The sequence below is a fragment of the Castor canadensis genome, chromosome 9 (genome assembly GCF_047511655.1).
Source record: "Castor canadensis chromosome 9, mCasCan1.hap1v2, whole genome shotgun sequence".
Classification (NCBI taxonomy): domain Eukaryota; kingdom Metazoa; phylum Chordata; class Mammalia; order Rodentia; family Castoridae; genus Castor; species Castor canadensis.
The window spans coordinates 23,279,032-23,533,157 of NC_133394.1; the positions used below are offsets into that span (position 1 = coordinate 23,279,032).

At 35.6% G+C, this 254,126-nt stretch overlaps 1 protein-coding gene across 4 annotated transcripts; it reads right to left on the reverse strand.

Moving 5' to 3' along the window:
* Positions 1-63,993: 63,993 nt before the first annotated feature.
* Positions 63,994-174,300, reverse strand: Snca (synuclein alpha). 4 transcript variants are annotated; one of them, XM_074041361.1, is made up of 6 exons: positions 174,237-174,300; positions 172,262-172,407; positions 165,266-165,307; positions 159,545-159,687; positions 65,599-65,682; positions 63,994-64,586 (listed from the first exon to the last, which is right to left on the reverse strand). In XM_074041361.1, the coding sequence occupies exons 2-6, from the start codon at positions 172,380-172,382 to the stop codon at positions 64,554-64,556; spliced, it is 423 nt and encodes a 140-aa protein (XP_073897462.1). In that variant the 5' UTR covers positions 172,383-172,407; positions 174,237-174,300; the 3' UTR covers positions 63,994-64,553. The 4 variants fall into 4 exon arrangements, with proteins under 4 accessions (XP_073897462.1, XP_073897461.1, XP_020042295.1 ...); XM_074041360.1 differs by lacking the exon at positions 174,237-174,300 and adding an exon at positions 173,936-174,090; XM_020186706.2 differs by lacking the exon at positions 174,237-174,300 and adding an exon at positions 173,569-173,929.
* Positions 174,301-254,126: the final 79,826 nt, after the last annotated feature.

Genomic DNA, 254,126 nt, shown 5'->3' on the forward strand with positions numbered 1-254,126 from the left:
TACAAGTATTCTATCCTATAATAGCTCAACATACATTCTCAGCAACCCATGGAACTGTCTCCAAAATAGCTCATATCTTAGGGCACAAAGCAAGGCTCAGCAAATACAAGAAAATTGAAATATCCCCCTGTATACTATCTGCAATAAAACTGGAACTCAATAACAAAAGCAGCAGCAGAAAATATGCAAACATTTGGAGGTTGAACAACATATTGCTCAATGATCAGTGGATCATAGAAGAAATAAGAGAGAAAATCAAAAAGTTCCTGGAATTTAATGAAAATGAAATCACAACCTATCAGAATCTATGGGACACAGCAAAGGGAGTCCTAAAAGGAAAGTTTATACCCATGAGTGCATGTATTAAAAACACAGAAAGATCTCAAATAAATGACCTAATGCTACATTTCAAACTCCTAGAAAAACAAGAACAAGCTAAACCCAAAGCAAGAAGGAGAGAAATAATTAATGAAATCAAGAAATTAATGAAATAGAGACCAAAAAAAAAAAAAAACCATAAAAAGAATCAATGAAACAAAAACCTGGTTCTGTGAAAAAAATAAGCAAGGTTGACATAACCCTGGCAAATCTGACTAAAATGAGAAAGAGAAAGCCCCAAATTTGTAAAATCAGAAACGAAAAAGGGAAGACAACAACAAACGTTAAGGAAATCCAGGGAATCATGAGGTAAGAATCTATATTCAATGTAAAATCTTGAATAAATGGACAAATTTTTAGATACTTATGACCGACCATTCAAAACTGAAACAAGAGGATATTAACCACCTAAATGGATCTGTAATATGTAATGTAATTGAAGCAGCAATAGTCTCCCAAAGAAGAAAAGTCTAGAATCTGACAGATTCTTGGCTGAATTCTACCAGACCTCTCAAGAATTAATACCAAAACTCCTTAAACTTATCCACAAAATAGAAAAGGAAGGCACACTGCCTAACTAATTTTATTAAGTCAGTATTACACTCATCCCCAAACCAGACAAGGACACATCCAAAAAAGAGAACTACAGGCCAATCTGCTTAATGAACATTGATGCAGGAATCCTCAATAAAATAATGGCAAACCAAATCCAAAAACATATCAGAAAGATCATTCACCATAACCAAGTTGGCTTCCAGGGATACTGAAATGGTTCAACATACACAATCAATGAATGTAATACAGCATGACAATGGAAGCAAGACAAAAACAACTTGACCATCTCAATAGATGTAGAAAAAGCCTTCAATAAAATTCAACACCATTTCTTGATAAAAGATCTCAGAAATTAGGAAGAGAAGGAATGTACCTCAACCATATAAAGGCAACATATGACAGACCTATAGCCAACATCATACATAATGGGGAAAACTGAAACCATTTCCTCTCATGTCAGGAATGAGACAAGGGTGCCCACTTTTCCCTCTTACTCAACATAGTCCTGGAATCCCCAGCCAGAGCAATAAGGCAAAAGAAGAAATAAAAGGGATACAATTAATTAAAGAAGTAGTCAAACTATCCTTATTTGCAGTTGACATAATCTTATACCTTAAAGACCCAGAAAAACACTACCCACAACCTCCTAGACACCAAAAATAGCTTCAGCAGAGTACCAGGGTACAAAATCATCTTACAAAAATCAGTAGCCTTTCTATACACCAACAATAAGCAGATTGAGAAAAAATATAGGAAAACAACTCAATTTACAATAGCCACAAAAAAATATCAAATCTCTAAGAATAAATTTAACAAAGGATGTAAATGACCTCTACAAGGAGAACTACAAACCTCTGAAGAAAGAGATCAAAAAAGACTACAGAAGGTGGAAATGTATCCCATGCTCATAGATTGGCAGAATCAACATAGTAAAAATGGCTACACTATCAAAAATCAATCTACATGTTCAATGCAATTCCCATCAATATCCCAATGACAGTCATCTCAGGGATTGAAGAACCAACCCTAAAGTTCATTTGGAAACACAAAAGACTGCAAATAGCCAAGGTAATATTGAGTAAAAAAGCAATGCTGGAGGTATCACAATACCTGATTTCAAACTATATTACAAAGCCATAGCAATAAGAATAGCACTGTACTGGCACAAAAACAGGTATGAAGACTAGTGGAACAGAATAGAGAACCCAGATATGAATCCATGCAGCTACTCTCATGTAATCTTTGACAAAGTTGCCAAAAACATACAATGGAGAAAAGATAGCCTTTCAACAAATGCTGCTGGGAAAAGTGGTTATCTGCCTGCAGTGGTTATCCATGCCTGTTGTCCTGTACTAGTATCAACTCAAAGTGGATTAAGGACCTTAATAGTACAGGAAAAAGCAGGGAATACACTGGAAGCAATAGGTATAGGCAAGGACTTCTGCAGTAGAACACAAGCAGCTCAGCAACTAAGAGAAAGGATTGACAAATGGGACTGTGTGAAATTAAATAGCTTCTGCACAACAAAAGAAATGATCTCTAAATTGAAGAGACCATCCACAGAATGGGAGAAAATCTTTGCTTGCTATCAGACAAGGGACTGATAACCAGAATATTCAGGGAGCTCAAAAAACTAAATTCCCTCAAAATCAAGGACCCAATAAAGAAATGGGCAACTGATCTGAACTTTTTCAAAGGAAGAAGTCCAAATGGCTAAAAAACACACGAAAAAATGCTCACTATCCCTGGCCATAAAGGAAATGCAAATCAAAACCACACTAAGTTCCACCTCACTCCTTTTAGAGTTACCATCAAGAACACCACAAACAGCAAATGTTGGCAAGGATGAGGGGAAAAAGGAACCATCATACACTGCTGGTGGGAATGTAAGCTAGTACAACCTCTATGGAAAACAGTATGGAGGCTTCTTAAAGAACTAAAAATGGATCTTCCATGCAATCCAGCAACACCACTCCTTGGGATATACCTGAAGGAATGTGTGTCAGGTTACAACAAAGGCACCTGCACACCTATGTTTATTACTGCACTAATCACAATAGCCAAACTATGGAAACAGCCAAGATGCTCTTCTACCAACAAAAATGGATTAAGAAAATGTGGTATTTATACACAATGGAACTTTATTCAGCCAGAAAGAAGAATGAAATCTTGTCATTTGCAGGTAAATGGATGGAACTGGAGAACATCATCTTAAGCGAAGTTAGTCAGGCTCAGAAGGCCAAAAGTCACAATGTTCTCCCTCATATGCACATTATTGACCTAAAACAAATGCAGTAATGTTATTGGACATGGGTCACATGCTAAGGGGAGGAATAGGGAAAGGGAAGGAAATAAAAAATTTGAATGTTGTTGATATGTTCATTGTATAGGAATGAATATAGTAATCTTAAACTGGCCTAGGCTACTGTGAGAAAGGTACTAGGAAGTAGTGAAGAGGTCTGGTAGAGATGAACCAATTTGGATTGTAATACACATGTGCACAGAAGCAACAAAAGGAATTTCCCCATATAGCTATCTTTATTTCAAAGTAGCAAAAATGCCATGCTCTTCTTATTATCTCTTATGTTTTTTTTTCTACAAAACCGGAGAACAAGAGGGTGGAACAGGTTCTGCTCTGAGGCAGGGGACTGGTGGGGGGTTAAATAATGTATATACATGTAAATAAATGCAAAAGTGATAAAAAATAAATAAATAAAATAAAAATTTAAAAAGAATCCATGTCTACATTTCTGAACATATTTTATGTCTACTTTGTTATTAGTTTTTAGTATTATATTTTGTCTGAAAGTGAAGTGGGTCATAACATTATTTTCTGAGTTGTGTGGAAGTTTTAAAAATATTCTAATATGTAATTGTTGTCTAAAATATCTCATGAATCCTTGAAAAGAAAATGGAATTTAAACTTACAGAAGATGGTTTGATTTAGCTCTATTTTAGTTTATATATCTAAGTATTTCCCTTGTTTAGCTATATATTCTTATGTCAATAACTTATGGTATTGTTTGAATATCCTGTACCCATAATTTAAGATTATTCCACCAATATTTTAATTAGTTTGCTTCATATACTTTGATTCCATTTATTTCAATGTTTAAAAAGTTATTAGTGTTCTTGTCTCATTATATGTTATGTTTTTACTAAACTCATTTTTAAGGCATCTTAACCATTTTACCTTGATTTCACTTTTGTCTTGTCATAATAATAATCAATGATAATGTATACTCTATTTTTTCACTAGTCCAGATTTCCCCTAGCCTTCCTTTATATCCCAGTTTTCTGAGGTGCTTTAGGCATATCAGTTTTTATTTTGATTTAATGTAAGCATTTAATTGTTCATCCTAAAAAGAAAAAGAAAGGAGAGGGGACCAAAAAGTTCTTGGAATCTAATGAAAATGAAAACACAGTCTATTAAAACCTATAGATTACAGAAAAGATAATGCTAAGGGGCAAATATACAGCTATGAGTGCCTACATTTAAAAAAAAAGTAGATCTCAAATACAAGCCTAATGCTGCATCTCAAGCTCCTAGAAAAATAAGGATAAGCCAAACTCAAAATTAGGAGGAAGGAAAAAAATAATAAAAGCCAGGGTAGAAATTAATGAAATAGAGACCAAATAAATAAATAAACTACAAAGAATGAACAAAGCAAAAATTCTTTCTTGGGAAAGATAAGATTGATAAATCCTTAGCCAATCTCACTAAGAGGTGAAGAAAAAAGACACAAATTAATAAAATTAGAGACATAAAAGGGGATATCAAAGCAAATACCAATGAAATCCAGAGGATCATGAGGAAATACTTTGAAAACTTATGGTCAGATAAACTGGAAAATCTAGAAGATTTGAGTAAATTTTTAGATGCATTCGACCAGATAATATTGAACCAAGAAGATATAAAGCACCTAAATAGATCTGTAACAAGCAAAGAGATTGAAACAGTAATAAAGAGTCTCTAAATAAAGAAAAGCCATGGCCAGAAGGATTTAGAGCCTAATTCTCCCAGACCTTTAAAGAAAAACTAATGTAAACAAAAAGTGGCTTGACATCATTATTCACTAAGGAAATTAAAATTAAAGTGACTTCGAACTAGCACTACACAGATGTCTAAAATAGAAGTCATTCAACATAGCAAGAATTTGGGAAGCTGTGGAGCAATTATGCATTCTGGTTTACTGCTACCTAAAAAGAAACAGAGAAACAAACAAAAAATTCCAAAACTTTTCCATGAAATAAAAAGGGAAGGAACACTACCAAACTCTTTATGAAGCCAGCATTACACTTATTCCACAAATAGAAAAGGACATAACAATGACAATAACAAAAAGAATTGCAGGCCAATCTCCTAATGAACATAGACACAAAAATTCTCAGTAAAATATTTGTAAACCAAATTCAACAACACATCAAAAAGGTGATACACTATGATTAAGTTGGTTTCATTCCAGGGATGCAAGCTAATATGCAAATTAATAAATGTAATAAATTAATAAACATAATAATTAATATGCAAATTAACAAATGTAATGCAGCATATAAACAGAATCAGATTACTACCTCAATAGATGCAGAAAAAAAGCCGTTGACAAAATTCAACATCTTTTTACAATAAGAGCTCTGAAGAAACTAGAAACAGAAGGAAGGCTATATAAACCTAGACAACATTACACTAAAAGGAGAGAAATTGAAATCATTTCCCCTAAAGTCAAGAATGAGACAAGGGTGCATACTCTGCCCACTCTTATTCAGTATAGAGTTGAAATTCCTAGCCAGATCAATAAGACAGGAGGAAGAAATGAAAGGGATTCAAATAGGGAATAAGTCAAAGTATTCCTTATTTGCAGATTATATGATTTTATACCTAAAAGACCCTAACAACTCCACCAAAAAACTCTTAGACATCATAAACATTTGCAGCAAAGTGGCAGGGTAAGAAAATCAATATTCAAAACCCATTAGCTTTTCTATACTCCAACAATGAACAGACTGAGACAGAAATCAGGAAAATGATCAATTTATAATAACCTCAAAAACACCTAGGAATAAATTTAACAAATGAAGTGGAAGATCTCTATAATGAAAACTATAAATCACTGAAGAAAGAAGTCAAGAAGGATATCAGAAAATGGAAAGCTCTCCCATGTTGATGGATGCAGAATCAATAATGTGAATTTGGCTATACTACTGAAAGCAATTTTTATGTTCAATGAAATCCTCATTGAAATTTCAATGACATTCTTCCCAGAGACAGAAAAAGTCTCAAATAGCCAAAAACAATCCTGAGCAAAAAGAGTAATTCTAGTGGTACCACAATACCTGACTTGAAATTATACTACAGATCCATAGCAATAAAAACAGCATGGCACTGGCACAAAAACAGACATGAAGACCCAAGAATAGAAGACCCAAGAATAAATCCATGCAGCTACAGCCACTTACTATTTGACAAAGGAGCCCAAAACATACGATGGAGAAAAGACAGCCTCTTCAACAAGTGGGACTGGAAAAACTGGACTTGCACATGTAGAAGACTGAAACTAGATCCCTGTCTCTCACCTTGTACTAATATCAATTCAAAGTGGATCAAATATCTCAATGTAAGATCAGAAACTTTGTAACTACTTTGGAAGAAAATAGGAAAAACATTGGAATATATAGGCATAAAAGTATAGGCAATAATTTCCTAAATAAATTCCAATTGCTCAGCCAATAAGAAAAAAGACTGATAAATGGGACTGCGTCTAAATATAAAACTTCTGTTCAGCAAAAGAAACAGTCATCAGACTGAGTAGATACCCCACAAGATGGGGCAAAATCTTAGCCAGCTATATATCTGACAAGAGATTAATAACCTGAATTTGTAGGAAGCTCAAAAAAAACCTATACTTCTAAAGACTCAAAAACCAATGAAGAAATGGGCAAATGGACTGAACAGACAATTCTCAAAGGAAGAAGTTCCTATGGCAATTAAATACATGCAGAAATGTCAATATACCTGGCCATCAATGAAATGAAAATCAAAACATTATTGAGATTTTACCTCATTCCCGTCAGAATGACTATCATGGAGATCGCAACAACAAATGCTGACAAGAATACAGGAAAAAGGAACCCTCATACACTGTTGGTGGGAATGTAAATTAGTACAACTTCTACGAAAAACAGTATGGAGGTTTCTTGAAAATAGAACTTCCGTATAACCCAGCAATACCACTTCTGGACATATACCCAAAGTAAGTACGTCAGGATACAATAGCAACTCTTGCACACCCATGTTTATTGCAGCACTGCTCACAATAGACAAGCTTTGGCAACAGCCCAGATACCCTACAACTGATGAATGGATTAAAAATGTGGTAGATATACACACTGGAGTATTTTTCAGTCATAAAGAAAAGTGAAATTCTGTCATTTGCACCTAAATGGATAGACGTAGAGATCACATTAAGCAAGGTAACCCAGTTTCAGAAAGACAAAGGTTGTATGTGGAAGATAGATCCAAAAAATAGATGTATACACAAATACAAACATGATGGTATTTAAAACTTGTTTGCAATAGTGGGACTATTAGAGAGGACTAGGGGGGATGAGGGAAAGACAAAGAGAATGATGGAAAGTGATTAATATAGGAATACATTGCATCTGTGTAGGAAGGTAGCCTAATAAAATGTACTGAAATATCTTGAAAAATAGTGGGTGGAGGAAAGGGAAGGGGAAGTAATAAAGGGGTTAATCTGGTTAAAGTGAAATATATTCATGGATGAAATAGTGTGACAAAACCCTTCTGAACAAATGAATATACACTTAAAAAGTGAAGGCTAGGAATGTGAAAAGAACCTGTCAGGGGATGGGTACCTGTGGGAGGGGGGAGGGTGAATGGAGAGGGTGAAGGAGGATGAATAGGATTGATATACTTTATATACTTGTATGGAAAAAGAACAATGAAATCTGTTGAAATAGTTTTAAGTGTGTGTGTTGGTAAGGGGGTGGGGAGGATAAGGAAGAATAATGGTAGGAGTTAACTTAATCAGAGTACATTGTAATCATATGCAAAAATGTCACAATGAAACCCCCTTGTAACAACTCATATATGCTAATAAAAATATAAAAAAATTTAAATAGGTTTGCTACCACAGTTTAAAATTCACTGGATTAGATTATTTCATTAAAAAGCAACTAAAAGTGGCTAGGCATGCCTTGAAAAAGAAATAGTGGTTTCAGAAATCATTGTTTTCAAAGTGCTCATAAAATATCTTCATAATACACAGTTTCAGAACTTGTTTGGAACAAAATTAATTTAACCTAAAGAAAATTAATGTTTTCCTCCATTGAACATCTAATCTGCAGCCTTCTCCACCATTCTACATATTTCATATTCAATTGTTTCCTCAAATTCACCAAGTCTGGTCCTTTGATAATGTCTCAGTGCCTTTTAGTGTCCTCTTTTATCTATGTATTTTGCTAAAGCATTAATCTTCATTCCATTGAGAGGTGTTAGTTACTTAGCAACAATTTCTTTTTAACTTTTAAAAAGTTATAACGCTGCTTTTTCAAATGTGAATTCATTACTAAGTTCTTCAAAAACAGAGCATTTAGGACCAGTGCTGGTGACTCGTGCCTATAATCCTAGCTACTCAGCAGGCAGAGATCAGGAGGATAGAGGTTCAAAGTCAGCCTGGGAAAATAGCTTGATCTGTAATCCTAGCTACTCAGGAGACAGAGATTAGAGGGATTGTGATTTGAGGCCAGCCCAGGCAAATAGTTTGGGAGACTGTATCTTGAAAATACCCAACACAAAAAGAGCTGGTAGAGTGGCTCAAGTGATAGAGTACCTGCCTAGCAAGTGTGAGGCCCTGTGTTTAAATTCCAGTACTGCCAAACCAAACAAACAACAAAAGAAAACATTTAATTTCAGTTTGTTATGAGTAAATTTTAGATATCTTTGCAAGAAGCCCTACTTTTCCTCTTCTTGAAAATCTTCCATCTTGTCTGTAGCCTCATGTTGAGAATCTTCACTGAAACTTAGCTTAGAGTTTTAAACATTTCATGAAACCTAAACAATAAACATTAAAGCTTATGAAGGCTTGACCATAAAGCTCTCATAGCAAACTGACATTTTTCCTCCTCTGCATTGTCATTCATGTAATTCATTTGGTAACTGCTGCTTTTCAGTTGTTTACTACTCATGAATATATATATATATATATATATATTTTGTTGTTGTTGTTGTTGTTGTTTTATAGTTGTATGCCGATGGTGTTAATGACACCAACATATTGTCAATTTTCTGGGAAGATGAACTGGTATAATACTATTTAGTAGAGAAAGTACATTTAGGAGCTTAAAAAAAGATGGATAATATATATGCAATGAATGTGTAATTCTTAATTATTCACTTTGACAGTTATGTAACCTAGACAAAGCAAGACAGAACCTTTATTTCACCATTGACATTTCCCCTGAGCTCTTTTCAAGTTAATCTCCTCTTTCTGCATCAAATACTTGGTTTCATCCCTCTTGAAACCTACTCATCTCTCCTGCCAAGGTTTCCAAGATTCTGGTGGAAGATATGAGTTGTAATACAGCTTTGGATTCTGTGATACTCAATCTTGGTTGTCAACTTGATTGAATGGAGAAGCACAAAGGAGATTAGTAAAGCCCAACCTTGGGTGTATCTGTGAGAACATTTCCAGAGATTAACTAAATGGGGAAGGCCTACCCTCTATATGGATGACATCATCTCATAAACTGTGGCTCCAAGATTGACTAAAAGGGGAAAAAGGAGAAAGTCAGTAAGCATCCTTGGCTCCTGGCTACCAAGAGGTGAGGAGTTCTGTTCTCCCATGCCCTTCTGCTATAATGGAGTAAAACCTCTAAAACCATGGGCAAAATGAACATTTCCTTCCTTAAGCTGTTCATCTCAGGTATTTGTCCCAGCAATGGAAAGTCTAACAAATATTCCAAGCAGAGGAAGCATTAAAATGATAAGAGCTATTCAACTAAATCTCATAGGAGGTAGCAAGCAAATAACAGAGGTGTCAAAGAAACACAGTGGGTTAGTTTGATGTTTAGTCAGATGACTTATAAGATTTTAAGTTTCATCATTGGATTCTAATTCTTACTTTGAACTAAACTAACTTAACAGGCAAGAGTCCAATTTAGCATATTATTAAAGAAATATAAACGATGATACTAAAGTTTTATGAGCATCATTTTCTCACTGTATAGTTTCATATAATAGCTGTCTATAAATGCCTAGGATTAACAGCTCAAGAGGGACCCTAGCCAGAAGTGACTGCTCTCTCAAAAGGACTCGATGGTACTTACATTAATCTATAATTGTTTTATAATCTATAATTATGTATATAATGTATATATGATATATGAACTATATATTATAATCTATAGTAATAGATATAATCTTGTAATTGTCTATAGTCTATAATTGTGCTTAGAATAAAGATATCTGATAATACCATCACAGCTGTACCACATCTTCGTATGGTAAATCAAACATTTACCATTTTTATTTGTCCACTAAAAATAAAATTAAAACTAAACAAACTCAAATCATGATAAATAATGTGACATCTATTTTTTTGGCAATTGGGTTTGCAATAAGTTTTCTTCATATTTTGGATTATTTTCTTTTAATTTTGTTTTTATAAAAGTAAATGTGATACACAAAATGGTAAACAGCAAAGCTAAGGGTAAGCCTGTTTCTGAAAATTTGGCATAGCTTTAATAAAACAGGTTTTCAAACAGGGTGAATGGGCTGAATTCTAAGTTTATAGTGGTTTATTTAATCTCAAGCATAATTTAAAAGATAAAGACAAGTATAGACAAAGATATTTCTATTAAGCTAGAGGAAATTTTTAGTGGAAAAGTTAATTAGCATAGTGGATACTGAGAACTGAAAGAGTTCACAGAAAACTTAAAGGACAGAGAAGTTTTACACTGAAAGAAAGAGAACACAGGAGATGTGAGCAGACCTGAAACAAAAGATGAGCCAGCTACATTTGTAGCAGTGAGGTTTGTACAAATAAGAGATGTTAAAAATTATATTGTTTTAAATATAATTTACTGTCTACATGAATATAATCATACATCCACACACACTTTTAGAATTTTCTTCAGGAAATGATTTCAACTTTCCATTCAATTTTTGTCTATTTGATGTCTTTTGATCACAGATAAAATACGGGGTGTCTACAAAATCCAGTTAGTCTCTATTCTTTCGAAGCAGAGAGATACTACATTCTGTAATAAATCATATTCCTATTTTTATAATCCCTCATAGAATTTTTATTACAAATTCTTTTCAAATCAGTGCTTACTTAAATTCACTAATATGTTTTGCTGCTTATTTTGGAACACTATTCTTTCTTAATATTCACTCTTATTTAAGATAATATTGTTTTTCTTGTTGGAGTATATTCTATAGTTATTTTTCAGTTAGTGCATGTTATTGAGAGCTCTGAGTATCTGAAATGCTTGTATCTTACCCTGACTGAAATGAAGTTCTGTTTGGGTATAGAACTCTATACTGACAGTAATTTTCCCTTTGAAATTTGAAAGTATAACTTCTGATACAATATGCTACTAATGAGAGCTCCTGTCAGATATCTGCCATTTGACAGTAATCTTTTTTCTTTTTTTATACTTTAGAAAGTTAATTTCTCTTAATTTGTAGAAACAAAGGATAAAAATTCCATCTAATTTAAAAATATTTTCATAACTTAAAATAATTACTGCTGTACTGGGGGTACATTGTGTGATATTTACAAAATTTCTTGCAACTTATAGTTCAGTCCACCCTCCTCCATCTTTTTCCTTTATTCTCCCTCCCCTCATTCCTGGAATAGTTTCAACAGGTCTCATTTTTCTATTTACATTCACGTGTACACAATATTTCCACAATATTCACCCTCCTACACCCATCCTCAAGACAAGACCTGTTTTGCCTTCCTATTCTTTGATTTGGAAAAAAAAATGGCACTTTTGTTTGTTTAAGATATATAGGGTGAGGGCTGGCAGAGTGGCTTCAATGGTAGAGCACTTGCATAGCAAGCATGAGGCCCTGAGTTCAAGCCACAGTACTAAAAAAAAAAGTTATTTCAAGATATACTAGATGTTTCATTGTGACATTTCCATGAATGTATGCATTATAACCTGAATTTTCTTCTCTTCCCTTTTTTCTTTTATTTGTTTTTCTTTTATTGTTATGGTCCTGGAGTTTGAACTCAGTGCCTGTGCTTGTTTAAGCAGGTGCTATACCACTTGAGCCATGTCTCCAGCCCCCCATTTTCTGTTTTAGTTATTTTTGAGATAGGGTCTCACATTCATGCCCAGGTGGGCCTTGACTGTGATCCTCCTATTTATGCTTCTTGTGTCACTAGGATGACAGGTGCACCCAGACTTTTAATAAGTGAGATGGGACTCTAACAAACATTTTGCCTGGGCTGGTCTCCTATTGTGATCCTTCTGATCTCTGCCTCCTGACTAGCTAGGATTACAAGTGTGAGCCACCATGCCTGGCAGTAATATTTCTTTTCTTTGGTTGCATTTATGACTTTCTTTGTCATTAATATTTGACTATCAGAGGATTCCAAGATGGCAACTAGAGGGAGAAAGCAGAAAGTGTGCTTCCTAAAGTAAAATCTTGGAGAGACGCTGGAGATATACTTTACAGGAAAAACCACCAAGAAGAGGAAAAACTCCAACACCTCCCCACCCCCAGCCCATGCATAGCATCCCCACTCCATGTTAAGTGGAGAAACCAGGAGGGCTCCCAGTCCACCAGACACCAGCGCCTAACCTGCTTGGGAGAAGCAGATCACCAGGTGAGCTAAGCGGTATGTGGTACTCTCACAGACAACCCTGGGCCAGATCAGCGTAGCCCCCTGGACAGACTGACTCCCACCTAGGGGAAAAAGAAAAAGAGAAAAAAACAAACTGAATAATAAACAAACAGTAGAAAAAAAAAAACACATAGCAAAGAGGGCAGGGTGCCCTGAACTCTGGAGAATTGGGGAGGGGCAATCCCTCAGGTGAACTGTAAATAAAAAAGCCAGTTGGAGAAGGCAAGAGTGGTGGCACCTCCTCCAGTGTGCTTGGATAGGGGAAGGCTTCCAGTGGTGGTTAAAGTGTGGCATGCTCCACTGGGGAGTGGAGGAGGGTCACTACACACACAAACTGTTAAAAAAAAAAAAAGATAGCTATTGCAAAAGGTGGGTAGGGCTGTATACTGGAGAAAACAAAAGGGACATCATTCCAGGAGAACTCTAAATAAACAAAGCTTGCAGGGCTAGGTGAGTGTAAACTCATTCCTGAGATCTGCAATAAATAAAGCCTGCAGCAGCAGCTGGCTGACAGTAGGAGGCAGGTGAGCTGCAGCCTCAGATAGACATTCACAAATATGTCTCCAGACTCCCCCCTTCTTTTTTTCTCTTCCTTTGATGAGACAACAACACCAGATGCTGAAGAGCTAACTGAAACTGTATTGCATTTGAACTTGGGATTTTTTTTTTGTTTGCTTTTGTTTTTCTTCCCCTTTGATGAGAAAATGACAGAACTACTTCACAGACACTGAGGACTCTTCAGGACTGGAGGCTGAAGGAGTAACACCAAAATTATTAAGACTGAAACTTTATTGCGTTTGAACTTGGGTTTTTTTAAACCTCTCTCTGTGTCTCTAATGCTTGTTTAGCTTAATGTTGATTAGTACACCATCTCTCCCTGTTTATTTCTTTGGCTCTGTTTTTTTTTTTTTTTTTTGGTTTGGTAGGTTTTTTTTCTTGTTTGTTTGCTTTGGTTTTTTTCCCTTTTTCTTTACCTTCTTTGCTTTCCCTCTCCTTTCACCCTTCATTCTAGATATCATCACTGTTACTATTACAAGCTAGACAATACTGAATTACACACAGTACAGGAACAGTAACAGTAGCAAGGGCAATGATGGTAAGATGGAAAAAAGAGGGAAACCATTCTCCCCCCAATAATAAATTAGTACAGGAACCAGAGGGAAATGAAGAAATAGATACCCAGAGACAGACTCCAACAAAATGGAGATAAACTATGCCAAAGAACCCAATGAAGCCCACAAGAACACTATGAAGAAGAAATCCTACAAGTAATCAATGAAAAATTTATAGAGATGATACTGGATATGGTCAACCAAAACATACAGAAGACATTAAAGGGGGAGATTCCAAGATGGCGGCTAGAGGGAGGAAGCAGAAAGTGTGCTTCCTATAGTGAAATCTTGGAGAGACACTGGAGACAAACCTTGCAGGCAAAACCACTGAGAAGAAGCAAAACTTTGACCCCTCCACACCTCCAGCCGGCACAGAGAATCTCCACTTCACATTAAATGGAGAAACCAGGAGGGCCCCCGGGGCCACCAGTCACCCGTGCCCAGAAGGCTTGGGAAGACAGGGACAAGCTTACTGTCGATTAGTACAAAGGTATAAACGCTCCCTGTTTATGCCTTTGAAACTATCTTGTTTGATTCCTTGTTTTGTTTTCTCCTACTTGTCTGTTTATTTGTATTTCCCTTTTCTTTAACTTCTTGCTTTCACCCTTCCATTCTAAATATCACCATTGTTATTACTACAAGCTAGAAAATACTTAATTGCACACAGTACAGGGACAGTAACAACATCAAGGACAATGAGGGGAAGACAGAAAAAACAGGGAAAGCAGTTTCCCCACAGACAAAACTTAGTACAGGAACTAGAGGGGAATGAAGAAAACAGATACTCAGATCCAGACTCCAACAAAATGAAGATAAACTATGCCAAAGAACCCAATGAAGCTCACAACAATAATTTAAAAGAAGACATACTACAGGTACTCAATGAGAATCTTATAGAGATGATACTGGATATGGTCAACCAAAATGTACAGGAGACACTCAAGAAATTCCAAGTCAACAAAAATAGAGAATTTGAAAAAACAAAAGAGGAAATAAAGGAAACCACAGAAGCACTGTATAAACACCAAAGTGAAACAGAGAACATGATTAATAAACAGATAAATGAACTCAGGAGAAAAATAGACAACATTAAAGAGGAAACCTCCCAGGATATGGAAAACCTCAGAAAAAAGAATGAAACAGAACTGCAAAACAAAATGGAAGGCCAATCCAGCAGAATAGAACAAACAGAAGACAGAATCTCAGAACTTGAAGATGAAATGATAATTAAAGGGAAAACCAAAGAACTATTAATTAAACAACTCAAGACCTGTGAAAAGAATATGCAAGAACTCACCAACTCCATCAAAAGACCAAACTTGAGAACCATGGGCATCGAAGAAGGAGAAGAGGTGCAAGCGAAGGGAATGTGTAATATATTCAACAAAATAATAATGGAAAATTTCACAAATCTAGAGAAAGATATTCCCATACAGATGCAAGAGGCCTCCAGGACACCAAACAGACCAGATCAAAATAGAACTACCCCATGACATATCATAATTAAAAAAGCAAGTTCAGAAAGTAGGGAAAGAATAATGAAGGCTGTAAGAGAGAAAAAACAAGTAACATCAAAGGTTAATCCATCAAAATCACAGCAGACTTCTCAACAGAAACATTAAAAGCAATAAGAGCGTGGGATGAGATCTTCTGGGTCCTAAATGAAAATAACTTCAACCCCAGGATACTCTACCCAGAAAAACTATCATTCAAAATAGATGGAGCAATAAAAGTCTTCCATGATAAGCAGAAACTAAAACAATATTTGACCACAAAGCCACCACTACAAAAGATTCTTCAAGGGATTCTGCACACAGAAAGTGAAACCCAACTAAACCATGAAAAGACAGGCAGCACCAAATCACAAGAAAAGAAAAAGCAAGAAAGTAGAGAGTAACCTCAATTAGGTACACACAATCAAACCTTCAAACAACTAAGACAACTAAATGACAGGAATCACCACATACCTATCAGTACTAACACTTAATGTTAACGGACTTAATTCACCCATCAAAAGGCACTGCTTGATGAAATAGATTAAAAAGGAAGATCCAACAATTTGTTGCTTACAGGAGACCCATCTCACTGACAGAAATAAGCTTAGGCTTAGGATGAAAGGCTGGAAGGAGATTTACCAAGCCAATGGCCCCCAAAAACAGGCAGGAGTAGCAATACTTATCTCTGACAAAGTAGACTTCAAATGTACATTGATCAAACAAGATAAAGAAGGACATTCCATACTAATAAAAGGGGAAATAGACCAAAAGGAAATAATGATTATCAACCTGTATGCACCCAATGTCAATGCATCCAATTTCATCAAACATACCCTGAAAGACCTAAAAGCATATATAAACACCAACACAGTGGTTGTGGGAGACTTTAACACCCCATTATCATCAATAGATAGGTCATCCAAACAAAAAAATCAATAAAGAAATCCAAGATCTAAAATATGCAATAGATCAAATGGACCTAGTTGATGTCTACAGAACATTTCATCCAACCTCTACACAATATACATTCTTCTCAGCAGCCCATGGAACCTTCTCCAAAATAGATCATATCCTAGGGCACAAAGCAAGCCTCAGCAAATATAAGAAAATAGAAATCATACAGTGCATACTATCTGATCACAATGCAATAAAACTAGAGCTCAACAACAAAAGTAAAGACAAAAAACATGCAGACAGCTGGAAACTAAATAACTCATTACTTAATGAAGAATGGATCATCGATGAAATAAAAGAGGAAATTAAAAAGTTCCTGGAAGTCAATGAAAATGAAAACACAGCCTACCGGAACCTATGGGAAACAGCTAAGGCAGTCCTGAGAGGAAAGTTTATAGCCAGGAGTGCATATATTAAAAAGACTGAAAGATCCCAAATCAATGACCTAATGATACATCTCAAACTCCTAGAAAAACAAGAACAAGCAAATCCCAAAACAAATAGCAGGAGAGAAATAATAAAAATAAGAGCTGAAATCAATGAAATAGAAACCAAAAAAACCAAGCAATCAAGAGTCTCCCCAAAAAGCAAAGTCCAGGATCTGATGGATTCTCTGCTGAATTCTATTAGACCTTTAAAGAAGAACTGATACCAACCCTCCTTAAACTGTTCCATGAAATAGAAAGGGAAGGAAAACTGCCAAACACATTTTATGAAGCCAGTATTACACTTATCCCAAAACCAGGCAAAGACACCTCCAAAAAGGAGAAGTATAGGTCAATCTCCTTAATGAACATTGATACAAAAATCCTCAACAAAATAATGGCAAACCAAATTCAACAACACATCAAAAAGATTATTCACCACGACCAAGTAGGCTTCATCCCAGGAATGCAGGGGTGGTTCAACATATGAAAATCAATAAACGTAATAAACCACATTAACAGAAGCAAAGACAAAAACCACTTGATCATCTCAATAGATGCAGAAAAAGCCTCTGATAATATCCAACACCATTTCATGATAAAAGCTCTAAGAAAACTAGGAATAGAAGGAAAGTACCTCAACATTATAAAAGCTATATATGACAAACCTACAGCCAGCATTATACTTAAAGGAGAAAAGCTGAAACCATTCCCTCTAAAATCAGGAACCAGACAAGGATGCCCACTATCTCCACTCCTGTTCAACATAGTACTGGAATTCCTAGCCAGAGCAATCAGGCAAGAAGAAGGAATAAAAGGAATACAAATAGGTAAAGAAACTGTCAAAATATCCCTATTTGCCGACAACATGATCCTATACTTTTAAGACCCAAAAAACTCTACTCAGAAGCTTCTAGACATCATCAATAGCTACAGCAAGGTAGCAGGATATAAAATCAATACAGAAAAATCATTAGCATTTCTATACACTAACAATGAGCAAACTGAAAAAGAATGTATGAAAACAATTCCATTTACAATAGCCTCAAAAAAAATCAAATACCTAGGTGTAAACCTAACAAAAGATGTGAAAGACCTCTACAAGGAAAACTATACACTTCTGAAGAAAGAGATTGAGGAAGACTATAGAAAGTGGAGAGATCTCCCATGCTCATGGATGGGTAGAATCAACATAGTAAAAATGTCGATACTCCCAAAAGTAATCTACATGTTTAATGCAATTCCCATCAAAATTCCAATGACATTCATTAGAAATTGAAAAATCTACTGTGAAATTTATATGGAAACACAAGAGGCCACGAATAGCCAAGGCAATATTCAGTCAAAAGAACAATGCTGGAGGGATCACGGTACCTGATTTCAAACTATATTACAAAGCAATAGCAATAGAAACAGCATGGTACTGGCACAAAAACAGACATGAAGACCAGTGGAACAGAATAGAGGACCCAGATATGAAGCCACACAACTATAACCAACTTGTCTTTGACAGAGGAGCTAAAAATATACAATGGAAAAATAGCAGCCTCTTCAACAACTGCCGGGAAAACTGGTTAGCAGTCTGCAAAAAACTGAAACTAGATCCATGTATATCACCCTATACCAACATTAACTCAAAATGGATCAAGGATCTTAATATCAGACCACAAACTCTAAAGTTGATACAGGAAAGAGTAGGAAATACTCTGGAGTTAGTAGGTATAGGTAAGAACTTTCTCAATGAAACCCCAGCAGCACAGCAACTAAGAGATAGCATAAGTAAATGGGACCTCATAAAGCTAAAAAGCTTCTGTTCATCAAAAGAAATGGTCTCTAAACTGAAGAGAACATCCACAGAGTGGGAGAAAATATTTGCCAACTATATGTCAGACAAAGGACTGATAACCAGAATATATAGGGAACTTAAAAAACTAAATTCTCCCAAAACTAATGAACCAATAAAGAAATGGGCAAGTGAACTAAACGGAACTTTCTCAAAAGAAGAAATTCAAATGGCCAGAAAACACATGAAAAAATGCTCACCATCCCTAGCAATAAAGGAAATGCAAATTAAAACCACACTAAGATTCCACCTCACCCCTGTTAGAATAGCCATCATCAGCAACACCACCCACAACAGGTGTTGGCGAGGATGCGGGGAAAAAGGAACCCTCTTACACTGTTGGTGGGAATGTAGACTAGTACAACCACTCTGGAAAAAAATTTGGAGGCTACTTAAAAAGCTAGACATTGATGTACCATTTGATCCAGCAATACCACTCTTGGGGATATACCCAAAAGACTGTGACACAGGATACTACAGAGGCACCTGCACACCCATGTTTATTGCGGCACTATTCACAATAGCCAAGTTATGGAAATAGTCAAGATGCCCCACCACTGACGAATGGATTAAGAAAATGTGGTATCTATACACAGTGGAATTTTATGCAGCCATGAAGAAGAACGAAATGTTATCATTCGCTGGTAAATGAGTGGAATTGGAGAACATCATTCTGAGTGAGGTTAGCCTGGCCCAAAAGACCAAAAATCGTATGTTCTCCCTCATATGTGGACATTAGTTCAAAGGCAAACACAACAAGGGGATTGGACTTTGAGCACATGATAAACGCTTTAGCATACAAGGGAGTGGTGAAGATAGGTAAGACACCTAAAAAATTAGCTAGCATTTGTTGCCCTTAACGCAGAGAAACTAAAGCAGGTACCTGAAATGCAACTGAGGCCAATAGGAAAAGGGGATCAGTTCTGGTTACTTTTAAGGTGGGGTCTTTCTTTTTGCCACAGTGGCCTAGGGCACAATCCTCCTCTTTATTCTTCCTCCTTAGCTGGGATGACAGGTATGTACTACTGTGCCCAGTTTTTTCTGTTGAGATGAGGTCATGTGAACATTTTTGCATTGGCTGGCCTGGAAACCCAATCCTACAGGTCTTCACTTTCCAAGTAGCTAAGATTACAGTAGTGAGCCAAAATGGCCAGTAAAAATGCTTTTCTAATACAGTAGATTTGGCTAAGTCCTCTCATCTTTTTTTTTTTCCCCTTTGCAAAGAAAGATGTTGTTTCATTCTCCTCTTCCAAGGCATACTCTGTCCTGCCAATTCTACCCGTCCCTTGGGGTTTAATTCAAATTATTCCTCCAAGAATTTTTTCCAGATATATATTGCCTAAAATTATTTCTTTTTCTGGTTAATGCCACCTCTTTCTATTTCTCCCTTTTTGTTAGCAATATTAAAGTGTTTCTTTATCAACATTCGCCATACATTATGTTACATAGTGCCCATTACTTACTCCTTTTACTCATGATGAATACATGAGTTAATTGATAAAGGATAGGTATGATTTTCTGAATGATTTTGCATAGTTTAAATAGTGTAGCATGAAGATGTTCATTTGAAATGAGGACTTTGGTCACTGTAGGGAAGATATTTGGGGTGACTTCACATACTTGCCCATGGCAAATCTAGAAACATAATGGGAGCTACTGACATAGATAGTTTCCTTTGGCCTTGTTACTTTTTTTTTTTTTACCTTTATCATTATTTTCCCAGTATTTCTTACATTTCTGTGAGAAATGAAAGTTACTAGTTGTAAATATATTTTATACTTGCCTCTGGTGGCTATCTTCTACCTTTCCCAAAGTTGTGACTACAGCAACGATTATACTCTAGCCTCAGGTCTGTGTTCTTTCCTTACTTGGCTCTGTCAAAATAATTGAATCCTTGTTTTGGTGCTTGATATATGAATTCTTTCTCTTCCAATTTGTGTGGCCTAGTTTTGTGTTGTATGAATTTTAGCCTCCTTTTTCACTAAAACGCTTACTATTTTAGCAAAAGTTAGCGATAAGAGCAATACTGTGTGACAGTAACTACATATGAGCTTTTTCTAGCAGCTGCCTGAGGAGCTTGGGCAATGCCAGCTCCATTCTTATAGTTCCTCTACTCTAAGGAGGATGATCTCACACATGGTACCACTCATACTATGATGCCAGCCACCTGCATCTACAACTGGGGTCTGATGAGGAGATATTAGGGGGGATCAAAGACCTTGATTCTTTAATCTGTGTGACTCCAAAGGGACCCACTGCTTAGTCCCAGTTAAAACTCAAGCTGTAATTCAAAATTAAATCAGTAGCTTCATTTGTCCACAAAGAAGTTACCTAATAATTGTCATGCAATAATCAATCCCAAAACACAGCAGCTTAAAACAACAACTATTCACTCAACCTCGTATCTCCACGTTGATGCAGAGTTCTGAGCTCTGCTTTGTGTTTTTTCAGGAGTGATCATGTGAATATTGTCTGCCTCTGGGTCAGCTGGGGCCTAGCTGGCCCAAGATTGCCTCATCTGGGACAGCTCCTCTCTTTGTGTGGTATCTCCTCCTGAAGCAGGCTTCATCAGCCTGTGCTCGTGGTGGTGACAATCACATGGACAGTTCTAGAAATCTAGACTTGGTCACTCCTTCCACATTCCGTTCTCAGGCTAGCCCAGATACAGGGGTGAAGAAATGCATTTCACTTCTTGATGAGATGGGTTGGAAATCAACTGAAAAGGGCTTGGGTAAAGAAAGGAGTGAAGATTGTAGCCATTTTGGCAATGTGTCACACTTGCCATTGGCCAGAAAGGTTGATTGGATGTGGGTATTGGTTGAGAGCAATAACTAGTTAATATCCTACTCAGGTAATAGATTACTTATGAGATGTATGGGTCAGAGAAGTCTCAAAAAACAAATTATTTCATTGTTTCTCGTTTATTGAGGAAAAATAAGAAACACTTCCAAACTGTTGCAGCATGTAACTATATACTTCAATCCACATTTAATAAAATTTTCCTTGAAACAAGAGAGACAATTCTACTAAAGTGAAATCTGTCACGTTTATGATTCATTCAGTTAGCACTTGTTTTGGTATAATAGCTAAACTGTGGCTTTCATCTCCTGCATTCCCCTCTATTATTCTGCATTCTTCTCATTATTTTGTTCAAGCAAGTGACTGTGCTGAATTGAACCTGAAATGAATTGCAGTGAACAGCATCAACAACAGAAATGTTCTAGAGTGTCATCTTCATTTTCATTTATGGCTGTTCAATTTTTACCTTTATCACTTTGCTAATATTGTAATGTTTTTCATTAGATATCAAATTATAGAAGAAAAGAGCAAAGATGTGTTAAGTGAGCATAGTCTAATGGAATGAAGGAATCACAGTCATCAGTAAAGGCAGTATCTTCCAGTTCAGCTATGCTACAAGGCAATAATTATTAACTCTTCCAGGCAAGTTATTATGATGTCTAAAGATCATTCTTCAGTCTGATAGCCTGACATTTAAGCCTGTCTTGAAGTAGGTGAGAGAGTAATCTGGGTAGTTTTTAGGAGGAGAGAAAAAAACAGTGGGAAAGCTCTAGAGTCAGGGGTGGGGATGATGGCTGTTCCCAGTGTCTTTAGGATGAAACTTGAGGAAAGGGAGAAAGAAGCAGATTAAGTCAAGGGGAGGGGGTAGATATTGTAAGTCACTGTGATGAGCTAGAGTTTTACTATGCAAAATAAGAAGACAGTTATAGGATTTGGGGCAGAAGAGTAAGATGATTTAGAAAAGGGTATCTTTGCCTACCCTGTTGGAATAGAACTATATGTATTGGGGAGTAGTGGTGAATACACAGCTATAATGAAAGCAGGGCAACAAATTAGGAAGTGCTCTGTTTTCTCAAAATTTTCCCTGTCCTTCTTTTGACTAGATCTGTACCTTAGAACATATGTCCTAGTCTCCTTTGCTAACTAGTTTCAAACTCAATTTAGTCCAGGAGAAGCGCTGTTATGAAGTTAGGGGCATGAAGAAGGGAAAAGCCAAGCTACTTCTCCCTCTCTTTGTTTTGGTCTGTGCCTCTTGTATACTCTGAATTCTCTATGGCCAGTCTCTGCTGGGCAGGTCACTGTAGTTGCACCTAGTGTTGGGTGACCTTGGCCTTTGGGTTACTGTAATATCACCTGTAGGATAGCAGCTGCATGTATTAATAATGTCTGGATTGTCCTAATGCTTCTGGCCATTCTTTCAGATATTCTAACATTGCCATAATTAATTGACTTCCATTAATTCACCAGAGTGGGTTTTGACATTCCACTGGACCTTGACTAATAGAGTAAATTATGATAATTGTTAGAGATAATGGTGGCTTGGAATCAGATGTGATGGGAAGTAATTAGATCTTAAATATATTTTATAGTAGAGTGTGGTATAATCATAAATATTTGGTCTTTGTCTCTGGTCTCCAACATAAAACTATTAAGGACCTTAGTGATTCCAGAATGATCAGAGTATTTCTTGTATATTAAGATGACTGGCAGCTTAGGGCCCCCAGACAGTTTCAACATGGGGCCTGGTCACCAGGACCCTGGCATGATTAGAGGGTTGGAATTTTCAATCCATTCCCTGATTTCTGGGGTGGAGAGAGCAGCGGAAGATTGAGTTTGATCACTAGTAGGCAATGATTTAACTGACTGACTGATAAACAAAACTTCGATAGAAATCCCTGAACTATGGGTTTTAGAGTTTCTGGGTTGTCCTTAAAGAAGGTGATAGAAGCATGTCATGCCTGGAGAGTTCAAAAAAGGTCACCCTTTCTGCCTTCCCCTATACATCTCTTTCATTTGGCAGTTCCTAAGTTGTACCTTTGTACAGTCAACAAGATTTTTTGTAGGTTGCATGTGTATTATGAGAGAAATAAGAAGTTAAAGATGACTCAGCATTTTGTCTGAGAAATATAAAATTGCCAAAATACTGTAAATTAAGATGAGAAGGATATAAGTAAAGGAAAAACACAGTTAGGACATCAGGAGTGTATTTTTTGGATGTTGTGTTTAATATATCTATTACACATCTATTTGGAGGTATCAAATGATAAGTTTGTTTATGTGTGTGTGTGTGTGTATATATGTACATGTACCTGGAGTTCAGATGAGGGGTCTAAACTGCAAATATACATTTGGGAGTCAACAATTTTTATGGTTGTCTATTCAGTTATGAGACCGACAATGGAATGATCATCACAGAAAGTGGTCTGAAGTTAGGAAAAAAACAAACAAACTACCTAAAGCAAATGAGGGCTCCATTTACCACACCCTCATTTATATTCTTATAATTTAGTGCTTTCCTTTAGAATTTTCTGCAAGGATGGAAATATTCTATAATTACAATACCTCATGTATTAGCTGTTTTTGTTTTCTATTGCTATCATAAAAATTACCTTAAATTTGATTGATTAAAATACTAATTTATTATTAGTATCATTAGTATCTGTAGGTCAGAAGTGCAGCATGGTCTCATCAGGCTAACCTCAAGGTGTCAACACAGTTTCATTCCTTTCTGAAAGATCTATAGGAGAATCTACAGTTTTGCCTGTTGTAGACAACCCACATTCCTCAGCATCTTAAAGCCTGTGTTGAATTCACATTGCTCATCACTCTGATCTGTTCTTCTGCCTTCCTTTTCCATTTTAAGGATCTTTTGATTGTATTGCACCCACCTAGATAACTCAGGCTAATCTCTTCACCTGAAGCACCTTAATCTTAATCACATCTAAAAACTCCCTTCTGCTATGTAAAGTAATTTATTCACAAGTTCCAGGGACTATGGTGTGGACCTCTTTGTGAGGTCACCTACGGGAGTCTCACTATCCCCATATGGTCACTGGGTATTTGAAATGTGACTACTGCAACTGAGGAACAGTCTTTATTTTATTTAATTTTAATTAATTTAAATTAAAATACCTGCCTGTGGGCGGTGGCTACTGTATAAGGCATCACAGATCTAGAAGAGTAAAGAGACTTGGGATAAGTGGTGACCACAGGTCACCCTGAGGAGCATATGTTTTGTTTGCAGTTTACTTAAAACAGTAAAACTTTAGCATGGTTCTACTTCAATAGCTATGTTTCACTCATGAGGGGACCCTTTGAACTGGATTTAAGATGTGTTATGGAAAAATCAAAACAGCAACAAAAAAATACTACAAATCAAAGAAAGAAAATTTTGGATTCAGGAAACAGTAATAAGCAAAGGGACCAGAAAAATATTCACCTAATTCTAAATAACTATTGAAGCTTCTGTTCCAAATTTATATATATATATGTATATATATATATTTTTAAAGGATCTATAAAACAGAAGATTTCCAATGTAATAAACAATGATAATTTTTTCAACAGTCAAATGATAAATGATTGGCATTGACAAATAATTGGATTAAGATATTTTATTCCAAATTCAACAATAAATAATACAATAATGGAAAAAGACATAGAATTTTCAATTCATTAGAAAAAAATCTAACCATGTTAAAGTTTTTATAAAAAATGACATTAAAAATATGAACAACAAATCACAACACAAGGTTATAGCAAAAAGTTTAAACATTTTTATAATTATAGGTTGAATATCCTTGTCCTTCATCTGAAATACTTGGAAAAAAAGTGTTTCAGATTTTTTAATTCTTTCAAAAATCTGGGATTTTCCATTGACTTTATCAATTGACCATAATCAGAAAATCTGAAATACAAAATACTCTGAAATCTGACACTTTTTTGAGACAGGACATGATGCTCAGAAAGTTCCAATTTTGGTGCATTTCAGCTTTCAGAATACAGATGTTCAGCCTGTATTGATTAGATAAATTCCCCTGTCAAAGGCAAAAAAACAGTAGTTAGCTGTTTGTAAGAATCAAATAGCACAAAGGTAAAATAGGACAAGGAAATCAGAGTCGGACAATGCACAAAAAAGAGATTTCAGAATCAGGAGTCAAACTTAGTAGAGCTTTGAGATCACACTACTTGTGTGGATTAAAAGGCCTAAGTCAAAATCTCATTTCAAATGCTCCTCAGATATTATCAATCAGTAGTTCCCTGGAGAAGTTTTGAGGAATCAAATGTAAATCCGGTCTCTCTCACCTCTCTCTCTGAGTAGTGTGTCTTGTGAGTAGTGTGTCTCTCTTTCATGAGGAATAGTGTGTATTCTAAAGTAAAGCCTACAAATTCATATGCCTTCTTCACGTATCTGAGATTGCTGTTTTCTTCTTATGCTATCAAGAAAAAAGATACTCATGGAAGCAGATCTATACATAAGGACCTTAACATCCTGTGTCAGCTGTCAACACCAACCGCATGAGGCCTCCATTCACAATGGAAAAAGAAAATAACCAGCAGGCATTTGCAAAAAACAAACAAACAAACAAACAAACAAAAAACCTATAGCACAAAAGAGAAGCAAAACTAGATTATTATTTTGGCCACAGGTTAATAAAAGGTTAGATAATTCTGAGGATTTACTGCAAAAAAAAATATATGATTTTTGTTAACAAAAGAAATGACAGGGAAAAATTAAAAGCTGCGGAATAAAAGAATGGTCCCAATATTAAGCAAAGTAAAATATGTCTTGATTTAGAGAGGCCAACAGAGCATAATAGTAACAAACCATTTGAACTTGGACTTGTAATTGTCACACAGTCATGGCACTGAGGCTATCCAGAAGGAAAGGTAAACACTAGTGCATTACTTACCAGAGGAATGAACAGTAACTAACTTAAATTACAGGTTTTTGGTTTTGAACTTTTGGTCAAACATTTTACTCAGCACAGATGAATAAATACCATTTTATTGTTTTTTACATAATAGTGAAGGTTTTTACATGAAAGTTTGAGGTGAGAAGAAAATGATATCATAGCATCAATCCAATCTCCTGTTGTATAGTGGGTATTTGCCTAAAGTTATAATGAGAATGACTATCTTAGGAATATTATTTAAAATTCTGAAGCAACCACAGAAGAGTTAAAAATACAGTATCAGGTGTAAAAATGACAAAGGCAGGAAGAAAGGGTGAATAATGTGAAGAAATCCTGCTCTTTGAAAAGGAGGAGACAATGCATATTGTCTAAAATTGTTAATTCAGAAAACAGAGATGTAATTATTCAGAGTTGAAGAGATAACCATCAGAACAGTACAAAATAAAAGCGGTAAAAGTGGTTGCCTCTGGGAAATGTGATTATGTGTATTATATATTTTGTACTGTCAAAATCTGCTTTTAGGAAAGAGGAGATAGATACAAAGAGAACATATTTTTATTTGAAATTTACATCTTGAGGGAATGCCAAGAAATTAAAGCATCCACAAAAGAACAAAAGCTGCTATTTGAAAAGATAACTTTCTTAAAACTTAAAGTACTCATTGTCTACATTTTTTTTCAGTTTTAATTTACTGTTTAATCTGAGTTATTTAGAAGAGTGGTTATTTCAAATTGAGTAGGTTTATCATATTTTTTTCTGCTTTACCCCATTATTCTAGATCTTTCTTGTGCTTTGAAAGTTTTATAAATCAAATTTTACTTTTGAGAATTTTTAGATACTTTCTTTATAGCTGAAGACAATTTTCTAACTCTAACTGTAGGATTTGTCAAGTATAAAGAGTTCTAAAGCCGAACTGCATAGAATATTGTAGAATACTGCAGCACTGTATTGTTTGAGCCTGGGTACAGTTATTTCTTGAGAAAGTATGTATAAGCCTTGACCCCTGTGGCTTTGTCTTTCTCTCCACTCCTGTCTATTTCAAAGTCATGCTGTTTCCAACACCAAGACCATCACGTGCATATTTAATCAAAAGAAAATACTTGAGCCATCTATGCTTTCACCTTGAATTTTGTCTCATTGAATATGAAAGCTGTCTTTTTCACAACATTTCATTATTATCAAGCACTAGATGTATTTTCCTTATCTGCCATAATTGTCTTAAAATAAAAGGAAGAGGAAGAAGTACTTACAGAATGCAGGAGTAAAATCCTTCACAAAAGCAATGAGAACGTGGGCAAAAAGATGTTACCATCAACCTTTTCGGAACCCTGGAGGCTGACTAAAAGCTTTCAGCAGTCTGAGGATATTTTATTTTAGAAAAATTACAGAATCTTGGTAGAAACTGTGGGCTTTGTGCAGTTTTAACAGCTTTATTTCCACCCCTCTCTCATCAGCCCCACAATAACCGCAAAAAACATTAGACTCACAGCCACAGTGGTTGAGAGACACTAGCCTGGCAGTCATGAGGGAGTAGGGGCCAAGGGAGTGGTCATGGGGAGAAAGGAACTTGGGACCTCCAGCCATCCTCTTTCCACATTGCTGTCACCACCTGACCCATAGTTACCTGCCAAGCTCTACTCTCAGGCTTGCCAGCATTTGACCTGATGGAGGGCATGTCTTCAAGAAGGTCATAACCCCAGATGCAGGTCTGAGACAATCATTGATAATTCTGAAGGCTGACAAAAGGCTGACTAAGAAACCTAAAAGGGAAAAAATGGGGACTGCTGGGGATTTAAAGGATTTTGAAAAACTCCAAATGCTCCTGGGAATCCAGAAGGCCACATGAGTGTGCAGGGTTGTGAACATGTGCAGGAAACACCTGAGCAGGCCCTCATCTCTCCCTGTGGTGGACCATAACCAGGAAGTGAGGGTGGAGGCAGAGGTGTAAGTCCTCTGTTGGAGAGTCAAGATGTATCTGAACAAAAGCTGAGTCCCTCAGCAGTGGCTGACACACTCTTTTCTTTTTATATTAGCTTATATCAGCTGTACAAAGGCTGAGATACTTTCTGATCCTAGTGATTTAAGGAAACTTCTGTCCAATCACTAACTGGTGATGAAATGAAGTGAGTAGTGATGTAAGTGTTTGAACATGGAAGAGGAGACAGACTTCACAGAACTCATCCAGGAAAGTCACAAATAAGAATCATAAACTAAAAGAAACAACAGCAATGGCAAACAATAGCAATAAACCTTAGGGCTGAGGGAATCTGATTTTTATATCACTTCCACAGTTGCCAAAATATTATTTTGTTTCATTAATTCATTAACTTATTTATTTTTGGTAGTTCTGTGGTTTGAACTCAGGGCATCACATTTGCTTGGCAGGTTCTACATGAACCACACTCCCGGCTGTATTTAGCTTCAGTTATTTTTTAGATAGGGTTCACATTTCTGCTTCAGCTTGGCCTCAGACCATGATCCTCCTACATAGGGCCTCACTGATAGCTGGGATTATAGGTGCATACCACCTTGCCCAGCTTATTGAGATGGGGGGGGTCACTAACTTTTTGCCCAGGCTGGCTTTGGACACTGATCCTCTAAATCTCTACTTCTTGAGTAGCTGGGATTGCAGGATAAACCATCACACTTAACTCAATGTTATCTTATATGCCTCATTTTTCAAGAAAATCTAAGACGTGAGATAGAAGTATGACTCATATACAGTGGATAAACTGTCCCTAGCAAAGGCAATTGGACATGTAAGACACTGGATGCAATAGTTAAAGATGTTTAATCACCTATCATAAATATCTTTAAGGACTAAGGAAACATCAACAACCCAGATCCCATTCTAGGTATAACTGTGCTAATTCAATACAATTAACACTAATGGTATTTAAATTTAAAATAATTTAAAGAAAACTAAAATTCAATTCCTTAATTGCACTAACAAATTTTCAGTGCTCAATAGTCATATGTATCTAGTACTACTATTGTAGGTATCAAAAATATAGAACACTTATATAAATGCAGAAAACTTCATCAGGCAGAACTTCTCTGAAAGATATAAATTGAGGGTGTGGTAAATGGATCTTTGTTCAGTATTGGTGGGGATGTAACTGTGTCTGTCTTTTTTTGGAAAGAATCTGGGAATACCTATCTAAGTTTAAAATGGATTAAGTACATTACTTTTAGTGAACTATAACCATGTTTTTACATTTGCATAATAATATAGTAAAAAGACACAGTATTAAGCTTATAATAGCAAATAATTGGAAATCCCCCTAATATCACTGATAAAAAAAGTTAATTTATATAACCTATTAAGTGTAAAAAAACAAGAGATCAAACAATGTAAATAGTATCAGATCAAGCGTGCACATGTTTTAGGGTGCATGTATGTGTGTGTTAGGTCTCTTTATTTGTACCTGGAAAAAATAGGAGTTTAGGATACCCCAACAAACTTTCATAACAGTATGATGGTTAACCTTAGAAGGAACTACAGTTTGAAAGAGATGATCATTTCTCTCTTTTTTCTATAGTTGCAATTTTATCCCTTTTATAAAAACAAGAAGAACAAAACATTTAAAGAAGTCATAGTAGAAGAAGTCATACCCTCGGTATTTTCTAGAAACTTCATCCAGATCAGGAAATGGTGTTGGGGTGACACTGTTACATATGCTGAGAAAATTTAGATGTACAATTCAAACAATAATGAATTTCAAAGAAAAAAATTGCACATATTTGGGAAAAGACATAAAGATGCTTTCATATTTTCTACTGCAGTACTAAGTACAGTGAATTTGAATAGTACTCTGTCTGTGGCTTGGTGGCCTTTGTATCCAAACACAGCAGAATGCTCTGCCATGCAGTCCTTCATTGCCAACTGCTTTGTGAGCTCTTAGCTTTAAGCCATCTTTATATTTTGAGGGCTCAGAGTGGCATACTCACTTGGGCAGTTTTCCATACACAACAGTATGGAAAACAAATCTGAAGGCTTGTTTCTGAAAAAGGGAAGAATATGCATATTTTATTCAAGCTAGAACCTTAAGTCAGCTAGTGGAAAAAGTGGGATGTCATTGTAACATTAGAATTTACATTTGGAAAATGTACTTGGTTCTATTTTACTATACACAAATGATTTCTGGTGTATCTGAAAATAATTATATCCTTATCATTTTGCATATTTAATTTAATAATTTTAGAATGCTTCTGAAAAAAGTCACATCTAACATTTGTGAAGAATTTTATTTTACTATATAAATTACCATTTTTACATGTTTTCAACTAAATTCCATCAGGATACTTTTTAGGGGAATCCTATCATTACATTTTTAATAGCATCATGTTGATTAGAAATACTTGCATTGGACAAAACAGTAAAATAGAAGGATGTGTTTTTAAGATTTTTCTCTCATGTCTTTTGAACTCAGTGACCCATGCTTGCTAGGCAGGCACTGTACTCTACCACTTGAGCCACTCTGCCAGCCCTGTTTTGTGTTGGGTATTTTCAAGATAGGGTCTTGCAATCTATTTGCCTGGGGCTGGCTTCAAGCTAGGACCCTCCTGACCTCTGCCTCAAGTAGCTAGGATTAGAGGTGTGAGCTTTTTAATGTTTTTCTCCCTATTTGGATTTACTATACCCATCCCAGCTCAGGTGTTAAGTTTCTGGTCACAATGGCCGGTGACGACCAGTTCTTCTGCATCATGGTTTAATATTTTCTCCAACAAAATTTAATCATCCATGTCTTGTGGCCTTGGAAGGTTGTTTTCAATAAGGAAGTGATTGTAAAACATTGGTAACTGAAAAGTCACTCCTGAGACTTTTCTTTCTAGATACAATCAATCAACTAACAGGAAGGAAAACTTAATGACAAAGGTATAGAAAAAGAAGCCAGCCAAAGAGGAGGAGACTTTTAAGAGAAGAATATCTGGGGTACTTTAAGACATTCCACACAAAAGTCTTCTTGATGCTGAATGATGATTCAAATTGAGTATTAAATGGAGGGATCCAAGATGGTGACTAGGGTACAGAAGCAGACAGTGTGAGCTCTGTGAATCAAAAACCTTGCTGAGATGCTGGAGCCACACTTGGCAGAAATAAAGTACCAAGGAGAATCAAAACTTCAGCACCCTGAACCCCTACCCCATAGAAAGCTTCTCCATATCACCTTATACTGAGAAAACAGGAGGGCTATCACTGTTGCCAGCCACCAGCTCCAAATCTGCTTGGGAGACATTCGGCAGATCAAACAGGTGAGCATCAAGTGTCACACAGTACTCCCTCAGCCACCCCTGGGGTAAACTAGCATAGCCACCTGGGCAGTCTGACTGCACCCCCACAAAAAAAAAGCTGAATAAACAACTGAACTGAAAACTAGCACACAGCAGAGGGAGTGGGAACTTTGAAAGCACACCAGAGAAGGGGGGAGGGGCAAGGAACTAATCTCCATGCAAACTAGCAGTAAACAAATGTCTGCAAAGGCAGGAGGGCCGACAGCAGGCTGGTGATAAGCCACTGCCTGAAGTAGTGCAGGTAGCAGACCACAAAACTCATCTCCTGAGCCAGTGACCCAAAGTCAAATGGCCCTGCAAAATTGAAAAACAAACAGCGAACCATCACAACATGCTGATAGCTGGGGGCCAGCTGACTGATCCTGACCTTGCCCAAGAGAAAGGGGGTGAGGCAAAAAAACAAGGCCCCAGTAAACTAGCACAGTGAAAAGCCAACTCCAAAGTAGGACAGCTGGTGGACTGCAGAGCTGGTCTCCGGAACCTGAGGACAACACGCAAACTTAAACTGCCATACCTCACTGAGGGAGGAGCTGACCAAACAGCTGACCCTGAAAGACAGAAGAAAATAAAAACACTACCCAACAACCAGGCGAGACTACGACAGAGCTTCTGCTTAAATATCAACACCAGGACTGGATGCTGGAGGGGTAACACCTGAACTTAAACTAAGACTGAAATTCTATTGTTCCTGAACCTGGAGTTTTTGTTTATTTGTTTGTTTTGTTTCTTGTTTGTTAGTTCATCTCTCTCCATTAATTTGTTTGGGTTTTTTTTGTTAGTTTTATTATTGTGAATTAGTTAATACTAAATTACACCCAGACCAGGGACAGAAATAGCACACACACACTTAGCTAAAAACCCAATACAGTCACAAAGAAAATTAAACCAAGGGAAAGAAAACAAGTGGCTGAAACCACCAATAGCCTATCAAGAACATAGTTGCACAGTACCAAGTAGAGCAATGGGAAGAAGAAAAAGGAATGGAAACCATTTTCCCTCCAAAAATAATTTAATACAGGATTCAGAGGGAAATGAAGAAAACACATACCCACTTCCAGACTCCAAAAAGCAAAGATAAATGATGCCAAGGAACCCAACGATGCCCACAAGAACAGCCTCAAAGAAGAAATCCTGCAAATAATCAATGAGAATTTCACAGAGATGTTACTAGACATAGTTAAGCAAAACAGCCAAGAGGCACTCAAGAAATTTCAAGACACTAAAAATAAAGAATACAAGAAGACACAGAAACAAATAAATGAACTCATAGGAGCCCTAAATAAATACCAAAGTGAACCAGAGAACACTGTAATAGAGACATAAATGATTTAAGGATGAAAATTGACAATATTAAGCTGGAAGTGACCCATGATATGGAAAACCTCAGAAAAAAGAATGAAACAGAAATACAAAACACAATGGAAGGCCACTCCAGCAGACTAGAACAAGCAGAAGACAGAATCTCAGAATTTGGATATAAAATGGAAATTAAAGGAAGAACTGAAGAGCTATTAGTCAAACAACTCAAGACCTGCAAAAGGAATATGCAAGAACTTACTGACTCCATCAAAAGACCAAACATGAGAATCATGGGCATTGAAGAAGGAGAAGTGCAAGCAAAAGGGATTCATAATATATTCAACAAAATAATAACAGAAAATTTCCCAAACCTAGAGAAAGCTAGGCCCACTCAGGTACAGGAAGCCTCCAGGACACCAAACAGACTTGACCAAAATAGAGCCACCTCAAACATATTATCATTAAAACAAGCACAGAGAATAGAGAAAGAATATTGAAGGCTGTAGAGAGAAAAAACAAATAACATACAAAGGTAAACCCATCAAAATCACAGCAGATTTCCCAACAGAAACCTTAAAAGCAAGAAGAGCATGGAGTGAGGTCTTCTGGGCACTGAACGAAAATAACTTCATCCCTAGGATACTCTACCTAGCAAAATAATCATTCAAAATAGATGGAGCAATAAAAGTCTTTCACGATAAGCAGAAACTAAAACAACATTTGACCACCAAGCCACCACTACAAAAGATTCTTCAAGGAATTCTGGACACAGACAATGAAAGCAAACAAAACCATGAAAAGACAGGCAGTATCAAACCACAGGAGAAGAAGCCAGAGAATCAGAGAGTAACACTGACTCAGTGGCACACAATCAAACCCTTAAACAACAAAAACAACTAAATGGAAGGAATCACCACATATCTATCAATATAACACTGAATGTTAATGGGCCTAACTGCCTCATCAAAAGACACTGTCTGGCAAACTGGATTAAAAAGGAAGATCCAACAATCTGTTGTTTACAGGAGACCCGCCCTATTACCAAAAAATCCATTGGCTTAGGGTGAAAGGCTGGAAGAAGATTTGCCAAGCCAATGGTCCCCCAAAACAGGCAGAAGTAGCAATATTTATCTCAGACAAAGTAGACTTCAAACTTATGTTGATCAAATAAGATAAAGAAGGACACTTCATACAATGAAAGGAGAAATACACCAAAAGGAAATAACAATTATCAACCGACATCCACCCAACATGAGTGCACCCAATTTCACCAAACATACTCTGAAGGACCTAAAAGCATATATAGACTCCAACACAGTGATAGTGGGAGACTTTAGTACCTCCCTGTCACCAATAGATAGTCATCCAAACAAAAAGTCAATAAAGAAATTCTAGAACTAAATCATACCATAGATCAAATGGACCTAGCTGATGTCTATAGAATATTTCATCTAACTTCCACACAATATACATTCTTCTCAGCAGCCCATGGAACTTTCTCCAAAATTGGTCATATGTTAAAGCACAAAGCAAGCCTCAGCAAATATAAGAAAATAGAAATAATCCCATGCATTCTATCTGCTCACAATGCACTAAAATTAGAAATAAACAACAAAAGCAACAGCAGAAAACATGCAAACAGTTGGAAGCTGAACAACACATTGCTCAATGATTAGTTGATCACTGATAAAATAAAAGAGGAAATTAAAATGTTCCTGGAAGTTAATGAAAATGAAAACACAACCTACCAGAACCCATGGGACACAGCAAAAGCAGTCCTAAGAGGAAAGCTTGTAACCATGAATGCATATATTAAAAGGACAGAAAGAGCACAAATAAAAAACCTAATGCTACATCTCAAAATCCTTGAAAGGCAAGAACAAACAAAACCAAAATCAAGCAGAAGGAGAGAAATAATAAAAATAGAAGCTGAAATTAATGAAATAGAGACCAAAAAACCATACAAAGAACCAATGAAACAAAAATCTAGTTCTTTGTAAAAAATAAACAAGATTGACAGACCCCTGGAAAATCAGACTAAAATGAGGAGAGAAAAGACTCAAATCAGTAAAATCAGAAATGCAAAAGGGGAGATAACAACAAACACCAAGGAAACCATCAAAGACTACTTTGAAAAACTATATTCCAATAAATTTGAAAATCTTGAAGAAATGGACAAATTTCTAGATACTTACGACCATCCAAAACTGAACCAAGAGAATATTAACCACCTAAACAGATATACAACATGAAATGAAATTTAAGCAGCAGTAGTCTCCAAAAGAGAAAAGTCCAGAACCTGATGGATTCTCTGCTGAATTCTATCAGACCTTTAATGAAGAGTTAATACCAACTCTCCTTAAACTTACCCATGAAATAGAAAGGGAAGGACACTGCCTAACTTATTTTATGCACCAGTATTACACTCATCCCAAAACCAGACAGATATAGCTCTAAAAAAGAGAACTATAGGCCAATCTCCTTAATGAACATCGATGCAAAAATCCTCAGTAAAATAATGGCAAACCGAATTCAACAACATATCAGAAAGATCATTCACCACGACCACGTCAGCTGCATCCCAGGGATGCAGGGGTGGTTCAACATACACAAATCTATAAATGCAATACAGCACATTAATAGAAGCAAAGACAAAAACCACTTGATCATCTCAATAGATGCAGAAAAAGCCTTTGATAAAATCCAGCACCACTGCATGAAAAGCTCTAAGAAAACTAGGAATAAAAGGAATGTACCTCAATATTGTAAAGGCTATATATGAAAAACCTATAGCCAACATCATACTTAATGGAGAAAAACTGAAACCATTTCCTCTAAATCAGGAATGAGACAAGGGTGCCCACTATCTCCACTCCTATTCAACATAGTCCTGGAATTCCTAGCCTAAGCAATTAGGCAAGAAAAAAAAAATAAAAGGAATACAAATAGTTAAGGAAACTGTCAGAATATTTGTATTGGCAGATGACATGATTCTATAACTTAAAGACCCAAAAAACTCTACCCAAAATTCCTAGACATCACAAACAGCCTCAGCAAGGTGGCAGGATACAAAATCAACTTACAAAAATCATTAGCTTTTCTATACACCAACAATGAACAAAATGAGAAAGAATATATGGAAGCAATTCCATTTACAATAGCTTAAAAAAAATCAAATACCTAGGAGTACTCTTAACAAAGGATGTGAATGACCTCTACAGGGAACTACAAAACCCTGAAGAAAGAGATGGAGGAAGATTACAGAAGTTGGAAAGATCTCCTGTGCTCATGGATTGTTAGAATCAACATAGTAAAAATGGCTGTACTACCAAAAGCAACCTACATGTTTAATGCAATTCCCATCAAAATGCCAGTGACATTCATCACAGAGATTGAAAAATCTATCCTAAAGTTCATTTGGAAACACAAGAGACTGAGAGTAGTCAAGGCAATACTAATCAAAAAGAGCAATGCTGGAGGTATTACAATACCTCACTTCAAACTATACTACAAAGCAATAGCAATAAAAGCAGCATGGTACTGGCACAAAACCAGATATGAAGACCAGTGGAACAGAATAAAGGACCTGGAAATGAATCCACACAGCTATGCACACCTTATCTTTGACAAAGAGGTCAAAAACATACAATGGAGAAAAGACAGTCTCTTCAACAAATGTTGCTGGGAAAAGTGTTTATCTGTCTGCAAAAACTGAAACTAGATCCATGTGTTTCATCCTGTACTAGTAACTCAAAATGCTTCAAAGACCTTAATATCAGACCAGAAACTCTGAAGTTAGTATAGGGAAGAGCAGGGAATACTCTGGAAGTAAAAGGTATAGACAAGGACTTCCTCAATAGAACCCCAGCAGCTCAGAAACTAAGAGAAAGGATGGACAAATGGGACTACATAAAATTCAAAACTTCTGCACAACCAAAGAAATAGTCTTACTCTGGAAAAAAATTTGGAGACTTCTTAAAAATCTAAACATAGACCTGCCATATGATCCAGCAATACCACTCCTGGGGATATACCCAAAGGAATGCAATATAAGTTACTCTAGAGGCACCTGCACACCCATGTTTATTGCAGCACTATTCAGAATAGCCAAGTTATGGAAACAGCCAAGATGCCACACTATTGATGAATGGATCAAGAAAATGTGGTACTTGTACCCAATGGAATTTTACTCAGCCATGAACAAGAATGAAATCTTATCATTCCTAAGTAAATGGATGGAACTGGAGAACATCATTCTGAACAAGGTCAGCCAAGCTCAGAAGACCAAAAATCATATGATCTCCCTCATATGTTGACTTTAGATCTAGGGCAAATGCAGCAATGTGATTGGACTGGGATCATGTGACAAGGGGAGAGCACATACGGGTGATATAGAAATATGTAGAAAACCCAAAACATGAAAGCTTTTGATGTCCCTACTCTAGAGGAGCAAATACAGAAAACTTAAAGTGACAGAGGTTATCATGAGACGGGGATCAGTAACCAGTATAAACATCAGTTAGAGATGAATCAACATGGGTCCTATCATGTGTACATGAAAGCAATGCTAGGAATATTTCTGTATAGCTATCCTTAACTCAACTAGCAAAAACACTTAGTCTTCCTTATTATGCTTGTCTCTTTTCTTCAACAAAATTAGTGATAAAGGCAGAACAGGACCTGCCTGGAACTGAGGGGGCAAGGGGGTAGAGGTTCGGGGAGAGGGGCAGGGGGGAGAAATGACCCAAACAATGTATGCACATGTGAATAAATGAAAAAAAAAACATTAAAAAAAAAAGAAATGGTTTGTAAACTGAAGAGACCACCCATAGAGTGGGAGAAAATATTTGCCAGCTATACATCAAAGGACTGATAACCAAAATATACAAGGGGCTCAAAAAACTAAACTCCCCTAAAATCAATGAACCAATAAAGAAATGGGACACTGAACTAAACAGAATTTTCTCAAAACAAGAAATTCAAATAGCCAAAAAACACATGAAAAAATGCTCACCATCTCTGGCCATAAAGGAAATGCAAAACAAAACCACACTAAGATTCTATCTCACCCCTGTTAGAATAGACATCATCAAAAACACGACCAACAAGAACTGTTCGTGAGGATGTGGGGAAAAAGGAACCCTCGTACACTGCTGGTGGGAATGTAAGCTAGTACAACCACTGTGGATAACAACATGGAAGTTTCTTAAGAAACTAAACATTGATCTGCCATATTATCCAGCAATCCCACTCCTAGGGACATACCCAAAGGAATGCTACTGAGTTTATTCCAGAGCCGTCTGCACACCCATGTTTATTGCAGCACTATTTACAATAGCCAAGTTATAGAAACAGCCAAGATGCCCCACTAAAGATGAATGGATTAAGAAAATGTGGTAGTTGTACACAATGGAATTTTACTCATCCATGAAGAAGAATGAAATCTTATCATTCACAACTAAATGGATGGAACTGGAGAACATCATTCTGAGTGAAGTTAGCCAGGCTCAGAAGACCAAAAATCATATGTTCTCCCTCATATGTGGACTTTAGATCTAGGGCAAATGCAGTAATGGTGTTGGACTTGGGTCACACGCTAAGGGGAGAGCACATGGAAGGAATGGGGATAGGTAGGAAACCCCAAACTTGAAAGTGTTTGAAGGCAAGAAGAAGGAATAAAAGGAATACAAATAGGTAAAGAAACTGTCAAAATATCCCTATTTGCAGACAACATGATCCTATACCTTAAAGACCCAAAAAACTCTACTTAGAAGCTTCTAGACATCATCAATAGCTATAGCAAGGTAGCAGGATATAAAATCAACATAGAAAAATCATTAGCATTTCTATACACTAATAATGAACAAACTGAAAAAGAATATATGAAAACAATTCCATTTACAATAGCCTCAAAAAAAATCAAATACCTAGGTGTAAACCTAACAAAAGATGTGAAAGACCTCTACAAGGAAAACTATACACTTCTGAAGAAAGAGATTGAGGAAGACTATAGAAAGTGGAGAGATCTCCCATGCTCATGGATTGGTAGAATCAACATAGTAAAAATGTCAATACTCCCCAAAGTAATCTACAAGTTTAATGCAATTCCCATCAAAATTCCAATGACATTCATTAAAGAGATTGAAAAATCTACTGTTAAATTTATATGGAAACACAAGAGGCCACGAATAGCCAAGGCAATACTCAGTCAAAAGAACAATGCAGGAGGGATCACGGTACCTGACTTCAAACTATATTACAAAACAATAACAATAAAAACAGCATGGTACTGGCACAAAAACAGACATGAAGACCAGTGGAACAGAATAGAAGATCCAGATATGAAGCCACACAACTATAAGCAACTTATCTTTGACAAAGGAGCTAAAAATATACGATGGAGAAATAGCAGCCTCTTCAACAAAAACTGCTGGGAAAACTGGTTAGCAGTCTGCAAAAAACTGAAACTAGATCCATGTATATCACCCTATACCAAGATTAACTCAAAATGGATCAAGGATCTTAATATCAGACCCCAAACTCTTAAGTTGATACAAGAAAGAGTAGGAAATACTCTGGAGTTAGTAGGTATAGGTAAGAACTTTCTCAATGAAACCCCAGCAGCACAGCAACTAAGAGACAGCATAGATAAATGGGACCTCATAAAACTAAAAAGCTTCTGTTCATCAAAAGAAATGGTCTCTAAACTGAAGAGAACACCCACAGAGTGGGAGAAAATATTTGCCAACTATACATGAGACAAAGGACTGATAACCAGAATATACAGGGAACTTAAAAAACTAAATTCTCCCAAAACTAATGAACCAATAAAGAAATGGGCATGTGAACTAAATAGAACTTTCTCAAAAGAAGAAATTCAAATGGCCAGAAAACACATGAAAAAATGCTCACCATCTCTAGCAATAAAGGAAATGCAAATTAAAACCACACTAAGATTCCACCTCACCCCTGTTAGAATAGCCATCATCAGCAACACCACCAACAACAGGTGTTGGCGAGGATGCGGGGAAAAAGGAACCCTCTTACACTGTTGGTGGGAATGTAGACTAGTACAACCACTCTGGAAAAAAATCTGGAGACTACTTAAAAAGCTGGACATCGATCTACCATTTGATCCAGCAATACCATTCTTGGGGATATACCCAAAAGACTGTTACTCCAGAGGCACCTGCACGTCCATGTTTATTGCGGCACTATTCACAATAGCCAAGTTATGGAAACAGCCAAGATGCCCCAGCACTGACGAATGGATTAAGAAAATGTGGTATCTATACACAATGGAATTTTATGCAGCCATGAAGAAGAACGAAATGTTATCATTTGCTGGTAAATGGATGGTATTGGAGAACATCATTCTGAGTGAGGTTAGCCTGGCCCAAAAGACCAAAAATCGTATGTTCTCCCTCATATGTGGACATTAGATCAAGGGCAAACACAACAAGGGGATTGGACTATGAGCACATGATAAAAGCGAGAGCACACAAGGGAGGGATGAGGATAGGTAAAACACCTAAAAAATTAGCTAGCATTTGTTGCCCTTAATGCAGAGAAACTAAAGCAGATACCTTAAAGCAACTGAGGCCAATAGGAAAAGGGGAACAGGTACTAGAGAAAAGGTTAGATCAAAAAGAATTAACCTAGAAGGTAACACCCACGCACAGGAAATCAATGTGAGTCAACTCCCTGTATAGCTATCCTTATCTCAACCAGCAAAAACCCTTGTTCCTTCCTATTATTGCTTATACTCTCTCTACAACAAAATTAGAGATAAGGACAAAATAGTTTCTGCTGGGTATTGGTGGGGGGAGAGGGAGGGGGCGGAGTGGGTGGTAAGGGAGGGGGTGGGGGCTTGGGGGAGAAATGACCCAAGCCTTGTATGCACATATGAATAATAAAAGAAAAATGAAAAAAAAAATAAAGTCACATTGAAGAATAAAAAAAAAAAGAGAGAAAAAAAAAAAAAAAGAAAGTGTTTGATGTCCTCACTGCAGAGGAGCCAATATGGTAACCTTAAAATCATAGAAGTCAATATTGGAAGGTGACCGGGAAGTAGTGAAGAGGTCAGATAGAGATGAATCAACTTGGTATGTAACACATTTGTACATGGAAGCAATGCTAGGAATCTCTCTGAATAGCTATCCTTATCTCAACTAGCAAAAATGCTGTGTCTTTCGTATTATTGCTTATGTCTTCTCTTCAACAAAATTGGAGAAACGGGCAGAACTGGTTCTGCCTGGCAGCATGGGGAGTGGGGTGAGAGTGAGGGGTCAGGGGTCGGGGAGAGAAATGGCCCAAACAATGTATGCATATATGAATAAATGAATAAAGAAAAAATATTATGGTGTCTGCAATGTGCTTTATTTATAAATGTTGAATTTCTCCTATTTGTTATATTTTAATAAATGATGGGATAGATATATTATCAGCTGAAGCATTATTCTTGCTCCCTGTACAGTTGGACCTGATTCATACAGCCTAATATTTATTTTTCATCGATATTGTGTGCTATACTTTTATACAACTGACATTTTAGTGGGTTCGTTGACACCAACATCATCATAGGATGTGACTTATGATGGCTATGACACCACTAGGTCAGAATTGTTCACCTCCATTATAATTTTATGGGGCCACCATGATGCATATGGCCCATTGTTGAATGAAACATTGTTATGTAGCATATGATTGTACAACATTAAGAAATTTTGTGAAATTCTGTATTAGTAGAAGAATTACAAAGATTATTCAGAAAAAAAATTCAACATCTCTATTAATGGCTATAGATAGCTCCCCAGAGTGGGAATGGCCAGGATTGTTCACACATCAAGAAGCCCTACTTAAAAACAAATTTAATTTTGTGTTTAACAAAAACTAACATGGAACTAAAACAGTGAGCATGTTTTTTACTGGCTTTGCCAATAACCATGTACTGTCCAAGACACTTAAGCACTTAACATGCCTCCTTAACATGGCCTTCCTTATGTCATTTGTGAAATGATGGAGACTGAATAATTGATTTTCTAAAGTTCCCCTCAGCTATACCACTGTATGAATTGAGCCTCTCTTCCTTCCACTATAGACTTTTTAAAACTTTTTTTTGAGATATTATGGGTTCACACGCAATGTTTAGAGAGATCCCATGTACCCTTTCCAGTTTCCCCCGATAGTAGCATTTTGCAAAAATATAACACAATATTCCAACCAGAGTATGGACATTAATTTAATTAAGGTGCTGAACAGCTCACTGTAGATTTGATGCCTTAACATTCGTTATGAAAAATAACAATTTCTAAGAGCATACTGCATGATGTGTCTTATATGATTTATTTCATTTAATTCTGACTTATACGCCAATTTAGAGATGAGACTGCTAAAAGTGGAATTCAGGTTCAAGGTCTGTTTGTCTTCACAGCTCTTATTCTTTCCACCCACCATATTGCCCCTGAAACAACCTCACAGATCTTTCATCCTGCTTTACACAGCATTAAACTGTGTCACACACAGCGCCGGAGGTACGGGGGCATTGTGTGCTGTGTTTCCATCAGAAAAGCTTTGCTTATGCAGCTTTCCAGAACCACAGATTTAGGAAGATTTAAAACACATCCAGGTCTAAGTCACCTAGCCGATCAGCTGTGCCAGGATTAAATTTGCAGTGTTTGTCTTCTGCACTCATGGCTTTCTCTCTCACCTTTTACACCTTAGCCTCATTCTCTGAATGATAAATGATACCACAGCAGAGGAAGAAGCAAGGACTCTTCGAAAGGAGTCATTTATATGTCCCAAGGGAGAAAAAAGTAATGTTACAATCAAATCTGCTTGAACAAATTAGTTATGTCTCTAAACCAAACCAACCAACCCACATACATGCTACTCTGAAAATATAAATGTAACATTGAAAACCATGCTGCTAGGACAATCGATGGCCATCCCCAACCAATCTCCAACTGTACCAAACACCGCAATCATTCTAAGACTTTTGAGTTCATTGGGGCTTTAGCCCCTTACACTTGCTACCTTGTTGAGAGGAAGGCCATGGTGCACAGAGAGGACATTTGTAAGTGTTACAGCTGAGAGCCCAGGTTAAGGACTCAGTAGACAGCCAGTACTAACCTCCGGGTAAGTGAATAGGATGCCAACATTGGGGCAACAATTACATAAATTACACAATAAATATGCATTGAGGACCTAGCAAATTGTCAGAATTAGAATTCTGGGGACAGATGGTGAACCAAAAACACAGCTCTTTCATAATACACATGGAATATAAATACAGTTTGTCCCCTATGTCTATGGGCTCTGCATCCATGGAATCAACCAACTTCAGAAAAAAAAGACTGTGTTTATTTATAATAAACATGTGTAAATATTTTCCTGTCATTATCCCCTAAACAATAAACAAACATTTTTATAGATATTTATATTATATTAGATATTATGAGCAATCTAGAGATGATTTAAAGTATCCTGATATGTTTGAAGTTTATGAAAATATTTTGTCATTCCCTATAAGAGAGTTGAACACCTGCAGATCTTGGTATCCAGAAGAGATTCTGGAACCAATCTCTCATAGATACTGATAGAGGACTGTATGTATCTATTTGATAGTGAATAATCATGCTAATTATTACACAAACACAAATTATTATATAAATTATGTTTTACAGTTGTATATTTTTACAAATATATATATATATATTACATATGCATTATGGAGGGAATTCATGAAGCATTATGATAATATACAAGGGGTAATTTAATCAAATCTAAGCATTCAGAGAAAAATATTTTGAGGATGGAGCATTTAATTTGAGAACTGAAGGGTGAGGGGATGGTGTCTCTGCCTACTGTATCATGGGGACTGTGTGCTCTGGAAGTTGAAATGCTAGCTCATTCAGCTACCTGGAAATCAGTCCTGGTTATTCACTGAGTCCTTAACTATGGCTGTCATCTGGAACACTTACATGTGGCCGCACCACATGGCCTGTGCTTCCTCACAACATAGTGGCTGGGTTTCGAATATGAGACAATGTGAGATAGGTAGAAGAGCTGTCACCTTTCATTCCCTCGTGCCTGAGTCTGGGGTGTTACTGGAATCAGTTCTGCAGAGGGAGCCACAAAGTCCAGCTTGCTTTTAAGGGAAGGAGAAATAAGCTCCACTTCTCTACGAAGAGTGGTGATACTCTGAAAGCATATGTGTTCAGCAAATACTGCTTTTTAAGACATTTTTGGGAAATGTAATCCACCACAAATTACTAATAGCTCAAATCTCTAAGAGAAAGCACAGTAGATGTCATCTTTTAGCAAAGTTGTAAAAAGCTACAAGTCCCTTTTGGTACCACAAATGCAGAACCTAAATTTTAGTTCTAGATTTTATAATCAATAAAAATACATTTTTGACATATCTTTCACAAATTAATTCCATTTATTTATTCAGCTACCCATCAAATATCAGTTATATTTGGCTCTCAAGGAAGCAAATAAGGGGCAGATTTACAAATAGGTTTTATCAAGTATTAACTGTACCTTGTGTTCTACCTCTCTAACTCAAAAATTACTTGCCTCCTGAAGAAAATGACTCTATTCACATTACCCAATGTTCCCTTCTTTCCCCTTTGGTTACCTCTATCTTCCATTTCACTGACTCCTGTCTGAAAAAACATGATATGATTACAACAATATTGACCTAAAAGAGAGATTCCCAAAGGGAAGATGGGAATAAGCAAAGTGAAAAGAGAACACACTACCACTATGCGGTTAGTGGTTGAGTGTGCAAGCCTTGAAGACAACCATTTGCTTTCAAAATGGTTAAATCAAATGTCTTGAGACCAAGAGATGACTTAAGTAAAAGGGTTTTTTGAGCCATTATAGCTGCTAGCCAGAAAAAAAGACCAGGTCCTGGGACCAATTCCTGGAACTTCCAGAAGCAAGACTTGATGGTAGTTGGAAAAATCGCATGTGGACCTAGAGCTAAGAGTATTTTTATAATAAAAATTTGGGCAAGACAGGCTTAAGTTGTTTTTGGTGACCCCATATTGGCTATGGATAAATGTGGCAGAATAACAGGAAGCAGGGAGAGCTTCAGGATAGGACAGGAAGGTAGTCTATAAGAAGTAGCTACTGCTTTTGGAGTGGCTGAGGTTGTATGCAGGGTGTGGTAGCATTTATGGGGTGGTGATGCTATTTGAGTTAAGATTTCAATATACATTCACCATCAGGCTTATGGCAGATGTAGGAGAATAGAATATCTTCTTATCATTGGAGAATGTAACTAACAGGTGAAAGTGATGGGTGCAACACAGACCTTGCATACATCCTAAAGTCTCTGGGAAGTATCATCTATGATGATATATATATTGCTATCTGCAATCATCTTTGAACTTTCATCTAGTCAAATTTTATGTCTTTTTCTAGTCAGTTGAGGATTGTTTGCTTTTGTCACACCAGTTCAAAGACAGAATAATTTATACTTAAAAAGAACTATGAAAGCTGGGCACTGGTGGCTTACATCTTTAATCCTAGCTACTTGGGAGGCTGAGATCAGGAGGACTGCAGTTCTAGGCTAACCCTAGAGAAAAAAGTTTGCAAGACCCCATCTCAATGGAAAAAAGTCGACTGTAGTGGTGTACCTCTGTCATCCTGGCAGAAGATTTAAAACAGGAGGATCACAGTCCAGGTCTGTCTGGGCAAAATGTGAGACCCTTTCTCTAAAATAACCAGAGCAAAAAGGGCTGGAGCCATAGCTCAAGTAGTAGAGTCCCTGCTTCATTAGTGAGAACCCTGAGTTCAAAAGCCCAGTACCACATAAAGAAACAGTTTTGAATTTCACAAGGTCCTAGAGTTTCATAAATTCTGTCTGAAAATAGGCATGAGCAAGTAAAAGGAGCCCACAGCTGAGATCCTTCTCATGTCACAGGAAGTCTCTCTCCCTCCACTGTCCTTGCTATCACAGTCAGCCATCAAGTATTTAAAGACCACCCCAATGCATGCTTAGCTGCTGTTGCTTGGCCTCCCATTCTGGCCACAGTTAAATTTTGCGTCCCCAGGCATTCATTATTATGTATGTCTTTTTTGATGCCAATGTCAATCTGCTTCACATTCCTAATTTTTCCAGCCTTCACCCAAATGTAGATTCTTTTGGGATAAGAAGTGCTTTGACTTATTTTTATATAAATATCACTCTTTGCTTCTGTTCCCTGGCCCATTCCATCTCTCTTGTTTTTTCTAAATTCTTTCCATCAACAAAGTTTTGCAAAATATTTTGTGTAATTTGAATTTAAATGAAATCTCATTCTCTCTAGAATTCCTTGATTGACATGCTCTTTCCTTTCAAGCATAACTATGTATTCTCCAGTATCTTACTTCTTAGTGTTGAGAAACAGAGCTAAACACTGTGTGGTGTTCACTCATCTTCAGGACATTATTCTTCCACCTTCTCATACAAATTTCATTCTCTCTCATGGGTTATGACAGTAAACTACATTACTTCCACCTCTATACAGGCTAAGGAGCGATCCAGGAGCTGTTTTACAAAGGGCATCTGTCTGTTGCAGATGACATGGTCTTGTGTGAGAACCCTGAGGGTTTATGCTGCACAATTCCTACTAAAACTTGCAAGAAATTTCACAGAATCTGTTTTCCAACCCCCAAAGTAGGTCACAGTTTTAAGTTTGAAACTGTGAAAGATATGAGATGTTTGTCTACTTATAATGTAACAAGTTAGTTTACTACATGCCTATCTGTTTGTCAGTCTGTCCGTCCATCCATCCATTATATCTGTCTATCTATCTATCTATCTATCTATCTATCTATCTATCTATCTATCTATCTATGTATCTATCTTCTACTTTTCCTATCTATGTATCTATCTATCTACATATCTACCCATTTTTGTTTAACATATTTGCCACTTCTTGTTTATTTGCTCTTATTGCATGACATTGTCCAAATAGTGGACTAATCTTATGTTCTGTAAATGCTCAGACACTATACATGTCTTTAGAGTCACTAGAAATGATGACAGAAGAGTTAACATAGCCTGTGACACAGGAATCTATCACTGTCCCATATAACTGCAAACTTATATGTCCCCTCTCCTTTGCTTTCTCTTCTCAGAGAGAATGGAAATTAAACATTTTTCAGATCAGTGGTCACACTCAAGGCATGTGAGCCCTTGTTAATTATTCCTCATCAGCACAACAAACAGAATTTATCTGGTTGACTGGTGAATTAATTTGGTATACAATGATGTAATAGAGAACATTACTCCTTTATCTCTTAAGCCTTAGAGGTGGCACTAATCTCTGGCATTTCCTCCAAAATGCAATATCATTTTTGATTTTCTAATCTGACTGGGGGAGAGTCTTAGTGACAGTTTCAGAGGCTTCACTTTTTCACTATAACACATTCCACCAGTCAGGACAGGAAAATACATGGAGTTCTAACAATAAGTCAGTACTATGCCAATTATATATATCCAAGGCCAGGACCAGAGAAATAGCCACTGGATGGTTCTTGGGAACCAGCTGACTTACTGTGTGACAGCCTGGGACAGTATGGCATTTATGAAATGCTCCTTGAGGATCAATGTCAACTTAGACCTAGTGACCAAAGATCCTTAATATTTGTAATCCTTTTGTATTCCCCTCTTTCTGGCATATAGTTTACCTGAGTAAAAAGCTGCAAATAACTTTGAAAAAATACTGTAGAATTAATTTCCTATATACTTACTATTTGCAAGGGACAGAGTTCTTTCTCCTGAGGTCCCAGTTTGTCCTTCAGCTCCTATATTTCAGATATGGAAACTGACATATATTTGAAATATTTTTTTGTTTTGATGCTACTCAGCCTCACTTCTTGATGTATTTTGATTATATGGATTACCCCAAATAACTTGTAAACCTTTAATCTATGTTGCCTTTAGGGAAAATAGTTTTATTAAATATTTCCACAGTGTCCTTGGTTCAAGATACCTGGTTGCTATGTCAGTCTTGCTGTTTACCACATTGATTGTAACCTGCTTACTTTTGATAGTAAAGTAACTTATTATTTTGAAATTCTCCCATATTTAATTGCATCATCGATCCCAGTTCGATATCAGAAAACGTTGCTATCTTTCCTCATCAGAGAAAAAGTTACCTCTAATTTGATCTCTAATTTGTTCTTTTACCAGAACATGATTTATTACTTCGGTCAAAAAAGTGTCCTTCACCTTCCCAATACAATACTATCAGATGATAGATTTTTGAACCTTACATTATTATCCACGCTAGCATTTCTGCTTCTACTATTTGCTATTACAGCTATTGTAGGCTGCTGCTTCCTCCAAATTTCTAAGTGCTACTCAAACTGAATATCTGCAATATGTTCTTAAGTCCTTGCCTGGCTATTAATCCCTGTATTATAGGAAAATACCACCATATTGATAAACTCCTCCATCTATCTCCCCCAATCTCTCAGCCCATCACCGTTAGAATACAGCTGCTTTCTGGCTCCCAGTGGTATGTTAGAGATAGATTTAGAAGATTTTTGGGGTATGGACCATTTCCTCTCTCCCAGTCCTAGCACTTCACTTGTGAGTTTTTTGTGACTTGTAAGTCTGGTGATCAGGAAAGGAGGTGGGGCTAGCTTCATAGGTGGAGTTGAAGCTAGAGACTGCTGCATTGTCTTCATGTAGAAAAAAATGATAGTCTCTAGAGGGAGGAGAGAGGAGTTTTTTAGATCCAGAGAGTTCAAGAGAATCTGAGGCTTTGACATTTACTACCCCATAGCACCATCATGCAACTCAGAGTCTCATGGCTTTTCAGCCATCTTACTCAGTGCACTTGAGACTTTGGACTTCTCTGGTGCTCTGCTTTGGTATAAGCTGTAATAGATAAGAATTGCTTTATATACTGCTAAAAAGGACCTCTTTCACATTTTGCTTTTGATCTGTGATTAATTACCCTTAGCCTGTCAGTGTCTCTCCCCAGTGCATCAATTATGCATAGCAAGAGCCATCTGATTCTATTGTCTGTATAATTAGTACTTCTATTAAATCTCTCAAAAGCCTGATGTGTTGTACCAGTCTGTATAGTTCCATTTTCTGGTGTTTCATTCTATTTCAACTGAGAAAGTTTGATAACCAAAACGCACATAAAACTTCACCCTATCTTCGTGTTTGATACCTTTCTTCTTCTCTACGAAATATTCAAAATCAGTAGCAAGTCATTAGTTGAGTGCCTGGCATTATGAAATTACTCAATTTATTGAATATGTAAATATTAGATTTCTTTTCTACTCTGTGTGATGATTTTTCACCGAGTCCAATAATTGGTTGCTTGTTAATATTATTCAAGTAGATTGAGGTTAATTCTAACACACTGAAACTGGGTTATGTCTACTGAAATGGTTCTGATTCACAATAAGGAATAGATTAGAGCTAAGCTAATGGTTATCATTTATCTAAAATTGACCTTGCCAGGCAAATCTGATGTATTGGAGTCTAATCTATTTGACTCCAGACAATTTCTCTTTTGTTCAATCTCCTTGGAAATAGATACTAAGCTTCTTGGTAGATATCTCGCCACATAAAATGAAGTAAGCTCTATTCAGAGCTCAAGGTAAAATCAATCATGTGAACATCAGTGTGTAATTCATATTAATTGCATGAAGTTATCACCTTTACACATGAACATAAGCACATATGCATTTCCTGTTAAAACTGAATTAATTATAACTCATAATGGATAAAAGTGAAATTCTAGCAATGCTGCCTTAACCAGTGGAACATAATGGGATCAGTTCCATAGCCTCCCTTATCTAACCTCACAGAAAGCTCTGCCTTTTATTCACAGAGCAATTCCCTTCAAGGCAACATGGCATACTATGACAGAGGGAATGCCATTGCAGCTTGTTTATATCCTTTGGGTGAGGGTCAAGGGCTCCAAGACTGTTTTCTGCCTTCCAAAGAAAGAACAAGAGAAATGGAACCTTGTGTAACAATTCTGATGTTTGCACGTATGTCATTTTCCAAAACAGCAGGACTTTCATCTCCTCATGGACACTCATGCTTGCTTCCTATCTTCCCTGTACCGCTGGTATCTGGCCCTGAATCTAATAGCACTGCTGAATGGCACAAAGAATTCCATTTTATATTTTTGTCATTTTTGCTCTTGCTTGAGCCCCCCTGATGTTGCTTCAGCTCAGCAGTCAGCTGCTCAGACAACGAGAGCCTGTCTCTTCATCATGAAATTTCCTGCTTTCTGTTCTCTACTCCCAACAGCTAACAAAAGGAATTCATTAAAGGAGTTAAGTGCTTGGTTATTATCAGAGGTGGGGAAACAAAGTTAGCTATTTTTGACCACAGTGGTCTTTTACAACAGGCACTAAAGATAACTCCTTAGTTAACTGTAACCATGAAGAATTAACCCATAATTCCTACTGGTCACCTCATGATGCAGAAAAATAACTATGGGTTTTATTGTTACTTAAAAATCAAGGACAGATTGGTACTTACTTGAAGACTTCAGTGTTTTCTGTGTTCTTCGCTTATTTGTGTACCATTTTTATAGTTGCTGCTGGAGTTTTAGGGCAAAAGCCCCAGCTCCTGGAGTCCCAACAGGTTAGTTTCAATTCCTACACTCCACCCCCCCAACACTGCACCATCCCAATATACTAATTAAGGACACAAGTAGTGGAGAAAGACAGAGAAAGAAGATTTAATCAACATGACCACATAAGGAAGAACAGATAAAAGGTTCAGAGACCCTAGGTTCATCTTTAAGGGGTATCAGGAAACTTTAGATTTTATAGAAAAGTGAGGGAAAAAAAGGAGAAGGCTAATGTATGTATAGCTGATAGAGCAGGGCATCTTGGTTAGGCCAATGGTCTGATCAATCATTATTTCAGTTCTAGTTTTACAAGAAGCTCTGGAGAAGTTGTTATCACTGTTGCTTGGTGGGGGATGTAGTTTTGGTCCCTTATCATGAAGACGTGTATTGATCAGTCTTGTGATTGCTAGAATCCATGGTAACTACAGGTAAGAGAGATACAGGAAAAAAAACTTAAAGAAGTAAAATAGAGCCAAAAAGGGACAAAATGGAATTTGTTAGTCCAGTGACTCTTGCCCTCCTTCAAATCTTGTCATCATTCCACTTAAGTGGGTAGGTCCCAATTAAAGTACAGGTCATTTTCTTCAGTAACTACTTCCAGCTGGTAGGGAGCACTGTAGGAATCTTTGAGTGTAAGACCTTGACAGATTCAGAAAACTTTGTGTCCTGTGTCTTTTGTGGGATATGAGATAGATTAGGTATAACTGATTTTTAGGTATTTAACATGACTTAAATACAAAGTTAGGCAGGAGTCTGACCCAAAGTTTTAAGATAAAGGAGACAGGTATGAATTAAGACAGGATTGCTAAGCTTTCATCTTGCTTTTAGTTACCTTATGGTCCTGAGTGAGATGTGAGTGGTTTTTAGCAAAAGTAGTGTCTAAGTCCCTCTTACATAGTTTTGAATTTTTTGGTAAGCTCTGAATACCAAAGCAAATACAACTGATTCAGGATTATCAACTTTCCTGAAGAGAAAATTAAAGAAACTTCTTTATAATTTTATAAAAGCAGTTGGTAACAGAATAAAATCTTTAAAAGGCAGTCAAAAGTTCCAGTAGCTTATAAAGCATAGAAGGAAACACTACCTTATTTCTAAAAAGGCATCATATCCATAGATTTTTGATGAATGGATTGGCATACAGAAAAATTACCTTTTATAAAATAATTGCTTTTCAATTAAGTTTTCAACTTTCTATAAAATTCAGTAGTCAAATGATTACATTTCACATTCAAGATTTTGCAGAAGAATATAGGAAAAAGATAAAAAAGCCAATTGAGCTGGGTTTTTAAAGTCAGTGTTAACTTTTCAAATCAAATTGAATTAATTTTGTAATGCCTCTCTCTATGTACTACATAAGAGGGGTGAGCACAATTTTTAGTTGCATTGCTGAACAAGGGTATAACCTGTATAACTGGTGAACAAAGATTGTCTTGACTGCATAATCATCAAGTTTGATAATCATTAAAATTTGTTTCAGTACACTGTCACACTCTTTTCTTTTAGGTTGTGAAAATAGCTTTTGGGTTGGTGCCTATTGTCAACAGTTTTCCCCATATGAGAACTGCCCCTTGTACACAGTGTGGGGGAGTCTTCACCGTTCATAGCTCACCTACACGACCCAGTTTGCTGCAGATGATTGGGTCCCAAGGGGGCACCTCAGTCAGACTATCATGGGAATTTAGAAAGCTGAATTAAGCTTCCAGTGCTGGAAGCTTCTTCTAGTGGAGTTTCATTAATGGCAGTGCATTTGGGGCCCATGAATTTCCACAGATGCAACCTGCTGATACCTGCTTAACCTGAGACTGATTGTTTGGTTCTATCTTCACTTCTGTGGGATTTGCTAGCATATTCCTAGAAAGTATGTTTACTTGTTTACTCTAGCTCCAGTTGGTGTCTGTTATTTGCAACCAAATGAAAGTTAACTAATACCTGAAGTCTATTTTTATCATATAAATATATATATATATAGTATTGTTATGCATATGCCCACTAAAATAATATTGTTAGACTATGCCCTTTACCTAAATATAGGAGGTATTCTGTCAAAATCTAATGAATTTAAATATATTCAGTTACTATAGTACAAAGTTCATTTCTACTGCTCAGTTCACCCCATTAATTTTTAATAATTCAATATTCTAGCTAATGACAATAGTATAAAAGATGGCTGTTAAAGAAATCAGCATAATCAAGATCAGCTCAGCTTTTAAAATACTGTTATGTGTTTAACTTAGGACTTTTTAATGATACAGATTCTTTAAAATGTTCATAGTCCACAATTCTTAAATGTACACTGGTTGCCGCTATGCAAATGAGCAATATCAATTTCCATAGTAACCCTCAGGTAATGTCAAAATTACATTTTACAAATGAAGAATCAAGTCAAGGATGCCATATCTGGTTTATTACAAAAAGAGAAAAGATACTTTTTGAAAATACCATCTTATTCTTGGATAAAATTGCAGCTATTTTTGTCCTTTGCTACCTTACAACATTGTCAGCTTTGAATCTGGAGCAAGTCTTCCCAAACACATTCAGCCTCATGTCATCATGGATAGTCCCTAAATACATGTTGAATGAAAATTTACCTCTCTGGGAGGCTAATGAAGGACAGATGTGGCCATGAACAAGATGGTGACACCAGAGGAGAACCTGGGAGCTAAAAAATCACTAGTGGAAGCAGAGAGAATTAAAGAAAAATACCAGTTGTCAGCCTACATGGAGTGAGTGGATATAACTGAGCAGCTGATACAGTTGATGGGAATCATCTTTTCTTTCCTTAAGTTACACCTGAGACTTAGTAGAAATGAAATTTTCCTTATTTATTGGTAAGGAACATAATCCTATGGGTTTTTATAACCCTTGAAGCAGTTGCATGGTAAGTCTGAGGCAATATGATAAGTAGAAATTCACTATTATTCATTTGAGCAGCAGCAGAATGCTTGTCTGCTAATCTTTTTCTCTGTTCTTTTTTTTTGTCCGACATAGGTTCAAGCTGGATTAAACTTCAAATCTTGGTAATCTTGAAGTGAAAATACAGCTTTTGACAATACTCATCACAATTTATACATTTTACCAATAATTGGGTAATTCCTAGAGCTTGCAATCAAAACATTCTGTGTTTTCTTTTTTCCCTTGTTTTTTACTATTGTTTTTTACCTTTTTCTGTGTATCAAATGACTTGCCAGGAAGAAATTAGGAAGAACCCTTGGAACAACAAAGCTGGTTTATAAATATATTTGAGCTTGGTACTTAAACTCCACTATTGAACACCAGGTTGAAGAAACCTGAACCTTTTGGCTCACTTGTAAATTGAGCTTACTTTTTAGTACTTTTGCCAGGAGTTGTATTTGACTGCAGTTAACTTAAATTTTGCAGTTTAACTACTAATCTTTACTTAATGGACTACATACCTTTCACCTTTGCCAGCACGCTTTTGAATAACCTGCAAGAGGAAAGATAAAAGCTTTATCAGAAAGAGAACCCACCTTGTAGGTATTGTGAAATACAGTATTTAGAATACAAACTCTTAAATGGATTTTTGTTATGGATAAAGTTCTATATATTAGAATTCCCGTTTGTATTACTGATACTGAGTCAGTTCAACAGTCTATAAAACATTTCTTAGGCTTTCTTGTAGCAAAAAGTAAGAAATGAAGACTGTATTTAACCAATGTGCAGTTGATTTCAAATATATTTCTAAGGATAAAGAACTTTTAGCTTTTTCTATTATTTTCCTTTCTCCTACATGTAAATTAAGATGAGGCAAAAATATAAATAGATGTTGTTTTGTAATTTAATTTAAAAATATGTTTGAAGTTCTTCTGAATAAAAAGACTTTTGGGAAATTATTAAATTTTCTCCAAGACACAGCACAGGAAGCTATTTCTACATTAGTAATGAAGTTTAAAACTTCATTTAAAATATTTTACCTTTAGTTTCTTTTGACCCCAATGCTTATTGCTTAAAGTTTTTTTTAGTTTTTTCTTATCTTTTTAAATAATATTTGTAATAGCAATATGAGGAATTACTACACTGTAAGACCAATAGATTTATCTATTTAATTATTGATATCATTTAAAATCTATTGTATCATGCTCTAAAAAATTTGACTTTTTCTTATACCTTTGACGATGACACAATGGAAATGAAGAAATACTAGATGTTATTAAAAAGTAATTTAAGAATGGTAGATCACATTTAATCTTTAACAAAGTACAATAAATACCAAAATCCTCAATTTATATCTAATTTTCAAAAACCAAGATATTTCCAAGGGCCATATACCTAGAATGTTGTAGAACTAAAACTTGAACCCAGACATTCTTATTGAAAAAATAGCCAATAGTTAAAAAGTAAGTTAAAAATGCCCAGAAAGATAATCGTGTCTATAAAACCAGCTACTGATAGAGACAGATAGGAAGAATGTTTGAACCCACAAGCTTGAGGCCAGCGTGAGCTACTTAGTGAGACCCTGTCTCTAAAAAAATAATCAGAACTTGAAAATAACTGGCATGGCAAGTATTTGGGGTGAAATTGCCAAAATAAATAAGAATTTGTCTTTAGAGAAACAAACTTCTGAGGTTAAAAGCATAGTAATAAAAGCCATGCATGGCCTCTGTCATTGGATGTCCTGAGAAATCTGTCATTAGACAATGCCCTCATTGTACAAATATCATGGAGTGTACTTACACAAACCCAGATGTGATCAATCACTTGATACAGTCTTTTGATGCACTCAAGAGACATGGCAAACAGCCAGCACACTGCTTTACACTCAACTTTTCTTCTAAGAAGTATATTCTAAAATTATTAAAAGTCTGCGTCATTTACTATGATTATCAAGTGTTAAGTAGTCTATATAATTTTAGGTGCTGGACTTTTCACAACTGACAGTGCAGTAGATTTGTTTACATCAGCCTGACCACAAACGTGGCTAATGTGTTGTCTTATGATGTGTTGATGACTATGACATGTAGATAATAGGAACTCTTCAAATCCATTGTAATCTTAGGGGACAATCATCACATATGTGGTCTGTTGTCCAAAATATCATTACTCTATTCAGTCTTCAGAGTAGGCAGAGTTAGTTTTCCTTGTACTTTGCTGTCTTTTGCCACTGTTTTCCCTGGTTTATCATCTGAGTCCCAGGACTGAGACCTCCAGTGTATCTTGTAGAAAAATATTCTCATAACTTTAATTCATTTTAAACACACACACACACTTAAAAAAAATAAGTCCATTCCTTATCCTCAAGTGTGGAAAACCTTAAGTGACTGGCCTACTTTGGAATCTTGTCTCTTGAATAGTTGCTGGATTCACACCTGCTGCTTTTCCATCTGCTACAATTTTAGATCAGTGAGACCTTCTTGAAATATGTGGAAAATGTCAAACATAATCCAAAAAAGTGCTGTCTTCTTTTAAGCTGATGTTGTCCTGAGATGACTGAGAGTTTTCTTTTCCTAAGATTAGTGCTCACCTCTTCTTTTTCTTTTTACTGACCTATAGATTCTTTATTTAAAGGATCAAGACAACTTGGTCATGGTTTAAAGGATGGAGATAGCTTTTCAAAAGTACATGTCATTGTACTCAATGGGCAGTCTTTCAAAGGTCATCTCTCTTATCCTTAGAAGATTTTAATCATAGAATTGAACACAAATAACAAGTTTAATGATGCTTTCTTCAAATTCAGTTAGTGTGCAAGTGGGTTTCCTTCTATAGCAATCTTAATATATCCAGTACAAGAAATTTTATATTTTAGTGTCATATAATGGCTTGATTTATTCACTCAGATATTTACTCTGATCAAGATGCTACCAGGAACTGCAGTATGGGGCCTTCAAAAAATGTGTTCCAAAGGAACTTACAAAATTATATGTGTGGGGGCCTAATATTAAGTTTTTATGTTTTGTCCTTAACACTTAGGTATGGAATTTTGTGCTTATTTTCCTACAAATTTAGATGTAACTTTTATTTTACTTTTTTTTTTTTTGGTGGTACTGGAGTTTGAACTCAGGACCTCATGCTTGCTAGACAGGTGCTTTACCACTCAAAGTACTCTGCTAGCCCTATACTATTGCTTAATTACCTAGAATTTATATTTTTTTTCTGTAGCAGTAAGGAAGATGTGGTGATAAAAGTGAACAAAGTACTGAAAGACATAAGGGATATTGAATCTAAACAATACATAGGGGAATTGCCAACATTTTGGGGCATTATTGTGTTTTAAGAGTGTTGGACTTTAGTGTCAATATTTTGTATTCCTTCTGGAGACATACTGGAATGTTGTCATGTTGAATTCACTAGTATAGCTGGTGCAGCAATAAAAAATTAATGGTTGATATAGTTTATTTCAATTCTACTCAAAATGGCAATTTGAGTGCATCATGGGAATTTGCTTATCTCCAAAATTAAGGTATTGGGCAGTTAAAAAGTCATGTGAGTCTCTGGCCCTTAGCCCGTCCACAGCTCTGTGGTTACACTGGCATAGGGCTTCTTATCACTGGGAAGGGCTGAATGGGGTCAAAGAGTGGGATCAGTCTCCTGAGAGAGCTGTCAAGACTAATGTTACATAGGCCCTAATGACAGGAACTACTCAGTTTGATTTTTCTTCCTACATCTGTTAGATCCTGAATCATCTCTGGTCTCATTTCTATTTTTTTATGTATTTTAAGAATCTAGACACTTGAGTTATTCTAACTTTGCTATTTAGGGTATCTCACTAGAGCAATCCTACTCACAACTCCCATCTGAACCAATGGTATAAACAGATTCACCCAAAGAAAACTAAGTAGGTTAGTGAGTCCACATAGAAACCTGAACTTTGTCAAATGTATGCTTTGAGGACATTCAGAATGCACAATGCCAATCAATTTGCTTCCTGGAATTTGTGTATCAGGGTGCTTTGATTTGTCTTTAAAAGAAAAACAAAACACAGTAGCTGGATATAGAGGTTAACATATGTAATTCCAGCACTTGGGAGGCTGAGGTAGGAGGATTGTGAGTTCAAGACCAATTAAGGCTACATAATAAGTTTCAGGACAGACTGAGCTAACCAAATGAAAGTCTATTATAAAAATGAACAAAGAAAGAAACAAATAACAGGGTAAAGAAAGTTCATTCTATATTAGAGAATGTTGGACCCATTTACATGGGAAAATTGCATTCTTCATGTTTTTGCTTCATTGTAGCTTGAGATGTATAATTTTTGTGTTTCTCATATGCATTGAGCTACCAAGAAACTTAGAATCTTTTTTTTTGAGAGAAACCACATTTATTACAATATATTATTATGATTATTCTGTTTTAAAATTAGTTATTGCTACTGTACCTAATTTTATTTATTTATTTATTTATTTTCTTTTATTATTCATATGTGCATACAAGGCTTGGGTCATTTCTCCCCCCTGCCCCCACCCCCTCCCTTACCACCCACTCTGCCCCCTCCCTCTCCCCCACACCCCCTCAATACCCAGCAGAAACTATTTTGCCCTTATCTCTAATTTTGTTGAAGAGAGAGTATAAGCAATAATAGGAAGGAACAAGGGTTTTTGCTGGTTGAGATAAGGATAGCTATACAGGGCATTGACTCACATTGATTTCTTGTGTGTGTGTGTTACCTTCTAGGTTAATTCTTTTTGATCTCACCTTTTCTCTAGTTCCTGGTCCCCTTTTCCTACTGGAGAAACTTAGAATCTAAATGGATGGTCTAAATGTATTTTTATGTATCATATTCTCTGTAATCACATTTGTCTACTATCTGTAAATGATTTCTCACTTTTTTGTTTTAAAAGTAATAGTAAAGTTTATTAGAAAAAAAACCTAGTATAATGGGATACAAGTGGGGAGAAATGGGGGAAAGGGAGAAAAATTTCCTGGTCCCTTGTAGGAAATGGCAAAAAGATTCCTGATTTCTCATTTAAAGAAAATTCAGCTTTATTTCATAGTCCAAGATAATGTTTTTAATTGTTTGTATGGTGGTTTGCTTGTTTGTTTTATTCTAAGCCAGGGTGTTATTTGGAAGTAAGTTGGATATATACAAAAATGCATTCAGAAGTGAGAAACATTGCATAGATACTAGGTATTAAAATAAAAACCTTAACAGATCCATAGCTGATCAATTCCATAATTAAATATGCAAGATGACAGATTGGTCTGCGTTAAGCTGATAATGGGTGGGAGTTGGATAAAGAAGTTTGTCAGCTAGAAAGCAACTGAAGGAATTCAAGTCAGTTACAAACTGTCAATAGCAGTTTTCATTTATAAAAGGAGCCTATTATGTGGAAGTCATTGTGATTCCAGAAAGAATTTACTTAGAACGAACTGTTTCTAGCATATCCAGGAATTGTTGGCATGAAAACAATGACTAAAATCTATGTCTAATGGCCTGGAACTAGGTCTGATAGTGAAAAACTGGCATTTGAATGTCTATTCTCCCCAAGGACAGTGACAAAACAATCATAAATTGATTTACAGAGCTCTTCTCAGAGCTGACTTGGGTTGTGTTTGACTCCTTTTCAAAGGGCTCCAAGTGTCCATCAGTGCTTTACCTCCAAACATTGTTGCTGTAAAGCTCAGAATCAGTTATTGCCATTATGCAAGCAACACTCATTTTGATTAGGTGTCATTTGGTTTGGATAATATTTTCTAATTGTGGAAAAGATACTTATCTTTGTAATCATTGTTTTGCTCTGTTCATCATTGTCAGTCATGGCCTCACTGAAGGCATGGCATAAGCTGCTAAGGTTGCCCAAGGCTGACAGCCAGATTTCTCATCAGTCAACATGGCACTTCCTCTTCAAGAGTGGGAGTCAGTCCTGCTGAATTGTAAGTATTTGGCAGTCTCTCAAGACTTGCCTTAACCATTTCCACAGAGATTTGTGTGGGGGCTTATATGGCAAATAGTATGTTCATCTGTCTGTATTTAGACTTTTTTTTAATGAGTTAATCTTTGTTAAGAAATAGAGTACTCAGTAATAATTTTCTGCTGCTCTCAGTTCTCAAAATGCCAGTTCACACTGTCCTACTGGCTTACTTTCACCACTGCTGCCAAGATGATAGGACAGAGTGACACCAAAGCAATCATCAACAACTCACACCCTTTTTGGTCCCTAGGAAGTCACTAAAGGCAAAAAAGGAAAACAAAAAATGCTTTCCCTGTAAACATGATTGCTTGTACCTCTACTGTTTCTAGCTAATATAGAAGTTGTTAAGTAAATAGACCTCCTTTTGGGTCAAAAAATTGAGCTGTAAAGGTCAGCTATAGTAAGAGGTGGAGATCTGGAGGATCTTGTTACAGACCAGCAAGGCATACAGTAAGACTCCCATCTCAACAAATAAGCCAGGCACACGGTGCCACCTGTGGTGACAGTTAAATGGGAAGTGTAAGCAGATGGATTATGGTTCCAGGCTGGCCTTGGGCAAATAACACAAGACTCTATTCCAAAAATAAGAGTGTCTGCCTAGCAACTGTGAGGCCCTGAGTTCAACGCCCCAGTACAATGAAAGAGAGAAGAACCAAGTGGGAGGGACATGGGAAAGACAATGGGAAACCAATTAGCCTTGGGAAGGCAATGGTAATTCAAGTGGCTGGTTTTTGATAAATGAGTTTTAAATCAGTGAGTTGTCCTTATATTGTTTTTTTCCTTTTTCTCTCATTTTTTCTAATGACTAGAGCCATAATACATGAATGCATAGACATACTACATCTATCTATCATCTATCAATCAATCTATCATCTATCTACTTAATATAAGTGACTTGAGTAATACAGCTGAGTCTAAAAGTACCTGTATTCCATAAAAATAATGTTTATAAATTTTGTACTCATTCACCTTTTAGTAAGTTATCCATCCTCCTCCCCCTTTTTGGTGATATCCTTCTCCTTAACAGGTGATATCCTGTTAAGTACACACAAGTATGGAAATATTGCTAATTAAAGTATTAAATTGATCCAGTAAGCAGCCTCTTTCTCAAAGTCTCCAAAGTGTCTCTACCATCACTTCAATTTTGATCACAATATTCTTTTGTTGGTGGTACTGGGGTTTGAACTCAGTGCTTTGTACTTGCTAGGCAGGTACTCTACTGCTTGAGCCACTCCTCCAGCTTGATTACTATTTATGAGAAGATATGAATGGTAAAAATGAATGGATTTGGATGCTCTATTTCTCTACCTTTAAAAATTCAGCGTACCCCACTATCACAACTAACAGCATTGGCTCATTGATCCTATGCTCTCAGCCAGGCACTGTCCTAAACATTCCCCAATTCACTTATTTCACACTACCAGCTATGAGGTACTATTATTTTCAACTGCATGTTCACAGATAAAGAAACAGAGGCACCAAGAGATTAATTTACTTGCTCAGAGTAACACAGGTAGTAAGTAGTTACTGGAATCAGTCCTACAGAGTACAGTGCAGAGTCTGGGCTGTTCACGCCTTCTGCCAGCCACATTAAGCAAGCATCACTGACTATTCTAGGTAAAGAGTATTGCATTCTCTGCTAAAATAAATACACAGAGTTGCTACTATATTTGCTTAGATTTGACTTTACCGGAGCCCAGCTTAGCTCTGACATTTACAGACATGGGTTAGCTTTCATCTCACTGTAAGACATAAAGAAACCTGGTATTTAGTTTACCTGCAAAAGGCAGTTAGGAAGCCCTAGAGGAACCTAATTAAAATGCAGCACAGTTCCAAGGCACCATATCTTGCTGTGTTGCCATAGAAACAGTGGGAATTTCTGGTTCCTGACCTTTGAGGGAATCTGAGGATACATTTTCATAGAACTCATAAGAGAAGCCAACCCAGTTGGCTATATTGATCCATAGTTGCAAGCTCAACATTCAGAAATTCCCTATGCAGTCCTATCTGATTTTAGAACTAAATTATATTAGCAAAACTTACTGGAGACTCATACTACAGCTTCTTGAAGAAATGTGTTTAATGTTTTCCAATATAGGTTTTAAAATAATGAAAAGTACTGTAGTAATATTAAAGGAAATCTTAGATAAATGTACAAGAAATATTGGAAGTAAAGTCATACTTGAAAATAGTTTTAGTGTTATAGCATTCTATTGTGTTTTGGATTCTTCAAAGAATAAACTGTGGCACTACTGTATTAAAAATAAATCTAGAAAAATCAAAACTTATTATAAAATAATTAAGGTTCTGATATTATTTTAATACAAATTCTTAAATTATGCCCTTTACTATGTAAGATATTTATAAAATCAGCTCTTCTATTGCTAAAATGTGTAATTAAAAATCCTATTTATACTTTTTCTTTGACCACTTAGCAGAAGTCAAATCCCCATAATTACAGTACTTTGCCTTAATATAGACTGTTATTATTATATCAATATCTCAATTATATCAAATTTCCAATTTTTTATTGAAAATAAATAACTTAGTTCTATTATCAGGACAAACACAGATTAAATATAGGGAACTATCTATTAAGGGCTGACCAATTTCTCTTAGAGTTAGAAATATGCCTCCAAACATGAAAGTATCACTTATAACACACTTAGACATCCAAAGAAAAATAGAAATATAATAACAATTATATTTAGAGAAGGCTGCAGGCCACTTTTTAGACTTCTAGAAGGTTCTTTTAGATGTATGCTGGCACTTGGAAAGACAGTGTTGTGCCTGTGATTGGCACTCCTGGCTCGGCCACTTACTAGCTAAGTGGTCTTGACAGAGCTCCTCAGCCTACAGGTGTTTGCTCGTGTATAAAAAGAGAGAAATGATGGAACCTCTTTTTGTTCTTTTGATAGTTAAATGACCTGATATGGACAAATCACTTACATCTACATTTAACACTATATATATTAGTATATTAATAATTATATAAGGTATACATTAGTATATATTATATATATTATGATAGTACATGTTAGTTATTATATATTAATATATATTAAAAACTATACCCAAATCTAGGGACAGAGGTAGCAGGTTGTACTCTTGTACTGCCCATGGCAGAAAGAACAAAGTGTCATCAATGGTGGTTTGAGGCCGTTTGTCAAGTTGGCAGTTAGAAAAACCTATTTTTCTTCCTCAGGAATAAATTTTCATTGTGTGTGTGTGTGGTTTTGAGACAAGGTCTATGTATGTAGTTATTGTAGCCCAGGCTAGCCTTGAACCCATGATCCTCATGTCTGAGCCTCCAGAGTACCAGGATTACAAGTGTTTGCCACCATGCCTTGCTTTACTTTTTAAGAGCTTTAGGTAGATTTGAAGTATACTTAACCCCCATTTTCTAAGCTACTTTGACATATGCTCTTCAATAGTGAATCCTGTACTTGCTTAAACAAAACAGGAGACTTAACCACTTCTCTCCAGCATAAGGCCACACACGGCTAAACACTCCATAGTAGGCTCTTTCTAATTAGGCAAAAATGGAAGTTTCTATGGTAACCATCTTTATAGTCTCCCATTCCTTCCTTCCTTCCTTGCCAATGCCCAATATACATCAAAATATATTATATATAAACTGCTAGCACATCTAGAATATTCTTTCTTAAAACTGCACTTTGTACAAGTGACTTTTTAAAGTGACTGTGCCACTTTTTCCTGAATAATTTAAGAAATGAAGTGAATAATTTTTAAACTAACTTATATGGGTTCTTCACAGTCAAATTTGCTGCCAGCACTTGTGGGGAATTTATTAATGTTTCCTAAAAAGAAAATGATTTCCTAAAGAAATATCCTAGAATTGATATACTTAGCAAGATCTAAAGGAATCCATGAGATTTTTTTCAAAAACCTAGAGACCTGATGTTTCCTAATTTTAAAAAAATTTTTGGTATTTACTTGATTATTACTGTTATCATTGTTGCTGTTATTACTATTGGTTCTGGGTGCTAGGAATTGAACTCTAGCCACTCTGCATGCTACCCTTGCCCCCCAGAGATGTCTGAAGGCATTTCCTGAGAAGGGAGTGAGGATTTCTGATTTATTTATTTTTTTTGGCAGTACTGGAGCTTGAACTCAGAGCCTCATAGTTACTAGGCAGGAGCTCTACCACTTGAGCCATTCTGTCAGTCCAGCATTTCTGATTTTAAAAACAACAATAATAATAATAAAAATAAAAGAGAAACGCTGATTTAACTAGCTTTTCTCAGAGCCTTTAACACACTAATGTGTCTTATGGATATCTGAAGGGGATGTCTTCAAAATCGTTTCTCAGGCTTTGTAATTCTATAGAACCTGCTTTTTCATTTTAGCCTCTTAAGTTACCAGTGCAGATGAGAACACACGTCAGACAGTGTTTCTTCAGGGAATTCACAGTGTAGCATAAATGTTTCACCTGCCCTAACTCCTCTCAAGTTCCTCCTGCTTTAAGTGGCTGTTAAGAGATTGAAGTCCTCCTTGTCAGTTTTCATGACATATTGTTGATAAGCATGATTTCATTATTAAAGTGAATACTTTCATACTGAGATAACATTTTATTTTAATTTGCACCATTTATATACAAACACAAGTTAACAAAACACATCACAAGACAGTAAAATTTCATGGTTAATATTTATAGGTGCATAGTCTCATGCTCACAAGTTTTAAATATTGTATATAACAAATTTCACAATACATCATTTTTCTTAGACAGAATGAATCATTAAAGAGATCTAGAAATCTTATAATATAGGAGAGTAAAGATCACTCACAACTTCTCAACAATAGCAACAAAAAAATAGTGAGGATTTAGAAATACGTGGTAGTCACTTAGGTGTTTTTAATTTGTTTTAACATTTTAGATTTGAAGCCACAATATCCACAGCACACAAGATTCACTTCAGTGAGAGGGAAGCACCGAAATGCTGAGTGGGGCGGACACAGATCTCCAATCACTGCTGATGGAAGACTTCAAGATATACTGTACAGACTTTGAGAGAATGTCAAGACTGGGAACATTGGAACTGAGCACTTGTACAGGATGGAACATGTGTCAGCAGATCTCAAGGAACTAGGAGCAAAGATATGTCTTAGGCTTCTGGTTCATAGTCTTGATAGCCTTCCTAGTGTGAGGAAAATCAAAAAACATACATGCATTGTTAGTGGAAGTGATCACCAACTAGGCAATTGAGAGCAAATAACACTGGACATGGTGCACCACTGTGACTAAAATTTATACTCAAAACAGGTAACTATTTGGTTATAAGGAAACATAATCTTATTTTTTCAATACTTTTGCTAGAAAAGTAAATTCTGGTAGTTATAGTTAGCACACATGGGTCTACTTCCAGATGTGCTATTTGACAATCACCTAACTAATCCTACAAGAAAACTTAGCTGGGATCTCTGCCTCTTATGTTCCTCAATGTAAAATATGAGGGCAGTCAAATGATTTTGGAAGCCTCTGTCAGGCTTAAGATGCTCTAATTCTTAGAAGGAAATTAAGACATTTAAACACAAATACATTTTCTCTCCTCTAACTGGAAAGTTCATCTTTGTGAATGGCTTTGGTGATTATTTTTATTTTATTCTATTCAAAAGATCAAGCCCCTGTGCAATATTTGCATAAAATCCACCATAAAAACAGCAATGGTCTTAACTAAAGGGCTCAGGTAAGTCTGCCTAAGAACAACTATAAGAATATCAGGATTCTGCTTAACGATAATCCTGTCTTGAATAAAGTACAAACTGAGGCGGTCAGGCTGTCTTGGGGCTCCATAGGTGTCTGTGACTGTACCCCTCTCCTCAGCCTTGAGCTATCACTATTCCCTGTGGTCCAAATCTTGACTCATACTCACTCCTGTTCCTCAGACAGCCACCTGCACAGCCATGTGTGCCTGTGTTTCTGACATTCCCTGGTGCTGGAAGATTCTCTCCTTCTTTTGAATAACCATATCTCTCATCCTCTCCCTCCCAGAGCAACACAGTCTCCTCAATAAAACTCCTGATGGACTTACACAGACCACAACAATAAGTGATATTCAGCGATGACAAGTTTTTGGTACTACTTATAGGGGACACCCAACTTGAACTCTTCAACTTTGTGTTTGGGTTTTTATGCATATTAAACTTTACCTCAGAAGGCATCTCATAAGCCTCATTGTCAGGATCCATGGGCATATCTTCCAGAATTCCTTCTTGTGGGGATCCTTCTTCACTCTGATATGGAAAGGGAAAGCACAAAAAGAATGTGATGAGGTGTCATTTATCACTTCTGAAATGTTTTGAGAAAATTTTGTTTTGGTGTGCTGGAGTTTGAACTCAGTGCCTTGTACTTGCTAGACAGATGCTCTACCACTTGAGCCATACCACCAGCCCTTTTTGCTATAGCTATTTTTTGTATAGGGTCCAGCAGTTTCCCTGGGCAGGTGTGGACCATATATGATCCTCCTATTTATGCCTCCTGCATAGCTGGGCTTATAGATGCATACTACCATGCCTGGCTACTGGTTGAGATGGGAGTCTTAGTAACTTTGCCCAGGCTGGCCTGGAACCACAATCCTTCTGATCTCTACCTGTCAAGTAGCTGGGATTACAGATGTGAGCCACTGCATCTGGCCACAGTTTGAGGAAATCTTATATACAATACATATGTATTGGAATGATGGTAGGAATGCCATTTTTAAGGCATTCCTTAATATTATGCTGTCATTCTCACTACACAATGTCTTTGGGAAAACATTGTGCCCACCTGGGATACCAACCCTAAAAGTGTATTGTTTTTGCCTACGTAACTCACTATCCAGGAAATAGTCCAAAGCTGTAGTCCAAAGTTTCTTTTCACAAGATGAAACCAGTAAAAAAATTGTGAACTTAACCATTGATGGATGATGGTGAGTTAAAAAATGATAATTTAACTACACAATAGATTATCATGAAGACCTATATTACTATGTTATGGTAATTATGTAACAAGATGAGAATTTATTTATGGTATAATATTTAACAGCATGTATAGTGTTATACATATTGTGAATACAACCTATGAAGAATTCGGACTCAAAAGTACAAAGACTGAAAGAAAACAACAAAATATTAAAAGCATTTGGATGGGCAGTCATGTATGCTGCTTTTAATCTTCCTTGAATTTTAAATATATATACATGTATTTAGAAATTTTATAATTTATTTCCAAATGATAGAAAGAAACAAATACTTTTCTGAAATTTGAAGACTGAGATTATATACACTAGAAAGAAGAAAATCAAACACATGATCAGACCCATTTTTCTAGGCTCCCTCTTCATAGAAATTGGACAGCTTAAAATTCAGCCTGAATAGTGCATGGTTTTATCTGTATTCTTCATCAAATACCTTTGTTGTTTTACATTTGATCCAGCAAAGCAATTATAAAAAGATGAAGTCCACTAGAAATTCAGAGAGCAACGATTCCATGAGAGCCTAAATGGGCCTACTTGAAGAGCTCAAATGACCCAGGGCTTATGTTTAAAAGCATGGTTGATGTAAATAATATCTCCCCTGCTTTTATCATGGACATGACTGACAGGCAAAGGGATATGCAAATGGATGAGCATGAAGAAAGATCACACTGAAAATCAGAGCTGGCCAGAGAAGCTTTTTATAGATCATCTTACCTTGCCCAATCTCCTGTTTATACACCCCAAAAGTCCAAATTATTTATCATTTAAAATACAAACCATACCCCAAACATCTCACTTCTAAACAGAGACTAAAGACATTGCTTTCACAGTGCTTCACATCTTGGTGCAAGAACACAAAGTGCTGTTGTGGGGTGGATAGCACAAAGGACTGTGTCACAGGACTTGAGTTCAAATTCTAGCTTCTCTTCTTCTCTAAAACACAGATCTCTTGTGATGTACAAGTTTCTGATGCTTCTTCTAAGCATCAGTTAGCCTTAGGGCGAAATGGGACAGCAACGCCTCTTTCACAACTGGGAAAGGAAAGTGACATCATTACCCCCTTGGTGATATTTAGATAATCATTTGTGAAAGTCAAATATAAGGAAAGTATGGTAAATTTCCTATTTCAATGCATTTTCCACTGACAAGTAGAGGTTCAATTTTCTAAAATAATTTGTTAGATTTTTGGCAGATGACTAGTCAGTAGGGGAGGCCTGGCTGTTTGTTGTTGACTAGCTAGGAGTAGTAGACACCACCAGATGTGGGTGTGCATGTGTACTTAGAGGTGTCTTGTGAGCCCTTTTAAAGTTCAGCAAGGTAAGAGTGGATGTTGTTTGTGGACTCTTTGGTCAGATTGGTCATGTCTTGGGATCAACTGAAATTCTTCCATGTTAAATTTTAATTGTAGTTTCATTCAAGTTGAAAGCACAGAATGATTATTTTTAAAAAGTGTAGTGTGTATATTTCTGAGCACACATTTCCCCAGTCTTTTTAAAATTGTACTCTAAAAGTCTATAGGTTATAAAGCAAAATAAGTATGTCTTATTTTGAGCTACATACAGGGTATACCGATTGTATTCTCTTACATTTTTTTATTTAGATAACCACAATAGTATTTTATATCTTGAGAAACTATCTTCATCAAAAATTTATAAGTTTCAAGAGTCCTAAAGTGGACTTAATTGACAGGGTTTGGGAAACCATAGTGGAAATACAAGTGTAACAGTAAAAGAGACATTAAGTGATAAGATACCAGAATGAAGACCTAGATAATGGAAGAAAGAGGGAAAAACAAAATAATAATAAGATAGGATCTCACTGACTTTGCCCCTATTGGTCTTGAACTGAGTGACATCTTCCTATGTCCGTCTCCTAAGTAGCTGGAATTACAAGTGTGAGTCTCCATGCTCAGCCTATTATGTTTTTCTTTATACACGTAATCTAGTGAAGGCAGTGTAGACAGAACTGGAATATGATCTTTTCATGATAAATCTGGGCAATGCTCACCAGTGGCTTATTAGTATGACATGAAGAGAGTTAGCTAGGTATGATGGTGCCCCACCACGTTCTAGAAGATATTCTTTCCAGCATTTTGAATTTGATTCCTATCTAACTTTCATTGAGAACTTAAAGCAATACAAGGTGCTGAAGCAAATGTTCACATCATCAGATGCAATCAGCAAATTTTGGACTATGGGAAATTATACAGGGCTAAAAACACAGCTACTTCAACAAGTAGACAAAGGAAAACCAAAGTTATTGAGAACCTACAGATTAAAACAGCCATGAGTGAGCATCATAAAGCTGCAACTTAAGAATCTTATTGTTCTGGTTTGCTCCCTTTACTGTGACAAAATATCTGAGAAAGTCAATTAAAAAGAAGACTTATTTAAGCTCGTGGTTTTCTGTGGTTGTTGGCCCCACTGATTTGAGCCCATGGAAGCACAGTGCATTACAGCAACAGGGCATAGAGAGGTAGAGTTTACCTTATGGCATCAGGGAAGCAAACAGAGAGAAACAGAAGGGATTGGAATCCCAATTATCTCCTTTTAGGGCACATCCCCAGTGACCTAACTTCCCTCCACCAGGCCCCATCTCCCAAAGGTTCCACCACCTTCCAATAGTGTCTCAAGCAGGTGGGCAAACCTTCAGCATATGGGTCTTTGTGGGACACTTAAGATATAAACCATTACACTTATTATATTCTTATTTGGATTCTGATTTAAACAAATGGAAATAACTGAGGAAATATAAACACTGAGCAGATAATTAATTAGTTATTATTTATTTGTTTACATGTGATAATACATTAGAGTTTTGTTTTAAAAAAGAGTCCTTAACATTAGATCAAGGACAAACACAACAATGGGATTGGACTTTGAGCACATGATAAAAGCGAGAGCACACAAGGGAGGAGTGGGGATAGGTAAGACACTTAAAAAATTAGCTAGCATTTGTTGCCCTTAACACAGAGAAACTAAAGCAGATACCTTAAAAGTAACTGAGGCCAATAGAAGAAGGGGACCAGGAACTAGAGAAAAGGTGAGATCAAAAAGAATTAACCTAGAAGGTAACACACACGCACAGGAAATCAATGTGAGTCAATGCCCTGTATAGCTATCCTTATCTCAACCAGCAAAAACCCTTGTTCCTTCCTATTATTGCTTGTACTCTCTCTACAACAAAATTAGAAATAAAGGCAAAATAGTTTCTGCTGGGTATTGAGGGGGTGGGGGGAGGAGAGGGAGGGGGCGGAGTGGGTGGTAAGGGAGGGGGTGGGGGTAGGGGGGAGAAATGACCCAAGCCTTGTATGCACATATGAATAATAAAAGAAAAAAAAAGAGTCCTTAAAATAATCAAGTAAGAAATTTGGTCTCTTTGATATCTGACCAATAAGATATTTAAATATAGGTTTGTGTATGGGTGGACTATAGAAGAAATAGGGTCTGTAATGTTTCATTAGTTTTAAAAAGTGCATATGCTCATTTCAAATTATTTCTCTAATATGTTTGCTGAGTATGATTACATGATCTAAATTTGTTAACTGAATAGCATTAATAAATTTTTAAGCATTCTGAAATACTTGGCAATTTAAAGAGCAACAAAAAACAAAAAACTATATCATCCACAGATACAATTTTATCTCTGTACTGTGTATATATGCTAAAAAATTTAAGTGTTATTTACAAGTAATTTTTAATATATTTAATTTCAACTCCAATTTAAAGCTGTGCTTAATTATACATCAACTATTAAGAAAAAGAACATTAAATTTTTGCAGTTTATGGATATTAAGGGTTTGATTTGAAAATGTAACCACATTGGAAAATTTGAAATACAGCCTCTTCATTTTTACAAATTTGGAAAAGAAAAAATGCCAAAACAACAAATGTTAAACACAGAGACATTTTATTCCAAAGTTTTCCTTATGGTATTATATTAAGCCAGAATATTTTAGAGCAATAAAATGAATAAGAAAAATGTCTGGATTTTGGTATATTTCTGTATGTTTTGGAAAAGAAGTTAGATAAAATAAGAGAACACCTTTCATTACCCTCTCTAACAGACATGGTCTCTAGAGAGTCTATGGTCTCTCTTCTGAAATTGGATTGTTTCAGTAACAGGGAAATAGAGTAATTCAGTGTCTTATTTTTGCATTGAACTCATGAAACAAAAAGTGGTTACCAAAAATTACAGCAGAATTACCTTCCATTGCTAATAAGTAAAGATTTAAAAACTGTACCTTTAGGTTGGAGTAGAATTGGCTGAGTGATCTCTCTGAATCGAAAACACCCATTCAAGTTCTTTATAAATGAACTTGTGTGAAACAATTGATATAAAACCAATGACCAACTGATATCTGTCTTAGGTGAAGTTGTTTACAAAACAGAATTTGCGACTAGGCTTATCTGCTAGTACATTACCAGGAAGTGCAATTCCAGTACTTTCTGTTAAATAAATGTACTCTTATTCGATTGCATGACTTGCCATTTGATTTTGTTTTATCTGGCACATGATAAAGGTAAAAATTGCTTCTCAAAGTCACACTCCCAAGCAACCTAGAGTCATCTGGAACTCTGATTAAAAATGCAAGTTTTTAGGATTTCATAAATGTCTTATAAAGTGTGCTTCTCAGAAAACATTGCCCAATATCAGTGACTATTTGTAAACTCTGTGGTGTCATTTAGCATAAGAGCATAGCAGTGTACCTCTGTCAGTGTGAATACATTAAAATAAAGATGTCTTCCACTTTGAAGTTTATGAAGGGCTGGCAAACAGTCCATGGCAAAGCAATACATGGTATCTACACCTGAACCATTCAGAACAGCAGCTGTGGCTTCTGCTCCACTGTGTTTCTGCTGCAATATGTTTTGGATAGAACAATTACTTTACTGCATTGTTAAACAATGTTAATCAGCCCGTCCTGAACAATGGAACTAACACCTTTGTTCAACAGCTCAAACCAAGGAGATGGAGGAGACGGCAGCCATAAAGGTAAAAGAAGAAACTAAGAAGAAAGAACTTTAAATTAAGAGGGGGAAAAAAGTTTTAACGTGTCTTAATGAGGTCAATTTTTCTAATATGAAATCAAGCTCAGAACTCCTACTTACATGAAAATGAGATAGGCTTTTAAAAAATGTGCATCTCACTCACCATAGCTGACACAGGGAAACCTATCTGCATGTAAGTAGTATGGTATATTTTACCCTGAGAAGCAGTCATGTATCTTACTGATACACTAAAAATGAAACAAGAAGGAATGAAAAAATTGTTAAAAATTAAAGTTAAGATATATTACCTATATTCAATGTTGTTGTCAAATATTACTGTTGTTAATGTCATTCCAGGCAGAGACCAAAATGTATCTGATCCCAAATCAGATGAATTTCAAATTCTAAACAGTACAGGAATTTTATAAAGAAAAGTAACTGAATTCTCCAAAATATTTGGGGAATATTATTTGTTCTTTAATCATTAAAACCAAAACAACACATGTAGTTCAGATATACTACCATATTTTAAGTTTTAATATTATGTATAGGAAAGAATAATATAAAAATGATAATATAATGATACTATGTACAGTTTGCATACTATGAAGAATTTTTAAAGGCATTCTACTAATTACATGCAATATTAGAAACTGAAAATTGACATGTTTTGACATAACCAAATGTTCCTTAAATTATAAAGCATGCTAAAGAGACAGTGAACACCTCCTTTTTCAATTATATGTGATTGTTAAAATTAAAATTTTACATTTTGGGGATAGTAGAGTTGTGGTTAGATATAGTGCAGATTTAGGGTAATCAATAGACTTGTTCCATTCAAGGCTCTATACTTTAAGAATATGTTGAAAAAGGCAGGCCATGACTGTCAGCCACTAGGGCATTGTGTGTAAAAGCCACTGGACTAATCAGTTCTTTTCAAGGCAACTGCAGAAACAGCAGACAAGGAGCAGCGACAATGTTGTATGTAATACTAGTGAGATAATGTCAAGGGAAGGATGGACAAGTAGAAAGTCTAGGCATCAGCCACATACAGTGAAAGGCCTGATAGGAGCACACAGGCAAGTCCTTCATTATACTGACAGATGGGCTGCAGAAGGTCCCAAAAGGTGATAATTGGCCAAGGAGACACTTCTTCCCAGGAAAGATCTGTTTGCACCTGAGAGACATCTCCACCCTTGGGAAATACACAAAAAAGGCTATAAAAACCCAATTTCCAACCTGACCACCAGTTTCTAGTGCCCCTGCATGCCCCCATGCAGCCTTTCTCTTCTCTTGTCTACAAACAAAATCTTTCTGACCTCTGGTGCTGGAGTCTGCCTGTGCTTTCATTCTCAGAGTGGACCCAAGAACCCTCAACAGCTGAAAATCCTGTGTGTCATCTGTGTATCAATACTATTTTGAACATGTTTGACTACTATTTCAGTGTAGCACTCTTTTGCCTTAATTGCTACCACCTTAGGCCCTCCTGAATCTCCTAATTAGAAAGAGTAATTATAGGTCTGGAGGCGTTGCTCAGTGGTAAAGCACCTTTCTAGAATGCATGAGGCCCCAGGCTCATGTCCAGCACCACAAAAACAACAACATGAAACAAAAAATGCAACTATTACATATGATTTTCACTGATGTCACAATGAGTCAAACCTTGCCACACACCGAGTAACAGTGTGACTGACTCCTGGGTCATCGGCAAGGTTGCCTAATGGCAAAGTGAACTTTTCTCTCCCAGGTATGCTGAGCACCTTCTCAGAATTGTGTCTCAGCAAATAACAAATTGCTTTGTCATCAACCGCATGGGTCACTTGGGGATAGCGACCCTAAAGTTGTGTAGGAAACACATGGTTCTTCCCTCATAATGACAGGAAGCTTTTTCAGATTAAGAATACAAATTTATCTTAATCAAATGATGCTTTTAGAGAAACTACTCTTACATAGAAATTATATGTATTTAGATGGCTTTCATGCTATACTTTATATAATCTGCTAGCATGTTACTTTCTTGCATTTTGCCCTTCTAGCTAGCTATTTATTTACTCTTGGCAATTCTCACAGAGGGAGAGAATGATACAGAACAGATGAAAGGAACACTACTTTATGTCATTGTTTTCAAAAGGTTTGGGAGAGGAGGAGAAAGTAAGCGAATGCATTGACTATATTGGGGTTATTTCTAGTGTCATTTATCAGTATTATTCCTGAATCAAGTTTTATATACTATACATTCAATCATATTTTGTAAAAATAATTTGTATATTAATAAGGAATCAGTGTAAAAGCATGTCTATGAAGTTTTTCATTATATAGCAAAGAGACAGTATTCTATCTTAAATTCTAGTCCTCTTTTGTAAGCAGCTTAGCTCCTGCCCTATTAATGGCAGAGTCATGTAATTAGCTGACTCACATAGTAAGACTTCACAGCACAGCAACAATTGCGAGCTTTTTCCCCTGTTACTTAGATATAGACCTAGTTGCATATACTAATGCACAATAGGAAATCTGAGAATAAACTATTTCTATGTTTCCTGTCTTGGGATTGATCCTCCTTTCCTATTGATGACAAATACTATCATATATGCTTAAATATACACTTGAGTTTGTTTATTATTTTAGGTGTGTATGGATTACATTTTTGATGGTCAGCTTTTTGGGTAGGGAAGGAATAAGACATCAAATCGAAGTGGGCTGAGGCTAAGAAAGGTCTGCTTTGTGCTGGGCTCAGAGTCAGTGGGTCATTTCATCTTTACAGGTGCACTGCTGTTGGGAAACAATAGGGTGAGAAAACATTGGGGAGAGTGGGCTTGCCGGAGTATGAGGTACAGGATCTGCTTTTGAATTTTAGGAAAGGCCAGGGGATGCTGAAAAGTTTGTAGGAAAGAGCAAGACCGTAGCAAGCCAAGGCCCAGGAATTTTCTCTAAAAATAATGGGAGATTTCTTTTAACATCTGAATGGTAAAGCAAACTACTCACATGCAAAAGGATGGACAGGACTTAAAAGCGCTGTGAAACAAAATGGCAACCACAGCTTCAAATGCATAAAGATCAAGGGAGGAACTTTCTTCTTAAAGCCCAAGGCAGTAGGTGTATGCAATGGCCTGACTCCTGAAGTTCCACGAGTCTCCATGCTACTGGAAACAGATACCAAGTGAAGTTGAAGAGGCCCTCATGACCTGGAGGGAAAATTCTTCAAGCGGGTCCCATCCTTCAAGATGGAGTATGTGTCTCAGACATGGGGCCCTGTAGAAATGATGTCTTGGACCACAGACTACAGTAGTCAACTTCAAAAGAACCTGTATTTTCTATCATTCCACCAGTTTTCCTGGCATCTGAGAAAAAAACCCTAAAAGGAAGTAACTACTATTATCTCTATCCTATCAATCAATAATGAAAGAGAGAGGCAGTCTGGCTGCTAAGCACACACTCTGAACTACTACAAGATGATTTATCAAACTTCTTGGAAGTTTTATGTGATAACACTAAAGCTGTGCTGCTCAAACAGGATGAAATCCTCTTGAAACGCAATGTAAAATGTTTTATGATCAAATATCTGAGCTATTTCTAATACTAATTATAGTTTGCTACTAGTTTTAGCCGAAAAACCTGAGAAGACTAAAGGAATTTGTGTGTATGTGTTTGTGTGAGTCTATGTGTTTGTGTGTGTGTGTGTGTGTGTGTGTGTGTGTGAGATGTTTCATAAGGGCAAAAACCAGACAGATATATATTTACTATATGTTAATTAAATCTGAAAAAACTAGTTGACCAACTTTAATCGCAGAGAAAAATAGATTATACATTCACTGCACAACCTTTTCTGAGTTTAGACCTTTTCATTAGAATGTGTACTAATGGAATAAAAACAATAAAATTATCAGAAATTATTCATTTTCCCCACAAATACATTACCTAGACACTATAGTTCCTTAGAATGGTTTGAAATACATCACTTGGGTTTCTTGCTTCAATCCTGTTGATGGTCAGTGAAGTTTTGCCAGAGCCACAGGCCTCATCTTCCTTACCCTGACTCTGGAGATGGTAAACTCTCCCAAGACCTTCCCACCACGTTCATGCTTATTTTGATTATCACAATAGACCAAAATGATCCATTAAGTACACGGGAAGATGTTATGTTTAATTAGGATGTTTATTTATTTGTAAACTAGGCTTAGTCCACAGAGAATTTGAAGAGAAATAAAAGATTATTTCCTCATCACAATAAATGAATATCCTTTGTTTTACTTAATGTTATCTCTTCTCTTTCTTTAATTAGGCACTAAATGTTTATTTACATCCCTTTAATTACTTTTAAAGAATCCATTATTTTGGGTTTAATTTCTAAACTCTCAATAAATCAATATGCAGTTCTGTATTTAGCTTTTTCAACACATCTCCTTTCTTTAATTTGGCTTGTTTCTCCTTTTGTTGTACAGGGAGTAGGAACTCCTGATTTCTGTCTCAGAGTGAGAAAGAAGAAACATACGGCAAATTCTGCATTCATGATGCTACCACTGTCTATGTTGCAAGTGTCAGGCGCAGGTCTTTTTGTGTGTGAGTGCGCATGTGTGTAATGGAAAAACGTATTTGAGGATGATTACTAACATTTCCATGTTGTAGAGGAACTGGAATGGGTTACACAATCACTCTGTGTATAAAAAAGTATATAATACAAAGTATATTTAATACTTTGTATTATAGACTTTGTATTATAGTTTCCTTCTACTAAGAGTACAAAATGTTGCACACTATTTGTTGTTTGGAAGCCCAGGAGCAAATACACTTTTAAGAGCATAGTATTGTCAGCAAGTTGACAAGTGGTCCCTGTGACATCTTGAGCAATGTAAATGTCTCAGTCAAGAACTGGTAGTAATAAAATATTTTTTCAGAGTACTGCTGTGAGTTTTAAATGAAAATTTATATATATTTATATATATATGAAACATATTTCTAATATGTATGTATAAAGTAGCATAGAATGAACAGTGCACAGTAATAATAACACCATTTGCTGAGCATCTACTATGTTCTAGGCTGCTTTGGACACTTCATATTTATATGTATTTCTCAACTTAGGCTAATTTTGTTTTTTTAAAAAAATTTCTTATGAATAAGTTGAAATAAAAGCAGGTAAACTGCAAATGCTGCAGAGCTAACAGTGCATATGTCACAAGTGCAGTTCTTCAATGATTCTTAACTGAAAATCAATATGCAGAAGCAGTGAGCCAGAGCCATATTTAGACAACAATGAATAGTCCCAACATCAGCACTTGAAGATGAATATACTGTCACTGGTTTTGTAATGCTGCTAAGAAAACATCTCTTATCCTTTCAATAACTAATTTTTCGTAATTGAAGCGAGGTAAGATCTATATCAAAGCTATGAGCTTTCCTTTGTAGTCTCTGATCTCAATTTCACTGACAGCGTTAGTATTCTAACTATGAAATTCCACACCACTTTCATTAGTCAGTTACAACTATGACATAAGAAACACAACACGGAAAAATGCAGAGTATTGAGATTTTAGAAAAGACAAACACTTATCATGTAATATTAGTCACTATGACAATATACTATGTAACTGGTAGCATTGTGACTTGCTTCCATAAACATACAATAAATTTGTGTTAAATGTAGAATTAAAATAGTATTGCACCAATAATACCTAATTGTGCCTATTATGCCTGATAATAGTTTTGTGATATTATTATTTATCAGTAAAATCCACCAAATTATAATAAAAACCATAAAAGAGAAAATGTTATTTTATGACAATATAATTCAGTATAATTTTGTCCCTAAATAATGTAATCTTACTGCCAATATAAAAGTACTTGCCTAATGAAAAGAAAGAGTAATTAGCTGCACCAGCTCAATACATATTCTATATAGGCTTGATGTCAAGAACTGTAGAATATATACTGAGGTACAAGATATGGTCCCTCCACTGGAAGGAACTTCAAGTCTAGATAGATTAAATAAGATATAAATAAAAGTTAATAAAATAGAAGGACATAAGGGAGAAAAAATTAAAAGGTTCAGAATAAGGAAAGATTTGACAACAACAAATGTTGATGAGGATGCAGAAAAACAGGAACCCTTATACACTTGTTGGTGGGAATGTAAATTAGCACAACCATCACGTAAAGCAATATGGAGATCCCTTAAAAAGCTAAAAATAGAACTGCCATATGATCCAGTGATGCCAGTCCTGGGCATCTACCTGAAGGAACATAAGTCAGGATACAATACGGACACTTGCACACCCAAGTTTATTGCAGCACTGTTCACAACAGCCAAGCTATGGAAACAATCCAAATGCCCTGTAACTGATGAATAGATTACATGCATACAATGGTGTTTTATTCACCCATAAGGAACAATGACACCATGTGGTTTGAAGGTAAATGGATGCAATTGAAGGACATCATGTTAAGTGAAGTAAGCCATGTTCAGAAAGAAAAAGACTGAATATTTTTCTCTCATGTGGAAGATAGACCCAAAAGATAAACGTACACAAAAACAAACATGATCATATACAAACATATGCAGAACATGTTTGTAACAGTGGAAACACTCTATGCAATGGGGGAAGAAGGAAAGAAAAGAGAATGATGGTCAAAAGTATCGAAACACATCTGTCTGTGCAGGTAGAGGACATAACGATATGTAATGAAAGCTGTTGAATAATGGGGAGTGGAAGGGAAATGTAAGAAAAATGATCTTTTCTATCAAAGAATTTGTTATCCTCTTAGATTACTTAAAAATTCCTCAGGTTGTTATCTTAGATGACTTGCATACTTAAAGGGCCTTTGCTTCTTTTTCTGGATTTCTGTAAGATTCCATTGCCGGCCTAACTGTATGCCCTAACCCATCCCACAAGCCTTTTAGTCAGTCAAGGGAGATTGTGAACCTTTGACCTGGAGAAATCCTGGGTGAGGGGCAGGTACAACGGGATCAGGGATATAAGGAGGAGCCACTGTCAGCCATTTTGTGCTTGCGTGTTTGCTTAGTTGAGTAAGCACATGCTTGCACTTTCTTGATCAAAAGAAATTGCCTTATCAAGATTTTCCGTCTCTTGTGTGCCTGTTTGTGGCACCAGAGGTCTTTAATTCCAACAGAAGGGAGAGAAATGGAAGGGGATGAAAGGACCAAAGTAAAATATACTCACAGCAGGGATTAATAATGAAAGACAGTACTATAAAAGAGGTGTAGTGTGTGGGGTACTTGTGGGAGCGGGGAGAGTGAATAGAGGAGATAAAGGTGAGGGAACATGGTTGATGGGCTTCATTTACTTGTATGAAATAAAATGATGAAACCTCTTGCAATTGCTTCATGTGAGGCCAGTAAAGGTTTGGTGGGGGTTAGGAGAGTGAGGTATTATAAAACAAATATTCAGTGAGCGATCAAATGAGACAGCTTAGAACTTCAGTTTTATTTTCCTTATGGTGTAATGTAATACATGTTGCATGAGTTAACAAATTAATGAAACTGATTGACATGGGTTAGGTTTAATCGCATTCAGAGCAGAAATCTTTTCTATCAGATATTTAAAGCTGAACCTGCACAGGTACTGCTCCTAGATCTCTCTGTAGCTGGTGCCTCAATATTTCACTATTAGCTCTTCAGGCTTGGGAGTTAAGTGCTGTGCTTTTTTCTGCCCTCTCTTTAAATGTCACAGCTATTTTTGGCAGGAAAGATGACTACCTTGGTGAGTATCAACACACTACTGTAGAGCACAAGGCACCTGAGAGAAACAGCTGCCCAAAAGGGAAATAACTTAGGAAAATAGATATGGTCTTGAAAATACAATGGGCATATACCTGTTTTCTTATAACTTAACATATATCTGCTATAAAAAAGAATACAAAGGATTTAGAAAAAAAATTGTATTGCCTATGGCTAAACTTCATGCTGTGACCACTTAATACAAAGCAAGGTGTTCTTTCCTGCTTTCAGGAAGGACAATTGAGAGCTGAGAGCTCAGTCTCTAAAGAGGATTTATATGTCCTCTCTCTTGAGACACATCAAGGAGATAACATTTACCATTTTTAGAAAGCATGGCTGTAATTCAAGTCAGAGAGATGGCTGATGGAAAATTTTTAAAAGACTTAGAAAGATCATGAAAGTGGCTTTTAACAAAACCAAAATATTTTTATTCAGTTTTTGCATGACTGAATTGTAAAGTCCAGAGAATCACCTGAAGGCTATGGCCTTTTTTACTGTAATGGAGGAACACTGAATGTTATTTAGACTATAAATTGAGAAGTCAAAAGGAAACTTAGTTAATGGATAGTTTTAATATTAATGAATGTGATAGCTCAGCAAGTTTTCTCCAACACTTTCCATGACAGAAAGTCATGGAACCACCTACTAATAATCATTTTTACAAATGGCACATTAATCTTTTTGCCCATAGATAATGACTTATCATTTTGAATATTTTTATTATTTTATTCCAAATTTATTTCCAACTATTTCCTAGTTTTCTTTGTATTCAATCCCCTTATTTTCACTATTTTAAAAGCTAATATATTTCATATTGAAATCCTCCTACTGAGAATTCAGTAGTATTTTGAGCCCCAGGGATTTATGTGAGATTAGGCTGACTTTGTCAAGCAAAAATGTCAACACGAAAGAAGAGATGTTAGCAATAGAAGGCCGAGTCAACACAAGAGATCAAGTTTTTCAGGATGTTTTGTGTCTTGAAAAATCTTTCTGCTGTAATTATCTGCAGCCTTTGGATAGATAATTATTGAGGGACTCTGCAATTGTCCCTTTTCTCTGCATAGATGCCACATTAATTAAGACAGCCTCACTGGGGACAGGCTGCTGTTCTGCATCCTTAAGTATTTTTAGTCCTCTGTTTTCAAAAGACAAGGGGAAAAGGCATTAAGAAAAAGGATTGCTTCTCAGACAAATTTTCTGATACGCAAGTATTCTTTAAAAACAGAAAAAGAGAAAACAAAATCCTTTGCAATGTGTTTTCCCAATCTTATTTCTGCACATTAAAAAAAATTTTTTTTTTGATAGAACTGGGGCTTGAACCAAAGCCGCCTTCTTTTTTTCCTGATTTATTTTTCATATATTGTCTCGAGATTTTTGCACCAAGCTTGCCTCAGACTGCAATCTTGGTACCCCTCCTGGGATTACAGGTGTGCACCACAACACAAAGCTTGTTTCTGTACATTTTTAAAAGGAGGTCACTATGAAACTTGCACATCTTTTTCTGACCTGTAATGTGCTTCTCTGATCTGACTTCATTTGAGCTAGTAGAGAAATGTGAGTCAGGTGCTTGCTAAGAGCAAGAAGCTAAAGTTGTATTCACACTACATCACCTCTGTAAGGTGTAAAAATATAGTGAGACATGAAGGAAACTGATAACTGATCAGCTGAAGACTGGTACAAATCTACCCAGAGGGGGCTTTCCTGAGTAGATTCAGTGAAGGGGGAACCTGTTTCCTGGGCACAGAAATGACAACTAAATCTTATACACTTACAGATTTTTGGAGGTTGCTTTATTGCATTGTGCTGCATTGCAATAATAATAGCAAAAAATAAGCAAGGTGAGTGATGCGGATGCTTCAGTTTCCTCACAATTTTCCTACCTACATGCACACTAGAAGAGAAAGGATCCACAGGGACTAACCTGACAGTATTCTTTATCAGCCAATCCTAAGCACTTGTAAGTGCTGAGCAAGGCACCAATGAACAACCCCACCTGTCCTCTGAATTCTCTCTTGATTACCTTCCAACAGAGCTAATCTCTCTTTCCTGTGTGCTCCCTCAAGTGCACTCCCCTTGCCATAAATTGCAGATGTTGAAGGTTACTGGTGGGAGTCAATGGCTTCTCCTGGGTGGTAAGGACTAACCAAAGAGCAAGAACAACATCACATCGCTCATCTCTTTACTTTTTACAGTTCTTTGTTAAGTGCCTGGCAAATAATGCCAAGTAAAAAAATGAAAAAAAAAAAAAGTATACATGTATGTAAGACAACAATAGAGGAAACAGAAAAGTGAGCCACCCCTCCCCCCCCAAAAAATCTAACTCAATGTAATTGCTTTTAAATTGGAATCCCTCAATGACTTATAGCCGAAATTAGTATGCAGATCCAAATAAAAAGATATTATTGCCCAAAGAAGGTATCATAATTTGCTGTATCATAAACAAAAATGTGTATTGATTGATGCCATTTTTTTTCTTATGGTATTGGGATTTGAACTCAGGCCTTCACGCTTGCAAAGCAGGTAATCTTACTGCTTGAGTCACACCTCCAGTTCATTTTGATCTGGTTATTTTGGAGATGGGGAGTGGAGGGTTTGTCAACTAGTTGCTTGGACAAATGGTCCTCCTGATATCAGCCTTCCAAGAAGCTATGACTACAGGTATGAACAACCAGTGCCTGGCTTGATGTTAAATTTTTATAACACTTTACAATTTTTGAAATTTTACTGACTTATTATGTTTAGAGCTTTTATGACAACATGCATGGTACCACCTGAGGTATTTATTATACAGTAAACGCAATTTGTTAGGTCTTATCCCTAACTACTGAATGGTATCTGTGGGGTGAGCCAACAGGAATCTGAACTTTAAAACTTTAAAAATAAGGGTGATTGTTATGCATCTATACATAACAATGGAATCTCAGAGTACTACCTGAGGATCATATAACTTATCTCTTTTTGTAGAGGGTAATAGTAACTATTGTTTTGTTCCTTTTTTAAAAAAAAAATCTACTGTTTAGAATTTTCCATATGTTCTAGATGGTAAATCTCCTTTTACTTATGAAAGGACTTCTGGGGAGTAAGTAAAATAAAGGTCATTAGCTTTCTCTGAAAACAGGCTTCTAACAAAGCTCCAATCCACTGAGTAGCAATCAATGCAGTGTGAGTGACCTCCATCTCTCAGCTCTTACTCCCTTGAGAAAGGGGCTCATTTTTCATTCCTAGAGTGGGCACAGCAATTTAAGATAAAGGAAGGTATGCACAGAACTGAAAGTACTTTTACAGTGTTCTCTCAGAATTACCAAAAAGAAAAAGAATGAATATACACAGTGTTTTAATTGAAAGTGTCTTCACAATAAAGTGAGCTAGTAGGCTAGATGTGAATGGTAACTGACATATTTTTGAAGATTTACTACTTGCTAGATACTCATTATGAGTTTTATCATAGCCTGGGGGATGTGGAACAGAGCCAAGTCCCCTCTGCAGACATAACTGTTTAATCTAATTCTCTTAGTTTATTGGAAATTGAATCAAGCAGCTTGGCTGTACTTTGAGCTACAAGGCCACGCTGTCAAAACACACCCTGCATGTGTGTTTGGGAGGGAGGGGGAATGCTTGCGTGGGCATGTATGTACATCTATGAATTATGTTGAAACTATTTACCCATGTTTACCTTAAAGGCTGGAATTCTGGGAAAACAGAAAATGTGCATACCTTGTAAACCATAAAAAGTTTAGTTGAATTCATTAAAAGACCCATGTCTCTATGCATTTCAACAATACATTTAAAGTATAATAGCTAGATGGGAGCTTTATAGTGGTATGATTTGAACACAAATACAGGAAATATTGAAATTTACATTAGAAGAAAAAATATTTTATCATTTGATATCACTTTTAGGTCTCTAGTTGCCTCTGGATTTGACTTTAAATCTTTCCACATTTCCCCAAAATTAATATTTTCTAGCTGATTTCTGTTAGTGGATTAGGAAAAAAGAAGAAAACATAGACTACAACTGCAGACAATCATTATAATAATGTCATTCTGTTATTGCCAGTCTCTCTAGAGAATATCACTTCTTCTAAAAACACTTACTAACGGTCCAACTCCTAGTGAAAAGTATACATATGGGGCTAGGGTAGAGTGGTTCAGGTGATAGACCATATGCCTAGCAAGTGTGAGGCCCCGAGTTCAAACCCCAGTACCATCAAAAAAAAAAAAAGGAAAGTAAACATACACATAAGTATATGCATACATTCAAATCACACATATATGCTTTCTTGGAGGTGGTTCTAGGGGCCTATACAATATCTTTATTGTTGCTAAAATTTAACATTCATCTTCAGGAGAATTATTGAAAACTTGGAAACAAAGTGCATGGCTACAGGTCCTTTGTCATTTTTTAAAACAGGCTCGCTCAAAGATTCTTAAATTATCTCAGAAAACAATTAAGTTTGACTTTGGTATTAACTATTTGATTAGAGCTCCATCACCTTAAACTTACATGTTAACTTGTAGATTTCTGTCCAGTAGACATTATGATTCTAGCTCTTTGCCAAGAAAAACGTTAACCAGTTTTGTATCCATTTGTCAAATCATTTCAGAATTCCTTTGATTATTATTTCTATAAATTCTTTCTTCAGAGTTCTTATTAAGCCAGTTTTACCTGTCTACTGTTCCAATATTAATTATTCAGTTGAGCGAAATCTTTGATACGTGTTCATTTTATTTTTGTATAGAAGTCATGTTCATAGTCAAGCATGGTGTATGGTACACACTTATAATTCCAACACTTGGGAAACTGAGGTAGGAAGATCATGAGTTCAAGGCCAGCACGCAATACAGCGCAATTTCAAGGCCAGCATAGGCTCTATAGTGAGACCCTGAATCAAAACAAACAAAACAATAAAAAACAAAACAAAAGGAAGTAATGTTTTTTTGTTGTTGTTGCTTTTTATAAAGTATGCTACAGCACGCTGTAGAGACACCAACTGCCAGCATTGTTGAACAATTTTTTCCTCTTTTAGTTTCAACATTCTGTAAAAATTTTGATTTATTAAAAACTCAGAAAATGTTTTAGACGTGCTTAAACTTACAGACTTCCTAGATAGCATAATTTGTTCCCTAAATTGGCGAGTGAACTTCCTCAAAAGGTTTGATCTAGATCTCTAAGCCACACTCAATATAATGACTCTTTCATAGGAGCTCAGTGAGATTTTGCATAAGTGTACACCACACCTCTATACAATTACCACAATGAAACTCCCTTATACTATCAATGTATACTAATGAAAAAATTAAAAAAATATATATCCCAGGGGGGTGTTGCTGTAAGTTTTAGAAATTATACTGTCTCTTTCATTTCACTTTTTATTTGCAATGCATGATATACTTTGGTGATTTTGGAGTAAGTATGTAACTTAATCTAAGCTTCTTTTCTGAAGAGTACAAGTAAATATGCCCAAAGAAGAGCAAGAACAATGGCTGCACATCCAATCAAGTGACTTCAAAAGGGAAAAAGACAGAGAATCTCAAGCAGTGATGGAGTTTGGCCACAGGGGAAACCTTGAGGAAGTGGCTGCCCTGTTTCCTTTTTCAAAAGCCTCAAATCCACAGCATCTGAGAGCTCTCTTACAAAGATGAAGCCAACTCCTCAAATAATTACGCACCTTTTCTTAGTCCCCAATCCCCTCTACAGACAAACCCAAAGAGATTAATTAACACTTGTTCCAGGAAGAGGCAAAGACAATAGCATCCGATATTGGAAAATTCCTTTGTGAATAAGAATAAAACTTACAGAGAAGAAGGGAGATGTTTTGAAGTGGCAGGGGAATGGGGGAAGCATTGGACTTCATTGCTAACAGCCAAAAGAAAAGTTAAACAATGAAATTTTATACTGAGTGTCTGCTGTGTTTGTGGGATGGTCTGTTAAGAGGATTAGATAAAATGAATCATTGTCTCTCCTTACTACAGTATACCCTGAGGATTGAAGAATCTTCTAGTTATACTATAGCAGACACTTGACACTTGAAATATAAACACTTGACAATTTAAATTTAAGACTCCTTGTTCATTGAAGAAATGTGTGAAGACAAATGCCTTTGAGAATCAGCCCATTTCAAGAAGTACGTTCCACATTCACTGCTGAGAGATGATTGGGAAAATATCAAAATCTGCCAGTTTCAACATCTCTATTTGTAGAACTGAAAATATTTGAAGGATTTTATCTAACAATAAAGAAGGTACACGCATCAACTTTATAGATGTTGAGATGCTTCTCATTAGTAAGTGGCAACCATGCAATAAATGCTACCTTAGCAATATTCCTTAATAAACTAAGATTCATAAACATACACATACACAAATTTATAAACAAATTTAAAACAATGATTTTATGTTATATAAATGATCCACGTCATCACTACAGTCTCATCACTTTTGTTGTTCTCCTTATTTTGATTTGTTTGTTCCTTGTACACTTTGGGCTATAAATCATGTATGACTTAAATAGGAGAATGTTAATCCCCTTGTTATGAAACTCACAAGTCTACACATAAAATCTAAGCTTCTTACTATAGATTATCAGATCTGAAATAGTTTGTCTATCTCCAGTCTTCATCTCTTCTTATATTCACTGTATTCTAGTAACTGTGGCCTCTTTTACACCATTAAAGACATCAAATTCTCAGATCTTTATTTTATTTTTTACTTCTTTATTTTTTTTGGTGGTACTGGGTTGGAAGTCAGAGTCTAGGGTTGGCCAGGAAAGCACACTACCACTTGAGTTACAAACCAGCCCTTTTTGTTTTAAGTTACTTTTCAGACAGGGTCTTGCATTTTTGCCAATGCTGGCCTCAGACTACCTATGACCTTCAAGTAGCTGGTATTATAGAATTGAACTAGATTATCGTATCTACAAAGCCTTCACATATAAGATTGTTCTGCTTTGGGTACTTTAATCTCACATTTTAATAATCCCATCCCTGAACATTCTCTCTCTCGTGAAATGACTGGACTCTTTTCACCCTTCTGATCTTAATTTGAATATATCCTTCCTGAATAAGCTTTACATAAACTCAGTTCTGTGACTGAACCCAAATGGGTAATTGGTTTACCTTTTTGTTACATGCTCTCTATGCTTATATTTTATAATGGGTTGCTTAGGAAAAGAAAATGGAAGGAGGAGTTGCAAAGAATGGAAGTATGGAGTATGGGGGTAGGGAAAAAATGCCAGATCCCTGCATGGCTCTCGAGACAGAATGATGTCCCCAAAAAGGGTAGGTTTCAGTAGCTGCTGACTGCTATTTTGATGGCGGCAACTGGAATACTTCAAACATAAGAAGCAAAGTTACTGTCAAGCGTAGCAGTGGCAGGACTCCTCCCTTAGTAACCTGAAGGCAGCAGATTTCAAAATGGAAAGCCAAGCAGGTGAAAGAGAGAATGTTTGTTCTTGAGCACATGTGAGATACCCTTGGAGAGTCCAATAAGTCACTTGGGAGACTGTGAGGAAAGCTTAGGTCTGGCAGATGGAAACTGAAATAGGAGGAAATCATGTTTATCCTCAGGCTGTCAGATCTGAAGATGCTTGGGGTGAAGACAATGACCCGGGGGATGGGAACAGTCAGTGATTATTAGCAGTTACAAATCTGATTCTGCACCAAAACAGACACCAGCATCCACGAATTATCAAAAGCTACAAATCAATCTTACTGTCTTGTCATGCGCCCACATATTACTATTCTTCCTTTCCCTCCTCACTACTTAATGGATATAGGTAAGCTGTGAAAGCGACAAAGAAAGAAGTGAGGAAAAGTGTTGCTCCTCAATTTAAGGTGAATCAGTCAGACTTGGTATTGTCAGGGAATTTAGTCTGTTTTCTAACTAGCTTTATTTTAGCACAGCCATAAAACTGCCTGCAATTCTCTTTAACTCCAGTGACTCAATACATTTTAAGAATTTCATTTGACTCTCAACCATGACAAAATGCAATTTGACAATATGAATGTGCTCTCAGTCAAGTGCATATGCTCATATGAGGCTATCGATACAACATGTGCTTACAGTGTTTGTCTTCTTGTGGTGTTGATGGGCTATCAGGAGTCATGTGATGTCTTTACTACTCCCCCTTAGGTCCAATGGGATACGTTTGAGAGGTAGGTGGTTATGGTAGAGCTCGTGTTGGAATGGCTAGATTTTTTACAAACATCAAACAAATTAGCTTGTTTGAGAACTGAACAAAGCATGAGTACAATTTTTTTTAAAGCTAAATTTATTTACTTGATATCATCCCATTCAATAAACAAACCATATATGCTCTATAAAAGATTATAAAGATTATATTTAACTGAAATAGAACAAATTGCTGCTTTAATTACAAAGATTATCGTTTAAAAAAAGACAAGTAAATGTTTACTTTTCAATCTGTAAACAAGTTTAAGCAATTCATTTATACTTAAACCACATTTGACATGTTCTATAATGAATAGCAAATGTTTTTAAGTACTAAAATATATTTGATACCTTGCATGTAATCCTGAATTTGATCAAGATTTTCATATCTCCAGGAAATTTTATTCACTCACAAAACCAAAATACTTTTAAGGTTTCATCAAGTGATATTTTGATATCTGAAGTTTTATTAAGTAACTCATGAAGGAGATAATGATGAAATTCAAAGGAAAAGGCATGGTCTGTGAACAACCTCATTTCCAGACCCAGCAAGACCATTAAACTATTTATGGTGTCCAGACTGAGCCAGACAGGTCTTGTTGACCACCTTATGCGACCATATTGTGCCACAGTGGGGGTTCAGAATAGTAAGATTCAGTCACCCATTTAGGCTACAATGAAGTTAAAGCAACTTCAATTTGTAGTTTATGATAAATTTCAAAAAGGCTAAACTATTTGTGAGTTCATGTTAAAAATCATGCAATGGAAAAATTATGCAATGAAACTAAAAAGCCACCTATTTTGCAAAGAAAAAACACAAATATACAAATGCAAAAGAAGTTAGTTTGAAGACTTTGAATGCTTACTTCAAATGTAATAATCATAATTATCCATGCAAAATAACAGTATATATGTTAATATTATTCTTTCATTTCATCAATTCTACTAAGGCAAATATAGTCAGTCTGCAGAATCTATGCGTTTCACAACAGTGGATTTTAACCAACTGTAGGTCAAAATATTTTAAAAATATTTCACCCATCCTGAACACATATGGACTTTCTTTTTGTCATTATTCCACAAAAATATCATATAACAACTACTTGCAGTACAATCACGTTATACCAGGTGTTATCAGTAAAACAGACATGTTCTAAAGCATATAGGAAGAGATGGATTATATGCAAATATTATATCATTTTATATAAGAGACTTAAGCATCTGCAGAGTCTATGAACAAGTTCTTGGAGCCAACCTCCCACAGATATAGAGGGATGCCTGTGTTTAATTTTTTTTTTTTTCATATTGTTGTTTAAACTCAGGACTTCAAGCTTGCTCGGCAAGTTCTCTGCCACTTGATCCATGATCCCAGCACTATGAATTTTTTTTTATGCAAGTTAAAAAAAAAACTCAACAAAGTTGACTTTGTATGACCACTGGGTAAGATTTTTGATTACTAGCATGAGAAAAGTGTGAACACTTAGATCTAGTGAATATATTAGGTAATCTATTATTTTAATAATTAAATATTTATTGTTTCAATTTAAAATTAGTAAGCATAAAATAGAAATGCAAAACTTGTTTTTTACCAATATTAATAGTTTTGAACCTTAAATACACAAGACCCTAACACATACAATGTTAATTTGTCCTGAAAATAACAGCTTTCAAAGAATTTGACATTAGCCATTTCCCTAAGCACTTTGTGAGACTTAAGATAAAATATAGTCCTTCAGCACTCACAAAAGGAAGTAGTAAAGAAGCAAAGATTTTCATCAGGTTCAGGATATGTTGAAAGATGGGCTTTGCTAGATATTGCGTAGATTTCTAAAAAGTGAATGCTAGATAGTTATCAAGGAACCCGCAAAATTGCTACAATTAAATGTTTGAATATAAATGTTTGAAAAGCGTTACTTTTAAATTTTTTGAAAGAAAAATTAAAAACTACGGTATACTTTTAAATTACTGATGAATTAATATTTTCAGATACCTAGACTTATAAGACCAATATTTCTTAAAAGTTCCAGATGACATATAAAAATAAGGTATTTACAAATGATATATTCATTTTCATTTTAAGTGCAATTGCTTCTTGGTCTTTTGGCTAAGACCAAGTGTAGTTAAGTGTAGTTGTCAAGCGTTTTCTACACCCCCTTCTCTTTTGACCGGTTTTATTGTGGCATTCAGCTAACGGACAAGGAAAAATAATTAAGTGCAGTAATTGAAAAGACGATGAAATGGTTCAGTATCTGATACCTAAACACTAGCCGTGAGATGGACATTTATACATTATTTGGACTTATGAGTGTCTAGAGTTCCAATAATAGAGCTAATGATTTATTCAACTAATTGCTTCTGTCACCCTTAGAGTGTATTACAACTCATAGTGAACTGCACACAAATAAAGGGTGCTGGTATAAACATTTGTACTTATTGCTCATCATTTATACTTCAAATATCTTTTAGGCACCATGTATGAAGATGACCAGAAATATAAAATCTGTGAGTAGAGAGAGCTGGTAGTCATTCAATAAAATAAGTTGCATAATATCAGAAAAAAAGATTTTTACATTAGGCTATGGCAGTGTGAACAGAACAAATATATTTCTTTGTTGGAACCATTTCAATCTCCAGTCCCTAAGAAACTCTCAGTTTCCACTGGCAGCATGATTAATTACTTTTCTTCCCTTTTAGTCTCTTATGCACAAGTATACACACTTGCATTAAGATCCCCACACAAGACATTTCTGATGGAATGAAAAAAGTTTAAAATAAAGATACTTATTTCAGAGATGATGAAACGATTTATAAAAATTCTCTGACTGTAAGATGTAATACATCAGGAAAAACAATGCCATCTTTAAATAAAAGTGATATTTACGTGCTACATTTACATGTGTTTTGAGAGGTTGGAATTCACTCTTCTGAGTCACTTTTCAGGTGTTCTTGACTCACAACTGACAGCTTTGGATTGAAATAGCCTTTAAAAGAAAGTCTATGCCAGGTGTGGTGACTCAAGAGATCAAGAGGATGGTGGTTCCAGGGCAGCCTGGGCAAAAGTTTGTGGGACCCCATCTCAAACAATGAAAAGCTAGGTATGGTAGCACATGCCTGTCATCCCAGATACATGGAGAATCGCAATCCAGGTTGGTTTGGGCATAAATGCGAGATCCTATCTAAAAAATAATCAAAGGAAAAAGAAGCATGGGTGTGGCTCAAATGGTATAATGGCTACCTAGCAAGTGAAAAGCCCTGAGTTCAAATTGTAGCACCTCCAAAATAAAAAAAAAGAAAAGAATGTCTGTGTGTCAATGTAATGAATCCTGACAGAGAGTTTGTTGGAGCTGACCATTTTCCTGTTAATAAAATTCTTTATGGGAGACATGGAAGATTTTCAGTTTAGTCCTGAAGGGATTGCTATGATAGCTATTCTAAGCAACTGTGTTCAAATTCAGTCTGTCAGTACCATTATCAAATGTTCAAAATCATGAGGCAAAATAAACATCAGATTATTAATTATAACAAAACATCTCAGAAAACCACTAATTTCCTAATATATTCAATGTTTTTAGTGTGTTTAAAGCTGTGAGCTCTGCCAGTGATGAGCAGATGATGGACTGTCAATCTGTGTGATATTTTCAGTAAGAAATCGTCTTTTTCTCACTTTATAAGCTGCATGGGAAGAAGGTATGAGAGTTTAACAGGGAGAAAGAGGACAGCAACTTGCAAGCTGTTATATGATGTAAAAACAGACATTCACTGAGTCATCTATGAGAAGAGTGCTCAAGAATAGCTAAGCATTCGTATGAATTTTAAGGGACTCAGGATCTCTCAAGTGTGACCAAACACTCACCCACTGCCAGCACTCCTATTTACAAAGATCACATTCAGCAAATGACTCTGGTGTTTTGAGTTCTGCTCAGTGACAGGCTTGCTTTCGATCTGATTAACAGAATATAAGGACAATAAAATGAGTAAGCCCCATTTAAATTTTGTCTACCTGAGCTCCACTGTGAATGGCCTTTGGCTGTTGTTTAAGGATAATTTTTAAAACATTCAAAAAGAGATTATGAAAGAGATGTCTGGGAAGGCACAAACAATAACCACTGTTCAGTGCTGTTCTTGCACCACCAGTAACACCATATAAGAGAACAAATATTTATCACAGTAGATCATTGCTTTGCCAGCAGAATCCAAAATCAAGTCTGTCCCAAGTGAGCAACCCCATCATATAGATTTGTGGTGAAAAATAGATAACACTCAAGTACATGGTCCAGGGTTCTTGTACTGTTCCTTTCCATCATTCAGTCTGCTTGGCATCTAGTTTGCTTTTCCTAAACAATAACAGAACATATGAAAAAGGTCCCTGTTAGAGGATATTTAGGGACTAGGGATATAGATCAGTGGCAGGACAATTACTAGCATGTGCGTCCCTGGATAGTTTGACCCCTAGAACTGCAGAAACAAATTAGGTGTACATTATACATTTCTCAAATTGTGTTTCTGTGGTCACAAACAAGTAAGGAAACATTTCAATAGGCTACGTTAGCATCTCTGCCTCCACTTCTATGCTTGTTTTGGTTCTTTGACTTTCAGAACAATTCACATTAGGAATGGCCCCTGGAAATAAAAAATGCTAAATTAACTGGGACACTAAATATTGTCATGGAGTTAAAAAGTCTAATCAATCTAATTGTGTAATCCTTACATTCATAGAAAAGTCGTATTATTTACTTTGGCATTCTTTTAATGAGAAGAAACAAAGTTTATATCCACGCATAAGGAGTAATCAATCTAAATAATTTATTCATGTTTCCAGACCTATGCCTGAACTAATTATTTTTAAGAATGCTTTCATTTAAAACTACTTTCATTTGTGACACAGATCCTCTCTTTTACTACAGAGTATTTTTACAGGTATGCTATTATCATTTACATTTTCATTGTTTCACATGGTTCCTATTTAATTCACTGTTTTATTCATATTTTACTTATTTACTATTGTTTTGGTGTAATTGCATTTATTATCATTAATAAAATAGGTAAATGTCATCTACCATCACTAGCAGCAAATATGTAAGAGACATCAAACTCTTTTAGCAGGAAAGATAGCAGCTTTCCAAGAAGAACAAACTTTTTCAACTTGACTCTGACCTGTGCTGGGTAGTTTCCCATGAGCTAGTTTGAAATGAAGAGACAGAAAATGAATGGGTCAGTTGGTTGCCTGATGGGTGGGTTACTGTTCTTCACAGCACTTTACCTAGAATGTTTGCTTTTCCTCAGAAAGCTATGATTATGGCTCCACAGCCTGAAATGGGATTGGCACAGCCAGTCATATCCTGAAGTCCAGTTGGTGTAAGTTCTATGAATGGGAGATTAAATATTTATCTGAATAGTATTGCTGTGATAGCTAAGATATGAGAGTGGAAAGTAGGCTGGATATATGGCTAGCTAGATAGGGTTTAGAGCAAAGGGCCAGGTATTGGTTCACTCCTAAAATGACACCTGTTATTTAGGAGCTGGGTTCTATTATATTTTCATAGCACTCATTCATTAGAGCTCAACCAAAACAAAGGGATGTCAGTGCATAAAAATATTTCCCATTTCTTTCTCACACCCCCCCCATATCTAAAACTTATACTTTCCAGCTGAAAAGCAGTTAAATATTCTAGCACTGGCTTTAATTTCTCCCACATTCATATGTTGCTACAATAAAATGAGAAAGTCATTCATAGTTCAGATACATTTGTGACATCGAGTTCCTTGCTTTTCATTTAGATAAATATGCTTTCCACGAGGTACTATAAGAAATCCCAAAACTCACAAAATCACTAAAGAGAATAGAAGGAATTAACCATCCCCAAAGCTGAACCATGCTGCTACTATACAACACTACTCAGTGTTCCTGTAGTAGTTCAATCAGGTAACAGCTCTTCAGTGAGCTTGGCTGGAGCTGGAGTCTTACAGCCTAAGTGTCAGTCTATCATAGCCACTCTTAAAAATGGTGGTAACTCTATGCTTTGGAAAATAAAACATATAATCCTCAAATATCAATTTTAATGAATTAACCCTTTAGTTTTCTCAGACCTTTTCTTACTTCTCTCAAAAACATTTACAGGATAATCCTATATAATAACTTACTCTGCCTAGGCTGAGCACAATGTCTCACACATTATAGGGGCCCAATAAATGCTTGCTCAATGAATAAGCGATGGTTAAGGGAAAATTTTATTTTTGAACTTAAAATAAGTTTAGAAGTAATCTGTGGTCATTGAAGTAGTTAGGTTAGCTCATTTATATACTTTCAGTACTAAATTTCCTGTTACTCATTAGGAAAATGTGGTGCTGCAGTTATACAGTTGATAGATGAATTATCTATCTCTTCAAATAGACCAAAACAGCATGGGTTTTCTTAACATAAAACTCTAAAAATAAATTTCTAGAATATTTAAAGGTACAGTACTTTTTATTCATTATTTAAGGACCTGTGGATCAATACTTGTTTTCTGAAAGTAGAAGCCTATTAATATGTGCAACACAACACAATTTGTTGCAATATAAATCATGTGTACTGCTCCTATAAGTAATCTACAAGAGTGCAATTATGCTTATAAAATCAGCAAACATAAACAAATGAATATAACTTTCAATAATTGAGAGTTTTTAGATACCAAAGACATTCAACTTTTTAAAGTCCACTGTGTAAAATCAAATGAAAAATGATCAAAGGACCAGAGCTGTGGTTAGTAATACAATTGCTGTCTAACTGCACACTAATTTATTTTAATAGCTGTGGTGGAACCACATGTTACCTCTTTTAACCTTAGATAAGAATATTTGTACAAAATTGCCTATGTAGAGCTATCTTTAATGGAAGCACCCTATTGAGGAAAAAGAGAAAGAGAAAAATATGAAAATTTTTACTTGTTTCTAATCTGAACAGAATTACTTTGTTGATACTCCATTTCTGTATAAATTCACATAGTATATGATCATTCCTTGTTGCTCAATTTTACTAACAATCAAATCTCACACATTATTTTGGGCTATGTGGTATGTGCAGTTAATTGGTACCATTAAGTAACATTTTGAAGGTATGATGAGTTTAAGTGTACTAACTAAAAACTTGATTGGGCATTGATAAATCATGTACTCAATCTCCAAAGAAACAGAATTCATCTTTTGTAGGTTCCATCCTTATGTGCCATGTCACAAATTTGGAACATTTAAATTGCAAATGTTATGTTCATCTTGGAAACTTGAACTATGACTGCAGTAACTAAAAGATAGATGATTTGAGATGGGTTGCTACTCATGGTTACCTCTTATTATTATTATATTTGTTTTGGTTCCTTATAGATTCGTTTTTAGGGATGAGAGTGTTCTGGAAACCAGATTGCTATCAGGGAATCTAATTTTTAATCCCAAACTTCTCATTTCTGGTTTGGTAAAAAGAGACCAGAAACAGAATAGCCCTTTTGAGCTGTCTTTCCCCTGCACCAGTTCCCATAAGACAAGTGCCTTCATTTCTCCTGCTATTGCAGGTTAAATTTTTGCAGCCATATTTTATTTCATCACTGTCTTTCATTGTTCTGTGGCCATTTCTTTCAAGGTCATTCTCTAATTTCTATTTTAAAGCTCTATGATGATATCTATCAGAATATGTCAAACGTGGAAATAAAGTCCATTGTCTGCCCTTTATAATAATAATCACCACTGAATTGAAATTTTATGGGGTGCATATTATGCTAAATACTTTATTTAAATTCTATGAAGTAGAGGTATTTTTATTATCATCGCACTTGTGAATAAATTGAAACATATAAAAATTAAGACATTATGCCAATATCTCACACTGGCAAGTGATCTATCTGACAGTGAAGATCAAGCTTTGAACCAATAGCCTAGACAGCCTCTTTTATGATTATCATAAACCTGCCTGGCCTTTGCCTTTAGGCTCTTCAGCTTCACATTTTTCTATCATGCATTCAAGACACTAGATTTTCACTGGCATTAGAAGAAAATGCTAGAAAACTAGTCTGCAGAAGAAAATACAGGTAGACATTGAGTATCTGAATGTGATAATAAGAGCTTTAGACTTTATTTTATGTGGGTTGGGGAAACATTAAAGGGTTCTAGCTGTGGATGTGTGGAGTGCATTGTAGAGCAATATAAGTGGAGTCCAAGGGAAAGATGAGGAGACTGGACCCTGGACTGTGCTAATGTTGGCAAGCTTGAGAAGAGGGACAGAATCAGAAATACTTTGAAAGTGGAGTTTCTAGCTGCCTGTGATTTACTGGATGGAAGGATGAGAGGACCAGAGCTGCTGAATACAGAATACTACTGTAGATGTCCCGGAAAAGTTTTGATTCTGGACCTGTGATGAGTTCCACTCTTAGCCTGGACCAAGTGCTCCCAGAAATACAACTCCAATATCTTAGTCACAAAACATATCTGGGTCATAGAAAAGCGGGAGAAAATGATAAAGCCTGAGGCTGTCAGGCTGTGACTGAAGAGGCAGGCTGTGTGGCTGCCTGCATATAGGTATATATAAGCCTGTCTTTGACAGGCTTACTTCAAATGTCATTTATAACAAAAATCTGGTAAAAATAAGATTTAATTGATTCTTTATATTTCCAAATAAAAGTCCTCCTTGCCTCTAAGCCAAACTCAAGTGAATAATTATGATTATACTTCCATAGCTTAAGGAGAGCTATAATTTAGTTATACATACACATATTTAAATATTATACAACTAAAATCTTGTGATTTTTTCAAGATAGTTGTCAAGTTGCAAAAAATACAATAGCAGTCAGAGTTCTTGACCTCCAGCAGTTCAGTAGAAACACTAATTTTAAAATGTATTTTTCTCAGAACTACTTATAAATCCTGTTGGCAATAATGGTGCCCATAGGTTTCAGTTCTTACTGCACCCTTAAGCTTCTGTTTTCCAGGGTCATGGTCCTGCCTCAAGTCTAGCTTGAACCCTCCTTCTGCCCCAACCTCCAATCGGCATGAACCATAAGATCCTAACCAATCAGATCATGCTGAGTCCCACTGAGGGGTATTTAAGCCCCTGCCCCTCTCTCCCTCTCTCTCTTGGCTCTCTCTGCTCTCTCCCTCTTCCACCCAGCAATAAAGAATCTCTTGGCCAGATCACTCCTCTCCACGTGGTCACTTTGGGGCCCACATTTCCTTACAAATCCCATGATAAGCCAATGCTTTATAAAAGAAAGGTGAGCCCAGGAGGACTCTGGAATCCCATTAGCTCTGCTCAACTAGGTCAAAGGAACAAGAGGAGATCAGGTAAGAAGAAAACTGAAATAAGTTTGTACAAACATACAAGAGGTGCAAAACAGTATATTTGGTATAAGAAAACCCCAACCATGTGAGCATGTGTGCCTAGGTACATATCAGAAAAGTTTCTGGAAACATAGACCCAAAATTTTAACAATAGTTTTATGAGGATAAACTAAATAGTTTGAAAGAAAATATAATTTTCTTTGACAAAATGATTTTGAAAAATGAGAAAATTATTTTTTCTTTCTGTGTCATGTATTTATGATTTGGGGAGTGAGAAGCACAGAAGGCAGTAAAAGAAAAAGCAGAGGGAACTGAGGAATGGCACAGAGACCAGGCACACAGCAAGGGCTTTGAAAGTAGCTGCTGAAGGTTAACAAAAATCAGGTAGCATGGATAAGGTAGAATGGATGTACAGCTCGACAAGGTGCACATCTTAGTTACAGCTTTGACTCCATTTCTGTCCTCCACTTATTTTATTCCAGGAAGTGTAAGCACACAGAATTCCACGGACTTAAAAATACCTCTACAAGTTATGAACACAGACTGCTGGAAGGTACAATAGCTTCTACTTAGCCAGGCATCCTCAGCTGTACCAGACGTTTCTCCAGACTTCAGGGGAGAGTGTTGACCTCCTTTAAGAAAACTTGGGGAGCCAAATCAAAGACTCTGCTTTCTCCACTGAACTATTCATCCCCAATGGGTGTGAGAGGTTCCTCCCTGAGGTAAGGACTTAAGACACACATGCTCTCTCATTTGAGGCTGAAATTGAACTTCCTGTCCTAAAATATTTGTGAAGACTCTAGCAAAGTTCTCTTAAACCCACTGTACTCTCTCCATTTCTGTCATCAAAGAGAATGTTAGGGACATTAACTTTGATAACTCCACTCTTTATTTCCAAACAAGTGATAATGTCCAGTACTTACTGTGTGCTCACCATGTGCCAGAAGTTTTCTGAACATGTACATGTTACAGCTTGTTCATTTGAGACAAGTATTCTTATTGTCTTCTGCTTGGGAGATTTGGGAGAGACAATGTGACTTGCCCAAGACAGCACAATTTGTAAGTGGGACAGCAAAACCCCAACATCATCATCACAACCCAGAGACTACTGTTTTAACATCTTTATTATATGCTTCATTAAGAAACCTGAGAAAACTGAATATATACCATCTGTTATTAATTTGACACAGGTAGAAGCAATCTCAAAAAATCCAATATTGGACAAGGATTTCATTTTAAGTCATTTTAGAATCTAGTTTGCTTAAACAAAGTGAATTTTCCTTGAACTTTTCTGAGAATTTTTGCCTTTTGTTTTGGTGGTTGCTGTTTTCCTCTTAGTCTCTGGGTAATGGACTGTTTGCTGGAACATGCCTTCTTTCTCTCTGTTGTAGGTGGGTTTATTTCCAGTAAGACTCCACAGGTCTATGGGTATCTGCAAACTGGTTATTCACTTGATGTAATTTCTATCATTTTGAAGAAATGCAGGAAATGGAGTATCTGTCCTTGCATATTTATAAGCAAGGACTCACTATAGAATGTCAAAATATGATGGAAAATGAGCTGAGCTCATTACACTGAGATAAAACTACCATTGGAAAATAAAGGTTAGTAAGTAGATAGATTGGTGATGCTAAGGCTACGATTTGGCTTTAATATTCAGATTGCAGAGAAATTTGAGAGACAATGTTGAGAATATAGTAGGGGGCTAGGGAGCTGGACCTGTCTGAAATTCCTCATTACTAGGCATATGATAAAGGTCAAGTTATTTAACTTCCTGAAACACCTATGTCATGGGTTATGGTGAAAATGAAAGGAGTCAATTTTCTAAAGGTCATAACCCAGCACCTGGTACATATCAAGCAATAGTTATAAGTTAGCAAAAACAGTGATGTAATGTCAAGTCGCAGTAAACACAGGACTTTAAAATACTGTGATTCTTTCCTATTTTTTGGTTTCTGATACTAAGATACAAATTTCAACTAGTGTATTTTTCACTTTGCTCCCTGTTTCCCTAATTCCTTCCCTAAGTATTGTGAAATTACTGTATCTTATTGTTAAATGTTAGAGTAAAAAAAGTATGGAGATCATATTTAGTCTGATTCAATAGCTAAAATCTAAGAGTAACTTGTCCAGAGAGAGGGAGATATCGTTTTAGATTTGAAGATTTAACATTCAAAGCTTTCTTTATTCTATTTGTAACATCTCCTTCAACAATAATTCTGTTCCCTACACATATTACTATTACGTCTTCAGCATATACCTCCTAATAGGATCAACATAATGAGAAGTCTTAGAGATTCAGAGAAGCGTGAGGTGCTATCCCTCACCTGCAGAATGTCAAAGCTAGCAGTGCGAACAAACACATTAACACGTTCTTGAAAATAAAAAAAAGGCATTCTTGTAGCACGGTTTGGATATAATATAAAAGAGGGAAGGATTAATTTGAAGAATTTTCTTGCTTCATTCTTGTGTGTATTGAAAGTGCCTAGCCAAAGGCAGGTGACAATTTTGTGATTTGGAAAATCGCATGATTCCCTTGGTTTTAAAGATACTGAAGGTCTTTCTCACATGGATGCAGTGACATTACAAATTCCTTACATGAAAAGGGTACTGCTTCCAATCACAAATCCCTTGCCTCCTGGAATCTCCATGAGCCACAGATGGGTATGTGGAGGGAAGAGCTCACTGATCAAAGAATATCCTTGTCAAGGAAGTAGATGGTCAAGCAATGTCTGTACTGATGAGCCCTGTTCTGTGGGTGAGCACAGAGACAAGATGTGAAATCTTTACTTAGATTACTGATCCCCTGTGCGTAAAATGTTTGTTTGTAGAATTTACTGAACTAAAATTGTCACTGGCTGTTTCTCTGACAAAATCTGAAGAAAAGAGCTTTTTTTTTTGAAAGGGATGAGAATATGTTAAAATTCATTATAGATACCCTACTTTGAGTTATCATTCTGACTGTTGTAATTGATTCTTAGGTTAATAAATTATATTCAAGACAATCACAATTAATTAAGAGAGCAGTTTAAAAATACAGAACACAATTGGTTATTTTAAATACAGAAGTATGTTCTTTTCCTCCATGAACAACTGGCATTTTGTTTTAACTTAGGTTGAAATATGTGCTTTGTTATTATCAGTATCTCCACAGAATAAAACCAGTGTCAAAGCATATCATGTTTGCTGACAGATTTAAACAGAAAAAATTCCAGGAATGAGATTAATAAAGAAATAAGATCGACAAATGGTTAGCTACCATAGTGAACTTAAAAAGTCCCTCAATGTGTTGAGAATATATTTGAAATTTACATGGAGAACTCAAATTGCTTTAATAGTTATTTGTCTAACTAAGAATCAAATGTACAGGTATATATGTACACATGTAGATACATGTGCGTCTACAAAATTGGTGAAGATCAAAGACTTAGGTATCTTTAACCAAGTCTTTAGCCCACTCCTCTACTCTGCATCTATATAATATTTGCTCAAAGGCACACAAACTCATCTTCAAGATTCATTTTTACCTAGGTGGAGTTACAGTTGCCTTGGTAACAGCTACTATCACCAAATCAAGTGTTCATAACAGAACATTTTAAGAATGCAGATGCTAAAGTAAGACAATATAAGGGAAGAAAAGTTTCTTGTTCCTCACATCTATTTTATATTACAAGGCTTGTACTACTTTCAGAAACTTTGCAGTGTTAAAAAAAAAGCACAGACACAAACACATATACTTCTACAGAATACTTGATATGGAAGTAACCATCTTATCATGAAATGGGCTGGAAACCAGAATCATTTTCTAACCACCAGGAAAGCAAAGGCCTCTGTTCTGCAAACCAGAACGGTCACATTTAATGTGATTCTACCTCTTGCTTCCTGTCACTTCTGAATACAACTCCATAGCCAAAAAGCACAATATTTCTGGCATTTGGTCTGAAGTCATTTTGAAGGATAAGAATGATGCTATGAAGCTAAGCACAAATAATTTGACATTTGGCTACAAAAATGTTCTCAGGATTAGTTATTTCTTCCCTCAGCAACAGGCACCTAGCCAAATAATTTTTAACCATATCTTTGAGCCCAATCTTGCTTGTGCTACTGAGATTCTATTTTAAGTTGCTATCAAGACATGAAGGAGAGTGAAATATTGACACTTGGGAGATACTAACACTTAAGCTAAATTCTGCAATTTCTTTTTCCAAGTTAAAAATAAAAAGAGAGGAAAGTATGATATTTCCAGACCACTTAACTAGTTTCTTCTACCTTAAAGTGCAAGTTGCTAAAGGTTTTTGGTTGTCATTTGTTTTGTTTTTAAACTAGACTTGGTAGAAGACAGAACACAAACATTTTAAACAAAATATTAAACTTCTGAGATTGTGGATCACTTAAAATAAAAGTTTTAAAAATGTTCTTTAGACTAAGTCTTTTATTCTTTAAAAAGTAAGAGAAGTTGAATTTTACCTCCAAAAGATTTAAGAAAATGAAAAATACAATTTCCCCTTTCCACATGTAATGCTTATATCCAATACACTGTATAAAAACTCTGACTTTTTCTTTCCTTGTTTTGCACATTACCATATAATGAAACATTTTCCTTTAATATTTAATTAGTGCAATTTAGTTAAGAGGAATGGTGCATCTTTCAGCTTCATAGTAACATTTTGTGAATTCCAGTGTGGTGATTAAGAGTGTACAGGAGTGTGCTTTATCAAGTTTTAGAGAAAAGACACATAAAAATATAAAATTAGGGAGTATGGTTCAAGTGTTAGAGTGCTTACTTAATAAGCACAAGACCCTGAATTCAATCCCCAGGATAACAAAGAATCAAAATATGAAATTATATGAACAGCATCATGAGAAATAGACAAATAGCAAAGTTTAATTATATTTGTAATCATATACTTTTAAAGTGAGATATCTTTTGACAATAAATATTTTTAAAACATCTAATTAGTTAATTTCAAAAGTATTTGTGTTAACATTTCTATGTTTTTTATGGGAAAAATACTTTTACCCAGTCATAAATTTTTCAGATGAAAGAATCAATTTATTTAGTTGGAATATTTATGAAGATAAATGATTGTGCCAAAATTGTTTTAAATGTAGATAAAAGTTCTTTTCTGAAAGTATAGCAGGAGAGTTTCTTGGGACAGAAAAGTGTAAAGTGATAGAGTTGAGCTCTCAGAGTTGGGGGATTTCCCAAGAGAAAGTACCCTAATAAAAGTTCTTGATTTAGCAGTAGAGAGTGGAATAATAGTCACAAGAGACTAGAAAGGAATGGGAGACAGGAGATGGAGGGTAATGGTGCAAAAATACAGTTGGATAGCTGGAATAGGTTCTAGTGTTCTATAGCAACTGGGGTGACTACAGTGTACAACAATTGTTATGTATTTTATAAAGAACTGGAAGAATGACAGAAAGTTTCTAACACAAAGAAAAGACAAGCTAAGGAAATGGAAATACTGTTTTCCTTAATTTCATCATTACACATTACATACACGCACCAATTTATCATGATACCCCATAAATACATACAATTATGTTTCAATTAAAATATCTCTTCAAAAGAGTTCTCCTCTGACCTATGATTAAATAAAAAGGCAATAACCTTTCCAAATAGGATTCTTGGGGTAATCAGAATTCACTTGGTTTTACTGGTCTAGGATTATAATAGAATTTAGTAGCAATGGGGCTAGCCTCCTTTGTCAAATAAGATATACATCTGGTATATAGATATACATTCATATATACACATGAAAAAGTGAGGGTTTATAATTTTCAGTTTTTCAGTCTACAAGTGAAACAGTAAGTCACAAGTCTGTTGCCTTGCCCAAAAGTAACTATTAAGCCTAATTAGTTCAAATACTCAAATTTTCATTTATTCTTTAAAAACAGATTCACACTTAGTCATCCTTCACACTCTCTCTGTCTTACTTCTTTCACACCCAAGTTGCTAACTTTTTTCTCCATTCTCACATTAGTTGTCCATTTTAGACCTTCAGCGATCTCTCACCCGCACTTGTGCTTAAATTTCCTAACTGGAGTTCTTCTTTCTAATCTCCCTTCTTTTCTTTTTCGTATTAGCATATATTAATTGTATAATGTAAGGGATTTCATTATGACATTTCCATGCTCACATGCAATGTACTTTGATTGCATTCACCTCCTCTATTCCTCTTTCTTGTAATTTTCCCCTTTCCCAGTTCCCTTTCCACATCCATAGTCGTCCGCCTTTTAGTTTCATGGCCTTCACTTTTTTCCACATATGAGAGAAAACATACAATACTTGTCTTTGTGAGACTGGCTTATTTCACTTCATGTGATAATTTCCATTTCCATTCATATTCCCTGCAAATGAAATAATTTCATTCTTCTTTATGGCTGCACAAAACTTCATTGTGTACATATGCTACATTTTAAAAAATCCATTCATCTGCTGATGGTCACCTAATTACAAAATTATGTAAACTAGCCAAATTAGACTAGTGTGAATAGTGCCACAACAAACATGGGTATTCAGGTATCTCTGTAGTAAGCAGTTTGATTCTTTTGGGTGTATAACCCAAAACGGTATGGCTGGATCATATGGAAGTTCTATTTTTAATGTTTTGAGGGACTTCCTTATTGAATTTTCCCTAGTGACTAGTCCCACCAACAGCACAAAGGTTCCTTTTTTCCCACACTCACCCCAGCATTTGTTGTTTTTTCTTTTCTTGATGACAGCCATACATGCATAACAGGTCCTTAACTCACTTCTTTTTGGTAGACCTGGGACACATCAGACACAAAGTTTCATTTCTGCAGGTGCCAGAAAACTGAACACTGGGCACCTACCTTTAGACCTGAGTCTCCCTTAATGTGGGTCTCTTTCCAGGCTAGTAGTAGCAACCTGGCTCATCTCCTTACCATAGGTATTCCACAATACACACGTAAGTCCCTGCACAGAACAAGGACACAGTTCCTGTCCTGAAAGGGGATTTTTAATCTTGTATTCCAGAAACCCAGCTCCCCTGTGACAGATGCAACTTGCACACCGAGAGTCCTACTTTAAGTTCTGCTTCACTGTGCCAAGTACCTGTGCTTGCTTGGCTTGGAAGCCATGCTCTTGTAAAAATTGAAACTTACTCTCCAAAGGCCTTCCAGGATGCTTTTTGCACTACAATGGACCTCCTTCCCTGCTTCACAGATGTGTGTGTGTGTGTGTGTGTGTGTGTGTGTGTGTGGTGTTTTTATTTGATCCCTGAGGAGGACCTTCCATGGAACTTTACTCATGTGTTCTGCCACCTGATGGTCAACCCTCAATCCCTCAACAGAAACTCAAGATGCTACTGGTTTTGCTGACATCAGGTAAACATTTTGGATGCTGGTTCTTTTTGTTGCCCTGTTATGAGCTATATATCCTTAGGTCAAACTCAAACATGAAAATAAGAACAAATGCTAACGATGACAAATATTCCCAAGAGTTTTCAGGATACTACAAAATCTTGGGACTTTGAGATGAATCTGTTATGACCTTCAAATTGTCATTTGTGCCTCTAACTTCTCTCTTAAAAGCATTCTGCACATTGCCGTCAGATTATTTGCAAGCTGAAATTTCATCATTTTACTTTTCTCTTTCAATGTTTTCAACAAATCTGATTAAATCTCATGATTGAATGACTAGTTTCTAAGATTATTCTCCAAGATTATTGTCTATAACACTCAGTATTTATTTCATTTATGAATTCATTAATCTATAATTAACTATATTGATTATGCATTAAAGTATCAGTTATATTATTAAGTGATCTGTTGTTAAAGTTGATTAATTAATTGATTTTCTTCATTGATTATAGTTTTAAAGTCTTGAAATTAATTGAGCAAGGGCCCAGTAAGTGGATGTTGAATTGAATTATACTTCTTAACAAAGATTCACATATAGAGCCCCACAAAAAGTATATGAGTCAACTACAAATCAGTTAATTGATTAATAAACTCGTTGTACTTCATGAAGGTTTGCATAAATATTATCTTGTAGGAAAAGTATGATCTCTACTTCAATTTGTAAAAAATGCAACTGGAAGTTTTGTGCTTTCCTAGTTTGAACTCTGCTTAAAAGTCAAAGCCTTTACACATGCATTCTTCACTCAGAGACCTCTTTCACATACAGTGAGAGCATCTCTAAGTCTGACTAGCTTCATTGTAACAAAAGCTGTGGTCACAGAAGAGGTAGGAGCCTCAGTGTCATTCATTACCACTTGTGGGAAAGGAAAATTATGCATGTGACTGAGAGAATTAACCCTTGTTATAGCTCAGTTTTTGTCTTCAACAAGAGATTCCCTTCTTACACTCCAGTAAGTAACTCTATAGTGAGTGACACAGCAGCATTTTACCCAACAGCAGTGACATCCAACTTTCCTTTAATTTGGTACTACATATAGGCCTTAGATAATTTTAAATCCTTCTTACCTTGTTTCTAAATATGGATATGGCTAAAGGAGAAATATTTCTTAACATTTGTTTTATGAATACATAGTCTGCAAAATAGAAATAGACAAATACTTTATTTTTGCTATATTTCTTCCTGATATGTCAATTATAACCATAGTCCCAAACCACTAAAAACTGACATAAAAGTAAGCTAAGTAGTGTGAGTGGTACTGGGTTCCTTTCATTGCCTCAGAGGGAAGAATTTTATTAGAGAATATAATGTAGAAGGCGTCATTCACTTATTTGTTTTTAATTGTTGTGGTGCTGAGGCTTGAAGCCAGGGCCTTGCGCATGCTAGGAAAGTGCTTTATCGCTGAGCTCTGTTCTCAGCTCTCTGGTCTTTAAGTGTATGGAATCATCTCAGTGATGTGAGAATGAGTGTGGTCTAGAAAAGAAACACTCTTCAGATTAGAGACTAGAAAGTTAATCATTGTGACACCAAAGAGCATATCCAAGATTAATAATCTACTTGCTGAACTTGTTTCAATTTCTAAAAGCCATTACCAATTTTCCTGTTTTAGTTGAACTAACACTTATAAGCACTTTCTAAAGTTCTTCATAACTTAGGAAAAACTCTCTTGCTGCTGGATTTCTCTAGAGCAACTATGGGATCCCTCTGAGGGGTCACACCTCCGTGACTATACACATCCATATGAAATTGGTTGCTTCTGCATGAATAGGTAAACATATGTTTTCATACTAATGCATACCTTAAATATACTTTAAAGAATTATTTTATCACTTAGAATTCTGAGACTAAGTAAATACTGACTTCCACTAGTAGTTAAATTTTTATTTTTCTAAACAAAGACTACTTGAAGTTCTTATCATTTTGATGTTTGAGGTTACAAAAGTCAGGTAAGACAAAAAGTAGTCTGTTCCAGCTGTCACCAAAATATTTGGAAAGATTTTTAAGAACAAGAATGCCAGATTTAGGTTCCCATTATCTGATACATTCAACCAGAGAATAGAAAAGACAAATAGATTGCCTATATAATGTATTTTCGGGGTCAAAAATTCTATTTCTCTTATATTTTTTACATAGATAACTTGAGAAAATACATATTTATTTTCAGTCCTTATATAGGTATTTTGAGGTAGTATACACTCCTACTAGAGTTATACAATCTCACATCATTACCTATTGCAACCTATTATTCTCCCTGGAGTCAAGTGGATGGACCATTGATAATTACATCAAACAAATTTTGTTTTCATGTCCAATTTTATTACTAATCTATAGACAGGGCTGTTGAATGATAGAAATAATATCTTCTAACTTTTGAGTCCAAATGTAAGGACAGTTCAGAGTACATTATGGAAAACCTCCATAATTTTTGTTCAAATACAAAATGAAAAGTAAGATTTAAATACTTTGTTACTTTAGCTTCAATAATATCCTTTATCAAAATTTTTAAATATTTATTTTCAAGAAGCAAAGCATAATATTTGTCATTTAATTTTAAAAGCATACAGTTAAATGGATAATTAGAAGACAATATTCTAATATGAATTTAATTTAATTTTAAAAGCATAACAGTTAAATGGATAATTAGAAGACCATATTCTAATATGAATTCATGGATTCATGAATTATATGGAGAAATGCATTTAGAAGAAATGATTGGCCTTCATCCCTTGAGACAGACTTTCTTTTTTAAGTAGGGGAGTGGAGAATGGGGAGGGAGCAATTAAAAGTATATTGATTGCATGAGACCTGTATCCTTTTAAGTTATCTGTATTTTAAACATTTTAACTATGTATGAATAATACTGTACTATACTATAGTACAATGGGCAGCCTTATAGATTGTGTTCTGCATCTTATGTTAATTTTGGTTCACTTTTCTGAATTAATTTCATAAGTGAAGAAACAACCACAGTAATCAAGAAAATTTTATGTGCTGCAGAAATGACTTTAAACAATAAGCAACCTGAACTGCAACCAATAGGTGATGGCCAAGATTAGAAAAAATGCAACTCAAGATAATAATAAAAAAAAAAAGAAATTAAAAAAGAAACAAAGAGTATACTATACTGTAGGTCCTCTTGCATATTCCATCATGGTAGAATGGTAGAAATTAAATCTGAGGGTAACTCAATAATGGTCAACAAATATCAGTCAAAGTAATGATAAGTAGGAAGATGGATGGATGAATGGATGGGTGGATAGATGGATGTTTGTGCCTATGGGCCCTTTTGTCTCATGCATAAGTAGTCCAAGTATCTTAGAAAGGACCATGTGACATACTTATTTTACCTATATAACAAGACTTAAATGTAAGCACTAGAAGAACAGAGGAGCATGAAGCTTACATTGTTGTGATAAGGGAAAGGAAAGAAAGCTTGAAACTTCTTTGTTGAAAACTTCTGCCCATTTGATATATTTCTATTAATGAATGGAGAAACCTTGCCTTGATGTGAAAGGAAAAGTTTTTATGTTGCATGCCATCACTATCAAATATCTTGCAGATAAAGCACAGAGGCACAGAGGGTGATCATGAATTAAAAAAAATGGTTCCCCCTACACTGAGTTGGGGATGTGAATTGGGATGGTTGTATATTCATTCCTTAAAAATATGAAACAGATTGAAGAAAGGGATGTCACCAGCTAAGAGGGTTCTCAAAGCTTACAGAACATAGACAGCTTCATATTAAGAAGACTATAGCACTAGGGAAACAAATACTTATTCTAGTGTCAATCCTACCACTTCATAGTTTTATGACCTTGGGAAATTCAATTAAATATTCTGGGTCTGGAGAGAAATCAGAAGATGAAGAGCTATGCAAGTTCTTTCCATCACTAAGGATGGTGGTTCTGTAACCACAATTACATCTGCAAACTTTACTGGCATTTTGGAACCTTCCCAAGAGTATTGTGAATTCAATATGCATTGGTATTATAAAAATCTAAAGTAGTATCTTCTGTACATAACACTACTGTGCATGTGAAAAAGTGTATTTTATTAATATTAGGTTGTTCCTCCAACAACTGAGCACATCTTACAAACTCATTTAGAACTGAGATTAAGAATATAAAGGTTAAGAATCTAAACAGTTTCCTTTAAAATATACCTTATTATAAATATGTGTATGGCTACTTAGTTATTTTCATCTATGTGCATAAATCCAACCTTAAAGTACCTCCATTTTAGAAATACAGAATGGGACTGCCAACCAATATTCTTCAAGAAATGTTTATTCTTCTAAGATCTAAGATAGTGTGGGAAGAAAGTGTAAAAGTCTAGCAACACAAAAGGGATTGATCCCACCAATTATAAAAGTTGGAGGATGAGAGTAAAAATCTTACTGTTTCTAAAGAAATGAGATGTTCTTCAGGAGCAAGTGCATCAAATTCTCTGGATTTCTCCTTCCAGTCCCACTATGTCCCTGGTATCATGTCAGTGCTGTCAATCAACTGCATCCAGAAGGTGGAATAAAATGCCAAGTTACACTTTGGCAGGATTCCAAAGATTCTCATATTTCTTTCCCTCTCCCGTCTTTAAAACTGTACCATATGAGCTAAATTTATTTTGAAATGTCCATGAAAAACAAGTTCAATTTTTTTGAAATTGTACTCTCTTGGGATGAATTTTTTGGAAATTGGTTCATATATATGATTTATTTTATTTTATTCCTTTTAATCTAACTCATTAATCTTTTCTCTATGAAGACCTTCAAAATTTAATCATGTCTGATATTCCTGGAAATTGTATCTAATATGCTGGTCTGAAATGCACTGGTTAATGTATTTATAAGAACAAAGTACCTTATTTGCTAATGTTATGAAATATTAAAGGAAAAACATTATAGTGTTATGAAGTATTAGAGGAAAACCAATATATACTTGTGAGTGCTTCATTTCAATGTTGAAAGTATAAGGTTCCTTGCTCGGACTCCAGGCACTGATGTTTGTCTCATTCCAAGAGAGGAGAAAAATGGGAAATGGGAAATCAAAACCAAAGACCACTAAATGTAACTGACTGCTTCATTTATAAAAGACTTAATAACACCAATAAAAATGTAGATGTTTTTCTGCTTATAACGTGGTACTTTTACATGTTTTTCCAAATAATTGTTACAATAATCTTGTTATTATACATAAACATGTATTCAGTTATACATGTACAAATATTATGTACAGCAACCCTCTTTTTACAATTAGATTCAGAAATGATAAATGACACAAAGAAAGTCAAAGAACTCTTAGGTTATGTCCTATTATTGCTATTAACCACAATTCCTAAATTATTTCTATAGGACCTATAAAAAGATTACATACAGATGTATGATTTTTAAATTTCTGCCAACTTCTTAGGGACCTCATAAGTATTTGTTCAGGAAAATATTGTAAGGAAGGTGAATATATTTAAGAATGAGAGACATTTACTAAATATAATGAATTTATTAGACATCAGATTTCAATGATTTGAATGGAGGGTATGAATTTACTTTAATCTTTCCCAAGAAGCTGATTAAGATATAAACAAAAATTTGAATGAAAGGAAACTCATCAAAACTTCATTTATGATATATGAAAATTGAAGAAAAACAGCATTCAAAAATAGGTGAATGACATTTTATTCACAAGTAAACTGAGGCCAGAGAGGTCATATGATTTGATCATATGACTACAGCAGTAGTTAGGAGCAGACATGGACTCAAATCTGCAAGCTGTCTCCGATGTTGAACTCTCTCAGTCAGGTTACTTTTTACACCATACTCTAACTGAAGGACTAATGATTTGTGCAGTTGTGTATCTGAGCTTAGGTTTGGGTATAATTGTGATTAAAATCATCATTCTTTTAGATTAAAAGAAAGGGGAAGAAGGTTGGCAAACAGATCATGGCAGAACCAAAAAGGAGATTGTTTTGCTGCCACATGTACCCAATGTTGGGTTATACACTTCATATTCGGTATTTTTCTAAGGCCTCATCTCCATCAGAAGACATAGTGTTGTATGATGTTCTGCACAAAATTAAAAACTGTGACTGTGAGACATCTGGTACATATGACAACTAAAGAACTGAGTTAAATGGAGCTTGAAATAAAGGTTATTGAAAGAATTGGGATAAGCCAAAATAAATACTTCAACTGACTTTTCTTCATAAATAAGCTTCACTTATCCAAATAATATTTATGGGGTTTCTTTTGGGAAGCCAAAGAAAAATGGCAGAGAACAGATAACTCAAAGATAATAATTAAAAGAAAGTTCTGAGCTAACATTCACAGATGATTCAAATGCTCTTCTGGCATTAGACATTGCTAGGAGTGAATTATTTCCAAGAAGCCAAGTTCAAGCTGGTAAACAAGCTGTACATTAATGACTTGAAAACATTCCCAGTAGGTCAATGTCTAAATATATTTCAGCGAGTGAGAACAGCATATAGATTTCTTATAAAGGTGATGATCTAGCCAAGAGGTTGTCTGGCTTCCAAAATATATCCAGTAATAAAAAGAATTGAAGGAAAATTTGGATAAGAGTAGATAAGGAAATCTGTACCACAGATGGGCTTCTGTACAATTTGACCACAACTGCACACTTGGCCAGATCAATCTCTCTGATCAGTTCAAACAAAGCCATCAAGAGGATGCTTTATTCTTTTTCTTCTTCTAAACTCCTGCCTTATTTATTTCTATTGGACTATACTAAATTGTATATAGTAGGGGATTTCATCATGGCATCTTCATACACACATACTATATAGTTTGATCATATTCACCCCCCCCCCCCGTTCCTCTTTCTTAACCCCTTACCTGTTATGACTATAAAATCATAGTCTTTATCCTTTGAATGTTAGCAAGTATAAATATGCTTAAACACAGAAAAGCATGACTAAAAGTAAAGAACTATTTTAGATATAATTGTTAACTCCCCCCCCATAAAAAACATCATCTTCCTCTCCTTTACACAATTACATTTAAAGATGGCTTTTAATCACCCTACTGATATTTATCGCTAAGTAAGTTTAGCACAAACCCTATGTAGGCAGGATTATTTTCCATATATCCATCCTTTGTGAATTCACTGATAATACTGTCTTCCTACAAAGTTTGTACATCCCACTCACCTCGCTCAGTTTCAAGCAAAGAATGGAAGAGAACCTCCTCCTAGCTGGCATCTACTCACACAGGTCACTTAGTAACAAGTCAGTCATAGTTTTCTAGTCCATCAAAATCTACCCTCCCTTCTTTGTCAGGGCATGTGGCAATATGCTACATTCCCAGTGTCCTTGCATTAATTGTGGAATGTATCCAATGGAGTGAGAAAATAAATAACATATGCTACTTCAAACTCAGGAATAATGCATACCCCTAGAAGACAGTGGGGCTACAATATCCAGGGAGTTTGGCTACCCAAGTTTCTCTACAGAGGGAATTCACCCACTCGCCAAAAACACCTACCACGGATTTATCTGAATGAGAAATAAACCTTTAATTGTGTTTATTTTTATAGAGGTTCATCCTATGACTTTAACAAACAAATGTTCAGTAGGTATTTGATGAATGAAATCTTTTTATTTTGTAATTTTATGTTTTTTTAAGATTTAAAGTACAATCAAACCAACAGAAAAGTTTTAATAACCATAGCTTCAATAATAGTACAAGGGGTCTCTTATTTTCACTTCTCCTAGAATCCCTAATTATAAATATTTTCTTCATTGATTTCCCTGCCTATGGCGTGTGTATGTCTTTTTCTGACGTAATGGTATATTAACTCTAAATCCTTCAGTACGTATGTCCTTAAAACAAGGAGACTCTACTCCACAGACACAACTCTCCAAACCAGGATTCCAATACTGATACAACACAATCATTCAAGCCAGAAGATATTGAAATTATCCTTATTATTGGTTTAATTATTTATTTGGTATGACAGACAAGTCTCAAATCCACACTGGCTCCATCTTTCACCCATTATCTCTACATCCTTCTTTTTTCCTTCCCACTTTTTTGGCTGTTAAACACACTGCCCTTGATTTCTGCTTGTCACCCTTCCTCCTCATCACAAGGCACTGGTGTTTGCATGTTTCCACACCAAGAGAGGAGAGAAATGGGAAAGGGAAAGGACAAAGAAAGATGGATGAACAGATTCTTTTTCAATATAATGTTACACGAGAGAAAATGCCAGTAATTGTTTTTGAAAATCAGTAGGAAAACCATACCTAGAGGCTGCCTAATGTGGTATGCAAATTCCCTCAAAATTTTGTCTGAGTTTTAAAAAGCATAGGAGAGGGCTGATAAATCAGAGTTTGCTGCCTAAACTTAGCATTGCCTTTGCTCAGAAGCATGTATTTGTAACCTTCCTAAATAGCAGAATCAGGCCGTTAAAGCTAATTTCTTCACTCAGATTTACATATACATCTTTCTTCTCTTGTTCTCTTTGCTATAAAGGATCTTTCTAGGCTTGAGACAACCTAAGGTCCAATGCAACATGGTCTTATTTTTGTGTGCTTAATGTTTCTCATATCTTTTATCACAAACCAAACATTACTTACATATATGTAAACTATATATAATACATATGTAAACTAACATGATTTTTTGTCAAAGCAAAGCTCCTTTGAAAGATATAGAAGAAAAGAGATTCACAAGAAATGTGTAGTACTCATTCAGAAACATTTTGTCTGATAGATATTTCAGTAAATGCTTCATTTCTATGTAGGAGGTATAATATTCCCACTAAAAATACCTACCCATCATTGAATATTCACAGAAGCTTGCCAAAATTGCTCACAGGTGAATAAAGACAGGATTGGTTAGCAATATCTTATTTAATATAATAATAAATGTTTAGATTTTAAATAATTTCAACATCTATTCATTGTGTTAAATAAAAAAATTTCTTAATTATGTATAAAATTTTTATCAACTACTTTGATGAATTAAGAGAAAAGTAAAGATTTTCTCTAATATCTGCAATGATGGTATTAAATTGGGCTAAAAAGCAATATACTTTTTATATCTTTATATATAAGGAAACAAATCATGATTTAAAACTGTAACAGGAAGAGAACACTGTTACTTAGGTCAATGTCTCTTCAATTGTGAATGTGTTTTCTTCCTGCATGTATTTAAGTCTTTGCTTGAACAAAGAAAGAACTTCTTTCCACAATACAAATTATATTAAGGATGTGTTTAGTTCCTGAGGTAGGTCCAAAGCAATCTCTTATAGTTATTATGTCATAAAACTTCTCTAAGCAAGAATTACCAGAATTCCATTCTTGAGGCCTAGGTCTCTATGCTAGTTGTACACGATACACTTGTTTTCAGCAGTAAGTTTCTCAATTCTTAAACCAAGAAAAGAATTCCCAAGACTCTAAATAGTGGAAGAGGTTCCTAAGTAGAAGCAGGGGGTATGACAAAGAGAAAATGAGTCTTCATGAGCAACCTTGGGCAGCAGCAACTGGTAGGGAAAGGATCACAACTTTGGTAATCCAAGTAATGGGGAAAAAAGAGAGAGGAGGAAGGTGCAATAACAGAAGACAATGAAAAAAGTGGAATGACAATTCCAGAAATAGCCTATCTGAGTAACAAAATCCTGGTCTCAGGAGTTATCAGGTAAAAAATATTATAATGGAACATTGCAAGCTAATTCAAAACAATAGTTGTTATTTAACATTTTAAGAGCTTGGATTCAGAATTTGATACCATGCCCTCTGACATTAGTGAAGCCAAGTGAAGCAGACATAATTAAGTGATGTTTAGGAACATAACTGCTATTAAGATTTGTGTGCTGTGTATGTAACATTTGTGGTTCTTTACACCAATCTCAGAAGACACAACTGACACACTTGAGAATGGAAAAGATCTCTTATAAAGTAAAGGTCAGAGATTAAGTAGGATGGTCATTGATTTCACCTTTTTTCCTGAAAAGGACTTCTCCTTAGAGCAAAACTAAAGTCATGGACAGATAGGTCTCTCATACTATTCTTTAGGTGTGAAAAGAATGAATTGTTTATTTCCTTTGGTGGGTTTTTTCTTATCTCACAAGAATAAATTAATAAATTCTGCAATTATAATTTAGTATATGATAAAAAATGAAGAATGCCTGTTTCTATCCATAAGGCAAGCACAACATGAATCCTCTCTCCTTGTTTCCCACCCCCATCATCAATTTTCCTGGTGAAATGTTCTTAATCCCAACCACTTTAAAAGGTGGTGATGCACTGTTTTCTCAATAAACAAACAAACAAACAAAAAAAGCACTTCTTATGTCTTCCAGGTTTTTGTAAATATACTCATGACTGACTTTCTTGCTTCTATGCCACATAGCAATGGTTTCTGCAAATAAAAATGTTCTTCAAACAAGTAATATTGTTCAAGTTCCTTTCAAACATGGGCAATGATCGCTCCAAATTACTTTCATTTGAAAATAAGGACTAAAAAATGAAAAGGGCTTTTCACCTTCAGGAAGTGAATCTTTCAAACTCATATTAAGAACATCGCACAAGCTGTGGGCAGGGTTCAAGTGATAGAGTGCCTGCCAAGCAAGTGTAAGGCCTTGAATTTCAACCTCAGTACCACCAAAAAACAAACAAACAAAAAAAGAAACCCATACAATTTGTCATATCTGAATGGTTTCTATTGTAACAAGGAAACAAAGATATGCAGGGTCTATTTCCATAATGCCTTCTAAAATTTTTTTGCTTTAAAATTGAGTATTTCTGATATCTGGTGTGTTTAGAATATTTGTAACAGCAAATTTCCACTCTGGAGGTAGTGGAGTTAGACAGCTTTAAAGCTGCAGAAACTCATTTGAGTTCCTACAACTCACATCCTCACATTTACAAATGAGAAAATGGTATACAAGTGTAAGTAACTTGCCTAGGTCATTATCAAGTGGAAGAACAGAGTTATAAGAGCTATCCTGCTCATTTTCTCCCTGACATAAACCCAGTGAAAATTCCTTCACAATAGCCCAATATCAGGGCTGAGTGCTGTTGGGCACTCCCAAATCAGCACAACCTCGTTGGATTACCTCTGGTTATGACTTTGTCACTAGTATATAAAGTATCAATGTCATGTACCATTATGGTAGAAACATCATCCTTTTATTCCTACACATACTACAGTTGGAGTCTAAACTAACCTTTCCCTCTCATTTTCCCCTTTAAAGACGATCATGGATCACTTACTGCCCTTTAAATTTAATCCAGTGAAAGCACTTAGTTTTCCTTTACTTTGTAGTTTTCTGTTATAATCTCTACTTCGACATGGAAATTGTCTTGTAGCTCTTAACATATATGTTATTTGCTGGAGCATCTAAGTTTTGATGATGATGTTGATAACAACATTTAGCGTGGATTAATTTGTGACAAATACTGGTTTAAGTACTTTAAATACATTATGTTTTTAGTGTTTACAAGAGTTTTATTGTTGCCACAGGTACATTTCATTGTTCTATGATGCAGATTGTTTTGATATATTAGTTTTCTGTCATGAATTACCACAAATTTAATGGCTTCAAATGCATAAATTTATTATTTTAGAGGACTGTGGATTCAAAATCCAGTCAAGGTCTCACTGGACTAAAATCGAGGTATGAGAAGACTGTGTTCCTTACTGAATCATCTATAGGAGAGTCTGTTTTTATGCTTTTCCACACCCCTTGAGGACATTCATAGCTCTCATCATGATCCAGCATCCTATGTACCATGCTTATTTTCTGTTTATTACTTGCCTATCCTCTGAGTGAGGGTTAATTCCCAAAGGCATGGATTTTTATTTGTTTTATTCACAACTATATCCTAGTATCTTAGAATGATTCCTGGCATGCAATAGACACTCACTGAACGTGGTTAATGAGTGAGTTGCAATTTTTGTTCTCACTACGTAATTATGTATCTTGGGAAAATGCTTTGACATTTGTACGTAAAATGGGGGTATCAATACCAAGATGGTGTTTTGAGGATTAATTAGGGCTATGTTTGCAAACACCTGGGAGTATAGTATCTACCACAAAGTACGAACAATTGAGTTATTACTTATTGAAATAGTAGTCTGTTTTCTTTGTAGCACTTACAATAATCCAAATTACCTTGTGTGTTTCTTTACTCATTTATTAATTATTCCATAGAAGCAGAATATCACATGCTTTGTCTCCATTTCTCTCATATCTAGCACATGGGACAAATTAGAAACTGAAGGAACATTGTTGAATTAATGTTACTCATATGTAAGAAAACACTGAGGAGTCTTTAATCTTCTCTCTACTGTTGTGCCACTATTATGAGGCTCTATCATATGCTTGTAAGGACTGTTTTCAGACTGGAGAGGAAATGTAGAGTGATAGCCATATTGATACTGGAGATGGGAGAGGCTTTGAACTCTCCCTGTATTAGAAGTTCTTAATGTTATATATGTTATTTAACTCTGTCAGAAACCTGATGGAAGCCATGAATAGTTTTTCCAATACTGCACATCCCATACAAAATGTCCAAGGACCGACTGAGGGAAAGAGACCATCCAGGGCTCTAATAACTGCTCTCAATAATCCCCGTGGGCTCCTTCCACGGGTTATAATGTGCGATAATATAATACAGTGCACAGCAGGAGCATGGCTCAGTGACAGAGAGCAGTTACAAGTTACTATTTCAGTGCCGGTGAGAGACTTTGAAAACCTGAATTGGCACTGTGATGGTGGAGTTAGAGAGAAATCTCCTGTGAAGCCAAATAAGTTGTCTTGGTATTTTGAAGAAAGGTGTAAGATAAGCTACCCTAAACTTCAATATTTATATCCTCAATAGATATAGATGTTTTACTTATAATAAAGAGTTATGACAATAATAGTTATCTGAAGAATTTATGAAATAAGAAGTCAGGAGCACTTTAATGTTCTTTTCTTCCATTTATATTCTATATAATAATCTTTAAGATGTATTAGTAATGATCATATTACAACCTTGAACGCATTTGCTGCATGATTACAGCTTGAGGATTATTTAATCTGTAAGGAGTAGACAATATCTATTTTTAAAAGTATATAATATACGCACCCCAGGAACTTCTTTCAATTACCACTGAAAAAGGTTTTTCTAATATAAGTAGAAGCACTACTAAGTCATGCAATAGATAGTAGTCTTACTTCTACTGTTAGAGTGTTAGGAAGGACCTTTAGCAACTTGATCTTCAGGAGACAAAAACTACACACAAAAATGAAACGCAATCACCATTCACATAAAGTAGTCACTATTCACTACTGCATTATTTGTTACACATAACAAAACGAACATAACTTTTGCTCTTTGTTAATGATATATTAAGGTAAAAGAGAGGCAACTCAGTAAATAATAACTGATTCATTTCATTTGGGTTCTTCTATGTTCAAAGACTTTTTAAATGCTGAGAATACTTCTTAATGTGAAAGACACAACATCTGCCTAGAAGAAGCTCTCTGCCAAATTTTGGAAATGAATTATTAAGTGAAATTACTAGGTATCCTAAGTCATAATATTCATGAAAAGATATATAGAGGATACTACAGAGAGTATCAAAAACCAGAGGGAAAAGTGAGAAGTGGCAGAGACATGAGAAGAGCAGGGAGAAAAAGTCTTGTAAAGCCAGGTCAACACCTAGGAGTGAAAGATGGATCTGAAGGAGGGGACAACTGTGACAATTATGAAACATGGGTCTGAATGACTGCAGGCACAGAAAGGGAGAGATCAGTTGGAGCAGCTATCTACCTACAAGATTCCAAAGTCCTAAGATGAAAATGAAATTGCAGTACTTTGTGTTTGAGTAGAAGTGAGGGAGTTTGGTGAGGGAGGCCGAAGAGATGAAGATGGTAGAGATAACAGAGTCCAGGAAAAGGAGAAAATTTATGGAGAAGGCCAATTTATTACATGAGTAGCATGACCAGTGATAGCAAATCACTCTTCTATCATTCATATAACTTTACTCCACATGGACTAATAGTTAAATATGTTATCTAACTACGAGTTCCTTCCTTTATATTCTACTTCCCTGGACCCTTTAACAGATCTTCAATGCATTATTCCTCTGGTAGTTCAGAGGAAATTCATTATATAACACATAATACAAGGGTCTTGACATATAACTGGTGACTTTGTGATCACTTCCCTCTTTAAATCAATAAAAAGTTATTCCAGCCAGGCATAGTGGTACACTATGTGACTCTAGTACTCTGGAGGCTGATGCAGGAGGATTTCAAATTTGAGGCCGGTCTGAGCTACATGGAAGGATGCTTTCTCCAAAAAGAAAAAAAGAAAAATAATTGCTTCTTAATGGATGGGAAGAAATTACCCATATTAAGTCTACTAGAAATAATCCTCATTAATTTAACACCACTATCTCTCCAATCTCTTTGCATTCATTAACTGCCATTTCAGAGCATAAAAATTGATGGTTTTTATACGACTTCATATTCCTTTAAAATATTAACTAACATACTGGAAAAGACAATAACCAATGCCCTTTGGTTTTAAGCAAAAATTGTATCTTAATCATCATGCTAAAGACACAGCAAGAAAACGACATTATCACCTGAAGGTTATTTCAGTCTAACTGTTCACCATCTAATTAGGAACCCTTAAATTAATTCCAGCAGAAAGGCCATGACAGTCATAGGTCAGTCTCCAAAACACATCTGGGAAAGTGCTAATACACAGGACAGTCAGCACAAGGGCAGGAGAACAGCTTAAACTTTTGAGTTACAAACCCAATACAGAAGTGGGAACCATTGTGAAATGTTTTTCTTATTCTGGTAATAAGATCATTAATACTTTATAAATTTTATACTGTGGCATACCGTACAGTTTAAAGAATACAATAAGCAAGAGAGCCCCACAATACACTTGAATAAGAACCACTGCCTTGTATAGGCACAAAGTTCCTTAACTTTTAATTATATTTAGTCAACTATATTACCAATTAGCACTATTGCAGTAGGCCAGCTTAGGAGCAAGTTACATCCTACAAATGGCTTTTGCTTTCTCAATTTTTACTTTTAAGGTTTCTTTAGTAACTGAGTGTGTTGGTTTGGCTCTAAATATGAGCACATAAAAACACTGAACTTAGTGGCATAAAGTTATTCATAATATTTTATATTTGTTTAAATAGAATTGACAGCAGTGGGGCACTGTGCCTTATTTTGTCTTTTTTTCTTTTCTGGTACTTGGGATTGAAATCAAGGCCTAGAATTTGCCAGGCAAGTGCTCTACCTTTTAAGCCTCAGTCATTTTGCTTTTAGTTTTATTTTTCGGCTAATAGAATCTCCTAACTTTGCCCAGGTTGGCCTTTAACCTCCATTCTTCTAACCTCCTCCTGACTAACTGAGACCACAGGCATATATTCCACTCCTGGTCTTCTTTTCTACCTTATGGGAAAAGTGTTTAATATCTTATATTTGAACATATTGGAGTTTTGACAATTGCCCTTCATCAGACTGAGAAATTTCCTTCTATTCCTAATTTTTGACGTTTTTAAGATCCAGAAATGAGTGGAATTGCTATTGTTAAATGCTTTTCTTTTTTTGCATCTATTAAAATATCAAGTGTTTGATTAATTATGTTGATTGTTTTTCCAATGTTTATTCAACTATTCATTTGCATGACAATTCCCTATGGTCAAAAAAAAACATTGCTGGACTTAATTTGCTAAAATTTTGTGAAGAATTTTTGCTTTTATATTCATGAAGTATATTTGTTTGGAAATGTCTTTTTTGTAATGTTTGTCTGGTTCAAGTATCAAAGTTATGCTGACGTTATAGAATGAGTTGGGAAATATTTCCTAATCCTTCCTTTTGGAAAGCATTTGCTTAATATTGGTGTTATTTTCTTCCATAAATATTTCATGTAACCTACGAGTGAAACCACTTGAGGAAGACATTTTCTTCCTGGAAAAGTTTTAGATACTTAATATAATTTCTTCAACAGGTAAAGGTTATGTTTGCAAGAATTTCTCAAAATATTCTCTTATTATCTTTTTAAAGTCTATAGAATCTGCAAATGTATCTATTCTTAAATTTCTAATATTAGTAATGTGTTCTCTCTCTCTCAGCAAGGATCTATGAATTCTTTTGATCATTAAACAATTTTAAAATTTAAACTGTTTTTGTTATATTTTCCATTATTTCTGTTATTTACTCACCTACTTACTTTAGCTTTATTTATTTTTTCAAGCTTGATATAGAAACTTAGATCAATAATTGTGAACTGTTCTTCTTTATAAGTACTTAAAGCTACAATTGTTCAGGCTGAATCCTACAGCTTTTTAAATTTTTTTACTGTGTTAAAATTATGTCTAATTTTAATAGGAAGCTTCTTATGGATCTTGGACTTTTGGAGGATTCTCAGACACTTTCATCTTATTGATTTCTAATTTACTCTGTTGTGATCAAAGAACATACTTTGCATGATTTCAGTCCTTTCAAATAAATTGAGAATTATGTCATGATCTAGAATGTGGTCTGTTGGTCAAGGTTCTATCTATATTTAAAAATGGATATTATTCTTATTTGGGATGTAGTGGTCTATAAATATTAAACAAGTTATAATATGTAGGAAAGTCCCCAGTATTTCAAAACTTAACTTGCCTGGGTATTTTAATTTTATTTTTAAGTTTTGAAAATTATTATTCTACATGCTTAGTTAACTGTGTTTAATAGTTAGGTTAAAAATAGCAAATGGTGGCATACAAATGTACCAAACTCAAATATGTCAGGGGACTGAAATAGTAGAATCATGAGCCTCACTGCAATTGTGCAACAGCTAAAGGTTGACTACAACCTTTATCTGGTAGCCATAGGCAATCAGAAAACAGGTATAAATTTGAATACTGCAAAGCTATTTTAAGGAAAGTTAAAGAGAGAAAATTAAAAGCAACATAAGGGTATATAAGCATCCTTAGAATTCTGCAAGTTCACACAAACACTCTGAGTCAAGTATTTAGGTAACTAGGGTCCTCTCACACAGTCTAAGTCAAAAGGTGAAAACATGGGATTAACCTGCACTCTCTCCCATTACCACCTTTAAAGTGTACATATAAGCATAGTGAATCAATGCTATGAATGATATGCTATTAGATAATATTAAGTATTTTATCTGAAGTCACAGATTAATACTAGTATGGTACTATCTAGAGTTATCCACTCCAGTATAAATATTATGTGAGTCCCATATGTAATTTCAAATTTTCTAATCACAGCACTAAAAAAGTAAAAAGAAACAAGTGAATTTTATATTTTATTTACTGAAACTATTTAAAATATAGTTTTCACATAGACTCTATACAAAAAATATTGAGAAACTTTATGTCCTTTTAAAAGTACTATGTCTTGGAAATCCAGTGTACATTTTGTACCTATATTTCAATTCAGTGTGCATTTTACACCCATAGTTCAATTTCAAGTACTGTGTCCAGTGACTACCATACTGGACAGTGCAGTTGTAGAGATCATCAGGAAATACTTATTGAGCTCCTACCACACTGAAGTAGGAACTAGGGAAAACCAAGAAGAAAAAGACCATCACTGAGAGGTTCAGCGAGAGCAATAAAGGCAACAGTTTCCACAAAAATTCATACAGAGATTATTGTTATCATGAACAAAAGTGTGTGTATTAGATGTTTGAGACTTAATAAATAGTTTTAAACATAAAATATATGTGACACACACATATAAAGGTTGGAAAAGCCTGACACAATAGATGAACCAGCATCAGAGTGGTCGTATAACAGGCAGGGTACCATGGTTAAGTAAGTCCATTGTAGGAAAAAACAAACGACAAAAGAGATGACGTTGGAACAGGGTAGAGGAAAACTGTAGAGCCTTTAAAGTATCAGTCTTATGCCAAACTCTAGTTTCTAATGAATGAAAAGTTAGATAAATATGTTTTATGTGAAATGATGTGTGAAGTAACATATGACAGCTAAAAATTAATTGGGAGGAGAACGTAAGCCACAGTTAGCCAAGCTGAGGGTCTATGCTCTTATCAGGCATGAGGTAATGAAAGCCCTTCTGGACCTTTTTGAGGGGGCAGGATTGGCATTTGACTTTAGGGACCCACACTTTCTAGGTAGGCACTCTATCTCACACTTTTTGCTCGGTGATAGGGTCTTGTTTTATGCATAGGCCAGCCTGGACCACGATCCTCCTGTTTTGAGCTTTCTATCATCTCTGGTATAACAAACAGTTACCACCATGCCCAGATTTCTTCCACTGACATGGCATCTCATGAACTGCTTGTTTGTTTGTTTTAATTGCCTGGGGTGGCCTTGAACTGCGAACCTCCAAATCTCAGTCTTCCAAGTAGCTAGGATTACAGGTGTGATTCACCTTCACCTGGTTCAAACCTTCCTAAGGGGAGAGATGAGTAAAAGAATGTAAGAGAGATAGGGAAAGTCAGAAATATTTTGTGGCTAAATGTGAGAGAGGGGGATTATGAATGCATCAACAGCTTTATTGTGGTTCACAAGAAAAATACTGGTGCCAATGGTGATGAATGATATGGAAGGAGCTTTTGGAGAAAAGATTAGGTTAAGCTTTTAGACCTGTTGAAATTGAAGTGCTAGTGGAAGTATCTAAGTAAAAGTGTGTGGTGCGCAGAGGAATATGGGAGTATATTAGTTGTGAGACCCGGCTAGAATTGTAAACAAAGAGATAAATATTCTGGAGGATATATACTGAGGGAAAAAGATAAAAACTTGTAGTGTAAGTCAGGAATCTATAGAGTAGATTAAAGGCTCAAATTGTGAAAATGCACAAAACAGTTCTGTGGAGACTGCTGCGGGGAATAAACTAGAGATGAATAAAAGAGTCAAATATGAACTAAGTAGAAAGGCCATGAATCCTGGTGTGTGAAAACACACATAGCTGTAACAATGTCAAGTGTACTGTCTTGTGTGGCTGTATCACTGTGCAAACAGTAGCACACAAGTGAAACAAGAGGATTGTCTGGGTAGTGTGAAATCCTCTGTGCATGCATCACATTGTTCTATTACCTTCTTTCCCATGGTTTGTGTACCATGATGGACTGTAATGTGAGTATTGTATATGTGTGTTCTTTATTAATAAATCTCACAAGGATTTCTCTAAAGACAAAAACCTGGCTTGCTAAATATGCACACCAGAGTGAATTTCAATAAACACCATAAAACAATACAAGATGCATTTTGAGCACTTTTCATTTTCAATGCTGTGTTTTTCATATCTATTTTTTTAAGATTTTTATTTTTTGTCATATTGGAGATTGAACTCATGATTGTGCCTTATGACTTGAACCATGTTCCCAGGCCTTTGGTTTTGAGATAGGGTCTCAGTAATTTTGTTCAGACTGGTGTTGAACTCTTGACCTTCTTAGTAGCTGGGATTACAGGCATGTGCCCGAGTCACATCTGTTTTCACTGGTTTCTTTTATGCTTCTGTTGGTTTCTTCCTTTTGCCCCTTCATTCTACTGCTGCTGTATGTGTGCCTTGGGAAGATGAACTATGTAGACTACATCTTGGCAGCAGTGACAGTTTGCATTGTAGGATGTCTAGAAGAATCCTCAAGCTCTGTTTATTAAATGGTAGTATTTCTACCCTTCCTTCCTCTGTCCCTTCACTTCCAGCCAAGAGTTGTGACAACTAAAAGGTCCCCTGAGAGAACATTGTACCAGGTTGAGAACAACTCTACATTAAAGGAATGTACTCTTTGTTTTTGTCTATCATGTAGGTTTGACCAATGGGAGGACCTAAAGGAGGGGACAGGGAGGGAAGAAAATAAGGTCAGGTGATTTGTTCCCAGATATTCACTTTCTACTCCTGCCAGGCCAGTGCAGCCCAGCCATGTGAGCTCCTTCCAGGAAGTTATTTTTTCACAGTCATGCTTCTCCATTTATCTCTTTCCTCTCTTTTCTCCTCATCTTTCTTCTCTTCTTCTCTCCTCTCCTTTCAGTCTTCTTCCCTTCCCTCTCCTCCTTTTTGTTCTCTCTCATCTTGGATCTGGTATATGGCAACCCCTCTGTCCATGCAACCTATTCTGGCCTAATGTTGTCGTGGTAGCCATTATTGCCATCCTGATGGGCTACACTATTCCTTTGTACTTTTCCTAATTTTGTTCAAACCTTCATAATTGGTCATTTTATAAAGGCTACTCAAATTACCTAATTTGTGTGCATTATCTGTTTCCTGAAGAAATTATAAATGATATAGAGTAAGTATGTATCAACGTATTTATAGAAAAGCAAAATATCAGATAGGCATTGAAACATTTTCTTTATATTAGCCCCAATTATTGGAATGTTTCATGCACACAGCATTATAATAATCACTGATTGGTGATGATATTAATTTTATAGTTTAATTTGCTTAATTACAGCTAGCTGTAAATAACAAGATCATTAAAAATACTCCTTATCATCATTACTTTCATATGGAATGGAGATATGTATTTATAATAAAGAGCAGCAAGTCGGTGGCATTTTAAACAGCACTATGGTAAAAAAAAAAAAAACAAAAACCAAAGGTATCAAGATTGCAATGAAATGAGGAGTCCATAGATTATGTATGCCTATTTCATTATTTTATTGTCACAGCTTATAATGAAGCTGGGGAGTAGAAATAGTTGGTTGTTTTATTTAGTCATACAGTCATTTATTGAGTCAACAAATTCTTCAGGCCTATTTATTGTGGTAGATATTGAGAAAGTTACAAAGGCAAGTGAAATGTGGCCTTTATCCTAGGAGGAATTTATAATCTCCCAAGACTTGAAGAAACACGTGAAGGCTACAGGTGGAAGTGAAATTTGAATTTTAAGTCATCAATAGCACAAGGAGATCTCCACAGTGCTTCTTGTGGGACTTCATAAAAGACCTATGATAAATATCTGTTGAATGTATGGATGTTTGAAATTTGAAGAAAGGAAGCAAAAAAAACCCCAAAAAACCACATCCAATGCCGCACAGTGCTAGGTAGAAGTTATTGGCATAAAAAAAATTTCCATTTCTAATTGCATTCCTGATATACCTAATGTACATCAATCTTCTGTGGTTAAATGAAACATTAACTGGTATATTCATGCTTGCTTTATAAGGACTCCATTAATTAAACATTATTTTGGAATACAAATGATTTCCCCATATATACCTTAAATTGAGATCTTTGTATACTAAGTCTTACTAAAGTGATATCCAACTATAAATTATAGGACAGCTGAAAGAATGTGAAGCAAAATTCCTTCTATTCTGTACTATGTCTAGTCTGGGCTTTATATCTTTTTAAATAAACCTTATCTTTTAGAGAGTTTTACTTCATTAAAATAATTGTAAGAAAAGTTGCATATATTCCTTTCCCCACCTTCCCAAATTCCCATGCAATTATCCTCTTGTGTTAGTATATTATTAAAACTGATAATCAATATTAACACATTATTTTAGCTAAAGTCCATAGTTGTGTTAGGATTCACTCTCCATATTATATCTTCTGAGTTTTAGTAAATGTATGATGTCATGTATTGATAATTATACTGTCATACAAAATAGTTTCACTGCCCTAAATATGCCTTGAACGCCACCTACTCATCCCTCCACCCTTTTACAGGTTGCCCCTGGCAACCACTGATCTTACTGTCTTCATAATTTTGTCATTCCCAGAAATGGCACATATTTGGAATCATATAGCATGTAGCTTTCTAAGACTGATTTATTTGACTTAAAATATGTATTTAAAGTTTCTCGATGTGCTTTGTGGTATGATAGCTCATTTCTTTTTATCACTGAATAATATTCTACTGAGTAAATGTGCTATAGTTTATCTGTTCACCTACTGAAGAACGTCTTCATAACTTCCAAGTTTTAGTGATTGAGTAAAGTTGTATAAACATCCATGCGCCGGTTTGTTTGTAGACATAAGCTGTCAATTCACTTGGGCAAATACTAAGGCATGTGATTGTTGGATCATATGTCAAATTTAGGTTCAGTTTGGAAAGAACCTGCTAAAATGACTGTACTATTTTGTGTTTCTACCAGCAATGTTCTACCTCCCCACCAGCATTTGGTGTGATCACTGTTTGGGAACTTAGTCATTCTAATAGATGCAGAGTGAGTTTCACAACTTGGTAGCTATGTTATGGACAGGCAAGTGGTCAAGAAAAGGACAGAGAACTAGGGGTTCTGCATTTTTTATTGAAGCAATGTGGAAATGGAGTAGAGAATACAGAAAGGGTGTGTGTTAGTTATAAATGGTTTTCTAACAGTGAAACTAAGAATGAATGATTTTTTTAAAAGTTGATTTGTGACAAACTAAGGATGTAAATGCATTTTTGCATTGGTATCAGTGTTTCATTTGGTAGATTTATGCACTAATACCTATCAGTTTCTGTTAATTGTTAGCAATTCTCAGTAAAAGGGCACTTGTTCTGAAATGTACAATTATATAGATGAGAATCATGTTATGCAAACCTCAAACCCTTCCTTATGGTCTCTAAGATGTAGCCAGGTAAGGCTAAGTTTGTGGTCACTAGATTGCAGTTAAGTTTTTCTGGGTCACACATCACCCATGTAGGTTCAACTGACTTTTCAAACTTTGAAGATGAATTCATAAAATGGAAATTCTATTATTTTTATTACTGTGAGGCTATTGTAACAATGATTTTGAAAGCAATAATGATAAGCAGCTAGTAACTGTGTGGCATATTTGAAATTTTGCAAAGAATTTGAAAAGCACAATGTAAAGTGTAATATCATATCAGTGATGGTCCTTACAATTTGGCAGTGGAGCATGAAACTAACCACAGTACATCTGACCAGTGCTACAGATGAAGTATGACAAATTTCTAGAGGAGTAGTAAAAAGAAAGAGGAGAGGGATATGAATATTAAGCTCTTTTGTGCCACGCTCTGGGACCGCATTTGCCCCATGTAATCTCCTCCATACTTCTAAAACACGAATTTTCTTATTGTCATTTCATACAGCAAAGGTAACTGAACACAAAGAAACTTGTCCATGGACTTACTGCTAATGGCGATAGTACATTTCCATTCTTCATAGAAAACTAGAGCAGGCTACATTACATATCATTAATTGCACAGGCCACTTCGAGAATTCAAATCTCTAGATTTGAATCACATGCATTACCCTATAGCTTATTTACTGCTAAAATGTGGGATCTCGTTGCATGGAGATCCTTCATGCAGAATTCCTATTTTCTCAAGAGTCAGTTTTAGACATTGACTCTGTATTCCTAATGCAGTTACTTTTTCTTCCGTTAAAAAAAACAAAGAAACCAAAATGACCTCATTTTGTTTGTGACCTTCAGTATCAAGTAAGACTTGATAGAATATCAAGATAAATTTGTGGCACATTTGGTATTCTACCTGTCTCATCTTCATGGTTGCCCAGAAGTTAAGAAACTTGGCATAATTCCAGTCTGATAAGGAGAAAAAAGACATTGAACTGAGTGTCTAGAATCTAAAACAGACCTGGATAAAGCATTCTTTTAACATTTCTGAGATTTAACATGGGGTTTGGCAGAAAAGAGAAGTAGGAAACTGTTACACAAAGGTGCTGTGTTCCTTTTTCCTAAGATCCAGGATATGTAATATTTGTTCTTGCATCCTAGGACTTATGATAGTATAAGGTGCAGTACTTCTGTGCATTACATCTTAGTTAAATGTTGCACGGGAAAGCAAGTAGTGATGTAAATAGGATCTAATATTATTTTTGTGAGCTCATGCATGTTATGTATTTGCCTGTATGGTTGCTTTTAAGATAGTTTTCATGTTAAAATCACTATCGGTTGCTAAGTAGTGATCATCTTCAACTCTCATTCAAAATACAATGTTTAAAAAGAATGAAAATTAAAATGTAGATGCATTTCTAGCTTAGATCGTATACAGGATATGAAATAGATAAGAAAAAGATGGCAAATTTTAATATCTATGCAATAATAGGTTCTAAAGTAAGCATGGACCCTTTCAGAATGTATGAAATGTGACCGAATAAAATTAAACAATGGTATTCTTAGAAACAATGCACCTGGAATAGTTAACATCATCCAGGCATATTTTAACAGTATCACACTAACTTCTCTCCCAGCAAAAATGGTGTACAGAACTCTAACAGGAAAACTAATGTTTCCATTCAAAAATATTTTAAAATACATCCTGCTATAGAATAACTATTAAAGAACTAGTAAAACTTATTTCAATAGCCCAAAAAGGAACATATAGAAAATAATTTAAGAGAGAAATATTTCAAATTGAGAGAGAACTTATGGAGACTAATATACAAAGCATAAAAATCTATACAAGAAACCAATATAATCAAAAGAAAAGGAGGAAAATGCCCCAGAAACACTAGATGAATACAATATTTTATTGTATTTTAGAAGTAACTTTAAAGAATTAACCTTGATGGCAGTGAAAGTCACGGTTGTATCTGGCTTGATTTGGATTTTAGTTATAAAACGAGTGGCTCTGCCTATAAACTAGCTATTCAGGAGGCAGAGATTGGGATGATCACTGTTTAAGACCAGCTCAACCAAAAAGTTAGTGAGCCCCCATCTCAGGAAGAAAGGTGGGTCTGGTGGCATGCACCTATCATCACAGCTATACAGAAAGCTATAGTGAAAGGATCACAGTACAGGCCAGTCCAGGCAAAAATGGAAAGACTTTATCTGAAAAATAACTAAAACAAAAAGGTCTGGGGTATGACTTAAGTGATAGGGTGCACAACTAGAAAATGTGAGGCCCTAAGCCCAAAAGGAAAAAAAAAACAGTTGGATAGAGAATAAGTGAAAACTGAGGGCAGGAATAATTCCACACAAAATACTGTAAATAAATCAAATAAAATCTGGGATGCAGATTCATATAACCAATTCCCTAATGTTTTAGCATGGTGGAAAATATTAATTTCAAACAAATATCAAAATTTGGTAAAAGAAGGTAAGGATGACCATTACCTATGATTGCTATTATTTTCTGCCTTTTTGTGGTAAAAAGGGGTGGACTTCTTTGGGCTCTTCCAATTTTACCATCTCAGATAGAAGAGGTCTGAGAACCAGAAGTAAAAGAACTGTGGCTCTCAAGATATCTTGCATACAATTATATATATATATATTATATATATATAATATATTTTGGATTTAAGAATAAATATATGCAAATGTTGCATAGAATATGGAGTTAGTGACCCTTACACATAATTTTTGCTGTGGAATAGCAATTTGCAGAAGAGGAATTGTTAATCTACCATGGTTTAGTCAGATAAAACATTATAGTAGGCAGAATTTATCTATAATTTTGATAGATGTTTTGGTGAGGGGGCAGAACTTTATTTTGGTAGGACTGGGATTTGAACTCAAGGCTATTCACTTGCCAGGCAGGCCCTCTACTCCTTGAGCCACACCTCTAGCACTTTTTGCTCTGGCTGTTTTGATGATTAGGTCTCACTTTTTGCCCAAGCTGGACTGGACTGTGATCCTACTATTTAAAGCTTCCCTCCATTGCTGGGATGACAGACACACATGACTAGACCCACCTTTTTTCTGTTGAGATGTGGTCTTGCACAAGCTATCCCTCAGCCACGATCCTCCCAAACTCACCCTTTCAAGTAGCTAGGATTATTGGCGTGAGCCACTGGTGCCTGGCTAAAACTGGGGCTTTGAACTCAGGGTCTTATGCTAGCAAGCACTCTACTACTTGAACTATACCTTTAGCCATTTTTTGCTTTAGTTATTTTTCAGATAGTCTCACACTTTTGCCTGGTCCAGTCTTGGACTTGTGCTTCCTATTCTGCCTCCAACACACTTGCACCATGACAGGTATAACAGGCACTATGATATCTGACTTGTTCTTTGAGATAGAGTCTTGATAGCTTTTTGACTCAGCTGTCTTGAACAGTGAGCCTCTTATCTCTACCTCTCAAGTAGCTAAGACAACAAGTGTGAATCACCACACCCAGCCCTGAATAGATTCTTTTTTTTTTTTTTTTTCATTTTTCTTTTATTATTCATATGTGCATACAAGGCTTGGTTTATTTCTCCCCCCTGCCCCCACCCCCTCCCTTACCACCCACTCCACCCCCTCCCTCTCCCCCCCCTCAATACCCTGCAGAAACTATTTTGCCCTTATCTCTAATTTTGTTGTAGAGAGAGTATAAGCAATAATAGGAAGGAACAAGGGGTTTTGTTGGTTGAGATAAGGATAGCTATACAGGGAGTTGACTCACATTGATTTCCTGTGCGTGGGTGTTACCTTCTAGGTTAATTCTTTTTAATCTAACCTTTTCTCTAGTTCCTGGTCCCCTTTTCCTATTGGCCTCAGTTGCTTTAAGGTATCTGCTTTAGTTTCTCTGCATTAAGGGCAACAAATGCTAGCTAGTTTTTTAGGTGTCTTACCTATCCTCACCCCTCCCTTGTGTGCTCTCGCTTTTATCATGTGCTCATAGTCCAATCCCCTTGTTGTGTTTGCCCTTGATCTAATGTCCACATATGAGGGAGAACATACGATTTTTGGTCTTTTGAGCCAGGCTAACCTCACTCAGAATGATGTTCTCCAATTCCATCCATTTACCAGCGAATGATAACATTTCGTTCTTCTTCATGGCTGCATAAAATTCCATTGTGTATAGATACCACATTTTCTTAATCCATTCGTCAGTGCTGGGGCATCTTGGCTGTTTCCATAACTTGGCTATTGTGAATAGTGCCGCAATAAACATGGGTGTGCAGGTGCCTCTGGAGTAACAGTCTTTTGGGTATATCCCCAAGAGTGGTATTGCTGGATCAAATGGTAGATCGATGTCCAGCTTTTTAAGTAGCCTCCAAATTTTTTTCCAGAGTGGTTGTACTAGTCTAAATTCCCACCAACAGTGTAAGAGGGTTCCTTTTTCCCCGCATCCTCGCCAACACCTGTTGTTGGTGGTGTTGCTGATGATGGCTATTCTAACAGGGGTGAGGTGATTCTTTTTTTAATATAAATATTTATCACATTCAAAGATTCCTCCTCAAATTAAAATTTTCTAGATAAATCAATACAGATTAAAAAAAGTTACATCTTCCATTTGAGCCTTTGTCAATTTCAGACTTGACTACACAGCATCACAAAAGCTAATGAGTTTTTAATCTTTTTCTTTGCTCCTAATGAAATCTTCACTGCTGAAGTGTTCTAAAGAAATTAAGTGAGGAGCCTAGTGCTTCAGTCAGACCTTGTAGCTCCTCATGGCCGATGAGTCCAAGCAGTGAATAAAGGCACACTTTTCCTCACAGGGTTCTCTCTCTCTCTCTCTCTCTCCCTTCTTGCCACTGAACACTGTTACATTCCTTGTAGAGGAATTTACATGTCATAACTGTCATTTTGGCATAAAAGACAGAGGGAAGAGAAATTCCTCTATTGTCTGCCTAAGCATTTCATTTTATCATTATACTCCAATTGCTTTGAGAAGGCATTGAGCATGTTTGGGTTTTAGACATGGAAAGCTATCTTGGAATACATTACTTTTCAAAGAGAAACACATTGTGGAGAGTCAAGAGTGCAGGATCCTCATTTTCAAGAGCCATCAGAAGTGCCCTCCCTTTATATTCCTAATCTTCTTTCTGGCATCTTACGCTCACCAACTGCCTCATACTGGATACATGTGGTTCTGTCCATCTGTCAAGAGTCATTCTAAGCAAAGTGGTTTGCTAAGAAAATATCCAACAGAATATATGAATATTGTTTACCTATAGCAATTTTTAAAACTCCATAATTTAGCATATTTATGAAGTGGTAGTTTAGTTCTTAAGAAGTTGATTTTAATTAATTAGCCGAGTAACTAACTCCACGTATTCATGTAAAATAACTAACACTGATAGTATGGAGAATCAAGAGCTTTCGTGATAAATATAGAAGACACAGTTATGTCATTACTGTCATGGTCCATAATATGATAAATTACTAATATAAATGAAATCTCATGGAAATCTGAGGCAGAGAAAGATATATTTGCTATTTTATACATTCATGCACCAGGAATTGTGGATCAGTGATTTTGAAGAAGACTATACTATATGTCTTTGCTTATAGAATGAAATAGTTCACATTTTACTAGCAAGTCCTTTTCCATGTATTTAGTGAGTTATTAAAATATAGTTAGAAGGTCCAAGGAACAATGAAGATGGCACCACAGGTGGTGGGAAATACACAAGAAGAAAAGGGACAGAAATCAAGAACTTGATGAGAGTCAGGTAATTGTTTAATCCTTTACACCAGGCAATGTTTGCATCTCATTCTATGCATATGAAAGCCATTGAATGGCTAAGGGCAAGGAGGGAACATGGTCTACTTTATGATTTAAAAGAATTACTCTGACTGGTCAAGAAATGACTGTGTAGGATGTACAGGTGGAGCAAGGAAGACCAATGAAGAGTTAGTGAAGCAGCCCAGGTAAGAAATGTTGAAAAAGTAACCCAGGCACCAGAGGAAAGGGGATCTGTGGTAAGATTAGGAATAAAATTTTTTGAATAAGGTAAAATGACTAGCTAAATGATAAAAGGTATGAAGGGAAAAGAATCGAGGATATGTATGATGCAACAGAAATGCTATGAGATCAAAACTAATATGTGCTTCAGCAGTTAGGGAAAGTTCTTTTAAGTTATGAAGACTTGAGCTGGACTTTTTTTAGCATGGATAAAATTCAGACAGTAGACATAAAAGCTTTCTCAGAGGTAGTACATAATTAAAAGTTCCATGTTGAACTAGGTAATTGATAAAGTACTTTGAAGATACTTGTGTACCTAAAGTGAACAGTTTTCCTAAGTAACTGGAAGACAGATGGTTGAAAAGAGAGGTCAGATAAAACTCAGGCTTCAATAATAGTACTATGACTTAGACCTTGATTCTATAGGTAGTGGAAAGCTACCAGATATGTTCTATCCAACAGCTGTGGAACACACAGCCTTCCATGGAATTTTCACATTCCATGGAATATGAAAAGCACATTTTAACAAATACAAAAAATTGAAATAATGTCTTGCATCTTATCAGATCATAATGGAATAAAACTAGAAATCTACAGCATGAGAAACTACATAAAATGAACAAACAATGCACCAGGAAAGGTCATGGGGTGATTGAAGAAATGATGGGAAAATTTAAAAATCTCCTAGACTCAAATAAAAGTAAAAACAGCACTTACCAGAACCTATATGATACAGCAAAGGCAGTTTTAAAAGAAAAGTTAATATCAATGAGTGAAAACATTAAAAATGCACAGGGAATTCAAATAAATAGCCTATAATGCAACTCAAGTTCTTAGAAAGGAAAGGACAAGTCAAACCCAATATTGGTAGCAGGAAAGAAATACTAAAGATTAGGACTAATGTTAGTGAAATGGACACCAAAAGGCTAATACAAAGGACCAATGAATCAAAGAGTTGATTTTTTGAAAAAATAAACAAGATTGTAAAACCCTTAGCCAACTAACAAGAGGAAGAACACCCAAAAGAGTAAAATTAGAGATTAAAAAGGTGCCAGCACAAGAGATAACACTAAAATCCAGTGGATCAATAGAGGATAATTTGAACCTAGAAGAAATGGATGAATGTATAGAAATATATGACCTACCAGAATTAAATCAAGTAGATAAAGAAAACCTAAGCAGATCTGTAGCAAGCAATAAGTTTGGAGCAGTAATAAAGAGTATCCATACAAAGAAAAGCCAAGGATTGGGTGAGTTCAGTGCCGAATTCTACCAGACCTTTAAAGAGAATTAATAACAAGACTCAAACTGTTCCTTAAAATAGAAAGGAATGCTTCCAAATTCATTCTATAAACCAGTAGTATTACCCTGATACCAAACCCAGATAAAAACACAACAAAAAAGAAAATTGTACCCTAACTTCCTTGATAAATATAAATGCAAAAATCTTCAATAAAATACTTGTAAATTGAATTCAACACCACATTAAAAAGATCATATATCATAATCTAGTTGGTTTGATACCATGAAAGCAAGGATGGTTCAATATATGCAAATCAATAAATATAATACTGCACAAAAATAGAATCAGGGATAAAATTCTAATCATCATTTCAACAGATGCAAGAAACACTTTTGACAAAATTCAACATATATTCATATCTCAATATAATAAAGACAATATACAACAAATGGATAGCCAACATTATACTAAGTGATGAAAAACTAAAGGCATCTCATTTAAATTTAGGAAGGAGATAAAACTTCCCACTCAGCACTTTTATTCAGTGTAGTACTTGAATTCTTAGCCAGAAGAATAATACAAGAGAAAGAAAAAAAAAGGGATATTAATAGAACAGAAAGAAGTCAAATTATCCCTATGTGGTGGCAATATGATCCTATAATTAAAAGATCCAAAAGACTCCAACCAGAAGACTCTTTGATCTAATAAGCACTTTCAGAAAAGAAGCGAGATTCCACATCAGTATACAAACATACAGCAATAGAATTAACAGTCCAAAAATTTATATGAAGCGACAAAAGACCTCAAATAGTCAAAGCAATCCTGATTTAAAAAAATAACAATGCTGATAGTATTACTATGTCTGACTTCAAACAATATCACAAAGCCATAGTAACAAAAACAGCATTGTAGTAGTATAGAAGCAGAAACACATAAACCAATGGAGTAAAATAGAGGTGCAGAATGCAAGTCAACTCCCTGTATAGCTATCCTTATCTCAACTAGCAAAAACCCTTGGTCCTTCCTATTATTGCTTATACTCTCTCTTCAACAAAATTAGAGATAAGGGCAAAATAGTTTCTGCCTGGTAGCGAGGGGTTGGGAGGGTAACAGAGGGAGTGGGGGAGGGGGAAGAAATGATCCAAACATTGTATGCACATATGAATAAAAAAAAAACAAAAAATAAATAAATATAATAAAATAAAACAGAGGTGCAGAAGTAAGCCCACAAAGCTACATCCATGTGGTTGTTGATGCAGGCACCAAGAAGAAACACTGGAAAAGAGTCAGTCTCTCTAACAAGTAATATGGAAAACAGAAAATTCACATGAAAAAGACTGAAACTAGATTCCTATCTCTCAACCTGTATGAAAATCTACTCAAAATGGTTCAAAGACTATTATAAAACCCAAGCTTTGAAGCTCTAAGAGAAAAACATAGAGGTGCTTCAAGATACAGGCATAGGCATCCTAATGGGACTCTAGTAGCTCAGTAAATGAGAACACGAATTGACAAAAGGATGCATTAAATTAAAAGCCTTCTGCACAGTAAAAGAAACAATAAACACAGTCAAGAGACAACCACAGAATGGGAGAAAGTCTTTGCCAGCCATTTGTCAAGTGGGGACTAATATCCAGAATATATAGAGAACTCAAAAACTTAAATACCCAAGGAGTAAATCATCTCATAAGAAATGGGAAAATGAACTAACAGAAAAATTTGAAACAAAGAAATACAGATGGCCAATAAGTGCATGAAAAGATGTTCAACATCTTTAGATATCAAGGAAATGCAAATCAATATTACATCGAGATTCCATTTTACCCCAGTCAGAATGGCCATCATCAACAAAACAAGCAACAACAAATGTTAATGAGGTGGGGGTGCAAATTAATCCAGCCACAATGGAAATCAATATGGAAGTTCCTCAACAGATTAAAAGTATAACGTCCATATGATCCAATTATACCACTTCTGATTGCATACCCAAAAGAATCAAAGTTAGCTTACTACAGAGATACCTGCACACCCACATTTATACTGCACTATTCCCAATAGCCAGGTTATAGAATCAGCCTAGGTGCTCATCAACAGGTAAAAGGATAAAGAAAATGTAGATATACACAATGGAATTTTATTCAACCATAAAAACGAACGAAATTGTGTTGTTTGAAGGAAATGGAGATCATCATGTTAAATGAAATAAACCAGATTCACAAAGACAGGCATTGCATGTTTTCTCTCATACATGGAATCTAGTGGTAAGGTCATGAAAGTACAAGGGAAATTATTAGAGCTATGGAAGGGGAAAAGAAGGAGGGGTAGAAAGGATTTAAAAAGGCAGTAGTGGAGGAGGTGAATATGACCAAAGTAAATGCATGCAAGTATGGAAATCTTATAATGAAACACCTTATTCTGTACAATTTAAAAAAAAAAATAGAAAGAAGAAAACTGTCATCTCAGGCTGCATATGAGGCCTTCGTTCATATGCAAAATAAACCCTTCAGTTTATGGATGGGGTTATCTAACTACAGTAAAAATAAGCTGACTATGGTGAAGTGTCTATTTTAAAAGTGTGCTGTTGAGTGTTGGGGATGTGACTCAGTGATAGAGTGCCTGCCTAAAAAATGTGCTTTTATAACTGTCTGTATAGTATCAGACAGGTCAAAAAAACACACTAACAGATTATTTGTAAACTTAGAGATTTTTGCATGCTAAGGATAAAGTACAGTAAAATGAGAAAGATAACATTTCAAGGGTACATGAAAATAAGATATAACAACCAGTATGGTCTGAATGACACCCCAAATTCACAAGTTGAAATTTCATCACCAACATGACAGTATTAAGAGGTAGGGCTGGTAGGAGGTAATTAAGTGATGAGGGCACAGCCCTCAGGATTAGTGATCTGATAAAAAGGCTTGAGGAGACAAATTTGCCCCTTTAGTCCCTTCCTTGTGTGAGGGGACAGTGTCCCTCCCCTCCAGAGGACACAGGGACAAGATGCCCTCTTGGAAGCCAAGACCAGGTCCTCACTAGGCACTGAATAAGGCAGTGCCTGATCTTGGACTTCCCAGCCTCCAAAACTAAGAGAAACAGATTTCTGCTGTTTATAAATTACATAATCTCGTGTATTTTGTTATAACAGAACAAATGGACTATGAGAACAGCTTTCTCAGGGTTCAAAAGATTTATGATAACAATATGCAAAGTCAATTAATGAGTAAGATTCCAAAAGGTCAGATATACTTGCCAAAAATGAAAAAGGATATAAATTATTCAATTCAATCAGGCAGTACAACCCATAATAGATAGTATAACCCATTTCTGTTACACTATCTTGAAATTTGGAAGTGACACAATGTTCTTTGTAAGTACCATTAGACAGAGAGAGAGAAATGTCAAGATGGCATTTTAAATTTCTTTGATAATTGTGATCAAGGGGAATAAATGAAAGAAATGAAAGCAATACTATAACTATAGCTTTTTTTTTAAATGAGAGGATATAGAATCTATAATACTTCACTACTCAGGGAATACACACACACACACACACACACACACACATATGTACAGTTATACAATGCTGGGGTTTGAATAGTGCTAGGCAAGCCACGCCTCTGGCCCTTTATTATAGTTATTTTTGGAATAGGGTCTCGAGTATTTGTCCAGGGTCCAGTCTTAGACCATGATCCCCTTACCTATGCCTCCTGTGTATCTGGGATTACAGGAGCTCATCCCACATTGCTTATTGGTTGAGATGGAACCCAGGTTGGCCTCAGACTGAGATTCTCCTGATCCCTACCTCCTAAGTAGCTGAGATTACAAGTGTGTGACACCACACTGGAAAATGTCCATAATATTAATAGATGATCAAATTTCTACATATACTCATCACCACTGACAGCTAGTTATCAATGCTTGGCACACACGACAATCTTATATTTCACTAAAATTATGATAATAATTGCCATAGTGTTTTACACATAGCCTGATGGACAAATATGAACTAGGTGGATAAGTGAATGAATGACTGAATAGAAAATGCTGTACCTATAACCATACTTTCAAGTGCCTGTGAAGCTAAAATGACTTTTTGGACTCCGTTGAATGAATGAAAGTGGGAGCCAGGACTCTAAGAAGGAAAATGAGCATCTTTAATTTCTAATTGTGGTTAAAAAACCAGAAAGTTTAGTTACATAAATTTTAAAGAAGGTGGAATATTACAAACACCATACATTATACTTGTGTTATGGATCTAATATATACTTATTAAAATGCAGAAAATATAAATAAGAAAAGGGAGGCAAAAAAATAACTGTAACCCACAATCCATAAATAGTTACCTAGTTGCAGTGTTTCTCCAAGGACAACATAGAAAGCATTTGGTAGCTGTGGCAATGCCTGGGGAGCACCATTGGCATTTAAGGAGTAGGTCCCCAGGCCTGCAAACATTCTGCAGTAAATGAGACAGTTCACCACAGCAAAGAACTATCCAGTCTGAAATGCAAAGTGTGCTTCATTGAGAAAAACTGAGTGTCTGGTGCATTTCATTCTGCTCTTTGTACATATACACATCACATGCAGATTAAAAAAATGTTCTATAAACTGTTCATATTGTTTTATAATATGTTCTTTTCACTTAGTTCAAGAAGAGCATTCTACCATGACATTAAATTATTCCTCTACACATTTTAGTGGTCAGCATAGGCTGTTCAGTTAACCAATGCATGGATGAACTAAAATGCATTTAATGAAGTCCCTATTGTCAAATTTCTAACTGTGATAAACCTTCTTACATTTAAATTTATAATCACTAAAATTCTTGCACGTAAAATTTTTGAGTCAAAAAGTTATGTATATGTGTTTGAAAATATAATAAAACACATGATTTTGTATAAAGTATACATATAAAAAAGAAAAAAAGAATATGTGTAATTTCAATGCTTTAAAATAGATTTCCAACATGCCCTCAAGAATGATTGCCACCAGACACCTAAAAAATTAGCTAGCATTTGTTGCCCTTAATGCAGAGAAACTAAAGCAGATACCTTAAAAGCAACTGAGGCCAATAGGAGAAGGGGACCAGGGACTAGAGAAAAGGTGAGATCAAAAAGAATTAACCTAGAAGGTAACACCCACGCACAGGAAATCAATGTGAGTCAACTCCCTGTATAGCTATCCTTATTTCAACCAGTAAAAACCTTTGTTCCTTCCTATTATTGCTTATACTCTCTCTACAACAAAATTAGAGATAAGGGCAAAATAGTTTCTGCCAAATATCGAGGGGGTGGGGAGGAGAGGGAGGGAGCGGAGTGGGTGGTAAGGGAGGGGTGGGGGCAGGGGGGAGAAATGACCCAAGCCTTGTTTGCACATATGAATAATAAAATAAATAAATAAATAAATAATAAAATAAAATACAAAAAAAAAAAAGAATGATTGCCACCTTATTCTCCAACCATATTGTTGGTAATTGATGGACACCTCTAACATAAAGTTGCTTGAAACAGCAGCTGAGGGCGTTGGTTTCCTCTGCCCTTCCATGACAAACTAGAAGAGAGCAAGGATTACTGTGGAACGAGCTTGCATGAAAGCCAAAGCCATGTAATTCAGTTTTACACCGCAAGTTCCAAACACTTTTACTATTTCTCTCTCAGTCAAGTATAAGAGGAAAGAAGTGGTTTTCTGGGAAGGAAAGCATTAGTGGAGTTTTAGAGTTTTTTTTTTTTTTTTCTAATCTTTCCTTGATGGAGGCAAGTGGTTACTCATGACATTTGGTGTTGGATGCAAGCAGAGATACTACTTGCATCTTATTCCCAGTGGAATACTACCTTTGCAGCAAGACTTACAGATCTTTCCCAGTGCTAACAGAGTGTGTGAGCAGACAGCCATACAGACTTGAGTGCTGACAAACTATGTTGTACAAAATATAAGCCCACTCACTCATTCCCCGCACCTTGGTTCCTGAGAGTTGAGGCTGGTATCATGGGAATGCCCAGTTTTCCTATAGGCTCAGTTTAGATCTTGGAAAGAAGTGCGACAGGAGCTAACCAAAAGTAGAGGGCAAAGCAGTGAGTGACAGGAGAGCATGGCCTTCCCTCCTACACAGGCTAGGAGGGGACCAGCCAGGCACATCAGACTAAATAATGAACCGTGTGGAAGGGTCATCCCCAAGACAGAAGCCATGCAGTAAGAGTGAGGGATGAAAACCAAATCCATCAAGAGCAAGGATATTACTATTCTCCTCCCTCCTCCCTTCCCTCTGCAGGTAGACCGTCCCACTTTCAATGGAACTTGGGGAAAGGGGAGCCTTGAACTATTCCTTGGGTCTGTTCCACTTTTGAAGCTGTTCCCATTTTCAGAAGTTTTAGTATAGTCAATTAGTATGAGGAGATACTCTCTGTGCTCTTTTCTTAATGACTTTCCTGTCATTGGGTATGAGGAAAAGTGTCTGAGACTATGCTCCAACCAATTTTCATATCTACAAATCTACTTGGCCCTTTCCCTACCTAGGTCATCAGGGATCTTTATCAGAATTTGGTGCAAAAACCTCAGATAAATAAAGAGTCATTTCTTTGTCCTTGACCCAAGGAATTTTAAAGAAAACTGCTAGAAAAGAATGCATTCTGTCCACATGTATACAAATAGAAAAATGAGACCTGTTGAAGCTATTCTAGGAATGGGGGGAGAAGGGATAAAGGAGAATGATGGAGAGGTGAATTCAACTGTTACACATTGTAAGAAATTTTGTAAATGCCACAATGAACCCCCAATACGACAATAATAAAAATAAGCTATAAGTAAATAAAAAAGCTTAGTTAGAAAAAAAGAATGTATTGTGATATGACATGCTGAGTTCTTACAATTTCTCTAAGTATCTTTAATATGGTATCTTAAACCAGCCATGATTAAGAGGAAAAGAGCGAGAAGGGGGAGAAGTTTCAATTAACAGGGTCATTTCCTATCTGTTTTCCATTAAACACTAAAATTATTCTCATGCATTTGGCATCAAAGAGGCATTGAGAAAGACAACTATACACTTAACATATAATACCAAGGACTCAAATTTTCTGTGGTTAAAAGAGAAACTTAAATTTCGTTTGCTCCCAAAATTATTTTGGAATTTCTCAAGTTTATTTGAGTCCAGAACGCTTTCTAATTATACCATGTGTATAACAGTCAATGAAATCTCATGACTTTGGAGAAATCTAAGGAAGAATAAGAGCCATGTGGCTCATGTTATTTAGTTAAATAAAGTGGAATGTTCAATAAAGTTGATCCCTCTTTGTGTTTTACAACTTACTCAATAGAATCAAACTAAACACATAGAAACAAGACTTTATATAATCATATACAGAGAAAAAACAAGCCCTTCTCAGCAAAATGCTGTAAGTACAATGAAGTACAACTTTTGTCTATCTTTTGTTTGTGTTATCTCATTTCATTCTTACTCCAGCTCTGTGCAGTTGGCTGGACTGTTACAGATGAGCAGCTTTGGTTTAGAAAGGTTAAATGAGTTGCCACAGGTCTGGCAATGCATAATTGAATCAGCAGTCCTAAAATTAAAGCCATTAAACACAGATTCAAACCATTTTGAACTCATTTAACTCAACATTTTATTTCACAGATGAGAAAACCCATGCTCAGAGAGGTGAGATGACATCATTCAGCAAAGTGAAAGATAAGACAAACTCCATGTTTCCTGAATTACAGCCCTGGCCTTGCACAGACAGCCATGCTTTGCTGACGCATGGCTAAGTCAAAACCAGGAACCTGGTGTGCAGAGGAAGGCCAGCTGGCCATCACAGTGGGTCAAGCAACAGATAGAAAGCAGCTTTAGTGACAACGCTTGAGAGCTAGCCTTTGTTTCAAACTCATAAAGGCTGGTTTCCATTTGCAGGAACACTGTGGCAGAGAATTGCTATCATAAGCAATTATACTAGTATTTAGGGGAGTTTGCATTTAGAGGCGTCCACATTATAATATTAAGGATTAAAAAATGAAATCTCTTTAATGCCACTTCATGCTTTGAATGGCAATGATATTAATCCAAAACTCAGTAACACAAGTAAGAAGCATATGCCTTCACCCTTACAGATAGTAAATAATATACAATCCACTGAGCAAAAACTGGAGCCTTGAGGCTGAGCTGTATGTACACTCTCGGAAAATCTGAGACATTGTACGGCATGACACTGTATAATGTATATTAAAAGGGAAATTTTCCACTTTTGTGCAGATTCCCATAATCAAACAGAAAAAAGTGTGTGTGCATGTGAACCAGAGATGATTTGCCCTTATGTGTTTCAGACTTACTTCCTTGCTTTTAAGCACAGAGAGTTAAAATGCATTTGATTTTCTTATTAAAAGTTCACATTATTCCTTACAATCCATAAAGCTGCAAATGAATTCATCGATATGAATCAAGTTCCAAAAAGATGTGTCACCCTCTGCTAATGTGAAGATTATGAAAGAAAGGTAAGACAATTGCCACCTCTAATCTGAAAGGTAAACTATATATGCCTTCTCATTTTTTATCTACTTAATCATTTTTTACCCAATCATGTCTGGCTCTGTTCTTTGTACTAGTATCCATTAGAATTAATACTACTTTTGAAATTTTTATAAATATCAGCTTAGTGATTCCAGAATCACTTGGGAGAGAGGGATATTTAAATTAAAACTTCAAACTTCAAATGTTGGTAGGAGTTGCAATAAAGTTTTTCAAGGAAGAATTAACTCATATTGTGTTAACAACTATTCATTTTCTCCTTGTAGAAGAACAGTTAGGTTGAAGAGCTGTATTATTCTATTCTAGTTCCCATCATCGTATATTTCCATGCAAAACAAAACAGATATCTCATTTAGCTTTTGTCTATTCCTGTGAATATCAAATAAGTGTACTGTATCCTGAATTTCTGGATATTTTGACTATCTTGAGAGCCACAGAGCTTCTTTTGATATTTTCTCTTGATAAAGTAAACAATGCAATCAGTATCTTACCAAGATGAGAGAAGCAAAAGCCTACATGCGAAGGGCAAAGAATCAAATCACTTTTTATTTCTGGAGACAAGTTGTTTACCATTGAAGTTTGACATAAAACTATTGTATGTCATAATTTGTCAGCATGTCTTATTCAGTTTATGCCTGTTATCTAAACATATAAATGCTATACAGGTTTAACATTTTGTTACAAAGTAGAAATATGGTTCAGATAGGAACAGTGACAAAAAAGCCTAAAACAAAAACAAACAAAACCACCTATGCTATGTAAGGTAAGTAAGTCTAGAACTCTCATGTACAATTTGCAGATTATATGTCATGAAATTTTATTATATCCTGACAGTTTGTCATGAAAGTAAATTTTATGTACTCTTACCACATAAAGGAAAGGTAATGATATAAAGTGACAGGTATGTTCTTTGCTCGATGTTAGGAATCACTTCACCATAGATATGTATATCATAGATAGTATGTTATGTTATATACCATAACAAGATACAATAAGTCAATAAATGTTTTAAAGTTACCTAAGTTTGAAATCATCCTTCATATCTGATTAATGAAGCACTGTCAAAACATCTGGCATCTTTCTATGGGAAGGCACATTAGCAACAGACGTTAGCACATGCACAACTGAGGTAAGTAGTAATTACCATGAAACTGGCAATTGCTTCATGTGGAATTCGGCAGAATTTTTGTCTGTGTTAAGCAGTTAAGAAGAAATCGCACAATTATCATTTATATGTGTTCACTGGTATGCCTTAAAGCAGTTCTATCAAACTCACTTTATAATGCATTTCTCTAGCAACACTTTCATCACAATCAGTTCTTTGAAGACTGAAGTTGGTTTTATTCACATAAATGCTGAAGTTTGTATGTTTACAGCTTGTTAACCAATGACCTTAGGTCATGGACATGATGCATTTTTATGTCCATATGTCTAAACAGCTAAAATATTATGGCCAATCTCTTTATGAGATAAGTTCATAGTCTACAGACAAAGACACAATGTAACTTAAAGTATAATATTTGCTGAATATAATATTTATTGAGTATGTACAATATTTATTGAGAGAATAGGTCTCTCTCTCATTTCTAACAAAACCCTTTTTTACTTTTTGTGTAATGGATATATACTTGTTTGAAAATACGTACAGTCCTCTGAGACCATTTTACTGTGGTAAACATGTCAGTCTCCTTTCCTAGACTGAACACTTCTTGAACTTGAGTCATTTCTGTATTTCCCATCTGGCCAGATGAGTGTCCAGCACATATGTAGTACTCAATCAACTACTGAATGCTATCAAATTTTAATGAAAACATAACAGTAAGCCTGTTTTCTTTATCATTCTATATGTAATTATAATGTTTCCCCTTTAAAATCTTAGATTAAGAGTGATTAAGATTCATTATTCATCCATATGGAACACAGTGTAGTGTCAGCTACAAATAAAAGTCATGATAGATATTTTTCTAAGTAAGGACAATTTATGTACCATTAGCAGACTCTCATATGAGTATAAAATATTAATTTTTACATACCACATTGCAAAATGTTACTGATTATATATCTTTTGAAGCAATGAGGTCAATTAGGCTTTTCTTTAATTACCACATCATGCTTTAATGTAAGATTATAATGCTGGTAGTATACACTGCTCTCCACACAAATACAAATCTGACAATTCATTGTGCCACAAAGCTTTTAATTTATGGTGAAATATATCTAAAAGTCATTTTGGCTATCTTTGGAAGTCAAGCACAAAGAATCAAACTTCTAATTATTTGAAACATTTCTTACCTATTACTGTTAAACACACAGGAGAAAGCTTAATATAAATTAAAATATTTCACCTGTTCCTGAAATTTGTTATTGCTATCTTCATATGAATGATACTAAATTGCTACCTATAATCAGCTCATGCTTCTTCAAAGAAATGTGACAAGTTGCCTCTGTCCTTGTTTGGAATCAGTATTAAGCAATTGATTGGTATTACGTGATTGATCAGTATTAAGTGGCTGATCAGTATTAAGTGATTGAGCTAATGGCAGCATACATCATCTGATCAAACATTTGGTCAGAGCGTCTCTAACACTCAAGTGTTTAAAAGATAATTGGCATGAAGCTGCATATGACAATCCTGATAAGGTAAAGGAAAAAAGTAGAAGGTTATTGTACATATTATAGATCATGATGTCAAATCTGACATTTTGCTTTCTGTCTTTGTTTTCTTCATCTAGCACATATTTAATTAGCTATCCTCTTATGAATTAAGGTAGGATTATAAAGAATACATGTTTCTGTTCATTTGAAATGAAGATTTTCAAAAACTGTTTATGTGTATGGATCTAATTTTTCAAAATTATCATTATTTAGGAACTTCATTCTGATTCTGAAAAAACTAACACCATCAAACTTGGATATTTCCATTTTCTAAGGCTGTAGGTATTTCAAGTTTATTTCTTGCATAAAAACTGCTAATCAGCATGCAGATAGGTCAGCGCCTTAAATGGGGTATGATAATGAAGCTCACTGATGTACTAGATGTCAGCAGCGGCTTCACAGTTTATTCAGGACATTCACACTCTAAAATTTCAGAAGATTATAAGCATTTTGAAATGTCATGATTCAACTTTTCTAGAGCATTCTGGATATATTACACAGATGCTCATTTGTTCATCATGGGTTTATTTGAGAGGTCACATGCAAAACATTTTTAAAGGGTTGAAATAACCAAATGACTATCTCTACACCATAAACACAATGGCAATACAGAGCAACACTGATGCCAGTAACATTCTTTGTACGATATTCTTCCTGCAATCAGATTTCCTTCTCAACGAAAATGGGAAACATATTTTATCTATATATAGTATTACTGTGGGTTTGATCTTAAATTTTTTACCAATGCATTTTAACCTATTTTTGCCATGCCAACCAAATGAGTGAGCTTTGGAAATGAATTGTCTCACTGATAATGTCTGTGTACACAGGTAAAAAAAGATCTGAAGACCGATTATTCTGATGCATTAAATAGAGAAGTTAATAATGCTTGAAAAAACAAATTCTTAAAATTCAAGGCAACCTATTTGTTTGTTAATTTAATGTTTTATAATCAGAAATTATTAGGTGCTGCATTAATATGATCCAGTTTACAAAACTGGATTTTTAAAATTTCCTTTTGAACCATTGGTTGTTTCATAGTAGGTGCCTGAATTTCTAAATATTTGTAGAATTTCTAATTTACTCCTGTTATACATTTTTAGTTTCATACCATTGTTGTGAGAGAGAAATGTTTGATGTGATTTCAGTGTTCTTAAATTTGTTAAGACTTGTTTTGGGGCCTAACATATGATTTATCTTGGAGATAGCTCCAAGCACTTGAACAGAATGAATATTCTGTTACTACTGGATGAAACAGATTAGATCCACCTGGTCTACAGTGCTGTTGTCCTCTACTGTTTCCTCATCAACTTTTGGTCTAGATAATCTATGTATTATTGAAAGTGGGATATTGGAGTCCCCTACTGACATTGTATTCTCTATTTCTCCCTCCCATAGTGTTAATATTTGCTTTATAGGTTTAGGCATTCAAAATTGGCTGTACATGTACTTAAAATTGTTATATTCTCTTGTTGACTTGCCATTTTTATAATATCATGTATTATATACAGGTTGGGTGTCCCTTATCCAAAGTACTTGGAAACAGAAGTAATTTGGATTTGGGAATATTTGGATGTATAAAATGAGGTATCTTGGGGATGGTATCCAATTCTAAATGCAACTTATTAATGTTTCATTGCTTGAATGTAATTTTATACAATAATTTTTGTGCACCTGTGTATTGTCTGTGAACCATCACATAAGGTCAGGTGTAGAATTTCCATGTATCATGCCAGTGCTCAAAACATTCTGTATTTTGAAGCATTTCCAATTTTATATTTTCAGATTAGAGCTACTCAACCTGTAATATACTACAATATTTTACCTTGTTTGTCTTTTGTGACAGTTTTTGACTTAAAGTCTATTTTTATGTGATGTAAGCATAGCCTTGCTCCCTTTTGGTTACCGTTTATATAGAACATATCATTATTTTTACCATTTTTCATCCATTTTTCCTTTCAAGTGATGTATGTCCTCAAAGCTAAAGTGAGTTTCTTGTATGTAGGATACAGTTGGGCATTTTGAAAACTTCATTTGACCAGTTTTTCTTTCTTTCTTTTTTTCTTTGGTGGTACTCAGAGCTTTGTGGTTGCTAGGCAGGAGTTTGAGATATGCCTCTAGCCCTTTTCCTCTGGTTATTTTTGAGACAGAGTCTCACTTTTTGGCCAGGCCAACCTAGACCATGATCCTCCTGTTTTAACCTTCACACTGTAGCTGAGATGACAGGTGAGTGCCACCATGCCCAGCTTTTTACCATTCAGAGGGGATCCTGTAAACTATTTTTGCCTGGATTGGCTTGGAACCTCAATCCTCCTGAGCTGAGCCTCTCAAGTAGCTAAGACTATGGGCATGATTGGTGCTCTGATAACTATGTCTTTTAATTAGAGTAATTTTAATATATTCCTATTTTATTAATAAGTGAAGATTTTCTATGTATGTCAATATGATCATCTTGATAGATGCAGACAAAGCATTTTACAAAATCCAATAAACTTTCATGATAAAAACATTCAAAAAATTACATATGTAAAGAATGTACCTCAAGGTAATAAAGTCTGTATAAGATAAGCCTGCAGCAAACATCATTTTCCATCATGAAAAACTGAAAGCTTTTCCTTAAACATACAGAAGGAGATAAGGATTCACATTCCTGCCACTTCTACTCAGAATAATGGAAGACCTAGTCAGAACAATTAGGCAAGAAAAAGAAATGAGATCTAACTTTTAAAGGAAGAATTAAATAGTTCCTGTTTGCATATAATATAATCATGTATGATTGTGTATATATATATACTATATATATATTATATATACAATTTGATGCCATTTACAATGGCATCAAAATCATCAATAAAATAAAATAGTAATAAATTTAACTTAGTTTTGAAATGTTTGTATAGTGAAAACTATAAAACATTAATGAAAGAAGACACACATAAATGAAGAGTAACATACATTCATGGATCAGAAGAAGCAAGACTGTCAAGAGTCCACACTGCCCAAAACAATCTAGAGATTAAATGCACTCCTATAAAAAAAAAAAACCAATGACATTTTTCACAGAAATAGAATAAAGAAATTCTCAATTCAGAAAAGCCAAATCAAGAGACTTCAAATAGCCAAGCAATCTTGAACAAAGTAGTAGCAAAGCCATTATTTTATAGCTGGAGACATTACACTACCTGATTTCAAGAAACAATACAAATCTTATTAAACAAAATAGCATAGTGCCAGCATACAAACTGACATGGAGAGCAGTAAACTCAAATAGAGAACCTAGAAATAAATCTACATATTTACAACCAACAGATCTTTGACAAACATTCCAAGAAACACATAATGGAGAAAGGATAAATTGTACTGAGAAAACCAGATATCATATGTGGAAGAGAAAAAAATGATCTCTTCTCACACCACATACAAAAATCAACTCAAATGGATTTAAGATTCAAGCATAATACCTGAAACATTAAAATTACTAGAAGAAAACTTAAAGGAAGAGATTAGTCTAGGCAATGATTTCTTTTATTTTTTTGGCTATAATCCCCCAAACACAGGTAACTAAGCAAAATAGACAAATGGGATTTTATTAAACTAAAAAGTTTCTGCATAGCAAAAGAAGCCATCAGCAGAATAATGATACAATCCATGAAACAAACAAATTATTTGGAGTCCAGACATCTGATGGGGGTAATATCTAAAATATAAATAACTCTAACAACTAAATAGAAAGAAAACCAATAACCTGATTTAAAAATGGGTGAAAGGACTGGAGGTGTAGCTCGGTGGCAAAGTATGGTAAAGTGGTTGCCTACCACGGACAGGGCTCTGGATTTGATCCTTAGCACTGCCGGGAGAAAAAAAAAAAGTGGGAGGACAAAATATCTAAATAAACATTTCTCAAAAAAAGACATCTAAATGTCCAGCAGGTTTATGTAAAAATACTCAACAGTGAGCTATCACCTTATACCTGATAGAATGGTTGTTATCAAAAGGGCAAAAGACAGCAAGAATGTAGAGAAAAAGAAACCTTTTATACTGGTTAATGAGAACAGAAATTGGTACAGTCATCATTCTTGAAAATATTAAAAATAGAATTACCATCTCTAACAATCATACTTCTAGGTATATAACTCTAGGAAATAATATCACCATCTTGAAGAAATATTTGCACTCCCATATTCATTATAGCATCATTCACAATAGCCACGATACACAACAAACCAAAATGTCAATCAACGGATGACTGGATAAAGTAAGTGAATAAAGGAAAGAAGGAAAGTATAATGGGGAGTGAACTTGTTCAAAGTACACCGTATGAATCTATGAAATTCTTACAACATGTCTCCTATGTACTATTAATGATTCTAAAAGATGTATAGAGAAAATATTTACATAAATGTTTATATAGATGTACAATATGCAAATAGTTTGACCTATTTCATAAATTGTACCTTTATTCTTTTGATAACAAAGAAAATTATATACATATATTTTATATTATTTATACATATATGTACATATATATACAAATGGATGTATATAATGTAATACAATTCAGCCTTAAACTAGAAGGAAATCCTTGCATTTGCCAGAGCATGTATGAACCTTGAGGAGTTTACAAAGAGTAAAATAAGCCAGGCACAGAAAGACAAATACTGCATGATCTCTACTCTATGTGAAATGTAATCTAAAGCAGTCAAACCCACAGAAGCAGAAAGTAGAATGGTGGTTATCAGAGGCTATGGGATGGGAGGGAATGGTAAGATGTTGGGCATAGTGTATAAAATTTCACTTAGGTGAGAGGTACATGTTGTAGAAATCTAGCATGGTGGCTGTAGTTAGTGATAGTGCATTACATCTTGAAATTTGCTAAGAAAGTAGCTTTTCAATGTCACCACACAAAAGAAAAAGAGATATGTGAGGCAGTCGATTGGTTAATTATGTTGATGGGCATAGTAAATTCAGATTACATATGCATATTAAAACATCATGTATGCGCAATTTTAATTTATCAGTTATACCTTCATAAAGCTGGAAAACAAAACCATTTTCAGTATCCAAGGTTATGTTTCTATATTATCATTAAAAGTAGGTTGAGTTCACTTAAGCAGGCATGTGCCAAAGACATAAATTTAGTAAACACAGAAGCAAAAATAAAAATGAGCTGCTAGAGCTCTTCATTTCTAACAAAAACCAAATTAAAAAACAACAGGGAAGGAAGAGAGAGAAAGAACTGGGGAAGGGGGGAAAAAAGAAGAGAGGGGAAAGGGAGGGAGAGAGCTTGCTTTCCCTCTTACTGATGAGGCAGTGATGAATCAAATGCCCGTAAAGGGCATAAAGGGTGAAAACCAACACCATCTCTCCTTTCCCAACCACAAAAAGAATGCACAGTCTTTTTTTTTTTTTTCCTTTTTCTTTTATTATTCATATGTGCATACAAGGCTTGGTTCATTTCTCCCTTAATCCACTTCTACAAGCCAGATTTCCTTCCAGTAGCCCTACTTGTGACATTCCTCTTCCTCCAAGTTTTTGTCACACTGTGAGCAATCATTATTTCTTGAATGACAAATGAGTGTCCCAATGGGGTCATTAATCAGCAATTAAAGAAAAAGAAAGGAAATACTTATTTCTATTCACCAGGATCATTTTGGTCAGAGTCTGAATGATGAAATTGACCTATTTTAATAAGTGATGAGTAAATTCAATGATTTTACTTAAACTCTCTAAGTTTTTAGCACCCCAAAAATGTGGCTGCACTTTCAGTCATTTATTAGAGTATTCCTAGAATTACTATACTTTATTACCAATTAAACTTTAAAAATTTTGTAGTAGAGTCCCTTTATTATGTAAGAAAGAATCTTAGGATATCTGCAAAGTTCACATCACCAGTTAGTGACCAACCAGGACACGAAGACAAACCATTTTAACTCCCAGTGGAATGATTTCTTCCACAGTTGTGTTGTGATTGCTAGATTTTATGGCTTCATTTTTATATTAGGAATTTGTAAGAACCTTTACTATCCATAGGAGAAATGTCTCTAAATGGTTGCTTTTGTCACATCATTAGACTTCTGCTTTAAAATATTAAAATAAGTAGAAGTATTTTAAGAGGCTGAAAAAACAACTCTGCAAAAGATGACACACTTTCATGCATCATTTACAATTTACATTGCATATTTTAAATGGAGGCAAAAGGGGGAATAGTACACATTTCTCTGGTTTCTTGTGAGGCAGTGGAATATTCCAGTTAAATCTTTTGACCATAACTCCATTTATAAACATCGAAAGGAAGGTTATTACTGAGAGCATAGTTGGGGAAATGATAAGGAAATGGACAGGCACTAAAGGTCATCAGTTACCTCCAACTGGCTGTTGACCTTGCATATTTCCTACCCTTCTGTGTATTCACTTTCCTCATCTGTACAATCAGGAGATTGCTCTAAATCTTGGAGGAAGGGTTTATTGATTGACTTCTGATTGGCCCTTTTGTGTGTGTGTGAGCACAGATTTTTCTGGAGAGAGGTTCCATTGTTTCTATTCGATTGTCAAAGCAACCTGAGATACAGAGCATTTTAGTTGTTTCTATGGTTCCTCATAACTTTTTATATGTAATAATGCTACAGATATTATTTCCATTCCAATCAAATTAGTATAATTATCAGCACAAATAAGATTATTTGAAAATTATATTCTGATCAGCTATATATTCAAATATGTTCAAGTGTTAGCTGAAGAACCTCTCTAGAGAGAAGACAACAGAAGTCCTGGAAGATCCCAGCTTTTCTGAACAACTCTCCAGGAAGCAATAGATCGTCTATTGGTATCATCCACTTTCTATACCTACAGAGGCTGGAGGTCTTGGAACTACATTTGTTAAAAGTGCTGGCCAGTAGTATTCCAGAAATTTCTTGAAGCTGGTGACTAGGACACAGAAGCAGACAGCATGAGCTCCGAGACTCCAAAACCTTGCTGAGATGCTGGAGCCACACTTGGCAGAAATAAAGCAGCAAGGAGAATCAAAATTTTGACACCCTGAACCCCTAGCCTGTGGAAAGCTTCTCCACACCACATTACACTGAGAAAACAGGAGGGCTGCTATACCGCCAGACACTGGTTCCAAACCTGCTTGGGAGACATTCAGCAGACCAACAGGTGAACACCAAGCATCATGCGATATTCCCCTAGCCACCCCTAGGATAAACCAGCATAGCCCCCTGGGCAGACTGACCCCCCACACACAAAAAACCAAACTGAACAATAAGCAAGGAACTGAAAACTAACACACAGCAGAGGGACAGAGTTGCTGGAAGTGCACCAGAGAAGGGGAGAGGGGCAAGGAGCTGATCTCCACTTGAACTTTCAGTAAACAAAGGCTGCAAAGGCAGGGACAGTGGGCCAGTAATAAGCTGCTGCCTGAAATAGGGCAGGTAGCAGTCCACAAAGATCATCTCCTGGGCCAATGAGCAGCATCCAAAGTCAAATGACACTGCAAAAATGAAAAATAATCAGCAAACCATCACAACATGCTGACAGCAGGGGGTCAGCAGACAGATCACTGACCTTGCCCCAGAGAAAGGTGGCAAGGCAAAGAAAAAAATCTCCAGTAATCAAAGACAGTGAAAACCCAACTCCAAAACAGGACAGCTGGTGGGCTTCAGAGCTGACTCTGGAACCTGAGGAAAACATACAAACTTAAACTGCCACACCCCACTGAGGGAGGAGCTGACCAAGCAACTGCCTCTGAAAGATAGAAGGAAAAAACAAAACAAAACACTACCAACCATCTGGCAAGACTATGACAGAGCTTCTGCTTAAATACCAACACCAGGACTGGATGCTGGAGGAGTAACACCAGAACTTAAACTAAGACTGAAATTCTATTGTTCCTGAAATTGGAATTTTTGTTTATTTGTTTGTTTGTTTGCTCTGTTTCTGGTTTGTTTGTTCATCTCTCCATGTTGATTTCTTTGGGTGTTTTTTTTTTTTTGTGCTAGTTTTACTATTGTGAATTAGCAAATACTAAATTATACCCAGACTAGGGACAGAAATAACAGATTCATAGAGGGTACAAACTAAATACAGCCACAAAACAAAATTAAACCAAGGGAAAGAATACAGGTGACTGAAACCACCAACTAGTCTATGAAGAACATAGTTGCACAGTACCAAGTGGAGCAATGGGAAGACAAAAAAAGGGATGGAAACCACTCTCTGGCAAAACATAATTTAATACAGGATTCAGAGGGAAATGAAGAAAATGGACACCCAGTTCCGGACTCCAACAAAACAAAGAAAAATGATGCCAAGGAACCTAACGATGCTCACAAGAACAGCCTCAAAGAAGAAATCCTGCAAGTCATCACTGAGAATTTAATGGAGCTGTTGCTAGACATGGTCAAACAAAATGTACAAGAGGTACTCAAGAAATTCCAAGAAACCAAAAATAAAGAACATGAGAAGACACAGAAACAAATAAATGAACTCACAGGAGCCCTAAATGAATGCCAAAGTGAAACAGAGAACACTGTAAATAGAAAAGTTAATGAATTAAAGATGAGAATAGACAATATTAAAGAGGATGTAACCCATGATATGGAAAACTTCAGAAAAAAGAATGAAACGGAAATACAAAACACAATGGAAAGCCACTCCAGCAGACTAGAACAATCAGAAGACAGAATTTCAGAACTTGAAGATAAAATGGAAATTAAAGGAAAAACTGAAGAGCTATTAGTCAAACAACTCAAGACCTGTGAAAGGTGTATGCAGGAACTCACCAACTCAATCAAAAAACCAAACCTGAGAATCATGGGCATTGAAGAAGGAGAAGTGGTCCAAGCAAGAGGGATTTGTAATATATTCAACAAAATAATAACAGAAAATTTCCCAAACCTAGAGAAAGCTATGCCATTCAGATACAGGAAGCCTCCAGGACACCAAACAGACCAGATCAAAATAGAACTACCCCATGACATATTATCATTAAAACAATAAGCACAGAGAATAGAGAAAGAATATTGAAGACTGTAAAAGGTAAACCCATCAAAATCACAGCAGATTTCTCAATGGAAACATTAAAAGCAAGAAAGGCATGGAGTGAGGTATTCCAGGCACTGAATGAAAATAACTTCAACCCTAGGATACTCTACCCAGCAAAACTATCATTCAAAATAGATGGAGCAATAAAAGTCTTCTATGATAAGCAGAAACTAAAACATATATGACCACCAAGCCACTACTATAAAAGATTTTTCAAGTAATTCTAGACACAGACAATGAAAGCAAACAAAACCATGAGAGGACAGGCAGTACCAAACCACAGGAGAAGAAAAGACAAGGAATAAGAGGGTAACATTGATTCAGCTGCACACAATCAAATCCTTAAACAACAAAAATAACTAAATGACAGGAATCACCACATACCTACCAATATTAACACTGAATGTTAATGGACTTAACTCCCCCATCAAAAGACACCGTCTGGCAAACTGGATTAAAAAGGAAGATACAACAATCTGTTGTTTACAGGAGACCCAGCTCATTGACAGAAACAAACACTGGCTTAGGATGAAAGGCTGGAAGAAGATTTACCAAGCCAATGGTCCCTGAAAACAGGCAGAAGTAGCAATACTTATCTTGGATAAAGTAGACTTCAAACCTACATTAATCAAATGAGATAAAGAAGGACATTCATTCCATATTAATAAAAGGGGAAATACACCAAAAGGAAATAAAATTATTAACCTATGTGCATCCAATTTCATCAAACATACTCTGAAGGACCTAAAGCATATATAAACTCCAACACAGTGATAGTGGGAGACTTTAATACCCCCTTTCACCAATACATAGGTCATCCAAACAAAAAATCAATAAAGAAATCCTAGAACTAAATCAAATGGACCTAACTGATGTCTACAGAATATTTCATACAAATTCTGCACAATACACATTCTTCTCAGTAGCACATGGACCTTCTCCAAAATTGATCATACCTTAGCACACAAAGCAAGCTTCAGCAAATATAAGAAAATAGAAATAATACCATGCATTCTATCTGACCACAATGCATTAATACTAGAAATCAACAACAAAAACAGCAGTAAAAAACAGGCAAACAATTGGAAGCTGAACAACACATTGCTCAATGATCAGTGGGTCATTGATGAAATAAAAGAGGAAATTAAAAGTTTCCTGGAAGTCAATGAAAATGTAAAAGACAACTTGCCAGAACCTATGGGACACAGCAAAGGCAGTTCTAAGAGGAAAGTTTATAGCCATGAGTACATATATTAAAAGGACAGAAAGATCTCAAATGAATAACTTAATGCTACATTGCAAACTTCTAGAAAAACAAGAACAAGCAAAACCCAAAACAAGCAGAAGGAGAAAAATAATAAAAATAAGGGCTGAAATTAATGAAATAGAAGCAATAAAATAACAAAGAATAAACAAAACTAAAAGCTAGTTCTTTGAAAAAATAAACAAAGTTGATAGACCCCTGGCAAACCTGACTAAAATGAGGAGAGAAAAAACCCAAATCAGTAAAATTAGAAATGCAAAAGAGGACATAATAACAAACACCACAGAATCCAGGGAATCATCAGAGACTACTTTAAGAACCTATATTACAGTAAATTTGAAAATCTTGACAAAATGGACAAATTTCTAGATACTTATGACCATCAAAATTGAACCAAGAGGATATTAATCACCTGAATAGATCTGTAACACAAAATGAAGTTGAACTAGTAATAAAGAGTCTCCCAAAAATGAAAAGTCCAGGACCTGATGGATTCTCAGCTGAATTCTATCAGACTTTTAAAGAAGAACTAATACCAACTCTCCTTAAACTTTTCCACAAAATAGAAAGGGAAGGACTGCTGCCTAACTCATTTTATGAATCCAACATTACGCTCATCCCAAAACCAAAGACACCTTGAAAAAAGAGAACTATAGGCCAATCTCCTTAATGAACATCAATGCAAAAATCCTCAACAAAATAATGGCAAACTGAGTCCAACAACATATCAGAAAGATTATTCACCACGACCAAGTTGGCTTCATCAGGAATGCAGGGGTGGCTCAACATACACAAGTCTATAAATGTAATACCGCACATTAATAGAAGCAAAGACAAAACCACTCAGTCCTCTCAATAGATTCAGAAAAAGCCTTTGATAAGATCCAACACCACTTCATGATAAAAGCTGTAAGAAAACTAGGAATAGAAGCAATGTACCTCAACATTGTAAAGGCTATACATGACAAACCTATAGCCAACATCAATTAGGCAAGAAGAAGAAATAAAAGGAATACAAATAGGTAAAGAAACTGTCAAAATATCCCTCCTTGCAGATGATATGATCCTATACCTTAAAGACCCAAAAAACTCTACCCAAAATTTGTAGACACCATAAACAGCTACAGCAAAGTGGCAGCATACAAAATCAACTTAAAAAAATCATTAGCTTTTCTATACACCAACAATGAACAAATTGAGAAAGAATATATGGAAACAATTCCATTTACAATAGCCTCAAAAAAAAATCTAGTAGTAAACATAACAAAGGATGTGAATGATCTCTAGAAGGAGAACTACAAACCCCTGCAGAAAGAGATCAAGGAAGACTACAGAAGATGGAAAGATCTCCCGTGCTCATGGATTGGTAAAATCAACATAGTAAAAATGGCTATACTACCAAAAGCAATCTACATGTTTAATGCGATTCCCATCAAAATCCCAAAGACATTCATCACAGACATTGAAAAAATCTACCTTAAAGTTCATTTGGAAACACAAGAGACCGCGAATAGCCAAGGCAATACTCAGCAAAAAGAACAATGCTGGAGGTATCACAATAACCAACTTCAAACTATATTACAAAGCAATAGCAATAACAACAGCATGGTACTGGCACAAAAACAGATATGAAGACCAGTGGAACAGAATAGAGGACCCAGATATGAATCTGCACAGCTATGTCACCTTATTTTTGACAGAGGCACCAAAGACCTACAATGGAGAAAAGACAGCCTCTTCAACAAATGTTTCTGGAAAAAGTGGTTATCTGCCTGCAAAAAACTGAAAGTAGATCCATGTTTATCACCCTGTACTAGTATCAACTCAAAATGGATCAAGGGCCTTAATATCAGACCTGAAAGTCTGAAGTTAGTACAGGAAAGAGCCAGGAATACTCTGGAAGCAATCGGTATAGGCAAGGACTTCTTCAATAGAACCCCAGCAGCCCAGCAACTAAGAGAAAGGATGGACGAATGGGACTACATAAAATTAAAAAGCTTCTGCACAAGAAAAGAAATGGTCTCTAAACTGAAGAGTGGGAGAAAACTTTTGCCATCTATACATCAGACAAAGACTGATAACCAGAATATATTGGGAGTTCAAAAAACTAAACTCTCCCAAAATTAATGAGCCAATGGGAACTGAACTAAACAGAACTTTTTCAAAAGAAGAAATTCAAATGGCCAAAAAACACATGAAAAACATGTTCACCATCCATCTCTGGCCATGAAGGAAATGCAAATCAAAACCACACTAAAATTCCACCTCACCCCTGTTAAAATAGCTATCATCAAAAACACCACCAACAACAGGTGTTGGTGAGGATGTGGGGAAAAAGGAACACTTGTACACTGCTGTTAGGAATGCAAGCTAGTGCAACTACTCTGGAAAACAATATGGAGGCTTCTTAATAAAACTAAACATAGATCTGCCATTTGAGCCAACAATCCCGTTCCTAGGGATATACCCAAAGGGATACAGCTCAGGTTACTCCCGAGGCACCTGAACATGTTTATTGCGGCACTATTCACAATAGCCAAGTTATGGATACAGCCAAGATGCCCCACTACTGACGAATGGATTAAGAAAATGTGGTATTTATACACAATGGAATTTTACTCAGACATGGAGAAGAATGAAATCTTATCATTCGCAAGTAAATGGGTGAACTGGAGAACATCATTCTGAGCAAGGTTAGCCAGGCTCAGAAGACCAAATATCTTATGTTCTTCCTCATATATGGTCTTTAGATCTAGGGCAAATGCAGCAATGTTGTTGGACTTGGGTCACATGCAAAGGGGAGAGCACATATGGAAAGAATGGGTATATATAGAAACCCAAAACTTGAAAGTGCCTGATGTCCCCACTGCAGAGGAGAAAATACAGTAACCTTAAAGTGACAGAGGTCAATATGGGAAGGTGACCGGGATGTAGTGAAGAGGTCAGGTAGAGATGAAGCAATTCAGGTTGTAACACACTTGTGCGTGGAAGCAATGCTAGGAATCTCTCTGTAAGCTATCCTTATCTCACCTAGTAAAATGTTTTGTCTTTCTTATTATTACTTATGTCTTCTCTTCAACAAAACTGGAGAAAAGGGCAGAGCAAGGGGGGACAGGGAGGGAGCAGGGGGGCAGGGGGGGGGAATGACCTAAAAAAATGTATGCACATATGAATATACGAATAAAGAGGAAAAAAAAAGAATAAAAAAACCTCTCTAGAAACCAGTCCAAATTTTCCATAATTACCAAGAAATATTCATTTATTGTCTAGTATGTGCTGGGAATTCTTGTAGATACTTGCAAATATTTGACTACAAAATAAATACATTCCATTCTCATGCTTACATTCTAGAAGGGGAGAAATAAAAATACATAGCATACATAAAAGTCAGCAAACTATTTATTGCTTTTAAAGGTGAAAAATACTTCGGTAAAAAATGGAGAAAAAACAGAGTATAGAAATTGAGAATACCATAAGTGAGGAGAATGGTTTCAGTTTTAAATCAGTTAGGGCAAACCTCATCAAGGTGTCATTTATCAAACACCAGAGGATATGAGAGGTTGAGTCAAGTAAGTTCTTGGGGAAGAAAGAGTCTTGCAGGCAGACGGAGGGGATAGAGGAAGCAAGCGTATGTTTGATTTGTTGGAGGAATACAAGGAGAGCATTGTAGTATGGAAAAAGCAAAAATTATCCTGCTGTTGTGACCAACTAGCATCTCATAGTCTGTTACTTCTATGTTTAATATGAAAGTTATAACACCTTTTGCATAATGTCACTAGAGTCCCATACTTACCAAGAAATGCAATGTTAAAGTTCTGAAAATTTAAGAATCACTTCTAAATCATGATCTCTGACTGGTATTCGTTTTAATTCTCTCAGTTCCCACAAACGTATTTGGTAATGAGCTGTTGTTTTGTGATATGCAAATATGCCATTTAATAGGAGATGATGTCATTATATAAAAATCAAGTTAAAGATCTTCATTTGGGAAATTTAGAGATTAGGCACAAAGACATCTGTTATTCCAACGAAGAGAAATTCCAGGATTCATAATTAACATAAAAGCACCCATTCTTCATGAAATGTCACTGTTCCCTTTGGTATTTACTACATTGTTCATTTTATTCAATTTCGTCCAGAAATTGAAACAATCATGATTATTGTATGATGTTATGTGGCATTTCTCTGGGTTAATACTGCATAAAAACAAGACCCATAGAAAGGTAGTACTTTTTTTGAGGGAAGGATCGGGTGACCCAATCCCACAGTAAACATCTTATTCCTACCTCTTTACTTACATGAAAATAAACCATGACCTCAAGAGCTTATAAATATCACATAAAATTTGGGCAACCATACCTTGCCCAGCTGGTCCTTTTTGACAAAGCCTGTGGCAGCTGCAATGCTCCCAGCTCCCTCCACTGTCTTGTGGGCTACTGCTGTCACACCTGTCACCACTGCACCTCCAACATTTGTCACTTGCTCTTTGGTCTTCTCAGCCACTGGATAGATTAAAGGATGGTAGAATGACAATAGCTTTAAATAATTCCATTTCCACTACCTGTTAATTTCTACACATCTATATTTACATAAACCACAGACAACAGAGGAGGCAGAAGAAACAAAAGCTACCAAGATTTCTAAGTGAGCATGGCACAGACAAACATGGACTCGTTGCTAAGATATCTTGATGCAATTATGCTGAAGGTGTTTCAAATTTAATTAGCATACAGATATAGTCATGAGCAATTCTGCTTATGTTTGTATTAAGGAAAGTGTACAGAAGCAATACAATGATAGGTGAATCAATATCATTATGAAATCTATTTCATTATTTCAGTTTCAACACTAACTCTTTGATCTCACTCAGCAAGTTCATTTCCACCATGTCTTCTAAGTAACATAACATATACTCCTTATACATTCAGCATCACTAATCAAACAAATCCAAAACTCAAATGTTCCAAAATCCATAACTTTTGAGTACCAACATGATGCCACAGGAGGAAAATTCCATATCATGAAACTTCTTTCATGCACAAAATTATAAAAATATTATATAAAACTACCTTCAGGCTATGTGCAAAGTATATGAAACACAAATGAATTTCACATTTAAGAGTGGGTCCCACCTCCAAAATATCTTACATTTGTGCAAATTTTCCAAAATCCCCCCCAAAAACTGGAATCTGAAACACTTCTGGTAAGGTAGTATCTATGCACTCATCCAGATTCTTCATAAATGTTAGAAATTCCACAATAATAGAAAGGACAATTATGAATTTTGATCCTTTTATGAAACTGGAGGTGGTGAAACAATAATTCAACAATAATATTGATTTTCAGTTATTGTAATCAGATCAAACAAGCTAGACTTTAAGTGTGAAAACAGATTTATTGAGCACACTTATAATTTCCATTAAAAATGATGTTGTGATTCAATAGGTTTTTTTTAATGAGTTAAAGATTTAGAGAAAATAATGTAAATAGTCTGGATGAAAATTTAAGCAGATTCACTTTCACATCAAAAATTATGCATGGTATCTTAGAACCATATTAATTGCTGAATCATGTTTCTATATTTTATTTCTATATCATTATTTAAAGGAAACTGCAAGTAAAAGACAAGTTTGTTGCAATAAACTGAATAGTTTTATGAAAAAGCAGCAGAATACAAGATTCTGCTCTTTTAATAATTTCAAGGTCGATTCAACCTCTCTCCATCTTAACCCTTATCTTAAAACCTGAGATCTTGCACCTTTTATCCACATTTATGTCCTATTTTTCCTCTTCATTTACTTCATAAACTCATTTTTCCCCCCAATCCAGGAATTTTTGGTTTTGAATAATATTCTTCCTTACATGCTCTCCTAAGTTAATAATGACACATTTTCTTATTATGCTTCTTACTCTCCTGGCAAGTTTCAGGATGAGAAACCCCTGTCAGTGATTAGGTGCTATTCACCTGATTATTATATCATACAGCTTTCATGTCACCATTGGGAAGACCAATATTTAAACAACAAGGGCAAAGCAATTTGTTTTGGAATGGATTTGCTGGGCCACAGGAGTCAAGGTGGTTTGTAAGGATATAAAGCTTATTCCCTACACCAGGGCAGTGTGGGGAGGCCTGAAGTGGCCACACAGCCTAAAAGCACAGAGTCCACAGCAGATATATAGTCCTGTTCAGCCTTTCTGGCTAGGCTTTTGCAGGTTTACCTAATGATCACTGCCATTCTGGATAAGGCTGATGCTTCCTTGAAGTAGAATTGCTTTGCATACTTCAAGTTCAATTTAAAGGCCAGAGAAATGTTATACTAGAATTTTTATGTTTTTTTAATATTCCTGGAATGTTTTTCAGTCCTTTAAAAATGGTGAATTATGTGTTTCAAGTTGTCATTTCTTTTCTTTTCCAAGAATATGAATAGAAAGTTTTGCTTGAGATGAACATTTTCTGGCCATAAAATTTCAAGGCAAGACAAAGGTTTTGAATTTTTACAGAATCACAGTTTTTATGCCAGTCATGAATTTTACAATATCTAGAGATATTCCTTTATATATATATGAATTTTAATATGTCACCTAAATGCACATAAAATGCATAGTAAAATGTATTTTTGCGTGATTATAATTTCACTGGGTTCTATTATTGTAACAATACAATAGTAACATTACAAAATGGCAGCATGCACAAGTAGCAATAGTATACACAGTTAAGATTTCTGTGGGACTAATTTCTTTAGTAGGTTCTCTGATAACCTTAGGAACTCCCACTTTTCCCCTTTAGAGTTTTTTTTATATCATTAACGTTCTAAAACAAGAAGAAAGAAGACAAACTCAAATTAGTACCTTTGGATTTAATAAATGATATTAATTTTTAAGTGAAAAGACCTTATAACTAGGATCAAAAAGGATATTTTCCTCCCAATCAACAGACACTATAAGATTCTGAATTCACTTATGTTTTTTCTGCTGGGTCAGTTTTGTCTATTTTGGTACATACAACTCCACCTGGCCAGAAGTCTTTATTCCACTACTGTTTTCTCAGCAAAAGGAATTCCTTTGTTAAAACCCAGATCAAATGTCACATTCCATGTTAAAAATCCTCTCCTCCCACCAGGTGCCTTTCTTCTTCCTCCTGTGATCTCATAAAGTTTTGATAAACTCTGCTACTGAACTTTTACATGGTACCATCATTGTTTATTTAGCAGGATGTCTGCCCACCTCCACCATTCCATCTGAGCTCTTCAAAGACAAGGATCTAGTTTTATTTTTCTTTCATAATTTTATAGTAGATACTCAAGAAATAATTTGGAATTCACTGAAAGAAATTTTATGTCCATAATGTGCAAATTAACTTCAGCAATTAGATTTACATTTGATTTTAGCTAAGTTAAAATGAAAATTTCTAAAAGAAATGTGGCACATTTTAGTAAATATAGTAAATTTCATCTTTGACACTGAACAAAATTACAAAGTTAATAAGATCTAGCTACGAACTAGTATACAAATAATAAATTTGAGGGAAATAAATTTTAAAATTTTTACAAAGGACATTAAATCATAACATGTGCAAAATTACTTTTGTTCATTATGATGTACTAAGTTTATGCTTATAAGAATCAAGATCTTCAGAAAGTCTCCAGCATTGGGAATTGTTTTACCACATTATTTGTATGAAAAATAAACAGGTAAGCTTATATCATAATTTATTTTTTTACAATACCTTCAATATGTCTTTCAGTAAGTTCCATGAAATACATTCTCAGGTATTCCAAGAAAGAACACATTCCGTTCAGAACTGAAATAATTTCTTGAGTTCAAAAAGCTAGAATTTAAGGTGCAGTTTTCTAGAGTTCACCCTGAGATTATCTACCTGTGCAAATTTGTTTTCCTTGGATTTTGTAAGTAGAAAACTCATATCTTAAATTTATAAAAATTTGTATCCTTAGAAAAACAACTAGTGGAATGAATCTTGTGGAAATTGTACCTTTAACATTAGTGTATAATGCAATGTACTATACAATAGTTCCTTACTTCCCTGTGTAAACACTAATAACAGTAATGGATAACATTGATTGAGCACCTGTGACACACCTTTAAAAACACTTTAGACTAAGCATAATAAGCAACCAATTTTCTCTCTTCTTAAATATTGAGTTAATTATTTTCAACTTACTTGTCCTTATACCTAGGATTTGGATTTTATATTAAATAATCCTACTCAGCAAATTAAATAATTCATTAATTTGACATGGAAGAGGAATGTTACTTATTGAAACCTATTCCTGCTAATTCTTTACTATGCTAAATCAATGATATTGTATACAAAGCTTTCCAACTAATAAAACCACAGAAATGTAAGCTTGTGAGCTATTACCCTTCAGAAAATTATTTGTAAAATATTGCTTTAAATCTCTCTCTCTCTCTCTCTCTCTCTCTCTCTCTCTCTCTCTCTCTCTCTCTCTCTCTCTCATATCTCTCTCATTTGCATTTTGGCCTTCTGGGGAAAACTAAACATTTCCAAACTTGTCAACAGTTATCCTTGTAGCACATCCCCACAGCCTCAATTCAATGACAGTGTTAGTTCGATTCTTTAATTTTTACCACATGGTATCTGACTTCTAAACTACATAGGTTCTTCCTTAACTGTCAAAATGGAACACTACTAATCTAGGTTGGCTCTCATCAGGAAGCAGACTCCACCCATCTAATATCTCGTTCTTATTAAAATCATGTCCCTAACAGACACCATCGATCTTTGTTTACTTGCTTACTTTTCTACATTATATCTTGGATTGCAACAAAGCAAATTAAAACTGAATAATTTACTTCTAAAACAATCAGTTTTCAAAGGGCTCTGTTTTATTTTTAAGTATTCATTTTTATCAAAGCTATGTGCTTTTAAAGACATATGACATTCTTTTCTTTATTAGCTGTGAAAAAAAATATTACTCAAGGTAGGTCCACTAGAAAGAAATACTAACACCTGTACAATAAACAATATTTGCTTTCAGTTTTCTACGTGTGCATTAAGTGTGTGTGTTCATTCACTTAGCCTTTTACAGATGAGGAAATTAAATCACATGGAAATTAAGAATTTTGCAGAAAATCACACAGCTAGTGAGGAGAAAGCAGAAAATTGAACAAGAGGTTTGATGCTAGGTATGGGGTCTTAACTACAGCATTTCATTACAATTCCTGATTCATCTTTCCCATCTCTATTTTATAACTGAGTGATAGGAATATGTCATTCTTTGAGGTACTATTATGGGTAATTCTTTCTGATTATATGAATTATATTCTGATTATATCTCCTGTTTCACAGCACTGGTCAGGAGACTCAATTATAGCCAGTGTGTGGGCTACTTTGTTAATTTTTATTCTCTTTTGGTTTTTCTATTTTTATTGCCATCATCCATATCTTCCTCCTCCTCATCACAACCATTGTTTTCATCATTTTTAGTCTTTCTTTATGTAAATCTTATTATAGAACTCTAAAAATTCTTGGTAAAATTAGGCCACACAGAGATAAACACAATAATTTACAATTCTTGAGGGGATTTTTTTAAAGATGCTCCCTGAATCATAAAGAAAATATTATCATTATTTAGTTTATGGTCAGAATATTTTACTATACAGAAAATTTTATTTTAGCCCTTTGGAAAATAGCAAATTTTTCATTTTATTTTTGCAGCAGTCTCCTAATTTTGTGTTAATATACTCAAATGCTCAACTGCTATTAACTACTATATTTTAACTGGTTCATATAGTATGTACTATATATTAACTACTATATTTTAGCATATTACCATATGTTAGTCAACTCATCATTCTTGACATTAAGTATATGCCTTAATTATATTGTCATCATTCTTGGCATTAAGTATATGCCTTATTTTTTGTAATAAACATTTATCTATTTAAAAATACTTCAAAAATAATAAAGTTGAAATGAGGCCAGTATTCACGCACAAGCACAGTAGTTGTTCACTGTTGCATTATGAATTTTAATTCTCTGGTATGCTCCTTCATCAATATTTTGAGCATATCTCTGAATATGAGCACCCTGGAACTTACCTGTTGTCACACCATGAACCACTCCCTCCTTAGTTTTGGAGCCTATAAAAACAAAGAAATTCAAGACATAAGTCTCAAGCTGTCCTTAGGTTTCTGTGTATCCAGTTTAAAATATAACTAATGAAAAAAGTCAATCTTTAGAAGCCCATATATAACAGTATCTTAGAGGACAAAATAAATGAATAAATAATTTTAAAAAAAGTAAAATCCACTAAGCTGAGGAAATCCAGTAACCACTACAGCGATAAGAGGATAGGAGGGAGGGAGGGACTGGAAAAGGTTGATCAACAGGCACGAAGTCAAGTCAGATAGCAGTAAGCAGTTCCTGAGTTACTATTGCATGGTAGGTGACTATGGATAGAGGTAGTGTAGTGTATACCTCAAGAAGCCAGAAGGGATTTTGAATGTTTTTGCTATAAAGAAGTGATAAATGTTTGAGGAGATAGATACAGGTTTCTGATTACACAATGATACATGCCTTGAAACATGACATGGTACTCCATTAATATGTAAAATTTTTGTGTTTTGATGTATCAGTTAAAATAATTTTAATTAATAAAAGGAAAAAAGATTTTAGCACAAAAGGATGACTTTTTAATCCTCTTATTTTCCATTTCATATATTAACTTACAAAGGGAAACAAAATGAGATAACATTGATTTTAAGTGCAGAACATAGAAGTTGTAAGTGTATACCACAATCAAGATTACTTAACTTGTGAAACCCAAGTTGAAGAGAGAAGGACAGAAGGCATTAACATTTGCCAACACCTATTATGTAAAAGGCATATGAGCTCTCACTTCATTTAATCTTTATATCATTTATTTAATAGAGATGTATTATGCCCATCTCATATAAGGAAATTAAAAATCATAGTTACATGATTTGACTAATACTACACATGTAATAATAGGCTCTGAACACATTCAATCTAGGGCTCTGTGTAAGATAAAACTTTCTTCCAACTTTGACCACTACTAAACTTGTATACAAACAATTATTTCATATGTTATTAGAAGTAAGTTTGTTAATCATTTAATCATAACCTCTGTAATGTTGAATTTTTCAATATAACTCACAACAGCTTTTTAATTAAAAGTTTTTTGGAGATAATAGCAACAAAAGATTTGAAATTCTTTTGAATTTCAAAAGAATTTGAATTCTTTTGAATTCACATTTCTAGAGTTGGAAATGTGACTCAGTGGTGGAGCATTGCCCAATATGCGTGAAGCCCTGGGTTTGATCCCCAGTACCACGAAAGAAAGAAGAAAACTATGCAATAATGCAAATAATGTAGCTCCATTGAGACAGCAGAACATAAGGAAACAAGGACACAAAAACTGAGGGTGATTTTAACCTCCCTATGAAAATGGCATTTTAGAGTTGATGTAATTTAATCTTTATTACATGCTTTAATGGAAATGCATTATACTCATCTCATATGTGAGGAAATTAAAAACTGTAGTTAAGATAGTTACCAATCTTCATTTTAAAAATACACTGTTAAAAAAAAAATCCCAACTAAGCATACAAGAAACAGGTAGAAACACTCCTTAAAACAAAGAGAAGAAATGGAAGTGAGCCTCTATTTCCTTTTCACTAAAATTAATACACAAAACTAATTAACTACTTTCAAACAGTTCTTAAAACTAATAGAGTGTAACACAATTGCCTAAATGGGCATGCTGGTGAAAAATGCTGATCAAAAATAATTAAATGCAAAGTATAGATATTGGCATTTTTAGTAACCCTCATGATATTTAGGTAACTCATGGATCAGATTTTGAGAAACTGTGTTCTAACATAGTCTCTAGCTCCAACTCTATTTAAAATTTAGAAGTAAATTTTTATAATGGAGATACTATGATCAATTTGATGATCTAAGTAAAATTCAGGATCATATCAAAAACATTTGCTGTATATTTGTGAACATATAAACATGGCATTAAGTGAACTTTGTATGTATCATATTTAAACTTATATTTTACAAAAACAGTTGAGTAAAGTGTCTATATCTAATAAAACAATTATCTTTAAGAATTTTCAATTTCAATATGAAGGTTCCAGTAAAAATTAAACATAAACTAATGCTTTGCAGTCAAGAAGAATGTGGGCTCTAGATTCGAGTCTAGCTTGATATATTCTTCACCACAAAATAACAAAATATACAACACTAGGTCAATATGATGATAAAGGAAATAATTCAGATAAAGTTCTTAGAAAAGTGTTTGGACATACTAAGTACTTAGTAAGTGATAACTATTATTATTCTCCACACACAGCTTGTAAAGGTATCTGAAGTTTAATTTACAGGAAAAAAATAATCAAATCATAAATGTTATGTAAATAAGGCAAAGGTCACATTATTATAGCATTTCGTATGTACATATGATGTGTGCGTGTATTTTACAGGTAATGCTCACTTTGCATGTTATTGTGAGATTGTGGAAGCTTCCTGAGGCAGTGTAGATTATTTAACAATAAGAAAAGTTGCTAGTAATCAGTGATGTGTATAATTGTTTCTTGATCCTTAAAAATGTTTGCCAAAATATTAAAAATCTCTTAGTCACTTTAGAAATGTATACAGAAATGAAGAATGTTTAAACTAATATTTAGTTAGCATACTGTAACTTAAAAGTGTTTTATTTCTTTATTTAAAAAAATGTATCAAGAGTAGTTTAAAAGGAGTCTGCCTTCTTCCCACTGCATAACTTCCTGTATAGATTGGGCATCATTTTATATTTCACACAATAGTCATACTTTTTTCTAAGTCCAGATCAATTTTCACAATGGTACCCATTGCACTTTTAATTAGCATGATTTATCCCTAAGAGTTCTTTTAATATGAGTTGCTTTGGCTGCACTGCTTCCCGATTCCCTTTCACCAGATCTACCAGTCACTTTCCCGGTTTCTGTTGACACATTTACCTTCAATAAGATCTTTTTTATTGTTGTTCTGGGAGTACATGTGGCATTTACAAAAGTTCTTACAATATATATCAAGTATATCATAATTGAATTCACTCCCTCCATCTCTGTCCTTTATCCCCTCCTCCCCCATTCCTGGAATAGTTTCAACAGATATAATATTTCCATTTGCATACATGTGTATGCAATAAATGCATATACAATAAATGTGTACACAGTATTTGCACCATATTCACCCTCTTACACCCTATCCCCATGGTCTAGGGTCTCTTGACCACACTAGTGATGCATCTCCATAGTCAGTTATTTCTTCTATAAATCAACGGATGTTTGATTCAAATTTTACTTCCAGCATTTTTTACTTCATTTCTTTGCTGCACTTTCACTTTTGTTGGTCACATTCCTCTTTCTAAAGTGGATTTCTGCAAAATGTCACATGGGCTTGTTGCAGATAGACAAAGAGGCAACACAACTCCAGGTGTTGCTATATGTTGCTCTGTATGAACTGAATTACAGAGGTAAAGTGACAAATCACCAAGAAACTTTGGAAGATATGACATAATTTAGTCACTGATTATAATGGGCTTGTATTACTTATGTAATAATTTGAGAGCTAAAGAGCTAGCAGTAATGTTTGTACCTTGTGCAATTACTCACAACTTATGCACTGCAATAACAGAAATTTAAATCGTGTTGTTTGGGAACTGGTGTTATTTAACTAACCGTGTTAACTGGAATCTGTGTGTACTGGAAGAATGCACAGTGAGAACAGCTTGTGTTTAAAAGAATATTTCTCATCTCTATTCCTTACCCCCACTCCCTGTACCCCATATTTAAAAAATGACTAGTGGAAACAGATGTTTAATGACTGGTCCTTCTTCTCTGCCTCAATAGTACTTGATAATTTGAACTTTACTTAAATTATGGATTAAAGACAAATGAGAATATTGATGAAGTTACATCAAATCAATCACTTGATCTTTGCTGTCATAATTGTTTTTCAGTCATTTGTAATTGGTAATTGACCTTCTATGTATGGGTAATCTCTAATTGATATGATATAGCTATAAAATAGGTGCCATGGGGCTATATGACAAGGAAGATATCAAAGCTGAGGTACACTGGAGCCAACGGCTTTTCTGAGCTGAGGTAGCTCATCCCCACCCTCCAATGTCCCTTGCTTTGCTATCTTCCTTGTTTCTCTGGACCTCTCAAGGGTGCAGAGTGTAGACAGTCACAAATATCACGTGAGAGTTGCAAGAACTCAGTTGCATTAGGTGAGTGCCTTGACAGTGAGAAATCAATCACCCTGGTACCACCGGGGTTAATTGAGCACAATAACTTTGGAATATTTCTGAAGATCATTATTTTCTTAAACTTACTGTTATAAAATTTGGTATGTTATAAATATACTGGAGATTTTTTTCTGCTTTGGGATTTGAATCTCAAATTATAATTTGTGTCCTGTGATTGAGGATATTTTCATCTATTAAGTAGAACTATTTAGATTGAAAACTTTTATACACAAATGTCACAAATGGAGAAAAAAAACATAAAATAACACTGATTATTACAGCAGTTCTTCCATTAGTTAAAAGGTAATTGCCAAAAGTGAACTCTTATAAAGGAATAAAATTACCGCTCTTATGAATCTTATTCTAACCTTCTTCAGTCATCAGTGAAATTACAAAACTGTTTTTGATCACTTCTAATTTTTCAGTGTAATTATTAATAATAGTATTTGTAATGAAAGATAAAAAGGTAAGAAATCCTGTCAGCAAAGTAATTGGTGTGTCACATGGTTTAACTGATAATAATAACCATGGCTCCTATACACAAAAGAGTACTTAATTACTTATATGTTCTATGTTAGTAAGACATTCTTACAAATATTCTGAAGGTGGTTGAATTTTTCTAAATTATGTTCTTACAAATGAGGGAAGCCATGCTTAGAGATATAAAGTAACTTCCCCAACACATTAAAAGGTAGGAAGTGCTCTGGTGTGGATGTAAACTTAGGTTTTCATGGCATCAGGTCCATATTCTTTCCATTTACTACAGCCTACAGGTGAAATGCAGCCCTCCACTTGTTTTGGTTAATAAAGATTTATTGAAACAGAGCCACACTAGCTATTGCCTTTGGTTGCCTTCACCTTCAACAGCAGCGTTGAGTAATTGAGACAGAAATTTTAAAGTCCAAAATATATACTATTATGTCCTTTAGCCAGAAAAGTTTGCCAGTTCTTAGATTATACTTCTGTGTCTTCACCTGGTCACTTTTCATCTTAAATTCTATGTATGTGTTCAGCTTTTAATTAAACTTCAGAGCATAACCATTAAATATTAATTATGCTACACAATAAATATCATGACAGGCAGTGAAAATGATTTTAAAAACATTGAACACATAAACAAATTACACCAAATAGCAGAAAATAAAATAAAAATAAAATCATTTTATTTTCCCAACTCTTAATTAACAGTGAAAATAAATGAGTGTTCCAGATGATAAAATCTGTCCATTACCTGGAAAAAAGCAATTCATACTCAATATTTTTTGAATTTGCTGAAAACAAATGCAGTAAATATTAACATCTTAAAAAATCTTAAAGACACAAAGTTATCAGGTAATCGAAATCAAAATATTGTTGCAAGCCTATAGTTGTACAACTTGGAAAAACTAAGGGCAAAAAAAAGAGACAGTGATAATTTAAAAGTCAATGATTTTATATTCTGAACTGTATTTAAAACTGTGTCATTTACAATTCACAAAATTTGGAATTAACTCACAAGATTTTTCCTTGTGCAACACTGATTTCAAGATATTCTAAAATTATGTTTTGAGGTAGAGAAAGAGTAATTTAAGTGATTTGTGGAAAGATTAAGTCAACAAAAATAATCTATGAAGACTGAAAAAAAATGAACTACTATAAACTTTGATCAGAATCATTTATGAAAATCATTCCAGCTATAAATTTTCCCCTACTGATTTATGGTGGAAAAGCAGCATTGTTTTCCCTCACTCCACAGTCCTAGGTATAACCAATCCAATATGCTCATCTTCCACCTGACTGCAAACCTTGTAACTCCTGCTACCATAGTTGACATAAGAGAAGGTGGAAGAGAACAGAGAGGCAAAGGAGAAAAAGGAGAGGAAGAGTGGGAAGTGTGTTTGTGTATGTGTGTGTGTACTCATGTGTGCATGTATACACTAGTGGATGAATTCATATGGACAAATGTGTACATATATGTGTCTATTCCTTCCCCCAAAGAACTTGACATGGTTTATAAAATAACACCTTGCTTAACACAGGTCAGGAAGCAGAAAAGAGTCTGGGTGTCTACTACATGATGTGTACTTAAGAAAAAAAGAAGGGTGGTAAGTATCAATCTCTCCATTATTTATGGTGTGGGCCATTTGATAAATGAAATATATAAACATTTCTGAGATATATAGACATTTCTGAGTTATAAGCAGCACCCTCAAGCACTTTGTTGAGCACCAAGACCCCAATGTTTACAGTGATCAAACTATCACAAAGAATAATTCCACCAAAGACACATTTGTCCTTTTCATTTTAGAGCCTTCCAGGATAGGTCAATTGTTACTCATCAGAGGACCATATCAAAGTCTTATCTTAAAATCAGAATACATTAAAATTAGCAGATATTATACATGATGATGATAAAAGACGTCAAAATCCTTGAATGACTGTTTCTTAAGAATACTCCTGATTGTTTTTAACAGATTTTGAGTTTTAAAAATTAGCCTTTGAAATATAGTCACTTTTGTGCAGAGACATTCATTTAAAACAGAAAAAAAGTCCCAAGAATTAGAAAAAAATTAAACAAACTTGCAAAACAAAAGATTAGCCCCATTTTTTTTACTATTAGCTAAAATATACACATTCGCTTTCACCCACCTACACATACCTATGACTCAGTTCATCCTGTTGACAAGTGATGATCCAGAAATGAATCAAGCAAGACACAGCAGCATTTACAGCATCAATCATGCCAACTCTCAGTCAGAAATAAATAGCACAGTGACATCTGAGGTGTACCTACCTACATAGAGAACACCCTCTTTTGTCTTTCCTGCTGCTTCTGCCACACCCTGCTTGGTTTTTTCAGCGGCAGCTACAACTCCCTCCTTGGCCTTTGAAAGTCCTTTCATGAATACATCCATGGTTAATGTTTTCTTTTACACCGCACTGGAGAACACAAAACACACTTTGAATGAGAATCTTTGGGTAAAAGAAAGCAAGGACAAAATATGCAAGATAAAGAAATCACTGAAAAAATCCATAGAATCCGCCCAAGAGGATGAGACTTTTAAGTGTCCCCTCATTTCAACCAAGCTTTTGCATTAAAAATTTAACATCTCTCATCTCTCTTGGTTGGCAAAAGTCTAGCCACCTAAACATGGATGAATCATCTGAGCTGTTCTTACAGCATTTCAGAAGTGGAGTTGTATGAAAAGATGGACCCTTCTTTCAACTTCCCAAGGTCCAAAGGTGACAGAACAAATTAGAACATGTTTAGAAAAAGAAAAAGCAAAAAAGAAGAAGAAGAAGAAGAAGGAAAAGGAAAAGAAAGGAAGCTGGAGCCACAGACATTTTTTACAGGCATCCCAAAAGAAGTGTAATAGGGCTATAGTGGAGAGCAGAAGGAAGAAAACTACTCAGTCTGGATGTAGTGAAAAGCAAGCCAAAAGGAACACAAGGACTGTGTTCTATAATCCAGCAGACCCAATCACCTCGCCCTGGGCTATCTATCCTAAGCAGGTGCTGCCCACACCCGCGGTTGGCTCCAGACCACAGTCAGTCATTGTAAGGGGGAGGGAGGGGGAGAGTCGATGGAGCATTCTCCTCAGCTGGAATCCACTGGAACCGGGTAGCTGAACCTGGGCTGCACACTTGTTAACCCCTTCCCACCTGTTGACTTGCATTTTCTGTGCTTGCATTTAATTATAAGCCAAATGCAGTTTCCTTACTTTGCAGAGAAAACCAATATAGCGCACGGGGAGGAGGGGTGGGGGTGGGGGATGGTTCGGATTAAGGTAAGAGGAACGAAAGTTGCATGTTCACATTCCAGGGACCCTCCTAGCGTTTCCGCAAGAAAACAGCGCATTCGGGAGAGGCAGCCTGGCCCCTCAGCCTTTGGGGAAGAGAGGGGAATGTTGGAAGCAGGAGGAAAGCCAGGTAATTTACTTTCCTTAAGCTTGCCAGCCAACAAGTACCCACCGTCAGAGAGACTGGGCGCAGAAGGTCCACACCGCTGTTCCAACCCATCCCCTGGCCCACGGTGATTCCTCTCCCACCAGGGATTGCCAGGATTTCCAAAGCTGCCAGTTTAGATCTACAGGTACTTACCTGTGTGCCCTCTGCTTCGCCAGCCCTCCGATTCCTCCTCCTCCTCTTGTCTGTGTGTCTGTGTGTTTTTAAATTTAAACAATTCCCAAATATTATTTAAAAGGGTAGAGAGAGAAACAGGAGCGCACAGGAAGGGCGGAGGCGGCACCAGGAGAGGGATGGTCCCCAGAGGAGGCTGCTGCCAGCACAACCGAGAGAGGAGGGGCTGGGAGCGTGGGAGGCAAACCTGTAGTCGAATTGCCACTCCCCGTCCCCAACACTGGAGGATCCTAGATAAAGATATCCGGGGTCGACAGGGAGGACGGCCGAGAGCGCAAGGGCGCAAAGGCAGGGCTGAGTCCCTGTCCGCTCCAAAGGCAGCACGCACCTCGCTCGCTCCGTCGCCGCGCCGGATCGCTTGCCCCCTCGCTTGGCCCCTTTCCGTGGTGGCGGTCCTCCTCCCGGTCCCCTCGCGGCTCCCTCTCCCCGGCTCACCGCCCCCACAGCTGATTTGTCAGCGCTTCTCCCCGCCCCCTCTCCGCGCTCGCTCTCTCGCTCGCTTTCCCTGCCGCGTGCACTTGGTTCCTTTTCTTGCCCGGGGATGGGGGTGGAGGGCAAGCTACACCTCCAAGTTCAGCCCCCCCTTCTGGTGTTGGGAGACTGGAAGGAGGGATGTTCTTGTGTCTCACCTCAAGTTCAGGGTCACAGGGTCTTTTTGGCGATGGGGGCCCTTAGGCTTGGGCTGAAGTCTCTCTCTCTCTCTCTCTCTCTCTCTCTCTCTCTCTCTCTCCCTTTCTTTCTCTCTTTCTTCTCCATCCCCCTCCTTCGCCTTCACTCTGGTCCTTCTGGGGACTCCCGCCCCCAAGAGTCAAGCCTGGAAGCCCAGGGGACAGAGGGATGAACAACCAAGGACAGACAGCCTGGGTGCTGAAGGAGACGGACAGTTCAGGAAGGGCGCTCACACGCGTCCCTCACATCCCTGAAATTTCAAGAACTGGCGTAGGACACAATGTTAAGGGTAGCTTTTGTTCACATAGCCTCAGGATTTTCGCTTGTTCTTGATCTCGCCATGAGCCCGAAAGAGTCCTGAGTGTTAGGAGGACACGACTAAGGAAGAGTTACAGGTCCAGGAGGCAGGAGGAGGCTCCGCAAATCCTCTTCCCGTCCCACTATCACCATTTTCTTTTCTACCAATCAGCGGTTGCCAGACTCTGATTTTTTTTTCCCCCCATCTGTGGATCAAGGAATGAATATTCCCCAGCCGTCGAAAACAAGCGTTCATAAGGCAAAATAACCTTTGAACTGGGACTTAGTTTCTGGACTCAAATTCATGGTTTAGGAGGTAAATCCTGCGTAATTTATCCTCTTGGACTACCATATCCAATTTCCTCCTCAGCCTCTTCCTGAAAGGTAGATTCTGCTCGCTGTCACCTTTCTGACTTCTGCTTCCTTTTGAGTTCCAGCTGACAGCCCCTCTCGCCTCCCCACCGCACAAACACACAGACAAACATGCGGGAGCATCAAGACATTTTTGCATCCCTTAACACAAATTTTCACCTCTTTCAGAGCAGAATGGAAAACAGCTGTTCCTCCAGCATGGAGAAACAAGCTCCTCCCTTTAACAGAAAAGCCTGTTTCTTTGCCTGTATTCCCAAAATGCGCTGAGCACTGGAAGGGAAAACAAGTTTTTGCTGTTTTTTAAAATGTTTTCCTTGCACCCATTTGAGTTCTAAAATTTAAGTAAAATGCAGTTTAAGTCTACAAAACAAAACTTTGAAGCCACAAGGGACAAGAAACAACTGATAATATGTAAAATACATACAAGCTACACTTAAAGGTAGAGCCACACATGTTGAGTAGATATAAGAAGAGTTGTGGGAGTGAATTGACTGCTTCAAAACATCCTTGTACTCTTGGTCTACCTTTTCAAAAGTCCACCTTTCCACAAGGTTGCAGCTCACATTGTGTTTCCTTGGAGTCTGAAGAAGAAGGTTGAACTTGGGAACTGGTTCTCTGTTTGGCTTTGAGAATTTGAACAGGTATGTTTTCCTTCTTTTCCCAGTATTCTTTTTTGTAAAAGAAGAAGTGAATCAAGATCATCCCTCTTTTTGCAGGTTTGTATTATGTAACATACTCAAACATATACAAACAGAATAAAATGCTCTCATGTGACTACCGCCCAACTTCCTCCCCTCACCGTGTTCCAATGCACAGTTGTATCTCACAATGAACCCTTCAGTTTTAGTAAATTCTAAGCTTTCCATACATTTTTCTATCTGTGAAAATTTCAGCATGCACTCATAAAATGTAAGAGCTATTTTAAGTAACCATTGTAGATAGCATTAGATGGTATTTACATTGATGTATCATTTATGTAGTGATATGCTCAGGTTTTAACTGTCCCTTTAAGTCAGTTTTGAAAGACCCATGAATTAGTGTGACCCACACCCTTTTGAAGACACACACTATTTTCATCACCTGAAAGTTTCCTATACTACCCATCTGTCTTATGGATACTGTAGAATTTCTTAAAGATGGGATAGTATAGTATGACCTTTGTTTTGTATTTTTCTGACTTCTTTCACTCAGAATAACATTTGTGAGGTTCATTCATGTTGTTGCATGAATTGGTAGTTTGTGTCTTCTTATTGTTTCTTTTTATTACTACCAATAATACATGTTTTTCACTGTGACCCATCACATTCAAGTACCTGGATACACTATGATGATAATTACTTAATATATTATTTCATTTGACAGATTTTTTACCTTCACAGGGACCTCCTAAAGACCAGGAGTTTTAAGTTTTAAGTCAAAGGGTGACTAAAATGACAGATGTTTTAGGTATTAATAGACCAACCAGGGTGTTGCATAACTCCACACCTTTATATGGTACTTTATGTCTGGCAAAGGACCAATGTACTCTGTCACTTATTTATCACAAGGGAGCAAGTTAAATTTTATGTAGCTTTTATAGACAGAGAATGTGAGGTCCTGAGTGTTTTGGTGATAGACTGAGATCACTTAGCAGAGCTGAGATCATCTAACGGGGACTGTTCCAGAAGGCACAGTCTTCTTCTGCATTGGCAGTTATTCTCTAAAGACACCTCAATTGGATGTAGTGTAGTAGTGTAGGAGGAAAAGGTGTGATCCAGCTGTGTTACAAATAGCCTTGAAATTTGAATGTGACCCTGAAAATCAAGGTTATATGTTCTTCAAAACAGTGTACTCATATTTTGTGTTTTCTATGTTAGTATTCCTCAGTGATTCTTATGTGAGCTCTTGTCTTACTGACCTAACTGGGGGCAAATGGAGATGCAGGAAAATTGGGATCAGGTGTGCTAGGTGCTTGGATAGAGACACACAACAGCCTTGCTACTTCTTTTTTACCTCTCTTCTCTTTTACTTTGCTGCTTTTCTCTATTCTTTAAAACCTTACTTCTTTTCTATTCTTTAAAGCCTTCTTCTTTTCTATTCTTCAAAGTCTTGGTCTCAGACTTGCACTGTCCCATGTTTCCTCTAATCTCTAACAAAATGCCTAAAGTCTTGGTCCTTAGACTGGTAGACACACAACAACAGCCACTGCCAGCAGCATCTGCAGCAGCCACACCTCCCAAGCGCCAGCAGCCAGCCCCCCATGTCCTCCTTCAGAGAGTCTTTTATATACAGTCACAAACAAGGAGGTAGAGCAACAGTTCTCCAGGAAGGGTGTGACAGTGTAACAAGAGAAACCTGTGACCACTACTCTCTGAATATAAACATCTTAAGAAAAGCAGCTGTGCTACATTTTGCCCTCGCCTTCTTCTGCAGCTGGGACTGTGCCAAACTCAGCCTGCAGTTTATTTGGCATAGCTCTGCTTAAGTCAAGGTCTCATAGGCTTTTCATACTCCACTCTCCACAATTGATGGGAGATAATTTCTCTTCATCCACAAAGAAAGAAACTTCTATAATGATTTTTTGACATTTTGAATTATAACTATAATTCTGTTTTATTCTTCTCACTCCTCAAAGTGCCTTGAACACAGTAAACATGCAGTGACTTTTTAATTATAGATAATATCAATGGTGACATTCATTATGTTCTACCTGAAACTCTTAGCTTTGCATTCTTAAGGGATCAGAGTTATTCAAAGAAGCAAACTGGAAGTTAATAAAGGATTTTTTCCCCTCTGTCTTTTCATCATTGAGTTGCAGCATGGCCTTGAGTAAATCATCAGCCTCTTTGATTATCATTTTAAGATTTAAACTAATTGAATGGCCAGCACATCATAAAGAATATGAAGAATAGGATAACCTAGTGGAATGCATTACTGATGTGCACACTTGTTAATTACCACATGCATGTTTGGTTTCTATTTGATAAATGGAATCCAAATATTTTACCATGCCTTAACTCAGTTGGTTTCTCTGGGTTTAATTGGGTAATTTGGCTATAGATTAACATTGGATAAAATGCATGCCTAATATGGGCTTTGTTTGCTGTCTGCATGAAACTGAATTTTTAGGTATACTATGTAATTAGCATTTACTACACCAAAGATAACATAATGGAATGGCATGAAAATAAGGAACCTGCTTGTGACAAAATGATTAAAGAGAGGAATAGATTGACTTCATGTATTTATGTGAGGGAACTATGAGCTTCGTCTTTGGATAATATTCCATATTTGTTGTGAACACAGGGGCAATGCAGTGTTGGTCATTTAACAGTGTGCTTCTTCCTTTCTATCTTCTCCTTCCTCTTGCCTTTTGTAATTAAGTGTAGGAGAGATCTGAGCAGAAATGATCTCAATAAGCTTCTCTTGTAATCCCATACTGATAACTGAATATAGGAGGGAAAGCCTAATGTATACTATTGGGGTGACATTGTGTTTGATGTTTGAAAGGGAGTAAGCTTGAGACAGAGCAATAGGGTTGCTCCAAATTGAATGTGAAGAACAATGAAGAGGGAGGATACTCTGCATTCTTAAGGGGGCAGAGTTCATGGGCAAGTTCATCTTATATCTATAATACCATAGGAAACAAAAATAATGAACAACCACATAGGATGGCTATAAATTGGGGCTGTAGGAAAATATCATGTAAAATATTAAAAATTCAGTGGGTATCATTATAAATATCCTTATGGATTTTGTGGTTGCAAAAATATGAAGACATGCAAGAGCCTAAGATTAAAGACATTCAAACCAGGTAGAAGAGTTATTTTAAGAGCTAAAACAATTCAAGTGACTTTAAAATTAGGACAAAATGTAATGATAAGCCCAAGAAATACATTCAGCTCTGGTGAGCATGGTAGACTTCTGAGAGTAGGAGTGTAAGTCCAACTTAACTGTAGGACTTAATGAGGCCATGACGCTCATTAACAATTACTTGGAGCATCTAACCTCTGCAATCCCTAGCTTTCTCATCCATAAAATAAGATTGACACTTTCCTTGTCCTGTGTCATGTTTAAGGAATAAATAATATGGTTCTTAACAAAAGAGGCATAGTGGAATCTGTCAATAAGATTATTATCAGTAGATAATTATCGATAGATTACTATGTAGCCTGGTGTTTCAGGGTACCATAGAAAATACTTTTTTTCATTGTAGTAGTTTTCAACCTTATTCCCTGCTCTCAGCAACGTCTTATCCCATCAAGAACACTCCTGAGGTATCTGACTCTCTCATAAATAGCTTTTTCTTACTATTGCAAGTTAAATATTCCTAATTAGGGATGGATGGTAGTTGTGGAAAGATGGAGTGAGAGAAGTCAAGGAGCATTGTTAAGGACTGATTAAAAATTTGCCAAGCACGTTTTTCTTCCCTAATGTGTGGGTTATAAGAACATCACTTAATTTGTATCTGCAGAATGAAGAACTATAGTGACAGTGACAGAATTTACATTCCTTATATTTACTGACATTTTTACACTCTTCAACTTAGTTTCTTAAAAGGGCAGTGGCAGAATTCTGCATGAATTATGTTGATTTGAAAAAGAAGAAAAGTGAAATGATATAATACATTCTGTCCAGAGTTTACCAGACTCTTTGTTCCTGTGGCCATGAAAGGCTTCAGAATGAATAACAATTCAGAGACAAACTCACCTTCTAATATGCCAGGTAAGTGAAGAATGTCCAGATTGACAAGACAGACCTACTTTTCAACAATATTTGTGTTTACAAAGGCAGAAGATAAATGGATGAAGAAATATCTCAGGGGAATTTATCTATTTTGCATTTTTGTTTTGAATGGAAATTATCATGTCTTTGTAAATAGAGAAATCAAAACAAATTAGTAAAATGAGCATGTTTCTTATAGTATCAAAAATCCAGTCATCTAATATTTTCCTCTGTAGATAATTTGAGTATATCAAGTGACATTTAAGTAATTCCCTCCAACTCTATGTAAAAAACATCACCAATGTTTTGAAATCTTGTTATTTCACATAAAACCTTAAATTTATGTTATTAAGAGATTTAGAAAGGAAATTATTCACAGGAGAAATGATTTCTTAGTAGCTGTTTGATAAATACTTTAGTTTCAAAATTTATTTATGTCAAGGAATGTAGATTTGTTACCTAATTTTACTATAAAATTTCATATTCCCTCATGTATTTAATTAATAATCTATGCTTAATTTACTTTTATTTTTATGTTTTGTATATGTATATATCAGTCAAATTCAATTACCCTTGTCTTTATGAGAGCAGAACATAGTAAGTCTGTGTACTCTGTCTAATAGAAAAAAAAAAAAAAAAAAAAAAAAAAAGTCTTTTATTTTGAAACAGGGTCTTATTATGTAGTCCAGTCTGGCCTTGAACTCACTGTGTAGCCCAGGCTGACCTCAAAATTGTGATCCTCTGTTCTCAACCTCTTGAGTACTGGGACTGCAGACCCTTCTCACCACTCTGCTTCAGTCTAATAATTCTTTACATGTATTTAAATATTAACAAGTTTCTGCTAAGTCAACTTCTCTCTGGTAGATAATAATCCTTCTCCAAAGTTTTTATCTGCATCCATTTATACTTGAATTCCCATGAACTTTTCTGTCTAAAATATTATATTAAAAGTTGTGATTGTTGGGTGGGTATGTATGTTTAAATCAGAGTAAGAAACTCTTAACCATTTGGATTAATCACAAAAAGACTTGAGAAAGGTTGAAAAAGTTGCATAGTCATATTTTACTTATCAAAATTTAGAGCCCAGAAATAGATCTTTTCACATATGTAAATTTCTAATTCTTAACAGAAGTATAACTGGATGTGTCACACACATGAACACATCCACATCTTTAAATTACGTGTAACAAAAAAAAACAATATTCAAACACCTTCACATAGTCTAATCATTAAAAGGAAAAACTGATTCATATTTTTAAATGGTCACTGATTTTACTCAGATGTGTACAGCTTATTTTCAAGTAAGTATCTTATACTCACTAGATCATTAAAATGTAGACAGAAGAACAGAATGCACGCACTTACACACATTTAATACAGATGCTATGTATACTAAATAAAGAATAGTAGTGAAACAATTTGCCAAGTGTTTTAAAATGTAAAAGAGAGCTGTATTTGATGAATTTATTTATTTCTGTGTGAGTGTCTACAGTAACAATCCATTTAGTGAGCCTTCTTCCTCCTTAACTGTCTTGGAATATGGTCTTACCTACAGGGAGCATTTAAATAGTTAAATAACACTCTCAAGACAGATTAAAACTCAAAGTAGATTTCTATGATAGGACAAACTGACTTGGCATTCTACCATATAAAGCTCCTTTATTTTTGTTGTTGTTACACAAATAGCACATGCTAATTAAAGAAAATTAAGTAAATGTAGATAAGAAAAAGGAAAAAAGAAAACATAATATTGTGTCTGTCTGCCCAGTTGCAAAGAGAGCACTTGTTGACTTTCTTATTTAAAAGATAATTTTTAAAGATCATTTAAATATATATATTAAAATCATTCACTATGCATGATATTTAGGAATATATCCTAAGAAATAACATCACATGTCAAAGAAACATCCTTTATGCATTTTTATAAATGCTAAGAATGTTCCTGCATTTTCTATAAACATTTTTTCTTTCTTTTTTTTATTTATTTGTGTATTTATTCATTAATTATATTTGTTGAATAAGGGAGTTATTGTGACAATTCTGGATAGGCTTAGATTATACACTGGTTAGGTCACCCCACCATCTTTCCCCTTCAACCCCCTCCTGCTCCACTTACAACAATTGCAAGAGGTTTCATTTTTTATTTCATACATGTATATGAACTTCATCAACCACATTCCCTCACTTTAATCTCCTTCTTTTACCTTCCTCCTCCTCCAAGTACCTGCCACCAAAACTACCTATTTTACAGTCCTGTCTTTTGTTATTAATTCCAAAGTTGATGTTCATACAACTAGCATGTGACAAGGTATGCTGGCTGCAAATTCTTCATAAGCAGCACACAATGCACATACTTGTAGCTACAAATACTTACGGTTGACCTTTTACCTCACTTACTCTGTGCTATTTAAGAGAAAAAGTTTAACTACATCTACCTCATGAATTTAAGAGAATGAATTGAGCTAAGCACATTTTGATGATTTGTGAAAGTACTGGCCCTACTTAGCTTATAAAGCATATTTTTGGAAAAAGTAAGAATAATCATTTTGCTTTTATTTTCTGAACTGAAACAAATGCATATGTCTATGCTTGTAGAATTAAAGGATTGGCTTAATTCTGGAGACAGAGGAGTTACTAATGGGATGAGAAGGAAGTGGGGTCATAAGACCCTTCTCAATTAAGCAGCAAAACTGCAAAACAAACCTCAAGTGTCAAAAAGATATTACCTAGAAACAAAAGAACATTGGCCCAAGCGTGTGTTATATTTATTATAACCATACAAATTAATTGATTTAAAACACTTCAATTTATTGTCTATGAAATTATAACATAAGAGGTGACTAGCTTTAGGATAAGAACCTAAAGGAGGTTGAATTCAACTAGCTTTAACATACAGCACATAGTATATGTTTCTTTAGAAAACTAAAGAAATGTGAAATTTTGAAACAACTTAGAAGATCCAAAGTGTGAAATTTAAATCAAAGATGAAAGTATTTGAAAATATTAGAAAGTCTTCTGTCTAATACAATTCTCTTGTCTTCCCTATCATAAGCAGCAGGTATACTAGAACAGCTTAAAGCAAAACTTCGTCAGACGATATTGTACACTCAGGTGCATCTTGGGAGTTATCAACTGAAATAACTAAAGAGCTTTCCACTTTTTCATAAATGTAATCTTTAATTGAAACCCTATAGATGCATATAATTAGGATTGTTGGTGAGCAGGAGTGTACGTAAATTACACTGGTTTTCCTGAGGAAGTTGAGAATATTGCAAGTGGTCAGGTTCTCCCATCTTCACTGCACAGCTGCAGAAAGTATCTTGTACCCGCAATGGTGACAAGAGAGACAAAACTAAGTAGAGGCTCGTGGGCATTTTTATTGACAGGGCTAAAGCCACATAGCAGAATGGCAGAGAAGAGCAGTAGTAAAACAGGGCTCATACTCTCTCCATTGTGAAAGGTCAGCATCTCAAAGAACCATGTGCACATGGAGTCACTTTTTCCCATACGAGAAAGGAGCGTGCTTTTTAATTCCTACCCAAACAAGAGAACCTTGAAAAATATGTATTCTACTGATTCTGGCTTAAATAAATAGCTAGTACCAGTCATGAAATTATTTTTCATGATTTTTTTTCTATTGAAGTGTTGCTTATGGCATACTTCATTCACAGCAACATTGCTGCTTCTCAAGATTTCTTTTCCCAAAGAAAAAAATTTAACTTAACACCTTTTGGAATAGAGCTTAATTGAACAGAAAGAATGATATATCTTTTAGAGTGCTAATTAAAGCCAGCAATAATATGACAAGTCTTATCTAAAATTCTTTCACATTATTCTGTCAGTGTTGGAATGGTGTTGAGCTTTTGAACTCTTGCCAAAAATTCAAAGTTATTTTTATGGTTTTAGAAAAGGCATGGTGAGGAAATTTCCAAACTGTGAATTACATGTTCTGATTGACATCAAGACCATTAATGAAGGTAAAGGGTAATACAAAAATCCTTCTGACTACACAGGGATGAAATTTAGAGTCTTCACAAAATTGAGCGGTCTGTCATTTAGCCAGAATAAAATAGAGATAACTCTTCTCACTCCTGTTTCCTTCCCCCTTTTACCCTATGCTTTCTTTCTGCCTTTTCCTTTTATTTCTCATGGCCTTTCCTATATTGCAGGCAGAAAAAGCAATAACATTTTCACCTTTAAAATGTTTGTCTTGGCATTCATTCACTAAAACACTAATAGGTAATAGAGCTAACATCCCAAGTGTGAAGGACTGAATTTCTTATATGTTGAAGTCTTAACCCTCAGTACCTCAAAATATGGCACTTTGGATATGGGGTCTTTCAAAAGGAAATTAAGGTTAAATGATGTCCTTGGAGTTGACCCTAATCAAATATGACTGATATCTTCATAAGAAGTATAGATGCATGCAGAGAGAATATAATATAAAGACACTTGGAAAAGATGGCCATCTACAGGCCAAGGAGAGAGGTCTTGTAGCAAACCAACCCCACTGATACGTTGATCTCCAGATCTCTCCAAAATTGTGAGAAAACAGACTTCTCTTGTTAAAGCCACACAGTCTGTGATCCTTTATTATGGCAGTCTTAGCAAACTAATACACCAGGTCAGTATATTCACAAAGTAAAAATTGTATTATCTACCTTGTAAGGATAAACTACTGCTTTGTCCAGTGACCCTAAAGCTTATGGAAGCTATATACCTGGCCCAAGATTACCAATAAGTATCACTTTGGTGAATAATGTGGAAGCCAAATATTTGCTCTATGTATTAATTCTTTTGACTACTCTCTCATTATTCAATAAGGTAGAGAACAAAATATGCAGAATTAGCACCATCCCATCATACCCTTTATAAATGTTTGTTTAGTGTTCTGCAGACTGCAGTAGGTGGAGAGTAAAATCTGAGATAGAGGATATAAGGTGATACTAAGAACACTTTAAAACAAATATTCAACCAAAAATAAGATTCTGAAGCTCAAATTTGAATCTCTAAAACCAGCCCCGTCAGTGTCTTATGAGATTTATCATTTCCACTCTCCCTGTTAAAAAGGGTTTGATGATTAAGACATCATCAGTATACTAAATGAAGTTTAAGCCTGAGAAGCTAGTGAACTAAATAAATTATAAGCAGGTTATGAAGAAAGTGTTGTCTGATTTTGATTTTTATAACAAACAAATGCACAAAAGCATAAATTAATTCTTGAACCTCCTACTCTGTAGGAAATTCCATTAATAGCACTGCATTCCAAGGGGTTAACCATTTAAATGTATTTTTCTGAACTTTGAAATTTTATTTGTGAACTGATGTTCGTATCAATGGCTATTTACTAGACAATTGAGAGACATGGATTTATTTACATCTCAAGGTCTGATTTGTGGCTGGAGCAAGCACGCAGGAGGTTCTCAAGAGATTCTTTACCTAATGATCTTCAGTGTACAATACTCAGTCTCTCCTTTTCCTCTATTGTTTCTTATTATATGAAATTTAACCCAGGGAGCTTTGTGAGGGCCAAAAGGACCTGTTTTGGTCTGGATAGTAGTTGGCTTTAGAATTTGAAAATTTGCTCTAAAGGCTTCAGGAATGAAGATGCCTTTGTACATGAAAAGGCACATTATGATTTAAAATGTTATTGCATTATCAGTTTTAATAGTTTCATGAGAGCAAGTTTTGTTCAGGCCATTTCATTTTTTCTCTTTTCTTACTCACAGATTCCACCTTTACTTGTGTTGTTATTCTTATTCTCCCTTTAATGAGTCAAATTTATCCAGAGGGCAGAAATATTTATTTTTATAGAGTGAAGAAATTTATTAGAATAAGAAAGAACAGGTTTAAAGTACTCCCTGATCTTTCTTTATTCGTTTTATATAGATGATTTTTTTGTTTATTCATTCATTCATTCATTCATTTATTGGAGAAATAGGGTTAAAACTTAAGGCCTGGCACTTGTTCAGCAAGCTCTCCACTACTTGAGCCATGCCCCCAGCCATTTTTGCTTTAGTTAATTTTCAGATATTTTCCTGCTTGGGCTGGCCTTGGATTGCAGTCATCTTGCCTATGCTTCCAGCTTAGTTGGGATGACAGGGTTGAGCCACTGAACCCTGCTGGATTGTTTATTTTCTACACTCAGTCCATAAATTGTCAATCCTAGCAGAAACATTCTTCAATGACAGAACTATTGAAAACTCTACAAAGAAAATGAAAACTTGAGAGCAGTATTCAGTAGGTTGCAGATTCATGGACCCTTTGGGGAAAATGAATCTACTCTGGCTATCACATTACTTTTATATCATAGTCTTTAAATTTCCTGTCCTTTGAACACCATAGAGTGTCCTGCTGTGCATATTCAGAGGCAAAATTGTGACTCAAGAGGCACTTCAAAAAAATGCAGTTTATAGGTACTAAAAAGGAGCATCAGGAATGAAAATAATTATATGAGCAAAGGGGATTTGGACAATATGAAGGGCTAGTCTCCTTTAAATGTTAAAAATGAATATTTATGAGCCTAATCAAATCTCTGTCACAGTTTTTACTTCTGGACATAATAAATGGAGAAGCTTGACTAACATTGAGCTGATTCAGGTCACAGGTGCTCTTTTGAATAAATACCATCTCAGGGTATTTGTGCAGTAGATAATGATCAAAATAATTATAACAAACCACTTATTATTCATTTTGATAATAGAAGATGTATTTTATTAGTAGATACTTAGGGTTTGATAAAAAGGTAATCATTTATCAGAATTATTGACAGTTTTACAACTAAATCACCATATTTGGGTAATCAATTGTAATACACTTTTTTTTTTGACAGTATAGGGTTTGAACTCAAGGCCTTATGCTTGCTAGGCAGGTGCTCTTTCACTTAGCCACTCTGCCAGACTTTGGGTAATCCATTGAAAAGCAATTCCTTGATTATATTCAAATGAAGACATCTAATAATAAATTGAAAATTATGCAAAGATATTAATCAACTTTCCATAAACACTGGGTACTCAATTCTTTGTTGTTGGATTGTCACAAAACCAACACATACGAATATTTGAATAAGTGAATTTGCTGACAAAACTGGTCACTGTGCCAGTCACAAAGATGCTGCTTGTTAAGTCTGTCTTTTTCTCCTTTTTTTTCTTTTTCTTTGTAGTACTGGAGCTAAGAGCTACACACTCTGCTCCTCTGACAGCTGAATTTCTCTAAGATTCTGCCAATAAAGCAGCTTAGATGAGGATTTGATCCTTCTTAGTTAATGTCTCTTGCTCTTAGGGTCCACCCACTCTGACCATCTTCCTCTATTCTCACAGCAGCAATTAGCTCCAGCCTATAACTTCTTTCTGTCTCATTGCTCCTCCAGGAATTCCAGACCATGAGGACAGCACCCTCTCTTCAATGTCTAAGGGCCAGGAATTGGAGAGTCTTTTCTTGGGTTTCTCAGTTATGAGTACCAGCCATCAGGCGTGCCCAGACCTCACACAGACCTGACTCACACCTGCCTACAGAACTTCAAGACCTGTACTCTGAGTTCCTGAGGAACGAGCAAATGCCTGGTGTTAGTGCCAACTTTCCAGGGTTCTTGCTTTAAGCTTTGTGGTTCTGATCAAACCAACTACTGGTCTTTGTTGTCCCCTTCTTACAGTGAATCCTTACTTCCTACACTTACTAATATTTGTACCTCTCCATTGTGTCATTTTGCACTGCTCCAACACAATTGAACCAATTCCTTTGTTGAATTCTCTCTAATGAAAAACCGACTGTTGCTCTCTTTTCTTAAAATATACACAATGATTTGGATAAAATGTGGGTAATACTATTCTGAATTAGTGAAAGTAAATTTATACAATAGTTTGTAAAATATTTATCTGAGGAGAAAAAAAAGATTGGATAAAGAAAATTTATGGATTGTTAACTTATTTCATAATAAAATAAAATTTTAAATAACACTTTAATGAATTAAATGTGCAATAATATTTCTAGTATATGTTTTCAATGTTATTTTTGTGGTTCTTGAAAATAAAGCAAAAAAAAAAAGTAAACTTTATTATCTCAAAAACTGATTTAAAAGTTTGTATGAGGTCTCCACAAAAACAAAATGTTTTATAATTCTATTTAAATTATAGATACATTGAATTCTATTTTATTGTTGTTCACCAAACTCTACAAACTAACAATTATAGTCCATAGCATGTAAAATTCAATGGGAAAGGATAATTTGATTAGAAATATTTTTCTCAAATCATGAATTAAGATGACTCAAGATAGTGTCTCTTCCTGTATGTAAAACAAATAAGAAAATGCAGAAAGTAAGAATCCACCACCTGTCATGTGGAGAAGGATACAACAGGGATAATATTTTGAACACTAATTTTAAGCAGGCTATCTCTTCCTTGCTTCATACAGCGTTTGCCCCCTATTAACCTTTGTGGTAAGAAATTTAAATCAATACCTCCCTTTTACTTGAAACACAAGGAAATTATCTCCTTTTTCCCTTTCTCCTTCTCCCCTTCTACCTTGTCTTCTTTAACTTCCAAAACGTTTGCACTTAAAAATCCATGAAAAGTTCTAGAGTTGCTTTCCCTTGAATGTATAGTTATCTTTTAAGTCGTGTAGCCTATAGAACTCATTGTATATACATATGTGCATATAAAGATATATATATGTATTTATGGTAAATTCATTGGTCCACAGGAATTCATAACAACAGCTGTAAATTTTATCATCTACATTTGTTCCTAAATGGCCAATTTCACAGTAGACTTATTTATTTTTAATTGGTATATAATGTGAATTATGATTTTAATTAAGAATACCAGTTAAGTTCTCAGTTGTCGTCTGAACAAATATTTTGTTTAATATCAATTATTGAGAAACGTTTTGATTCATATCCATTTCAGGAAGTCATGCATGTCAACATGTAATACGATCTTATGTTTCTCTTTAAATTCATTCTTTTAATAGAACCATTGCTTAAATGCTTCAGTTTTGTAACACATTCTTTGTCCCTTTCTTCCTTAAATAGCAAATTTGTTTTCATTATTTATTGAAAATGCACTTGAACTTTTTAAATCTTGAAATATGTTTTTGTGATTTAAAATTTTAAAGTATTTCAGGGGTTTTCACCTGATTTAACTTTCAAAGTAAGCAAGGTGCTAAAAAAAATCTCAAAACGACAAGAGGAGAGTCAACATGCATTAACACTCTGTGTTTACTTAAAATATGAGGAATTCCCACAGCACAAAGTGCCAGACGGTTTCTATCCAGGGAATATGTTGAATTCAGAGAACCAGCAGTAAAAAGCATTGAATTTATAATATACAATATTATATAAGGCTAGCGTTTCAGTAACCAAAATGATAAAGGGCCACTTTTAGCAACTTTGTCAGTAAACACAGAATGTTCACAACAAAAAACAGTAACACTTCAAGTGGCTAAAGTAGGATGATTTCCCCCAAAGTAATAGCCCCCTATAAAATTACTCAGGAATCTTTTACCCTGGCTCTAGCCTTTTGTACTAATGCCATCATGCAAGGCTAGAATCAAGAAGGTCCCCCCCATCTTCATGCTCCTCCCCAAACTCATATTCATTTGACAGTTGACCTTCCAGTTTACTGTCCTTTTAGGAACCAACATTAAAAATGTGCATGCTATTGGAAAGAATTATTAACCTTCAGGTAAGATATGTACACATTTAGAATAGCTAAGCAGTCACTACTTGTTAAATTCAGTCTCATCACCAACTATAGCTGTCAGAATTTTACACCAGAGAGCACTAGAGTCTCTAAGCCTCATTACAATTTTTTTTATAAATGCTCAGTCTAATAAATGCTAATTCTAGTGCACAAAACAACTCTAGGCACACTGGAGTTAGTCATTTAGGAAGGGGGGTTATTAAAAAAATCATATAGAACTAGTATTTTATAATTATTTAACATGTTGTGGAGTGTGAAGCTCCCTAATTCCCAGAACTTTTTCAAAGACAGGAAATGAGGAATAAAAGGAACAAGCTGCCAATAGTTAGGGCTGTATAACTTGCTCCAGATTTTATTTAAAGACATAGTCATTTCTTTTACATTAAACCCTATGTCTTTACCTTACACATAGGAAAGGTCTAAATAGCTAAGTTGGAGTTATCTCAAAGAAAATCACCCAGAATTAGGGTACAAAGAGAAGAGACTGTTGTCTTGCTTGGATGCTATTGAACTTCAAAATCTGAAGACCTATTTGCTCTGGCCAACAAAATTCAGTTCTGACATGGACCTGCTAAAGTTGGAGGAAAGATATAAACAGTGGCTGAGACTTTTTTCCTGATCCAGAGATTTCTTAAGGTGAAAGAAACACATTAGTGGAGTCTATGCAGGGCTGTGGTGTTGGGTGCCTAAGAAGACCAAGTGAGCATCTATCCATTACAGTTCCCTGCTGCATGGAGCATGTGAAATTATATTCCAGTACTTCACATGCCTCCAAGAGAGAACAGAGGTTGCAGGAAGGAGTTACAGGGATCCCCAGGGAGGCACTGGCATGGGGGAAGTGCTCGTTCCTGGTTAGGATGTCACCACTTTTCAATGAGGAACAAAGGGCTTGAAGAGAGTCTGTTACTAACAACAAAACCTACACAGAGAGCCACAGGGCAGCAAAAGCTACTGGCAGCTGATGGAATCACACCAAGTAAACCGAGGCCAGGGATGTTCTTAAACCATGTGTAGGCAATCAATGTACGGCTTTATCTCTCATTGCTCTCCAGGGAAGAGAAGGGAAAAGGTGTTTCCACTGATACCATGTAAGTCTGTCCTAATGAGAAGAAGGAGGAAGTTTGAATTGATTATGATACTGAAGATTTAACATTCCCTATACTAATTTTAATAATGGAAATTTGTCAGAGAGTTAAATTTTCAACCCAGATTCTGTCAAAGAATGTTAAAGAAAAAGTGGATATACTGTAAGCAGAGGCAATAAGGAAAATTTCATAAGGTTTACTTTTGTATTCAGTCACAGTGAGGTTGTTCAATAAAGTGCTTACCTGAGTTTATGTGTGACTTAAGACATGTGTCAGAGCTGGGAGTCCTTGAATCAGAGATTTTTGTGCCTGTATGAGCATTCACAGATCGTAGCCTTGAACCTGAAAACTTGAGAAACAGATGCCATAAATGCAGGATATAACTGAATAAACGTTTACATGTTATGCCATGATTTTGGCAAAAGCATTGAATTCAGATTCTATATCTGTATTTATTACTTATTCTTTTTACTCCTTATGATTCTGGACTAGTTCACAAAATATTTCCAACCTTAAGTTTCTACAGCATACTTCTTCTCTGATTACTTTCCTACATCTTTATTTTTTGGCATTCTTCTTTCTCTTTCTCTTTGTATTCATTGTACCTCTACAGCTTGCTCCTTATCATCATTTGGGTGAATAGCAGCACAAAACATTCAATATCCCCAAATTAAAACCTGAAATGTGTAGTCATTTTTCTTCATCTTTAATAGCCAAGTAGTAAAAATGTCATTCAAATTTTGATCTTCATTGAGTTTTTCCTATTTCCCACAGTGAAGTCCAAAATTGCAACCTGCTTGCTTTTCTTTTTGTTTTCTTTATTCATTTATTCATATGTACATACATTGTTTGGGCCATTTCTCCCGCCCCACACTCTCTTTCTCTCTCCTCCACCCCTCTCACTTTCAGGCAGAACCTCCTCTACACTTTTCTCCAATTTTGTTGAAGAGAAGATATAAGCAATAATAAGAAAGACATAGCATTTTTGCTAGGTGAGATAAGGATAGCTAATCAGAGAGATTACTAGCATTGCTTCCATGCACAAGTGTATTATAACCCGAGTTGATTCATCTCTACCTGACCTCTTCACTACTTCCCAGTCACTTTCCCATATTGACCTCTGTCACTTTAAGAGTACTGTATTAGCTCCTCTGCAGTGGGGACATCAGACTCTTTCAAGTTTTGGGTTTTCTACCCATCCCATTTCTCCCATATGTGCTCTCCCCTTAGCATGTAACCCAAGTCCAACAACATTACTGCCTTTGCCCTAGATCTAAAGTCTGCATATAAGGGAGAACACATGATTTTTGGTCTTCTAAGTCTCTGCCTTGTTTTTCTGATACTTGGAAATAATCTTTGTCATTCTAGTACAAGTGTCTCTTTCTTTCAATATGCTTTTGTGTGGTGTTCATCTTTCCATTACTGTGACAAGACACCTAAAAAAAAAACTTAAAAAGAAGATAGATTTGTCTCCCAGTTTAATAGGTTTTGGTCCCTGGTCATTTGGCTCCTTTGACTTGGGGCCTATGATGAGGCAGGACATCATGGCGGGAAGATGTTGCAGAATGGTTTCTCATCTCATTGAAGCCAAGAAGCAGAGCACTAGAAGGGCCAGGCTTCCAATACCTTCTTCAATGGCACAGCTTCAATGGCCTAACTTCCTTACACCATGTCCCACCTTGGAAAAATTTCATCACCACTCAATAGCCACTATTGGAACCAAGCTTTAAATTCATGGATCTTTGGGGATATTCAAGTTCTAAACTATAGCAGCCTGCCATCAGTGTGACCTTTCTATATTTCTATTCTGTTCATGCCTTTGGCTCAGCTAGCACCCATCAGAGTCACCAGTTTTATTCCTCTCTAACCTCTGCACACTTGTCTAGCCTCATCTATGTCTCCTATCATGTCCTATATCGGTTCTACTGAATATGTTTATCTTCCTGAATGTGTCTAGTTGTTGCTGTCCCCTTACCTGGAACAGCCTCTCCAAATTGTCTATCAGAGAAACAATTGTTCATCTTGCAGGACTCAGTCCATTTCTTTCATAAAACTATTCTTTTCCCTCTACTATCTAACAGTTTATCATTTCTTCTTGAGCCTTCACAATATCTCAAATCTACTTTCAGAATCTTTTTATGAGACCTTACACTTATTTCATTACATCATTGTTTTCTTATCTTCTCTAAACATCCCAATGACACTGCTTAAACAGTATCTATTAGATGGCCAATGATAGTTTTATGAATCAGTAAGCAAGCATGTTAGAAAGAACACTTAAATAATATGGCTACACTTGATAATCTAAAGATGATTCACATAGAAAATGATTAATAACAAAAACTTTAATTTTAAATGTAACTATTCAAAATTCAACAGTCGTCACGTGCCTACTCACTGCCAGTCATGGTGATGAATACTAGTTATGTTAAAACACAGTTCATGATTGTGTGGCATTCAGATTGGAAAGCAGTATGTGAGCTCAGCCTTACCTTTCTTAGTAGCAGGATTCCTATTATGAATGAAGCCCTTGTATATAAGCTTATAGAATTCAAACTAACTAAGGTGGCAATGAGAAGGCAACTATGTTAATTTATTTTTCAGACAAGGTACTTCTGAGAGTGAAGGGGACACTACTAATAACTAAACTAGGTCAGCAAGTACCAAACTGGACTATCTACTTTTGAAAACCTGGAATTCATATTTATTCTAGTTAAGGGAGATGACAAAGGGTTTCAAGAAAAGAAAAATGTTATCAGATTTGTTTTGCTCAAACAGCACTCTCATGTTAGCCTGTAGATGTTTGAGAGGATGAAAGTAGATTCAGGGTAAATAATTACTACAGACTTTTATTATCCACAGTTGCATGGTTCCAAGGAGAACAATGATGAGGAAACACGATGAATATTCAGGAGTGCTCTGAAACCACTCATATTTTACTTATACTGCATGAACAGGAGGCCTGAGCACCCATAACTTGAAACTGCATGGAACGGGGTTCATTACTGTAACAAAAATCACTATTGCACACATTAATACTGCTCACCAAAAGCTAAATCTTTTTTCATGTTTTTTGTCTTGACTACTGTGCAGGTGTGATTCATTTTTTTCCACAACACTGCCTAACTTCTACTAAAAACATGCTGCCTTTCAACAGAACTCAAATTTCCACTTTACCACTTAAATTAAGCACATTAACTTATACCTTGGTTTACGGAACCATTTGCTTTGAGGGTGGCATGACATATAGTTTCACAAAATTAAGGGAAAGGAATCACTCTGTAGATATCACAAGGATTTAAATACAACTGGTGAGAACACAAGACTGACAGAGCTGCTTTGCACCTACTGAACTGCAGAGTGCACATGTGGGAATCTTAAATTTTGTTTTGAAATTTCTTTTGTTGTTTTATGACTTGTTTTTTTACTGTGTTTGATCAAAATGTTGTGTAATAAATCCACAAATAAGCCAGAATGTGTTCCTATCCAGCACAACAATGAAAAAATACACAAATAAGGCAAGCTTATTATAGCATATTATAATGTATCTAAAATGATGTCATGAAAGGTAAAAAGAAGAATGAACAAGGAGAATGTAAAAGAAAAAAATGGATTTGAGCATCAAACAAAAAAGACAAAAGCATCTGATTTAAGAATAGCTTGAATGTGAGAACTAAGAGAGAAGGAAAAGTCAAAATGGCTTGCTGATTTATTTTGTTGGAAGTATGTCACACGGGTACTCTTCATTTGAAGTAAAGAATACATGAGACAAATATATTTTACTATTGGAAACATGATATGGCCTTATTTGAATAAAGCCTGCTATTCCTGATATCTATGGAAAATATGTTTGTTTGGCATATGTAAATTTATTTAGCGGTCTTAAAATAGACTCAGTGCCTCATCATTTTCTCCTGAAATCTTTCCTGATCTGTTAATATTCGTAGTCACTATATGTATCCTTTCATTGCTACACCTGTGACATTTTGTGTAAGTAATCTCATGTGTGTATAATATTTGTGTATGCACTCTTCATGTAGGGAGCAAATATTATCACCATACATATATAGTATTAGTGTTACACTAATTAACTATATGTAATTAAGGAACTAAAGCAAGGGAGTGTATATGAAGGAAAGCTTCTGAGGGGAGAGGAATAGCTGTTTTCCATGGGATAGTCAAGGAAGGCCTCCTAGAAAGTGATACTTAAGCAGAGACCTTACTGAAGATGTATCAAGAAGAAGAGACACTGCTCTAGAAAGAAGGAGCGCCATTAACACAGGCAGGGTCTCTACTAGTGTATTAGTCTATTTTCTGTGCTATGAAAAAAATACCTGAAGCAAGGTACTTTATAAAGAAAAGTTCTGACGATACAGGACCATGGCACCAGCATCTGTCCATCTTTGGTAAGGGCCCTTTTATCTGTGTCACACCATAAGAAGTGACATCATGGTGGAAGTGTGTGTGAGAGAGAGAAACCATATGGAGAGATGGGAAGCTAGAGAGAAAGAAGGTCTTAGTCCTGCTCTTTTACAATAAACCACTCTAAAAGGAACTAACACTTTCATCAAGATCAGCATAGATCCCTTCAGTGGGCATACCCCCAAAGACCAACTACCACTTAAAGGTTCCAACACCCCCCAACATCAAGACACTGAGACCACACTCCGACACAGGGAGACAAACCACCACAAAAAAGCTACTGCAATTAGAGAATCTTCTACTCCACACCTTAGTGAGAATTTATCTTTGGGATAATGCATTTGGAGATTTTCTGGGTTCTGGAGTTACAAAGGAAGTTCCAGACAGTGTAGACTTGGAAAGAGAAGAAAACTGTAAGAGTAAGTGTATTTGGATGGAAGGACAAAGCAGAACAGACCATGGACTCCAGGGAAAACAGTTTTGAGAGAGCACGGGAGGGTGCTGGGGCCAAAATTGGTAGAAGATGAGATGGATGTATAGGTAGAAAACAGGCTGATCCCAAGTAGACATTAGGATTCAGGCTTAAATGTTTCTCTAAACAGAATGCAATAGAGGAAATGCACTGTGAAAAAATTTACAACTTTGTTGGGTGCCTGTGGCTTATGCCTGTCATCTTAGCTACTCAGGAGGCAGAGATCAGGAGGATCATGGCTCAAAGCCAACCTGGGCAAATAGTTTGCAAGACCCTATCTGGAAAAAACCCATCACAAAAATAGGGCTGATAGAATGGATCAAGGTATAGTCCCTGAGTTCAAACCCCAGTACAGCAAAAAAAAAAAAAAAAAAAAAAATTACAACTTTAACCATGTAATCAGACCTGTTTTGTGTGAGAAGAAACATTTAAAGGTGAAAGAAAAGTATTTATCAATATTCCATTCTTATCACATCAATAACAATTCTTTTTTCCTAAATGATATTAAGTGTTTGGGTTAGACAGACTTGCAATTCTGTTGCACTAAACTAATGGAAATGTCCAGCTGGCTGTGTCGAACATACATAAGTTAAATTATAAGTTTACAACTTTAATTTCTATTTATTTTAGCTCACTAGGCTATTTTATAAAACTTAATTTTCCTTACATTAATGTTATAAGCATGCAAGTTATATCCATACTTCTTTCCTTCACCCAAATAAAAGTAAAGATTGACAATGCCAAGAGTAAATATTTATTGATACCCTACTATGGCCCGGGCTGTGTCCTAAGTACTTTACACTCATTAACTTCATTCAGTCCTCTGAATTGCGTTGGGTGTTCATGATGATATTCATTTTGCAGATAAGGAGATCAAATCCGAAAGGCCACAGGTTGGAGCAGAGGATGCAGACCAAGTTAATCCAGAGTCTTGTCCTTTCCGTGTGCTCCTTTGTTCTGCCTTAAGCAAGCACACAAACAATACATTCACGGAGGGATAAACGGGCACAGCTGAGAGCTGCTGCTCCTCATTTTCTAGCACAAATGTAGCAGGTTTTGAGATATCAGGTCCTTTGACAGGATCACTGTGTAGCAGCATGTCGTTAATCCAATGAAAAGCACATTGAGCTGCTGTGCATATTTATATATTTAAATGGCACTGAGAATTGGGTATTTATTTCACTTTTATGGCCCATGATTTATTCCATAGACAATAACAGAACCTTGTGTAAATTCCTGTTTATGGGTTTTGTGGCACACATCCCAAAACATTTGGACACTGTTCCTCAGGAATGTTTGACAATACCCTAAACTGCAGTTTTCAGACTACCTTCCTCCTGCAAGTCAGGGGATGTTAGTGGCTGAAATCAGTTATAAAATAAAGGGCACTTAAATCAGGAAAGAAGTAAGATTTAGCCCTTTCTAGGTAGTTTCAAATTAGGTGCTTTTAATATGCAGCACCACACTGTTAACCCAGGAGGTGGACAGGCACAACTGAGGTATTTATGCCTTCAAATGGGTAAGGAGGGAGCTAAAACTTATAATTTAAATAATACTGTTTCATATGCATTATTTATAAGATGATAAAAAGAGAAGGACTGAAAAGTAAGGTAGGAGAAAGATTTTTTTCTCATGTACATATTGCACTTGGGGAACTAGGGAACAAGGTGTTTGCAGGTGAGAAGTAGAAGTGTGAGTGCTTTATAAATTTCATTTTGGTAAAGTAAAGACAACGTACATATCTATATTGTTAGGGACAGAAAGTTTTCCCACATCTCTTGGGTTTCATAAGAAAGGATGTTCCCTAAATTCTTTCTATTTACTCTGTCCAGGAGAGACGAAGCAATTTAATAAATGAGTAAAATTGTAAAGGATACATAATTAAGCTTGGTTCAACTCCTTCCTGTTATTTCCTGAGAGAAAGCAATCTTCTTTGTATTTCTTTCTGACATAAGTATCCTGATGTCATTACATTTTGGAGTGCCTTCCTCAAAAACGTCCAAATCCTCCTCCCTCCAGTGTCTACTTTCAGGGTAGGATTTCCTAGCCTGGAACAGGATCCCTAAATAGGACATCCTTTCGGGGTTGCATTCTGAACTGTTACTCACTGCCTATGGAGTCAGCCAGATGTCAGGAAGAACTCTTGAACTTGTGTATATAGAATTGTTCTGGGGCATTATGGTCAGGTCAGTTCCAGGAAGGCAATCTGGTCAGTAGATCCCTTCCCATGGGTAAGGAGGTATTTCTTATATAAGACTGAGTATTCATGCTGGGTGTGGTGACATGAGCCTGTAATCCCCGCTACACAGGAAACATAGGTAAGAAGGTCATGGTTTGAGATCAGTCCCAAGAAAAAGTGAAACCTCTCTGAAAAATAACCTAAAGGCATAAAAGGTTGGGGACATAGCTCCAGTGGTAGAGTGCCTGCATATGAAGTGCAAGAACCTGATTTTGACCCCAGTGTGGCCAAAAAAAAAAAAGGCTTGGCATTCAAAATTGTGGTGACATACCCATTCAGGGCGACCCACTCATGCTGAACACAGGACCAGTTCAGGATTCTGGGATAGTCGTTGATCCCTCACCAACCTCAAGACCTCAGTCTCACCAGCCTGGGCTCTTCAGCTGTGTATCTGAGACCTTCTGTTGAATGTCCTCAGTGGGATGAAGTTGTGTTCCCTCAGGTTAGTCTGAAAAGTAGAAGTGGGAAAGAATATTTTTACACAAATGTGATCACTGTTCTTGCTCTGTCCACAGCCCCAACCTCATCCTTCCAACTAGTGACTATTGTGAGAGTCAGAGAATGGTCAACATTAAAAGAAATCACACTCTGGATCTCCACTGATTATGTCTTATAAAGCTCAAAAGAAGAATAATTGGGAAACGTATGGCGCTAAGTTTATAGTATAAAATTCTGAACAGTAATTTAGCATGAGGAACAAAACAATTGTTCATATTTTCATATATACAGTAAGATGCATATGCTTGGTGCTCATTAACAAAGCAAAGTAACAACCTATGAGAACTGTTGGAAGCCAGTGTTCACAAGCAGCATGGTGGATGATGCAGAATCATGTGCGATTATATAAACAGTACTAAATAATTGGCATTGGAGGATGGTAGAGGCAAGATTCATCTCAATACAAGTGGATTCTACAGATCCACTGCCTCATGAATAATAACCATGTTGCTACCTTTTCTTGGGGTAGGAGATCAGAAATTAGCCATGATAAAGCATTTGACAATAAATAACATGGACATCTTGGAAGTGAGCAGGAAGAATGATGACTGAAGATTATCAAGACTATTCATAGAACTTAATTTGCCAAAATGTCTCTTTTCTATGCTAAATATTCATCAATAAATTACTGTACCCCACATGGATCTGTAAATTCTGTAATATATTTGTAAATAAAATGTGTATGTGGATAGGAGCCCAGCATTACTTTGGTTTGACCCTGTCTTAAATCTTACCTGTAGATCCTATGAGGAGACCCATTTCAGTTCAGTGCTGCAAAAGACTGAGCATGAAAATTTGTTCAGTTCTTTAATTTCCTTAATAGATCTATTTGTTTCTTAAATTAAGCTATATTTTCTAGCTTAGACTTCATTACCAGCATAGATAATATTTCAATTTCTTCTTTTCCTTCTATTTTGCTTTATTCTCAGCTAATTCAGAAACTGTTAAAGAAAAGTACTGCTATGTACTGGGAATATCTATGCTCTGAGACTCTTCTTGATATGCATTCTTTTAATACAAAACTAACAAAAAGGGAAAACTGAAGACTAAAGACATACAAAAATGTTCTGATCAGCTGGATGTTTGTTGTATTTCCCGAACCACACACCTCATCTCATTTCCTTTTCTTCACAGAAGAAAGATTTAATCTACTGTTTTGCTATTAGCTTAGAAGAATGCATCACACTTTGAAGCTTATAACTATGAGACTAATGAGAATTCAGATGAAAGAATGTGTAATATTTTTTAAACACTGTCACATAAATTATGTCATTTACAAATCTCAAAAATCTGTGAAATAGGTAGTTGTATTAAATTTTTAGGGTTATCAGAAGAACTTACTATAAACTGAGTGTCTTAAAATAACAGAAATTTATTCTCTTACAGTTCTAGAAGCTAGAAATATAAAATTAGGGTTTCGGCACGGTCATACTCTCTTTGAACTCTTTAGTGAAGGGTCCTTCTTTGCCTCCTCCTAGCTTCTGGTGGACATCAGCAATCTTTGATATTCCTTGCCTTTTTTGCTGTATCACTACAATTTTTGCATTTGTCTTTACATTGCAGTCTTCCCTCTGTGCGGTCCTGTGTCTCTGTATCCTACTCTCCCTGATTGTGCTCTAGTAATGCCTTTAGGATCTACCCTACTACAGTATAACTTCAATTTAACCTGATAATATATCAGAACCCTATTTCCAAGTAAGGCCACATTTGGAGATTCCATGAAATTTGAATGGACATTATTCAATCTAGTATACTATTCTATTATTATCACTACATCTTTCTTTTGTACTTTGGAAAACAGAGGCTCAGAATGATAAAATAAGGAAAGGGGTTTGTTCAAATTGATCTAGTTAATACAGTCAATTCAGTATTGTAATTTTGTGCATTGATGCACTATAAACTTATTTAAAGTATAATGTACATATAGAAAAAAGCATACATATTATAAATGTATTGCTTAATGTGGTTTTTTTTTGTTAGTAGGACTGGGGTTTGAACATTTGAGGTGTTTTCACAAACTTAATACAGCAACACTCTGATCAAGAAAGAGATGAACCCAAAAGCCTCATGTGTGTTCTGTTTGTAATGACCACTAAGGATCACCACTGTCCTGACTGCCAAACGTAGAGGTATTTTCATCATCTTTATTATTTATACCAATTAAAACACATCTTTTGAGGAGTATTTTATTACTTATCTATTGCTGATATAACAAATTGCCATAAATTCAGTGGCATAAAATAACACAGACTTATTAGATTCAAGTTCTGTAGGTTAGAAATCTTACACAAGTTTTGCTAAGCCAAAATTAAGAAGTTGTCTGGGCTGTGTTTCTTTTCAGACACTCTGGAGGAAAATCTGTTTTCTTACCTTTTCAAGTGTCTAGTGGGGCTGGTGGAGTGACTCAAGCAATAAGAGCACTTGCCTAGCAAGTGTGAAGCCCTGAGTTCAAATCCCAGCACCATCAAAAAGAAAGTTTCCAGGAGCCACTCATAGTCCTTGGCTTGTGTGTCTTTTCTCTATCCAAACTTAACAGTGCTGCTTCATTTTCATCATTATTCCATGCTGTTAAGGAATCAAGCAATTAAACTTTTCCCATATGGATAATTCAGGAAAATCTCATCATCTCACGATCTTTAACCTTAATGTCATTTGCAGAGTCTCTTTGGCCACACCAAATTAGTATATCCACAGATCTCAGGGATTAGGAAAAAAGTCATCTTTTGAGGGCCCCTATTATAAGGTGGAGTTGTTAGGTATTGTATATGCATATGTTCAGATCTAATAGACATGGATAGTTTTTTAGAGTGTTTTTCAAAATGCTGAGGCAAGAACTGTAAGGGGTCTGAGATTTTTACTCTACTTTCAAACTGACAAGTTAGTCTGCCAGTTTCATGGATGCTAAGAAAAGCTACAAGATATCTGGGCCAGAGGTGAATGAGAGTTTATTATTCATTGTCATAGTTTAAATCTTAAATGTCCCCCAAAAGCTTACATATTGAAGACTTGGTCCCCAGATGATAGCACTATTAGGAGGTGGTGGAATCGTTAAGAGATGGACTGTAGTTGGAGGAAGTTGGGTCACTGAGGGTGTGATCTTCAAGGGTAATGTGAGACTCCAGTCCCTTCCTTCTTCTCTTTGCTTCCTGGCTGTCATGATGTTAATCAGTCTCCTCTGCCATATGTCCTATGTCCTACTTCACCACAGGCCCAAAGACAGTTGTCTATGGACAAACCTCTGAAACCATGAGCCCAAATAAGTCTTTTGCTTTGCTTAATTGTCCCCTAGAGTTGGAGAATGAATCCATGGTGATGCTCACATTAGCTATTGCTCTGCCAGTGAACTATATCTCCAGCATCTTTTCTCCTTGATGTTTTTCAACTGTTTTGCTGAAGTATGGAAAGGTAGCATACTCTTCACGATAGAGTGCCTGCATTTACTCCACTTCCCATTTCCCTTTTCCCACAGGACAACATGAAGAGGGCTAGAGGTCACTTTTGCATGCAGGAGGGTTCAATGTAGGAGATAAACCCTGAGTTTAGGGAGCTAAATCTTCTTTGAGAAAATACATGCCTGTCTTTGCTAATAAGACACTTCAGCTTCCAATGCTGAACTTAAGCTGTGTGAGGTTGCTCTGGACAGAGACACTATCTCTGTCTAATAAGGTATCTCCAATACCTTGATCATATATTCTGGAATAAAAACAATGCAGGAAATTGCAGAAAATCAAGAGACTTAGGAAGGAATTTCCTCCCAACAAGTTGCCTATCTTTATTATTGGGATTGGTGAATAGGTTATGATACAGTCAGCAAGTAGATCACCATATGGACATATAAATATATACATATATATGTGTGTGTATATATATAGGAAATATTACAGAAAGAAATCAAAAGATGCCCTTGCTTTCAAAGTCAGAAAGCTTAGAAACTAATAGAACATAGAAAACATATTCAATAATTTCAGAATTAATTTGAATGTGCAAAGCATGTACCCTTCATAGCTAACTTACTGTTTTTAAACTAGGTAGTCTTTGACTTTTAGAAGTTTTAAACTTTTTGTAAGCAAATGTATTCTTTTTTATATACCTTGGTTTCTGGAACTTAATAGTTAGTCAGGTATTAATCATGTAAATAAACTCTTTTAAAGAGGAAATGGAGAAACCATTTGTTGTAGTTGGATTCAGGGAAAGTTTTGTGAGATTGTTCATGAAGATCTTAATGGGTGACCAGGAAGAAAACAGTGAAGAAAGGAGCAGCATTTTAAGTGAAGGGAAGAGATGTATGGAGCAGATGTAGAGAGTTTACAGAAGCCCATTTTTACTAAAATCAAATAAATTTGAAGAGAGAGTCCAAGATGGAGACTAGAGGGAGAAAGCAGAAATTGTGCTTCCTAAAGTAAAATCTTGAGAGATGCTGGAGAAACACTTTGCAGGAAAAACCACCAAGAAGAGGCAAAACTCTGACTCCTCCACACTCCCAGCCCACACATAGCATCCCCACTCCACGTTAAATGGAGAAACCAGGAGCACTCCCGTGCCACCAGACACCAGCTCCTACCAGCTCAAGACCACCAAGTGAGCTAAGTGGTATGTGGTACTCCCACAAACAACCCTGGACCAGATCAGCATAGCCCCCTGGACAGACTGACCCCTACTCAAGGAAAAAAGAGAAAAAAAAACAAACTGAATAATAACAACAAAAAAAGACACGTAGCAAAGAGGGCAGGGTGCCCTGCATGCTGAAGAGGGAGGGAGGGGCAATCCCTCATAGAACTGTATATAAACAAGCCAGCCAGTGAAGGCGGGTGTAGCACCACCTCCCCCAGTGTACTTGGAAAGCAGAGAACTTGTAACAGTGGCAGTCACACCCAGGAGAACTCTAAATAAACAAAGCCTGTGGGGCTAGGTGAGTGTTAAGCTCACCCTGAGATCTTCAATCAATAAAGCCTCCAGCAACAGCTGGCTGACAGCAGCAGGCAGGTGAGCTGCAGCCTCAGATAGACATTCACAGAACTGTCTCCAGACCATTTTTCTTTTTTTTTTTCCTCTTCATTTGATGAGACAATGACTGAACTAGAACTGTACGCTGAAGGTCTAACTGAAACTGTATTGCATTTGAACTTGAGATATTTTGTTTGTTTTGTTTTTGTTTTTTTGTTTGTTTTGTTTGTTGGTTTCTTTTTTCCCCTTTGATGAGACAACAACAGAACTACTTCTGAGACACCATCTCCAGGATTGGAGGTTGAGGGATGAACACCAAAATTATTAAGACTGAAACTTCATTGCATTTGAACTTGGGGATTTTTTTTTAATACTCTCTCTGTCTCTCTAATGCCTGTTTAGCTTACTGTTGATTGGAACACTATCTCTCCCTGTTTATTTCTTTGGTACTGGTTTTTTGTTGTTGTCATTGTTTGTTAGTTTTGCTTTTTTTAGTTGTTTGTTTGTTGTTTTTTCCTTTATCTTTACTGTCTTTGCTTTCCCTCTCCTCTCACCCTCCCATTCTAGATATCACCATTATTATTATTATAAGCTAGAAAATACTTAATTGCACACAGTACAGGGACAGTAACAATAGAAAAGGCAAAGATGGGAAGATGGAAAAAAGAGGGAAACCAGTTTCCTCTCAGTAATAAATTAGTACAAGAACCAGAGGGAAATGAAGAAAACAGATTCCCAGATCCAAAAATCCAAAAAAAGGAAGATAAACTATGACAAAGAACCCAATGAAGCTCACAAGAACACATTGAAAGAAGAAATCCTGCAAGTAATCAATGAAATTTTATAGAGATGATATTGGATATGGTCAACCAAAATGTACAGGAGACACTCAAGAAATTCTTAGCCAACAAAAATAGAGAATTTGAGAAGCACAAGAGCAAATAAAAGAAACCATAGAAGCACTGTATAAACACCAAAGTGAAACAAAGAACATGATAAATAAAGAGATAAATGAAATCAGGATGAAAATAGACAACATTAAAGAGGAAATGACTCAGGATATGGAAAACCTCAGAAAAAAGGATGAAACAGAATTGCAAAACAAAATGGAAGGCTAATTCAGCAGAATAAAACAAGCAGAATATAGAATCTCAGAACTTGAAGATGAAATGGTAATTAAAGGAAAAACCGAAGAACTATTCATTAAACAACTCAAGACCTCTGAAAAGAAAATGCAAGAACTTACTGACTCCATCAAAAGACCAAACCTGAGAACCATGGGCATTGAAGAAGGAGAAGAGGTTCAAGCAAAGGGAATGTGTAATACATTCAACAAAATAATTACAGAAAATGTCCCAAATCTATAGAAATCTATGCCCATACAGGTGCAAGAGGCCTCCAGAACACCAAACAGACCTGACCAAAATAGAACCACCCCACGGTATATTATCATTAAAACAACAAATACAGAGACTAGAGAAAGAATGTTGAAGGCTGTAGAGGGAAAAAACAAATAACATACAAAGGTAAACCCATTAAAATAACAGCAGACTTCTCAACAGAAACATTAAAAGCAAGAAGAGCTTGGGGTGAGGTCTTCCAGGCATTGAATGAAAATAACTTCAACCTTAGGATACGCTACCCAGCAAAGCTATGATTCAAAATAGATGGAGCAATAAAAGTCTTCCATGATAAGCAGAAACTAAAACAATATATGACCACAAAGCTACCACTACAAAAGATTCTTCAAGGGATTCTGCACACAGAAAGTGAAACCCAACATAACCATGAAAGGGCAGGGAGCAACAAACTACAGGAAAAGAAAAGGCAAGAAAGTAGAGAGAAACCTCAACTTAGGTACACACAATCAAACCTTCAAACAACTAGGACAACTAAATGCCAGGAATCACCGCATACCTATCAGTACTAACACTTAATGTTAACGGACTTAATTCCCCCATCAAAAGGCACCATTTGATGAACTGGATTAAAAAGGAAGACCCAACAATTTGTTGCTTACAGGAGACCCATCTCACCGATAGAAATATGCATAGGCTTAGGATGAAAGGCTGGAAGAAGATTTACCAAGACAATGGCCTCCCAAAACAAGCAGGAGTAGCAATACTTATCTCTGACAAAGTAGACTTCAATCCTACATTGATCAAACGAGATAAAGAAGGACAAAACATACTAACAAAAGGGGAAATAGACCAAAAGGAAATAACAACCTATATGCACCCAATTTCATCAAACATACCCTGAAGGACCTAAAAGCATATATTAACTCCAACATAGTAGTCGTGGGAGAATTTAACACCTCATTATCATCAATAGATAGGTCATCAAACAAAAAATCAATAAAGAAATCCTAGATCTAAAATATACCATAGACCAAATGGACCTACTTGATGTCTACAGAACATTTCATACAACTTCTACACAATATACATTCTTCTCAGCAGCTCACGCAACCTTCTCCAAAATAGATCACATCCTAGGGCACAAAGCAAGCCTCAGCAAATATAAGAAAATAGAAATTATACCGTGCATTCTATCTGATCACAATGCAATAAAACTAGAACTCAGCAACAAAAATAAACACAAAAAACCATGCAAACAGCTGGAAAGTGAATAACTCATTGCTTAATGAACAATGGGTTATTGATGAAGTAAAAGAGGAAATTGAAAAGTCCCTGGAAGTCAATGAAAATGAAAACACAACCTACCGGAACCTATGGGACACAGCTAAGGCAGTCCTGAGAGGAAAGTTTATAGCCATGAATGCATATATTAAAAAGACTCAAAGATCTCAAATCAATGACATAATGATACATCTCAAACTCCTAGAAAAGTAAGAACAAGCAAATCCCAAAACAAATAGAAGGAGAGAAATAATAAAAATAAGAGTGGAAATCAATGAAATAGAAACCAAAAAAACCATACAAAGAATTAATGAAACAAAAAGCTGGTTCTTTGAAAAAATAAGATCGATAGACCCCTGGCAAACCTGACTAAAATGAGGAGAGAAAAAACCCAAATTAGTAGAATCAGGAATGCAAAAGGGGAGATAAAAACAAACACCATGGAAGTCCAGGAAATCATCAGAGACTACTTTGAGAACCTATATTCAAATAAATTCAAAAATCTTAAAGAAATGGACAGATTTCTAGATACTTATGATCATCCAAAACTGAACCAAGAGGAAATTAATCACCTGAATAGATCTATAACACAAAATGAAATTGAATATAACACAAAATGAAATTGAAATGAATTGAATAAAGAGTCTCCCAAAAAAGAAAAGTCCAGGACCTGATGGATTCTGTGCTGAATTCTTTCAGACCTGTAAAGAAGAACTAATACCAACCCTCCTTAAACTGTTGCATGAAATAGAAAAGGAAGGAAAACTGCCTAACACATTTTATGAAGCCAGTATTACATTTATCCCAAAACCAGGCAAAGACACCTCCAAAAAGGAGAACTACAGGCCAATCTCCCTAATGAACATTGATGCAAAAATCCTCAACAAAATAATGGCAAACCGAATTCAACAACACATCAAAAAGATTATTCACCATGACCCAGTAGGCTTCATCCCAGGAATGCAGGGGTGGTTCAACATATGAAAATCAATAAACATAATAAACCACATTAATAGAAGCAAAGATAAAAACCACTTGATCATCTCAATAGATGCAGAAAAAGCCTTTGGTAAGATCCAACACCCTTTTATGATAAAAGCTCTAAGAAAACTAGGAATAGAAGTAAAGTATCTCAACATTATAAAAGCTATATATGACAAACCTACAGCCAGCATTATACTTAACGGAGAAAAACTGAAATCATTCCCTCTAAAATCAGGAACCGGACAAGGATGCCCACTATCTCCACTCCTATTCAACATAGTACTGGAATTCCTAGCCAGAGCAATTAGGCAAGAAGAAGGAATAAAAGGAATACAAATGGATAAAGAATGTCAAAATATCCCTATTTGCAGATGATATGATGCTTTACCTTAAAAACCCAAAAAACTCTACTCAAAAGCTCCTAGACACCATCAACAGCTATAGCAAGGTAGCAGGATATAAAATCAACATAGAAAAATCATTAGCATTTCTATACACTAATAATGAACAAACTGAGAAAAAATATATGAAAACAATTCCATTTGCAATAGCCTCAAATAGTCTTAGTGTAAATTTAACAAAGGATGTGAACAGCCTCTACAAGGAAAACTATAAACTTCTGAAGAAAGAGATTGAGGAAGACTATAGAAAGTGGAGAGATCTCTCATGCTCATGGATTGGTAAAATCAACATAGTAAAAAATGTCTATACTTCCAAAAGTAATCTACATGTTTAATGCAATCCCCCATCAAAATCCCAATGACATTAGTCAAAGAGATTGAAAAATCTACCATTAACTTTATATGGAAACACAAGAGGCCACAAATAGCCAAGAAAATACTCAGTAAAAAGAACAATCCTGGAGGTATCACAATACCTGACTTCAAACTATAATACAAAGCAATAACAATAAAAACAGCATAGTACTGGCACAAAAACAGACATGAAGACCAGTGGAACAGAACAGAGGACCCAGATATGAAGCCACACAACTATAACCAACTTGTCTTTGACAAAGGTACTAAAAATATACAATGGAGAAAAGACAGCCTCTTCAACAAAAACTGCTGGGAAAACTGGTTAGCAGTCTGCAAAAAACTGAAACTAGATCCATGTATATCACCCTATACCAAGATTAACTCAAAATGGATCAAGGATCTTAATATCAGACCCCAGACTCTAAAGTTGGTACAGGAAAGAGTAGGAACTACTTTGGAAGTAATAGGTATAGGCAAGAACTTTCTCAGTGGAACCCCAGCAGCTCAGCAACTAAGAGATAGCATAGATAAATGGGACTTCATAAAACTAAAAAGCTTCTGCTCAACAAAAGAAATGGTCTCTAAACTGAAGAGAACACCCACAGAGTGAGAGAAAATATTTGCCAGCTACACATCAGAAAAAGGACTCATAACCAGAATATATACAGAACTCAAAAAACTAAATTCTCCCAAAATTAATGAACCAAGAAAGAAATGGGCAAGTGAACTAAACAGAACTTTCTCAAAAGCAGAAATTCAAATGGCAAAAAAACACATGAAAAAATGCTTACCATCCCTAGCAATAAAAGAAATGCAAATTAAAACCACACTAAGATTCCACCTCACCCCTGTTAAAATAGCCATCATTAGAAACACCACTAACAACAGGTGTTGGCGAGGATGCGGGGAAAAAGGAACCCTTGTACACTGCTGGTGGGAATGTAAACTAGTACAACCACTCTGGAAAAAAATTTGGAGGCTACTTAAAAATCTAAACATTGATCTACCATATGATCCAGCAATACCACTCTTGGGGATATACCCAAAAGACTGTGACACAGGTTACTCCAGAGGCACCTGCACACCCATGTTTATTGCAGCACTGTTCACAATAGCCAAGTTATGGAAACAGTCAAGATGCCCCACTACCTATGAATGGATTAAGAAAATGTGGTATCTATACACAATGGAATTTTATGCAGCCATGAAGAAGAATGAAATGTTATCATTCGCTGGTAAATGGATGGAACTGGAGAACATCATTCTGAGGGAGGATAGCCTGGCCCAAAAGACCAAAAATTGTATGTTCTCCCTCACATTTGGACATTAGATCAAGGGCAAATATAATAAGGGGATTGGAGTTTGATCACACGAAAAAGTGAGAGCACACAAGGAAGGTATGAGGATAGATAAGACACCTAAAAAACTAGCTAGCATTTGTTGCCCTCAATGCAGAGAAACTAAAGCAGATACTTTAAAGCTACTAAGGCCAATAGGAGAAGGGGACCAGGAACTAGAGAAAAGGTTAGATCAAAAAAAATTAACCTAGAAGGTAACACACATGCACAGGAAATCAATGTGAGTCAATGCCCTGTATAGCTATCCTTATCTCAACCAGCAAAACCCCTGTTCCATACTCTCTCTACAACAAAATTAGAAATAAGGGCAAAATAGTTTCTGCCTGGTAGCGAGGGGGTGGGGGCTAACAGAGGGAGCAGGGGGAAGGAGGGAGACATGACCCAAACATTATATGCATATATGCATAAAAGAAAACTAAATTTAAAAAAATTAATTTGAAGAATAAGAAAGAGTGTACATTTGGCCAATTTCCTTTCTACTTTCCTCAAATGGAGGAATTTGAATTTAATTATTTATGAATGAAAGTATTTAGCTCATAGTCTGAAGTAAAGCATAGGCTTTTATTTCTTGAACTAGATAAAATTGAGTTCTGTAGCTCAGTATTGAGCCTTATTAACATGCTTGGGGGTGTCTGTGTGTATACACGTAAGTTTTTGTTGGGGGCTATGGTGAACCAAGAAAGGTCAAGAGATATTGTTGAATACTAAAAAAAGTATGATAGGGCTTCATAGAATGAACTGTATGAGTAACAATACGGAGGCAGAAACTATGTGGCAGGAGAGAGCAAACAATCCAGCTCCAGAGCAAGTGGAAATGGAAGGGTGCAAGTAGAAAGGAAGGGTGGAATGTACACAACAAAACTGTGTCTAGGCAACAAAATAATACATTTCTGAGTTAATTTTTCCTCTTGGGCATCTGGAGAAATAGTGGCAACTATAATTATCATAAACAATGAAGGAAGAAACATGGGTCCTTACGAGAACTGATTGTAGTTTTCGTTCTTGATACGTTTAATGAATCTTGGGGATACACTTCTTTCCACTTACTTGACGTTTAAGCCCACAGGTCACTATTCATGAATGCAGGGTGTGTTTTCCCTAAGACAGTATGGCTGGGGGCCTGATCTTTTCCTGACACCAAATGAGTCCTTGAAATCTCAGTACTCCTGTTTACTTTACCAGCTGAGTGGAACCACCTGTTTAAGTTGAGGGGCGATAAGCTGAGAAAGGAGGATGTGAATGACTTAAGATGACGGTCATATTCAAGCTAACATTACCTTTACTCTTACGTCTCCTTGTATGCAATATCATTAATATAGTCACCTTAATATCAACAAAACTTTGAATAAATATTTCTAATTTATTTCAAGACTGAACATATTTAGATTTTAGATAATATGAGAATTATAAAATTGTAGTAAAGTACAGAGAGTTCCAATGCATTTTTCACTTATCTTCCCCTAATTATTTATGTCTCATAAAAGCATGGTCTAATTTTTATACTAAAAGAGTTGAGCCTTTGAATTTTTGTTTCAAAAAATCAGTTTCAGTGTCGGCAAAAGTTTAAAACTTACTCAATTTTCACAATTTTACTTCTATTTATTCAGATGAATGCCTCACACCTGTACATATCATATAAAAAATGTTTTCTCAAATCCATGTTTTAACATTTTGAGGCCTATGAAACAGATCATAAACTTATCTTACTTAAATCTCCGGTCACATTGTAATTGGTCATGGTCTCTTTAAATGGCTTATACCCATTGGAGAATAGTTTATTTATTATTAGTGAATTGTAAATAAAAATTGTAAGTATTTCTATCAATAAAATTGAAATTGAAATTCTTTTCTTTAGACCTTTAGATTTTCCCAATGGTCATTGTGAAAACAAAATGAAATCTAATTAAAGCAAATAAATTACAGATCTACTAAAAATCTGTTAAATTAGTTAAAACTGTGCTTTTGCCAACTCAAAAACAAACAGTCTTTTGTACTGTAGCAATTATGCAAACCCTGCAGCAATTAAAAAAAAATACATGGACAGAAAGAAACGTGTTTTTTGTGCTGTGAAAATAATGCATACGTTTCAACTATGCCAGTTACTATAACAACAGAGTATAATGCACATTCTTTGATTTTACTTTCAATCATTCATTTGTATTTGATTCTCACAACCTAACATCAAAGATAGATAGAGAGACAGAGAAAGAAACTATTAATACAGCATTTCTACTTATACTTACAGTGGACTGTGTCCACTCTTACTTTTTAGAACTGGTTATACAGACTTGAGAAACACTTTACAATCCCTGGGGGTTGAGGAATATTCTAAAATATAATGTTCAGATAGAGTAGAGAGCAATACATTTTCTTTTGGAGGTTGATGTGATATGAGATTAAGTTTTGATCAATAAAATATTCCTGAAAATATAGCTGATATAAAACTTTGTCCCCTTTTTTTCTCCAAAATCCTCTGTTCCACTTCTTGAAGTAGAGGTAGGATAGGGAGGGTTTTTACTGCCACTTTGGACCCAAAGAACGTGGGACATATATTACAGATGTCAGAGCAGTTGTTTAGACATAGTTTGAGTTCTTAAGAACTTTCTGAAAGTGTTTCCCTTCCAGCATTTAACTGTCTCAGAACTTTTCCACAAGAGAGGGCTATTTCTGTTTTATTTAAGCCATTGTTATTTGTCATTTTTCTCCTGCTTACAGTTTAAACTAGTCCTAACGTACCACATCCCTGTGAAAAGTGGAAATGTGAACAACATCACTAGATATCTATATGTTTTAAGAAAACTTGATCTTTCCTTATTCATGTTTCATATATGTCTGTCACATTTGAGTTGCCACTTCTGATATCTCTATTATCCTTTTTGGGGACTGTCCACAGGAAGCTACCAGCTGCTACTATGACTTAATGCTACCCAGCTGACCCCCATGAGAACCCTAAACCCACCTTACACACTCTTAGCTCTGTCACGATTTGTTTAGGATGGCTTAATGGGGAATTTCATTTTGTTTTGGTTTGGTTTGATTTTTTGAGCCAGGGTCTTACTGTGCAGGTCAGGCTGGCCTGGGACTCACTATGTAGCCCAAGGTAGACTTGAACACTTCATCCTCCTGCCTTAGCCTGACAAATGCTAGGACTAAGGTACACATTACCTTGTCAAGATCATTGGTTTGTTTTTGAGAACATTATGAGATCTAAAGATAATTAATAAAGCCCTAGAGTTTTGCACAGTCAGGAATGGGAAGTGATTCTACAAGATTCTGCTTTTAAGTCCTAGGAAAATAACTAATAACAGTTAAATCATACTGTCCATGCACAGTACATACGTGTACTATGCGTACACTATGCACAGTATACTCAATTGAAAAATCTATTTATAAATCCAGGAGATAAGCAGAGTGAACAATAAATGGAAGTAAGGATCTTCTCTAAGCTACACATAAAGAGGCATTCCAAAATAGAAAAAAGTGCATTAAGTGGAATTAAACACTTTAGTTGTATATAAAACCTATTTTACCGCACAAAATAAATTTTTGAAAGAAATGAGGTGATAAAAAAGGATAAATTATTAATAGTTTGTTAAGTGAAGACAACTAGGATAGGTGATAAGTTACTCCTGAATAATAAGGAAAATATTAGAAAGGAAAGTATATTTTCTAGGAAAAAGTACATAAACAAGAGAAATGGGATAATGAGCAACAAGAATATTTTAAGAATATTTAACAATATTTTAGAGTCAGTTCCCACAATGGTGTCCTAAGAAAAAAACATTTAGCACAACAGAATGTTATCTCACTAGAACTGATGAAAGTTACAGTAATAAAACACACAAGCAGATAAATAATGGGAAAACCTATTTTATAATTAAGTAATATTTTCCAATTAAATTTATTTTCCAAAGAAAGTTGGAACTGCCTGGCAATTCTGGAATGGATGAAAAGAGGACAGCCATCTAAAATAAAGCTGGTAATTATAAACACTCCTCAGGTTCAAGGCAAAATTCTACAGTAAATGAATTTGGTCTTCCTACACCAGTCTGGGCTATTTATCTTCTGTGAGAACACAACTATTGTCTTCCCTTTGTTCCTTTTACTCATGCCTTCACTGTATGTTCCACTTTAAAATATAGTTCTTGAAATAATTCTAAATGATTTTATGATTTTACTTTTTTACATTTTAAAGTATATGGAACTGTCAGTGCAGGGCCTTCCAATGGCTATTTAATTCTTCATTATCCAGCTTAGCCTCACCCTTCAGGATCTGATCTTCCAATGCCCACAGGAGATTGTCCTATCTTTGAACTGGAGCATTTCATTGCTGTTGGTGTGAATCAGTTAGATTATTGCTTGATTCTACTTGTTTTAATGTAAAATTTGATCAATGAGCTGTTCAACTGTCCTCAGATATTCAGATATGGCTGCAGTTTATTCAAGACACTGCAACTCTTTTTCTTCAAAATTGAATATCAGTAAAACTGTAATGTCTGAGCTAAGTCTAATTGTGTTTCTGAAGCTAAAATAGTCATGAATTTTTTTTAAAAACAGGAGAAAAATAGAAAAAACATTGTAAAGTGAATCTAAAATTTGATAGTGCCACCTGTTGTTTAGAAGCAAAATTGCATGCTCTTTAAAGCTACAATTTCTCTAAAAATTCTCAAGAAAAAAAAATACTATTTTGTCCATGTTTTCATTACATGAAAGAGAAACAAAGGCATAGTAGTTTATTCATGCTGTGTTTATGAACACAAGAGCAAATATGTTTTCTTTTATATTGTATAATATGACACAGATTTGAAATTCATATAAATATTACAGAAAGCTGTACCTGAAAGTTAGCAACTATTAAAATATATTTAGTTCAGTTTATGTTGAAAAGTGAATGTAACATACTAAATACAAGAGAAAAAGATATTTTCAGTTTTGAAAGGTAATAGACCTCAATTTATATTTAAATATTAAAGGTAAGAGCAGTTTTTAGTTCTGAATGATGAAAACAAATAATCTCAAAGTGCTTGGTGATATAACACATTTGTACATGGAAGCAATGCTAGGATTCTCTCTATAAAGCTATCCTTATCTCAAGTAGCAAAAATGCTTTGTCTTTCTTATTATTGCCTATACTTTCTCTTCACCAAAATTAGAGATAAGGGCAAAACAGATTCTGCCTGGAAGGGGGGGTAGGGGGGAAAAAGGGTTGGGGGGTAGGGAAGAGAAACAGCCCAAACAATGTATGCATATATGAATAAATGATTAATACTTTAAAAAAACAACCTCAAAGTGAATATATAAACACATAAACACAAATTTTAGACTTGGAAAAATAAAATTAGCATTTTAAAATTCTTAACTTGTTTGAAATTATGAATTATATAACTTCCTCTCTGTTTAAAATATTTTAAGTAGACTATAACTAATCTTGTAGATATAGATAAAATTAAAAGAAGACTGCCATTAATTCATTAAAATATTTATTTGAAGCTTTTTTGTGAATTAATTTTTGTAAATTATATAAATGTGTATATAGTCTATAATTGCTATTGTTTTTATTTTTACTTTTTGTGAAGATTTTAAGTATTTATAATAAGAAAATCAGCTTATATAAAAGTTTCTATTTAAGGAGAAAAAAGAAAACTCAAATTATACATGACTGTTTTGGGTGATTAATTTATTAATAAACATTCCAAGAGTTCATTTTAGTATTAAAAAACAATTGTAGAATATATTCTAACTTTTGGATAAATTAAATAAAAAGTGAAAAAAATGGTGTGAATTGCTTCATCTTTGCCATTTTATTCTCCACAGCTTATCAGAAAAGATTTGTTGGCATAAAGAAATTAATAATACACTAACAAGTAAAAGGAACTCAAGAAAGTTCTGGACAACTTAAGTTTATTATATTACAGAAAGATTCTATGTATGGACTACACCCCAATTCACTTTCTTCTTTTTATTTCTTCTTTTGGTGGTACTGGAGTTTGAACTCAAGGCCTTACACTTGCAAGACAAACACTCTACCACTTGAGCGACTCTACCAGCTCCTTTTTTATAATTGGCTTTTCCAAGATAGGGGCTCACAAACTATTTGCCTAAGCTTGATTTCAACTGCAATGCTGTTAATCTCTGCCTCCTGAGTAGCTAGGATTACATGTAGGAGCCACCAGCACCTGGCCCAAATTACTTTCTTAATAGTGTTATTCACAGAAGTATTTTAATATTTCATACTCCATCATTTCAACTTAGCTTGAGGCATAGTCTTTTATGTCATTAAATTTGCAAGGGGAAATATAAAACTACTTTCTAGAATTAGTTTCTGTGTATAGTTATTCCAACGTGCTCTTAAAAGATAAAAAAAAATGGAAGATTAACAATTCTTTCAAGAATAAAGAAACATGTTTATCTTCCTGACTCTACTTGTAGCTGCCATCAAGAAAGACTTCACATGAAGATCCTTATCTTCTCTTAATTTTATCCCTACAAGAGATTCATTAATAATAAACTCACAGGAATGAGTTTATTTCACGAATTTGAGACAGGCCAAGATTATGGATATTCAATAGACCCAGAAATCTGAGCTCTCACAAAGAAAACTTCAGATTTGTGGTAGCAAGGGTTGGGGAACCTGGCTTCTCTGACAAGTTAGATACCTCCAGTTCATAGGCAAACTAATGTATAATGACTGACTTTTAAATTAAATTAGGTTTTTATAGCACAAAACAGTCCCAGAAGCTCAGGCTGCCATGCCTTTCCACTGGAAAGGTGTTTCTCCCTTTTTTCCTCTTTTCCTCTCTCTGAGGAGTAAAAATTAAATGCAGAGAACTGCAGGAGTTCTGTAAACCCCTGAGTTATCTGATGCACCAAGATTCTTGGACACAGAACATCTGAGTGCTGCCTGCTTGTGACCAGGGCTGTTGACTCCTAATACTACCAAGAGAAACTACAATCCTTTTAGGTGAGTGTGCTGCATGATCTGCTCTGGAAGAGACCACGTAGTCCGGGGTAGCCTGTGGGTACCGATTACACCCTTCATGGACAAAGCTGTTGGCCTAATAAACAGAGAGAAAATTCCAGATCTGCCTAGTATAGGAGGGACAGCCCAGCCAGCAACTCTCTTTATAAAGTGCTGCACTGAACCAGACTGCGTAGGAAAGGGGTGGCTCACCCTGCACAACCTGGGGAAAATAAGAACACTACCAGGGTCTTTTTACTGGAACAGTCTATACTACCAGTAGTGAGGTGAAACTAACAGCCTTCCTCAGGGAGCGTTCTACCAAGCAGCTCATGTTTGCCTGGTAGGTAGAAGGGGCTGGCCATTGCTCACACAAAAGCTTCTCATGGGACCACTTCAGAGAACCTACTTACTGTAACATGCTGATCCTGACTGCCTATCCCCCACAAAGGGCCTGGGTTTAAACACCGAGTGGACTCTATCCCCAAAAACCTGTCCGGTAGACAGAACACCATCAATTGCCAAACAGCCCAGCCTATCAACCCTAAGGAGGAGCAGGGATGCTGAGAAAGCCCTTATGAGAAGGGAAAGCACCAGGACTGGAAATCAGAGAGAAGTGCCCAATGCGCTTATTGAACTCAGAGGAAACCCACTCCTCTCCATAACTAGGAAGAAATTTGGACATATATATTTTTTGTTACTTACCTCCTTTTTCCTTCTGTTGAAATTTTAATTTGCTAGCCTTTGCTTGTTGTACTTTCTTTTCTCTCCCCCTGATTTTTTCTCTTTTCTCCCTTCTTTCTTCTTATCGTCCTCCTCTTCCCCTTCTTTTGCCCCCACTGTCTCCATCTCCTGCACACTAACCACACACTGAGTTTATTATACCAACTTTACACATAACCCACATCCTTCCTATCTCTCTGCAATCCCTGACAATAGCACCCTCTCCCACAATGACTGAACTACACCTTTATACACATTAGGGCCTTTTTACCCCCATACCTCATACCTCTTCTCCCCCTCGCCCTGTCCCCCTCCCCAGCTCCTCTTCTATCTCCATCATTTTAATTATCTAAGTATCAATATCTATGCAAACAACTGTTATTTCCACAGTATTGGCTATTTATACATAATACTCCCAAGGATTTTATATATTATTTAAATAATTGATTTGGCATTGAATCCATAAATTTGTTATTGCTAAGGCTATACCTTTAGGTCAGTGAACAGAAATGTTACAACAACCTGAATAACAACTAAGCAAGCCAAAGCATAGAAATTAAGTCAAGGGAAAAATAACAGGTAACTAAAACTCCTAACCAACTAGTCAACAACACAGAACAAATCTCAATTTAGAAACATTGGGTATAAAGAAGGCAGGAGAGTATGACTCCTCAAAAGGTTAACAACCACACAATGGAGGATTTGCTGGACAGTGAAGGGGACAAATTCTCAGTTACTAAAGTCAGAAGAATGATGATAAGAAAGTTTAATGAGCTTAAAGAGGACCTACAAAAACAACCCAAGGAATCCCAAGAGCTGACAGAATGTTTGAAGAATAACCTGGTTAGTCACTGTATAACTATATAGATCTAAACGCTTAAACAGATTCTCAGTCTTATATCTTTAAAGCAGATATAAGCCCCAAAGGAAACCAAGTTAGAACTCTTTCATTTCTATTCAAGATCAAATAACAGGACCTGCATTTATTCCCATGCATGAAACAGTGGCTTTCGGGACATTAGATGTCAGGTAACAGTGATTCTTGACACACAGGAAATGGGTGAACTGAGTCCTATAGTTACCCTGAATGACAAAGTATCCAAGCCATGGCACAAGGAGGGGAGCAGAGAAATGGTGGGGAGGTGGGGGGGAGTTCTCTTTGAGTTAAGGGGATAGAATTGGGAATTTGGGGAAGCCAAAGTGATAGAATTTGCAGGGTTGAAAACTGCCAGCAAGAAAAGTCCAAAGATCTGCAAAGGGCTGTCCTCACACATTTAGTTGAGTACTAGTGAGCAAATATAAGCAAGGAAGAATCCGAAGCCCAGGAAATATCCACAGAGAAGATGTGGAGGGAAATGACTCATAAGATTATGTAGGGACAGGAATAATGCCAGAGGAAAACCACATATTTCACAAAGCATCAGAGTACCGGGAATTATTTTTTTTCTCAGTCATCAACGAAAATTAGCCCTTAATTAAATGTTTCTCTAGTCATGCCTCACAAGTATTAAAAGCAAGAATTGAAATCAACAAACTATTTTCGCAATGCCTAACATACATTTGAAATGTACCAGGCATACAAAGATAAAGGGAAATACAACTCAGACTGAAGAGAAAAACAAATCAATTAAAAGTGACCTTGAAGCTAGGCACCAATGGCTCATGTCTATAATCCTAGCTATTCAGGAAGCAGAGATCAGGAGGACTGAGGTTCAAAGCCAGTCCAGGCAAATAGTTCATCAGACCCTACCTCAAAAATATCCAAAAAAAGGGCTGTGCAGTGATTCAAGTGGCAGGGTACCTACCTAGCAACCATGAGTTCAAGCCCCAGTACCAACAAAAAAAAAAAAAATAAAAAGAAGAAGTAACTCTGAATTGACAGGAGAAAGATATTTAATAGGCAAGGATATTAAAATATATTAAACATTTTAAATTTTATTTCATGTGGTTAAGAAGTGAAGTATAAAAATCAATGTAAGTATGCAAGTAGAAAATACAAAGAGGACCCAAGCTGATTGATGTTGAGGTGAAAAAATGCATTAGGTGGGATTATTGTTAGATAAGACATTTCTAAAAAGAAAAGAAGTGATCAGTCAACCTGAATACATAGAAACAGAAATTATCCATAATGAAATATAGAGTGAAAAACAATTGGAAAACATGAGCCGCGTTAATGAACTATTAGGTAACTTCAAGCAGCCAAATATCTATGTAATCAGGGAATTCTCAAAAGTGGAGAAAGAAAAATATATTTTTTAAGTAATAATAGTTTCTGTTTTCCAAATTTATTGTAAACTTTAATACAAAAATCTAAGAACCATAATATACAAAACGTATGAAAACATGCCAGTGGGCTGGGAATGTAGCTTAGTGATAAAGTGCTTGCCTAGCATGTGCAAGGCCCTGGGTTCAGTCCCTAGCACTGCAAGGACAAAACAAAATAAAACACACACAAATCAAATCATTTGAAACTAGTGATAAAGAAAAACTCTTATAAGCAGCTAAGAAGAAAAATTATTATTTTTGCTAATACAGCTAATTCTTTATTCTATAATTTAAGTCATATCTCTGCTATTTTATTCTTTTCTAATCATCAATGACTTAGCTTTCATATATAGCACTTAGATGCATTTAAACTTAAATGAAATAGAAAAAAGAAAATATCAAATACAACCAAAGAGGCTGATGATGTAGCATAGAAAATGGCCCCAGCAGGGGTATGTTTTTCAATAAAAATTTGCTCCAAATATTACAATTAGTAATGTTAGGTCTTAGTAGTATTATTACTAAAACATTTACAAACAAACATTTGATGTAGGCCATATGAATACTCAGTAATAAAATCTGTGAAGATTTTTAGAAAGCCTTCAATTTTCTTTTTACATAGTTCCTTATAAATTGTTCACATTTTTCATATAAATAAAAAGTTTCTCCCTTTCCTTACCACTAAGTCAATAACACCATCTCTTATTCTCATATATGTATGAGTTGAGTCACCATTATTAAACACACTTCAATAATCAACCACTAGGTGTAGAACATGTGTGAAATGACTCAATGCCAATGACCCCATTTATCGATCTCCAGAAAAATGTGATTTTATGCCATCGTCCTGTGTACGTTACTGAACCTGAACTCAACAAGAGAGACTCCATTCTAATTAATCATCCTATCCTCCTTTCAACAATCATGTTGACCCAAGGAAGATTTATTTATCCATTTCCTTCAAGTTGGAGGGAATTCTTTTGAAAGACAGAATTTGAAATTCTTGAAACATTCAAATCATTATATAAAGTTTCATGATCTCTGATAGGTATTGGATATTGTAACAATAATTTCCACCAGCTAGGATTATTTTATCACTTTAGAGATCTGCTTACAATGTAAAACATTCTGTTTTTCCACTTTGATAACTATTAATTATATTTTTTGGTCATTTTGGAGTTTTATATATTTTTTCTTCCAAGTTGTCCAGTGTGGTCCCTGGATCCTTTCCTTTAGAAGTGCATGATTTTTGAAATAGATAAAACCTTTGTCTTCCATTAACTTATGTCTTAAGTATAAAAGTCATTATGTTCACTCAAGAGTGTATCTCTCAAATGGATAGTGTAATTCTCCCTGTAGGAGGGCCTTTGCTCAGTCAGTTAAAGAGAGATCTAAATATATGTTGTTATTGAAAGTTTCTTATCTAAACTTTATTGAAAATTTTTGAAGTGGATTGCTTTGTGCTAAATTCTAGGTTATTTTATTTATATTTCATAATAATCTGAAAAAGCAGGTATTAGTACAATCTGCAGAATAAGTAACTGAGAATTGGAACATTAGATCAACTTTGAAGTCACATATTTAGCCTGGCCTGCCACTGAAGATGCAGCCACCTCTATCTAGCAAGCATTCTAAATGAAACAAATGTTTATATAATGTTCAATCCAAGTTCAAATGCACTGGTGTGTTTGTCTATACTCTGACAGAATCATAGAGTGTGATGAGTGCTATTCTGACAGTGGAAAATGTGGTGGTCCAGGCAGACAAAGATTTGCTCTCAGAGAGATCATATTTTAATGAGTGAAGCAAATGAGTAATAAATAAATATAATCCTATAATGTCAGAGAACAATAATGCAATAAAAGTAAAAGTGGTTTATACTAAACATGTCGTTTATATTTTTAGCACTTACATTATAGTTTGATAATTTTCTATATTATAAAATTTGGCTTTTCACAAAATTAAAGATAGGAGACTTACTCCCCAACTAGCTATTAGTTAGGATGCAGACAACATCTTGATTTCTGCCAGATAGTCAGGTATCAGATTTCTGTAAGGTATCAGTAGGACATCTGTTTCACACAGGACATTGAATTTCTTGATAAATGTAGGGTAAAGAAATATAGGTTTTTAGGAACAGTTCTGACTGATTCTGGTATTTAACTCCCAATAATTTTGGTGTGCGTGAGTTCCCAGAATCATTGGTATGAATTGTCAGGTTGATATGATGTGTGTTACTTAGTGCTTTTAGTAAACTTCTTTAAACTGCATACCATGAATTCTGTTGCTGCGCAATGGCTGGTACACAGGAAATAGGCACAGTAGGTTGATCATAAAAAGATACTTGGAAAAGGTAGTATTGCACAAAGACAAAAATGCAAAGGAAGAAAGCCCATAGAAATGAAGCCATAGGATAAAACAAACGTTCTTAAATGGGAATCAATTTGAAGTGTTTGAAATATGACAGACACCAGTATGTCTAAGCATAGGAAAGCAGGTGGTTACATACAGGTAATGAGGTCAGTTATATGATCACAAGGAGCCTTGGAGGCTATCATGCAAAATTTGGATTTTAGAGAGAGGATACCAGAAATAATTGGGTAGTTTTGATACCACTTTTATAATATGACTTTCATTTCTAAAATTCATCCAGACTGCTATGCAGTAATGAAGCCAGGATGTCAAAAACACAATAGTGTAAGACAGAGACAACAGTGGCTTAGACTAAGTCATCTATAGTGGAGGTCATAGGAATATGTTAGATTTCAGGCATATTTTGAAAGTAACATTGTCACTTTTGTTTGTGTATTGTATATACATGTGAGAGAAAGAAGTTGGATGAATTGAGACCATTTACTTTGAATGAGACAGCTAAAAGAGGGTTGTTTTGACTGTTTTTAACAGAAAGCAGGAAATTAAAATCTCAGTTTTGAACTTGCATACTAGACAGCACAATGGTGATTTCAATTAGGCAATATATGGCCCTGGGGAGGACAGGAAAGAATATGGGGTTAGAGATATAAATTTTTAAAAAAATCATATTCATATCAATATAGAATCCCATTAAAGTAGCAATCTAAGATGCTACCAACTTTAATTTTTCTAATTTCATTTCTTTTAGGTATCTATTGTCCAATGGCTTACTGAAATACAAATCAAATGGTAAGCATTTTGATGGTAACATACCAAAATTTCATCAAAACTACCTCGATTATTTAAAATGGATCTAGGGTGGACAGATTTTTTGTTGTTGTTGTTGTACTAGTGTTTGAACTAAGGACCTCAAGCTGACAAGGCAGGAGCTCTACTACTTGATCCATGCCTCTGTCCTATGTACAGAAAATCTTGAATTGCTGAAAAATTTCCTTGAAGAAAAGACTTCATCTTATCATATCAGAAAACGTTTTCTTTTGTATTTACATACCAAAAAAGGTTAGAGAATAAAAAAATGTGGCCAGAAATATTTTAGGCTAAGAATATATAAACTCGGATGTTAATGTAATTCATAGAGAATTTACAAACTAAAATAGAGAGAAAATGGAGTCAGGAAAACTAAGAAGCATTATATTCTCAAATTAACAATAAAGCAATGCCCAAAGTCTTTTACTTTGGGTATACTTGGTATATTCTGGAAGTGTCTAAATGCTCTGGGGACACTCAGATGTGTGACCATAATTCATTACATCAGATAAAGTCCATATACAATTAAGAAGCTGAGGAACATACAGTAGAAGTTCACAAAGCAAAACAGTAAACCAATGGCAATGGAGATAATAACTGCAAAGAAGGTCATGGCTGAAAACATAACAGTGAGTTGGAATTATTAGTTAACATTTCTGCAGGGGTAGGTATGGGGATGATGCATAGAAAAGAAGAGTAAAATGGAAAAAATATTCCCAGAGGAGAGAAACAAATCTTGGAATAATTTAGCAACAACTCCATTTCCTTGATTCCTTTTGTGTGATGTGGTTTAGAGTTAGAATACAGGAAAACGATGACGCTTCTCATTTAGAATAGTTGTGTTCAAAATATAGTCAATATCAGGTGTTGGTAAAATGTAGAGGAAGTTGAATCCTCATACACTGATGGTGTTATGTAAATGATACAATCATTTTGAAAAGGTCTGCCTGCTTCTCAAAAACTCAAACATAGAGTTAGCCAACAATTTCACTCCTATGTGAATGTTTGTACAAAACTTATACACCAAAGATTATACCAGCATTATTCATTATAGCTGGAAGGTGGAAATAACTCAAATGTCCACCAACTAATGAACAGATAATCAAACTATAATATAGTCATACAATCAAATTTTATTTAGTCATAACAAAAGAAATGAAATACTGGTACATGATACAATGAGAATGAACCTCCAAAATATTACAGTAAGTGAAAGAAGCCAGACACCATAGGCCATATAATGTATGAATCCATTTATAGCAAATGGATAGAATAGGCAACTCCATAGGGACTGAATGTACTTTCATGGTAGCCAGAGGTTTGGGGGAAAAGAGGAAGGAACTGATTATTAATGGGTACTGTTTTTATTTACAGGGTAATGAAAATATCTGGAATTAGTGGTGATTGTTGCATAACCTTGTGAATATCTTAAGAACTACTTAACTATAACCTACAAAAAGTTAAATTTTATGATGTGTTAATTATATCATATTTTTTAAAGTGGAGAGATACCAGATTCACATACAAAGCAAAAAAAAATGTGACATTGTTCTTGACTAAGAGTTTTAGAGTCACTTATGAACATAAGTAGGTTTAGAAGAAAAGGAGAGACTGGACTGAAGTGACTGAGGAGAAGAATTTAGGCTCCTGGGGAAATAAAGCATAAAAGATAGTTTGTGCCAATCATATTATTTTAAAAATAAGTAGTACAAGGACAAGGATTAGAAAAGACCAAAAGATCCAAGTCCACTTATTACAGGATTTATAGGTAAAGAACACATTTTTATGTATGTCCTATTGAGGGGATAAGGACACTGAATATAGGTACCTGAAAAGATCATACAACAAATAAATGATAGATCAGGATTTGAATTCAGATTTGACACAATCCAGAATCAACACCTACGTCTATTCTTTCTCTCCTCTAATACTCTATCATTACTAAACATCTAATATAATTAAGACCACATTTATAGAACCAAATTTTATTTTTCTTCCATTGTTAGGTGAAAAGTTAAATGTGATTACATTTTTACTAGCACACTAGCTTCTCTGGAACAAATTGATATTCACTAATTGCAAAAGAAGGGCAAATTTTTTTCAGTATGATTTATTCTCATTGAAGTTGAAGCATTTTAATATTTTCTTTTAGAGGATTATAGAGAACACTATTTTTCTTAGGCTTTAGCAAATTTATCAAGAAGGCATAAAGTTAAATCAGAGATACAAATAAAATAGGGAAATTGGAACACTGTCAATGGGATACATTTTTATATAAAGGTTTTTTAAACCAAAACTCTTCTTTTTTGTCTTCTTTCAAATATAAATTGTAAGGTGCCATTTTAAAAATAGTCCCATTGTTGTAAGGGGAGCAAATAACAGAAGTGACTTTGTCTTGGATAAGAGAGGCAGGAAGGTACCCTTAAAAGCAAACATATAAGAAAACTTGAGAAGCAAGTTTTCTTGAAGCCTCTCATCAAGATAATGAAATACAGCAGTCTTTCTCCCAGATAAGAGAGACAGAGAAGCATCTCTGAAAACAAACATCCAAAGATACGAGAAACAATCTCCTCAAGGAAAGTAAAATAGCAAATGTTTCTCCAAGGTAGCAAATGTAAATGACGGGCCTCAAGGCCAGGATGAGCTGACTAGATACTCCTGGAATGTCCAGTTCGGTAAGAATGGGGGTGGCCCAGTGGTCGGGTACAACAAGAAGTCAACTAAAATGACATCCAATCACAAACTAGTGTCAAGGTAGAAAGGTGGACTTTAGTTAGGCAGAGCCCTATATCATCTCCTAGACTTCAACCACTCCTTAGCTTAGCCCTTTTCACTAAGCCCCTCCCATATAGGGTGCTTTGCTATCCTTTCAATAAACTTTGTGCTTTCTTCACTCTTAACTCCTGGTCTGGTGTCTTCAGTCATCGACTTTGCCAGGATATGAACTTGGAATCAACAATCCAGTCTCATTGTTAAGAAAACAATTTGCCTTCTTCTGTTCTTTCATTTTGTCTTAGTGGAAATTTGCTTAGGAATGTAATTGTTCTGCAATTATTTATTAGTTTATTGATTGAATTCTCAAAATTATTTCCAAGGATGGTATGCAGTGTTTGAAAGTCTGCGTCAGTGACTATGTCAGTTAGCATTTGGGATGGATATCAGTCACTGGTCTTCCCCAAACTGGGGCTCTTACTGTATAGAAGTTTACTTTCATTCCTCTGCAGAGTCTATATATGGTCAGTCCAGCAGCAGAGCAATACATCACAATATCCAGGACCCTGGCTTCCCCATTCTAATGCTTTGCCTTTCATGCTTTTGATTCCAAGTTCTCTTTGTGATTAAAGATGATCATCAGGGCTCCTGAAACTCTGTTCAGTATAAGGGAGAAAGGGGACATAAAGGAGCATATTTGTCCTTTAAGGGACACTTCTGTAGTTGTGTTACCAATCAGTTGGCTATGGCTGTCTTGCTCTACAAAGTTAGGAAATTTGAGGAGGAGAGGAGAAACACTTGTAGCACTGACAATCCCAGGACTTCCAGGGACCAACACCAAGTCTGGACTGACAGATACAGAGGCTTACTGCTGCAAACCCTGACAGATTGTGGCCTGTTGTTCCAGGCTTTCGAAGCCAGAGCTCTAGGCACTCACGTGGGCGCCTTACTGCCTTGAGCTTAGCCATCTCTGCACTTGGTGGCTATTCTAAACCTTGACTTTGAGGAGCAAGGTTTGGCAGCAGCAGTAAGCAGGAGCTAGCAGTGGATGTTAATGTTATAGCTCTAGAATAGGCCTCAGGTGCCGGACCCACAGCCCTATAGTGGCAAGTGTTATAGTTTTCAGGAAGTTACTGTTACAGCTCTTGGGTCCAGAGTATCTGAGACTTTGGGTTCTTAAGGATTGGTAGCTCCCTAGAACTCATCCAATGACCAGTTCTGCAGTTTTTCTTCTTTCTTCAGCCTCAGTTTTCCATTCTCTCTTAATCTGTGCTATCCCTTGTTGTCTCTGCCATCCCTGATCCCTGTCATTTCCTCTCTGGCTGCTCTCAGGAACCCTTTAGCTACCCTCATTGCTGCCACCACTGCTGCCCTGCTGCCACTGTCCTCTATTTGTGTCATTAGCTCAGTCCACTGTTATATGATAAATATCAAAAGTAGGCAACAACAGGTCATTCGGGAAATGCTTTACAGTGAGCCTAATATTGCAATACCTAGAGGGAGCACAAGAGGGTATCTCTGGAGTAACCCAAAATTGAACCATGTAATGTTATACAGCCAAAAAAGGTTGTGGCAAGGTGTTTACATCAATCATCGCAAAACTTCATGCAAATAAATGACTGTATTTGCATCAGTCACAGACCTTGTGCTGGGCTACCAGGGGAAGGGCTCCCATCTAGCCTGATTGAAACTGGCAAAAGGGTAAGCAGGGTTAGGTAGAGTTTGCTGAAGCTTGTGGTAGCAAAAAACATCAGGGCCAAGCTGTTTTGAAGCAGTTAGGGCTAAGATAGTGGCTTCTGGAATCAGAGCTGTGCTTTGGCGGAAAGCAGCTATGGTTGTCACATAGCTTCCTTAAGGCATCAGTGTATGTTCAAAGCTTTTGGTCTGGCTTGACAGCAGTCAGGCCAGCTGCTCAGCTGAGAGGACTCTGCTCAAGGCAGCTGGGGCACCAAGAAAGAGTCTAGCAAATTTGAATTGCCCTGGCTCTCCAACATCTTAGCTCATTTAAAGGAATAATAAACATTAAAAGTGCTGCTTACAATAAAGGCAAATTATTAACATTAACAATGACTCAAGAGTATTTACAGCACTGTAATAATACTTAACTTCAGCTGTAGTGCCTTCAGGAGAGGTAGGTCTCTAATCTGTCTCAGCTGGACGCAATTTCTGCCTACCATCCATTGAACTCAATCACAGATTTCCAACTTCCTATTGGGGAAACTAAGAGGGATTGCCTTTATTCTGGGCAATCGCTGAAAATAAGGGGTTATTTTATCATAGAAGAGGAGAAAATAATTATTAATATTGCAGATATTGTTCAGCTTCTCCCAGAAGCAGATTCTGAGATGGAAATTAACTGGCAAGAAAGTTTTTTAAGAATTGCTTTTGGATTCGATACACATGGAAGGTTGGGGGAAGAGCAAATGTGAGCTGCTTTAAGATCCACACAACAATGGAACCCAATTCTTTGGGGAATTCTGGATCAAGAATGTCCCTTTAGATTTGTTGCTAGTGGTGTCACCAGAGGACTGATGAGGGGGGTCCCACAGCTTCCCAATTTCTACTCCAAATCACAGGTCTTTGATATTCACAAACAAAAAGCCTTTCAAGGTGTCTCACAACAAGGAGTCTCACAAGATAGAGTTTTAGAAAGGATTTGTTTAAGTACAAAACAAATGTTATTACGTATAATGTTTTAGGATAAAAATTATGATGGACATTAATTAATACCATTAAACTCCCCTAATCTCTCACGTATACATTTGAAACATTATTTTATTGTAAAAATGATATAATATACATTTCATTAATAGAATAAATCCCCCTTTTACTTTTGCCTTTAGAGTTAATGAATTTTAAATAAGTTACAACACACTTTTTATTACAGGTGATCAATGTCAAATCCTCAATTAAATGGAACTGCTTTTAATTTCAGAAAACATATGCTTAGAGAATGTAAGTACATTTAACATTTAAAGGCAGTAATATTAGCACAATAGCTACACAGATGTCTTATATAGCTATTAATTTAGATTTTACCTTTTGAGCAGAACTTAGAGTCTGGCTAAGTAAGATAAAGGATGTGCAGTACTAAAAAAATCAAAGCTTTCAGACCTCTTACAAGCTTAGGGATATAGTACCGGTGCACCCAAATAGACTTGCTTTCCATTGAAAAAGTGCTGTTCACTTTGTATTAAACTTGTATAACTTTAACCCTGTAACTTTCAAATAGCATTTAAATGAAGTTTATACAGATAGCCTACACATTTTTAGGGTGTTAAATGTATTAAAATCATTGAAAAGACAGATACTTAAACTGATTTAATTAGGACCCAGTTTCTTACACAGTCAAAAGCCTGATGAATTCCACAAGCAATTAATTGTCTTAATAAAGCATAACAACTCTCCTATAAGCCAGTTTTCAGCAAATATAACTACGAGAAGATATCTTTAGATTAAATTAGATGCTATCTTTATATTAGTTTACTAAATTTTGATCTTAGGAAATCATTTAGATAACCTTTTAAATTATAGCCATATTAATTATATATACAAACTTTATGAGTTTCTTCTTTTATACACTTCAGACATATTCATATTTTGTTACCTTTTGAACACTGAGGTTTTGTCCCTTTTCTTTTGGAAGACGCCTTTAGGACAAAGAGTAGCCTATAAAATTCTTTATGTAAAAGTCATTACCTTCAACCTTTAACTTTTTTTTTTCACAAAAAACATACCCAATACCATTTTATATTTTTCTTGCCTACCCAAATATTTTAATTTCTATTAAATGTTTAAGAATTTAAGTAAAATGTTTTTCCAATAAAATAAAGTACTTTTAATCTTATAATTTAATGAACACCAGTGAAGAAAGCAATCTTATTTCTTTAAATGGCAATTTACAAAAGCATATTTGCTAGTTGACCCAATATTTTTTTTCACCCCATCAAAATTTTTACATGCTTTATTTATTTTATTCATATGTGCATACAATGTTTGAGTCATTCTCCCCCCTCCCCCACCCTCTCCCTCTCCCCCCCACCCCCTTGTTACCCAGCAGAAACTACTCTGCCCTTATCTCTAATTTTGTTGTGGAGAGAGTATAAGCAATAATAGGAAGGACCAAGGGTTTTTGCTAGTTGAGATAAGGATAGCTATACAGGGAGTTGACTCACATTGATTTCCTGTGCATATGTGTTACCTTCTAGGTTAATTCTTCTTGATCTAATCTAACCTTTTCTCCAGTTCCTGGTCCCCTTCTTCTATTAGCCTCAGTTGCTTTTAAGGTATCTGCTTTAGTTTCTCTGCATTGAGGGCAACAAATGCTAGCTAGTTTTTTAGGTGTCTTACCTATCCTCATATCTCCCTGTGTTCTCTTGCTTTTATCTTGTGCTCAAAGTCCAATCCCCTTGTTAGGTTTGCCCTTGATCTAATGCCCGCATATGAGGAGAACATATGATTTTTGGTCTTTTGGGCCAGGCTAACCTCACTCAGAATGATGTTCTCCAATTCCATCTATTTACCAGCGAATGATAACATTTCGTTCTTCTTCATGGCTGCATAAAATTCCATTGTGTATAAATACCACATTTTCTTGATCCATTCGTCAGTAGTGGGGCATCTTGGCTGTTTCCATAACTTGGCTATTGTGAATAGTGCAAGTAGCTCTGCTGTTCAACAGTCAGTCAAATGTTGGCTTACAATCAATGTTGTTTTCATTTGAATTTCTTCTGAGAACTGTCTGGTCAATTAATTTGTCCATTTAGTAATTGAATTGCTGTCAATTGTGTGGTTTACAAGTATTTTTTCTTTTTTTATTATTCATATGTGCATACAAGGCTTGGGTCATTTCTCCCCCCTGCCCCCACCCCCTCCCTTACCACCCACTCCACCCCCTCCCTCTCCCCCCAGCCCCCTCAATATCCAGCAGAAACTATTTTGCCCTTATTTCTAATTTTGTTGTAGAGAGAGTATAAGCAATAATAGCAAGGAACAAGGGTTTTTGCTGGTTGAGATAAGGATAGCTATACAGGGAGTTGACTCACATTAATTTCCTGTGCATGTGTGTTACCTTCTAGGTTAATTCTTTTTGATCTCACCTTTTCTCTAGCTCCTGGTCCCCTTCTCCTATTGGCCTCAGTTGCTTTTAAGTTATCTGCTTTAGTTTCTCTGCGTTAAGGGCAACAAATGCTAACTAATTTTTTAGGTGTCTTTCCTATCCTCACCCCTCCCTTGTGTGCTCTCGCTTTTAGCATGTGCTCAAAGTCCAATCCCCTTGTTGTGTTTGCCCTTGATCTAATGTCCACATATGAGGGAGAACATACGATTTTTGGTCTTTTGGGCCTGGCTAACCTCACTCAGAATGATGTTCTCCAATTCCATCCATTTACCAGCGAATGATAACATTTCATTCTTCTTCATGGCTGCATAAAATTCCATTGTGTATAGATACCACATTTTCTTAATCCATTCGTCAGTGGTGGGGCATCTTGGCTGTTTCCATAACTTGGCTGTTGTGAATAGTGCCGCAATAAACATGGGTGTGCAGGTGCCGCTGGAGTAACCTGTGTCACAGTCTTTTGGGTATATCCCCAAGAGTGGTATTGCTGGATCATATGGTAGATCAATGTTTAGCTTTTTAAGTAGCCTCAAATTTTTTTCCAGAGTTGACCCAATATTTTAAGAGTAGGATTTGAATTATAATTTCAATGGAATGAAACACCTTAAGATCACTTATCCACATATTTAAGCAGTTTTATACAGTTCATTTAAAAATATTTTACTTTAATCCTAAATACCTAAAAAGTTTGAATACCACTTGAATATCTATGTTTGTTAGCCTTGAATATCACATTAACCTTAAAACAGCAGTTTTAGAACATTTTGAAGATGTTTATACACACACACACACACAAATTCATAAATTAGGTATGCCAAAAATGTCAATTTAAGTGCATAAGGTGAACTGGAATTCCAGGAGCAAATTAAGTTGTGTCCAAGGCTGTTTTAGAACTCATTTTGTTAGAGGCTTATCTTGGTGGCTGAAGCAAAAGTAATTCTCTAACAAGACTATTGTTGCAGTTTTTAGACTCTTAACCTCCATTAAGTCAATTATAAACAAAAGCTAGACATAGAAAAAATGACACATAAAAACAATTAATGCATACTCTTAGAAAAACTTTTTAAAACTCAGCTGTAAGTTAGAATTTTCTTAGGGTACCAACAAGACAGGCTCAGGACAGCAAAAAGATAAGCTCAGGACCTTTTATTTTTGTACAAATCACAACAGATCTCCTTAAACCTCCTGTTTTAGTATGTAACATCCCTTTCCTGTTAAAGACAAACCCAGAATCAAAATTTCCCTGTTAGACAAACTGCAGAAAATCAAAACCAGTTTAAAAGTACACAAATGCCTCAAAATACCAAAGTTGCATTAGGAAGTCTTTTAAGGCCTAATTTGGGGGCATCATAATGTTAGGTTTGGCCACATATTATTTTTCTTAGTCCTTCCTTCTTTAAAATTTTACATACATAGTGCCCTTAGCACAATAAGCAATACTCATAAAATCCTAAGGGAGAATAGCCAGGAGTGATGTTTTCTCCTGTAGTATCTCAATTTGTGCCTGAAGGAGAAAGATAGAAGGTAGAAAAGAAGAAATGGAGCAGTGCATAGCTGTATCACTTGCTGGGGGTTGCAGAAGTTTCCTTCTTCCCCCCTTTCCTATGTTCCCTTATTTATTTAATCTAAGCCCTTGAGGATGGATGTCTCCTTACACCTTAATATAATTAATAAACCTGCAATGATTTTTAATGCATGCATCCCATCCTAATCAGTGCACTCCCAAGTCCTTATTGCTGGGTCACTAGCGTCCCTGTCAACAAGGGAGTTCACTACTAGGCACATTGGGATACACAACTAGGATTAGGGAGCAGACTCTTAACTTACAATGGTCTCTGTCAATATTAAAAGACTTCAGATGTACCCCAAGAGGGTGGTTTTTTTTAAGTAATCTCCAATAATAATTTACCTTGAACTATAGCAACTTTGCAATTAGCTAAACCTAAAAGTAAATTTAGCAAGCTTAGTTTGGGGAACAGAGCTGACATCCTATATCCTCCTCCAGGAAAGAGTACAGGTTGCATGAGTCTACTCTCTTAATTTACACCCCAAAATTAGTTTTTCATATCAGAATTTGCATGTCAGGCAGGGAAAAGCTCAGACTATTGTTGGTGGATAAGAATTATCTCTCCATTGAAAGTGGTGATATCTGACTATATTAGTAAGCATTGAAAAGGTAGGATGAATTAGCCTCTCAGGAGTTAATTTCAAGGAGGGGGTCCCTAATAATCATAAAAACCCAAATGCCTTATTGAATCCATAGAAAAAGCCAAGAAGGGAGCTGTCCTTATTGCCTTTTAGCTAATATCATAACCTGAAATATTAAGATCCCAGTTTTAAATACATGGATGTAGACAGAAAACTGAAATTCCCTCTTTGGTCTCTGCGGCCTGTGCACAAATGAGGCTGAGGGTGTGGGTCTGTAACCCTGACTGTGTAGAGCCTCAGCCAGGTGAACTGACAGGCCAGCCCATGGTTGCCACACACAGTGACCTGGACATGACCTGCTCCCTCTCCTCATCTTGACATGTCTGTGATGAGAAAAGCAGCCCATCTTGAAAGCAAGAATTAAAGGAGGTTACTGCTAGTGGAGAGTTTAGGTAGATTTAGAGACAGCATTAGATATAAAGAATCCAGGAGGTTGAGACAGAGAAGCTGCTCTAATCGTCAGCCACATGCCATTTCCAGTGATTGTGTTTTGAACCCCAGGACCTTCTGAGTCACTCTGGAGACTGAGAAAACTAACATGCAACTTGAGCAGGACTTCTATCCCTTCCCCTTTCTCCTTGTCCCTCTTTGCTTCTGTTGTCCTCAGTCCCAGAAAGGAGACAGGAGCAGGCTATGGAGTAGGAGAATGAAAGAAACCTCTACCATGGTTAAGACAGATTTAGAGAGAAAAGTTCCAAAGCTAAACACTTTAATACTTTGTGAGATTCAACTGGCTGTCTCATCAGTTTATGATCACCAGAGGATGGATGAGAGGCCTTCTATAGCTTCCATTTCCATGCAAAATCTCAGGTCCTTGAGATCCACAAGCATGAAAAACATTTCAAGGTGTCTCACAACAAGTAGTCTCACAAGGTGAAAGTTTTATATTTTAGTATAATGGGATAAAGTATAGACAAGGTGAGAAAAAGAGAAACGTTTCCTGTTCCCCATTCAGGAAATGGAAGCAAAGACTCAAAATGGTGGCCTCCATCTCTTAGTCTTATACTGGACATTGGGGGAATACATGTGGTCATGGATAATGGATCTGGGTGACTGATATGGCTGTTAAAACAGGGTAAAGTCATTCTGGCCCACCCAAAACACAGAGACTTTAGAACTTCCCTTTGCTAGATAAGATTATTCTCCACCCATCCAAGGATCCTTGCAGCTTGTTAACATCTCAAAGAGGAAAACAGAAACAGGTATCTGTTTACATCTCCCTGAAACTTCACATCTAAAAGATGGGGAGAAATCAAGACAGCAGATAGCTGACAGACCCTGGGACCTTGACCTATACAATTTCAAATAATTACTCCAGATTTTTGTAGCAGCAAGGATCAGGTGATACTGCTTTTTCTACCAATGAAGGCACTGCCAACACAGACAAGGGACATAATATTTTTGACTGACCTAAAGTTAACTTTTTAAAGTGAGTAACAGCCTAGTGCAGGGTCAGGCAGCTGCTGCCAGCCCACCTGTTTGTTTACTGGCTGGGAACAGCTGGAAGCAGGGTCAGATAGCCCTGGCCAAGAGTCACTGTTTCTTTTCTTTTCTTTCTTTTTTCGTTTCTTTTAATTCCCTCCTGACTGGGTCAGTAAAGTTAAAAAAAAAAATGCAGAGAATGGCAGAGATCTGCAAGCATCTGGGAGTACTTGGACACAGAACATCCAACTGCTGCCCGCCTGTGCAGATCTCTCTTTGTCTTAGTGTGTCTGCAACCTTGCCAACAATAATGCAATGCAGAGAACTGCAGAAAGAGAGCTGCTGTAAGCATCTGGGAAGAACAGAACCTGCCAAATACAAGGAGACACACTACCTCTATCTGCCGCCTGCCTGCACTGCCCTGTAGCTGATCCGTTTTCAACCAAGTAAATCTGCTATCCCACCAGGTGAGCGCAACACACTGTTTGGGAGGGGATCTCATATTCTAGCACAGTTGGGGAGCTGATTGCACCCCTCCTCTGGACAAAACTTGTGGCAAAACACATGGAGGGAATATTTTCCCTCTGCCTGGAGGGGAGGGAGAGAACATTAAACTGAAAAAGCCCATGTGGGGTAGGGTGACTCAGCAGCCACTATGGGAAAAGCCAGGCACTGCACTGTCTTGGAGAGACCAGGAGCGAGCTGAAGCTGACAGTCTTATCTAGAGAAAAGCTCATTTCTAACTCACAGGCTTGCCCTGTGAATGGAAGAGGCTGGCAACTGCTCGTTTACCAACTCCTCACGGGACCACTTCAGAGAACATACCTTCTCCAGAGACCCCATTCCACTAAGGAATCCCAGGCTCAAATACTCAGAGCTGTCTGACTGGGAAGAGCAACACTCATTGCCATGCAACCCAACATATAACCCTTAAGAAGGGACAGTCTTGGCCAAAGCCCCTATAAATAATAAAAGTATCACCACCTCAACCTGAAATCAGAGGAAAGCATCCAGAACATTCATTGAACTGAATTTTTTACATATATATACATACATATATCTTTTTTATTTTTATTTTACTTTACTTTTATTTTCTATTTTGTGTATTTTTTTAATTTTAACTTTTATTTTCTCCATTTTTTCTTCCATTTTGCTGTTACCAAACTCTCTTCTCCATTCTGTTTTAACACTAACTCACTCAGCCTTCTATTGCCCCACTTTAATTTCTCTACCCCAATTTTTTCTTTCTCATCTCTTTTCATCTTTTCCCCCTTTCTTTCCCCTGTTCATCTTCTTATCCTCTCCTTCCCTTTCCCGCAACTACCTCAACCTCCTCAAAATGCACCACCAACTGAATAGTTCATTATACCAACTTTACACATTACCCCATCTTTCCTATCCCTCAGCAACCCTGACAACAGCACCCTCTTCCACAATGACTGAACTACACCTCAACACACACTACAGACTTAGTACCCTAGGATCCCCATGCCTCACACCATTCCACCTCACTCCATCCCACCTTCCTGATCCTTCCTCCTGTGCCATCTCTTTCAATACCTAAGTATCCACCTCTACCCAAATAACCATTATCACAGCTTATAGATAATACCACCAAGGGGCTCACTATGCATTTTGTAAATAACCAATGTAGTATCAAATCAGTGAATTTGTTATTGCTAATTTATAAACACCTAGTAAGGGAACAGAAATAGTACATCAACCTAGCTAATGACTAAGCCAGTCACATTATAGTAATTGAGTCAAAGGGAAGATAACAGGTGATTAAAATCCCCAGTTAGTTACTCAACAACATAGAAGTACAGCACATCATAGATGCATGGGGAGAAAGAGGCCAGGAAATCCTAACCCCCAAAAGACCAACAATTCAATAGAAGATTTAGTGGGAAATGACAAAAGTGAATACCCAGTTCCTGACCCCAACAGAACAATGATAAATATCACCAATGAGGTTAGGATGCCCACAAAAAAAAAATCTCTCAGAGAGGTAATTATGGACAAGATCACTAAGAAACTCATGGAGAAGCTACAAGACATGGTTAACCAGAAAGTACAAGATGCACTCAAGTGTGCAGAGCAGATTATGAGAAGCCTATGAGAACTGGACACAAGCAAGGTGAGATGTAGCTCAACTGCTTTTCCTAAGATGATTATCTGCAGGCACAGCCCTGGCTGTAGAAAAGGAAAATGCAGAACAGCTGCTTCTCCTAAGTTGTTTACATTCAGAGAAGCAGGAACCCAGGTTTCTCCTGTTACAATGTCACACCCCTCCCTGAGAACCACTGCTCCACCCTGTTTACCACTGGATATAGAAAACTCACTGAAGGAGGATGCAAGGCTTTTTGCCTTGAGGGTTTTGGGCTTTCGGCTTTTCGATGTGGGAGGCTTTTGGAAGTGAAAAGTATTGCTGAAGAGAGAAGGAATGCTGAAGGGAAAATGAATTGCTGAAGGGAAAGTGCTGGAGGAAGATTGCTGAAGGGGGAAAATGAATTGAAGGGAGGATTGCTGAAGGGGGAAAAGGAATTGCTGGAGAAGAATTGCTGAAGGAGAATTGCTAAAGGGGCATTGCTAGCAAATCTCAGGGGCCAAGACTTTGAGAAAGCTAAAGAGAAAACATGGGACAGTGAAAGTCTGCACTGAGAACTTTATATATAGGCTTTAAGAAAGCTAAGCTAAAGAAAAGCCGAAGAGAACATGGGACAGTGCAAATCTGATGGGACAGTGCAAGTCTGGGGGCAAAGACTTTAAGAGAGAGTATGCCAAAGAACAGCTAAGAGGAAACATGGGACAGAGCTAGTCTAAGGAAAGAGACTTTAAAGAACAGAAAAGAAGACTTTAAAAGCAAGGTTTTAAGGAAAGACTTTAGAAGCAAAGTTTTAAAGAATTGTAAAGGAGTAAGGCCTTAAAGAATAGAGATAGAGATAAGAAGCAGAGTAAATGAAGAGAATAATAGAGAAAAGAAGCAGTGAGGGTTGTGCATCTCCACACCTGACCCTAACTTTCTCCATACCTGGCCCCAACTTTCTGTACATCTGTCTATCCTGTGTCCTTTCTGAATCTCCCATCACTGCCTAATTAGGCCCCAGGTAGGTTTGGTAATAACCAGGAGTGAAAAGCATCTCACTCCAACAAGGGAGCAGGAGAAAAAGCTCACTCCACTCAAGAAATACCAAGACACCACAAATAAAAAACTTGAGAAGACACAGAAGCAACTAAATGAACTCAGAGAGGACTTCAACAAAGACCAAAATAAAACAAAGGAGACTACAAAAAAGAGATATATGAAATAAAGAAGACAACACAGATATGAAAGAGGGGTTGAACAAAGACATGGAAAACCTCAGAAAAAAGAATCAAACAAATCCTGGAAATAAAAAATCCCTTTAGTCAAATAAAAAACACAGAGAAAACCCACTTCAGCAGACTAGAATAAGCAGAAGACAGAATCTCAGAGTTCAAAAATGAAATAGATATTAAAAAAAAAAAAACCAGAAGAAATCTTAGTCAACTCAAGAGCTGTGAAAGGAATATGTGAGAACTCAGAGACTCCATCAAAAGGCTAAACCTGAGAATCATGGGCATTGAAGAAAGAGAAGAAGGGCAAGCCAAAGGGATACATAATATATTCAACAAAATAATAACAAATTTTCCCAAATCTTGAGCAAGAGTTGCCTATTCATGTACAGGCAGGCTTCAACACACCAAACAGACTTGACCAAAATAGAACCTGTCCAAAGCATATTATCATTAAAACAACTAGCACAGAGAACAGAGAAAGAATTTTAAAGGCTGTAAGAAAAGACAATAACTTATAAAGGTAAACCCATCAAAGCAAATTTCTCAACAGAAATCTTAAAAGGATGAAAGGCATGGAGTGAGGTATTTCAAGGACTGAAAGAAAACAATTTCAGTTCTAGGATATTCTACCCAGAAAAACTGTCATTCAAAATTGGTGGATGAATAAAAGTTTTCCACAATAAATAAAAGCTAAAACATTATATGACCATCAAGCCAGTACTACAGAAGATTCTGAAAGGAATCCTACACAAAGAAGAAGAAAGCAAACATAACCATGAAAAGACAGGACATATTAAACCTCATGAGAGCAGACAAGCACTCAGAGAATAGCACTGAATTGGCTGCACACACTCAAATCCTTAAACAACAAAAAACTAAATGGCAGAAATCACCACATACCTCTCAATACTAACACTGAATGTTAATGGACCAACTCTCTCAAAGACACTCATTTGGCAAACTGGATTAAAAAGGAAGACCTAACAATCTTTTGTTTACAAGAGACCTACCTTATTGACAGAAATAAACACTGACTTAGAGTGAAAGACTAAAAGATGATTTACCAAGCTAATAGCCCCTTAAATCAGGCAGGAGTAGCAATACTTACATCAGATAAAGTGGACTTCAAATTTAAATTACTCAAAAGAGATAAAGAGGTCACTTCATACTAATAAAAAGAGCAATATGTCTAGAGGAAATAACAATTATCAACTTATATGCACCCAATGTCAGTGCATCCAACTTCATTAAACATACACTAAGGGTCTTAAAACCAACTATAGACCAACAAAGTGGAAGTGGGAGACTTTACTACCCTTCTATCAACAATAGCTAGGTTATCCAGACAAAATATCACAAAGAAATCCTGGATAAATGACACCATAGATCTAATGGAACTGACAGATGTCTACAAATATTTCATCCTATAATAGCACAATATACACTCTTCTCAGCAGCCCATGGAACTTTTCCAAAATAGATCCTATCTTAGGGCACAAAGCAAGTCTCAACAAATATAAGAAAATTGAAATAACCCCCTGCATACTATCTGATCACAGTGCAATAAAACTGGAACTTTACATTGCTCAACAATCAGTGGATCACAGAAAAAACAAGGGAGGAAATCAAAAAGTTCTTGGAATTTAATGAAAATGAAAACACAATCTATCAGAACCTATGGGACACAGCAAAGGCAGTCCTAAGAGGAATGTTTATAGCCATGACTGCCTATATTAAAAGGACAGAAAGATCTCAAATAAACAACCTAATCCTACATCTCAAACTCCTAGAAAAACAAGAACAAGCTAAACCGAGAAAATTGAAGGACAAAAATAATAAAAATTAGGGACAAAATTAATGAAATAGAGACCAAAAAAACCATACAAAGAATCAATAAGACAAAAAGATGGTTCTTTGAAAAAATAAACAAGATTGATAGACTCTAGGCTAAATCTAACTAAAATGAGGAGGGAAAAGACCCAAATTCATTAAATCAGAAACAAAAAAAGGGAAATAACAACAAATACCAAAAGAAATCCAGGGAATCATCAGGGATTACTTTGAGAACCTATATTCAAATAAATTAGAAAATCTCAAAGAAATGGACAAATTTCTAGATACATATGACCATCCAAAACTGAATCAACAGGATATTAATTACCTAAAATTTCTGTAACATATAATGAAATTGAAGCAGCAATAGAGTCTCCTTCCACCCAAAACAAATCCAGGACCTGATGGATTCTCTGCTGAATTCTACCAGAGTTTAAAAGAAGAACTAGTACAAATACACCTTAAACTTTTTCCATGAAATAGAAAGGGATGGAACACTGCTTAACTTATTTTATGAAGCCAGTATTACACTCATCCCAAAACTGGACAAGAACATATCCAAAAAAGAGAATTTAAGGCTAATCTCCTTAATGAATATTGATGCAAAAATCCTAGTAAAATAAATGCAAACTGAATCCAACAACATATCAGAGCAATCATTCATCATGACCAAGTTGGCTTTATCCCAGGGGTGCAAGGATGGTTCAATATACACAAATCACTAAATGTAACACAGCATATTAACAAAAACCACCTGATCATCTCAATAGATGCAGAAAAAAGTTTTGAGAAAATTCAACACCATTTCATGGTAAAAGTTCTTATGAAACTAGAAATAGAAAGAATGTACCTCAACATAATAAGGACTATATATGACAAACCTATAATCAACATCATACTTAATGGAAAAAACTGAAACCATTTCCCCTAAAGTTGGGAATGAGACAAGGGTGCCAAATTTCTCCACTCTTATTCAACATAGTCCTGGAATTTCTAGCCAGAGCAATAAGACAGGAAGAAGAAATAAATGGAATTCAAATTGGTAAAGAAGAATTCAAACTATCCCTATTTACAAATGACATGATCTTATACCTAAAAGATCCCAAAACACCACCAAAAAACTCCTAGACACCATAAACAGCTTGAGCAATGTAGCAGGATACAAAATCAACTTATAAAAATTGGTAGCCTTTCTATACACCAACAATGAACAGATGGAGAAAGAATGTACAAAAACAATTCCATTTATAATAGCCTCAAAAAAAATCAAATACCTAGGAATAACCTTAACAAAGGATTAAGTGACTTCTACAAGGAAAACTATAAACCATTGCAGAAAGAAATCAAAGAAGATTACAGAAGATGGAAAATCTCCTATGCTCATGGATTGGCAGAATCAATGTAGTAAAAATGGCTATATTACCAAAAGCAATCTACCTACATGTTTGATGCAATTCCCATCGAAATTCCAATGACATTTATCTCAGAGGTTGAAAAAAACTACCTTAAAATTCATTTGGAAACATAAAAGACTGTGAATAGCCAAGCCAATACTGAGCAAAAACAGCAAAGCTGGAGGTTTCACAATACCCAACTTCAAACTATACTACAGAGCAATAGCAATAAAAGCAGATATGAATCCATGTGAGCACACCCAACTAATTTTTGACAAAGGTGCCAAAAACATACAATGGAGAAAAGACAGCCTCTTCAACAAATGTTGCTGGAAAAACTGGATATCTGCCTGCAGAAAACTGCAACTAGATCCATGTTGTTACCCTGTAAAAGTATCAACTCAAAGGGAACTAAGGACCTTAACATCAGACCTGAAACCTTGAAGCTAGTACAAGAAAAAAGCAGGCAATACACTGGAAGCAATAGGCATAGGCAAGGACTTCCTCAGTAGAACACAAACGGCTCAGCAAGTAAGAGAAAGGATTGACAAACAGGAATACATGAAATTAAATAGCTTTTGCACAACAAAAGACATGGTCTCTAAATTGAAGAGACCACCCACAGAATGGGAGAAAATCTTTGTTAGCTATACATCAGACAAGGGACTAATTACCAGAATATACAGGGAGTTCAAAAAACTAAACTCCTCCCAAATCAATGACCCAATTATGAAATGGGCAACTGAATTGAAAAGAACTTTTTCAAAGGAAGAAGTCCAAATGCCTAAAAAACACATGAAAAAATGCTCACCATCCTTGGCCATAAAGGAAATGCAAATCAAAACCACACTAAGTTTCCATTACATTAGCTACTACCAAGAACACCACCATCAACAAATTTTGGCAAGGATGTGGGGAGAAAAGAACCCTCAAACACTACTGGTGGGAATGCAAGCTAGTACAACCACTATAGAAAATAGTATGGAGGCTTCTTAAAAAACTAGAAATAGATCTGCCATACAATCCAACAATACCACTCCCAGGGATATACCCAAAAGAATGCAACTCAAGTTACAGGAAACGCACATGCACACAAATGTTTATTGCAGTGCTATTCACAATAGCCAAGCTATGGAAACAGCCAAGATGCCCCACTACTGATGAATGGATTAAGAAAATGTGGTATTTATACACAATGGAATTTTACTCAGCCACCAAGAAGAATGAAATTTTGTCATTCTCAGGTAAATGGATGGAACTGGAGACCATCATCTTATGTGAAGTTACCCAGGCTCAGAAGGCCGAAAGTCACATGTTCTCCCTCATATGCAAACTGTAGACCTAAAACAAATGCAGTAATATTATTGGACACAGGTCATCCTAAGGGAGGCTATACAAGGGAGAGATAGGGCAAGGGAAGGAAACTAAAAACTTGAATATGGTTGATGTGCTCACTGTACAGGAATGAATATAGAAATTTTAAACTTTCCCATGGTCACCATGGGAAGTGGACTAGGGAAGAGTGAAGAGGATGGAAGAGGCAAATCAATTTGGAGCTGTAATACCCATATGCATGGGAACAACACAAGGAAACTCCCTGTGTAGCTCTCTTTATCTCAAACTAACAAAATGTCATGTTTCTCATTTTATCTTCTATGTTTTTTCTTCTACAAAATTGGAGAACAGGAGGGTGGAACAAGTTGGAGGTGTTGGGGACAGGGGTAGGAGGATGAATATGGTGCAAACAAATGTATACACATGTATGTAAGTGCAAAAATGTTATCTGTTTGAAACTGTTCCAGGAATCAGGGAAGGGAGAATGGTAGAGAAAAGTGGAGGGGGAAATTCAAGTATAATATATTTGATACATTGTAAGAACCTTTGTAAGTGCTGCAATATACCCACACCCAGCACAACAATAAAAGAAATAAAATAAAAATAAAAGGAGATGGGAGGGGCTAGCTGCTCTGGCTCCCCAGCCTTTACTTCCTTGTTGCAATATTAGAGCCTGGCCTTATAAATATTTATCAAAATAATATAATTTCCCTGTCTCCTCATCTATCTGACTCAGTGGGAGTGAAGTGGCTGCATTCTCATTTTTCAATTTGGGTCATTTGTTGTAGGTTGCTACTGAAAGGAGGTGTGATATTGGACAATACTATTCTTTTCCATTGTGATAATTTCTGAAGAAGGCTAATGATTGAAAACCGTTTTCCAGGACTTGAGGGAATAAGTCCTTCATTCCTGAAGAGGCATCTGGATAGTATATCACAGGTGTTGTGATGGATAAAAAATGGAAATAAAAAGCATAGCTTGCCCTGGACACAGAGGAAGCTTATATTCCAGTTACATTCCAAGAAACCATAATATAAGTAGAGATGTTTAAAGAACAATACAAATAATGAGCTATGGGAGTCCAGAAGTTACTACTTATACATTCACTTACAAATATTAATAAAAGGACCTACTGGTTGTTAGATTCATGGTAGTAATAAAAGTTGCAAGTGGCTCATATGTAAAATAGTTGTGGCCAGAAGTGCTTATTTTAGAATATTTGCATATACATAATGAAATAGTTTAGAGATAGGACCTGTATTAGTCAACTTCACAGTTCTGTAATGAAATACATGAGATAACTTATAAATAGAAAATGTTTATTTATTTACTTTTATTCTGTTTTGGAGATTTGAGCTTAAGTTTGAGTGGCTCATGGCTTTGGGTCACTGAAAAGGTAGCGCAAAGGAAGTAGAAGAGACCAGGGTCCCACGAAACTTTTTGAGGGCAACGATGTAAGGGCCTCTCACTAGGCCTCACCACCTAAAAGTTTCCACTTCCTCCCAAAATCTCCACTTGGAGTCTAATCCTTTAATATAAACCTTTTGGGGGAGAGTTATCTACCATAGTAGGACTGAAGTCTGAATATTAAATTTTCTTATGTTTCATATATACCTTAAACACAAAGCCTACAAGGAATTTTATCTATATTTAGGGCATCTTCATTTTTACTGCTAGTTGCCACATGAGGTCAGGTGTGGAATTTTCTACTTGGGACATTACATCAGTGGTACAAAACATTCAGAAATTGGAGCATTTTGAATTTCAGATTTTCACGTTAGGGATACTCAATCTGTTTAATCAAACAAAGAAATATAATAGGCATGTTTCTTGTCATCAGGGAATTTAGTGACTCCTTTGGAGAGAATGACTGAAGATATGTAAATAATTGAAATAAAAAACATAATCATGATATGTGCTTGTGAGGCAGGATAGATCAAGGAAAATGAGGCTTGGGAAACAGCAGCCAGAAATTAATAAATAAGCATTGTACAAATGAAGAATTTGCTTAAAACCAAGCCTTCTTTGATTTAAACTTCACAAACTGCAACACTTAGTAAAAAGAAAAAAGGGAAAAGAGAGCAGTTCTTTCCCTCTCACCTTGCCTGCTTGCCCAAATGATTAGGGTGCTCTGGAAACAAAGCCAGGATAACTTACAGAAATAGACTTATCCTAGAAAAGAATACCTGGGAAAATTACTTGCCTGGGCACAAGAAGTATTTATAAAGATGGATGCCAGTGTGGAAGGGAGCATCATTTGAAGTCTCTGGGACCATTTGATAAAACAGTGCAACATCAAAAATGATAAAATATGCCAGGCATCAGGACAATGGGGAGCACTTATGGTAAGGTAAATTTGAGCCCAACCCACTTTTTCACAGTAACTAGCTTGTTGTACTCATTGCACCTATGGTCATTATCAAGTATTTCCACACCCATGCCTGGGTTGAGCGTTACATTTCTATCCTTGCTTTGCTTTACTAATAAACTTTCTTGATCTCTACCCCAACATCTCCTAAAATTCTTTTTTTGCAACAAAATCATGAACTTGGTACCCAAGGGACTTTTTGGAGACCTCCTCCCTGGAGCATCGGTGGGTTTAGTAACAGTTGGAAGGAAAGACACAGCAAGTAAATGACTAGTTCTGAAGTGTGCTTTTCAAGGAGATGCTATATAAGCTGAGAGGGAAGCAGCCATGGGAAAACTAGAAGACAGATTTCTAGGTGGGAAGCACAAAATATTGAAGTGACAACATTGGGTGACAAGTTTGAGAACCAAAGGATACCAGTGTGCCTGGGATGCAATTAGTAAAGGAAAAAGTGTGTGAGAAGAAATTAAAGTGGTATGGAAACCATTCAGTAACTGAGAATCTGGACTATGAGTTAGGATTAATGTGAAGACATGATTTAGCACACATAGGACACCCACATAACCTGATTAGCCATTTTCATGCATTACCTCTGGCTGCAGTAGAAAAAGTGATGTTAGGGGATTGGAAAGCCTTCTGGAGATTTGCCATTACTGTTTTTGAGAACTGCTTTCAATCTTTACTCAACAATTGCAGAAATGTGTCACATTCTAGATGTAGTGGTATAATAAAAAGACATTTCTTATCTCTGAAAGATTACTTTTTCCAAAAGATGTTCTTTCTTTCTCTCTTCATATATATATATATATATGCATATGTAGATACACACACAAAGTTATAAAAATGAATGGATAAAAAGAAACCTCTGAACAACTCCCATAGTTCTTTATTTATTTTCATTCTTTATAATTATTTCTTTCTATCTCCTTTTAAATTTACTTGGTATGTATACATAGATACCACATATTCTAATTTATGCATATGTTCTATATGTGTATATTTAATTATGTGTATATTATGTACTTATACAAACATGTATGTTATATACATATTACACATAATATCTACTACTACATGGATATTATATTACATCTAATGTAATGTTAAAAAGATTATAAGATTCTATACCACATATGTATAGATACATAAATAATGTGTTATATATACCATATACCAAATTATACAATGATATTAAAGTTTTCATGTTTTTTATAATTTTGGTGTAAAGATTCTAACTTTAGTAGAATGATTTGCACAGTATAATCTTAGTTTGGACATTCTCTATACTGTGTATAAATCTAACACAGTATTCTTTGTTGCATTCTCAGACTTCATTTACATGTTGCTGGGAAAATAATTTCATATTTTTTATTTTAGTGGACAATTAGCATTTTAAATAGCTTTGGCTTCTTTCAATATGTGAAAGTATGTCTAAGCATAATTTGTTTTGAAATGGTAATTTTCAAGTTTAACATTAGTCATATGTACTTATGACTCATTTAGTTCACTCTACTTATGATGGGATAATATATTTATAAAGTGATTAAGAAGTTATGTTACCCAACAGAACAGAATAGAGAAGTGGCACACAGAGGAATGATAACTGAAGTGCTTGCCTGGCTTTGGTACCTTATGTCTGTATAAAATTCTGTGATAGAATTTGGGTTCTTTAATATGAGAGATTTATCTTAGTACGGTATGGTTCTACCCATTTCATAAATGCAAGAAAACCAATGGAATGTCTGCTTCATTTTAAAAAATAAGATTATGCTCTACTTTTTCCTCCTACATACACATTCTTTTTCCTTCTGTCTCAAAAGTAGAATATTACAAGATATACTGAAATTTAGCTACTGTAACACTTAATTCATTTGAGCCTAAAGTTTCAAAAGTGTTTTTTGCAGAGAGTTCTGCATATGCTCAAATCTGGAGACTTTTCAACAATGAATAGCCTGGACACTGCTTTTCAACAATGAACAATGTGCTCAGTTGGACGGTCTCAACCATCAGAGACAGAAAAATCTAGAAGAAAGCAAAGTACATGTGGAGAAGAACTCACACTTAAGTCAGCCTCCATTACTTTGAACTATTAAAGCAAATAGGACGTCACATAAACATTTCTATTAATTGCCTGTCATGTGAAAGATTAAACTTTTAGTTTTAACAAGAATAAAGCATAGATCTTGCACTACCAATAGAGAAAAATCTATTTAATCAGCAAGAAAAATGTGACAAATGTGACAGAGGTAAAAGCCAACTAAGTGTAAAGGGATGCAATTGATCAGAGCCCATTCAAGTTTCTCTAGGAAAGACTCCAGCAACACATTTGACATTGACTTGAAGAGGTTGTGTAGAAAACTATTGAGTGCTTTAGCATTCAGCACTTAGTTTGGGAGATTTCATCAGTGAGTGGTGTTTGATTATGAAATGTTCCTAGGAATACAATCCATGACTGCAATATTGGTGTTAAAAGCTAGAGCAGATCACATCAGTGTCTGCAACTTTTGTTCTTGCTCCAAATTGCATGAAATTAACCATCTAAATTTTAATATGTAAGATTTATATGTTATGTCTATTTTCAATTCTTGTTGAAACATTACTAATAACAAGTAATAATATCTTTAATCTTGAGAGCGTTCTCATAGCTTTACATTTTTCTGAACACTAAACCTTCAGTCTGGGTAACACTTTGTAGTAAGAGCTCTGGGATTGGGTAGTGTACTGCCCGGAAAGGACCTTACCAGGCTGGGGTCAGTGCCCTAGGCATCTTTGTTCCTAGGTCTCTAGACTTTGGTTGCTAAGCATTCACTGAAAGAATAATAGCAGGGCCTCTGTAAGGGTGGTTTTCCCCACCCCCCCTTAAAGTCCTCTTTCTTTGCTTCTGAAAGTGAGTGAAGATTCAAAGACAGTCTACAGAGAGCACAACAGGTTTCCACATGCTAGGATCTAGGTCTATATACACAGACAAAAACCATTAAGGTAAGAGTTATCAATTTTCTTTTTAAGTATCATTGTGTCTAATTTTAAAGTATAGGTTTGCTATCATTGCTTCTAATGAGAATGCAGGTCTATTTTCAGTATTAAGTTTGGCACTTTGTGAAACATGCAATGACTTTTTTTAAAGCATTGTTTTTCTTTTAAAATTTGTTTTACTTATAATCTAATAAGAGTGTGTGCAGTGAAAATCTTTTGGCAGATTTAGCAAGACATGAAACTAGCCTGGAGAAAAGAGTTTGTGTTGAGAACTGCTATCAGGTTATATTAACACTTAAGACACTTCAGTTGATAGGCTGAATTAACTATTGAATCAACAGACTTTGTGCTGTGAAGCTGTTCATCTTTGGACGCTGTATATTGATGGTTTGATTTCATAAATTTTCTGATTGCTCTGGGTATAGGAACCCTGGTGGGGGAGACATATTTACAAATACAACTGCTTTCTTTTCTTTGAAATCACTGTCTGGCTTTGCTGATTTTCTCAGTTTTCTAATGTAGGAGAAGCTGACTTCTATATGTCAAAGAAATTCATGAGAATCTATGACTTGAGAGGGAAGGTTTAGTTTAAGCTCTTGAAGTGAAGGGTCCTTGGGTTTAAATGACAGTCGTGTCATTTCTCAGCTGCCATAACTTGGGCTTCCTGGTAAAGAGGAGTCACTGTGTCCTGGGGTTGATAGAGAAATTAAATAAGATTATGTAGTTTATAAGCCATCTAGTAGAATGCTTAACACAAAATCAGTATATGAAGAGTCAACAATTGTAATTATTCAGAGATATAAATCATTATTAATCTGCCCTTCTATTGGCATAAGAAGAAAACACTCTGAAAATGAAAACGTTTAACTTGTTCAACAAGAATTTATAGAAAATGTGAAGGACATAGACAGCTTTCTAGTGCTTAGAGTAAGAAATAAGCTTGCCCTAAAAAGCAAAGAAATTCAAGGATCGGTGGATATAACTCTTGCTATGGCAAGACAGGTGCATTTCATTAGTTTTTAAGTGAAGGATTGAAACAAGTATTTTTTTTCCTTTACTGTTGTGATGGGTGGGGATACATTGTAGCATTTATGCAGGTTCTTACAATGCATCAAATATATCATACATGAATTCACCTTCTCAACCATTCTAGTTCATTCCCCTCTCCTCCAATTCCTGCAGTAGTTTCAACAATTATCATTTTTGGATTTACTTACATTTGTACACATTTTTTTTGCATTGTATTCACCCTTTTACCCCCTTTCCCTAACATTTCTCCCCCTCCCACTGGTGCCAGCCTTCCTCCCTGGGCACGACTTGCTCAGCCCTTCTGTTTCAGTCAGTTTCAGATTTTTATATTCATTCTTGTATAGTGAGTATATCAACCGTATTCAAGTTCTTATTTCCCTACCCATCTTATGCGTGACTTCCCCTTATGAAACAAGTATTAATTAAAGTTGTTATGTGTTTGTCCAAGGTCCCCATAGTGAATTGAAGATGTCTCTTTTAAATAGTACTGACACTATATCTTTAGTTGTATATGAATCAGCTAGAATTTATTCATAGGTTTACCCCATTAACTACTGTATGCCTTCACTCATTTATACATTATTAAAAATTATATACTAAGTCCATTTGTGTAGGGCTACCTTTCAATTTACATTGAGTTTATGAGAACTGAGCAGTGATGATGCAACTAAGGAAGCAGTGAGTATAATAACTTTTTCAGTAAAACTTATTGAGAATATTTTAGATGAATGCAGCATGTTTTGTGAGCTATGTATTTATTTTTGTTCTTGCTATAATACTTGTTTCCAATATCTGTTATTTTAAGTGGGTTTTGCCATGGTAAAAAAGAGGAAGAATAATTAGATTGCTATTCAGTGACTTACTAGGTTTTTGTCGTTTTGTAAATATATGCTCCTGACATATCAATACTTTCTCAGTAGTATTTTGGCTAAACAGTAAATATGCAAATATACATGTTAAAAACAATAGTTAATAGTTTTCTCTCTTTAATAAAAGTTTAAAAAATCTTCTTTGCTCTAAATTTAATTGAGATTAGAGATTTTTAAAGAGGCATGTATGAAAACATGTAGAAAAAGACAACTAGTGGGTTTATAAAACCTGGATTTTAGTTCTGATCCTGACAGTAAAGTTTTCTTAGTGTCTGATTGCACTCTTTTCCTCCATTATATTAAGTTGGTAAGTATTTGCTATAGTTTGGGTCTGAAGCATACCCAAAGGCCCTTTGTTAAAGGCTTGGTGCTAGACTGTAGTGTAGGAAGATGTCAGAACCCTGAGAAGGTAAGGACTAGTGGGAGAAAATTAGGTCTGGTGGGGATGTCCTTGGGACAGTTCTCTTTTTTTCTTTCTTTTCTTCTTTCTTTCTTTCTTTCTTTCTTTCTTTCTTTTTTCTTTCTTTCCTTCCTTCCTTCCTTCCTTTCTTTCTTTCTTCCTTCCTTTCTTTCTTTCTTTCTTTCTTCCTTCCTTCCTTCCTTCCTTTCTTTCTTTCTTTCTTTCTTCCTTCCTTTCTTTCTTCCTTCCTTCCTTTCTTCCTTCCTTTCTTTATTCCTTTCTTTCTTCCTTTCTTTCTTCCTTCCTTCCTTCCTTCCTTCCTTCCTTCCTTCCTTCCTTCCTTCCTTCCTTTTTTCTCTCTCTCTCTCTCTTTCTTTCTCTTTCTCTCTTTTTCTTTTTCTCTCTTTCTTTTTCTTTTTCTCTCTTTCTCTCTTTCTTTCTTTCTTTCTCTCTTTCTTTCTTTCTCTCTCTTTCTTTCTTTCTTTCTCTCTCTCTCTTTCTTTCTTTCTTTCTTGCTTGCTTTCTTTCTTGCTTTCTTTCTTTTGGCCACCATGAGGTGAACTTCCCTCGCTACATGCTTCCTCTATGATGGACTATCTTGCTTCAGAACCCCAAAAGCAATTTTGCCAACTGACTAGTCAGCAGACTGAAACCTTTAACACTGTGATCCAAAATAAATATTTACTCTTTCATGTTGAGTATATCAGGTGTTTTGTCATAGAACTGGAAAGCTGAATAACACAATGCCAATTCAATTCAAGTTGACTTTCTGCTCTGCAGGTCATCTCTGTTCCCCAGGAACATAAATGTTATTTAGGTAATGTTGTACAGTAAATGAAAGATTGTGTACTTGATTTACAATGCTAGAAAAGGTCAAATATTCTTGATTCCAGTTACATTAACTTTTTTCTTTCACTTTAAAGTATTAATGTTTAATTTTTATACAAAAATGTGTAGCTTTTATATATTCAGTTGAATTGGTTTTGACAATTTTACATACTCAGTACCACTACCAAAAATAAAATGTAATATATTTCCATCAACCCAAAAAGATCTTTCATGTACTGTCTGATCAATCTTCCAAAGGAAACTATTTCTGATTTCTATTACTGTAAATTAGCGTTTCCTGTTCTTAGACTTGTATGTATAGTTTCCATCTTAACTCTGTCACTCAATGTATTGACTTTAACACTCATGCATGTATCATTCCTTTTTTTTGAAGAGTAGTGTTTCATTGTATGAATGGACTATCCCATTCTTTGTTTATATCTTCTGTTGATGGACATTTCAATTGTTTTAAATATTCTTGAATATTCTTTTTGCAGGGATGTTTTAATTTCCTTTGAGTAAATTCTTCAGGTAGATTTCTATGGATAATAGTTCTTGTATAATATGTATGTCCAACTATGTAATTGTCACACAATTCTCTAAAATGGTGGCACTATTTTATACTTCTACCAGAAATGGATGAAAATTCTGATTGCTTCACTCCCTTGCAACATTTGGTGCTGTGTCTTTTTCTAAATGTAGCTCTTTTAGGGTGGGAAATTATATTTGATTGCAGGTTTAATTGCTTTGTTGCACTCTTATAACTAAATATGCCAGACATCTTTTGGTTTTTACACTAACCATTTGTAAAAACCTTTGTGATGTCAGGGTTTTTGACAATGTATTGAGTGGGTTGTTTTATTATTAATATTTAGGAATTTACTTTATATTTTGGATGGGGAAATTTGTTCAAATAGTAAAATTCCTATTATTCTTCCCCATGTGGCTTTAATTGCAGGCTTCAAAAATTTCTCATACTTATTTGCTGCAGTTCCACTTGTTAATGAGACATTTTTTCAGGAACAGATTTTGTGCTTTTGTCCCAAATCAGTGTGGGGAGATTTCTGGACTCACTAATTTGTTACAATGTTCTACTTTTCTGTTTTCACATCTGTATCACACAGCTTTGAGTACTGTAAATTGTATTAAAATCAAATAATGTGAACCACATTGTTATTTCTTTTTTTTTTTAAGTGAGCTTTTTAGGCCCCTTGTGTTCTCAGTTTTTAGCATGAGCTGAGACTGATTGGTATTACACTGAAGATACAAATAAATTTGTGGAGAATTAACTTTGAAACAATGTTGAATTGTCCAATTCTTGAACTATGAGGTAGTTCTCCACCTATTTAGATTCTTCAATTTTTTTTCTTTGCCAATAACTTATTTTCATTCCAGAGGACTTGCAGAAATTTTGTTCAATTTATTCTTTGCTTTTAATGTTTTTTTGATAAGTGGACACTTAAAAACATTGATATTCCCATTGCTCATTATTAGTATAGAGAACTATGATAAATTTACATAAATTAAATTTACCTTTTATTATATGAATATTTGGCTAAATTTGGTAATTAGCAGTTTTTTAAAGTTTTTGAGAGTTTATATGTCTAAAAGAAAGTTATATAACATCATCTTATATTTTCCTGTTAATCATTTTGCTACTTTTTTTTTTTTGCTTGTCTTATTGCACTGGCCAGGATTTCCAACATGATAATGAGCAGAAGTTGTGAGAGAAAACATTTTGCTTGTTCTTCATATTAGGGAAAACAGTGTTTCATCATTACTAGAGATGTTACCTATATTTTAGAGATGACTTTCCATTACTACTTCACAGAAATCTCAGTGTAAACCAATGTTAAATTTTTAGAAATAAACCTTTTATCTATTTAGACATATATGCATACATTGTGATCTTTATTTATTTTGTTGTTAATATGGCAAACTATATTTCTAGATTTGTGAATGTAAGCCAGTCTTGAATTCTTGGAATAACCTCTATATAGTCATGATTTATTTGCCTTTTACACAGTGCTATTATCTGGTTCACTACTTTTACTTTTATGTCTATGAAAAAGATTTATCTGAATTATTTTTCTTTTCTTTTGGCAGTACTGGATTTGAACTGAGGGCACCACACTTGCTAGGCAGGTACTCTACTGCTTGAGAGTAGGCCTCCAGCTAAAATTTTGTTTTTGTTGAAGTATTATTGTAATATTTACTATTAGGGCTATTATGGCGTCATAAACTTCACCTTATCTTATCTTGTGATTTTCAAGAGTTTGTCAAGATTTATGTCGTTCTTAAAAGTTTGATGGAATTTACTAGTGAAGCCTTGTGGACCTAGAGGTTTCTTTGATGGAAAATATTTTGTCATGAATAAGACCTTTAAACTTTTTAAAAAAAATCTATCAATTTTAATACATTTTCTAAAATGAATATGTCCATTTCATTTATATTGTCAAATACATCGCTATAAAATTGCTCATGGTATCTTATTATACTTTAATGTCTGTGATCTCTTATTGAGGTCCCCAATTTTGTTTGTAACTTCAATAATCTCTTTTTATTTTTCTTGAATAATCTTGCTAGGATTAATTATATTAATCTTCACAAAAATCAACTTTGAAAATTTTTGGTTCTGTTTTTCCTTTGTCCATTTTTCTATTTTATTAATTTCAATTTTTTATTATTTCCTCTTTCTACAATCCCTAAGTATAATTTTGATCTTATTTTATATAGTGTCTCAAAATGGAAACGTATTTCATTGATTTCATTTCTTTTTTCTTCTTCACTATAAGCATTTAAAGTGATAAAACTGCACAAATTTTGATGCTTTTAATTATCTTTAATTAAAAATATTTTAAATACGCCCTATGTTTTCACCTTTGGCCAACACTTAGAAGTAGGTTCTTCCATTTTAAAATATTTAGACTTTAAGAGCTTACTTTAGTTGTAAAAATGCTTTTGGTTCATAAAGTATCCTTTTATAATTTCGTCCTTGGAAATGTTCTGAGGAACGGTTTACAATGCAGCGTGCATTCAATCGCAGTAGTTTTTCCATGTGCCCTTCTGAAGTATGTCATCTTCGTTTGCTGCATATTCTATAACTAAGTTGATGGATAATTTTATTCAAATATTTTATAGTATTTGTAATATGGGTCTATTTGTCCACTAAGTGAAGAATATTAATATTGCTGACTGTGGTAATGAATTTTTCTATTTATCTCTCTCTTTAGTTCTGTCAAATTTTACTTTATGTGTTTGGAAGATTTGCTGGACACATTTAGATTCAACATCGCTAGGACTTTTGGTAAACTGAGTCTGAATATTTTGAAATCTCCTTTGTCTCTGAAAATACTTTTTATCTTGAAGTCTTCCTTATGTAATATAAGTACAGTTGGATAAGTTTTCTAATGTACAGCTGGTTTGTTCTATTCATGGTATTTTTTACCCTTTTACTTTACTTTATTATTTCTATAATATTTATAAAATGTGTTTGTTTAAAACAGGAAATATTTTGATTTTGCTATTTTGTTGTTTTGTTTTTGTAACTCTGACAAACACTGATTTTTAATTGTAATGATTATTCCCTTTATATTTAAGATAATGGCTTAGATGACTTGGTTTAAACCTTCAATGTAAGGGTTTTTTTCCTGTTGGTCTAACCTGTTTCACTCTTTCTTCTGACCTTTCTTTCCCTCTTATGTATGGAATACTTACAAAATGCATAATTTTAAATCAGTAGATGATTTTTTTCCTTTGTGTCTTTAAAGATGACCTTCTATTGTTCTCTTTCATCTATTAGATTAAATGAACTCAGCTATATATGTTATACAGTTTTTTTTTCCTTAGTAGTTTCAATATTTTCTTTTTTCCTTTGAGTTTTCAGAATTTTACCAAAATAATGTTTAAGCATTATTTTGTGCTTAGGGTTTGTTGAACTTGGTGTTTGGTTTGATAAGTCTCATCAACACCTATCAAAATCCTCACCTGCTATTTTCTTTTGCCTTGTTCTCTCTCTTTTCTTATTTATTTTCTTCAACTATATATATATATATATATATGTATACATACATACATATGTATGTATATATATAGTTTTATATATATGTAAAAGCATATAAAATTGTTTCATGGCTCTCAAACACTTTTTATCTTTGCTATATAGTTATCATTTTTATGTTTTAGTTGAGATAATTTCTTTTTGACCTATTTTCAGGTTGGTTGATTACTTTCCTTGTTATTTCTTGTATACTATTAAGCTTATCAAGTGAATTCCCCTTTTATGATGTCATAGTTTTGATTCCTGGCATTTCTGTTTATTTTCTTTAAATAATTTTGTCTCTGAGAAAGTTCTATTTTTGCTCAGATATGTCCACCTTCTTTATAACGTTCTAGCATAGTAATCTTTCTGGATCCTTTTCTATAGGGGATTTCTTTTTT

What these genes read in the sequence shown, in the direction of transcription:
- Snca (XM_074041361.1), bottom strand. Translation starts at nt 172,382, where the DNA reads ATGGATGTATTCATGAAAGGACTTTCAAAGGCCAAGGAGGGAGTTGTA. An exon ending in AGAGGGTGTTCTCTATGTAG is followed by an intron (nt 165,308 to 172,261) that starts GTAGGTACACCT and finishes TTGTTTTTATAG; the next exon opens with GCTCCAAAACTAAGGAGGGA. An exon ending in CTTATGAGATGCCTTCTGAG is followed by an intron (nt 64,587 to 65,598) that starts GTAAAGTTTAAT and finishes TCCTCACACTAG; the next exon opens with GAAGGCTATCAAGACTATGA.